This window comes from Corvus kubaryi, unplaced genomic scaffold (genome assembly GCF_017639235.1).
Source record: "Corvus kubaryi isolate FWS band 111438036 unplaced genomic scaffold, C.kubaryi_AGA036_p1.0 71, whole genome shotgun sequence".
Lineage (NCBI taxonomy): Eukaryota > Metazoa > Chordata > Aves > Passeriformes > Corvidae > Corvus > Corvus kubaryi.
The window spans coordinates 16,209,646-16,498,003 of NW_024582059.1; the positions used below are offsets into that span (position 1 = coordinate 16,209,646).

At 41.5% G+C, this 288,358-nt stretch overlaps 2 protein-coding genes across 17 annotated transcripts in view; both read left to right on the forward strand.

Moving 5' to 3' along the window:
* The first annotated feature begins 29,614 nt into the window (after nucleotides 1–29,614).
* Nucleotides 29,615–216,135, forward strand: ARHGAP24 (Rho GTPase activating protein 24). Of its 10 annotated transcripts, none has more exons than XM_042049758.1 (10): nucleotides 29,615–29,936; nucleotides 60,072–60,271; nucleotides 97,099–97,186; nucleotides 185,722–185,844; nucleotides 197,529–197,736; nucleotides 208,096–208,228; nucleotides 208,978–209,051; nucleotides 209,461–209,582; nucleotides 212,092–213,163; nucleotides 215,405–216,135. In XM_042049758.1, exons 2-10 carry the CDS (start codon nucleotides 60,092–60,094, stop codon nucleotides 215,646–215,648), a joined length of 2,244 nt encoding a protein of 747 aa, XP_041905692.1. In that variant the 5' UTR covers nucleotides 29,615–29,936; nucleotides 60,072–60,091; the 3' UTR covers nucleotides 215,649–216,135. The 10 variants fall into 10 exon arrangements, with proteins under 10 accessions (XP_041905692.1, XP_041905694.1, XP_041905693.1 ...); XM_042049760.1 differs by having other exon boundaries at nucleotides 29,615–29,922; XM_042049759.1 differs by having other exon boundaries at nucleotides 29,615–29,908.
* A 39,140-nt stretch (nucleotides 216,136–255,275) lies between these two features.
* MAPK10 (mitogen-activated protein kinase 10) overlaps nucleotides 255,276–288,358 on the forward strand; it is a 148,721-nt gene continuing 115,638 nt past the window's right edge. For 2 of the 7 annotated variants that reach the window (XM_042049473.1, XM_042049475.1), the window contains exons 1-2: nucleotides 255,368–255,748; nucleotides 260,147–260,266. Coding sequence is in view for 3 of the 7 variants with exons in the window: in XM_042049470.1 (XP_041905404.1) it covers nucleotides 255,291–255,353; nucleotides 255,656–255,748 (156 nt within the window). In the remaining 4 variants the exon portion in view is untranslated. The other 5 variants (XM_042049474.1, XM_042049476.1, XM_042049470.1 and 2 more) reach the window with 4 other exon arrangements.

Below are 288,358 nucleotides of genomic sequence, written 5' to 3' on the forward strand. Positions count from 1 at the left end.
GAGAACAAAGGAGACAAAAGGTCACGAAGTCCCCTCATATGAACTTGTCAGGCCCATGAATGAAACAGCTTAGTCTCCTGACACATCTCTGACCAAATGTTATGTTTTCAGTTGTTCCAGCTTTCTGGAATGGCTGCACGATACAGTCACCATAGAGATAACCTCTTCCTAGATACCCAGAGGGCCCATAAAATATTACCCACAAATCAGAGGGTACCTCTGTGGACCTCATGGGAGATGATTTATAGGACTTGTGGCTCGTGAGCTCATCAGGTGAAGAGCTGGAGGACTGGAGGTGGCTGCCACCCACTGTTTGCTGGTCATTTTCTGACCCTTCATCTTAGTCCTAAAGACTTCCACATCAAATATCACGGAAGCCCTCTAAAGCTCAGAGCTTTTTTTTGACTGTCCTAATGCAAAATTGCTTGACCACTGTATGTTGTGTCTTGAAAACTGCTGTATACCAGCTCAGGGACTTGTGTTTTGGCTTGAGTTCCAGATCTGGTTGCTTGCAAGTGATGCAAATTCTGAAACAAAGAATATGACATGATGCATAGTGTCCTTCAGGTACTGATACTTTTTTACTGTAGGTAAGAGCAGGTTATAGAAGGGAAGGAGATTTAAGGCTAGGGTATTTCAGGTTATACAACCAGCTCTAGGTTAAATGCCTTATGCATGTTTTGGCAAAATATTCAAGCATTGCTGCTCCTTTATTAATTAGTATCCGAGTTCTCTATACGAGTTGTGTATGTTATTTCAAATGTCAGTTCACAGATAGGGTTTGTTTGCATTCATTCTCATGCTTGCTCTGTGTCATAATTTTCATACAGTTATAGGAACAAACTTGTTTGAACATTACTAGTTAAGTGTAAAAAAATATTTTCCCATGAGCATCATCCTTTTGGCAAACATTTATGTGAAAAGGAACTGCCGTGGAAACTGTTCTGTGTGCTTGGGAAGAATTTACTTTGAAATCCCTTCATATTGCAGAAAAAAAATTTCAGTATCAGTCATTGCACAGAAGGTCTGTGGAAATACAAACTTCACCCACCTGTCTGTGGTATTGATAAATAGCACTATATTTTCTAGAAGATTCTTGACAGTGAAGCTAAAGTTAAGGGTCATCTTTTTCAACAATATCTGAGGAAACTTCATGACCTATTTGAACAACCAGGATGTACTTCTCGGTTTTGTATGGGCCAATCACATCTTGTTTCGTGATGATTTAGTAACTGGGAAAATTTGATGCTGGTTTCTTGGGATAGAAAGAGTTCTGCCAGGTTCAGTTGTTATATGCTAATTTTACTAATGTAAGCGCTGTCTTAATGACACTGTAAGCGTGTGATACTGTGACTGTAGCTGAAATCTGGTGTGCTTTTGGTTTTGGTTGGTCAGGTAACATTATACTGAGGGAAAGCTGCATTTTGTCTGGGATCCTGAATGCAGTTTTCCCCACTTTGTTTTTGATCTGAGGTCTGTAGGAGGTCAGTGGAGACGATGGCTGGGAACAAATGAAAGTGTGCCAGTACAGAAAGCTGCAATGCTGTAATCGAGCATCTGTTGCTGTAATGTGTGAATGCTTGGCATTCTGGGAGCTGGGACACAGATTGTTGCTAGCTCCTTCCCAAGGTTATTTCAGAAGCACCCAGAGCAGCTGGCAGGGTCTGGGACAGGTTTAACTCTCTAGCGGCTTCCAAGTGCACGCTGCATTAAAAGTTAAGTGCACATCAAGAAGCAGTTTTTCTCAGCATAAGATTTTTTTTCTTCTGTAACTTACATTTGACCTCAATACTAAATCCCTTGGTCACCATCTGAATGAATTACTTAGTGTGAGACATGCAAAAACAAAATAGAAATCTGCAATAGGTTTTGATGGGGTTTGGGGCATTGTTTTTGAAAGGGGTTGTTGAGCAGAACTGAGCAAAATAACAGGATGTTTATTGGGAGCTAACATTTCAGTATAGCCAGACATTAACTGCCCTGGAAATGACCTGTAGGATGTAAGGAGACAAGCTTCCATCAGTCATCACTGTGCTATCCAACCAGACAACTGAGGCTACAGCTTGCCATTCCTCCTACAAAAGGCTTACTCCACAACTGCACACTGTCTGCTAATAAACTGTAGACCGTAACATCTTTTTCTTTTGCATTTGATCTGAACTTTTTAGCTGTTTGATAAACTCTGTATCAGACTTGGTACAGTGAAATAATAGCAGGAGAAAGTATCATTCATATGGGAAATGAAGTTCTATTGCTACTTAATACTCTATTAGACCTATCTTGTTCCTCTGCAATTCAAATTTAGTTGTAGGATTAGTTGTTGAACAGCTACAATGTGAAGTCAGATGAGTAAGTCAAGTGAAATACAAACATGAATAGTGATAGCACTTTTCATGGCTTCTTAAGACCTTATACTTCTTAGCACCTTGGAAACTTGAAACTGATTGCTTTTATAAAACATGTTTTGAAAATTATTAAAGTATATACTCATTGGGTAATGGTGCTTCATTTCCCTGAATGTACATGGAGTTCATCATTGAATGCTTGTTATTCTTGAGCTATCACAAAAAATTTTTTTTAAAGATTTAAGCAATGAACCATTGCAGTTTTGAAGAATTTGGGGGCATGTATTTTTTTGTTTTGTTTTGGATTATATTCTAGGACTTAAGATTCAATATACTTCGGATATAATGTTCTTTAACCTCAAAGAAATCAAATTGTATGGTGAAAAATGCTATTTCCCATTTTAGTGGTATGTGTTTATTCAGGTAGAGGAAAAAGGATGAGTGTGGTGAGCCACTAAGGATTCTTGCTGTGCTTAACAAAGAAGTTGTTAATGGATGTCCCCAGGTTGTTGCACTTTCAGATGGCTTGAGATGATCATTATGTCATTAAAAATCTAAAGAGGTGAGCAAATCAAGGTGTCTAGGTGTTTACAGAAGCTAAGAATCACTGCATAAAAGAGGTGAGGCAATCTTTCAGCACTCTCATGTTATTAGTTGCTTATTACACAGCATCTTCTGCTGCCCAATTTGCTTTGAGGCACAGTTGTCATCTAATTCAAAAAAGGCTGTTCATGCTGTTCATCCTTTAATATTGAATATGATCTCATTTTTAATGTAATTTTTTTTTTTTTAAATCCTTAGATAAGTTTCCTGTCTTCTGATAGTATCTGTCTGAAATGTAGTTTGAGGGAAGGGAATGAATCTTGGCTGGTAATTACTCTACAGCAATCAAAACTGATTTTCTCTGTAGGTGTTACATAAACACAACACTGGCCACAGCAGAGCTCAGTTTCCCCATGACCTGGTCCTGTAGGCGTTCCTGTATCTGATGGAAGGCCTTACATCCCACAGTTCTTCATTTCCCTGGTGTCTCCATTGAAATCTGTGCTGACTGCTAAGCTTATGAGAGTACTGTGGTGCTGCAAATACTTTTGCAGTAGAATTATTTATTTTGAGCTTTTTCTGTCTCTGGAAGAGAAAGTTCCTTTCACTGCTGTATGTAGAAGCATCATATGTTCATTTCATGTCATGAGCTAATTCTCTCCTAGGTACCTGTGTTTGACTTGAGACATGAGAACTGGATCCTCACATGAGGAATAAGTTGGAGGTGCAAACTAAGTTGTTCAGTCAGTGCAGGCAATGGATTCTAAACCAAACTGAAAGATGATGGTGGTTCTCTGCTGGTTGATGGAGGTTTGTTCGCTGCATTTAAAACTTTTTTTTTACTTTTTTTTGCTGCTTTAGGCTCTATTTGTCCCTGCTCTCCCTGTTCTGAAACCCTACAGATTGCCCGCAAGAGTTTTTCTGTGAATAAATTGTAGGTTTTGGAAAAAGAAAAAAAAGATAAAACACAGTTTCTGTTTTTTTCCATTCTGCCTCTCCCATAAGGGAACTGTAAGCAAAATACAAATTTTCAGATCACACAGGAATTGCCAGAATGGGTTGCCCAGCACCTCCTGTAATGAGCAACTCTACTTTGTCCTTCCATTTTTTCTCAGGGAGTCTTAGGTTTACCTTGCCAGATTGCAACCCATTAGGTACATGTGTGATATGTAAACATTTTGTATTGATATTCTTCCATAAACTCAGAACTACAAGAAATGCTGAGTTATTGACAAGTCTCAGAAGAAACTCCTGTGTTGACTTAAGGCCATGCTCAGTGATACAGAAATTTTTCCAGTGTAATTTGTATGAAATTGTGTACTGGATTTCTTTCTGTGTGAATATGACAGAAAAGAAGAGGTTTTGTTTGCTAAAGGTCAGATTATATAAAAAAGATGCACTGTTTTTGGGGAGATTCTTCTTGCACATGTGCACTTTTACTGGGTCAGATGTGGGTGGCCTGCGCTGATAAAATCAAATATCTGAGTAGGCTACTTGTGGACTGCTCAGTAAACAGCTCAAGTACTGTGTCTAGAAGTGCCTTAAAACACAGTCATGTAATATTTTTGGCTCAGTATATTGCAAAATCTTTGGTACTTTCTTTACAATAATCTGTTTGCCCCAACCACACTGTTAGATCTCTGTAGCATTACTGGAAAAAAGTCTCTCTGGTAACACTGAAAGTAATTTATTCTCTCTTGATCAACTTTTCCTTTCATCTTGTGTATTGAAACCCCTTAAAGGGCTAGTATGGGCCAGATTACTGGGATATTAATGCAGTGCTGTCCTCCACAATAGCCTTCAAGGTATTTGCTTCACTTATATTTTTTTCCTCCCCCTGTTCCCTGCATGCACACAGGATGTTGCAAACAACAGGCAGCTCTATTTTCAGACACTGAAAAGTTCCACAGTTTGCACATCTATTTTTCATGATTGATGTGATGATAACTTGATAGTTTCAGGATAGATCAAAACACAGGTAACTTGGTAAGCACCTCGTTTAGTGAGGGAGGAGAGTACAAAGATGGTGTTTCAGGAAACTGTGAGAACACCTGGAATTACTTTTATATGTATTGGGCATGTCTCTTCTATTTTTTTGTTTTGACTTTGTGGGTTGTTCTTTGTTTGGAGGGTTTTTGTGGTTTTATTTGTTGTTGTTGGTTGTCTGATTTCAGGCACATGGATTTCATAAAACAGGCTGAAATTTGACTTTGAGCTCTGCATTTGACAAGTTGCTCCTCCACAGTGATATTAACACACTGGTGATGAAAGGAAGCATAAATTTTCCTTCCTGGTATATCATCCCAGTACACTGGGCTACCAAGTTAAATATTTTAAAAATTAACTTGAGAGATCACCTACTTTTACTGCTACCTACAGTTGAGATGTTTGATTATCAAGTGTTACCACAAAGCTGAACTGAAATATTAATATACAGTCAGTGAAGAATACTCTTGCTGGGTCTTTCACTGCATGCTTCCTTGCCACGACTTTTTTGGGGGGATGTTCTGTCTGTGACAGGCAGATGTGAGACTAGGTGTAAAGTTTGATGCAGACATTTGAAGCCACTGGTGGGAGGGAGCCCTGAGCCTTTGCTGACTGTCTTTCCCTTTGGGCCTGGTCTCTCTGCTGCCTTGCAGGCACTGCAGTTATTTACCCTTGTTCTGGCTGAAGATGAAGGGATCAATTTCATCTGTTTGCACAGCTCTAAATGGTGACACAGTGGTAGAAGCAGAAGGTGGAGACTGAAAACTAAGTTTGGTACTCCAGCAGTGTGAACCATGTGACAGAAGAAAACAGGCCCACTTTGTGTCCATTTAGTGGCACCAGCTGAAATTTGTTTTAAACTGATGCGGTTTAAACTGATCCTAAGTGGATTTAGGCATACTGATTTTAAGTGAAGATCAAAACTCCCTATGCCACACAATGGTAAAGCTGGAACAATTTATTTAGGTTCTTGTTTGTTTTGTCAGCATCGTGTTGGCAGCTGTTCTGGTTTCTCTTTATTTTATGAAAGAGCTCATATTCAAGCTGTAACAAACTTGATTCAGTGTGGTTGCTGTCTTTCAACTTTCTTGCTGCTCGCACCCGTTCTTAGGCTGCCTCAGAAGCCTGGGTTAACTGGGGCTGTCTGCAAGGAAGGTGCTGTGAGCTTTAACAGGTAGGGTGAACCTCCAAGAGGCAGATGAAAAACAAAAAATTGAGTTTAAAAAGCTCATGGGAAGCAAAAGTTTGAGCTGAGCCAGTATAAAGCTCTGTCTGGGCCAGGATCACATCACAAGGGTCCTGGACACATTTTAGCTTGTAATTTATTGAAAACTCAGAGCGGAAAAGGGAGTTTTCTTAAATCTTTGTATTTATAAAAGAAAGTGTTTTGGAAGATGTACCCTGGAGGTAGCAGCTACCAAGAATTAAAGATTTAAAAACAAAACAAACAAAACCCCCCCCAAACCAATTTACCAGTACTTTTAGAATAAAAGCAACGAAACGAACCCAAAACCCATTCTCTCTGATGCGAAGTTGTCTGAGCCTTAGGTATGACATGGCTTAGTGTCATCCATGGAAATAAATAGGAAGTACACCTGTTTTCATCATTTGTGAAATGGATGTTATCATCTCTGATTTTTCAGATTTCTTGCTCATCAAACACTGAGGCAGGAACCAGGATGAATATCTAACTTACTGGCTAAAGCAGCAATAACCCTCCCCATAGCTGTAACAATAAAGTTCTTTTCTGATTTAAAAGAACAGCATGTTGAAGCATTAAATTTTCCAGATGAAGAAAATATATTAAAATAAATTAACCTAGAATCTTCTGATTTATAGTACCAATGGATCCAAAGCTTTAGAAGAGTGTCTTGTTCAGAAGCTTAGAAGTAGAGTATCAGTTTTATTGTGGGAAACTGTTCCTTTGAAAAACTGAAAAGACACATTCCTTACTAGTTTTAGAATCTATTTATTTTTCCTGTTATGATTCAGACAAATCAAAGGTTAAAAAGTCAGCATTTCATATTTGACAATCTGTGACTCAGCTCAATTGAAAAAAATCATACATTTAATGAGAAATAGCACTCTAGACTCCCTTTATTACACAGAAATCTTAAGAACTGTTGGTTTTTTTCATGCACACACATGACAATTTATCAGCTGGTATTTACCATGCTTTCCTTCCAGGGCTTACTGCCCTTCCTGTGGGGTACCAAGCAAGAGGGCTCAGATTAACTTTTCCCACAAGAAAAAAGAGTTGTGGGGGCAGTAAGGTCAGCTGAACTGCTTGGAAGGAGGAGTGTTGTCAGTCTTTTACTAAGTAAATGTGTCTTTAAACTTTGCCACCTTCACAAAGAGCTCCATAGGAAATGTACAGCACCGACTAACGGTATTTAGCAACTATTGCTCTCTGAAGAAGTTTCCTGATTTATTTCCCTCTGCAATCAGTTTCTCCATTGTACTTTTTAGTAGCATATCTGATTACTTTGAATGAAACAGTAATAATGTTTTCTTCCATTTACTACTCAGAGTTGATAGTATTTTGTGAGCATGTAACTTACTATTTCCCTGTCCCTTTATTTATGTGTATGTGCTACAGTAAAAAAAAAACCAACAAAAATTATATATATTAAATGTAAATTTATTTCACATGCTGGATTCCCTGGCATGCAAACTTCTGTGTAATGGAAATAGGGTTAAATATTTGCTTTAGTAAAGGACATCTGTGTAGCTGCATGTGTTTTATGAGCAAACCTATTCAATTCCACTGACGTAGAGATTATACTGCTGCAGCAGAATTCTCCAGTGTTAAACATTGCTGGCATTTAGCCTGTAGAGGTTTTAGAGGTTTTAGTGGGATTTCAGATGTAATTTTTTTAGAATGTCAAAATAATGTGCAATTTTAAAATCTAAAAATGATAGGACTCAAAATACCAGTTTTCATTTCTAAAAGGGTTTACACCACTGAGCTGTTTTGGTCATTTCTTATATTCCATTTGTACAGGTAAAATGACTACATTAAAAGTCTAATTAAAAAACCCTGATACATTTCTGTTGTGTAAAGTGACTCCAGTAATTGGAAAACAAAATAAATCTTCTACCTAGTTTGTGATGAGTCCAAGTTTACATCTTAACTATTGAAAACTCACTTGATGACAGTGATGTACACTTGCAAAGTCTGCCCCCCTATTAGAAATAATGTAGTAGTGCTCTTCACATCCTTTCTAAGGTGTTTCAGAAACTGAGAAGACTCTGGGATCACAGTATAATTCAGGTTGCAGGGTAGTATCTAGTCTAACTATAGTTCAAATGTTTCCCTGGATTAAGTAGAGCATGAATATTGTCCCATATTGGCATACCCAGAGAACATTCCTGAGTTGTGTGCCTTGGTACCTGAGGGTGGCGTGGTTAGGAGGTGCAGGAGAAGTTTTTCTGGAGTAGAAATGAAACTTTTGGGCCTGTTGCCAGCTTTATTTGTGGCCTTTTGTCTTCTGCACTCTGCTCTTTCTGTTCTTATACCTGGAGAGTGCTTTGTTTGTCTGTGCTCAGCTGATGTCTGATGTGGTGCAGATGCTTCACACCTGAAAGTCAATTTTGTAGAAGAGTTTAACTGAGAAAGGGGTTAAGGAGAGGCCACTCGAGTTTATGCCCGAGTTAGGTCAGCTGTCCCACATTTGGGAGCACAAGCACCAGCCAGGGGGAGGTCTTGTGCAGTTAGAGTAAAGTCTTTTTCTGCTACCTTCCCACTCTGATAAACTGAAGTAGCTCTGACTGAACTTAACTCTTGGATCTTGCTCATACGCCTCTGTAGTTTGGCTCAGTCAAGACTGCCCTTTCTAAAACAGTTAATGATTTAAGCTCCAGATACTGCAGTAAAAAGCAAAACAACTGAACAAGCGAGTGATGGATCCTGAGATGAGATCATTGGGCAAGATAATGAACAACTCCTTTCAGAGATGAAATAGTACTGTAATTCCAGCAATGTTCTGGCTATCAGAGTTGAGTTACTATTGCCTTGGAGGTTCTGTAATCAGCCTGCTGGAGTGCAGCCTCAGTGCAGCCTCCTGTTTGCTAAAACACTCCAGTCAAGTGACTGTCTTGGTGCAGTTACGCTCCTTTATCAGATGTTTGCATTCACTGTAGGCAGAGATGTAAGAGGGCAGCCCTTCTGTGAGGGGATAATCACAACTGGACAGGCAAGTCAGTACCATAGAGAAGACCAGCAAATGTGGAAGGGTGAAAAATAGACTCTCATGAGTCTGAGTGGTGGTGCAGGACATCAGCTTCATTGCCTGTCTCTGGACCCGCTCCAGAGCCTCAGTTTTCCTTCCTGAACTGAGAGGCCCAGAACTGGACACAGCACTGGAGGTGTGGCCTCACCTATGCCCAGTACAGGGGGACAATCACTGCCCTGGTCCTGCTGGCCACACTGTTTCTGAAACAGGCCAGGGTGCTGTTGCCCATCTTGGCCACGTGGGCACACGCTGGATCATGGTCAGCTGCTGTCAACCAGCACCCCCAGCTCATTTTCCACTGGACCACTTTCCAGCCACTCATCCCACAGACTGTGGTGCTGCCTGGGGTCTTGTGGAACCTCATGCTGTTGGCTTCAGCCCACTGATACAGCCTGTCCAGACCCCTCTGCAACGCCTTCCTATCCTCCAGTAGATCAACGCTCCAACCCAGCTTGGTATCATCTGCAAATTTGCTAATGGTAGACTCAATCCCCTCACCCAGATCATCATTAAATATATTAAACAGGACAAGAAACACTGGATACCTCTCTGGTCTTGTGCAATCTGTCAAAGCTGTGAAATCAGTGAAATCCTGTGAGCCTATGCTTGAGCTGCTCATTTTTCCTCCCCTAAAGAACCAGTGCTTTCCATACCTTGTTCTGGCGCTGTGGGATGCTGTAACTGTAGCCCTCGCTAACTCTAAAGTAGCAACCATTTTCTGTGTATGTGGTGAACTAAGACTGAAAAAGTCAGACTACTAATCTAGAAAAGGCTAAGGAAAAAAAGGTTACTCTCAAATTATTCTAACTTGTGAAGCTGCTGCTTCTTTGTCTGTATGCTTCGAATGAAGGACAAACAGCAGTTGGTGGGGCCAGACCAGGCCCGTAACAGAGTCATGGAATATCGCAGGTTGAAAGGGTCCCATAAGGATCATCAAGTCCAATACCCTGCTCCTCGCAGGACTATTTAAAACTAAACCATATGACTAAGAGCATCATCCAGACATTCCTTAAACTCTGTCAGGCTTGGTGCCATGACCACTTCTCTGGGGACCCTGTTCCACTGACCACTCACTCTCTCACTGGGCCACTCTCTCAGAATCTTTTCCTGATGTCCAGTCTGAATTCCCAGGATGCAGGCTTGGTGAATGTTTGAGCAAAACAACCATTAAGATGTACATTTGACCTAATTAAAAACACTCCTGTGGGTAGCAAACACACCTGCTGGGTCTCAGAAATTTGTCTTGCTAAATTTGTTCATGTCTGTTTTGTCTTCACCAAATATTGCCAGTTGCTGTATTTTCTTTTAAAACATGCTTATTGGTAAATATTTCCTCTCTGATGAAATAGTTTAGTGATGACTGGATGTTGCTTAGTTATTCTGCTCAGTATGCCTTACCAAACATGTTTCAGCTCTACGTTGTTTCCACTGTATTCTACTGTTAATATCGTTCTTGTGCAAGATGGTACTTTTTTCACCAGCAATTTGCTGACCCTTTTTCCAGTATCTCCTAATTTTTCTCATGAGCCATACTTCAGAGACTGCAGGAAATTCCTAATTATGATTAGACATAGCATGGAGTAGTTCTTTAGAAGCTTCCAGAGTCAGCTCAGGTGATTTTCAGCCATGTTCTGAAACATTTTCTACATTTTCAGGCTTCAATTTTTCAGCCAGTTGCTTATGCTTGCTTTATTATGTAGATTTAATCTGAAGATTAGCATGAATGCAAGAGCACTGATGGATTTCTGTAACAGGGGTGGGACAAGTAATTTTGAAAACAGTATGAAGTGAGCAGTTCAGGTATCCATGATGCAGGCCTACCTAAAGCTATTTGCTTGTGTGAATACTAATCTTAGCGTGGCACTTTGTAAAGGATAAATCAGAAGAAAACAATTCAACATACTTCAGTGAATTCTAATATCTGCATTTTACTATATCCACAGGCCAGAACTGTGGATGATCTGGCCTCCAGATTGCTGGTGCACAAAGGTACTACTGTTACTGAGGACAACGAATGTCAGTGTTGTGAGCTAGTGACTTTCAGAAGTAATGTTTGAACTTCAGGTTCTTTAAAAAAGATTTGGTTTACCCTTCTCTTTCTTTAAAGCTGAGGTACACCTTTACCTCTTTGGAGACACTGATATGAAGCAGATTCAGGCTGTGGCTCTGATGTCGGTGTTTTGTTAATTTTCTTACAGTGAAAATTGCAGTAGAGATAATACTCAATATGGGTAAAAAGAGAATTTCCAAAATTTTACACAGAAGATCATTGAACGCTGCTTTTGCAGAGCACAGCTTAAGATGTGTTTTGTAGTCCTGCTCTCTTTGTGTGAGTTTCCTGGTCTGTCTGACCCTTCTGAAGTCACTCAGCTCAAAATGGCCCCCGGATGGATTCTGTTGGCTAAGTCAAGCAGATGAATGGCATTACTGCATTCATACATGTGCCAGCAGCTCAGCTGAACTACCAGGCATCAGTATCAGCTCTTAAAAGTAGAGCTCAGGAGGTGCTCTGTGTGATGGTGCTCATGGAGGGAGGCTTTTGTGCTGTAGAAGTGGATCATAAAAATTGTGACAGCCAGTAGGGAAACTTGGTTATTGCAGAGGCCCTGTGCAAGGCTGAGTAATGCTGAATAACACTGGTGAAATATTGCTGCTGATACAAACAAGAGGCCTGGAGGCTGATCTTGCAGATACTTGTCTATATATTCTTTTTAATACAAAGAAGTAATTTATCAACGGGAATAGCTTCAAATGTAGCTAGGAGAGCTCTGCAACAAATGGCCCAGAATCTGTGTACTGATGTGAATGTGTACATGGAGTTTAGCCTAATTAGCAAATACACAGTGTAGCATGTTAGTGCAATTATTGCCTGTAAAGGGAACCGTGGTCATTGAATGGTTTTTTTCACCATCTGGAAGGTGGGGACATAACTTGCGCTATTGTTTTGCTAATACCTGTGAAAGCTAAGACAGAGCATATAATAAATGAAAAAGATTTTGTGGGAGTCTTGCCAATGTTCTCTGTTCCTTGGAAAATGGTAAATAAGGAGTATGTTTACTTTTTTTGGTAAGGGACTTTGGGCTGGGGGAAAAATTAGCTGTAATTTTCCATTAAACATTGCTTGAAGTTGGAAGAAGAAAGATAATGAAGAGTCCTAACATCAAGGAATGCCCAGATCGTATCATGCAGACAGCAAATTTCTTAGGTTATTTTAGGTTATAAAGGGTTATTAAATCTACATAAAATTAAGTTCTAGGCAAACCCCTGAAAAACAGCTGCTGGAGCAGGCTACTGCTGTGTTCCCACTGATAAGGTAATTTCCATTGTAGGAGTCTATACTAATTAAAGGTGAAAGGTACTGTGCTTTTAAAGGGAGCTTAAATGTGGTAGATTAGAGATACCTTACAGAAGAACTCCAAATAAGATGGTAATGATGGATCTAGAAACATGAAGATGAAGAATAGGTGGAAACACTTTTGATGGATGTCTGAAATACTGGATCATTGTTGTAAGAAAAAGAAAAGTAGGGAGGAGTGTTGGTTTAAGAAACATTTTCTGCATTCAACAAATAACAATTTGTATGTCACTCTGAGTACTGGATTTTCATCGTAGCTAAGACAAACTTTTAAATTGCTGTCAATGCTACCACACATATGAATTTTTGGCTCCTCAGTGAAAAGCTGTGTCAAATGTTCTTCCCGACTACAACAGCCATACTTTGGTGCTTGGCAGAGCAGACCTTGCATACTGTTCCAGTTGCACAGCAGCCCTGGACTCCAAGATCTTGTTTTCATTTTCTTCAAGCAGCACTGGATGTTCGGAGTGAACAAGATGATGAACTTGTTGTCATTGGGTAAATGGACAACCAAGTTATGTCCAGAACACAATTACATTGCTATAAAACATGCTTTTACTTTATCTTAAGAATGGTTTTATATGTGTGCTGCTCTTGCCATGACACAGACAGAAGAGAACCTTATCTGAAAGTCTGCATGATGCAGTGAATTGCTTAATCCATTTTAGAGAAGGCCAGAACTGCAGAGCAGGGTTCTAGCATGTGGCACAGAATGTATGTATTGTCTTCACGGTTTCTGTTGTAAGCATTTTGCTTGTTTGTACGTTGTCCCAGGGTGGCATGTGGCTAAGAGAGCAATATACCTGTCTAGGAAATAACTGTTTCCTCTTTCCCAAAGCCCAAAAGCAGAAAAATGAAGTTTTCACCGAAAAATCATGTCTGCATTTGTATTTGATTTTTCAGTTGACTTTTCTATGTGTCTGTAGCAAAAGAATACACTGCCTGTGTTGACAGGATGTCTATAGCATTCAGGAGGAAAGCTGAGCTGTTAGGTTGTATAAATGAGTAATGTCTTGCAACAGTTGGCCTTGACAGCCTTACACTTTCTTAAGCGGATTTACAATCATCTAATATTTGCACACCTCCTTTCAACACTTAAAGCATCAGCCTCTCTTTAGTCATCATAAATCTAGGGCTATTCTTTCAGGAGGAAGTTCCCCCCAAGTGATTTCAATGACCTGAAATGCTAAGTGAGATGGCTGCACCTTTAACGAGAAGGATATTTCTTGGTTCAGCACCGGCTTTGTCATAGGAGAACATTTGCATTCTTATTTGGCCAACGAGAGTCTCATTATAGCAATTTCCAGATAGAAAAGAGCTGAATGCTGAAGCTCAGCTTTAATTAAGTGTGCTACATCTAGCTCAGCTTCTCTAACAGGCTTAGATAAAGAAATATCAAATAATTAAAGGGATAAGGTAAAGTAATGGCTAGGAGTTATAACAAAGAACCAAGTCTGTTTTTTTTTTAATCATGAAATGTTCTTCTTTTTTTGTGTGTGGACTTGAACGTTTCAGCCCTTGTGGCTCAGTCCCTCAGCTGAAGAAATAAATGGTTATAACACTCCTGAAAAGGTGAAAATAGTTGACAGCAACCAAACAAGAACTATTATTTTTCTGGATGTTGCTACAGAGGAAAACATGAAATTGTGATGGGTATGGATGAATTTTTGAAAGATTAGCAATTAGATGGTTGCTGCAAACACAATTACAGTTACTGTGGGTTTGATCACAAGGAAATCTGAAAATTTGTTGAGGTTCTGTGTAAATGCAAATTTTGGTAATTTGTTACCACAACTCTTTCTTACTGTAGTTTTCACATTCACACCTTCATAGCGCAGTTGAAAATTATAAAAAAAAGTCAAAAAGCTCCAAATGAATATCAGTTGGAGCTAAAAACATCATTGAAATGCTACAATTCCTGAGAATTTAGAAACCATGAGCAACACCATGATTTGATTCAGACATTTGCAGACTCTGGACAGTGAGCCATTTCCAATCTTTCCTCTTTGTTATCCAAATTTTAATTTCATGCTTTGTAAAGTTGCTGTGAGATGCTAATTATTACCTCGTGGTCAGCTTTGGACTAGCTCCCATAGTGCTGTGGTTCCAATGGTTTGCAGGAGCATAAAACATACTCTAGAGCTTTTTTTCCATCAAATTAAGTTCTTGCAAGGAACACATCTTCATGCTAGTGCTCCCACTGTATTACTGTATTCTTAGCAAAAAATCCCCAAAGGAAAGCTACACTTCAAAGAAGCTGGGCTGGGGCAGATGAAACACAGATGCTATTGTATGGCAAAATTCCATTAAAAAAAAAGGAGAACACCACCATCAAGAGAAGTTCAGCAGCATGGATTCAGCCTTTCTCTTATTTTTCCGTTCTCCTGGTAGTAAAATAATTGCAGTAGCTATTTAAATATGTATTATGTCTTTCTCTCATGTCCTGAGGAAATTGGAGAAGGGTAAGAAACAGAGAGGGATAGTCCAGGAGAAAATGAACAATGGAATAGCACAGAGGGAAGTCACTGTCTTCTTAATTTCACTCTGCTGCAAACTGTTGAGGGCTTTATAGTTTGACAACAGTGACAGAGCTGTCATCAGTCCCCACTGTGAAACCTTAGACTTGTGCTTTAACTAGTTCACCACTGGCAACATAAACAGGAGGTTGTGATCAAGTCGTGTTACGTCTTGTGACAAAGCTGAGGTACACAGAATACTTTGTAATTGTACAAAGAATCATGAAAATACAAAGAAAAGGATCCCAGATGAAAATGAGGACATATGTTTTTATTTGCTTAGAAGCTAATTGTAGTTTTTTACTTTTTCTGGCTTTTGCATGTGGGCTGAATTTAAATGTCCTTCCACACCAGAAATTTGCTCAATTTATGGATGTGAAAAACATAGATATGTGTGGAGCTTGGGGCAACCTATTTCTAGTGATAGAAAGGGCAACTCCAGTGTGAGGTTTTTCAGTACCTCAGGCTGTAATTGTCACCGGTGTGTGTTCTCAGTTAATGAGGCATTCAGTACTTCATCACAGAAATGGGAGACTTGTGCACAGTTTGTACCACTGAAATAATTGTCAAACGTGCTCGTGCTTGGCAGCTGAATGTTAACTAGTGGTGACCTGCCCTGATGAAGCAAGCAGCTGGCTTTGCTTGACACGCTGCAAAAGAATAGATTTCATTTTTGCTACAGGTTCAGAAATATCAATTAAGTGTTGGAAATGTGCTTGAGGCTATGAAATGGCCACTTTGATCCAGGATTCCTTGTTGTTAGGACTTGTTCAAGTGCTGAAGTTTGGTATGGCCCCTTGTGGGGATAGCCTGAATAGAAATAACTGTATTTTAGGTAACAACTACTGTTTTCATTAATACACCTGATCATTGGTTCTTTTGGTCAGGTCCATTTCAGTGCTCTCGTCGTTCTTGCTTGATCACTGGATTTATTTCACAAGGCAGAAATGGTAAAATACTTACAGAAGTGATGTTACAAACTGGAAGCATGAGTTGTGTGGAAAAAGGCAGGAACCAACTGCCCTGAATATCTCAGGTTGGCCTGGGAATGTTTGGTTTGGTGAAAGGAGGGTGAGAAGAGTTGGGCAATTTTGAGTCTTAGAAAAAAATGGTGTGTGATTAAGATTTTTGAGAGACTGTAGGTATGTAAGTTGTATTAATGGCTTATGTGGTTTCCTGGGATTGGTGCTTCAACGCAGCAAACTTGTAACTTTAGGAAAGAATAACGGGATCTAGAGAGAATCAGACTGAAGAGAGGTATGAAGGAAAAAAACACTGAAAGGGTCCAGGTGACATTGTAAACCACCAGACCATGTCTGAGTGCTTTATCATGGCACTAAAACTCCCCCTTTCTAGTTTGGTTTATATGCTTCATGGAAATTGAAAATGTGGCCTTGAAATATATTCAGAAATCTCTCAGGATTTATTGTCTGATATTACAGTAATGTTTTTCCCCTGGGCTTGACAAACACCTCCAAAAAAACCCAACCCCTCAACCCCCTCAAACCACTTGAGTCTGTCCATCCCATTCTTGTCAGTGAAATAAAAATCCATTTATTTGATGGGAAAGCTGCTAAGTAAAAGTGCCCAAAGCAAATCAATCCTTCCTAAAAATTCCAGAAACAAAATGGAATTGGATATTGAATTGTGGCTATCCTGCCCATATTAGGAAATCAATTACAGCTTTTCAGGAGCCACTCTGTTTAAAAGGGAATTAAATTGTTTATTTTTCTATCCAGATCATCTCTTTCCTGTCCATTGCATTCTGTCACAATTATTACTGGTTGCATCTCATTCACCCTATGCTCATAACAAAATGTATCAAACATCATCTCATACACAAAATGTTTGGATTTTCCATTAAAAGTGAACAGCCAGTACAAAATAGAGTAAATGCTTGCTTTCAGCCTGCAAAGGATATAAATATTTATTATTTGACAATAATATTCACAAAAGCAACTCACAGCCTGTGCCATCAAGGGGCACCCACAAAATCCTTGTAAAATGGGACAGTGGACTAAAATTCTGTAAGAGTGTAGTGGAAGGTAAAGACCTGGTGAGTTTGCCTCACGATCTGGTAAAGTTTTCCTGCGGACTGCTCCTGGTAATGTGAATGCTAATGGCTGTCTTTTCAGCTTTGACTGACAAAGGTAAAGCAAGGACAAAAAGCTCTTCCCTCATTCTGCTGACAGGATTTTCATACTCTGTCATGTCACTGTGGTTTGGTTTGCTTTTTCTTCCCCAGAAAATGTCCAACTGATTAATGTAATTACATTTTACTAAAATCAACTGTGATTCACTCATATTAGATTTTTGCTTTGCTACGTCATCATATCAAGCCAAAGCTTATCATCCACTCTCTCAGTTATTCTCTTTAATAGTCCTGTATTTCTTATCCTGGTGATGACACATGTTCAGTGTAATTAATAGAAATGTTTCCTGGTACGGAGAAAGGTCTGCAGGTGGTGTGCAAGAGCACTTAATCTTTGAGTTCATTGGAGACAGGGTGATGGATAAAGTGACTTAGAATATTTGTAAAAATAGTATTAAAGCAGCAACAGTGCAGCGCAGTTTGGCAGGAGATACCAGGCCTATCTAGCAGTAAATACCTGACTGAGCAGTGGTAAAATGATTCTACTTTCTCCTCTAAACCCTGATCTGTGTTGTGGATATCCATTTCCTCTTTGGGAGCCCCTTCCTATGTCCTTGTTGCCAGTATCATTTTAATAATCAGGGTGTTGCTGCAGGTAGATGCCCCCAGATAGATCGGTGAGGCGCTGGCGTATTTTAATAGGTTTTTTTATTGCCCTGCTGCAGTATATAGCTGGTCTGGTGTTCACAGGCTTTGAAGAAGTTTAGTTACTCAGACCACTTCTCATTTGCTCTTTTGAGACTGTTTACCCCACATAGTGGGACCAATAATGGGCTACTTTCTACTTCCCTTTTTCAGGCCATCTACATAGCACCAAATATGGAAAAAAAATGAGTTCTCTCTGATTTTTATGGTCTGGGTAAAAGTTGGCAAGGCATTATTTATTTGTGCTCCATACAGTTACTTGAAGATGCGTTTCCTGATCTGTCAAGATGGATTCACAGTCCAAATTCCTCCTTACTTTGCTTCCATTGCAATGAGTGGGTGACTTCATCCTGTTTCCCTGCAGCAGAAAATACAGAAAATAAAATCCTGTGCCAGAATCTTTGAGAACTAAGCCCGGGTATCCTGCAGTCACGTTAGGCATATGAGGTTTTTGTTGCTTCCTAATGGAAGCACAACATGATGGGCATTGTAGCAACAGAGAGTCATTGTCCTGGAGAGCTTAAGTTGAAACAGATGTGTTAGAAGTGGGGGAGGAAGAAGAAAGACACAGAATAGCAGCATGGGTTTCCCAGATTTGCTTGGCTGGCAGAAACTTGGACTAGAACTCAAATCTCAAGGCCCCCAGCTCATTGCTTTTTTTGGGCTGGATCCTGCTCTCTGTTTATACCACTCATGACATCTGTCTCATTTTTGAGACTTGCCAGGAAAGTTGAAGAAAAGAAGTTAACGGGACATTACCACTGCAGTATCCATAAGTTCCCAAAACCACAATTACAATTCTTTTTGAAGGGGGAGAAGTAACAGTGGTTTTTTGTTTGGGATTTTTTTTTTTTTAGCATCCAGTTTTACTGAAATATTCCAGTTACAGGATTGACTGTGCATGACTCGTATGTAAGCATCAAGTAGGAATGGTTTTACAGTCTGGGATGCATTTTCCTACTCTGAATTTTTCAGCTCTGTTATCATGTTAGCAGTGCAGCAACTTGCTGGGAGTGGTGGGGAAACCAGTCACAAGAGTATTGCATTTTCTGTTGCTTCTGGTCCCCAAGGTCTGGCAAGCAGGAAGGCTCGGGTTGCTACAAAGCCCTGGTCTGTGTTTGGCAGCTTGATTCTGGCTGAGAGCTGGCAAGGGTTTTGGCAGCCTCTGAAAGGGATTTGAATCCCACTGTGGGCTTAATGGTAGATGCAGTGTGATCCTGTTCCACAGAAAGTTTCTTTCCTTGTGTAACCAATTACATTTTCTTCCTGCTCCACAGTCTGTATTGTTTGATCACAATTAGATGGATGATGAGGGCTTGAGTGGGCAAGCGGAGCTTGGGTGAAATAGAGCTCTGTAAGTATTATCATCACAGATCCTCTGTCACTTACAGGGAGAAGGTTGTAATTTTTTTTTTTTTGTCTGATGGTGAAAGTTTTACTTCAGAGTCAGAGATTCGCAAAATACACTAAATGCCAGTGAGGTTGTGACATCCTAGCCTGGGGCAGGGAGAAAAGTGACTTACCAGGAAAAAGAATTAAAAAGAGGAGAAGCTTTTAACTTGTTAGTGCTTGGAACTTCCTGTGAAAGGCTTGGTGGAGATGAGGCAAATGATGCTATTCCTCTATCAGCCATTGTTTGCATGGCAAATGCTCCTTGCAAGTCTCCTCCTAAGTGGAGAATTTCTGTTTGTTTGCTGCTGCCTAAAAGTCTTTCAGAACTGCTTCTCCCTAAATGGAGATAAACAGATCTCTAGTAGCAAAGATAGAGGGTTGGAAGAGACATATGAGGTTGCAGAGCCAGTCAGGCACATAAGGAAAGGAAATCTGAAGGTACTTCCTAAAGTGTAATTTCTGTTTAGGGTTATTTATCTAGCTATTAGTCTCACTTGCTAGCTGTTGGAATTTAGTGTGCATTCTTATCCACTAGTTTCTGGTCCCCCATACCTGATACAGACAGCGATGCACAGTGTGAGGCAGGTGTGAATCACTGGGAGCCTCTGCCAGATCACTCCCTTGTTTTTCACCATTTGCTGTAGAGTCTAAATGCTGCAATTGTGTATTGGCTTAGAAATACTCCTGTCTTCAAAGAGTGAAAGGTGTCAGCTTCCCTCACAATGAGAAAAACTGCATGACCAAGGCCTTCTGGGAGCAGCTGTGAGCTTCCTAATTTTGGAGATACCAGGTGTGAGCTCAGTTTTGCCATTTTTGGATCTGGATGACTGGCCCAGGAGCCTTTTTCCACAGCACTGAAGAAGCTGGGGAGTAGGAAGTATTGATTGTTGTAGATTGCTTGTGAGGGGCAAACAATAACCTCTGTGTGTGCAGTATATACTGCCAAAATGAGATTAAATGAAAAAGAAAAAAAACCAACAATCCAATATAACCTGTATGCCAGCTCCTTTATATAAGTATTTAATCCAAGATTCACCAGCTCCGGTTAAATTGCATGATGAAATAGTGGGGTCAAAAAATGAGGGGTCTGTATGGCATCCATCCTGGATTATACTGCATATATAAATACTGCATGAAGCAGTAATCCCTGCCTTTTTTGTGACTTTAAAGCATCATTCTGAGTACTTAAGGAAGGGAAGCATTTTTTCTTCTAGAAGTAATAGCCTTAGTTACCTCATTGTTACAAGAAGTGACCCGTTTTGTTTCTGTGGCTGCTTGCCTAGAGGAGGAGGTCATTTGCCGTGACACATTGATAAGATCTCTGGAATTAAAAACTTTGGGTACACAGGTCATCAGGCATATATTAGGTTCTGGAAAATACTCATAAAACTAACTGAGGCATGTGGAGAGGAGTGCAGCAGCCCTTATTGCCACGATTAGGTACCCAATTATGTTGCTTCATTTGACTCTCTGATTTCATGTAGCCCCTGCTCACGGCACCACCTCCACTCACTGCATCTCTTTTGTGCCATGTTGAGGAAATTGCAACAGGGGCTTAAGATAGACCTCTGTGGCAAGCAGAATAAAGATGCTTTAAAACATTCAAATGTAAAAATCCTGTTCTTGTTGGCAGGGTTATTGTTGGGTAAAAGGTCTTGATGAAGAGGGAAGTATTCCTAGGGAGCACTAAAGGGAAAAAGAACAGATGACAATGGTATTGCAAGAGAAACCCAAGACCTAGTTGAGATCTTTTTCTGCTGAAAGGTTTTTATTAAGCACCTGGAAGGCATAAAATACATCTCAGAAGTACTCTGAGTCAATTGACTAGCCTTGAAAACAGCTTGTATGTGGGAGAAGAATGGACAGTTACTAGAACGGCTTTTATGTATGGGATAGCTGAAAGAGGTTCCTATTTATGCTTGATCCAAAGGGCGTACGCTGAGTGGCAAATGGGGCTTTTTGACTCCAAAGGTAAAAGCCTTACTTTTGCTATTACAATCAAATGGCTCAAGAACTCTCTCTAGTATTATGAAGTAAATGCCACTGTTTGAGATGGAAGTCTATCTGTCAGTCATGCCTCAGGATGCATCCAAAAGAATAGGAGAGAAATGACTTTGGACTGCTGTGTTTTCTATTAATACTTAATCTGTTGCTAGAACTATCTGCTACTTGAATCACCTGTTGGAATTCAAAGGCTTTAATTGGGAGACCCTCAGGCTTTCCTTACCTGCAGCTCCTGTGAAATGAATGATGAGGAATGGTAAATACTGCTGCAGCTTTGAGTGCTCAGCTTCCCAGTGCTCCAGGGGTAACCAAGCTTACCATGAAAATATGATGAAACTAATTGGGATCAGCAATCCACAAATATGAATGGGATTGCATCTTATCTTTCCTGATGAGACACATCTCATCTTTTGGCTTTACTCTGCTGGTTTAAATTTGCCCCATACAAGGGACACAGTAAGACCAGATTTACAGTACGGCCAAATAATGTACCATGCATTAAAGATGAAGTGCAGCAAGAACTGCTGGTGAGGCTTGGAAAGCAAAAAGCCCACTAGCAAAAGGCATCTGAGCTGCAACCATCTGAACTTTTATTTCAGTTTCTTCTAGTCAGGACCACAGTGGAAGGGAAGCAGTAGATAACCAAGTCCATGTGATCCATATTATGGTGAGGCACTGAACAGTTCTTAACCATTTTTTCCCCTGGATGCCTAACTAGTCTAACTGCAGAGATATGACTTAAGACACAGTTGAAAGAAGTCCAGACATTTACTGATATCACCAATAAAATAAAACTTTAAAAAGGAAAATGAAAGAAAGCAACAGCAGCTGTAATAAAAGCATTTTCAGTGCTAGGGTAATAAGAATGCATTCATAACATGAACAGAAAGATGGTGAGCCTCCTGGAAGGATTTTGAGGAAATAAATATTGTGCACTGCAGATGCCAATCAGAAATATTAATACATCATGACTAGTCAATGGCACACGGACAGGGTAAGCTATTCAGAGGGGTAGGAAATGATAACTTATCTGGACCTATTTATTGCAGTAGTAAGATGCTGGATGTTATCAGCCCCTGGTGCAGCCTACTTGCATCTATCCTTGAAGGAAGTGGTGATGGATATTCCAGGATCACACCTAAATTATTGCAGAACACAGATACTGCAAGCAATGTCCTGCAAGAAAATAATCTGTGGATTTACCAAAGGACAGAGGTTCCCCTGACATACAATGTGTTGGTGATAGGAGGTCCAAATTTTGTGCAAGTACCATATATTCAAGACACCCAGTCTGTGACAATTGCTATCATGATGATGCAGTAATGTTAGAAAGGATACTTGCACCTGGAAGAATGTCTGATAAAAGGTGAGATTTCCACAATCTGGGAAATTGTGTGCTCCATTTGTAAAGCACTCTGCAAGTCCTGACAGTAGCAGTCTTGACACAGTAAATTTATTGGATGAATTCAAGATATTTTAGTGCTCCTTTTTGATGCACTCTTTGAAATAATCCTTCGGTAATACAGAACAGAGTAATTTGTTTCCATCACCCTTGCTTACTTTTGCTCAGTAATGAAAGCTGACCCAAGAAATCTATTTGTGATTTTTTTACTGCCTTATCAAAGTCTTCAAGAGCAAAATTTCTAATTTGCCCCTGGTGACTAAGCCTGTTGTCTTGTGCAGGAGAGTGTTTTGTGAATGAATTGCATAATTGCCCTTAGTTTTTGCTCTCGTTTTCTTGTTGTGGTCATGTTCATATTACTTTTGTTGTCCTTTGCACCTTAAATGATGTAGTTCATGCAGTGGGGCTTGTCACTTCAGATCTTAAGCTCAAGAGGTTGGGACTGACCTCTGGGAATCTGCATTGGGGTTAAACATGGGTTTTGTTAGACCACTCCTCCTCACATGCCACAAGGGTAAAATAAAATGCAATGGTTGTGCTGGTTTCCTCAACTGAAAAAATACAGACATTTCTTAGTGCAAGTTGTTTGAGACACTAAATTCCTACCCCTCTGTGCTTGTTCTTTACTGATCTAATGCAGCAGTGACTGATTCGGGGGGTGATGTCTGGCTGTGGATGTCAGCAGAAGTCATTGCTGTGATAGATATGGACTTGTGCATTTTTAAACAGACACAAATTGTGCCTTGTGCAATAACTGCACCTGTACATTTACTATAAAGGCTTTTTGTTACAAGAAAGCATAGGAAGGAGAACATGGTCGCCTGAGGAGGATGTGCTCTGTTGTGTTTTCATATTTCTCCTTAGAGATCAGCCTTGACGGTGAATGAGTGTCCTCTGCACAGGGTGTGCAGAGAGCTTGTTAGAAATAATGGGAATTGCAAAGCACAGACACAGAGGCACTCAATTTCATTGTTTAAGGTTTTCTGAATTCTTTACCTGCTGGCTTAACTGTTACATTCATCACATTTGATGCAGTTATTCCTGTGTATTATTCCAGGTTCACCGTGGGCTGCTGCCTTTCCCTTGTAAATTTATTGCTGCTTTACGGGGTGGCTGTTTCTGGTTTTCCATCCAGACTACTGAGAGGCCATGTAAACCAGAGCTCCTGTTTACTGTTGATGAGGAACATTCACTTCTTAGTGACTTTGAGGAGATTGTTTGGCCAGTGGTGAACTCCTCTGAGCTCTTGGGGTTGTTTTTTTTCCCTATTGCTTACTTTCTACTGCTTTTTTCCCCACTGGTTTTCTATTGCAGCTGCTGCTATGTTGCTTATGAAAGTGAAGTGGCTCAGAGTCTACATCTTTGAGTAAAATGTGAGACTGTGCATTTAAACACCAGTTAGCAGGAGCATAGCTCTAATACTAAGTTCTGCTTGCATTCTTGTGTATATACATTTTAAGTGTATCACCAAAAATTAACACTGACATCCAGTATTTTTGGGTTTGCTAATTTCATCTTGGTTGCTCCAGCTGCTAAATAGACAACCGAGGAGTTTTATGTAATGTATTGCAGAATATAAGTGTAGATGTTAATTTTTAAGGGGAAGAAATCTTGTTTTACAATGTCAGTGTTCCCATGAGGTACAGGCTCAAACCCCTTTATTTCCATGTGAATTTCAGCTTCTAGGAAGATCCCATTATTTGGGTTTTTTTAACTTACTTAAAAAAACCCCAACATTATTTTTGCATGGCACCAAGTAGTCTGCAAAATGCCCATTGTCAAATTTGGAAGAAAACACATGTTATATTTATATATTTGAGGGTTCTACTCTCTGTGTAGAAAGGAACAGAAGTAAAACTTTCTGTTCTAAACTGTCCTATGCAAACAAGGATCCAGAATTCGCTGGTTTGAGCTGTGACCTATAATAGTAAATCAAGATTCACTGCTGGAATGACTGCATTAGAAAGGGGATTTTTATTTTTATTTCTTTCTAAATGGGATGGCAGCAGGTAAGGATACACATGCTTGTGTTCTGTGCTTCTGACCAAAGACACATGGTCAGTTACCTTCTGCCTGTCCTCTGAGTCCAAAAGAAATTTGCTTTATAGCTCGGAAAGAATAGTATGTTTATGCTAGTAAGAGCTAATTCCAAAGTAATCTTGGAGCAATACTGGAAGATGTTTAGGAAATCAAAGCCAAGTGGTGAAATCTAATCTGAGATCCTTGGCAACAGCCTTGTGAAAGAGTCAAGTCTTGAAGTTAGTGAGTGCTTTAACAAAAACATTAGTTTTAAAGCCTTATGTTGATGTTCCTGATGTTGGTTGTCTTGCTTCTACATTTCTGCATTGATCTGTCACACTTTATCTTCACTTTACCTATTGAAGCTCTATTCTGTGCCTTCTAATGTTTTCTCAGCTCTAACATATTAATTTGAATATCTAATTTGAAGTGTATATTACATGGGTGGCTGTCTTTTCCTCAGTCAGGACACAATGGAAGCAGCTTCCCTCTGTGTGTCCAGAATAACCTTGTTTTGTTTTTCATAATAGTTTTAGTACAACTCTAGACTCAACAATCTGAACTTGAAGGAAGTAGACCAGATAAAATTGTTTGGACTCTTATAAGAGGAGGAGAAATTCTCTGCTGAATACTGACATCCAACCTAAACACGAGGTTATTCTGAGCACTTGCACAGAAAGGAAGAGGGAAGTGATGAAAAACCTTTTTTTAAAAAATTATCACAACTTTGTGTGATTTGATGTATGGCACACACATCTTAAGAGTCCTACATTAGTCCCAGTTATCTAGACTGGAAAACAGAACATGTAGCTAGGAATTATGGTACTGAGCGCAACTATTGTATGTGAGGTTCAGTTGCCAAGCACAGGGATGGAGCAAGTTATAAGGCAGGGAAAGCAGAAAAATCAACAGTAAGCAATATTTTGCTGCAGTTGGTGGAAGTGGATATGTACATGGAAGAATGCCCATGGGTTGAGATAAAATAATTCCCAGCTGGACAGCTAGATTTTTGATAGACTTGAAGACCCAGAAATTATTCAAACACTCTTGATGATTTTGTGTAGAAGTTTCCTGTATGTGGAAGGAGGAATTTAACACTTTTCAAACCATTTTCAGACGTGTCAGTTTTTTGCCCTGTCTCTGAGCACTTGCATGTCTGTGCTTTATGGCTGTTAGTGTAAGCAGCTTTACTCATTTGTGAAACATCTTGCAGAATCTGTCCCAAGGGAAACAGTAAAGCCACTTTTCTGGGTGTTGTCTCTTAATTCTGAGTATGGCTTGTCCTTTTCTTGCTGAGGACTAAAGATACAGGAGTGTATTTATTCAATGAGCTGTATTTGTGTTTTCTAATTTGTGGCCTTAAATTGTGATGACACTTGCTATTTGAAGTTCCAGTTCTTTCCTTATTGTCAGCTGTACATTGGATAAACAAAGGAAATAGTGGTAAGCTGGTACTCAAAAATATCCAAAAGTTAAAACACTAGTGTTTAAAAAAATACTGCCTCTTCCAAAATAATCCAGGAGTTGGGGGGATATGACAGGTTTCATCTATGAGTGAGCTCACGATAAGGTGAATTGATTTCCATGAAACTGAGAATAGGAAATGACTGTCCAGCTTGTTCTATTGAAGAACATAACCAGTGATGAGAAGATATTTCCTGAAATGTAAAGTGAATTTAGTAGTCTTCTCTGTTGGTATTAGACAAGAGAATCTGCAGGGGCAGCAGATGCCTTCTGGGTTTAGTTACATTGAAAAAAAAGTGGTGTTTTTTCTTGCTTGCTTAGACTTTTGCCCACTTTGCTCACCAGACTGCACAGATGTTTGCAGAGAAGTTTTGTTCCAAAGACTGTGTATATGTATGTTTATTTGTATACTTGCCCTAGGAACATATTTTCCCAGAGCAGGGGGATTACCTTTGGAACTGCTTGCACTTGGCCAAGGATATTCCACGTCTGAGCAGGGCCAAAGTGTCTGTGGCAAACACAGATTTTCTCCTTCCTGTTTGATTGTTTGGTAAAGTGTTTCTAGTTTTTGTTATTAAATGTTCTGGAAAAAACAATGTGTTGTTCTTCCAGAGGCAAAGATTCAAGATCTTAGTTCCCTATCATGCAAAGGTCAAGTCTTTGAAGTGTCTCAGTCTTAGGTTTGGTATCTAAGGAGTTAGATAGGAGAAGTTCTGACATGAGCTGGTACCTACTGGTACCAAAACAGGCTTTTTTCTGCCTTAATTGTGGATTGCATGGAGTTGGATGGGCTGCTTCCAGTTATGGGCCTGCTCCTACTGGTTTTTTCCTAACGTAGCTAATGAATGACTGGATATTGATGATGCACGTGTAAAAAAGACAACGCAGGCTGAAGGATTTCAATGCTCATAAAACTGCACATATGAACTGGTTTATGGTCTAAACCTCAACTTTAGAAGGGTATCAGCTAGCAAACCATAAACTGAGAGAAAGAACAGGAGCAAGTGACCACCTATAAGCAAAGTAAGGAAGGAAATCTGAAAGGGTCTCCTCATTGTTATTGTTTGTAATTTTGTATTGATAGCCAGATTTCACACGTGCAGTTGTTCAAGGATGTGAGTGGTTTTGCAGCTTAGCTTTTGAGAGCACCTGCATTGTGGGCACAAGGCTGTGAGCTGCCTGTTGTGCACGAGAAGGTCTGGCACAGGACCAGGGGGTCTGTGTTTACCCAGTGCTGCAGCCAGCAGTTCCAGTTTGCCCTGCAGCTTGCTTCCTGTGTGTCCCCGTGCTTAGGAAGTACATTGTGCCACTCTCCTTTCTCTACGGTAGCTGGAAATTTCCCTGGGGTTACTTCTCTCTAAAGAGAACAGCACAGTAACAGAACAGTAATTTCCTATAATTTAAACAAGAGGTCTTGTGTCTTAATATGACTGTTGTTCAGATAAAGGCATAGAATCGCAGAGACAAAACTTACAGAAGTGCCTGGGTTAAATTTTTATATAATGTTCATAACTGTGATGCATAAAGTGAGGCTCCCATATGTACAGGCCCCTCATCAGAGCAGGCATGGTCCTTGATGGTGGAAGCCTTTCCAGCCCACTAAAAAATGTTTTTTCTAGTGTGTCATTCTGGATGTTCTCCCTCTGCGCCTGAATTTGGCAGCCAAGCAAACTGAAGGCCAGCATAGATATCTTGCTGTGCATGTGTTTAATTCTGTCCTCCTCACCGTCTAAAGTTTGTGCAGGTTTATTTTCTCTTCTTGAGCAGGCATGTATGATACATCCTGTTTACTCTTAAATTACATTGGCATAGAGTCAGCAAGACTCAGTGGTTTCTTCAAACTGGTATGGCTCCCGGGAGAAGCAGAATTTTGGTGGGGTGCAGCATGCTGTTCCAGATGCTGAGGACCTCTGTTGGCCAAATCTCTCCATTTGGCAGGGAGATCATAGGAATGAGTTTGCTCTGCCTTCTCTTTGCTTTATCTCTGTGGATTTCTTTTCCAGAGGCAGGAGCAGGGACCAGCCTTCATGCTTAATGGCTTGCTTAGTTCTCTTTTCTGGCTGGTTATCTCATAAAAAGCTGGGAAGCTGAGGAAAGTGCCTTGGGTATTCCCATTCATAAATGTACTGATACCTGGGCTGACTGCTGCAGGCCCCAACCCTTCCTGCAGCATTAGTGAGAGGCAGAGTTCAAGGGTTTGATTCAGTACGGATAACCATACTGAATTATTTTGTCTCTGTTAAAAGTAGCTTTTCCAGTGCAGTGGTATCCCATTTATCACTGGTGCAAGCTATGACATGTCACCTGCTACACTACATATTCTTCAGACCTTATCTATTGAAAAACCTCTTAAATCTGAGGAATAAATCAGAAAACTGATTGCTTTCAGAAGGTTGTACCTATTCTTGTGGTACTGGGGATTTTTTAGTGCTTTCGCACTGGGTGGAGCTGGAACTAGCAAACACAGAATTGTGAGAAATGGGTCACGGGAGGGAAGTCGGTGGGAGTGTGTCTAGATCTGTCCAAGCTGCACTCATCAAATGCTGAGATTCTCATGCAAAACGTTTTTCTAGCTTCTACAGATCTTCCAGCTCCAGTCATTAGAGGAACACCACGTGCCTGGTATGTGTAGCTGAAAATGTGCAGGATTTTGTTGTCAGTGTGTACAGTAGGCTGAACCCGCTTGGGCTTGAAAATGCGATGTTGTGTCATCTTTAACTATCATTATTAGTAATTTTTTTCTTATGATCTCATTGCGGTATCGTATTAGAAACTGCTTTTTGTCTCGTGATGGGGATCTGAAAGAAGAGACACAGCATCTAGGATTTTCCGAGAGAGGCTGTTTCCACCGAAAACCAATACCGTGGTCTGCTGGAAGGGAGGACGGAGAGCTACACGTCATTCACTGCCCTTTCTGAGTACGGGGAAAAGCAGAGTGCAGTCTCATGCTTCCTGAGTCACCCGGGAGCAGGCACCACTCCTGCCCTCCAGGGAGCGGACAGCAGCTCCCGAAATACAATCACGGCTGCCGTTTCCATCCTAATTCCCTGATTTCTGCTGTGCACTTGAATCACAACTGGGCCTTTGGACCCTCGTTGTGCGGGCCCACGGATGGGTAAAATCCCGAGTCCTTCTTAAAGAGAGCTAAGCCGCGCTAAGTTGCAGAGGTGCTGTTGGAAGTGGATGAGTCGGGGCTGCTTCGGAGCGTATTCGGTGGACTAAAGCTGCATCACAGGCACAAAGGAGAAAGGAGAGGGGGCGGCAAAACTCTGCGTAGCATCTCGGGCTGTCTGTGTGTCCCCTTGGAGCGTGGCAGGGTTAGGGACAGCAGGGAGCCCGGGACGGCTCCCGGCGGGTGTCCCGGCGCTGGCATTCCCAGAGCGTCTGGGAAGGCAGGCGCGTTCCTCCAGCAGCGGAGCCGGCGGCGCGCCCGGGGGCTGCCAGCTGCCCCTGAAACCCGAAACCCGGGGGCTGGCCCTGCGAGACCGCCCCAGCCCCTCGGCTGGCGCACACAACACATCGCACATTATCCATCACCCTCACACGCCGGCGCCCCGCCCGCCGCCGCGGGCTGCCCCCGCCGCGGCTCCCGGGGCACGGCGACAGCCCCCGTGGGATGGTGGCAGCCCCGTCTGCGCACAGGTCGCCTGAGCGGCTGAGGGAGGGGGCAGGAGAAGAAACTTCTGAGCGGAGCCGGGCTGCAATCAGCTGCCGGTGCCGCCGAGCGTGCCCCGAGCCGCCGCCGCGTGTATGGGGGAGCAGGGCGGCCCTGCGTGAGGGCGGCCGGGCCGGTGCGGGGCAGCGCCCGGTGAGCAGCCCCCGGTGAGCAGCGCCCGGTGAGCAGCCCCCGGTGAGCAGCCCCCGGTGAGCAGCCCCCGGTGAGCAATGCCCGGTGAGCAGTGCCCGGTGAGCAGCGCCCGGTGAGCAGTGCCCGGTGAGTAGCGCCGCTGCCCGGGGGCTGAACCCCGGGGGCCGTGCAGGGCGAGTGGCTGCTGCCGGCCGGGGAGCGGTGGCAGCAGCTGTGTGTGTGAGACAGCTGTTCTTGTCTGCTCTGTGTTGTGTGTGTGTAGGCATCTTTCAGTGTTCTTCTGCGCTGTTATTTCTTAGCAGTGCTAAATACTTCCTAACAGGATCTGTTTTGGTTGGTTTCAGGGCTACAGGCTGAGTGTGTGTCATCTGACTACTTGTTGACTTGAATATAAGTCAAAGCCCTTTGTGCTTTCTGCGGTCTTGGGTTTGTGATGGTTGTCTTAAAATCTCCCTCCTTCTATGTAAGTATCTGTAGCAGGCTTTGAGAAGTAAGGTCCTCACTGGGACAGATCTTGCAATGAGGACTTTGACTGTAATCACAAAAGGTTAGGGAGTCTTCCATGGATTTTTAGAGCCACTGAGTGGATTTCTTTTTGACATAAGGGAGTAATTGTCTTCTCTTTTTCCTTCACTGGGAAGGAAATTGGAGGTAGTATTTGTCTCTTTCTTTGCAGTAATATGCATGCATGTTGTCAGTTTGGGAGTTTTCTTCTTCCAACGGGGTGGAGAGTATTAAATAATTTATGTTTGATGATGTTAGAAAAATTTTTGCACTGGAAGTAAACAGCAGGGTTTTTTTTTAGGTAGGTACCTGTGTCCTGAATAGGTAGAAATAAAAAAAACGCATTTCCTGTGTAGCACAGTGACTTCATAACACAGAACTTACCTAATATTAATCTGAATTCCGTTTGTCTGCATCAAGTAGCATGGTTGCTGGGAGAGGATGATGATAACTCTTAGATCAGCAGGTATTAAGATGCTGTTAAGTTCTTGTGTTGCCCAGTAGTTTTGTACCTAGGAGGTAACAGACAGTAACTTCTGTACATTCAGGGGAAAGGATTCCCCATGAGGTAAGAATTAAGGCAGTGGGACTGAGCAGCTCAAGGAACAAAGCATCTTGTCCCAGCCAAAAATCGTTTAAGTGGCATCTCATAGGCACAGAAGGCATGTGTCCAGGCAGAGGTAGAGAGAAGGAAGGACTGAGAGTCAAGTCCTTGTTTGCAGTCCCATGAAATTTTCATGTTGTGGCAGGTTTTGTTATTGCAGAAGGCATCTTCTAGTACGTGACAGTGACTTAACGTTAAAAATAAGTGTGCTTAAGCTTGTTTCTTTGTGCATGGTCTCTAAAGTTATTAGACTGCCTCTTCTCTGATTGTTGTTCTCTCAGCTGCTTTTTTTTCCTCTTGTTCTTTACTTGACTCAGTCTTTAATGAAACTAGCTAGGTTTAGTTTGGAATAAATAGGGTGCCCATCCCGAAAACAGCAAATCAAACAAAAAAAAAAAAAACCCAGAAAACAACGTGGTAATTAAGTAAAAAATATAAAGCCATGCAGAAAATGCAACTGAAAGCATGATTCTGTGTGGAAGGCTTGCCTTCTTTGCACTGTAAGGTGATTTGCTGCTGGGCTCAAGTGAGAGGGAGGCTGTGGGTTGTTCCTTTGGCATGTGCCTCTCCTGTGTTTGCAGACTGGTGCATGAAGATCACTTCTATTAGTGGCTCTATCACTAGGTTCGTTTTTCTGAAGATGGAGTTTAGAAAGACAGAAATTAAGACCCCTTTAAGAAATGGCCCAGGTAATAGTTTGAAGTCCTGATAAGGTCATGTCTTCAGAAGCAGCCAGAATCAAAACCCGCTGTGAGCTCCTTGTGCAGCTGTAGCACACAAGTATCTCTTGCTGCTTGATTCAGTACCTTGGTGGTTTTTTTTAAACACACCAGGTGGAAGAAAAAAAAAAGTTGAAACTCATGGTTGGTAGTTTGAAGTGATTTGCATCTGCTAGCTTTAAGTGTCTTCTGTGTAGACTCCTTTGTGTTTATTGTGATCTGATGGCCTTTGGAAGTATGTTTCATTCCTGGAGCCGTTAACTGCCTTTCTCTATATTGGGCAGAGGGAACGCTTGATACAATTTTTAGTTTTAAATAATCTCCTGGAACAGAGTGTGACACTTCGTCGTCATTGGGGTAGCATTTGTGTTGTACACTGTTTTGAGGGTGAATGTATGTTTGATTTCAGCCAGGGAAAAAAAGAAAAGGTTGCCTTCTCTTGGTGTTCGAAAGTGAGAAAAACATGGCAGGAGAGTATCTGGTAGAGTTCCAAGTCTGGAACTTGGCTTTCTGTGATGTTGAAGACTCCAGGTAAGGTGAGTGGCTGATAGTGTTGGATGATAAGGAAACACACAGCTTTTAATGAAATTTGCTACTCCCCTGCCAGTCTTGGGAGAGATAGAAACTTAAAAAGCTGAGGCCAAATTTCCAGCTTAGATTCTCTTCCATCATGTAAGACTGCAGAAAGTGCTAGTGGTAGGATTTAGTGTGTTAGTTTCTATTACTATGCTAAAGCAAGGATTTCAAGTTAGAATTGTTTTTTATAGTTGTTGCCTGCATTTATTTAGAAAAATGTTGATTAGGTTGCACTTTTTTTAATTGAAAGCACTCAAAAATCTATGAAAATACCAGGCATCTCAAAGATGGATGTACTTCAGCTTCTTGTACATTTGTCACTCTTTCCTTCTGCCTCACCATTTTGCCAGTTACATTTGGGTGGTCAAAGTGGGCATGGTAAGGACTGGAGTGAAGCTGTAAATTGATTTTGTTTTTAATTGATTATGGATCCAAAATAAACCATAATGGTCCTTGATTAGCTTCCATTATAAGCTAGATCATTTAGTCATGAAGAATACCCTGTTTTGCCAACAAAGTCATTTGATAGGCTCTCCAGTATATTCATTTGGTATAATTATCATCAGTCAGCTTTACTGTGTGTTTTTGACTACCAGCTTTGTTAGCTCTAGTTCTTATTAGCTCTTTGTATGTTTAATAGCCTTCTCTATCCAAATTTCTGTTTTCTCTAGAGTTACTATTTTATTCTTTACCTTCTCTTTTTAAAAGTGGAAAACACAGTTTGTCAATTTCTTCATTTTCTTCTCCCTTTCTCTATTTCAACATTTTTTAAAATGGTTTCCAGAAAAGATGCTCTCAGGTACTGTCAGTTCTTCCCAACTTGAGCACCTGCTGAACAAGGAGACACAGACTGGTGCACAGACAGACAGACAGCTGGCTGTCAGTGGCCTTTCCTCTTCGTAATTAACAATTTCTTTGGTATTTGTCATCTGCACAACTTTTCAGTCATGATCTTTTTTTTTTTTTTCTTCTTCATTTTTCTTCCAAGTCGTTAGTTACACTGCAAAATAAGATAGTCGCTTGGAGACTGGAAGCCACCTGCAGTGTGGTGCTTTTTTTTTTTGTTCACGGTCATGGTCTTTGACTTTTCTGTTAAATGTTTGAATTAATTTTGTCTGCTTGGCTCAGCTCTAGTTTCATTGGGCTTTTCCAATGAAAATGTCATGCACCATCAAGCCAGAGGTCTTGAAGGAACACACGAGCTCTTGCTTTTAACTTTAGCAAACTTCTGTTGTTTACTGTTGTACTTGTTAGTTGGGAGGGGCTTTCATGCTCCACTGCTCGATGAGACAAACCTCAGCAACACATGCTGGATTCCTTGGCAATGTGTATAGTTTCTTGCCATGAAATACTTTTCTTTTTCTTATATTGAGTTTTGTGTAATGGCAATTATGATTAGTAGCTTTTTAGCAAAGACATTTTTCCCATGTGTTACTTCCAAGAAGTAGTTGGTGTGTTCCCATGGTTCTTTCTGCACATTTACCTTTGCTTTTAGAACAGCAATTTGTTAAAAAAGTAAAGAAAATAGCACTTAAATTTTAACTGAACTGGTATTCTTGGCCTATCAGATGGAACAATCATGAAGTGTTAGTAAAACTCAGCAATTTGCCTCCTCGTAAAACAGGGAAATAGGTCAAAATAAGAAAATAGCCAACACGTTTTGGCCCAGACCACACTAACCAAAGAAAAAGCGTGTTTGGTTCTCCCAGTTAGTGATATCCAGAGGGATCTCACTGCTTTCTGGGTACAGGCTGAGTGCTCCTGCAGTAGGCAGAGAAAGTAGCCTTGCAGTTAATCCTTGCTCGGTTGACTCGACCTCAGCTCTGGCGACAGCATCCTGGATTTTCCATAAGCTGCCTCTCTAGCTGTATCTTTGACCTCCCCAGCTACCGCATGCTGTGCTGTGAGAAGAAAAATGTGAAGGATAGAGGTGACATCAGGGGAGAAAGGTTCTAGTAGTTGGCAGCTGAAGCTGGAGAAGGTCTTACAAAGGGTGAAAAGAATTGCCAAGGACAGCACAGCTTCTGTGCGAGAAACAGTGCAGCAGGAAGGAACTTTTCAGCCTGTAGATGAGATGGCTGAGAAAGCTTCACTAACAAGTGGCAGGAAAAGGATAAGCAGACTACTACTTCTTCCCTTATTTTTCAGTACAAGAATCCCAGGGTGTGTCCAGGAGTGATGGTGGCAGGCTCAAAACAAATGGAAAGAGGTAATAGTGTGCACAAGATGTAAGTAAGGTGTAATTCAGATGCGTAAGTACTCGCAGTGTAGGGATTAGTAAAAGAAAAACCCAGTTTTAAGGGGTAGCTAGCCAAAAGTATTGCTGCTTGCTTGTCTCAGTTATCCTGCTTGTCTCTGGGATTCTGTTTCAGTCACAGTTGGAGATGGGATGCTGGGCTGGATGGACTCTTTCTGTCCCTTTGTAACCATCCATTTGTTCAGTTCTGACCCTCTTTCATTTTAGTATTACTTATAAAAGTGGAAAAAAGATCTGATACTCTGTTTGTGGCTTGATGGAAAGGAGCTGAATGACCACAGCAGATCATGAAGGCCTGCCTTCTTCGGGTAGGAATGTGCGGATGGATACAAGGAAGGATAAGAGCTGCTGTTGCAAAGCAAGTTGTGATCTTTAAAAACAAAAAGCAAAAAGATTCATCACCACTTTGTTTCCAGGCAGTGCTGCGGGAATGTGGCCGCATGGTCTTACAGGATGAGTCTTTAGAAAATGAGTAACAATGGATCACGTGAATTCAGGTGGAGCAGAGACCCCTTGAAGCCTGCTGGAACTTGGTCAAATAGGGCTTTCTCTGTGTACCCAGCTCGGCAGCTGACAGTGTGGAGGTGGAAGAAGAAGCTCAAGTGCTGCTGTGCTGCAGCAATCCCAGCGTGCTAAATGACTGTTTAGCAAATGGGAGAGTGCTACAGTCAAGGGTGACTTAAAGTATGCTTAAGGCCCTTCTCGAGTTTCTTGAGAAAGAAAAATGATGCAGAGGCTGCAGGCAGTTAACTTTGTTTCTCATTCTTCAAATCCTGCTCTGTGGATCAGCTGGATGAGGCAACTTCCCCCCCATGGCCATATTGGTTGATAATTCTTTCAGTATTTTGGAGGGGAAAAAAGTTTCAGTAAATCCTAAATGAACTGTGCCTTGTGCAGTATCTTCAAGATCTTTTTGCTGTGACTTTAGTGACTTTAGTTTAGTGACTTCAATTTAGTTGATTATTACTGTAATGGAGCTTTAATCGTATTCACCTTACCTACTTGGGCATGGACTGAGAAATAAGAACTGTGCAATTATCAATATATAGCACAGAACATGATAAAACTCATTTTTAATCCTTCCTGTTGGAGCATAACAGATTGCTGCAGTTCAAAGACAAGCATGTGAACACAGACATGTGTCTAGGAGATGAAGACAGGCTTCTGGAAATCTTATTTATTTAATGACATCATTGCCTTATTTCAAAGTGTTGTGTTGGAAAGTGTTCTGAGTAATTTGGGGTCTCAGCGTTGTCGTTAAAGGTGAGATAACGATGAAGGGAAGAGCTGTGCTGTACATTTGCTTACAATTATAAACTAGCTACCATGGAATTCTGATTGTCCAGAAGTTGGAGCAAGCAGCCTACTTGCTGAATAAGCTTTTTTATGGTGGAGCCTCTAGACAATTCCTTCAAGTGTTTGGGTTTCTGGTATTTTTCTCTGTGTGTCTGTATGTCTATGGTAGGCTCCTGTTGAGCTCTTGCCTCTTATCTGTGATTGAGATCAAAATTGTGTGTCAGATGCATGGATAGTCACTGTGGTTATCCACTACTAAGTATTCTTGCAAAACACAAAACCAGAAATCCTGGATGCTAGAAAGAAATCTTTTCTCTGGCAGTTGCAATATTTGTGCAGCTGTTCCCACAGATGTTTCTTCTTTCTTGGCTTTTTTTTTTATTTTAAATTTCTCCTAAGAAGTAAGCAAACCGAGGCAGAAATGTTAAAGGGCCTGCCTGGAGAAGGAGAGAGAAAATGCAATGCCTTTTAGCGTGGACACAGTGATTTACGTTCTTTCAAAATGACTGTGATTCTTACTTTGTTTGCCAAGTCCAAAGCCTGCTTATGCTCTGCAGAGCTGAATGGAAGTGTACTAAAATGGGAGCTTTGCAATTAGGCTTTGAGAGTAAGAATCTGATTGTGGTAATTTGGGATCTTAATAGCATTGCTGGAACCCAAGTGGACCCAACTTTACTGTCTAATTTGCTCATTTTAGAAGTGAATAGGAAATGTACTGGTCAGAAAGCTTGTTCTGACAAGCTCTGCCCGTTGGCTAAAAGGGAAATTTTGGAATTTCATTGTAGGAAACACCCCCACCCCGTCAATCAGTAACTGATACCAAGATTGAGGACTAACTGTTCATATGCCAGACACATTTATTCACTGTTTTAAAAAAAGCAACTACAATTCTGTTATATGGCAGTCGGAAATCTTGAAGGTGCTATTTTAAATACAGCTCAAGTAGAAATTATTTGAAAGTCAGTAAATTAATTGGAGTGTAAAACATTAACATTTGATGCATGATGGTGAAACCCCTTCTCCTAGGAGAATACAGGGTTCAAACTGGAGTCAGTTAACCTCATCCTCCAGAAATGTTTAATAAATAATATTTAGGAAAATGCACATTTGTATAAATAGAGATCTATGTCTTGATGCCAGCAGCTTCCACAGGTTGGGTTTTTCTCTCAGGGGTCACAACTAAGTAAGCAGGAAGAAGCTCTAAGAAGGCACATGTTGTAAGTAGTGGTTTTGAGTAATGAAAACTTAAGAAAAACAATAAATATCTGTCTGTAAGTGTGAGAGACCTGGTGCTTTTGAGTTGTTTAGTTTTCCACGTAACTTGGTATGTGTGTGATGCCTGCTGCCTAGACTTAACCAGCCATGCTCGAGTCCTCTTTCTTCAGAGAAAGTTGGACCTGGCTTTGTGTGTTCTGTGAAAATGAGAAAGCAGCCTTAGACTCTACACATAAATATGTCATGTGTGTCAACATCAGGGAGAGAGCAGAACTATTTTGGGGTGATAAGGAATAAATCGTTGTAGCCTGTCCATAAGTGTGCTGGGATGAAAGGAAAAATTCTAGCAGGGTAAGGAGTTCCTGGGAAGCCTTGGGACTACTGGGTTGGGGGTAAGGGGAAATAATAAAATATCTGTTTTGATAGTGGTTTTTTTGCTATCTGAAAGTAGTTGTGTTGCCTGCTCCCATGGGATTTTAGAAGTTGGGCTTAATGAGTAGGGAGGTCCTTTCCTGTCCTGCCTGTTTGTCATATGTGGACAGTTGTGAAAAAAAAAGGCTACTTCTGAATCATAGGAGTATTTTACATGTATCGTAGGATGTGCCAGGACAAAAATAAAATCCACATCAACATACTTCTAGTAGGACCCTTATGATTTTCACTGTGATGATTCTGTCCTGCAATGAGTCAACTATTAATTAGTTTAATAGAATCATAGAGCTATTTAGGTTGAAAAAGACCTCCAAGACCATTGAGTCAAATTTCAGACCAAACACCACCGTGCTGACTAAACAACAGCAATACTGCCACATCCAGTCACTACTTGAGCACTTTCAGGGGTGGTGACTTCACTTCTTTCTTTCTTAACAGCTTCACTGCTTTTGAAGAATTTCATAGGTTTTAGCACTGATGTTACAAACAATTATGGTCCCTTGCCATGGTGATTCAGCTCCTGATTTGGTCAGCTGTTACTGGTAGGATTTACCACACTGGGAAAGGGTTGTTGGCTCTGCCCTGGGCAGTGGTCAGTGGATCTTTGTATGGGGGTAGTTGGTCCCTTCAAATGCTGCCTTCTGACAGGCATCAGGGGAGAGGGACACTTCTGGGAAGGAGCAGGGACAGCTGTGATGGTGATGCTGTAAGCTGGGGAGCTTGGTGGTTCCTCATGCACATGCTTAAGTCTCTTGTGTTTGGCTGTTCTCCTGTTTAGTGTGTGCTGAATTCCTGCCTCTTGCTGTCAGCCTGGGCTCACAAAGCTCACAGTGCAGTTAGCTGACACCAGGAAAGGACTAAAGCAGCCAGTTGAGCGTGCAGCACGTGGCACATTCAGTGTCAAGACTATTTATCACGTAATGAGATTAAGCCTCTGTGCAGCACTGCTGTATGATGCAGTTTCATGTAGCTCTGACACCTTCCCTTGGCAAAGTGCAGAAGGCGAGTTGGGCAGAGGTGTGATCCTCTGCCAGCATTAGAAATAAAATCCTAAATGCTGAGACTCACTCCAGATGTTTGTATCATGTTTGATGGTGTCACTCCTGGGACACTGCTTCGGAGGTGTTCATCTCCCAGCACCAACAGGAAGGCTCTAAAACGTGAGTTTTACCATTTCTTACTTTCATAGGGACTACTAGAAAAAATGGCAGATTAGCCAAAACAACATACTAGGTATTGGTAGTCCACATACGACTATGCAGTAAGTATTTTGTACATTATTTAGGTGTCCAGTAAGTAAGGAAAAATTATTGTGCAATACCTGGTGGAAATACCCAGGAAAGGAAATAATTTCTAACCTGTGCTGTTAACCAAACACCGAATGGACCCAGGGAAATGAAACAATAAAAAGGTCACACTAATACAGTGGTGCTGAAATAAGGGGGTTTGAGCAGTGCTACTGAGAGATTTCAGAGGTACATGCCTTTGGGATTTCTTTTCTGAGGATGTGAAGAACAGGCAGTTAGCACTGAAAGTGTTGCTGTGGAGTTGCAGGGAATAGATCTGATCTCACTTGCAGTCTGATAGCACTGCTGGCCTTCTAAACTGTAGGCAGAGCAATTGGGATATGTTGGTAGATGTGGAAATGTGGCATGAGGAGGTAATGGTTTCTCAAGTGACTTATCAGAGCTGCTTGTGCCTCCTGTGGCAACGGCAGGTCTGTGCTGCTGGGCCGTGCACCAAGCCAACAGCCTTTTTGGAGGGGGAAGGAAGGGTTTATAGTTCAGAAGAGATGTTTTATAGGAGGTTATGCTGCTCAAAATGCACACCTGGGTTAAGCCTCTGGTGTCCCATGAGTTTAGACTTCTGAGGAAAAGTTAGCTCTGGTAGCTGAGCTCACCATTGTGGCACTATGATGTACCTCGTTAAGGAGCTGAATACCCTCCTATGCCTTGAAGCTGAGTATGTTAGGCTGGAGGGATTGTATAGAAATAAACCAAAACTGAGTGTCTTGGATCTGTGATACCACTCAGTTATGAACATAAGTTAGTTCATACTTATCTTCTAATACCATAAAGTGCCCAAAGGCTTTTCATACAACATGGCTCTTGGCAGGGGAAAAAAGAGTATGGTAGTTGAGATAACAGGATATTAAATGAGTGGTTTGGTTTGGAGCTGCAGGAGCATTGCTATTCTTTTTTCACTTTCTCCTTGGAGAAAAAGTTTAGAATTTTTCTTATGACTCATGGAGGTGCCGCACATTGGACTGCTGTGTGTGTGACAAGTTTCCTCTGTGTCCTGTATCTTGAAAAGAGAGTTCTAATGTGAATATAGTGTAATGTTTCCTACTGATTCATATCAGGTATTTTGATTCATAGGGTCCTTTCATCCCTAGCTGAGGATCAGAGGTCTGGGGTGAGATGTGGTTTTTTGCAAAGCAATCTTGTACTCAGAAAAAATCACACGATGCTTCTTGTTAAATCTATATCTTACTCTCATGGAAAACTTCTCTGCATGTTACTGAGCTTTATTGGGTGTTAGGGAATTTCCTAGAAACATGAAAATCAAATAACAGATTTGCATGGGGAGATTGGTGACAGTTGCAGACAGTATATGTTGAATATTGTCCATGGCATGACAGTACAGCAGTCTTGGATGCTAACTTGGAAAATATTTCATGTGGAGCTGGTGGTAGGAAGGTCCTCTGTAGATAAGTATGAAGTTAGTATCTGTGCTTAAAAAATAGGATGCAAACTTGAGCTCGGAAACAAGCTGTATGTGCTGTTGGAGGTCTACAAAAAGTAGATTTTTGTGTGTTTTCAGAAACACTAAAAACACAGGGGTTTTTCGTATCTGCTGTATAGATTGCAAGCAATAAAGGGTTGGAGTCTTAGCACGAAACCAGAAGGATGATTTATTGGAAATGTCAAGGAATCAATCACAGAGCCTAATAGGCAGTTAAACAAGCTTTTCAGTTTGGGTGTGTTTAAAAACAAGGAGGCTTGAATGGTTCTTGTTGATAAACTTGGATGCCTAGACAGATTGCTTGGAAACTGATATGAGCAAATACTTTGTTCTGAGACTCATTGAAAGTGGAACAAAAAGAAGCTGTTTTTTGGCTAGTCTGTCATTTGCAGATTTTTTGAGGCTAATAAGGTACAAAAAAGTAAAGTAGTGTGGAAATTGGGACACGACCCTTTAACCAGCCATTAAAATTTAACAGAGGTCTTTGGAGAATGATTTTAAACTCTGACTTGTCATATTTTTTGTGGTGGTAGTGCTGAAACACCTCTACAGAACAAATGGGTGTTTTAGCTGAAAGCTTGTGTGAAAATATGTTAGTATTGACCAAGTTGTCATGAAAAGGTTACTGAATTCCAAGATAGAAGATACTCATTTCCCATCCTGGGACAAAAGAGCACATGGTGAAATTGTTGATGGCTTGGAGTGGTCTGAGTATTATTTTTTGCTGGCACTGTTGAATATACTATATGACATAGCATATATATGTAAGTAAAATTGTCCATTTAATTGGTTTAAATTACCTTTGGAATTAAAAAAACAAATGCTTTACTAGTAAGTAGCATGTCTCATTAATGCCTTCCTGCTCCTTTGTAACATTAGAATGGCTGTTTATTTTTGTCATGAATTTTGTGAATCTGTAAACAAGGGTTGGAAAAACTTCTCATGGTAGGTTTTTTAGAGATTGGGGAATAGTACTGAAGTAATGTCCTCTGAGGTTGGGAAATGGGGAAGGTGGCCTTGTTTTAAACATTTACACAGGACAGGATTGAATAACCTTGGTAGAGTTGTCTTGTTCAGATCAGAAGTCCATGGACAAGGAGACAGGGATTTTTGTTGCATGTTTTGTGTATTTGTAGACACATCAGTGCTACTTTGGCTTAGAGATTATGAAAACACTCTCCTAGATCCATTGTTGCCAGTTCCTGCTAGTTGCAGCTAGGCTTAAATTTGGCTTTGTGAGTAAATTATAACTTTTTTGTTTGACTTGGCAGCATTTCATCAGCTAACAAATGACTTTCAGATGTGTGTGATTGATTCTTGTTGCCATATCATTACATTTTTTAGCATTATATACTTCCTTATGGGCAGTCTAAAAGTGCTTAATTTTCTAGTTGTAATGTTTTTCTACCAATTAATCTTCTGTCACCCATTGGTCTGCCATAGGCAATGCTAGTTTGCTCTGGGAAAATAATGTAAAATTACCTTGATTTGTAGAAAGATAAGTGAAGGTGGCTGCCTGCAAAATGGTGTGTAAGAGTGGGGTTCTACAAAATTCTGTGCTGAAAATGAATTGTGGAGACTTGAAGGCATATTACAGGGAAAATAAGACACTTTGAGCTGCCTCCTTGAGGAGTGTAATTGTTGAATTGTTCTAAAAATTGTTATTCTTGTTGTCCATACAGATGAAAAAATTAAATGGAATTATGTATTATGTCATTTGCAGAGGTGAAGGTGGGTGGGAATCTCCTTGGTGGTAGAAAGTCAGTAATTCCACATCTTTCCCAGCTTTTGCACCACTTCACTTTACCTTACTCAAGCTGGCACTTACTACATTTGCTTCTTGTTAATAGTCATGCTTAATGGCATTTTGTAGCTTCAATGTGCGACTCTACACTGCTGTTAAACTTTTTAAGGCATTCGTGAAAAGGAAATATCAAATGTGGCCAGTTTGCAAGTGTTCCCTTGCAAGAAAATAAATTCTCTTCAGTCAGCAGACACTAGTATAGTGTTACTGATCTCAAACACCAAGCAGAACCAAGCTAAATACTGTATTTTGTCTTGCTGTAGAACTTGGCAAAACACTGAATGGTTCAGGGTGATATTTTACAGAAATGCTGCATTGATTTGAGCATGTGGGATGGGGGAATGAAAAGTTAAATAAAGCAATTACAAATGATTTTAAGTGTTTTAGCACCTTGAGAATTGGCTCAAATGTTGTGGTGAACTTGAAACTGCGGCTTTTTCATAAGCAATGATGAAAATGGATCCCCCATTGTTTCAATTAACCATCCGTAGTTTCCTGTTATCAGTTAGGATATGGTGCAAAGTTTTAAAAGCCACATAAATTGGCTTAAGCATAAAAAAAAAAATTAGAAAGTATGTTATGAAGATCACTTCTCAATAATTAATTTATAAGTAAGATCATTAGGATAATTTAGGGCTTTTGCATAGTTGTGCTGATTTTGTGGTGGGTTTTGTGCTGCTAAAATGGACGAACTATGTAATGGACAGCAAGTTTTAGTTGCTGTCAAAGTACAAAAAACTCTTGTAAGCTGGTGTGATGGCTGAATACAATATACTACAACGAGAGCAGGTTTTTATAACTTTTGACTGGCCCATTTGTACGCATGAAGGGCTGGCAAATGAAAAAAGTCTTCTAGCGATGACAGAGGACAAGCTTCCAACTACCTGAGAGCTGGGTGTAATTGCAGACTCTGTGTATGATGGACCAGAAGAAATAATATTTCATTACTATGTGTGTTCAGTCAGGTGATGTACTGGGCACAAGTTTAACACAGGAGAGGGCTCTGAGGATTTCATTAGCAGGTTTAGGGTACGTTTGTCACGTGTGGTGAAATTACGGGTGTTTTCCACTGATCACTTCCTGTCCTCTCTCTGTAGCAGGATGTTTTGTGGTTTGCCACATCTGCTTTCAGACAGGTTCTTCAAAATTGCCAGAGACCTTAGAAAACCCAGTGGCTGTGGTGCAGAAAACTGGGAACAGTTAGGTGTGGATACTTACATGCCTCCAGCACTCTTTTTGGACTTACTGTTGTTCAGTGTGTTGACCTGCTGTAGAGGTTGGTGGCAGCAGCTCCGCAATTCATGCTATTTTACCAATATATTTTGACACATCTTTCTTTCAAAAAAAGTTATTACCATTGGACTTAGTATTGATGTTGTTATCTAAAGTGTTGCTGACACTGTCTTGGCATTCTGTTTGTGTGAGGGATCTGGTTCATGACCTGAAGATATATCTGCTCTGGATTTTTGATAGCTGAGGTAATTCTTCCCTAAAGAAAGCTTCCATTTATATTGTGTTCAATATCTACTGAAACCAAATAAAAAGGGCAGAAAAAGTATTGCTGAGAAAAAAGGCAACACACACCAATAAAAGGAGAATCGGGTGAACAGAGAATAATCTGAGTATGGAGTCAGTAGTGAGTTAAAAATGTGTAACACAGTTTTATGGTTATTCCACTTGTTTGTGACAATCTGCAGACTGAAAGAGGAAAACTTTGTGCAAATACAGTCATGCAGTTCATGGAATACAAATTACTTTAATTGTTCACAGGTACAAATGCTTATTATTACTGCTGTTTTGTCTATCCTACATCCACAGGTTTGTTCATACACTTAAATCTTTTGGTTTGACTTGTACAGGGTAGGTGATGTCACAATACAAAACAACAAAAAAATAAAAATGGGATGATTTCTTTCCATACAGTGGAATTAATTGGTGAGAAGGTTTGTAGAATTATTACTGTCAGCTTTGGGTTTATGGAACTGTCATCTGGATGATGAAAATGTTTGAGTACTATTCAGAGCACCTTTTTATAGTACAAATTTGGTAGAAGGTGTAGAGCATGGACAAGCTGAGTTTGTGCCAAATGGTGTACATTAATTTCTGGCGCTGAAGAAATGATTTGATGCAGGAGAAGTCCTCACTGAACTCTTGGAGGCTTTTGCTGGGCAGCAGAAGGGTGGTGCTTGTGTTTGTTCCCTGAACAAGGGGCTATTTGCCCACTCAAGCTTGTTCTGATAAGGTAACTTTGATGGCTTATGTTGCTGCCAGTAATACTCCTGATGTGTTTTTCGAGCCACTGATTTGCATGCCTTATTGAGCTGATTTGTGTCATCCCCCCTTTAAAGTTGTTTTTTCTCCTTGCTGTTTGCACCCTTCAAACATTTGTGGAATGTTTTGTGTTCTTGACTGTCAGGGTGTCAGTCCAACCAAATGCTCATCTCCATTCCTCTGCCCTGAATGTCTGCCAAGCTGTCTTTGTTGTTTCCAGTGGAGAAAAAGGGAACTTGGTAAACAAGATGTTGATGTATTGATACAGTGTATTATTTTCCATATTGAATTGGAAAGCAAGTTTGCAAATAGCTTGTTATATATTACCACTGTTAGGGAACTTAGTGGAGAAAAAAGATCTATATTTACTCTGTATTCCTTCCAGGCTATTTTTATCAGAGAAGGCAAATAGTATTTTTCAAATTTGAATCCTACAAGAACTAGTCCAGAGTTGCAGTGTCTTCTCTGTTTATTCTGTCCTTCAAATGTGATTTTTGCAATTCTCATGAGGATCAGATTGTCTTACAAATCTTAGAGGCAATCTGTCTATCCAAGAGCAATCACCTCACTGCCTCAGGATAGGAAGGGAAAATTCATGTTAGTTTTGACAATTGTTTTGCAAATTGTTCCATCCCTTCCAAATTACCGCCATCCAAGCCTTCTATTTTTTTCAGAGATGCTAGTACAGCTTTTTAAGGTTTTGCTTTGCAGATTTAAGCTTGAATGGGCTGCTTGAATGGTAGGTTCGTCTGGAAATCTGGACCATGAGGTGAATTATGCCAGGATGCTCCCCATGTCCCAGACATGAGATACATTTTGGGAAACCCCAGATTCCTTGGCAGTCTCTCAGGAAATGTCACAGTGCTGTGAGAGCTACTTATGCCCTTCCTTCCTTACAGGAAAAATAAAGTAAAATTCTCCAGTGAACCATAATAAAGATGATAAAACCAGCTTTGTTCTGGAAAGCTATGTTGAAATCTTAGAACTGTTGTTAAATTTTTTTTTTTTTCATTCCATTGTGTGCTGTGCTGCTTATAATGGGATTTTTTCCAGCAGAAATTTGTCGTCCCCCCCCCCTTTTTTTTTTCCTGGTGGTTGGTTTTTTTGGGTGTATATTTCTAAACTGCAGTTCAAATAACTTGGGATTAGAGTTTAGGACATCTAATGCGTATTTGTGAGAGAGAAGAGCTGTAAGTCATGTTAAAAATATTTAGCTTTCATGATACCCAGATGTGTCTAGACCTTCCTTTGTCTATCAGCTGTGGTGACAACATCTGTTTTCTTCTTTTCCTTTCACTTTGTGTTCTTGACAATTGAGTAATTCAAAGGATAAATTGTGGCTTAGTCCTCCCTATAAGCTGTGACACAGGGACGTGGTCAGGTACCTCTCGGCATCTGCTCTGAGTTCAAGTTGAGTCCTGCCTGCACAGAGGAGCTGTTGTTAAGTGTGTCACCTTTCCATGCTGTTGGATTCCTGTTTGTGCCATAGTACATTGCTTGGTTTTGAGAGCACATTGTAAACAAATGTAATAAATAATATAGTGTGTGCTCACTTTGAGGATACTGGAATGTATCTGAAATTACGAGTTCAAATGAAAAGTAGGACTCAGATTCAAGTTTGAGATGAGAAAACGCTGAGAAAGGTGAGTGGGGTTCTTGACAGTGTGCTAAGGCTCAGTATTGTCTAGTAATGCAGTCATAATTGCACTTCTAACAGTCTTAAAATGATGCTGCTCATCTTCTCAGGAGCTCTTATGTGTGCTTGAGCTTGTACCTGGATTTGGCAGTAATTCACATACAGAAATTTACTTCTAGGTGATTGCCATGGCAAATATATCTACTTCTTTTTTATATATTCTTGCTCAAGTGATGCCTCTCAAGGCATCAGGTGAACAACAGAGACTAGACAGGAGTAAGGGAATAAAAGTAGGTATTTATTTGAAAGGCCTTCAAAGGTCTGGGGAGCCAGAGGCTATTCTCAAGATGGACAACAGGTCACGAGTTCACCTAAGGCATCACAACCTCTGTTGTGCCATTTTCCGCAAAAAATTGCGTACCCCTGACTGTGGTAGATATTGTCACCCTTATTATGGGACCAGCAAATGAAAATGCCCTCTTGGGGACAGCAGGCAGGTTTTTTTGGTTACCAGAAATGTGCATTCTTAGCTCATTACCCTTCTTGGGAGAAATGAACCTCTTAGCATGGACGGGAGGATTTTCTTACACAGTTCTTTCTGGTGTACAGGTCTGTTAGGAAGGGGGGACAGAGGGGTGGGCTGGTTTTAGCTTCCCTGCCACCGTTTGAGAGGGGCAGGTGGAGTTTTGCATGACATCCCGGGCCCTACCTCCCTTACATTTCTCCACTGTTGAACCAGGTGTGGAGTGTGAAAGGCTGAGCACAGCTGCACAGCTGTGCCAGTGTTATGCTTGGATCCCCTGTGCGGGTGTTTGTGCAGGAAAAGCCGTGTGACTGGGCTGGATAAAAGAGTAGTAACCAAATCATTGCCTAGTAAATTCCTGGGAATGTATTTTGCTTGTACAAAAATATTTACAAAGGCAATGTTCATTTGCCAGTTTCGAGCAGAAGAAAATAAATTGAGGTGAAATTACAAAAGGAGGGGTTTAAAGAGGGGGCAGGGCAATAGGAGATGGTTTGAAATCAATCACACATGCTCCTCTTTCACCTGCAGTTTCTTGGATCCAGAAAATGAACCTAGGCCTCTTTTCCATTCATACTAATTTTTCAAAATTATTTTTGAGTAACTAAAAACAACCCCCCAAAACAAACCTACAAAAAAGCTCTATAAAACTATTAAAAATAGTAAAAAAAAGGAAGCTGTTCAAGCTTTATAGGTTGTTCAGCAAGCTTTAAAGAATAATGTGAATTACTGCAAGGGAAATTTTTCAATTATTTGCTTAGTGAGTAAAAGATGTAATTTCTTTTTTTTTAAAATTAAAACTTAAAACTGCTTACTGGATCTTTTCCCACTCTGCCAGAAGAAAACATTGATTAATGTCAAGCCTAGGGATAACTTTGGTGCAGTCTCTACAGAGGTCTGATGACAGTGATGAAAATGAAGTAGATCTCCTGGTGATTTAGCTCTCTATGTCTTGCACTTAGCTTTAAAACTGACTGTATTTTTCAGTGAGTTTTGGTGAAGGTTTGATATGAATTTAGTCATATCTGTTTTGTTGCTGGAGTTGAAAAGGAGGAAGAGTTAGCAGTGCACAGATAAATTTTCAAGGATTTTGGAAATAAACTTACACAACTTCTTCATTAGCTGTATGAAATCTGACTCAATGTGAACAGGATTACCTGTATGGCTTGGTCATTAATACTGGCCATATTATGTATTTTGGTCACGTGAATTGTCCCAGTGAAGTGTATATATGTCTGCTAAGAAATATTTGACTCTCTTTGAACACCAAAGTGAATGTGTTCTTGAAAATGCAGTGCTAATGGTTGAACTTCCAGGCTATTCACAAGATTTTTTGTGCCACTGAAGGCAGAAATAGCTGCTCCTTTGGAGAAGTTTCAAACATATTCTGTGTAAGGACTAAAGCATAAACTCATAGTGTGGGTAGACAAAAATCTGAATTATCAGCAACTACTACAGCAAGGTATCTCATGAAAAATTTACTTCTGCTTCCAAGTGTCAGAACTACTTCCTGCAGAGCTTACAGATCAAACTAGTTCCTATCAAGCTGTGTACCGAAGAATGGAGCTCCAGAAGAAGAATTTGTTCACCATTAAATAACTTCTAATGTGTAGAAATATTTTCAGAATAGGGGAAAAAAACCCTGGAAAGCTGGGACTTAACTCTGCTTTTAATGTTTTGGATTCGGTCACGGTTATGTTAATATTTGAAGACAGAGAAAACGAAACATACATCCTGCCTGGAACATCAATTAAAACAAGAAACCCACCTACAATTGGTGAAGGGAGTGGCTTCTTCTCACACTAATAACCAGAAGTTATATTAGCAGTGGATGTACAGAAATGTTTTTTGCTATGCTGTAACTATTCAAATAATAAAATGAGCAAGGTTTATGTACTGGTGGCTGAGATTAAGGACTGCAAGTGCTTGTGCTTTCAATTTCTCTCTTGGTTAAACATCTTGTAGGCTTGTCTGTCTTGGGGGTGTTGGGAAAGTGATGGATTTAGTCCTTTGGTCTTGGGTTTCCTGAGGCTTCCAGTACTGAGAGGTGTACATTCTTTCCCCTTTTGTCTAATTTCCTCCCTTTGAAGTGGAGATCAGGCTTCCATTGAAAGCAGAGGTTGTCCAGATACGTGGCATATGAACATCTGACTTTGAGAGTACATGAAAGGCTTTTATTACTTTCTTTTAACATTTCTGTCTCGTAATATCATCTTAAATCACACTATGAAATGAAATCATAATTGTTGCCACTTAGATTCCTTGTGTGTTGTAGAAAGCTTAATGCCTTATGGTACAGGATCTCTCAAGGCCTAGCTGATATTTCAGCTGCATTGACTTCCATATCTTTGGAAAAAACCCTTCATCATCTGCATCCAATTTAGCAGAGAGCTGGAATGCCGGAAACATGTTTTTGTTCCTGATGAGTATAAATGCAAGCGCTCTGTGAGCGAAAGCATCACATTGGAGTTGTTCAGCTCTGTTTGTGCAAAGCAAGTTCTAGCTGCTTTTATTTATTTCTAGGCTTTGGTCTGTAATCTCTTTGGTGTGGGCTGAGCCTGGAGGGCTGGAGTGAGCCCACGACGAAGCCATCAGGTCAGCTGTGGTTCCACTTAGCTCTTGGTGTAGGGCAGAGGAGCCCTGCTGCTCTGCTCCTGCTGCAGGTATTTGTGTGGGGATCTCAGTCCTGAATGAGCTGGCTGGTCCTGGAGCTTTCTCCCAGATCCTGGCAAAGGACACTTGGTGATGTTTGATATCTCAGTATCTTGTACTCTGATGCTTCAGCAGGCATTGGTGCACACAGTAGGTAGGTGATGCTGCTCTATTACAGTGCCTAGTCAAAACCAGCAACTGGATTAGCAGTTTTCCTGTTTGTTTTGCTGAAACACTTGGCAAATTTCATCATCCTAAGAGGCAAAGTGTGTTTGTGCTTGTAGGCATTGGTGTGTTTTATATCTGTTTTGTCCAGATCCCTTTACCAGCCTATTGCTGTGAAGCTGAAGGCCTTCCACAAACAATGTCTGACATCTGTTACCTGTGCTGGATTGTTTTTCTCTGTGTCAACTTGGAAATTGTATGTGTAAAGCTATTTTTTATTTATTTGAAACTTCCAGAGCATTTGACTGTTTTGTTAGGAAATGCAAGGTCAAATAAATATTTTTGATTAGTCTTGCTGTTTACACTTAACAGCTCTGAAATGGCACCAGCAGTATTATGTCTTCTAAAATACAAAGGCCTTTGGAATAATTGAAAACAAAAGAGTGAAGAGTTAGAAAAGCTTTGTCAGAGCTAATCTAAGAAGTCAGGTGACAAGACAATAGTCAGGGCATCTGTTCTTCCAGCTCCCAAAGTACAAAGTTCTTTGTGTTTTTTAGAAAACCCAACTGTTTCTACAGTGTTTTCTATTTGCACTGGCTAATCTGTTTTTTTTTTAAAGGTTAATTATCTTTTTCTATTCATAAAGGTTGAAATACTATCTTGAGAACCCCTGTGTCTGTTGGAAGAGAAGCTGAAAAATCTTACTCCATCTGCATCTGTTCTAATTGAGCTTGGTTCCTAAATTGGGGTGAATGATGGATCAAGCTGATAAAACAGACAACTCTATGTAAAAATTGCTTTCTAGGGGATTGATGCTTAGAGATTTTACCTTCAAACTTAGAAGAGCAGAGTTAACTTTCAAATCATCATCTTACCAAGAGCAGAAGAAAAAGTAAGGGTGTAATTAGGGTTGCAGACACAGAGAAAAAGGAGGTCAAGTATGAAGTTACCAGGAGGCTGGATTAATTTAATTGCCTTATACTGGCTTTTCTGCAGTGTCTGTTCTAGAGGTTGGTTGTAAGTATGATTCCTTGGGAAAATTGTCCATAACTGATAGTTGTAAAATAATAAAAGTCACAGTTGTACTTTTACCCAGCTCTACTGAATTGGCTTTGCAAATGGAATAAACTGTGGTGCTGATTCTTTTAGCAGTCAACTCATGTAATTCATGCGTTTCAGAATGCACCTTATTCTGTAAAAAGAAATCCTCAGACAGTCTGTGCTTTGGCAAATAAGGAACTGCTTGAGTTTGTGAGACACTGATTTGAACTTCATTTGGTTTCCTGCACTGATAAAACATGTTGCTTTTGAAATGCAGGATGGTGTTTGGTGCAGGTTATAGATAACCTGAAGGTTACAAGCAAGGCAAAAAAGGTATCCTTTTCTTCTTACTGAAAATAAAGAGAAAAATCAAGAAAACAACAGTGCAGAGCCATGATGGTCACATGGAGAGAGATGGGGTATTTTTGGGATGTGGATGGCAAGGCTTCTCTGCTGTTTTGACTACACTAATGTGAAATAGTAAGGCTGTCTGACTGGAGGTGATAACCTCCTTTCCCTTGGGCATGCTGATGTTCTCCTCTGCAGATAGTGACTCACATAAAACACAAACCATCCTTACTGTAAAGGGAGTTGATAAGAAAAGGTAGATTTTTCTGGTTTGTTCTTGACGCTGTGTTTTGCTGTTAATGACCTGTGTCATTCACAGCAGGAGAAATTTATATTCTCAGGATACCTCGCCTCTCTTAAGTTAGATAAATTGGATAAATTGAACTCTGTAAACATGGCCATGCTCAGCACAGTTTTGAAGTGTCTGCAGATACAGGACCTGCCATCTTTGGATTATTTTTCTTCTGCTTTTGCACCTGTTTCTCTGAAGTGTTAGTCCTAGTTAATGTCACTGTCTCTTTTTGTAGCCTACCTAAAATCTGGAGAGTGCCTAACATTGTTTGCCTACTAGTTGGTGCTTTTTTTAAAAAAAGAAACCAAACAAGAAATGTTTTCCTTAAGTTTTATGTAAGTAACATATACATGTCTTCTTTGAATCCTTTCAGGTGAATAACTCAACTTGTTTTTCCCTTATCTCATTTTGGGTGGAGCAATGTCAGAAAAAGATGCTTACATGTTTTTAGCTGGCTTTCAGGTCACTAAAGGTAACCAGTTACTTGTTCAAGTGTTCTTGACCTTGGTTCTGCTTCTCCTTCAGCTCACATAGCATAGTAGTGACCAGAAAGAGACACCTGAACATAAAATTCTTGTAGAGAAGGTGTGTTCACCTTTTAACTGTGGGTTGTGATGGTAGAGTCTGAAAACTGTGGATGCAACACAGCAGAGTTGGCTTTGCCTTTAATGGTTCCTTCAGTACAAGCTGGAAAGTAGGTGTTAGCATCCATGCACAGATTGACCTTCTAAAGGATAAGGACCACATGAATTTATTCCATTCCCCCATATGAATTCATTTTAGAGACAAAGCATAGTGTTGGTGTTGGTGCTGATTTAGGAATTCAGGGACAGTGTTCTCTTCGCTTAGAGCTTTACTGGAAAGGGCAATGCCACAATGGTATCATTTTTCATTTACTAATACATGATAATTTTTCATTTACTGAAACAATTTAGGTGGCGTGACATACTCACAGCTGCTTCCTGAAGTACATAGGAAGGATTGTGGACTCTCTTTTTCTGAGGCAGACTTGGTTTTAAAAAAGTGAAATGTTAGTTCCCTAAGTATGAATTAATGCTTTTCCTGAGCAGAAGATGGAAATGTCAACTACAAAGTAATGGTGCTTATGTAGAGTTGGCTTTTTCAGTGGAAAGATACACATCTGCTTTTAAAAATTTTGACTATATTGTCTCCAGTATTCTAGCATGGAAATTTATGTCAGTATGGTTAATGTGTTTAAGTGACAGAGGCAATTACCATTTACATAAAACATTTCTGAACAGCATTAAAACTAAACTGATTCCTGTTTAAAAGTAGGTCTATTTAAAGTTTAGGTCCTGCTGGGGTTGGCATGCAGAGAGGACACAAATCTTGGCTGTGGTACTAAGTTTAGTAGGAATGGAAGCAGATGCACCTCTGAGGTTGCCAACTTTGAGCCTTTGGTTCTGACTTGCCTGTGTTTGGGTTGGGACAGTGCCAAGATACTTTCTGAGGCTGGGTGGGTGCTCACTACCTGTGTACAGTGTGTGCTTACCTGCTTAATATCCGTGTGCTCCTCTGCATGCATACAGGACAGCTGGGAAATGGGCATGGTAGTTCTGGATTTCAGTGCCGGCATGGGCTGTAACTCTGTCAGTTCCTCTGATACGCTGGGACAGGATGCTCCCACAGGCACATCTGTGATGCCATGGTCCTTCTGGGGAACACATGGAGGTGGGAGAGATCTGCTTCAGAGGAATCTCTCAGCAGATCACCAAGTGCTGCTGTTACTTGAACTTCTTTGAACTGAAAGGGATAAACATTATATTGTGTGTAACAAAGCAGAGGGAGTAATTTTGCCTGAAATGTTCATAGCAAATACGTTCAAAATAAGTGCATGGATTTCTGTTTGTCACATGTGAACTAATGTAAGACTGAAAAGGTCATTGTGGGCTGAGTTGAGCTGGGTTGAACCTTCCTTTGTTTCCCCTGAGGCTTCTGTGGAGGCACCCAGAGATAAGGTTCCTCCTACTCTGAACATCTGAGTATCGGGAGAGATGTTGCCAGCCAGTACTTGCTGTGTTAATCTTTTTTTGCCAGAGTTGGGATTTTGCTGGGACTACATTTGCTCTGAGCAAGAGAGGAGTTTGAAGTGTGGTGCAGGCAGCAAATATTCATCTTTCTTCCTCCCACTCTCCAGCAACTACCAGCTCTTTCTGCAGAACCTGTGAGCTCCTTTGATTTGCAAGTACTGCAGCAGATTTGGGAGGAAGCTTTTGCTGCTGTAGACAAACCAGAATGTATTTTTGCTGCTTGGCAGCATACTTAGTGAATGTCACTTGTAGCATCTTAATTCTCTTGGTCAATTTTACAAGGAATTTGCAAGGCCTGAACAGCTGTGAATAGGACAACATGGAAAGTCCTGTTGTATTGGATTTCCTAAAAAAGTGTTCAGCCTTGTTTCAGTCTCAGTGATTCACTGTCAGAGGGCTGCTGACATCTGTACTCAGATGTCTTTTGCCACCAGTCTTTGAGAACAAAGAGTAGTGCTGGAGATTATTTTTATACTTTGAGAGATCATCTGTTGAGATCGTGCTTGGGCACAACTCATAATCAATTCTTTTGTAAGTGAAGCCAGTATATGCTGAAGTATTCACCACTCACATGTGGGAATTAAGTTACTTTTAAGCTGTCCTTACAACCACTTTCTCCATGTAAAGTATGAAGCTGTAAACAGGGCTTATGTATTTTCAGTGTCAGATATTCAGAGGCAGTGTTACGCTTTGGTTGGAAGAGACATCTGGGACTTGGAATATCTTTCAGCTGTTCCAGATGCCGCTTTTGACTTGCTCCCTGGCCTTTTCACTGCTCAGTATTTCAGCTCCTGAGACTTGTCAACTGTTCTGCATTTCTTTGTCCATCTTGCATCACTTGACCCTTTCAGCTATCAGAGGCTCTTTACTGCCTTGTCTGTAGTTTTTTAAGCTTCTCCAGATAGTTACAGCTGATTTTCCGCTGTATGCAGTTTACCTCTAGCATTGCCAGTTGTGCAGAATAAGACACTTGAAATGGGAGTCTGGGCAGAAACCTGGAAGATAAAGGACCACTTCATTCTAATCATAGAACAGTTTTGAGTTGGAAGGGACCTTTTAAAGGTCTCGTAGTTCAACCCCTGTGCAATGAACAGGGATACCTTCATTTTTCCAATCACTTTGGTAGCAGCAACCTTGTCTTGCCATGTGCTGCCATGTGACGAAAAAGCTGAGGGGATATATAATAGTAATGGGTAACATGCAAAAGCATAACAGAGACTGTTACCCTTGGAAGTTGTTTCTGAAGTTCTTCAAAACCCTTCCCTGTGCCATGACATTTTGCAGCCACTCCTAAATCAGACATGGTGTATATGTACTTGAGAAAAGATACCCAGACAGATTGCGTGCAAATGCTTGTGGGTTACACAAGTCTTCTGCAGGTGGAGTCCATCTCCACCCAAAACAGGTAGTGGGATTAGGAAGCGATGGAGAGAACTAGGTGTCAGAAGAGAATCCATCATAAAAAAAGTGTTCTTGGCAGTGCAGTTTTGTTATGGGTCCTGCTGCCACAGCAGTGGTGGGAGGACAAGAATGGATTTGCTCAAAAGCTGATGTGTGGATTTAAACAGAATAGGACCGAATGGCAAGGGCAGCAAAAGTTAAAGCTCTGAAAATTACTCCAAATGCTGATCTGACAGTGTGATGCTGCAGTAACAGAACTGCTGCAGTTGCTTTGCTTTTACAAAACTAGTGTACATGTTTTACTACCACTAGTCACAATCACAGGAAAGAAATATACACATGCAGAAGTGGATGTTTTCAAAAGTGCCTGACCGAACTTGTTAACTAATTCCTGTTGTAATTCACAAGAAATGGAATGTCTTCTAAATCCTCTAGTCCCGTTCTAGCTGGGCTGTTTATAGCTGTGCTTGAATTCCTATAAGAAAACAGAAGACTTGTAGAGGTTTGGCTGGTCTAAGAATATCTGTTAGATGGTTCTGACATGAAAATGCAAATCAGGTACTAAAGAGTTGTATTTGACTAAGGCCTCAATTTTCTGGCAAAATTATTGGGTCTTGGTTTTCGAACTGATCCCAAAATATATTGCAAAAGTAATGGAAGTCTTTCCAATGGCTTCACCAGGCAGTGAATCTCATCTGCTACAGTCTTACTGGTGAGAACACCTCTCACAAATTTTTTGTTTTACCTAAGGAGTAATTATTTAGGCCTTGGAATTAAAATTCTTTCAAGCAAAATATATCCAGGCTGTCCCTGTTAGGACAAAAGCGAGGGTGAGGAATGCAGAACAGCCAGATTATGATCTGTGCCTAGGAACATTACTGCCAGTAGTACAGGAGATTTCTCAGATGTCTTGGAAAACCTTTTGGATAAATGTATAATGTCTGTTCTAAAAGTTTGTGGAGGAAAGCTACTGGCAAGTGCACTGCTGCAGGTTTTGGAAAAGAGCAAGACTGGAATGCTGTAAAATCTCTTCTTGCAGTGACAGAAACCGAGACTTGCTACATGCAGTGTAAAAATGGTTGCTAAGCACAAACAGAAAGTTAGCTTTCTTATTAAGTGTGCTTTTACCTCTTTGACGTGTTTTTCCTTCTATGTGCAATATCCTTTTGACACAAGAGATGAGTACCAACTGATTTGAAGTACCCTGATGGTGGGAAATAGGCCAGTCTTCTGCTTCCTGCGGCAACTGCTTACAAACTCACTCCTGGGTTGCAGCAGAGATTCAGGTGTCTTGAGACATCTTACTAGAAAATGAATGCTGACAATGTTTTCACATACTAAATGGTTTTAAGAAGTTGCTACTCAGCAAGACTAAATCAAAATTAAATAAAAGGAAACTTGCTGGTCAGAGGCAGGAACTCTGTACCTGAGAGACACTGATAATCTTAAACTCAGGCACTTAAGCTCTGTATAGCTCATCATAAATAAGTAGAAGGGAACCCGGAATTAGATGTCACTTGGAAAGTGATATAAGTGTGGAAGTATTAATCTGATTTTATAGAGAACCATTGTGTCACAAAGACTGTTAGGAATTCTGCGTGTGCGTGTGTGCGCACACATATTTGGCAGATGCATTCATCAATAACCAAGCCAATTGTTGCTGCAGAATTGCTGCCTTTTACTAGCTATCTGTCCATGTGCCTGACATGGAAAAGACAACATGTCTGTGCAGTGTTGTGTGTGCCTGCCCTTTTGTGAGGGCAAGAGAATTCGGTGGTGGGGCAGGCTGAAGGGGTACGGTTCCGGGGCAGCAGGCACTCTGGCGGCCTCCCACATTTATCCATTTTGTGCTGGGTGACATTAGGCTGTAAAGAACAGCATTTGAGCAGTGGCAAAGATGAATAATTACTGCAAGTGACCTCTGCTGATGTTTTGGATGCTTGAAATGTGCTATCTTGGCCATGAGAAATTTCAGTGAGAAGAAAAACACTGACTGCAGACCACTGGGGTTTCTTGCCAAACAGATCATCTTCATGCAGTCCTATGACTATTCTTGTAACTGGCTTTGTGTGCTTTAATGAGTTTCTCTGACTCTTTCCTGGCAAAATGCTGGGATCTGGGGGAGCTGCCCAATTCCGTAATTCAAGTGTTGAGTGAGTGGTAGCTGAGGAGAAACACTTCCCTGCTTTCTGTGCCTGCCACCAGCACAGACCTTCCACATTGGCAAGGAGAGCCTAAGTGCAGTTAGCTGCCTTCTAGACAGAGCAGTGAGAGAGGCAAGTGGCTTTACGGGAGCAGAAACAGGTTGGATTCAGGCCAGCAGTGGTAAATGTTGATGGTCTCCATGGACCAGGAGATGTTGATGCAGGGCCAACGTGTCAGGGAATATTTCTCATTTTGTTTGCTTTGCACTCCTGATGTCCAGACAGGCCCAGGAGAATGAGCCCACAGGCAGCCCCAAATGAATCTATTGTATAGAATTTATTAAGTTCTGGTCATTACCTAAACTGGAGGCTGGCCAAGTCAGTAGAGTTGACTCTGGCAGCAAGTACAAGTTGTGTTTCCTGTTGAGAAGATGAGTTTGAGGAATATTCTCATTTAGTGCTTGAAAATGCATGGCTTTCTGCCTTGTCTTATGAGGCCGAGAGGACTTGGAGTATGTTGATATAATTCCACACTTTGTCATGTGTTGTTTACATACTGTTTGCACCTCACTGTTCTCTGCATCAGTGCCAGCACCCTGATATTTCTGCAATTTATTTTTATGATCTTAGTGTTGAAACAGCTGTAAAAACAAGCAGTGTGAAAGTGAGCCAGCTGCTGGAATTTCTGATTCCAAGTCTGGTTTGTAGTAGGCAGACACTGGAAGGGAAGGATATATGAAAACAACAAATATACTTTATCTCAGGGCCAAATGCAAACAAGTTAGGTGGCTGAATTTTTAACTGCTGAAGAGAATTAAATCACTAATGGATGAAATAATACAGCTTTTTTTGTACAGAGCATGTCCAAGGATATACTACTGCTTTAAAGGAGATCTTACCCTGTAGAGCAGTAGAACTATCATCTCTCCTACACCTCATTTGTTTTAGTGTTGCAGAAATAGTTTGATAGACGTCAGACAAAGAGATGGGGATGTACTAACACTTTCCTTGGCGAGATAAAATCCATATACTTCGTATACTGGTGTCAGCACCATTGGCGTGTGACTTTGTGAAACAAAATAAAAAATAGTCTTTCATCCAAGCAGCTAATTGTTTTTGACTTTGGTATTTAGATTCTTGTTTATGGTCCAAGTGTAATAGGGACCCAATGTCTTCAGCACTGCAGTGATACATACAGATACTGTACTTAAACTCCTCCTTGAGGCTCGCCCAGGCAGCAGAGATGAACTGATGAGCTCAGCAGTTGTGCAGCAGGGAGCACAGGGTAGCCTACGGGTAATGATTTTGTTCCTTTTTTCAGTTCCAGTAATTTACCTGCTGTTTACAATGCTTTCTGTAAAATACTTGCTAATTCACTTTCTGAGGGTGTGAGTTGGAGGGCAGCTTCTTGGTACCTACTTAGGTCCACCCAAAAACCAGCAGCATCCAGGAGATTCCCGCTCGTAATCAGAAAATGCCAATTATGAGTTGGGTGCGTTTCCTTTTGTGTGGTCTGAGGACTTGTCATCTGGTTCATTGTTGTTCTCGTAACTGTAACCACAGACAGACAGACACAAAAAATCTTTATCTGCTCAGAAAGCCAGACACATTTGTATGTTTTGTGGGGACACTTTGCTCAAGTAAATCTCACAGTACAAGTGTTCTGGGTGACTCTAGGTGAACCCTAAAGATGCAGGAGAAAGATTGCCTTTCTCTGAGAAGAATACCAAGTGATTGAAATTTTGATCCTGCAGCTCGTACTCTGCTGAAACCTCAGTGCTTGTGTTGAGACCTGTTAACCTCAGTGGCACAGGGCAGCGAGGAGTTGTAATCATGGCAATCAGATTCCAGGATCCAGCCCAAATCAGGGACATGACAACGAGACTGTGTGTGGGTATTAAAAGAAAAAACTGTAAACACACAGCAGAGATGGAAGCTGGAGAAGTTGTTCCAAAGGAGGATGTGTGAGCAGTAGGAAGAAGGGAGCCAAAGGAAAAAAGGGCTGAAAACCACTTCTGGCTGCAATCTATTGATTTCTTCTTGTATTGTGATTTATTTTATGGTGATGTAACACTATCCAGACAAAGTACTTGGATTAATTGTCAGAGGGATGCTTTCATCTGTCAAATGAGTGTTATCTGCATTTCTAGTCTGCCTTAGAAGCTGAGTACATCCCTTTGCAATCCCAATGCCCATTCACTATGTTCAGTAAAGGTATTGTTGCTGTGTAGGGGACCAGAGCAGGAGTGCAAGGCTTGGACTCACCAACCTACTTTGCCAAATCAGGACACGAAGTTTCAGTCTAGATATCCTTAGTCAGAGATGTCTGCTGCCTGCAGTGTCAAGAATATTCCATTCTTTTCCCAACCTGGTGTTTGGAAACAAAACACTACCTATGAAGCCAGCTTTTCTGGGCCCTAACAGCTGTGCAAGCTTCTGATGAGGCAAGAAAGATTGCCAGTGGTAGTCTGGAAAGAAGAGAAACATGTTGTTCTTCAAGCACTTACTGACAGTGAAATTTCACCATTGATTTGCACACTGCTGTGTTTGTGGTCAAAGTCACATTTTATTCTGTTTGGGTATAAACTCTTTGGCACATGTAGGTTTTGGTTTGATTTGGATTTTGACTGGAAATACCAAAACTTGCAACTCAAAAGCCTGTGTTTGTGCTCTAGACTTAATAAGGGATCAGGAAAAGCTTTTTGACCATGAAGGTTAAGCACATTACTACGTGATTATATGTACAAAATCCATCAGTAAGAGTCATGACTGTCCAGAAATGGTTAGAAGGTATAGTTTTAATAAGGCCAAAATGCCATATGAAATTTACAGTTCAGCTCTAGTTTTGACACAGTTCTTGTTGCCTTAAGATGGGCCAAAATTCTTCATGATTTGCCAGATGTATATAACAAATGTCTGGGCACAGACTCACTTCAGTCAGGGCTTGCTTGTGTGAGGTGATGTGCAGCTATTCTTGCATTTACTGTCACCATTCCTTTAAGTGGACTTCAGTAAAATGAACAACAACAATAACAAAAAAAGCCTGCTTGTCTGGTGGGGTAAAATTAAGCTTTGGTGAAGCAGAGGCTTTTTTAACGTTTCCCTGAAAGTCCCAAGCCTGCCAAGGAATTGTAAATGGGGACCTCCAGTAGTCAGCTGCTTTCCTTAGTATGAGGAAGTACTGTAAGTTCACTCCTTGTTACTGCCTGTAATCCAGCAGAACTCACCTCTAGAAACAGCTGATGTCTTCTTCAGTGCTGGTCAAAATGTCTTGCGCAGCAGTTGAACAGAGCTTTTGCCTCTTGCCTGCTTTTTAGCAGTTCATTATTATTTTAGTATTTTATAGGTGAGTAGTAATTCTCTCAGCTGATGGGGTGCTGGTATGAGAACAAGCAGGCTGATGGCAAATGCTTTTCTAACACACTTTTGTAGTCAAGGCATGTTTCTTTTACAGCTGTGTTGAAAGGAGCAAGTTACTACCTGGATAATAATCTAATTATTTTACCTTTTCCTCTTGTTTGCCCAACAGGAGAGTTGCCCATTCCCAGTATGGAAGAACACAATGGCTCTTCAGAGACTCCTGCCCTGAGCCAAGGGCGGCACATTGCTATCAAGTGTGGGTGGCTGCGGAAGCAGGGGGGCTTCGTCAAGACCTGGCACACGCGCTGGTTTGTCCTCAAGGGGGACCAGCTCTACTATTTCAAAGATGAAGATGAAACCAAGCCCTTGGTAAGTGTAAGGAGGAGACAGGATGGGAGGTCAGGGAGTAAAGTAAGTTAATGCAAGCAGAATTGTCTGGTGTGTGAAGCACTGAACTTCTCCACCTCTGTCACTGACTCAGTGTTGCATTTGGGATTTTGATTACACTGAGTCAGGCCCTGGCAGTTAGTGTGGTTTCCCCATCAGGCTCATTTCTAAAACTTCCTTTCTCAGGTCAGGTTTTCTCATTTCTGCATTTTAAAGGGAAAGAAGTATGCAGGAAGTAGCAAAAGTCATCAGTCAGATGCCCTTGACTGAGGCAGATGCATAAGCTGTATTTGAAAAGATACTGCTTGTGGGTTTTTTTGGTTTGTTGTTGTTTTTTTCTGCTTACTATGCAGAGTATCCCTGCTTTGTGTCTTCCCAAATAACACCCTAGCCTGAATACATTGCCATCTGTAATATGGAACAGACTGGTGTCTGTCTGCGTGGTTCTGTTGTGGCGATTTAGTGCTCCTTAATCCTCATTTCTCCTCCTATCTATTTAGCTTTTTCACTAGCATGCTTCAGGGCTGCCTATCCCCAGAGTGCCATAGGAGTAGAGTTAAGTAGTGCTGCCTCTTGGGTCAGGGCAGGCCTGAGCCTCTTAGGGTCTCCTGCTAGCATCTACAGGAGTATGATAGTCTCATGTATTAATGATTTTCCAGATGTTTGTGACGTTAGAAAAAGGCTTTGACATCTGGGAGTTACTTCTGTGCAGGTACTAAAATGTGATCATCACAGCTGTATTTCTTATGGCTATGAAATTTCTGGTGGTCTACCTTTTGTATGGAATTTCACAGGGAGTTCTCAGAGACGTAAAACCCATCTAATCCAGCTTCCTGTATGGAACAGGTCATGACACTTGGCCGAGCTTTACAGCTTCCATTATGGTGCACATGTTAAGAAAAGTATTCAGTCTTGAGGTAATGGTTTCCAAATTGTGAATTAATTTCTAAGTACCTATTTCACTGCCTTGGTAGCTGTTTCCCATAAAATTATCTCAGATAGTTATTATTTGATAGGTTAATCAAATAACACACTGCTTATTTACACAAATTATATGATAGGATGACTGCTTTGAGTATGAAATAGTTAATAATTTTTGGGAAATTCAGCATATCTTCCACTGTATATATTTTGTTAATCAAGAGTGTAAAAAGCAGCCATCAAACTAAAATGTTTGTGGGCCAGATCCTGGGTTTCCAGAATATAACTCTGCTTTCTAGCACTTGATCTCTGCCAGAATGTTTGCATGCAAAGACTTCATGGCTTTTTGAGAGGTGGCACAATGCCATGTTTCATGGAACTTTCTACAGCTCAGAGCCCAATTTATCTTCTTGTCCATCTGCTACTGACCTGTGGGTTGGCTTCAGAATATCCTACTGACTTTGCTACTTCCCTTTTGTGAAATGGAGGTGGTGATTCTGATCTGATACTTGTGATAGGTTAGGGTAGCAGTTTGTGAAATAACTAAGAGCTTATTTGAATTTTCCACTTCAGTCTCGAGCAAGTTCATAAGGACACTTAGAAATACAAAATGGGGTTGGAAAAGTGCTGAGAGAAGTATAACTTAAAATATGCCAGTGGGTTTGGAAAATTAATGGGCCTGTCCAAATTAAGATCAGTCAATATCTTACCTTGGTGTAGCTTTTGAAATGTTTCTGAAACAAACTGCATAAGTGTCAGTGCCTGAAATATGTCCCAGGTTCAATGCCATAACAGAACTATTTTTTTCCCATTACATTGAAGGGTTTGCTGCATTAACTTTGACAAGAAAATCACTATGACCTTCTGGAAACCCTGTTGTTCTTGCTGTGGAGAGCTAAAGCAAAGAACTCCTCTGATACTGCGAATTTTCAGTGCACAGGGATATTAGGAAATGGCAAGCATATATTGTTATATTGGATCTATATTTAGGATAAATACCTCTTTGTTTACTACTGGCTTGTACAGTCTGTACAATTCACAGATGTACAGTAATTCTTTTAGACAATAATATAATGGAAGAAACTTAATGAGGTTTTTTTTCCAAATCAGATTTTAGGTTTTATTTTGCTTTCTGGTTGGTTGTGTTTGGAGGGAGGCAGAGAGCAGTGATTGCTCATACTGAGGAACATTCTAATTGCACACCTTGTGTATATATATATTTATAGACGGTGGAAGAACTACAGTAGGAGAGGACAAGACAAGCAGTGAGCTTATGTTCATAGCTCATATTCATGTTAATATGAGTTAGAGAAAAGCAGAATCCAGTTTCTGGTGCAAATTCAGTGGGTGTCCTGAGCACCAGTCTGCTTAACATTTGGTCTTGGCTTCTGTTCAGTCAAGAACAGATATTATGCCATGGTGTTTGTATTTTTGAAAGTTAGGGAGATGTGAATGGAGCTGAATTTCAGAAAAATATTATGATCTGGCAGACTTTATTCTCCAAGTGACTGTGTATAATGGGAGTAAAGAGAAGGAGGAACATTTTGTGTTTCAACCATCAGTAAATGCTTTGGAATTCCTGAAGCAGGCTCATTTCCTGCTCATAATAGAGATAGCTACCACATAGGCTTTAGTCTGTGTACATCTCCTTGGCATCAAGGCTATTAAATTTAAAAGTCTTCAGCTGTCAGTGTGACTGTGGGGAATTGCCTCTGCCAGCCTGTGCCTATAGGCACACAGAGCTAGTGAAGAACAACAGAAGAAAAAGCAGTGCACAGCTGTTAGTCTTACAGTCAAGGTCAGTGAATTGTCATTGATTGATTGTTATCGTCAAACACATGAATCTTTCCCTTGTAATGTTTTATCAATAAATTAGCATCTACCTTTTGCTCTGATATCCCTGAAATATCTCTCAGGATCTGGCAAAGATGGCATTTCTGTTTACTGATGTGTGTATGGATAGCAATAATCTAGTTAATTCCACAGGGAAAAAAAAAAATCTAACAAGTAAGTGAGCAAGCCATGTGAAGGAATAAAATCTGATTTCTGATAAATCTGTGTTATCTCTGCTGCTTGGATGTGATACTGGATTTTGCTTTGTTAATTCTTTTTACTGTTTTGTGCTTTAGGATGCTGGTATTATGCTAGACCTGAAGGTCAGCTCTCCAAGCTTGAAATGGGGGCAGCTGAAAGAAATCAGAATTTAGCATTCCCTGTTCTACAGTACAGCTGTTGTTTAAATGCAGCCCATGAAAATTCATTTCTTCCTTTCTTCTCTCCTAGCTTAGCTTCTCCAGCTATGTCAGGGTTGACACGCTCTTGACTGAAGATGGGAGGGGGAAGTCAATGCCTGCTCATAAGACATCATGTTTTTTCTGTGGTTTTGTGAGCAGCAGAAGGGAGATTTGAAGCATTGTCTCCTTTCTGCAGTTTTGCTGTCTCACTCTCCTCGTGTTATTGAGGAGGTGGGAGGAAAGCTTGGTAACCTGTACTGATGGAGCATCATTTGTATTAGGTTGCAAATGAACAAGAATGGACAAGCTCATCCAGTCTGAGCAGCATTTTAGTTACCTCTTTAATGTTGTCGAGACTCAGCTTGGTTTATGGACTTGAGTTTGAGGTGTGTGTAGCAGAGAGATCTTGAAAAGCTATGAATTAGCCTTCAGGAAACACTTGGTGTATGCCTGAAAGCTGACAATGATCTGCTGTTTCCGTTTATATCCCATCCTGAACATTTTGCCATGCAATTTTTATCCTCAAGTTCTTTATAAGCTCTTAACTGTTCAGCTCAAGTAATGCTGGAAAGTATTCCACTGAATACACTGTGGCTCCCAGTATCTTAGACAGGCCCTGGGATGGGACAGGAGACTGAAGGGCAAAAATGTCAGTCTTAGATGAGGCATTTGAATTTGCCGTTGACTGAAAGCGAGTTAAGTGGCAGCTGCAATCTTAAGTACAGGTCCCTGTTTTGTCTGTAAGGGAAAGATGTTCTCTGATGTACAAACAGAATATATTTTAAAGTGTTACTTTCTGGAATAATTACAGAATGAATCATAGAGTGACCTGGGTTGGAAGGGACCTTAAAGATCATCCACTTTCAGCCTCTTGTCACTGATGTCCATTGGGACTCTGGGCCCTTGACCACTACTCTCTGGATGTGACAGTCCAGCCAATTCCTTATCTACCTAACAGTCTACCCATCAAATCCATCTCCAGTTTAGAGGGAAGGATGTGGGGAGCCATGTTAAAGGCTTTGCAGAAGCCCAAATCAATGACGTCTATAACCCTCCCTTGTTTACTGATGATGTCACTCCATCACAGAAGGCCATGGGTTTGCCCTTGGTGAAGCCATGCTGGCTGTCCTGAATCACCTCCCTGTCCTCCATGTGCCTTAGCACAGCTTCCAGGAGGATCTGTGCCATGATATTCCCAGGCACAGAGGTGGGGCTGACAGCTCAGTAGCTCCCAGGGTCCTCCTTCCTGCCCTGTTTAAAGATGGGTGCAAAGTTTCCCTTTTTCCAGTCACCTGGGACTTCACCTGACTGCCACGGCTTTTCAAGTGTCATGGAGAGTGGCTTGGCACCTACATCAGCCAATTCCCTCAGGGCTCTGGGAAGGCTCTCATCAGGTCCCACAGACACGTGCATTCAGGTTCCTCAGTGGTCGCAAACCCGATCTTTATTTACAGTGGGAGGGACTTTGCTCCCCCAGTCCCCATCCTGCTGTCCCTCCACTGGAGAGGTGTGGGAAGAGAGGTTGCCCCTGAAGACTGAGGCCAACAGGTTGAGTACCTCTGTCTTCTCCTGATCTGTTGTTAACAGTTTACCAGTGTTGTTTATTGGGGTGGGTACACCTTTTTTTGACCTTTCTTTTTTGGTTAACATACCTGTAGAAGCCCCTCTTGATTATTCTTTGTGTCTCTTGCCAGGTTCAGTGCTTCCCATATAATGCAATTTGTGTAAAAATTTCATCGACCAATAAATTCATTTAGTAGCATTAATAGGAAATCTTGACTAATTACAGTTGCATTTTTAAATTAAAATTAGCTTCTAACGAATGTAAATAGAAATTACTATGATAATTACATGATTTGTATCTTAGCCTGTCAGGGAAAAATCCTTCAGTATTAGTATTGAATACGATTAAAGATTGAGCATCATGGTTTTTTGTAAGTTAAAAGGGAGTGGATAACATTTCTGTGTGGAGGGTAAAAACCTAATTGTATGTGCACTTGAGAACTGCATCACAAGAACTGTGATCTCTCCTTGCTGCCTAGAGCATTTTCAGTCGGGGAGATCAGAGTATCCACTCTGGTCCTTGTCTCTGGAAAGAAACAAGAACCAGCTGTTGTGTAAATACTGAGGAGCTGCACAGCGAGTGAAACAGCTTCTCAGTAGATTTTGCTTTGATTTTTAAGAGCAGCCCTCTCAGTCTTGCTGAGGGAAGGATATGAAGCACCAAATCCTTTCATGCTTGGCTTTGTGGGCCTTGGCTTGAAAATCCACAAAGTCAGTTCAGGGACTTGATGTGAAAACAGCAAAGAATGTCCAAGCCACTGATAATGATTTTTTATTTTTCAATTTATAGGCAAAATACTTGGAAAGTAGATACAGTTTTTGGATGGACATGTGCTGCAGAGTGAACCCTTGCCTGTGCAAACCTTCTGTAAACTGTAAAGGGAGAATTTAATCAAGTGAAATTATGCAGGTGTCACAACAAATGTGGGGCGTTGATAGAGAAAGATGTTTCTCAGGAATTTCACTAGAAACTTAATATACTGGATGAAGTTAAATAGGATTTTCTTGACATCAGTAGTGATGATCAGTTTGCCAGATATCAAACTATTTACCAGAAAGACACTGTGCTGTTGGATAGTGGTGAATATGGAACTTAAAAAAACAAACAAAAAGTCTCCATGAAAAAATCCATCAGAAGGCACACCTTAAATGGCTCACATGAATGCAGTGGAATGGAAGGATGTCCAACACACCTCAGATGAATGTTTTTAAAAGGTCAGTCTGAGTGTTATCTCTATTTTCTTTGTCTTCATGGCTTTTGACTTTGTGTAAGCTGTCTGAAGTAAGGTACTGCTCACTGCAGTTTTGCATGCCGTGCCAAGTGGAAACAGATTGTTTGTTAGCCACGTGTTCCTGGTATAATGATACTTCCTGTTTTTTGAAATGCTTAGTTAAGGAAGAGAAGCCTCTGTGTAACATAGCTTTCCATTTGTGGCAAGGGCTTTTTTTTCCTTGCTGCTCATTCTTGAGCTCTGTCCACTGACGGTAACATCTCAAAAGTTTTAAAGAGAAAACTCAACTGCTTAAGCAATTCACACGAGGCAAGAGCAGTTGTGTCTTGTCTGATTGTGAGTAGCAGAGTTTTACGCTTTTTTTCTGTCTGAGACAGAAACAGGTATGACATGGTAGGGCAGCAGCCAAAACAATGTGAAGCCTGATCTTTCTGATGCAGTCAGCTGCTACAGCAGTGGCTTTTCCATGCAGAAAGTGAAGGGAAAGGCCCAAAACTGCTTTGGCCCCTTTTAATGGATGTTCTGGGAATGGCTTCTCAGTTAGTTGAATATAAACAGGCTTCTGCAACTAAAGCAGTGAAATTTCTGGAATACAGGGAGGGTGATCAAAGGATGGGTCTTCACTTTTACATACAGTAGAAAGTTCTGCTATTTCTAATACCTTTATTAGTTTTTAAGTAATTTAACGCTGCAGGTTTCAGCAACTTACTCGTAGAGACACATTTTTTTACTTCAATGACTTACAGAAGTGCTTTTAAAGGTGTAATACACTTTGGTCAGTAGATACCCATGGGAATTTTGTCCGTGAGAGATTAGTCTGATAAGGCCGAGTTTATTTGATACCAGGGTACTTCTAGTGCCATTATTCTGTTGCTGGGGAAGGGTTTCTCAAATTTACAGGACTGAATTTCTGTTCTCAGCCTGAAACAAATAGCAACAAGATCCATCACTGAGGTACTCAACTTGGAGGTGATCAAATTCCAACTTTAATCCCCTTTGCATTTTTGATCTGAAAGAAATAGAAAACTTTAATTTTCAGTAGATGTTCTTTGTTTTGTTCCTTTAAAAACTTCGAAGTCTTTGGGCTTGGCCCAGTAGGAGTCTTAAAGATTTTTCATGGGAATAAAAAAAGGTTTTACCTTCAGCATTAACTACCACATTAATTGCAGGAGTGTTACTAAACACTGTGCAAGGTTATGGAGTCTGTGCCAAAATGAGGCAGTTCTTGCTCCATGCTTTGCCCCAGCTTATGCAGTTAAAAATTCAGTTCCCCTGTGAAGATGGATTTTAGGTTTGAGTGCAATGCAAGGCGTATTCTGTGCCTCTTTTAGTCAGCTTTGCATGTAGCAATTGTGTCATTGCTGTGACTGCGCTGGCAACATCTGCAAGCTGCTGTATCCTGCTATTACACCAATTTGTTTAAATTTGTGCATGCTTCATTCCCAAGGGCTTGCAGCCTTTCATGCTCCCCGAACTTGACTGAGTTTTCAAAACAGCTCTCAGGTGCAGTCTTTATCTTTCTTGCATTGCTGCTGTTCTTTTTCTTCAGCTCCAGCTCTCTCCCACTTCCCCTGGGTCTTCCTTTGCTTCTGAATACACTGGCTGGTGAAGTGGATGTGCCCCCCTCCTCTCTGAGTGCCTGTAACATTCATAAAGGGCCAGCTTGTATGAATGTTGTTTCCTAATATCATTCAGTGTCTCCATCTCATTTGACAGCTTGGAAAATAACAGATTAAATGGTTGCCTTCCTATTGCCCATGGCACCAGCATGCTGGCTGCCTGAGTAGATCTTCAGTTCAAACTAAAACTAAAGGTTTGTTTTTTCCATAATCAGCCTTTTTAATGCATTTTGACACCCACCTGCCCCAAAACAAAAACAGCACTGGGCCTAGATGCCACGCCAAGCTGTGCCAAGCTGAGAACGTGTCTACCTCATTTCAGGCCTCAGAAAACAGGTTCAGTGGCTGAATTTCAAAATCCACTGAAATGAGACAGTTTTGTGGGTGGGAAATGTGAACCTTTCACGGTGTTTCAACTTGTGCATTGCTCAGGAACTTTTTGTTGTTATAACCAAATTCAGAATGCAGGATGGTAAAGAAAAGATGATCCCATGTGAGTCTGCCTGTTTGTGTGGCAATCAGTACAGCCCCAGGTCCTCTTTCAAAGCTGTTTGGGAACAATAAATACATGTTCCCAGACCTCTGTATCTTTAATCAATCCAAACTGGGAAATTAGTTCCAGTAAATATTTCTGTAATAGAACAAAGCAAGAATGCCTCGTGGCACTGATGGAAAGTGCCAGCACCATTGACCCATGTGTGTGCATTCAGAGCTGAAGCTCCCGAGTATGCTACCATGTGTTGTATAAACTGTGGGTGTAATTAGACTCAGCCAACACCTGCTGTTAGATTGGAAAAGAGAGGCGCTCTAATAAGATGTAAACTGGCCAACAGCTTAATTTCAAGTCTTGGCTGCCAATGCATCTGCCTAGTCCAAATGTTCAGAGAGCTGCCCCCACCTTTTCCTTCCTAGGACGAGGGAACTGGCTTGCTTGTAAAAGCTTGCTAATGGTGAAGTTCAGCCCTTAGTGTGCTTCATTGCATTTTGTGGATGGGCAGGACTTCCAAGTGAAAGAAGCTGCTGCAGGTATAGAGCTGCTTTTCTGTCGTGGTGGGGCTGCCCAGGCTGTAGCTCCGTTGAGCTCTGTATTTCCCTTTATGCTCACACCATCTCTCCCTCCCTCCTTTCCTCTCTGTTTCTGACTTGTGCCAGGGTTTGGGACAGGGAAGCAAGGGGAGATAGTGTCTTTTTCTTTTGTCTTCTCTGTTGGCTGCCAAATGAAAAATGCATTTCTGGTGGATGCTAATTAATCTACGTTTAACAGATCAATGAAGTTGTGTGGAGAGGAATAAGGATGGTGTTAGGATAGTTTAAAAATATACCTGATGTTATGTTGGATGGTTGTTGCTGATTGTGTTCTTACTACCACCTTCTTGTCTCAAAGACACTGATCTAAATTCTAAATTTCTAATCCTGTCAGTGGTTTTATGAACTCCAGTGCAGTGTAATGGCATATGTCATATTCAGTGAGACAGCAGTGGTCTGCTTTAGGTGTTTCTCTTTTATATTTCCTTGCTTAATAAAAGCAGTAAAGCAACTAATGTGAATACTGCTCCACAGCACATGTGAAGCTATAGGATGAAGTTCTGTGAAATCAGCCTCCAGATTCATCTCTAAGTAAACTTAATGCTTTCTCTTTCAAGCATTTGTGGAACCTTAACCATTGTAAAAGTTGGTCTTTTTTCACGCTCCATTAATTTGGGCAGCAGCGGCTATGTGGTAAGTCTGTCTTGTTTAAGGACAAACACGTGGGGTATGAACAGATGAGGTTGTTTTGTTTTTGGAGCCTGACAGTTGAATTTCAGTAACATTTGATCAACTCATAACCTGAAGCTGCTGCTGCTAGCTTTTAGTTTAGCATATTAGCCATTAAGGGAATATGTGAGATGTGGAAAAGTTCAGTTGGTTCTGTTATCTTGTGTAGGCCACAGTTCATGTCCCTAAATAAAGAAATCCAGGCATCTTTGCTTATTTCCTTGCATATTGCCAAGGGATTTACTTAATGTTGTTGCTGTAGTAACTGAGAACTGATTCTAGCAATAATTTTTAGCAGTATTCATACAAGTCCACTGATTCCAACTTGATTCAGCTGGACTGCATAAATGCTCTTATGTGTGAGCTTACGCTCATCACATGAAAAATGGCATGAATCCTATACAAATTTGAACACAGCAACATGGTGAAGATGTGCTATCTGATATGGACACTGTGGGCAAGAAAAACCTTCCTCTCTGTGTTGGTTATTGGAGCTTTTGGGCTGCCACGTGTTCCCTGATGAGCTGAGCCAGACATTTCAAATCCCTTTGCATGGAACAAGTTTATGAGAATGGCCTTCACAGGTGGTATTTGTGTTGGCAGCCTCAGAAGGGAGTCCAGGGGTTGAATAGTAACAGAAGCAGCTAAATTAACTTCTGGTGCTGGAGGGACATCCTTTCCAGCAGGCTTGCAGCACAGGAGTTGAGCTAACAAGAACTTTCTCTTTTCCTGCTTGGACTGCAGAGTAAAATCTATTAAAAGTCTATGGAGCTACCCACAAAGTGCTCCTGCTTTGAGTGAGTAATTGCAGTGTTTCCACTCTTTTACTCTTGAATAATAACCACAAGCAATTGAGGAGTGCTAAGGACTTTCATAGACACAGGCATGTGTTTTGGAAGCTGGTTGACATGAACTGAGCATTACTGTAATGATCTGGTCATGCAGGTGATAGAAAACAGACACAAGGCTGTGTTTTTAAGTATATGAGCTGATGCTTTAATGAGGCACTATATGTGTATTTGCCAGAGTACAGTGGGGATCTCAGAAGAAACTTCTTGAAAGAAATAGAGAATTATTTACCTGTTTTGGAGCCCAGTGAGAATGAGAGACCCAATTTTTTCCCACTTCCTTCCTTTCCTTTTCCTCCCTTAAAGAGCAATAAATAATGCTCCACATCTGAAGAAGAGGTTTAGTATTTGTGTGGAAAAAGGATATTGTTAAAAACTTCAGCCTGCCATTCTTCCTAAAGTTACTATTTGCCATAAACTGCCTAGTGTTAAGATGTCAGATTTCCTAGCCCTCCCTGGACTTGGAAAGGATACCTATCCTACTGTGTACCAGCCATTACAGAAACTGCTGAGCTTTTGCAAGCTAAAAATGTATTTAGAAAATAATGTATATATTGTGTTTCTCCTGATATTTTTTTCTGCAAATGAAGTTGTTCCTCAGTACACTTCATTATAAAACCTTTAATTTCTAATGCAGAATCACTGTCTTGGAGTGAGCTTCGCTGCTTTTCTTAATATCTTTTCTTGACTGCAGTATCACCTCTTCATCTGTATACTCTTAAATCCTGTGTAATGATCTGGTTTCATGTGGGTGAGACAGATGATGTGCTACAAAAACCAGCTTTTACATGTTACAGAAATAATCCCTTTCAACAGGGAAAACATTGCCTAGGGGGACTTTTTGAGAAAACACCTCATGAGAAATGCTAGCATGACTGGTGTCTGTTACAGGTCCTGTTAGCACGTCTCTGAAAAGGATAAAGAACAAAAGCAGACTGAGATCAATTTGTTTTCACAATTCCTTCCATAGATGTTTAAGAGCAGAGAGCTTGGCCATTGGAAGAGCTTGGGTGAGGCACACAGAGGTGTTGGGAAAGGAAAGGAGATTAACAGTGTGCAGTTTGCTGTGCTGTAACCTCCTTCGTGCCTCTCAAGAATGCCAGTTCAGTCTCGGGTGCACCAAACTGGCTTAATTTCCTTTAATGAAGTTGTATTAAATTCCGTGCAGTATCCAAACTCTCCTGTCACCAAGCATCTTTCCTGGAGTGAAAAGCTCTACATGGGGGTGAGGCTTTGCAAGACCTGTGTGATGGTGGGCTCCTGAAGGCATGTTGTTGGCATGAGAGTCTGTGAGTTAGTCTGAAGAAGCCTAGTGTTAGATTTCATTCACAGTCTAGGCTGTAAAACACACGGTGCATTTAACTACCTTCGGATCAACAGAAGATCTTTTTCCTTTTGCTAGTGCATGGGTTTGATTGTTTGTTATTCCAGGTGTGTTTCTTCATTTTCTTTCAGTATTTATATAATGTCATTTATATAACCAACAGTATCTGGGAAGAAGTACAAGTCATAGCTGAAAAATAAAAGCCACACAGATCCTATGTGTCAGGTTTTTTGATGTACTGAAGTTTTTGACTTACAATTTTCTGGCTAGTTTCGGTTTTTAATAGGTTAACGTAAGCTGAGGGTGGAGGGTACAGAGGAAAGTAAATCCTTGGTATTTATAATGTGACAATAAGAAGAAATACATAAGGTAATTTTCTACCTTCTGGTTCATACCAAGGTGAAGGTAAAGCATTTCATGAGTAATCAAACTGTTCTGAGCCAGTTGGAGACAAGGATTCATTTACTTTATGCTGAAGATATGCTAGAGAGGAAATGGGGAGGTTTTTTCCTTTAAAATAGTCTTCATTTTCTGTTAAAATTCTTGTTCCAATAAAAAGCCTAAGTCTAGCAAACATCAGTGTTCTACCACTGGTGGCTGTGGAGCAGTTTTCCCTGGGAAGATAAGGCCCAGTCCTTCTCACTTCTCCTCTGCAAGCTGGAGGTTTATATTTCCCAAGGCACTTGTGAGTTTGGACTGTGAAAACATGGATTTTATTCAAGTGTGAAATCATGATTTTAGGACCAGTGCATTATGACCCTCGGTTTTTCTCACAAGGCCTGTTTGTGATTGCATGAAACAGACTACAACCAATTCTAAAAACAAACAAGTGTGCCTGCTGGCATTTGTGTTAACCTCTTTAGTGTAACAGTTAGTTTAGTAAACACAGTCATTATTTTGGTGTCCTTTTGCTACACTGGAAAGAAGTATCTAATTAACTGAGTGAAAAAATTCATCTACTGCTCTGAATGTTACAAAAGGCTGAGTTAATTCTCAGTCTGAGAGTATTTAACATTGTGAGTAGAGCTAATTAAGCTGTTAAGCTGACATGAGGAAAACACAAAACCAAGATCCCCATTCTTGGCTCACATTCACAACACAGCTGTATTCTTGGACTTTTTTAATATGACTTATACATAAGTACATAGTTTTTCTAATAAAATGTTTAATTAAACAGAATGAAGGTCTGCTAGGTTTAAGTTGTTGGTGCTTTTCTTGGTCTCCCAAAAGATGACAGCATTGCATCTTATGGTTATGTCCTGCTGAAAATACCCAGAATAGCTGTATATGTGAGTGCTTGTTGTTTGACTTGAAGCAGTATTGTTCTGGCTAGAGCAGTGTTGTGTATGGAGTTTGTACTACAGATGTGTTTCAGGGTCTTCTCCCTTGCTGGGGGTCCTGCTCAGTTTGCTGCCTCCGGGTATAACTGAGTTAGTTATAAAACCAGCAGCACCAGTATGGCTGTTCAAAGACACCATGTTCCAGAAGTTAAAAGGGTTTCATTAGTTGAGTGATGCGTGTTTACTGTATTTACAAAAAAATAACAATTTCTCCCAAATATTCTAATATTTCTGAAATACCTTCCTTCATGGATATGCTTAAGTCTGAGACATTTAGAGTAGCTCTCAGAAGAAGTGCATGGTTGCAGCTGTGTGATGTTCTCTGTAATGGCAGCTATATGACTTGCATTCGGGGCAGTGATCAGCACTTGTGTGTCTCCAGTATGCTACAGGACTCCGAAATGCAAGATGCTTTCCAGACCCTCTTCTCGTACTTGGAAAGGCTTGAGTTCACCACAGGTGAACTCATGTTATTCCTTCTTAAGCTTTCAGGTTACCAAAAGAATGTACTACTGTTGAAGAGTGTACTTGACGGATATGTAGTCTGCTAGACAGTGTCCATTCTGTAGTTTTAACTTATATTGCTTTTGTTTCGCTTTAAACATCCACAGTGTGCTGCTGCTCTTCTCCGTCTCTGTCCCACTGCACTGTGCTTTGGGAGAGGAGCAGGGCTGAGGAAATAGGAGCCAGGCAAGGGTGAAGGGCCCTTATGTGTTCTTCACACTTGGCTTCCTCTGGCAGCATCCATGTATCAGGACTGAGACCATCCGCAGGGTGTGGATGATGGATTTCCATCACCCCTGTCCTGCCATCTCTTTGCTTCTGGGAATGGAGTCCTGGTGCAAAGATAGAGGAGATGCTTCCCAGTACTGTGATTGCAGCAATAAAAGTGCTTTGTGGATGTAGTAGTTGAGATGTGAGCTAGTCAAGTTGGTGTTTGTAGCTTACAGAGTCTGATCTGAGCTGGCAGAGTCGTGGGGATGCAAGCAGAGGTAATTTCAGAGAGAGGTTATTACATGCTTGTAGAGCTGTGCAGTCTCTTTCAGATCAGGGACTTGAATGTGGTGCTATGGGAGCTTGGACATGAGTGTAGCATTTGACCTTGGGAGGGAGGGTGAAGTGGTCAGAGGGGACTGTATGAGAAAATTCAGCTGTGATGTGTAGGCTCAAGGAATGTAACCAGAGATCAAGGGACCAGCGTGTTAAATGAGAGGCTGGAGAACTGGACCAGGGTTTCACAGCAGGTGTGGGGAGGAAGAGCTGAACTTCCAGACCTAAAATGTTGGCAGGACTTCCATTAATTTGTTAACCACTATTCTTCACATTCTCTGTTTTCTTCAGAGGATAATTATTTGCTTGCATTATTCTGCTTGGCTCACCTTGTGAGCACAGTATGCATCTGCAAATAGCATTTAGGTTCAGCATATTGCTTGTAGTGTTTTCCCACAAAAGACTTCAGCTCTGTTGTTTTTAAAACCTTCGTCAGCTCACAGCAGAGCTCATGAACGTGTGCTCTGTGGAAGATACAGGGCCAAAAAGGCTTCTTTGTAGAGTGGTCTCTGAATCTCTAGAAAGTCTGTAGACACTTCTAAATGAAGACTTGGCAGTAGAAAAATAATGTTAAAGCAGACAGTAAAACAAGTTTTTAGAACAATACCTGTGCTTCTCTCAGACTGGTGGTATTGCCAGCAATGGGACATATGGCTGCTGAAGAATGAAGCTGGCTAAAGGCATCCCTGCTGCCAGTTATCCAGTGGGCTGCATCCAGCAGGTCCCCAAAGCATTGCAAACATTCAGGAAGAGCATAAAGGCTTTTTATGTAGGGTGACTGTGAATAATGGATACTATCCAGAAAAGAACTGCTGCGCATTGTGGCGTTCACTAATGCTTGTGCAGTCAGCAGGAAGGTTCAATGATAGATTTCTCTATTAGCTGCTTACACAGTTAATAATCCAGCCACTGTGTGCACAGCAGGAGCGAGGTGGTAGAAGGTCCCTTCAGAGAGGAAAACTCGGATGATCTGCTTTGGGAGGTACGATGGTCAGGGTTGGGAGAGGAGAAGAGATGTCTGCAAAAGTAAGTACTGGGAGACAGCCTTTTCTCTTGACCCGAAAGGTGATGTTGCAGGAAGGTAGGGGTCACTTCACTGAATCACTTCAGGAAGAGATTACCTAAGGGGTACAGTTATCGGTGTGAAATTTTAAAAAGTCCACATAAATTGCTGCATCTCTCTCAAACAGTAGCAGTGTTGCAGGCAATGCTATTATTGCCTGCCTTCTTCAGGGCAGTATGTGGAGGAGGAGAGGGGGAAGGAAGGTTTTGGAAAGGGTTGCTGAGCTCAGAATGTGAGTCTGGCTGGATTTTGGACAGTGGTGAAGTTGAACTGGGGCGGAGGAAAGAAGCTGTCTTTCTCTGAGAGAATAGCTCACATGTTAAAGACTGTCTGAAAATGCTGAAGATAGTGACTTGATGGAAGGGTGTTGGAGATGTGTCTTTTGACTTCCAATCTGAAGTGAAAGTGATCCTGCATGATGCTTTGAAGATCCAAGTTCGTGTTACTTTCAAAATGAGTCCAGTGTTTGGGGGAGCCCTTTCTGAGAAATCCCAAATTTTTGGGACAAGCCATTTAACGTGTAGAGCCTGGTAAAAAGACTAGAAATAATTTTAGAACAGAGGCTCTAGGAGCCAGGTAGGTAAGAAGCAACCTTTGGGCTTTGGCCTTGTTTGTGTGCTTAAAAACAAAGGGAAGGACTAAGAGACACAAGTAGAAATGGGGGGTGAATGTCAAAACAGATCACTCCAGCTTCTCCTGCATACCAGCAAAGGGACTGAAGGAATAACCACTGGAAAAAGGTGTGCTTCAGGTGAGTGCGAGGAGAGTGGTTCTCTTTTTATGCCTGTATTTGTCTTCAGTAGCAGAAATTAGAATGCCTTTGTCATGTAGCTCTGGTGTTAAGTCCCATTTTGCATCTTGCACGCTGATCCAGAGCATGCTCAGGATACAATTGTGTTTTACCATATAATTACTCCAGGTAACACTGTCCTTTCATATTCTTCCTACCCTTGTGTTGTTTGAGTGGAGTAGAAGGACAAAGTGCCAAGAGCTTGGGGTTTGGAGGGTATTGGGAGTATTCATAAAGAACAAAGGTGTCATGGGGGAGAGAAGGGGAGGAACCCTAAGAGTGTAGAGCTGGACAAATGTTCATCCTTAAATGACTCTCTGCCCTACCTAACCTGGCACGTATCTGAATGAACAGGAGAGTTTCTGAACCGTAGTTTCAGAAAGTTTTACCTATTATGTGACTTGCAAAAGATATGAAGGCTTCTTCTCTGGGGAGAAATTTAGTATACCAAAAGGAAAAGCCTAGGCTCGTGGTTTTCAGGTATTTTCAGTTATCCACAGTTAGGTTTAGTGTATGGATAATTTAATAAACACTTTCTAGCTTAAAAACACTGCAAAATGACTAAAAGCAGGTAGAGATAATATTTTTAATACAATTTGAAAAGAAAATTCAGTTGTATTTCATATTCTGAAAATGCACAGACATCATTTGTGGCAGGCTTGTAGAATATTACAGGACTAATTAAATGGAATTGATGATCACTAATTTAGTTTCATTTGTAGAGTACATGCACAGTAGGATGCACACGTTTGTGCACTGTGTGTGTGGCACTGATTTTTGTTTAAGACAAAGCCATGGACTATGTCAGGGACAGTCTAAAACTTACCTTAAATGAGGTAAGACCTTTTCAAAACTGTCAGATGCATAAATAGAAAAAAATAGGTCACTTAAGTCACCAATGTTATAAAAGTTGAGACATTGATTTTTAGCCTAGGCTGGGATTGTCATTTCAGGAAAAATTGCAAATGCTAGGCTGTCTTCAGCAAAATAGACAAATAAATATCCCTGGGTTTTGTGGGGTTTTTTTGTAGCAGTATTTTTAGTGGGTTCTAGGAATTACATTTTTGTTGTTGTTGTCTGCTCAAGGCCTGCCTTTTAGTGGAAAATAGAGAAAACATTCCTTCAGAAGAAGGAATGAGAAGTTTCGTGCATTCAGCACTTGGATCCATAAGCAACCTAACCAGCCCTGTGAAAACAAGCAGAGCAGTGAGATCTTTTATTCACATGGAAGAACTTGGGGATACTACAGTTAGCTTCCTAGAAGAAAAGTGTTCTTTTAAACCCACAGAATGTATTTTGTAAGGGACAAAGAGGGTCGAGCTCCCTGTGGCTCAGAGAATGGAGGCAGCGTGTCGCATAAAGACTCCGTGAAAGTGGTAACTATTCATTGCAGCCTGGCTCTTACTAACACTGAGGTGGAAATGGCCTTTCTAAACTTGGTTAAGGACACACAGATCTGAATGTTGAGAGCTTGGATGTGCTTTGTTGACATCTTTATGTTGACTTCAGTGTGTTCTTACTGGGTTGGTGAAAGTGTGCCAGAGCTGGGGAAAGCAAATGGGGTGAGCTGGTGCTTTGGGATAATACCCTCTTCCACAGCATGATGGGGTGGCTGCTGGTGGTGACAAGCCCTGTCCCAGCCACCTGTGAGTAGAGCTGTAACCATTTTAAGGATAAGATGCTTTCTGTATTCTCTCTGAGTTAGCAGTAAATTGGATATAAGCACAGCTGGCAGGAATCGGCAAATCTGTGTGTGAAATGTTGTAGCTCTTCACTAGAGCACTTTCCTGTATGGTAATAGTTCCTTTGGTCTCCATTACTTAATTCACTTACCTGCTGGAGGGAACCATAGGCTTTGAAAAGAAAACTTCCTGTAAATTGTCATTTCTGATTTCATGCAAGAGATATTAGCTGCCCTGTCTTGAAATAAGTAAGAGCCATGTACCTTCAGCTGTGAGGCAGTAAAAATGAAGGACTTTTTATAACTTTCTATGAGATTAGAAATGATTTTTTACTACAGAGTGTAATGGTAAATGACATTGGACCTTATACACTGTCTCTTGGAGGGAGCTGGTGACACAGTGAAATAGTATGTGTATCGAGTGTTTGCATATGGGCAATTATGGTAAGTGTTTTTCTAGGAGATGGCATCTTTAGGAATTGCATAATAATACTGGGATGAATGCACGCACTCACCATCAGGTGAGGCCCATCTGCTCTGGTTTTGCCTCCTAAGTTTATTGGTGGCTGAGTGACTGACTCTGCCAGTATTATATGAGGTGAATGGGCTGGGAAAAATCACATGAATGTAATGGAGCAGTGCCAGATCCCTTTCTTTGCCAAACGTATCCAGTCATTTGTGGAAATATGTGCTCTTCTGGTCTAAGCCTGTGTCATAAATTAAAACGAGCCTCTTCTCATATGCATGCTTTTATAGATATTAGCACTGTGATATTAGGGGCTGGTGGGTGTTCAGTTCCTGTAGATTTTCCCATCTCAGCATGTACAGAGAATAATTACTATAGTGCAAAAATGCTTTTTATGTATTGCTGAAGGAAAAGGGGCATGGCTTTGGGATGTTAGCATGTATGGTGCAGGAGCCTGCCCACTTCTTGGTTTACTGGGACTTGTATTAGCACTTTTCATCACAGGATTTTTCACTGTATTTGTGTAGGCAAATACTGCTACTGGGCTGTTTTATCAGGTTGTGGAACTGAGGGCTGGTTTCTGCTTAAAGAGAGGAACAAAAGAGATTACCATTCAAATTTATTAGCCGTTTATTCCAACCTTAAAATTCTTCATAACCTTTATGGAATATTGTATATCCCTTAAAATTAAAAGGATGGAACAGAAATTTCACTGTTGTTTTGTACGGGAAGTTTCTCTGAAATACACTGAAATGTTTAATGACCTCCAAACATTTCTGTAAGGAATATATCATCCCCTGTTGAATTCAATGGAATCATTTCATCAAACCATAAACCACAGGATTTTTACTAGCACCTGCATGAGTTTTTCAGAAGTGTCTCCTTTGTCCCATACTATCAACACACAGAAAATGAGTGAGCAGGTGGCAACTCCAAACAGTTTTGGATTGAGGGAACAACAGTCTGGATACATTAGAGATGACTGTCACTATTCATCATCCCCAGTATGAAATGAAGCTCAGTGGAGTAGAAGGGATGTCCTTGATTGTGGTGATGAGGCTCATGGCAGGATTCCTAAGATAACAGAGAAGTGATGGGAAGAAAGTGTTAAAAACAAGGGGAGCATTCTTCCATGTGACCCCTGCTGTGTGTAGAGGCAGTGCAGGCACTTGTCCGGGTCAGATCACTTCTGATTGGGTAACCTGAGATAGCACTGTAGGTTTCAGGCAGTACTCACCGTTTTCAGACTGTGGAGTGACTGTTGGTTTTGCCACATAGATTTTAGTAGGTAACTGCTGTGTTTTACAAGGCTCTTTTTACTTTGCTTCCCTTCCTACTGTGCACCAGAGGCGGATGTTTTCTCACAGACTGATACTCATTTCTTATTATGTTTACACTGGTTTGTGAAAGACTACTTCAGTAGCCTTTGCATTTAGATTGGGATTTAGATTCCTTTTTGCTTACTTAAAATTACTTATCTGAATGTGAAAATGAAATTTGGGCTAAACTTGTGAAGGCATGGTTGATGAGTTTTCAGTGTTCAGATGAAAACGAGAGTGTATGAAAAATGAGGCTCCATTCTGAGACAAGTTGAAAGCCTAGAACTACAGTTCACTGCTTTATCATGTCAGCCCTGATGCTGCAGCAGATAATTGAAATACCTCAGGAAGTCATTAATGCTGAAAAAAAATTTCTTGGTTTGAAGAAAGCATGTGACTGTATGGAAATCATTCTGTATAAAACTGAACTAGAAAATGCTCAGTGTCTGCTTCAGCTGCCTGCCATGCTGGCTAGCAGGGAAGAGCTTGAGCTTCAGCAATGGCTTGGACTTGAAAGGGAGTCTTTCAGACATTTTCTTTTTACCATTTCTTGATAAGATGGACATTTTTGAAAATGATGACTGTGCAGTTGTAACTTAAGAGTCTGAGGCATTTGCAGAGAATTCTATTATAGTTTATTTTGCTGGGAAAATTGATGGGAGTGGGAATGAGATGAAGTGAAATTGGTAGAAAAAGGTTTCCAGGCCATGTGAAGCAGTTGAGGTGAGATGGAATGGTGGTGCATTTCTGCCACTGGCCATCACTCTGCTCTCCAGTCCGTGCAGGCATCCTTCACTGGCTGCCATCTGTGTGCTGTAAACAGCCATGAGGAAAAAAAAGGGTCTGAAGGGATTTTGGGTGTCATGACTGAGCTAGCAGGAAATCAAATTGGGCTCAGAGAGGCATTTTGTCATGGTAGCAGAGAGAGGAGGGATGTAGAAGCACACCGTGTATTGTGTGCTGGGCTAGCATTATATGGGGAACAGCCAGACGGAGCTAGAGCGGCACAAATCAAATAACAGTGACCTGGGAAATGGAAGTTTCATTTTGATGCCAGTAGCATGAGGTGCAGCACTGAATCATGGTGTCCTAGTTTTCTCTTTTTTTTCCCCCCCCAATGTTTGTTTCATGTTTTCAGTAAAGCAGTAAGAAGTTTTAGCAGCAGCACAGACCATGTCGTCTCTACCTGATTTAGTCAATAAATAAATTTGTTAGGTAGAAAAGAGTAATAGAATATAGAAAGTACACAGATATGAGAAAACAAGAGGGTTTTCTTCCCCACACAAGATAAAGGCTGTCTTCCACCTTGCTTTCAAACACCAGAATTAACTTTCTGTCTTCTAGGGGTTAGCAACCCCCTTGTGTGTTTTAAGTTTTTAAAGGTGTGATGGGAGGCTTGTGGCAGTGATTCTTGGGTGGCCACAGAGGAAGATACAGTGGGTGTGTCTTCACAAGGACTCATTCCCCAGAGTGAAGGTGACGTACGAGTAACAATGGTGCTGTTCCTTGTAATCTCACATAATCCCTTGATCTTGTCAGATAGGAGGACTTGTGCATTAGACTAATCATGATCAGGTCAGTATCGAATGGCCTGAGAAAACCAGAATTCAAGTGTGTTCCATCCCACACTCAGTCTAAATGCTGTAAAAATTTCTAAACAATTAGGGATGATAAGCAGTTGTGTGATAATCAGTCTTTCCTACAGCTTGGCCTTTGTGTGGCTGATGGGCTTTTGATGATCTTCCTGTTTTCCTGTTTAAAGGGAATTTCAGCACTGTAGGAGGTCTGTGTCCATTAAAAGGGCTGAGTCATGATGACTTTTTTCTTCCTTCCTTTTATTTACTTGGATGTGGTACAAGTGCGCATGGATCCTGAAGGAGCAAAATGAATAGCTCACAGGAGAGCCTCATTAGTCTTGAAATTAAAATAATTGAGTTCTTTTAGCTTATTAGTGCTTAAGAATAGTCTTCTCTAAGTCCATTACCTCTGGGATAAAAGCCGTATTTGCAGCTGAATAAGCAGCATGTACAACATGACGTGTTGCTAGGGAAAGAGGCTTTCTTAGTTCTTCCACAGGCTCGTGTAGTAGAGAAAAACTGAATGACCTCAAACTGCATTCCTGAAATCTTCTTTACTCTTCAGTTGGCAGTCTGAGAATATTTCCATAAGTGACTCTGGCTTTCTGGAGCTGCTCTCATTCCCTTTCCAGTACGGACAGTCAGTGATGTGGGAAAAGAAGCTCCTTCTGCCTGCTGAGTCCAGTTCTATGATGGCAACACTCACTTGTTTTTAATGGGTTGAACCCTGGTTTTGGTGGAGTCATTGATAAAGAGCCTCCATCAAGAACCATTCCAAGTGTTAAAATAGACCAAGCAATGTAAAAATGTGTTGCGAGGAATCTTGCCAGACTATCTTTAAGCAACACATTTAACTCTCTATCAGCAACAAGGCACATAAAAATAATTTTTCTCGTTTAGTAGCTGAAATTTGTGACAATTGTACAGAACACAGTGCAGTAGAGAAGAAACTGAGATGGTGCTGTACTGGTTAGTACAAGAAACTTGAATACAGCAGGTCAATGGCAGTGCCTTTATACAGCTTGCATTTATTGGATGGGTCCTTTTTCTGCAGTGGGAATGAGGGTAGTTCAGTAAGAAATTAAGATTAGTAAGTTCAGGAGTTTGTAGTGGATGGGGGAAACAGTTTTTAAAAGTTTAAGTGTCAAAAAGGACTTGGTGGTTATTGTTCCGACATCTGCTGTCTTACTTTCAAATGTCTGTTTGTAGCAAAGACATTGCACAGGACAGTGGGGACCAGGACAGACTGCAATTCCCTTGATACTTGTGTGGTATTAATAATGAAGGGGGACAGAAGCCCCAAAATCCTGACAGTGTCTATGATATGAAACTGTGTCCTTTCCCACCCTTTGGATAGATGCTGTAGCTGTCTCAGTTTAATAAGAGAGGATGAGAATCCTGCACGGCTGATGGTGACTGCCATTGGTTTGACTGGCACTCATATTTACAAGACATTTTGGTCAGAAATGTCTAAAGCCTTGAATATGTGGTACAAAAAGGTGCATATCAGTTAAAAGGCCCTGAAACTCAGTGACAAGGACTGTAGACTGAATATTGGACCAGGAGTGTTTTCAGGCTTTGGTACTTGCACTGGTTTTCTTAGATCATGAAGCCATTTGCTTTTGAAAGTAATTGTCTCTATTCTCAGTTCTTCTTAGCGCTCAAAACTTTTTAAATCTTTGTATAAATGGGAACGCAAGCTTTTACCTTATACTCAAGAGGGAGGTCATTAAATTGTGATACTAATTTGTGTTTCAGAATGAAAATCTACTCAATCCCCTAGAGTGGAATATCATCACGTCAGTTGATCTTTCCTGCTTTAAAGGGGAAAGAGAAAAGGAAAGAGACCTGGAGCGATCATTGATACAAACTCTTCTTATGAGAGAGAAAAGGAGATGGTTTAGAGATGGGGGGTTTCTAATTCAGAGTCATGGAAAAGACTTTTGTTCCTTAGCACAAACCCTGCTAAAAATAGACGGATACTGTGGCTTCAAATGAACTTGCTGCTGTTTGTGTTTGAGTGATTGTGTGTTTATCATCTTGCAATTCAGTGGAGCTCTCAGGCTGGAGAGCTTTTCTTGTTCTGTTTTGCTAAGTGTATTCCAGGGGGTCCCGCTTCTTGATTGGTGCTCTGACAGTGGATCATAGCAGTAGAAATTTTGATAATTTGCTTCATCCTGCATAGCTCTAAGTCTCACTTCAGACACCTCTGCTGATGTAGGCAGGAAATTAATCTGAAAGTCTCCTCTCTTTTAAGTTTGGGCTGTTGCTCAGTGGCTCTCTCGGTTGGACTGGGTTTTCATAATGTATATAAATGTTTGTTGGGCTAAATACCAAGTCTTTGTGAAAGGTTCCTAGCTGGGTAGATGAGGCCTGGGATGTGAGACCCTGGCTTTTATGCATCTGGGTGCATACACAAATAACAGTTTCTGAACAAAAATGGAAATCGCAGCAGTGTAACTCTTTTCCCTTCAGACAAACGTTTCCGAGGACAGCTGTTTAATGAAAGGCCTTGGAATGGCTGAAATCTTGCCATTCCATGACAGGAGCCCTTCATTTCAATCCCTCATGAACCTCCAAAATCTGCCTGTGAGTCTAGATACCTTTTTTTGGGTTGCTATGAGACAGCAGCAGTTTGCCTGCTGCTTGCTTTCCCCGGGGTATCCGTCCAGCCACTTTAAATGACTCAGCTGGTTTGTGTTCAGTTCTTCCTTGACTGTTGTAGATCTAAAATGTAAAAAACACCAAAATTGGAAGAGGAAACTAATGGAGAGAGCTCCAAAGCTATAAATATGAGTTGCTGTCTGTCAAAATCGATGCTAACATTTTTACAACATAATTTGATTGATGTAACACTTCAAACAGCAGCCTTGATCAGGATGCTTTTGTGAACAAGATAATTTATCTCAGCAAATGCGTTCACATAAATGTTTTAAAATGAAAGGTGTGATAAATCTGTCTAGAGCCTGCACACCATAGAGCTGCCAAACCTGCCACCTGTTAAAGATTTTAATGAACTGTTCTGTATTTAACGGAAAAAGTTTAATTAATGTTGTCACTTTCCTTTGCTGAGACTTCCCTTATCTCAGGCACTCGAGATATCATGTAGCAAATACTTCTGAGTGGAGCAGGTCTGGTGTTGCTCTGGTGTTTTAATTAGAAGTTCAGCAAACTAGTGAAGAAGTCAGTAAGTCCTAAATGTGGCTCTTGGGTGGCACAACCATAAGGATGGGCCTTTTGTCCAAAGCCACAGGGAGACTGTGTTTTGTTGGGAGCCAAAGGATGCACAACCTCATGTTATGTTGTTAGATTAGTGGGAAATTAGTTCCTCTGGATTTTCTAAATGGAAGATATGTTTTTCAGAGTAAAGCAAAAATGTATCAGGATGTTATGCTTCCGTGTGTGAGAGAGAGAGAAAGCCTTTGAGTGCATTAAAACCTCTAAGACATGGGTTGGTGGAGGTTTTTCTGCAGCAGTGGGAAAAGTATTCGACAGTCCTTCTCCATCTCTCTTGTAGACCATCTTTAGGTACTGGAAGGCTCCTGTAAGGTCTCCCCAGAACCTTCTCCTCTGAGAAACCCCAGCAGGATGCTTTTTCCTGTGCTCTTCAATGAACTCCCACTCTTTTTTTTTTCATCCAGAAGCGTACTGGATGCTCGCTGTGTAGGTCCTTGATTGACTTCAATCTACTGTGGATGTGGAAAACATTTCTGGCTTAGTAAACAATACTCAGCTTTTAGTTAAGCTATGCAATGACCAGACTGATGCTCACTGATGTAGAAGGGCAGAAAGGAGCTAGAAAAAGGAAAAGCAGTGGGTAAGGAGGTAGAATATCTGCAAGGGAGAAAGCTGTGTAGAGAGATTTGTGAGGTACATGGACAAAGTTAGGAGCACGATCAGTAGTAGCTACTGGTAGCAGCACCAGCGTTGCAAAATTACACCCTTTAAAAATAGTAATGAAACGTCATTGATTACCTTCATTGTGTATTCTGGCTTCAGAAGGCATTCTCAAGCCAGTGGCTCAAGTGGATATTGGAATTCAGGAGCTTTTCTATTTTTCTTTTGGCTGAGATACATTTTGTCCCACCAGACAAAATAGTGCGATAGTTTTCACAAACTGCTATAAACTTGAGACACACCCTTCTTTTTCTTGCTACATCCTAATCCAGTACCTGGGTTTCCCATGAAGATCCCAGCTCCACCTGTGGTCACTATGCTCTGTAGCTGTGAGCATGCCAGAAAATGGGGCCACTTCTGGTTCATCTCCAAAGTAAAGTTTTTACTTGCAGATTGGTGGGCTGACTAATTTGACGTGTTTGCCCTGTGTTTTCACTTTGGAGAAAACAAATGTGCAGCAGAAATAAATGTATGTCTAGAAATGCTTAAAGCTTCTGGAGCTGTCTCTCAAAAAAAGCAGATTCCAACGTGTTGACAGCAGATGACTGGTATAAACTACATTTTCTTAATAGTTGGAAGAAAGGCCCCTTTTCAACAATAACTCCATGCCGGAAGCAGTCCAGTGGCCAGAATATTCCTGTGTTTGCCAGAGAACCTGCAGCTTTGTTTCTGTTCACCTGCTGTGTAAACACTGCTTGGTTTCTTCTCTTCCATAAACGGTTTTTCGTCCTCTGCTTTTGTAAATGCTTCTGCAGTTTCTCCTGCAGACCGTGAAGGCCTTCATGGTCATTGATATTTTGATAACTTATTAAAATAGCAACATGGAATCTAAGGTATTTATATTAATACAGTTGGAACAGAGCAGCTGCTGGAGTGCAGTTAATAATGCTGGCCTCCAGTCACCCTGAATCCATTTTTACTCCAGACTGTCTGGCACTCAGCAAGATACACCCCCCTCAACAGGTCTGCAGAAAGCTTTGTCACACTGTCTTGTGGAAAAGCAGAAAAATGATGGCTTGATATTTAAATATGTAAAATTTAAAAAATTTGTAAGAAGTCCAAGTACACTCAGTTATTCTTGCTGTACAGAATGTTATAAAATACCTTTGGTGGTGGTATTCAGAGAACAGTGTAAAAATCTAGATTATGAGAGTCTTATTTACTCTTAGTGAAGTAAGTGCTATTTTGAGACAGCATAATCTTGAAAAATATTGGCTATTTTTAAAAGATATCTCTAATTTAAAAGGTCAGCCTCCCTGCAGACCCTGCAGATCCTGGTGCAGGAGCATGTCTTTCTGGAAACCTTTACATACAGAGGGAGAAGCTCTATAGCTCAGCTTTGGCTTTGGTGTGATCTCACATAGTGTCCTTATAGCCAAACTGCTGAGATAAAAGATGGAAAAGTGGACTTTTTTTTCCATGGCAATCTTTTGAATATAGCACCTTCCAGCCTGTTATCCTATGACTGTGTGATTTTAATCCTGCACGTGGTAAATTCCTCCTGCAGTAGCAAACTGTCGAAAGAGATATCCAAGGGGAAACAACAGGTTAATTAAACCAGCACTGAGAGGAATTGTTTGTGGTGGTCCTTGAGTGGTTGTTGCCTTACCCTACTAAGTTGCTTTGATGGTCCACATCAGTTCATGGAGTTGGACTGTTGTCAACAACTTGACACAGCTTGAAATAGTTCTGAATGCAGGTTGTGCCAGTTGAAGATTATGAAGAAACCACATGTATGCAAAAAACCCTCACCCAAACGTGTGCAAGCAAAATTGCAGAAATGTGCATGTATTCTGCAGAACTGAACTGATTCACTGGTACTCGGCCTAAACTAATTCCTGCTAAACCCTGCCTTAATTCTGTAGTTATTTAAATCGGGGGTTATCTGGCATCTTTTCTTACATAGGTAGTAATTTAAGCACTGTCCTCAAAAAACTAATGTTACTAATACAGTAATAAGACTAATAATAAACAGCTAAATCTCATGCAAAAGCTATAAAAATGTATGATTCAGCTCAGTTATAAAGATGAGAGAGTATCCAAGAACTCCAGTTCCAAATTGGAAACAGTATCACAGAATGAATGAAGCAAATGAAGGTGCTGAACTAAAAGTAAAATGTGGCAATATCTACTGCACACAAATAGTACTGCAGCAGAAGTAATTTGTAATCAGGGAATCCGAGTTTTCCAGTTGTGTTAATTGTTTAGATGGCACCTATTTTGTGTAGATAGCACAAAAGACATGACCCTAGTCTCCCCTGAGATAGGATCACTGCTGCTTAATGTAATCCCTTAAAAAAGGACCAAGAGTATCTTAACAGATGCCAGAAAGCTAAATGAGCTATTTATTCTGTGTGATTGTGGTATTTGTGGTGTAGTAGCACTTTTTAAGCCATGCTCATAAAACATTTACTATATAGATTAAATATAAACAATGTATAGTTGTTAAACCAACAAGCAGTATAGTCATTAAAAGACCTTGCAAAACAAATAGATAACCCTTGCCATTAACCTCTGAATTTTTTCCATGTGAAACTGAATTTTTTTCTTCCCATAAAAAACTGCAGGATGATAACTTATATAAGTTAGGCAGACTTCCCTGGAATGTTCTTGCTTGTCAAAAGCTGACAAGAATATTTGCACAGGAAAAAAACCAACTTTGGTGGAATTGTAATCCCATTTCCGTGTCTCTCTGCCACCTTTTTCATGCTGTAAAAGTTGCACTTTATGTGTAATTTTTAGGAAATCTGCATCAACTTCAACCTTTACTAACATTGACATGGAAGTGAATTGTCCTGGGTGGGATAGTTGGCCATATACAGGTTTCCTGGAAAAAACACAGAGTTGGCCTTGTTCCATGGATCCAGCCTGTTGGATCCCTTTGCAGTCTTCCTACTCTCCAGCAGATAAACTCCACTTGCAGCCAGCTGGATTTAACTCCATATACACCCTTTTCTGTGCCCAGCCATCCAGGCAGTTTTTTAACCCAGCGAAGAGTGCCTCCATCTAAGCCAGCAGCAGCCAGTTTCTCCAGGAGAATGCTGTGGAAAGCTCTGTTAGAGGTTTTATTAATGTCTTCGATAAACATCTGCAGCCCTTTCCTCACGCACGAAGGGCTTCTCCTTGTCATAGAGGGAAATCAAGTTAGCCAACCTGCCCTTCATAAATCCATGCTGGCTGATTCTGATCCCAAAGAAGGGATTGAGTGCATCAGCCTTTTCTTCATCTTTTGTCACTACGTTTTGCCCCCACATCCAGTAAAGGGTGGAGATTCTCCTTAGCTCTGCTTTTGTTGCTAATGTATTTATACAGTCATTTTTACTGTCTTTTACAGCAGTAGCCATATTAAGTTTTAGTTGGGCTTTGAGCCTTCTAATTTACTCTCTGCATTACCTCACCACATCCTTGTAGTCCTTCTGAGTTGCCTGTCCCCACTTCCAAAGGCCATAAACTCTCCTTCTTTTTCCCTCTCGGCCAAAGCTCTCTGTTCACCCAGGCTGGTGGTTTTCTCCACCAGCTTGCCTTTTGGCACGTGGGGACAGCCTGCTTCTGCATCTTTAAGATTTCCTCCTTGAAAAATGTCCAGCCTTGCTGGACTCCTTTGCCCTTCACGACTGTCTCACAGGGGACTCATGTCAACCAGACTTCTACACAGGCCAGAGTCTCTCTCACAGTGTTGCTGTATCTGTCCAGACTGTCACTGGAGAGCTCTGTATATAAATGAGAGGTCATAGTTGAAATTTTCCCCTTGTCAAGTATTATCCTTTTGGGGAATAATTGCATTGTTTTGACCTGGATGTTCTCAGGATTGGAAGCTGGTAAATTTCCTTTGCAGAAGCTATTTGTAAAGCAAGACTTGGTCCTTTGTGTTCTGGTGCTTTATTGGCTTTTTATTTTGGGAAAATAGTTTCATCTAATTAAAAGCTGAATTTCTTACTGACTGGAGCTATTGGAAGTATTTTTCCTGTAGTAAAAATCTGTAGCAATTCAGTAATGCCCAGTTCCATTTTTATGTGTTGATCAAATTTTAATGACCATTGCAAAGTCTAATTTTATCGAACTTCCATGCGTCCATGTAATAATGATCTCAGCTTATATTCATGAGTTCTTAAACTCAGTGTGCTCTCTGAATTTATTTATGCATCTTATTTTTTTTTTTCTTTGCCTTTGGAAAATACCAAGGATCATTTCTGTGAGGAATATGACAACTGCAGAGTGCATTCCCCAGGAAGGCACCTCCTGCCCCTGAACCCTGTGACCTCTCCTGTTCTCTTACCTGAGCTCAGTCCTGTCATACCTGTCTCTTCTCTCTTGCCCTTACCAGAGAAGTGAAAAACATAGGCATGCAATATGGATCTATCCTTTGGGTTTAGGCAAACGTAATTTTTTGTGCTGTTAATAGCTTAACTTGGTATGAACTTGCTTTCTCTTATGGGACAAATAAAGGAGTTTTTTGTCCAGTGCCTGCTCAAGCCAAGATTGCTTCATTCTTGAGGAAAGAAGTTTCTCTCAGGCAGAGAAGCACTCAGCCATTATGTGAAATGTCTGGCAGGAGAGAAGGAGAAAAATCTTTAAAGAAACTGTAATCACATAATCATAAAACTGTCATCTCTGTCTCTCATGGCAGAATAAATGTTTTGGTGCTCAATATCAGGCAAACAATATAGATGGTATTCACCAACACAGAAAAGAATTTACTTCTTTTTTGGAATATTAAGCTGTCAGGTAGCTTTGAACATTGCTTTAGGTAAAGGAAAAAAAGATCTCTTTTAGGCTTCTGTTTGCAGAGTTTCTGAGAACTAAACAATAGCTCTCATTCTTCAACAGAAACAAACTCTAGAAATGTGTTAACTTAGTGGGACAAGAAAAGTCAAATGCAGCAGTATTCATGCCAGAAAATGTATGCTGTGTAATGGCTTAATTTTATCCAAACAACCCTGAGGGTTTTTTGTCATTTCTCTTTCCTTCTCTGTCTTCATTCCTGGCATGCTACCCCCTAAAATATGAATAGTCACCCCTAGCCATTGTTTTCTCCTTGTATATATTGCAAAATTGTAAATGGCTGCAATAACTATGAGGCAAGGAGTGTATCACCTCCTGCAGTAAATGTACTTCTTCCAGTGCTTTGGTTCCTTAAGTGGTATAAAAATCCATTCTTATGGTAAAAATTAAAAATATCTGCACTGACCCGGGCTTTGGAGCCAGCTGGAGAGCTTGCTCAGGCCCAGTTTGAAATGCAGATATCTCTGCGTAGGCAGTCAGATGAAAGGGCTGGCTTTCAGAGCTGCTGTGCCCTTTTGCAGCGAGTGATTTCACTGGGATCTTGGAAATCAATTGTAATGGTGCAAGTAGAGTTGAACTTCCAGGAAGTTACTGCAGTCAAACTGCTTGGTAGTGAGCACAGTGCAGGTTTCATTCACGACTGACCTCAGTACGAGTGGATCTCTGTCTGTGCTGTCAGTCTTCCTCCTGACCTCATGTCTGAGGCTCCTGACAGTGCAAAGGGCTCACTTGGACTTGACACCTATTTTTGTGGTAGCTTGCAAGCAGAAACAGCCCCGTGAGGAACAAGAATTTATAGATAACTGATAACAGCTTCTATGTTCTTTCTCCTTCTGTGCTATGCAGCACTTATTTATGAATTCACAAGACAGGTGCACATCTGTATATACTTTATATAGAGGTATACTTGTGCATATGTATCAGATGTGGTTTTTGATTTACATTGATTAACAGGCATCTCTGTGAAATACAGTAGATGCCTTTCTAGCTGTGACCTTGTAAATACTAGTGGTGTTGAGAGTATTAGTCACTAAAAGTAGTATTTTTCAGTTTAAGATGCCATCTGAGCTGAAGTGCTCTGTTATTTCCAAAGTATGACAGCCCAGACTTTCCAGAAGCAGCAACAGTGACAAAAGAAACCACAGAACACTGCTGTGTTGGATGTGGCTGTGAATCATACAGAAAGACACAAGTACTCAAAGATCCCTTCTGCCTCTTCATCCCCTCCATCAGCTGCCTCTTTCCTGGCTGATGGCCTTCCTGCCTGAGAGCTGATGTGATGTGTTTTCCATGAAACCAGAAAAACAGATATCGTAAATGCAGCAGCTATCTTGAAAGTCAAAGTAGAATTCAGTGATCTTTGATAAATAATCAAAGCTGTAAGGGCAAGAAGTACGTGTGATATAACTGCTGGTGCTGTGTACTTCTCAACTTTTTTAAGGGGTAGCCGGACAAACTACCAGCAAGCAAATAGCCCTGGGGAAGTGTATTAGGATAAAACCTGAAAACATTATTTTGCCAAGAAAGCAGTTAATTGCCTTATGTCTCTATGTGTTTTTTGAGTAAAATCCTTCAGAGGTATTGAAAATCATGTGTTTGTCTTCACATTTGCCAGTCAGTATCTTCTGAGTACTGGAATTCCCTGTATCAAAAGCCTTCTTGGGCAAAACCTGGTATCTCTCAGAAAAGGTGGTAAGTCTGCTTCAGGAAACCAAGTATAAACAAGGCTGGGGAAAGTGTGGCTAGGGCAAAGCAATGGAGCAGAGGTGGCAGGAGGGACAGGGTTGCTTCCCTGTTGCAGTGTGTTACACAGAGCATGCAAACAGAAATACCAGCTGTCAGCTGGTCCTCATGAAGCACTTGTGCAGTGGCCATCCTGTCTCCTCTTCCGTGCTTCCTCCTGAAGTTCAGCTGCTGAATGGTGCTGAAAATGTTCCGAGGGACCGGCATGGGATAAAACATCTATTTGAGCAAGACTGTGTCGTGCTGTGAGACTAATCCAAAGTAGATGGATGTCATTCTTGCTGCACTACAGTATTTTATCAAGCACTTAGTTAACAGAGCAGTATCTTTTCTCAAGTTAAATGCATTGTATATGCAGATTTTTGATTTTAACAAACATGTTGCTCTGCTATTTAGGAGCTCTTTGGTTTGAAGCAGCAGTGTGCTGTAGAAAAATCCATGTGTGTGAGAATCTCTTTGAAAGTGGGCTTGATATTCAGTGAGGGAAAAGACCAATGCTTCTTGAGCAACCCAGATTTCTCCTGCATGCTGTGAATCATCCTGAATGCTCAACTAGAGAAGCAGCACTGCTTTGGTAAGGACAGAAGTGTTGGAAATGGAAAAACAACTCGGGCATACCACAGCAGGAGATCTGCAAAACACTGTTGACCTGATGGAGGCACAGCCTGCTAACAGAATGGCAGTGGGAGCCAGGAGGGACTTGGGTCAGGGCCACATTTTTGTCCCACTTCCCTTTTTCCGGTATTTTTATAGACTGTGTGTCTTGGTCCCTGCTGGCACCATGCTGTCCCCCCCCCGCGGGCCCCCCCCGCCTTTGTTTTTGAAAGCAAAATAATAATAATAATCTCATCCAATCTGGAATCTTGGGTTCGGATTTTTTGAAATGTTTTGAATGAGCTGTAGACTTTGATGTGAAGCAATGTGAAGCTGCCTTATTATGGAACATTTGCATTCACTCATGCACTGACACCCAAGTCAAAACATGTACTTCCTCTGGAAATCACCTTCCTCTTTTATATGCAAATTACTATCTTGTTAGGTGTCTAAGGCTATATAGTTGGTTTTCTCTTACTTCCCCGTGGAATTAGATACTCAAGGCAGAAAGCAGAGCTTGAACTTGTTGAAGCTTTGCAACTGACTGATAGCCCATACTCTTGGGACTACCCTGGCTGTAAGGATGGGCCTAATGTTGCACCTTAAGGGCCCAGAAAGGTGATTGAGGAAGGGGACCAGCAGTGATGTGGGGACTGAGGACCCCATTTATATCAGATACCCCACAGCCAGGGCTTTGTTAGAGTGCATATGTGTTCCCTGGGCGTCAGCTGCTGAGAAACTGAGCAAAGGGACACTCCAGACAGCCTCAGTACAGTCATGTAGACAGCTACAAAACTTAGCAAGGGGAAGTGTTGCTGTGTGGTGAAGACAGACAGATGGGTGTGAAAGCAGACAGAATGGGAAGTGAGAGAGCTGCAATTGTTCTCTTAACGCTTTCTCCACTAGAGTTGGGCACCCAGGTGCATGTTGCACAAACAAAGCTATTTTTTTAAATGTAAAAAACCCCTCACATATGTATATTGAAGTATTTCATATGCACTGATGTTTGCAGTAATAGTTCTGGAAATAGACAGTAAAATAAAATCACCACTTGAGGACATTTTCTTTTTAAACCACTGCAATATTCTGTATGGTGTTACTGTCTGGTTTCTCCTCATATTAACTTGGCTATTGTGTGTGGCTTTAGGCTTTGCATTTTAGTCGATGAAATAGGTTTCATCTGTGAAATTAAGGCGCTAGGGTTATAAATGTAGCAGTTTTGTTTCTGTGTTCTCAAAAATCTGTTACTAAGAGAGCTCACTGTAAATGGTAAACATCAGAAAAACATCAGAAGGCATCACACTGTATTGAGTCTGCAGCATGCCTGCTGCTAATGAGTTGACAGCAAAGTTGAATGCAGTTTTCATTTACTCATGAATTGATTTTAGTTTACAGTGGTGTAGGCTAGGTCTCGTTAATTTTGTGGTTTTGTTTAATTGAGTAGCAAGACCAGTGATTAGCTTGAATATGTTGTATGCCTTCAGTGATGCAAGCTCCCAAGACAGTGACATTTAGTCCAGCATGAAGAGTGACCTGTTCACCCAGTGTCCTGGTGTCGCGGGTTCGGTTTGTAACTGGGCAGAAACACCAATTTAGTGTAGTGGTTTGGTCCAAAATACTCATTACTGTTTATCTGCTGTGAGATAAGAGTTAGGAGAAATGCAAAACAGGCACCAAACTTGGAAGAATATAAAGAAGTTTATTAACAGACCTAAAAGAAGAAGGAAAAAAAATTATACCACCTTCAGAACTCTCCTCCTCCCCCCCACCTTCCTCCCTTCTCCCACTGACGATGTGAAAAGACAACCCTTAAGATGTTCAGTCTGTTTACCACTTCCATAATAACCTTGTTCAGTCCATTTAGAAAGAGAAGTCTCTTCTTGCTCATGCTATGAAAACATTATCACAACGAGACAGCCGCCCACTTCCAAATATCGTTCAGTCCATTTAGGAAGAGGAGTCTCTCTGCCTGCGTGTGAGTCCTTTCCCCCGACTTGCAGCTTTTCCCGCAACTGCCTTCGAGGGTCCACTCTTGAAGTTTTTTGGGGTACAATTTTAAGGTTGAGCCGTTCAGAAACAAAAACAGAGGCCCTTCTCCTTCCCTGGGAGCAAAGGGTCTTCATCATCTTCATCTTTAGGACTATCTCTGGGAGCATCTCTAGGAACTGAGGTTTTCTCCTTTCCCATTTGGAGCAAAAGTCCTCATCTGGTTCATCTCTACGGACTGAGGTTTTCTCCTTTCCCCTTTGGAGCAAAAGTCCTCATCTGGTCCATCTCTCCCTGTCCAAACTTCTCATGGAATTACAGCTGCGTCAGCATCTGCCTATCTCAGCGCAGGTGCTTTTGCTCACGAGTTGAACACTCCACCCCCCATATCTTCATGAAATTACAACAGGATACTCTGATATATCATAGCTTCACAACAGAATTTCAGCTTTAAGCATCTCCTCTCTCTCTTCCCTCAGGTTTTCAGCTCTTCACAGCAATAAAAGGGTTAATCTCACCTCGGCCTTGCAGCTTTGCAGCTGGAATGTTGAATTTTTCTTATCGCAGTGGAGAGGGGGAGAGCCGAGCCGCTCCGGCTGCCCACGGCAAGGCAGTGGGGGGGGGGTTCCATGGCTGGAACAGGTCCATGGCTCCAGGATGGCCGTGGCCCGGCCCGGCCTGGCCCAGGCAGGGCCTGGCCGGGCCCGCTGGCCCCCACACGGGGCCTGCAGCCACTTGTCCCAGCGCCGGAAACGAGAGAGAGATTGGAGGGGGAGTTTGCCTATTCTTAAATGTGGATCACAGAGGTGATCACAACTTTAAGTGGCTTAGAGAATTGTCCATATTCAAACTGGCCAGCTGATAGGTTCTGTCAGTTCCCAGAGGAAACTGTAAGCACCCCTTAGCAAGGACGTCCCTTCTGGGACTACGCTTGCTAACCTATGACACCTGGGTAGAGCTACTTCTGGGTAAAACCAGCTCAATCTGAAAGTGGGCAAGAAAATTATACCAGTCTTAATGGTCTGTTACATGGGACAAAAATACATGTAGTTAAAATGGCTTTTAGAGATTCTTATTCCTGGTCTCCCATAATTCTCAGAAAAAATGTAGTCCTTGTTGTTTTTCTCAAAAATCTGTTATTCCTAGTTTTTCTTCAGGAGTTAATATAAGCAGTTGAACTACATTGTGACTTATCTTTTCCTGTTCATATAACCATTTTTGTTTATGACATTTGTCTTCCCTAATAAGGTGTTTCACAGAAGGCTTTGGAGAGTGACATCTATTAACAGGTGCTGTGTGTGGCAGGAGTGAAGGAAGACAGCTCCGAGTGGAGCTATCGGACCAAGGCACTTAATGCTTCTGATACATTTGTATTTGCAGTGAGTGGGGACATCTGCCCACAGCTGCTGATACCTGCTGCTTGTGCCACCTCAGCAGAAAGCTGTGCTGTTTCATCTGCTTTCATGGTGCTTTGACAAGCATCATAGTGTTTAACTGAGGTGATTTTGTATGTTCTGGTGAAATCCCTGTGCACCCTCTCTTTGTCTTCATGTGAACAGTGTTTTTGCTGGCACACAGCACTGACAAGTTGGTATAGAGCCCAGACTCCACATCAGCTGGTACAAGTACTGATTTTGTGGAACATTTGTTACCTGTTCCTTCAGGTGACTTTTCCCTGTTGGTTTGTAAGGTCTCCTTTGGGAGAAGACTGTAGTGTTTCAGCTTGTCTTGACTTTCCAATAACTGTAAATGGTTCTGCTCGAAGATTGCAGGTCATAGCAATGAATTCTGGGATATCAAAATTGTTGTTTTTCATGTACAGGGATATCTTTAGTGCTGCTTAGATGAGGGGTCTGACATCTTTGGGCATTTGGTTGAAACTACTATGGAAAACAGTGCTCCATATTGGACTCAATGATCCTTAAGGGGATAAGGACCTTACTTGAGGTATTCTGTGTTTAAGATATGTAAGTTATTTAAGTTGTTTACTTTGGAGATGGAGGCCCCATTATGCCATAATAGGAGAATATTACTAAGTAGGTGTTATCTCCCGTTAACAGTGGTGGAGAGCTTGTACCTAATGCAATTCCTAGGATGCTGCTCTGAAAATTTATCCCTGGACAGCCATCCCAGCATAATTTCCCTAAGGACTGCCTGATGACTGAGGTTGAAATGGTACTAGGAGGAGCTGTAATTTCTAAAAATGAAAAAGAGCTCTCAGAGGAAAGGGGTGCTCTATCCATCCCATGTATCCAAAGGGGAGGGAATAAACTGTGTCTTCAACACACCCCTAGAAATGTTTTGAGGGTTGCAGGGGTTTTTTTTGGTGACCAGTGTTACTAAAAACATGCACAAAATTCCCCACCTGCCCTCTTAAGGTAGTGAAATCATAAAAAAGGCATCCAGTGCCCATCACAGATTTTCTGACATCTCTCTGCCTGTAGCAAACGCATCTTTGGACAGGACTCCCTCTGTGCCCGCTGTACCTTAGCACCAGCAGCCTGGCACGCTGCAGCCACGGGGTGGGAGTGGGATGTTTTCTCTGTATTTCTTCCCTGGGATGCTATGGGAAAAGGGCCCAGAGCAGAAGCTGGGTATGCGCTCCACAAAGTGAGGTTACTCTTCTGTCCACACCCCTTTTGGCTTTAGCTAAGAAGCCTGGCTGCTGAGTTCCCCTGCCTCACATATGCAACTTCCTAGCTCTTCACTAACCCTTTCTTTTAAGATTTTTCCTTGCAGAACAGTGGGATTAGTGTATGTGATAAATACAAAAGTCTGCATAGCATTAAATACCCAAGAGATTAAAAAAGCCTAGAGCTGTTACCGAATGCTTCAGTTAATTAAGGGGATCTATCATTTTGGCTTTTAGGATAATCCCTCCTCAATCTCACTTTGCAAATCAGGTGCTCAGATGTTTACAGTGAAAAAATTCATGTTTAACCCAGTCCAAAAAGAAGAAGCACTAGTCTGTCAGAAGCATGGTAGCGGTTTTAATCCCATGTTTGTTGTTACTTTTTTTCTTTAGGGTACCATCTTTCTGCCTGGCAACAGAGTAATTGAGCATCCCTGCAATGAAGAAAGTCCAGGAAAGTTCCTTTTTGAAGTTGTTCCAGGTAGGATATTCTACTCCATATGAAAAGCCTTTGCAGTTTGTCCTCAGTGATGAATGGCCACATCTGTTATGCCAGAACAGAAGCTGAAGGTGATTAATGATTCAATTTAAGGGGGAAATAAAGGTTTAATTTGTTAATATGTTGGTTCATAATTTTTTCATTCACCCCCGGGCAGCATAGGAAAAGGATGTGTATTTTATTTGTTAGTGTAAAGCAGAATTCTTCAGGGCAAGGAAGTGCCAGGTCCTGCTTTTGGATCACAACAGCCCCATGTGGCACTATGGGTTGGGTGCAGAGTGGCTGGAAAACTTCCTGGCAGAAAAGGACCTGGGGGTGCTCACCAGCAGCTGCACATGAGCCAGCTGTGCCCAGCTGGCCAAGAAGGCCAATGGCACCTGGCGTGCATCATGGTGTGGCAATAGTGTGGCCAGCAGGACCAGGGCAGTGACTGTGCCCCTGTTCTGGGCACTGGTGAGGCTGCACCTCGAGCGCTGTGTCCCGTTCTGGGCCCCTCAGTGCAAGAAAGACACTGAGGTGCTGGAGGGAGTCCAGAGAAGGGCAATGGAGCTGGGGAAGGGGCTGGAGCACAGGTCTGAGGAACAGCTGAGGGAGCTGGGGGTGGTTTAGCCTGGAGAAGAGAAAGCTGGGTGAGGACCTTACTGCAGGCAGCAAGTGACAGGATGAGATGAAATGGCCTCAAGTTGCACTAGTGGAGATTTAGATTAGATATTGGGAAAGATTGCTTCACTGAAAGGGTTGTCAAGCATTGGGCAGGCTTGTGGAAGGGAAGTATGGGAGTCAGCCATACCTGGAGTTATTTCAGAGATGTGTAGATGGAGTGCTTAGGGACATGGTTTGGTGGTGGATGTTGCAGTGTTGGGTTATGGACTGGGCTTCATTTTAAGTATCTTTTCCAAACTAAACAATTCTGTTTCCACATCCAGCCAGCCCAGTGTATTTATTCAATATGTTCTCTTAATCCCCATACTACTTTTGTGTGAATGCACCTCATATTACGGCTATTTGGAAGGGCAAATAGATGGTAATGTCTATTGTTCTTGGTCTTAAACCATCTTAGTATCAGGGCACAAATGTAGTTGTGTTCACTGATGTGCCAATTTCTAATATATTGTAAAAGTGTCAGAAATATGAAGTAGGCTTCAAAGCTTGATTATGAAAGATGTGCAGTAAGGGATTATTATGCAGAGAAAGCCAGTGTGGTATCTCTGAGGTTTAACACTCACCCCAATCTTGAATCAATCAGATTGGAAAAGTTTCTCACAGTGTCTTCTCAAAGTCTCTTTTTTATGTGTTCAAAATACAGAAAGAAACTAACTTACTAGCATTGCAAGCCTGGAGTTGACTAAAATCTTGTTTCCGTTGGAAATTAGGAGAATTCTCCATATGTCCTGATTCATATGACAGATTCGTTAATCAGTCTGATAATGCTGACCCTGGGGATGTGTATCCTTCATGCCCAAGTTAAGAGTGCGGTTGCTCTTGTGATTTCCCAAAATGTTTTTTTAGGCCACCTTTCTATGGAGTCAAGCTAAAAAGTAATTTGTAGTTACTTTTGGGCAGAATTCAGTGTTTATCTGGAGCATCCCTGAGAATCAGGTAGGCTTTTGTGTTTTGTCTTGTTTTGCTTGTTTTCAGTTCTGGGAATGGGGTTTTGAATGTGTTTTAGGATAGCACTAATGTATTTATTTCCCCCCTCCCCACCCCTTGCTAACAAGCATGTGGCTATAGAGATTTCCTACTGGACATCTTATGCCAGGGATTCATGATGAAAAGAAAAGAGTTTTTTGGGAAGTCAGGACATTTCATGCCACAGCACTGGTCTTTGAGGGATGAAATTAAAATGAAGACTCAGACTGACTGTGGAGGTGGCATCACAGTGCAGATGTGTAGTAGTGAAGTAGAAGTGCCCACTGGGTTTTATGCAAAGATGAACTGAGCATTGCCACTGTCATCATGTCACTTTTGCTTCTCAAGGCAAGAATTTGTCAGCCTTCTGTAATGGAGCTGTTTGTCATCCGTCTCCTCTTAGTGACTCAGTATAAAAGTCAATTTTATAGGCTGACAGCAACAAAACCAAGCTCTTTGAGTGTAACCAGAAAAATGTATTGTAGTTAAGGTTCTGTTTAGCCTTTGTTAGCTTTCATATGGGAAATCAGCTATGTAGCACCAGGATCTACTTGGAGATTTTTAAAAATTTTGTCATCTTAACTGAGCATTGTGTTAAATATATGGTGCTGAAGCTCATGCTGCTCTTGCATTCTGTTTTCCCTGTATTAAAAGTTGAAGCAATTTTGGTTACAATCCCAAAAGCAAAAGTGACAAGTCCTCTTTTTGTCTATCATGTCTGTGGGCGGCCTGAAAACTTGTGTGCGTGTGTTTGTTTATTGGTAATACATGCAAATTATTTTGGGAATGTATGTGGGAGTAGGTTTATACTGTGAAACTAATACTCTGTATGCAGCCATCTCTGAAGATGAATGAAAAAAATGTGTGTGGAGACAAGTATCTTGCAGTTTTGGTGCTGTAATTAAAATACAGATGCCTTCAATTTGCATTTTGAAAACATTCTGTTCATTCCCTAAGTCACTACATGATTTAATACTTAAAACTTTTCCTTTTTAAAAAAAATTTGGTGTGCTGACAGTTAATTTACAGGAGGGAGACTTTCTCCTGTACAGCACAAGGCCCATGCCACGCTTCTGTGTGGGAGTTTTCTGTGCGGGAGTCAGTGACCATGAAAGGATTAGTGATGCTTGTGCTTATTAACAGCTTCTCTTGCACTCAGAGGAATGTTTCATAGTCAACAAAAATCAGAAGAGGCTTTAAATTAATACTTTTAGTGGGAAATGTGCACATATAGCCAAATTGTGTGATTAGTTTTGCTAATTGTTATGAGCTTTATATAGTAGATAAAACCTCATTCTGTGCATTGGTTGCATTCTAAAGAAAACCTGAGGTTTTCCTCTTGGTGTGTAGGTGTAATGGGGGAAGGCATCTCTGTTCCCACAGAACTGCAGCAGGTGACCCTGCTGTGTTTCAGTGGATTACGTGTCACCTGTAGGTGCAGGACGGAGGTACCGCTGTGGTTTGCATGTGTGGTGGTTTGCAGACAGGATTCCTGCACCTCACTGGCACCAGGAGGAGCCAAGCACAGAGAGGTGGGAAGCTCAGGCTCGTCCACTCTTTCTCACACCGGGCTCCTCAAGCGTCTTTTTTAGTCTCCTGGACTCTCCAAGGGTTGCTGTGTGAAGGCATTTTGGGCAAGTGCAGCATGAAAAGCCTTGCAGTAGAGGCCTGTGGATGCTTACCAGGGATGTCTGGATGCTTGTAGGAGCTCCAAGGATTGAATCCTCATTTCCTGATGCTCTCAGAAAGCACCACCAGCTCAGAATAATCTGGGACTATGTAGGCAATTGGTCTAGAAGAGATGATGGTTATTGAATAGACAAAGGAATATGCTTCGTCATTGACTGGACTTTGATCCTGGAAACTAAGCTGCTTATACTGCTACCCCACCAGCCTGCTGTTACTTGAGAACCTTGTGTGCTGGCAGATGTCCTCCTCTGAGTCTGATAAATCATTTTGCAGCTTGGCCTCAGGTAAGAAGCCAGATCATCACTCCAGTGGTACCTCATCATTCGGATGTTACCGAATCATGTTTTTCTTTGTCCCGGTCCTGTATTAATGCAGATTTCATGAAAAATTAGCACAGAGGACAAGGTTACTTTCAGCACCATATTCACTAGCAGGTGACCTGGTTGTATGCTCTGATCTAAATCATGAATTTCCTTAGAGACATAAATATCCTAAAGATTTCTCTGATGAGTTTTGCAGTTGCATGAGTTTTAATATTTGTTTAGTACTGTTTAAACTAGAACATAAATTTCCAAATACTGGTCTTCAGTATTCCTTGTGGAATCTTTTGCTTGTAAACTTCGTGCATCTGTGTTGTATTTTTTACCATTGACAAAGTATCATAGTCCAGCATGTGCATCTGTGTGGATGAATTTGCACTTGGTCATACTGAGGTACCAAAGTTCGTTCATCCCACTAAAAGCATTCTCTTTGCAGTCCCAAGTTAGTGTCTGCAGCATAAGTCAAAGTTTCATGGTTAGGGATTATTAAGACTGTTAGGAAGGAACTGTAATATTTCAGCAAAGTCACTTGGAGTCTCTGCTGATGCTTTTTTCTGCATTTGTGTGCCTGCTGATTTCTTGTGCCTGTGGATTCTGGGCTATCTCCCTTCCTATCAGGGAACATGAGATCTTATCTTGAGTCATGGATGGTGGAGACTGCAGAAGGCAAGAATTACCTTTAGCACCATCCACTTTTGTTAAAGGTCAGTTTGTCAGGCTCTTAATTAAAACCTCTGTAAGGAAGTGAAAGACTAAATTCCAGAATTTTGTAATAGTTAAAATTTTTTTCATTAAAGTGGCATCCAAAGGCGTTTTTCTTTGTTTCTTCATGTATTTAATTGCATGCTATATGGCAAATTACATTTCTTGCAGGTTAGCTGTTCTGGTCGGGAGTGTGAGATGGGTTTGAGGTTTGGGGTTTTACAAGCTTCCTTTACATGAAAGGTTGGATAATAAACTACTTCTCCTTTTTTGCTTCTTCTACTGCAGGAGGTTTTCACTCCTTTTAGTCAGCTGAGATTTGCATGGGTAGGTCTGTGCCTCCATGGCTGAGAGTCAGGTGGGGTCTGTTTTGCTTGTGTGTGTCACGCTGATCTCCCTGTCAGTAAAACAGGCCCTTTAGCCTCCACAAAGGAGTTGTGGGGTTTGACAAGATAAATGGATGCCAGTCTGTTGTGAAGTAATCGAAACCTCTTGAGTTCCCTGTTGCTATACAGTGTTTAGCAGATTAAGCCCTTTGAGACTTTCGCCATGAGTTCTTAAACACCTGGAATGGGAAGGCCGCACTAGGTGCTAATTCTTGGCACCTACTGATTCATAGTGGTTTTAATTAAGGGTCCACGAAGGCCTGGAAAATGTGGATTTAATAAGTGCACTTGCATTTTTTCCCTAAGACACAAGTAAGACAAAACAGGAATTACAGATACATCTTTTTTGGCTAAAAAAGCAATTTTCTTTGTAGTCCTCCTGTGTACCTTAGCAGGTTGGATGCCAAGTGCTTACTGTAGCTTCTACAATATCCTTCTCCTCTGATATCATTGCTTTTTAGTCCTGTAAGTCATATTGACAGCCAGACTTCTGTGGGATGGGACGGGTTGGACTCTACAGTGAGGCACCAAGCAGGGCAGATGATTAGCTGACATGTTTGACTGTGGCTGATATGGTGCAGCATCATGTCTCGGGGATAGAAATGTTTGAGAAGGTTTTGAGCCTGCTGTTTTGAAATAGAACTGTGTGTTTTCTGTAAGGATGTAACCTTGTAAGAAATAAGGGGCAAGAGTTCCTTGCCTTGTCTTCTCAGGAGTAATTGCCATATCCTAAGTGAGGATACACCCACACATACAGCAAGTAGCTTTCCTTGAAGGCTTAGCAGAGTGTTGGCAACACAATGCAATAAGCAAATTCTCTTCTGTCGGCTTCAGGAGAAAATTGTTTGTGTATTGAGAGGTTTCCTGCCCTGATGCAAAAAAAAAGCCTTCCCAAAGCACACGTGTGCACACACCTGAGCACTGAGGGTGCTCTCTCTGCCTTTGCTGTCAGGCAGATTCTCCGTATTCCCTTTGCCATCAGCATAGCTAGCACAATTTATTCCCTTTTCTCCACAGTGTAAAACCCAAAAACGAGGTGTTAAACTATTCAGCTGCTCTGACTCGTTCCCGGTGCTGAATTCTTGACTCCCGGTATGATGCGGGTGGATTTAATTGGTGCTGCCAGGAAGATGAATGCCTCCCCCTGTACGTGCTGACAGCCAGCAGTGCCTCTTCATTAGCCGTCAGGAGCACAGGACCTCAAGAGCATTGCTGATACCGCCGACTGAGCTAATTGTACCTCTGATAGCTTGTGGAGGGGGCAGACAGGCTGTTTAATCAAATGGGCACCAGCCTTGCTGCACAGATATCTCCCTGTAGTCGTGTGTTGCGCTAGAGCAGCTTGGAGCGCTGCTCGTTCCCTGTCGAAGATCTCCTGAAAGCCTTGCTGTCCTTATTAACAGTGATGCATTTCTCAAAAATGTATCTGGTAGAGAGCCACCTCTCTGCACTTGAACACATTGGCATGCCCTGCCTCATTCTTATCCTTCGAAAGGTGATTCAAAACTGATTTTTTTTTTTTAACTGAGTCTTGGAGGTGCATGGAGTCAGTGTGCCAGGGAAATGAAGCTGCCTGAAGCCTTGCTGCATGTTTCTCCCAAGGTTAATGGTGAGGGCTCACTGGGAATGAATGCTTTTCCATCTTGAGCAGCAGCTCTCATGACGCAGAATTAGTTGATGTGCCTGTAACAGCTTTGTCTCCTGGGAAAAACAGAACCCAAACCATCCTCAATCCTACATGCCTGTGAAATGAGATGGTGGGTTACACCACTGAGCTGTTGTGCTGCCACCATAAAGTCTGCTAATTTCAAGCTCATTTCTGTACAAGGCAGTGCATGTAACATCCCTTTTTACCTGTGTTTTTGTGCCTTTCTTGATATGGCTACTGAACAACAACTGGGAGAGGGCACCAAGTTTAAGATACCTGCTTTTTGTTCCAGTGCCTCTTTCTGTGACATTGGACCAAGTCCTACCTTTCTGTGCCTATGTGTCCACACATATTTAATTGAGATGCTACTGCATATTAATGGTGTCAGTCTGAAGTAATGAGAGCCTATATATGAGGGGTTTGGGAGAGAGAAGCAAGACTAAGATTGTGACAGAGTGGCATGAGTAGTTTTGCCTCCTCTCCTTCATATGGAAGATCCCCTCATAATACTGCATCTGCTTAAAGATTGAGATTGGTGTGACTCTGATTTGGGCTACTAAAGAACTACCAGAAAATGTCCTGTTTATCATGTAAGGGGAGATGAGGCACCTTTTCCGATTCAGAAGATGAGGTTGCTTTTCTGGTAGAACTCAAGCACTGGTATGTAGCAAAGAAGAGCCTGAAAAAACTGTTTTACACATAATTTCTTTCAGTATAGAAACATTAATTCATTGATTTTTTTCAGCCTCAATTTATCTGATAGTAGACGTTTAGGCCATCTGCTTTCGAAGTGAAGGAATTAAATCTAGATGCAAGAACTATATAAAAGCCAAATAAAAGAAGAGCCCTTTCTGAGGTATGCAGCAGGTGCAGAATGAACACATTTCTCTTCGCTCATATGGCTTGGGTGTGTAACTTCGTATTTAGTGGAATATCACAAAATTTCATGAACAGACCCTGTTATCTTGAATCCCATCTATCTTGGTGAATGAATGCAGCCTATAGGTTAAAATTGTGTGTGTTTATATTAGAAGTAGTAGTAATATTGCCTGCTTTCTAAATGCTGTTTCCTAGTTACAGTCTATTTTGAAAATAGATGAGAGAGGTGAATTACTTCTGAAAACTACTGAACAATTATGTATTTCACTTTCTTTCATCTAAAGTAATTCTGCTTAATCATCTGTTCTCAGTGACATTAGTTTCATGTGGCAGAAGACTGCACTGACTCTATAAAAATTCACCCATACTCCATAAAAATATACCATTACTCAAGCATGGTGTATGAAGCTGAAGTTAAAAAGTTATTTTTCACTTTTGTCTTTTAATTTAGTAGTGGATTGCTTTTATTGATCCTGCTTACCAACTGTGGTGCGTGTGATCTGAGGTGTGTTAAATTAGCAATATCGATCATTTGTGACCCACTGCTGTCATTTTGGAGGTCATCTGCTACACAGAAGAATTTGGAACATAATGGCAGTGGCAGCTTTAAAAACTTAGGTGGCAAAAAAGCAAACTTAGTGATAAACTGGTCAAGTTTGTGATAAACTTCTTCCACCATTATTGTTGGTGTACACCAGATTGGCTCTTAGTGAGGGTGTAGCTCATCATGATAATTACATTGGGATATGGCTTTTTCCCACCCTATTTTAAATGCTACCAGTTGTAATCACAGCAACAATGAGATTTTTTTTCTCTGCCTCAGCACTCCAGCTGGCACTGGATTTTGATGATCATTAATAATGTTGGAAAACAGCTTATGCAGTGCCAGAAATGCAGAGAGAGTTCCCACAAAGCCAGGTGGTCTGTGGGTAGTGAGAAAGGTAACTGGAATGAGAGCTTGTTGCTTGGACCATTTCTGATGGTGATTTGGGGACCAAATTATATGTGCGGGGAAGCACAGTATTGGCTTTTTCCATTGTTCTGTTAAGAGGTGTGAAAAAATCCCTGAACTTTGACTGTGCAGACTCTGTGGGGCTGAAGATACACTGCACCCCAAAGGTACGGCTGGAATGAGTTGTGAAGCTACAGCAGGTCCTCAGTAAGGCCTGTATCCATTAGCTTTGTGTCCGTGTCTGTTTTGTTTGCCTGTACAAAATCCTTTGTGCTGATACTTTTGGCATTCTCTGGGGTGCAAGTACAAACTTTGCCTCGAAAGCAGCAAAATGCCTTTTCTCTTCCTAAATACAAGAGCTGCCTTAAGGGCATCTGTTACAGATAATTAGGGTTCCTCTACTTGGTTGTTCGGGTTTTTTTAGCTTCGTGTAAGTCCCTCTAGTGGCGACATCAAAAAGTCCGGCGAAGTAACCGCTGTTCTTGTGTCTGGGATGCCCTGTTCAGGGCTACAAGTTTTAGCTTCATTATTGCTTTTTGAAATATCCTTGACGTATCATGAAGCACAGTTTGAAACTTAGATTCCCCAGCAAATTCTGTGAAGTGGGAAGAAGGTACTGGGAAAAAGGGAAAAGTCAGAGGCAGTGATAATCCAGGCTTCTTTTGAGAAAAGATGTTCCTAAATGCCCATACTGCTATTATTTGGATGTAGTGTGGTGATGATTACTTCGCTCACAGAATTGAGGATCCATCAGTTTTAGTCAACATGCAAGGTTTTATAAGAAAATAATGCTTTTATTATAATTGTCTGTGTGCACTTTCTGTATTTCAGTTGTTAAAAGACACTCTGTATTCGATTAAGTAATGAAAACAGCATTGTAGGAAGAAATGAGACAGAGATGTTATGGAGGGAAGCTCCAAAGCTTAGACATTCAAGATGTCATTATTTGGTGAGGTATTTTCTTGTACAGTTCTTCTGTAATAGTAGTAGTAGTAGTAATAACAATAATAATAATAGTAATAAAAACCAACATAAAATTCCCATGCTCATTACCATTTTCAGCAAGAACATCTGCAGCTGCAAAATGTAACTCAGTTAAGGTGCATATATACCTCTGCTGTGCTATAGCTGGTGGGATTCCACTGTAAATGGCAGGAAAGATGGAGATGAGGTGACTTGCCTGAAGCTGTCTGGAAAGCTGGTGGCTGAGTCTGAAGGCAGATCTCGCCTCCTTGGTGCACCAAAGAGCTGTGCCCCTGATGTGAGAGGAAAAGGACACAAGCTTGTGAATTCCTCTAATCTCTGAAAGTAGTGGGATAATCCAAGTTCCACTTGGATTAAATGATGGTTTAACAAAGCATCCTCAAAATATGTTACTTCCTAGTGCCTAGGTAATCTGAATTGAAACTGGATTACTTTCCTAAAGTTTGCAGATCTTACGGCAGACAACTCACGTTTTGTCAAGTGCTTGGGTGTTGCTGCCTGACTTAACCCTCCACCCTGTGGCAGTAAGAGGCTCACAAGTCCTTTGCTTTTCATCCTGCCCTTCTGCAGTCTCTTTCATCTTCCCCCTTTTCCATTACTGGTGCCTGGGGAATGCTGATCCTGATTTAAAATAAAGCATCATCTTTCTTCTTTTCCAGCCTTGTATTAAAAGGGTGGGAAAAAATTTTCACACCTGTGGTGACTACAAGGACCTTGCTCTTGTCTTTGTTTCTTCAGCATGGTGTCAAATTTAAGGCTGAAAAGGCAGAATATCAGCCAGTTTCAGAGTTATATCATGTACTAGTACATGGTGCTGATATGTTATGCAGCATGTTAAAAGCAAGGTTAGGCTGATTCCTTCCCTTTGACGGGAAAGGAACACCTTTCTGTGGGGTGTGAATGTCTCTTCCTAGGCTGACATTGTCTCATCTCTCGTCATGGAGTCATAGCTTGTACTGCTACCTCTGGAGATGGAAATCTCTGCTAATTAAACTATGTCTCTTACAAATCTGATGGGCATAACTTGTGAAATCGTGATATTCTGTGCTGTATTTCAAATCCCTGCTATAACCATAAATTCAGTGAGCACTTAAGTTTTATTTTCTGGAAGCGATAGCAAGGAGGAACAGGTGATTGATGTGTGTTCTTGTAGAGATAGCATCAAACTGCAAGCCCATGGCTGACTGTCAGGTTTTAATGGAGCAGGCCTACAATTTAGGTGATGATTAGTGAGAGCATGAAGTCAAGGAGCATTGTTTCATGGTCTTACGTTGATTCCTGCTGCAGACCGAACATTCTCTGCTGTGGGAGGAGTAGGACTGCTTGCTCTGGGTTGATGTGAGCTATACACCAGCAGCCAGCATTCCCACTGCGTGGCGTGCCTTCCAGGCGGCGCGTGTCGGGAGCAGCCTGCCCTTTGTCCGTGTGCTGCCGGATCTGCTCCGCAAAGGGCTCCTTTCAGGGTGACAGCGGAAAATGTGACAGCCATGTCAGCCACTCCACTGCGTGCCAGCATGGAGAACACCCAGGGAGGGGTGATTTTTGTGCCTTGCCAAGTGCAGCGCTGCAGCTATGGGATCTGGGGGGAAGGTGCCATATGCTACCATTTGGCACGGTGGCTGCGGGGGCACAGAGCACATCATTGTCCTCGACCTTGGCGGAGGGAGCTGGCAGCGTGCCTGCTGGGATGCTGCCTTTGGCAAGAGATAGGAACGGGAGGGACGTGGTGGTAAAAGGGCAAACGTGTCTGTGCCTTGCATGCCAGAGTGGTGAAAGAGCTGGGGGAGAGCGACAGGGCACCGTGTGTCTCCTCCATTCTGCCATGGAAGGACAGGCTGCACCAGCAACGAGTGGGGCCAGCACGGGGCTCCCATACATGGTTATGGGGACATGTGCCTGTCAGGAACTGTAACACCTTTCAAGCCCTTAATGTTAGAGTGGTAATAATAGGAGGCTTACACCAGCTGATGAGAGAATGAGCTAGCTCTGTGGAGATCTTGCTGAACTTGGATAAACGTCCCCAGACTAGATTAGGTACACCAGGGGCTGGTTTCCTTTGGAAGGACGTGACACCTGCAACTTCATGCCTTTTTCTTTGTGTTGTGACTTACTAGGTATGCACCTCATTTTCTAGGGACAGAGGAGAAAGCACGGGCTTAAGGAGAAACTTTAAATAAACTGCCTAAACCACCCGATATATCTTTGCTCAGAGAACAAAATACTGATGGCTCAGTGATGAGAAGAGAATGGCACCGAGGTGGGAGAGTGTACTTTTAGCAGCAGGCAAGCCAAACAGTAAAATCAAGGTACAAGATACCATAATGGCTGGAGCTAAGGAGAAGAAATAATGGAATTAAGCAGTGGGCTACTACAAAGGTATATAAAGGGGGAGTGTTTATATAAGAGGAACATGAAATAATGTGTGCCATACCCTTGTTACTTCCTTATCAAGTGAGAGTCAAGTTGTGGTAAAGGCTCAAGAAGAGCCCCAGTATAAAATCTGTTCCTGCAAGGCACATGTACGTGTGCATGTTGTCTTTCCATTTGCAGTACAGCAGAGGAGCAGCTCTGGAGCGGCGAGAGAGAATTCCGGCAGGGAAGGCAGCCTGCAGTTCATTATGGGCCTGGCATGGATAAAAGCACGTTTAGCTTCCATCTGTTCCGGTTTGGATGATGCTGATAGAAGGGTCATAGTTTTGTCAGTGATGGATGTCTGAAGTCACTGTCATTTTTAGCTCATCTAAAATTTTGTCCCTTCTGTTTACTGGACATCTATTTTTCTTTTTGACGTGTATTGCCAGATACACTGCAGGTGGTGATGAGCTACAGGTGTTAGATGAAGTGAATCTCTCCTTGCTGTCTCTCCCTCTTTCACTGCTGCACGTGGTACAGAAGTGATGGGGAATGGGAATAGTTAGGGATATGTTTTGGCAGCATTCAGATAGCTATAATTTTGCTTTCCTGGAATCATATGCATAATTACCTTACAGTTTTTGCAATATTATTAAAGTGTGAATGTAGCTTGAAAGTAATAAAGAATGTAGATGTTCAATACAGTGCAATTCAAGAAATTCATTACCTGTCAAATACTTTTTTTGGATACTGAAATGTAAACATTTCTCATCTTTCTTTTACATCTGTGCTGCCTTGTGATTGGAAAAAAAGGCATCGAGGTATGTCTTAAATAATTCTCCTTTAATTAAAAATAAGAATCTGTTGTGAATATGGAAAAGGGTGCACCATACATTGAATACCCAAGTATATCAGGCAGTAGTTCTTCCTGGAAAGTGGCAAGAGCCCAGTATTCTACTTCGGAAAGTTGTCATTACAACGGGATTTGGGCCCATGGTCAAGCTGTGTTTCCTTCAGAGAGGTTTGTCCTTTCTGTGTGTCTCTAGAGGCAGTCTCTATGGACTGAAGAGTAGGGTTTTGCCACAAATAATTGCAAATCCATTTATTGTGGCTCTGTATTATTAATCCTTGTGAACTTCTGTGATACCCAACCTGCCTGTATTGAAAATGCTGTAATTGCTGCCTTAACTCGAAGTGCATATTTGTGATTCTCATTTAAAAGCCTTGTCAAAGGTGAAAGAGATTCCAGTGTGCTAAAACCTTTTTAAAGAATCCCCAAAGGCTTTTTATGTGGCAGGCTTTTTAAAGCCACACAGATTTGCAGAGAAGTGGACTCTCTTAGAGAAGGTGCTTCAATAGGTGTACATGTATATGTTGATTTATTTTGTTTGGAGTACAGCTTTGTCCACACGTGCAGATGATGGGAGAAGAAAAACGTGAAAGTCATATCCCACTTGAAAGAGCCTTTGATCTCATGGGACTCCTACACATTTCAGTGATAAAACCACAGTTCAGATAGGTTTGGCAGAGTGTTAGCACCGGAGCTGGGATAACTGAGGTTTACATTCTCAGAGTACCATTAAGTACTGTTGGATCTGCAGCTGTTTTTTAAGGCATCAGCTCTCTTTTAATCCCGTGACATGTGTGACACCCCCTCAAACCATGTTGGGCCACAGTTGAGTCCTCATGTCTGAAATACAGGCAGTAATGCACAGTGCTTTACCTAAGGTGTTCTGTGGATTTTTCTCTACAAGTGAATTAGAGGCAAGTATAATGCTACTGAGTTATGTGAACTTGACCTTAAAATTATAGTTGGTCACCATACCTATTCCTTGACTTTCTTTTTCGATCATTCTTTGTTTTAATATCAGTATTGTTATTATATTCTAAAGCGGATGATTAATACAAATCAGAGTTAGCTCTGCTGATCAGTAGAACTCATGATCTCTCTTAACAGCAAGGTGAAAATTTCTTTTTGTGAAGTGATGGGGAGATCAGTATAATATGAAGTGTGTGGCAGTTCTTTCAGTGATCACTTCAGTAATTTATGTACTTAAGTGATTAATCTTGGCCAGCTCTTACACGAAATGAGGTTTAAATCCAAGCTGGATTTTTTCTGCATCTGAGGTAGTGATGCATGACCTCTCTGCTCCACAGCAGTGTTTTGTCCTGTGGTGTGACAGGGAACCCTTCTCCTACTAAACAGACCTACTGAATAGTTTTTGTATGTTTAAAATTAATCGAAATACTAAAAGATCAGCTTCTCTAAATTCATTTAGTATTTCTGCTGAGGTGGGTGATGAAGTAGTACATGAAGACCTCTCAAAGTAAGGGTCTTGTAAACACACTGAACTGTGCCCTGATACAGTGCCAGCCGATTAGCTGAGAGCACCCTTGTTTGCTGCTGCTTCAGTGTCCTTCAGATTTTGTATCCTGTGGCAGCAAGCAGTGGTATTGTTGCCAGGCCTTTGGTTGTTCCTGTAATTTTTCCAGTTCTCTCTTTGTCTTGCTAAGGGAAAGAATTGCAATCCCCTTTTCATCCCCGATGAGTCTTTGCTTCCCTTCTCCTACATCTTCCTGCCTTAGAGCTAGCTGAATTTTTGCCCTCACTGTGTTCTCTGAGAGTTGTCAATGCCAGTCCTGTCCTGGTTACTCCACACCCCAGCTACCCTTTGCAAGCCACCCTGGTCTGAATGACCAAAGCCTTCACGTAACCTCACAAAAAATGTTGCTCCTGAAAGTCTCGTAATGGGGCTTATGGGGAGGACTGAAAGAAGTGTTGTCCCAGCTTTTATCAAGAAGGGCCAGTTATGGTTCAGTCAGCATGGACAAAGTCTGATACCATTAAGAGCCCACTGGTTTTCAGGGACACTTTAAAATCAAGGAAATTTTATGATCCATGCAGCCATGAAGTTAATAAAGTTAATGTTTCATTTTTATTGCTTGTGCTGCACCGGGATGGGTAATGCAGGCCAAGTACATGGCAGTGCTGCCCTCTGCAGCCTCCTGTTCTGTGGCCATAGCCGTCGTGGGGAGCTGTTTTCGGGCAGCTCTACCCAGGTAAGGATGGAAAGCTTCCCACCCTCAGCAAGGGCTTCTTAATGTTCGCTCCTGTCGTCACCTTGCTGATGTGCCTTCTCAGGGCAGGCTGTTGTACACCCCAGTCAGCCTTTCCTGCTGCTGCTAAGCAAGCTGGACTAGTCAGGTTTCTGTAGGATGCTCTGAGCCTTAGCCCATGTTAGTGAGGCTCCTCCCAATTATCAGTGCAGACATCTCGTGGGTGTGGTGAGGAGGTGCCCTCGCACATAGTCACAGCTGTGTCTTGCTCCCTGCTTTTCTTTGAAAGTTGGCGCTTTTAGTGCCTGTTACCAGTTCTGGCTACCCATGGCAAGAAGACTTGCTGCTTTATAGATGGCGTATTTTTGTAGAGTACAGTTCTTGACTTAAAAATAGAAAAACACTTTGGCAGAATTGATACGATGTCCTTAGCACAGCTTGTTCATTTGTTTGCACTGTGCACTAGGATGATATTTTGAAGAAGAGGTGGGATTTCTATGTATTTCTTATTTTCACAGCAGTAATCTCAGGCTGAAGATGAGTAGTTGAATCTGTTGAGATAGCTTTGAAAGAGCCAAACAATATTTTCCTCTCGATTTTTGTTTCTGTATTGGATGATCAAGTCTATTTCATTCATTGAGTGTCTCGTGTGAGCAAAGGACTGTCACCAGATACACTTGGTCACCTCGTCTGTATTTGCTGGTGTCCATAGTTACAGTGATCACTTAATGTGCCTCATTCAGCTACAGATGCTCTTCTTTAAAAGTGAAAGTTTTGTGTTTAGTCTTAGTTACAGTGTCTACATGAAGTGAAGTCATCCTTCATTTTCTTCATTGTGAGTGAGAAGAGAGTTTGGCCTTGGTATAATTAATTTAGACTTATCCCAGCAACATAGTCAACTTCTTAATAAATTATGTGAAGTCCCACAGTTGTCTGTATGATGACTTGGAAGAATTGAGCCAAGCCTTGACTTTCAGGCTGGGGAATTCAGTTTTAATCCATCCATCATGTCCTCACTGCATGTTTCTCAGCAGAAAAGCATGCAGTGTTTCTTGATTTTATTATTATTATTTTTTTCTTGTGTGACTATTTTATGTCCAGAAATGAAACGTGAGCAAGGATAATCTTTTTGGGAAGCCAGTAGGGAAACTCCAGAGATGTATTGAATTTAGTAAATTGAAATGGTAACTCACAAAGCTTGCAGAACCAAAGTAGGATGCTGACTACAATTTTGGTATTGACTTTATTGTTCTGTACTCTCAGTTCTGAGTACAGCTGCCAGAGAGAGAAAAACATGTATTTTGGTAGCTGAAATAAAACCATGATGTTGTGCACTGGTAAGACAGGAAGGGTTGATTCCATATATTATGAGCTGTGTCAGACTAGTGTGCCTCAGCTGTGCCAGCAGTTTACCAAGGGGAATCATCCCTTTCAAAAGTCCCCATTGAGTATGAAGCAGCCCAGAAAATGGGAGAGTTTTTCTTTAAATGTTGTATCAGATCCTGTAAGCAAAACTAGCAAGGAACCAAAGGCAGTGAATGCTTAATAGAATTTTTCACTAGCATGATGTCAAAGCTGGCAAGTTACAAAAAGGCAGCAGGTGATTGTATACTTGAGGAGGGACTGTTTTCCCTCTCTCGACAGGCATATATATCTGTCTTTAATTAATGTATGTATTACAGGAAGAGAAAATAAATATGTAAACAGTTTCTTCAGTTTGCATTGAAATTACAAATTATCTTGAAATTTGAAAACTCACTGATTTATGCAAGCAAAAAGCTTTCATATATAAATATAAGTTTGTTTCAGTGGCCTGCTCACTTTCTGCTCACTTGATTTGTATAAAATGCTTTCCAGTTGCATTTCTGCTAGGCACTTGTACTCCTAAGTGCTCGCTATGCTGTTTTATAGCTAAAAATAATAGCTTAGTGATACTGTGCTAATGACACTGTAGCTCTCTTGTTGTCCAGGGCTACTTGAAAATTGGAGAGTATTTGAGGAAGTACAGGAACTGCTGTAACCATTTGGTGAGATGAACAACTAGAGTTTAAAATAAGCTTAGTCTGGCTGCTAGGCTGAATTTCAAGAAGTGTTGGCCGACAAGAGCTATAAAGACCAATTCATCCCTATGTACAAGAAAAAAATAAGTCAAGGTAATCAGAAAAAGCTCACCTTTTGGAAGGTGCTGGTAGTTCAGCCACATAGCAGATAGAAGTAGTTAATGAAATATAAGAATTAAAAAAACATGCTAAGAACAAAATTATAAAATCAGATGGTATTAAAGTGGATTCTTTAAGATCATGCACGTAGATGCCAAAAGCTGCTAAATTAATTAAAATTATTTTTCTGTATTTGTCCACGTGTTTACATGCTGAAGATATTTTGCATTGTGAGCAGTAGTCAAATGAAGAATTGTGCTTGGTCTTTGCATTATGTTTTCATAAATTTTGATCATCCCTTGCATCCTGTTTGGATAAAATCTATATCTCCTCTCTAGGGAAGAGTTCTCTCCTTGTTCTTGATGGTGCTCAGCGATTTGAAAAAGAGCATTAGAGTTGCGGTGTTAGAAAAGCTCACCTGAGGTACAATACACGTCAGATTTTCTTTCCATCTGCAGCCTGAGAAGCAGTGTTTTCTTTGTGGGCTTGTCCTGCTTGTGTTGCTGCTCAACAGATTGGCTTTTGAAGTTGCTCTCAGGCTCAATGGGCAGTTCTCTCCCCTGTTCTCTGCTTTTGAGATGTCTGCAGGAGAGTGCAGAAGCTTCCAAATTGTAACTGCTTCATAATTGCCATAGGACTTTGGGCTAATGACCAGCCAGAGGAATGGAGCCTACGCTGGCTCATGCTGAAACAGAGTGCCAAAAACCACCTTACCTTTACTTTTTACATCTCTGTGTAGGATTTTCTACATCTAGGTCTCTCTAGGAGAATCCTGGAGGATATGCTTCCTCAGCTCCCAGCCATGTCAAAGCAGCCAACTCTGCTACGTATCTCCAAAAGCAAGGTCCCTGACAAATGCCAAGTTTTTCAGGCTTGTGGTCCTCTGCTCACCACTAACACCACATCGTAATTCTGGAGCTGGCAGTGGCCTGCTCACTTGGGTGAGTCCTGGCGTGGTGCAGGCTAGCAAGCCAAGATGCAGTGGTGTCACAGCAATCAATCACATCAGGCTAAAGGGTAAATCTGAACTGGTGTTTTTGATTGGATTAGGAATACCATTCTCAGTCCTGAAACATGATTTATACTGCTGCATTTTTTTCTGTTAGTGCTGAGAAGAAGTTAGTATCTTGCACAGAATTGTGCATGCACGAGAGTGATGCTGCACACTGGGGTCACAGGATTCCTTGTGACTGATTGTACCCATGTGGATGTAGATTCATTACCTAGGAGGCACCTAGGATGTGCAGCTATTTTAGAAAAGCCTTTCTTGAATATCTTCGAATTAAATTTTGAATAATAAATAAAAATTGTTCTACCTTGTATTAATATATTTCAAAATTGTATTTCAAAACTAGCCTGTGTTGAAGAGGATGATTCACTCTTCTTTTCAGAGGGAAGTTCACCCTCACAGTTACTGAAGGTTGCTGAATGTTAAGTGTTTGTTGTGACACTTGACCTTTATGTCTGTGTAGCTCTGTGAATACTTGGAAATCTGGTTCCAAATGGCCTCTGGGTACCTCGGAAGTTGTTTTCATTTTTGTTCTTTTCCCATTCTGCTATTAAACATTTAAATATTCAGTGGTTAGGGTAAATGTTTCAGATGCTGTACTATGCTAACAAGTATTTAACCTATGTGATGTAGGGAAAAGAAACATAATTCCTAAATTGAGGAATTAAATAACCTTTTGGAAATGTTTTACAGGAGACTTCTTGTAGATTTTGGTTTTGTTACAATGTTTTAACGTTCTGGCTAATGATGCTGCCTCAGGAGAACTGGAGAATGCTGTAGTCAGGCCTGTCTCTGACGGACCCTATGGCACACACACAGGTAACAGGAAATCCAAAGCGGAAAGGCTGACTTGGAGTAGGAGAGTTTCCCTCCAGATACCCAGCCTTGGGAGCGAGGGCAGCGTGCAGCTCCATGGATGCAGGCGTGGACTTGTCAGAGGAGCTGGGGCTGCTGCTCCCCTGAGCACTCTGAGGGACAGTGCTGGATCGGTCTTTGGCAGGGTGAATGGGATTGAAATCTACTTCAAACATCCTATGAAAGATTAATTAAAAATAAGCAGAGTGGATGGTACAGCTGGAGGGAAAATGACAGTTCTCTGGGGCGCTGAGATCAAGTTTCAGCCTCCTGTGCCCCAGCTCAGCTGAAGTTCTTCTCATTCTCTGATGTATTTGCAGTATAAATAAAGCTATGTGTTTAAAAAAAAGAGTGTACTATAGTGCCCAGGACTGTTTAAGTATTAAGAGCAGATTTACAGAGCAAACTAAAATAGTTCTTCTTGCCTCTTCTTCTGTGGTGTCTCTTAAATCTTCTTGAGAAATTTTTACATTGAAACACACCACATTAAAAAAAAAAGCAAAACCCAATGCAATTGGAGTCTGTCCCAGTTTTCAAGGTTGGAATATTCAGCAAACTGGTTAAGTTATGCCCATGGGATTTAGGCTTGAGTCTTCTAGCAAACTAGGGTAACTGTAAATACAGGCTCTATTTTTTTTTTTTTTTTTTTTTTTTTTTGTCTTCCCCTCTGTGGAGCTTTATTTTGAATCTTCACCCAGAGGGTGGCTGGGCACTGGAACAGGCTCCCCAGGGAAGTGGTCACAGCACCAACCCTAACAGAGCTCAAGAGCAATTGGGACAAGGCACTCAGGCATATGGTGTGAGTCCTTTGCAGGGCCAGGAGCTGGACTTGATGATTCTTGTGGGTCCCTTCCAACTCAGACTATTCTGTGATTTTTATGACCTGAAATTGGTTGCCTCCTGCTTCAGGTTGCAGAGGGATGGGAACAGAGCTTGTGAATGAACATGAAGGCCATGCTGTGACTATTTCTGGTCTTTGAACCACTTCCCTTTACATGTAGTTTTGTAGTAAGTGGACAGATTTATCAGGGCTTGTTTTGGAAAGTCAGTGTTGATGATCTGAGAAGCTGCAGCTGTGTTTGTCTGTGCTGCTACGCCTCATCTATCAAATACATCAAAATGTTTGGCAAAATTGACTTCTCAGTGGAGATGAATCTACATTTTTATCAGTACTGCAAAGTTCCTGCATATTATTATTATTGTAATAAATTTTCCCCAGAAAGGAACAAAAATTTGTGACAAATCAGAATCCTGTCACAAAGTTGTTTTGTGGCTTAGCACCTTGCAAGAGTGTATTTGGCCTGCTTGTTCTTATGTTTAGCTGGCAGTATCGCAGTGTTTTCATAGAGACAATGTTATAAATAAAACATGCAGTTCCATTAACGTAAAAGAACATAACTTAGCCAAATGTTTTTGTGTCTATCCTACTTGTGACTGGCTCACTGGTTCCAGTAATAATTTGCCCAAATATTCTAAATATCTTAAAGTCTCTTTTTTTTGGATTGATTGGAAATGACCTCTGTCTGGGAAACCACCACTTAGAATTTTGCAGCATTACATCTGACTCTTGATCCCAGTGGCAGAGTTCCCAGCAACTTAATATAAACAAGAAGCAGCCCAATTATGACAGGATATTATGGAAAATACTATAATACATCAAAATGGGAAAGAGGATTTTAGGTTGAAAACAACTAAGTATCAAATCTTAATTTAGCTGTAACAGCTATGTTTAAACATCCTCTCTCCCCCATTTCCCCATGTGAATGTTCTGGGGGTAAAATCATTGCAAGGAGTTGAATAACTGCATGTGGTCAGGAAGTCTGTGCCAGATTTCCAGATTGCATCCAAAAGCCATATATGTAATAAGATCTACTATAGCTCTGAGAGTATGTTCTTCAGTGGAAAAACAAACAATAACATTGAAGGCTAGTCTGTTGTTCTTTGTGTAGCTTAGTGCATTATAGAACTCCATGAAAGAAGAAACCCACACAGCCATGCCCTCTCTAAGATGGTCCTTAACTATAATTTATTATAATTAAAAAAAAAAAGAAAAGAAAACTCTGGTTGAGTTACCTGTGAAATGTGTTAACCTTTAAATAAGAACAGTATCTAGGATTTCACTTTTGCTGGCTAGAAACTTTCTCTTGAATTGACTTAGAAAAAGATGTGCAAAAATCAGGTCCTGTTTCAGTGATAAGTAACACAGTTTTAATGATGAAAGCATCCATGGGGTATGTTTATATTCAGCAGAAGGGATTGTGTGTGTATAAATAGAAGGATGTATACTTGGTATTGTTTATTTATAGACGCCAAGGTATGTTTAAAAACACTTTGTCCTTTTTGAGGTCAGAATTTATGCCTACAATTGATAAAATCCATCTACAGAGTGATTGTTTTCAGAAACTTCAAACAAACACTGTAACATTACAACTCTTCCACTCCTTCCCCTGTCTTCTACTCAGGCATCCTCCTGGGAAGCTCTTTGGCCTTTAATGAATACACGCCTAACAATTCAGTGTTGGACCTAGTGTAAGATTTTTATTCTATACAAAGGATATTTTTTTCGCTAAAAGATGAACTTTTGCATAGTTGTTATTATATAGAAAAACATGTTTTAAAATGAGCAAGTGTGTGGGGTATCATCTTTAAAAGCTTTTGTCAGTTACAGAAACGCCCCTTCAAACACAGCATATAGCTGTGCTTTACCTTTTTTGCTTGTACCTAGAATTCTGCAAGATTTTGTCATTGGGAGAATTTTATGGTTTGGGTGATTGGGTGGTGAGGAGGGTGATAGCATGTTTTGCCTTGATATTGCCAACTTTTTGGGGGGGGCTAATAAGGAAATACAGATATTTTTGTACTATCCTGTATCTAACCAGCCAGCACATTTGACAGTGTTCTGCATATTATGAAATCATATCAGTATGTCCCTTGAGGCTCAGCCAAAGATGAACTTTGTGTTCTTTGAATGGCAGGAAGCAGAAGAAAGAGGAAAAGGGCATTAATGTACTAATGCTTCCCACTCTGAGCTGACTCCACTTTTTTTTTTTTCCCCCTCCCAGATGATTTAGTGGTGTAGCTACTTAATGACCTCAAATAGCACTAAAATAAACAGCTGCTTTCAGTGCTTTCTAGCTAATACAGCCTATCAGCTCAACGAGTCATGGCAGAGCGATTAGATTCACTCCATTACTGATGGAGTAACCGGGAGACTGCAGGCAAAGGTGTTTCCAAGAATGGCAGGCAGTTTAACATCAGCCCGATGTCTCAAAAGTCCTGGATGCTTTTCAGTGGATTTGTTTTGGGAATCAGAGGGAAAAAAATCTGGGAGTATTCCTAGCTTTGGAGAAGCATAGGCAGTAAATGATGTGATGCCACTCTGAGTTCGAACGGTACTCTTTAGATCTTGGCTGTCTTTGGAAGCTGATTTCTAGAGGGGCCAAGTGGAGAAGACATTGTTTCAGCCAGGAAAGTGTCTGGGTGAATGAGGTCTAGCAGTTAAAGACTTCAAGATCTCCCTCCTTCTTAATCTGCGCTGCCCGGGAAACAAGACTGCACAAGGCTTGGGAAAAGAACTGGTAAAGAAATCTCCAGCAGATGTATATGCTTTTGGTCTCAGAACTTGTGAATGTTGGAGCCAACACTTAGCTGGTGAAATATGGATCCTGGAAGCATGCCTTTGGGACCTTTAAATGATTGCTATCAAGTACTAAATGAATAAAACATGCAGTTCAATACAATGGTTGCTCTCTGCAGTCCTACAAACAAGGAGGCTGAGCTCTTGCTGGCATCCAGCAGGAGCTGGGGACACTGCCACTCATGAGTGCTGCCTTTTGACTGCCACCTATCAGTGTCCTCTGCTCTCAGGGCCACCTCTTTGTCTTGCATCTTCTTCCTCTTGCTCTTAAGTTTTGCTGGCAACATCACTGTAGCCAGACCATCACCACTGGTGAGTGGGGTGCTCAGCTCTTCTCATGTAGTGGGTGGGATTGCTGTCAATCTCATTTAAATTTTTTTGTACTTTTGCTGAAACTTACTGTCAAGCAGCTACCCACTTGTGAAGCCCTTCTGGATCTTCTTGTTTTCTTAGTCTTTCCTGGCCTTCCTGCTTTGGAAACTGTCCAGCTCTCCTTAGCTCACTGCTGCCTTGTGATGCTGAGTGGCCCTTCTGCAGCTGTGTTGGGACCACATCTCCCAGTTCAGATTGCACAGGCTGATAGGAAGCAAAAGCCAAGCACATTTCTCCTTCAGTAATGGATGTTGCTGGAGTGAAATAGCGTTGGCCAGATAAATGTAAGAAAAATTGCTACTCCTTTTTTTTCTCCTCCTACTTCATGTGGTCATCCTATTCCAAATGCTGCTTGGACCTTGTCGTTCCTTGCTTGTTAGGGGTTGTGGATGTAGTGTGACACCTTCATATTGGGGGATAGAACATGCTTGGGGGCCATGAGAGTGTCATTCATTTATTTTAAATCTCTAAAATGAAAGAAGAAAGTGGTGGATTGAAAAGGAATTCTAAACCCTTGGTAGTAAAAATTGTGCTGGTTTTAGTTCCCATTGTTAGGAAGCCCCTAGAGTTTATAAACAGAGGGACAGTGCTGTTTCTGCTGATGTGTAAAAGAGGGGGTCTGGAGTCTGCATCTGACCTGGGTGGTTATTCACTTGCTGCACTGTAGGAAATGGCTTGACCTTCTAAATAATTATTAGCCCAGTTATTTAGACCTGCAAAAACATATGACAGCAGTTAAAAAACCCTCCACCTGCAGTATATTCTTTGTAGTGTAATAATTATTAGGCTATTATCTGATTTTTGGGTCCTTTCAACTGGGTCTGCCTGTTATTTCTCCCAAGGAGACAATTTTTTCTGTCAGTAGGAATGTAGCCTAAAGATCTAGCATGGGAGAATGTATTTTTCTTCAGTGCCAGGTAAATGTTAGCTTGATCTCTTCCAAGACAAATGTTTCTTGACAAATGAAGTTGTAATGCTCTAGTACAGGAGGTTTTCCTAAGGGAGTTTAAGTGAAAACATATTTTGATTTCTAGGAGAGAAGGTTCCTATCTGCGAACTGTGGTGCCAGATGGACACTTGTGTTCCCCAAAGCTGATATTTTTGAAGGCCATTTGAAGGTTTTACATTAACTCAGAAAGTAAATAAAAGAGAAATTCAACTAGCATCACTAGCTGGAAAGTTAATTCCTTATAAGTTTTATTGTCTCCTGACTGTGAGCCAAGTTGCATTTGTGGGACATTTGATATACCTGCAGATAATAGTTTCGTGCTACAGTCAGAAACTTGAATGTTTGCATGACTGTTATTGCACAAACACGAGGAAAACAAGGCTTAGCTCATCAATTTTTTATTGATAAGGTAAAAGCATAGGAGTAAAAAGCTTTTATACAGTATAGATAATCCCAGTTTATGCTGTGTTATTAAGACAATAAATGTGGATGGGATTTTATTGCTTGATTTATTAATACGTTTTTTTCTTTTGAGAACTAAAATTTCTGAGGGATTTTATCATACCATGTTTATTAATTCTATTCAGTGAAAGATTCAAACTCATTTTAGAGGGCAAATAAGGCACATGTCCTGAAGCTGCCTTTCTGTAAATGTCTGGAATTGATTGTTGGAAGCCATTAAGATTTGAATATAACATGCATCCAGTTTTCAAGATTATTTCATGGAGTATTGTGCATGCCATGAAGTGTGTTATCAAAACCACTGAAATACTTGTTGGAGCTATATGATATTTGTCACACATGCAGAAACAGGTGCTCCCAGTATGTGAAATTGTGAGTTCTCAGTGCAGCTTTGGCAGGGAGGCTGCTGTGTGCCCACACTTGGAGAAGGGAGCTGTGCCTTCTTTGTTAGAACTTAAAAACTTGCTTCTGTTGAACTAAAAGGTCACTGGGTGTCACCAGACTGAGGCAGGGATAAATAGGTAAATAAAAGCACTTTTTCTGTCTGTGGGTCAAACCTTTTTTGCTGCCTTATAGCAGTGCTTTGTGCAGTGGCCAGCTAAGCCTGTTGTAAGCCTGGAATTAAATGGTATGTTCCCCAAGTATTTTCCCTGCTAGCAGCACGCATGGAACAAGCCCTTCCTTTCTGGCACAATACTTTCCTTCAGCCTGGCTGCATGTGAGGCATGAACTGTTCCCCAAGATATTGGGATGTGAGCACTGTGTGGAAGTCCTTAACATTTGTGTACCATGCATAGGGAAGCCCTAGCACCAGTTAGGGCATTAGGTACCCTGAACAATAAAGGATTTGCCATAAGGTGTGGAAGAGAGGAAAACACGATGTAAGCTGGGATTTTCCAGTCTGCTGAGCCTTGTGCTTCCAGACTTCTCATTAAGGGATTTATAATAAAAGAGCTAGAAGTATCTATTGAGGGTTTATTAAAGATTTATTAAATAAGAGAGAAATAGCCTTCAGAGACACTTACTCACTGCGTTTTCCCCTTCCTGTGCTGACTTTAAGGCACTGTTGTAAATAGCTGAGTGCACGACCAAACAGCAGCTTGAAGAGACTCCATACTGGGCTCAGAACTGTAAGCATTGGCAATTTTAAGGCTGGGATTATGAAATGTGGCAGGTTTCTGCAGAGAGCAGGAAGCTTTGGGCTCTGGGTGCAACTATTTGGGCTCTGGATGCTATTTCTAACTACTAAGAAATCTTAGGTACTGATAGACTGCATACAGCACAGGAGGCTTAAATCATCCTTCTGGCAGCACGTCCCAGAGCAAGGTATGTTCTTAGGAATGCTTCAGGGTTGTGATCCTTATGCTTAGGTTTTTATGGATCTGTGTTAGGGATATGTGGATGTGGTCTCTGTGTGCTTAAGTCTTTCCTACATTGGAAGCACGCCTGCTGTTAGACCAGAAATCCCTGAGCAGACACACAACACTCCAGGCACCAGCTGGAGACTGAAAGACAATTAGAACAGAGTTAATAAATCTGGTAGTAAAATCTATTTGAGGAGGGTCGGCATGGAGTGGGCACTTCTTTCCAGAAGAAGCAAGGAAATTGCAAAAGCCAGAAAAAGCCACTCTTGTAATCGGAACCCCAGGACCTAAAACTTGGGAGGTAATTAATGTAGCTTGCTGGAGAACTCAAAGTCAACACAGAGCAAGCCAAGATGGGAGATTGAATTATCTATAAAACTGCCTGGGTGAAATTATTTGCTTTCCCCTTCCAAAAAATGTAATAAACATGTTTAAAATCCAATTTTTCTTCTGTTCTTGAAGCATCAGTCAGTGACTGAAACAGTATCAGTTAAAATTCTCAGTAATGGGAAGACAGTACTGTCGTGGGTCTGCTATTTCAATTAGTTCAACTTACTCTGTTCAAGAAAACAGTGAAGCCAGGAAGCTTGGGAAATAAATGGTAAGCCAGACTCCCCTTAGTTCCTGTTTAGAGAAATGGTTGCTCTTTCAGGCTATTAAAATGTCTCCAGAGCATCAGCTGTGCGTTTAGTGTCTGAAGAGCTTGGCAGTTAATAACTGGAACTTTAGAGAGGCAGAGAAAAAACTGTCCATCTGTGTTGATAGTGTTATGTCTTCTGATTTGTGTTCACAGCTCATATTTCCTGAGGTGTATGAGGACAGAAGTAGTTCTCATACATTTCTAAAGACATCAAAATATGCACACACTGGAGTGCAAAAGATTAAAATACCACGATTTGCTACTTACTATAACTAATCAGCCCAGTCCATTGCATTTCTGAATCCCTCATTTATGGAGTCCTTCTAATAAGGAGAGAGATTGTGAGTAAAAAAGTACTCACTGAGATTGTGAGTAAAAATTACGTATTTTACTAATGCACCTGTTTTAAAGTCAGGTAATGCCTCTTACCCTTGCTCTGCTGCTGCTCTCAGTGGAGAAGGAAAGGATTTGAAAATGTTCTTCCATTTATCTCTCCTCTCTTACTTTGCCTAGTGTAACCCAAGAGGTTCTGCTGGTCTGCATTTCCTGGATGAGCAATTAAGAAAAATAGTGCCTTGTCTGTTGTTTATGAAAAATTTGGATGAGAAAATACTGATCTACACATCTTGGTGCCTGTGCTTGAGATACTGTTGAAGGGGAAGGTAGCTTATGTTGTCAAGGTATAGACCACTTTTAACTGTCATTTGCCATTAATTTCTTTTTTTCTCCCCCCAGATTTTTTTACCACACTCTAATTTTCTATTCAGGATGGCCAAATATTAGCAACCTGGAGCTGCCTAACACTGGCAGATGCCAGTGGTCTGAGACTTGATCTTGTTCCCTCTATTGAAACTGTTTGTGAAGGCTGTGGAAGAGGCTTGGAAGCAGTGCTGACATTCATTGGCATTAATTTCGAAAACCTGAAATTATTCGGGGCATAAAATGTTCTTGTTATGCCACCTGGTGCAAGGCAGACATAAAGAGATGCAACTCAGTGAACTGGTTCTGTGAAAAGGTCACAAGATCAGTGTGTACTTTTGCTGCATCCTGGAGTAGCAGGAAAACCTGGAGCACTGCTAAATAGTAAAAAATTCTAAAAATCTGGGGTATTTTTAGGAATCAGGAATAGCATGGCATTATACAGAGAAAAGTAGCAGAAATGTGGGTAATTTTGTGTGTCACTACATGTTTTAAGGTCAGACAACCTCTCTGAATTCTTTTGCATTAATTCCTCAGTGGGCAGTGCACTCACTGAGTGCTTTCCCATTGCTTTTTGAAATCGAATTAATACCACTTAAGGCACTGCTGTTGTCTATCCAGGCTGCTCACATGAACTGTACACCAAAGTTTAGATGGAAATTCCTGCCTTTCCTCCGGTGCTACGGGATTTCAACCAGTCATCGTAGCTTTAAAAATATTTATTCAATATTACACAACACAAAGAATCTCCTAGAGACTTGTGCTTCCTAGTGGGAATGCACAACCAGCCTGGCTGGTGCTGGCTGGGTGAGCACAGTTTGGAGCCTGCATGGGCATCACTCGTTCTGCTGGAGTTTCTGTGGGGCTCTGCATTTGTCGCTTGACTTGGCAGCTGTTGTCTGCATGAACAAATCCATCTCCCCTTTCCCAGACCACATCCTACTGGCATCCTGACCACTGGAAGCTAACAAAACGAAGCATTATACAGAACACCTCTTCTTCAGTGTGCTGTGAGAGTTAGGGATTTTACACTAACTCCAGATTTATACCCAGAATTCTTCTTGTAGTAGAGAAGCTTATGCCTGGGTTTCTATTGAGGAATGCTGGCCTGGAGGATACCTGGTGGGCAGGCAGCCCAACAGGTATCAGCTGGACATTCTGGGGCCAGGGAGGCCAACTCTGTTATCAGCAGGTGAGAGAAGGGCACCTGGTCCAGTTTGGGCTCCCCAGCAAAAGAGGACCCTGATGAACTAAATTGTTAGGGAGATGGCTGGAGCAGTGACAGAAGAAGAGAAGCTGAGGGGAGCTGCCTCTTCTCAGCCTTGAGGAGATGAAGGAGACTTTATATTGCTGTCTGTGGATATGTGATAAAGGGAGGGTACAGAGAAAGGAAGAGATACAGAAACAAGCTTTCCCGCCCCGTTCCTAGGTGAGCATTTGTATATTGTTGGCTGCTTTTACAGCAGATTTTTGATACCATGGGTAGTAGAATAAAAGTTTTGCCTCACAGGGATAAGGCAAAGGAGATGCACGCGCTATTTTTTGCACCAGTGTATTTGCTTGATGTTTATTTTGCTCCCATCAAAGCAGCCTGAATCCCACAGCATCACAAGCAGCTCAGTGCCTTCCTCCTTTCTACTCTGACTTACCCTTTCTTCGAAAGAGAGCTAATTCCCATTTGCATTCAGGGGGACGGCCTGCTCACTCAGCTTCAGTGCTTCCAGGGATCCTTCCAGGTTTGTGCCATGCCCCAGCTGGGGCTAGCTAGCAACAGGCATCTATGGGAGGAATTTATATTGTCTGAGGGGCCTGAACACTGAAGTACTGCAAGTGGTGTTTTCACACACTGCAGCTAATTCCCACAGTTTCCATTGCTTTAGGCTGTTGCTTCTGATGAAAAACAAACAGCACAGTCTGGGAGCTGAGGAATGCAGTCTGCAGCGCAGTCAGCACGCGGCCTCCGCTGGAGTGGACAAACGGAACTGGAAAGGGATCTGTGTAATGCCTGGACAAAACAGGGGTGTCCAAGCACAGTGCTTGGCGCTCCTCAGTGTCAGGACCACAGTTCTTAGAGACTCTTGGAGCTTTGTGGACTCAGCAGGGTAATTCACTTCAGTGGCTGGATGCTTTACCCTGTCAGCAAATGGAAGGATTCCTTGAAGACACAGCAGCTTCCAACAGTACAGTCAGTAGAGCAGTTTTCCAGTCAGGAGCGAGTAAGTGGAAATCCTCACTAGTGCAGAGTGTCTCCTGAATTTCTTAATGATGATAGGATAGAGGCAGGTTTTGGGGTACACTGAGCAGGCACAGTACATGTACAATGTGGCTTTATTATGTTAGGGTGACTGTGGATGTCATAATGCTGCACCTTCTCCTTTGTCCTATTGCCTGCCTTTTGCTCAGGCCCTTATGTTCCTTTCTCAACCCTTGGTCTTTCCTGCCGTTGCTTGAGTCTCCTCAGCAATTTGCATGCTGCATTCTCTCATGAAGTGAAATGTGTGATAAAAAACCGGTCTGGTTTGGACACTGCTTAATAATTCTTCCAGTGTGCATGGCACATGGTTCCAAATGCTGATACTGCTGATCAGCACACGTTTATCATACCAGTAAATAATTCTCTAGTTCTTGCACAGGACAAACTCAGTCTTTTTTGAAGCTGCCCTGGCACAGCAAAATACCTTGCTGTGTGCAGTATCTAGGAATTTTTCCTTGGCTAATTCTGGAAGATCTAGGGAATTGCCCTCTATATTCGGCATTCTGTCTGACCACCGTGTTGTGGTTTAATGTGAAAACTAATTGAATAATTTTTTCCATGAGCTGCTGGTGGGCATCAACCAAGTCATTTTCACCATATCCAGCCACCCGTTGGGAGGAATTAACAGTGGGTTTGGGGGTTTTTTTGAGGAAACCCTTTCATATTTTACTTGGATGGAAAAATAACTTTGTGCACAAAGAGCTTTTCATTCTTCCCTGTGAAAAAGTAGAGATAATTAAATGAAACTTTAAAAGAGCAAATTGTATTGTCACTGTAACTTCAGACAGAGCACACCTGCCTTTGGTTATTTGAGTGCTGGGAAATGCAGGTAAATCTGTGATATGTAGAATATCACACAAGGACCAGACTTTGTTGGAAGTGAGTCAACAAGGTTCAGCTGCATGTTCATGACCAGGATTGGCTGATACCTGGTCATCAAATGTTCTTTTGAGACCCACGGATGCCCAAAGACCTGCAGCATCCTCCTGACAAACTTTAATGTGCTCACAGTCTTGCAGAAGGTTCCTTGTAGGCAGATGCCACCCACTTGTGTAGTTCATACAGCCTAAGCTGAAATGCATGAGTCAGCCCTGGGCCCGAAAAGGAAACCGGTTTCTGGGTAATAATGCTGTGAATGTCTCTGAGCTGTCTGGGAATGCCACAGCCAGCACTCTCCTTTCACTCCCTCCGGGAAATGCCATAGCTGTGTGCATGCATATCTGCCATAGAGGTCAGGGGAAAGGAGTGTGTGCAGTTTTGACTGGTTTTCCTCCTCTTTACTGCATTGGGAAGAGGGGATATTTTTGTCATATTGACCGGATCAAATGTTACAGCTTAGTATTACCAGCAGGGCCTAGGCTCTGACCTTGTGAATGCAACGTGACTTCCCAGCAGGACAGTGTGGGCTTTTAAGACAAGGAATCCCTGGGGACAGAGTATTCAGTGCTTAATATGTTTAAGAGTATTTCCCCTGTGACCTGTAGCACTTTTTATTTTGGCCATGGTACTTGGAAATTTCATTTGAGGCCACAGAAGTTCCCAAGTGTTGTCTGCTTGGGATGGTTGAATTGTTTCAGGGTGCAGATGCTACTGAACAATCTCTGTGTAGGGCTAGCCTCCTGTTCTTTTGCAGGTAAAACCAACAAAACCAAAAATACATTTTTCTGAGAGGGAAAGAATTTGTGCTTTATAATGCTGCCTTTGTATAAGCATCTATAAAACCTTATTTTAATTAAGACATGAGTGTAAAAGGGAGTTTTGAAGAGGGGTAATGCCTTGCATATGTCCAGAAGGTTGAGTTGGTAATACTTACAGTTATGGAGTTGCTATGCTAAGTTCCCTCTCAGGAAAAGATGATCCTGGTTTCCAAGTCAGTGCTTTTTTTTCTCCCTCAGAGCAGCTGGCTGCCCACCCTTGACACACCTGGCTGCAAACTTAGTCCATGTACTGGGAAATTGGGGTAGGGGAATATGTTATCTGGAAACCTCTGCTGAGAAATTAGCTGGTTGCACCAGTGTAGTTGTAAAGTGCATGAATCTCTATTTGTGATGGCATTACAGAGCATGAAATTGAAAAGTTAGTCACCAAAAACCTGAGTACCTCTTCTTGTATGTGCATGCAATAAATGTTGTAGTTTTCCCAAGTTACTGAAGATGCTGAGCAGAGCAGGGACAGTGGCTCTCCCCTCTGGCCTGTCAGTTCCTAGAACTGCTTCAGCTCTGCAGTTGTCGTAGATGCAGCTATGGCAGGCCATACTAAACTGGCCCCAAAAAAGGGGAAGCTATCCACTTGGAGGCACATTTTTCCCATAAGCCTTCAACCTTTAATCCTACTAACTGTAAACCAACCCTGACCTGGAAAAATCTTTTCATTTTCTTTTCTTCCCCTTCAAGTGTGGGAAGAGAAGTCCCACTCCTTAACCTTTGCACAACCACATATTAATCTAATTTCCTACTCATCATGACCTAGTCATTTGGAAATTGCAACTCCACTTAATTTGATTTTTCTTTCTATATTTTTATATTATGTTTTTGTTGTTTCCCTGACTCTTATTTTTTGGTTCAGCACTGGTTCGTTAAACTTCAGTCACAAATACCAGCTGGAGGGCTCACAGCTTGTTGTCATTTCAGCTAATCAGACATTTGTAGATCACAAGGGGTTATTACATATGCATGTGAAAACTAGGGCTCTCTCCTATTGTTCCTTCCTTTCCTGGGAGACTTTGGCTGATAACTGCTTTTCTCTATGTTGGCCCACCAGGATACACTTTTCTGAGAGCTTAGCATGATAATACTTTTTTTCTAGATGATTCAAGAAGCTGTGCCATCCTCTACTCCCTGCTGCTACTGTTGTCCTTGTGCAGTATTTTGGAAGTTAGCCCAGGCATTTTAGGATGTTAGAATGCACCTTATGTTTTGCTGTACTTTCAGTCAGCAGGTGAAGTCCAACTGCTGTATCTCATCACTTAATTGAATAATTAAAAAAAAGATAGAATTCAGTCTGCCTCAGAAGAAAAAGAATATTTTGTATTCCTGTAGGAAATACAGTAAGTTGCAGTTAAGCTGCAATGGCAGTAGTTTTGAGTGATGAGTAGCTGCCTCTAGCTTTGCTTTAAACCATTAATGCAAACGCTCAGATCTCAAGAGATGTAACCTTCCCTTAGCAGAAATGTCATGGGAAAATCAGAAACTCATGCTCCTTTGAATTAAAAAGAAATAATAAGCAAATTGAGTTATGGATTATGATGGGCAGTTGACACAAGTATTTTTTTAGGGACATACACCTCTCCAAAGAGGGAAGGAGGTGAGTTTTTTTTTCTCATGTATCTTCCATTTGCTGGAGGCTTCACAAAAGATTTTCATTTTAAGCGTAATATTAGCAATACTTTGATTAGCACTATACCTTTAACTCCCTGATACTGCATAGCATAACGTCTTTTCCCATGCCTGTGTTTAATTGCTGCAAATCCAGCAGTTCCCATGGCTTGTTATGAATTCTTTCCACTGAAATTGCTGAATCTTGGCATTCAAGCTATCAAAAATTGCATCTGTGAAAGTAATGAATCTTACATCAAATCCTGAGTGATTTGACGTCACTTCCTTAACTATTTTCCATGTACTCCCTCCCACTACAAGTTTTCTCTTTTCATTTTTTTAAACCTTTTTTTTTTTTTTTTTTTTTTGGAATTTTGCTTTCCCATCTGGGAGCAATATTCTTTTTTTTTTTTTTTCTGAAGGCTTTATTGCTTAGATTGGAAGGGCAGTGTCATCTCAAACACAGTTGCTGTTTTGTTACTTCGATTGCAGTAGAACAACACCTTGAAAACTTTGCATGAGTGAAGATATCTCTGTAGGCCTTTCAAAAGTCCCACAGTTAAGGGTTTCTTGTGACCAGCAGGTACAACCCAAATGTGCTGACAGCATGCTGTAAGGGAGCAGGCTGCCTCAGCTAAGCTTTGGTGGCTAAATTTGAAGAAAAGCAAGTTTAAGTGACAGTAGAAATTGTGAACAGCTAAGTTATATTGCAGTGGGTTTATTTAATCATACCAGACCTTATTTTGAATAGAAATAGTAGCTTTGATGGGGGCTCTTTTAATAACGTAGTAGATGGCAACTGAGATTGTCTCTGCACGTTCCCATTGCAGCACACACATACACACACACACATATATATGCTGAAAATTCAGTAGCCTGGTGGCTCTCAAAGGAGTTGACTGCATAATCAGATCACTGTACAGCTGAGCAGTCTCTAGACCCCAAAGTTCAGCAGATGTCTTGCTCCTCTGAAGCATATGTGCCAGAGAAAGGAAAAATGTAGGAAAAGTGGCCTGACTTCTTTCAGTGGTGAGGGGATGTGCCTGTTCATTCTGAGAGGTAAAACAAGATGTCCCTGGGAGGTTACTCTGTCCTGTATTGACTTTTCTTCTTTTTTTTTTTTTTTCTTCCTTAAAGTAAATGAGGTTAACTTGAGCTTTCTAAAACCCTTATTGGAAATATTTTTTCTGGAGTTAAAGAAAGTGTTTGAATGAGTTTGCATTAAAGAAAAAAAGCCCCTTAGTAATATAAATTAGTTAACACATACTGAAGTAGTAAAAAAACCCAAACAAACAAATAAATATCAAGACTTTGATTGAATTACATTTCCTTCTCTTGTCCAGCATAAAGCAGGTGATAGTTTGGATTCTTGGTAACTGCAGGCCTGGCCCAGGGGTGTTTTGAGGGAAGATACCAGTGGCTTTTACAGCAATAGGGCTATGTTAGAGCCCTTCCACAAGGCATTTGCATATTCCATAAAAGATCAAAACAACACAATAATAATTCCAGTTCGTTTTACTTAGAGCTACATTTGAGGAGAGCTGTATATGCTGGAACATGTGCTTCCCTACACTCACATTCTCCTTGATTATCCCCAGTTATTATACATTATCCAAAGAAATTGCTGCTCAGCCATTTTCCTGCAAGGGTAATTTCTCTGTTAACAGACTTTGATTGAGATGGTCATCCCTACATCAAAGCTGGGACAACCGGGTACAGATGTACTTGGAATTATCTTTATTATTAAATTAGCAAACAAATAATAGCTTTAGAATATTTTTGAAACAGCAGACTGTACAGGGAGCAAAGCTGGGTTCTTATTACCCAGTACCCATGGTACTCATCATGCCACCATACAAATGAATAGTTTCAGATGATCCATCTGCCCTTAGTGCAAATAGATGCCACATTAAAATGGAGGAAGATTACATTTGTAATTGCTCACCATTTATCTTTTTCTTGAAACATTTATGGTTCATGAAACATTTATACCCATTTAGGCTAAGAAGCAAGTAGAAAATAAGTGCTTGCGCAGGGTCTTGGTTTCTGAGGCAGAAGTACACAGATGCATGCAGTAAACTTGAAAATGAAGGAATAATTTACCCACTGTCTTAGAGGAATGTGAACATTTTAGCATTACCTCCTGTTCTTCCACAGTGAGGTACTTGATCTTCTCTAAGAGTTGAGCACAGTGGGATTTTGTCATAAAGTAGCCAAGAATAAGTGCTTAATAAAGAAGGAGTAAGTGCTGGTGAAATTATGCACAAACAGCCAGTCCCTAATTCACCAGGGAACTTACTCCATGTTCATTCCCTTTATGTTGGCCTTTAGGGCATTACCTTTGAGCAGAAAAAAAAAATACTGTGCATATGGGGCACTGTGCATATGAGGATCCATGATAGCAGAGTAACATGTGGATCCCCAGCACTGAATTGCTCCCTTATGGTGGCAGAGCAGGGCTGGACTAGCCTTTCAGTCCTGCTCTTTTAAATTTTAATCCAGCTGCCTGTGCACTGCTCATCTCCAGGCTCCCTCAAGATGAAACACTTCCTGGGTTGAAAAGAAATTCCTTTTAGCTCCTAAACACATCTATGGTGTGCTTCCTTGTATGAACTAATAGGTCATACCCTCTTTCCTTATGTTGTGGGGATTGCAAACTCCACCTGCTGAAGGGACGGGAGGCTAGGGCCAAGCCAAGGCAGCTCTGATGACAAGCAGTGTCTTGAAACCCTAGTCTGGGAGAACCTTCAAAAGAAAGCTGCTTATTTGGTTGTTCTGTGGAAGTCAGGCTTAAATAATGTCGAATGATTTGGCATTTGCTGGTTTGCAGCTAAGCATGGTCCAGGGAGGATGTAAAAGGAAAAAGAGAAGTTGTACAGTAATTTTATAAATGAGTTTTGCAGGACCAGTTATGTTGAAGGATGCTGAAGTTCCTTTTGAGGTTTTGATCCTCTTCTTTTTGCACCCTCCCTAGTGCTATAAAGCATAACTTTATATTTACAGCTTGTGAATCACCTTAGCATGGACCCAGGTTGTTTTTCAATCTCTCATTATCTTTTAATATGCACTTGATCAAGTGAGCCACTTACTGACTAATTGCTCTAATTTGCATATTGATAAACCGAAGTGATGGTAACTGAGCTTGAAAAGCTCTCTGAGCAATTCTCATGGAAGTCAGGGAATATGTCTATTAATATTGCTTTCATAAACTATAGTTGTTCTCATTATCTTGGAGCATCTCTGATTCAGAGGGTTTTTGCATTGAAGCACAAAAATGAGAAAACTTGCTTCCTCAGCCTGGAGTGGTTTTTGTTCAGAAGGCAGGTCTCTGGTAAGGGGATTGTACTTGTGCATGGTGCCTCCTTTGGCAGTGCTGGCTCTTTCTTTTGAAAGCCCTTTGCCCTTCTCCATTGTGTGGCTGACCCTGCAGCATTCCTGTGTGCCTCTGGCTCTTTGAGCAGTATTTTGCCATCAAACTGTTCCCTGTGATACATTGCATATTTTAGCCTTTGGAAGTGTAACTTCACTAACTGGAAAAGAAACTATTACCCCATCAAAATGGGCTATTTTCTTACATAATTCAGATGACCTGCTCCATAAACAGAGTGTAAGGTCACGTTTGCTTTAAACAGCTGTGTCATCCCTTTGACATTGCAGGCAATTACTTTGCCTTCACTGGTAACCGGATTGCTTTTTGTAATGCAAGCATTTCAAAGTGTTTCATTAATGTGGTTCAGTGCCTGGGGCAAAGGCTTGCTGGCTCCTCTGCCCTCTCTTGTCCAGATGTGCTCTGCACAGTACAGGTTGATCACACAAGGGTTGTGCCTCTGGTTGGATGCCAGGATGCACAGTGAGACTCTTCTGTGCACCTGCAGGTTTAACTTTGCCCTGGACATTCTTGATGCCACCAAAATGTGGATTATGGTGCAGGACTGCCCTTGAGTGGCCAAGTCATTTTCCAAGTACCTTTTTCCTGTCTTAACTCACAACTACAGTTTTTCAAGGGAATCCTGAATACGTAAGACAAAAGAAAATATGGAGAAAGGCCTATTTAAAATTAAGGCATGCTTTCCATCATTAAAGGTTTTTCCCCTGAAATCTTAAAAAAGGCTGCCTATAATCATATGGTGTTTTCTCAAAGCAAATGATTTTCACCAAGAAACTTGGCTTATGCCTTCCTGTAGAGCAGCCAAAGGAGAGGTAATATTTACCCGATTTGACATGAGAGATCTGTAGGAATGTAAATAGAGTAGTCCTTCAAAAGACACTAAAGCCAGAGCAATCATCCTGCAGCTTTGACAAATTTGCTAACATCTGTTCTGGTGCCATTTCTGCAGTACAGACCTGCCACTAACCATGGAGATGAAAGGGCTTTAATTAAATGAGCAGATTGACGTGTTAAACTTTGATAGCATCGTGCCATCTGGGTGGGTTATATTTGCAATTCTCTCCACAGCTTCTTAGATTAAGGTTATGTTTCGGTGCTGCCCCGGTTATTTTTGGGAAGATACACTGACCCTAGAGCTCTGGGGTTCCTAAGGCAAGGTGTCAGGCTCTAAGTATGTGTAACAAGATGTATATTGCAGCATCTCCCTTCTGAGCTGCATAATTTTTCTTTTACAATTTTGGTTTTGCAGTTAGGTCTGGTTTTACTAACACGTCGCTACCTAGTCCTGGCTACAGCTGCTACTGTAGATTTCAGGTAATACAAGGAGCATAAAAATTATTTATTTATCATAACTAAACTTCAGTCAATAGATAGGCTACAGATTAAAAAATCTTTTAAGATGTGCCTTAAAACCCCCACACTGTTCATATATTCATTCCCTGCTGGCAGTGTGTCGCTGGGTTTGTACAAAGTAGTCAGTTCAAGAGAAGATTGCTCTTAATTAAGGTGGAAATTGATAAGTAAAATTTTGCAGTGCTTTAGATGCCTAATGTGCCGAGTGTATTCAGCTTACACTGTAGTATTTGTCATCCCTTCAACTTGTAATAGATTGGAGCAGGGTGTTTAATATTATGAGATGCGGTTATAAATAAAAGGCTTTTATAGCTTCAGAGAAAATCTTTATACAGCTTAATTGTGTAGACAGGTTCAATTCCCAGGAAGGCCAAGAGGGAAATCAGTTGATCATTTTAATCCAGAATCAATTTTCTTTAAGCTTTTGAAATGTGCTCATCCAAGTTTTTCATGCAGCAGTCGGTTTCTGCTGAAGTAGCAGGTGGAGTGTGGCTGGTGTGTTACTTCAGTTGGGCTTTCCTTTATACAAAACTGAATATCTGGTGAACAGATGAACCTCTTTGAGTTCAAGTAAATGCTTACCTGTCTGCCAGTACTTTCATCTCTTAGTGAGATAATCTTTCTGCTGCAACGTACGAGCCAATGCTGAAGTACTGTTGCTAAATGCTGCCTGCTTTCTGTCTTTTCAGCTGCAGGGTGGTGTCTCCAGTGTTTCAGGAACCTAAAGGAAAGGATTTGTTAGGACGTGAAGAGGTTTAAATGTCTGAAAATGTCTGAACAACTGCATGGGAGGCTATGGATAAAATCTAGTAGTCTAGGCAGAGTGCAGAAAACCAGCTTCAGACTCTCTGTCTTCCCTGCTAATGACACTTGGTAAAATGAGTAACTTGTACTTTAGTTTTTATGTATCTGGTTTCTTTGGAAAACAAGAAGCAAGGTTGTCTTTGACCAGTTGGGCTACCTTTTATCCAAGAGGCAATAAGCTTCCTGACAAATGCCCATGACTTGTACTGTTCATCTACCTTCTTGTGTAATCACTATTTGAAGGAAGGATGTCAGCTACTGTTGCAGTGGGGATCCTGCAACATATATATACCAAACCAGGAGTCCCGTGGAAAGGAAATATATAGGACAGACAGATTCTTGATAGCTGTTTCAGAGAGATGTTTATTTCTCCAGCCGCATGGCCGGAGCTCTGCCCAGGAACTGTTCCAGTCACGGGACCAAGGGTCCTTCTGCCCGCGCAGGGAACACAAACCAACCCATGGGAACGAGGCTGAGCAGGGGCAGGGAAACCCCGTGTCTGTGCCCTCAGGGCCCCTCTCCCAGGGCTACACGGCGGGGGAGGGACCCCAACAAGCTACGACAGGTGAGCTTGTAAATCCTGGTGATGTCAAATTGTAGCTCATTTAGTATGGGGAAGGACACTGGGGCTTTGTAAGTGCTGTTAGTCTGGCTGTAATACCATGCCTGTGGACACATTTTGTCTGGATAGGCTTTAAAGAGAAATCAATATGAGCATCAAATGAAGGAGTCGTGCTACCAGATGTAGGTCTAAAGCCAAGGAACAGGGAGAAGAATACACAAAATACGGGATATTTATGTGTCTGATAGTGAATGCACATCTGCAGTTTGGAACATGCTGCATTTGTGGTATTAATGAGAAATTCCCATATGCTTTTGAAGTCCTCTTACTCCACTTGAAGTTATTTAAAGGAGTTTTGCAGGAAATCACATATCCTGTGCGTGACACTGTGTCTGAAGGTTGCCGCTGTACAACTGCACTGGTTGGAAACATTTTGATTATTTGTCCTTCAGTAAATAGTACTGGCTGCTTCCAAATGTTACTGAACAGGTGTGATTCCTGGTGTGGTAGTATGTAGTGTATAGATGCATATAGAATTCCCTAGCTAAGGCTCTGTGGGTGCTTGTACTGGTGGATTGTCTGTATGCATGTGTCTCACTTGGGGAGAATGGTCCTGGTTTACAAGCTGGGGTTGATTTGACTTAGTTCCTCGAAGTTCCCAACATGCTTGTAATCGACACAGATGCATTTAGGATGTAGCATGCTTCAGGGTGTTGAATTTCTTAGTGCTCCCTAAGGGTGATGTATTTGTAAAGGGAAGACTAACTGTGTTTTCTCTCCTTTGAAAACTGTGGGATTGAAGGAAGTCTAGGAAAAGGGCATCTAAAACAGTGTAAGACCATGGAACCCTATTGGATTGGTTTAAGGGTGGTGATTACAGTCTAAAAAGTCATGTTCTTGTTTCCCAGAGGAGGGGGCAAAACTGCATCTTGTGTTCCTGTCCACAGGCATCACAGGCATGGTTGCAGTGAACCTGCTGCACAGGTCAGGGGAGCATGGCAGGGGGAAGGCTCTAATGAGCCCTGTCAAAGTAAAAGGCTCATAAATATCGTTGGAGCAGTGAATCTATCCCCAAGCCTCTGTTTGGGTCTAAAACAGATCTGTCATGAAATGCTGGCAGTGAGCCTAGATATTTTCTGACAGGGCTCTGCTCTCAGCACATTTTGATACTGGCCTTTGGAAGATACTAATGGCTTGTTTCTTCCCTAGCTTGGACTGACCAAGAAATTAAGGGTTTTTTAGTAGGTGCCAAAAGTTGTGCTTGAGTGTGACAGCTCAGCTCCAACAGCCAGCAAAAATGGGCTGATCAGATAGGAGGCTCTTTGGAGTGGTAGATTCCAGGATTCCTCAGGGGTGCCCACTCCATACTGCAGCTGAGCAAGCCAAATTGGACATAAGCTCCTGGCTCTAGCCTGCTATCACTTCAGAATGGGGGGTGTCTACTGAAGACACCTTTACCCTTGGCAAAGCAAATATGTAATTTATTTTTAGCCTTTTTAGTGATGGAGTGAGTAGTGGCAACAGATAGGGAATAAATACATTACATTTCTGTTCCTGGAGCTGCCTCTCTCAGGTCTGTTTTAGATATTTCACTGTTGCCCCATTACATACTCAGCTCTTTAGTCCCCAGCACAGGAACAAGTCCAGAGGAGGGACACCACTCTGAGCTACCTGGTCCAGTGAAAGGTGTCTCTGCCCATGGCAGGGGAATTAGACCGAGGTGATCTTTAAGGTCCCTTCCAAACCATTCTGTGATTCTATGATACATTAATTTTGCTATTTGTGAAAAGGGATAAAGATACTTGGTTACTGCAGCCTAGAGGAATAGTCTGTTCATGTAACTGCTTTCTCATATAAATTGTATTAGCATTAGCCATAGGAAAAACTGTTCTCTTGCCTTGGTCCCAGAAGACAACAGTTATACCTAATAGACATTTATTATTTTAGGACTTACCTAAGTGGGATTTAGAAAATGAGTGTTCTCTACTCTTCTTTTGTCTCAGCTTATGAACTGCACAAAAGCTTCTGTGGACAGAAGCAAGATTTCTGCCTTCTTCCTGTGCTTTCCCTTGGCCCTTTCTCAAAGTTAGAGCAATGCAAAACACAGAAACTTATCCTTACCTTTCAGCTTGCTGTTGAGTCTGTGTTTTTGGAATAATATACTGATCCTAGCTGAAAAATTGTAGCTGATGTGCCTCTCTGTGTGTTTGTGAAATGGTGGTGCACAGCTAATTCTTGCCCTGTCCTTGCTATCCTCTCCCAGAATCTTTGGAATAAACATAAGCTTGTAATATGCTGTGCCCTAGTGGGAAAGGAACTGTGATCTCCTGAAGAGCCCAGGTTACACAGGATGAGACAGGTCTCTCATGGCATTGATGCTGTAATTTAGGAAAACTGCTGGAGTCCATATGTGTGATTTGTGTATTATTACTATTTTATAAATCAGCCGTAAGTCAGTTTTTTGTAGGATCTTTGAAGGTCCCACAGATGATCTCTAAAGACAAAACCTCTTTTATTGAGCTGGATATCAGAGGTGCTACTGATTACAGTAATTTTTATCATGATGCTTCTCCAGCAGCAATGGGAGTGAAGCCAGAGTCTCATTTCATTGGAGCTGATTTACAGGTGTCAGGCTATGGCAAGTTTCAATCATCTCAGACTAGGGTTGTGTTTGAACTGATGACCCAGGAGGGAACAATTTTGAAGAGCTGGATTCATAACTGTGGTATTGCAGATGAACTGTACCACCCTGGTGCATGTGTCACTGAGCTGGTGGAAAAATTGCTGGGAAACAAATCCAGAGGACATGCTGTCTGTTTCTCAAAGGCACAGAGTTTGAGATGTTTTGTTTGCCGTGTAAGAGCAAATAATGTGCTTTTCTGGCTCACCTAGAGAGTTGTTTTCCATGGTCAAATCTCAAAACCATGTTCATCTTCAGAACCTCTGCTTATATTCTGACTTCCTCTCTGGATTCGAAACCAAGGCATTGCTGTCACCAGCATTTCACTGTGATCAAGAGGGAGACACAGGTCCCATGTGCTCTCCTTGACTCAAAGTTGACATGATTGTGTAATAAGTTTTGAATCCACATCTGAGCTTTCTGAATTCCGTGTTTAATTAATAAATTTTTATTTACTCCTTCTTTTCGTAAACCAAGGAAATAACAGCTGGTGTTTGCTTATGTCAAGTAGACAGATGCATCACACAAACACCATACTTTCCCAGCATCAAAACTGAAAGGGAGTTAATATCTGAAGGGCAATTTGTGGATGCATCTGTGTTTATGAACCTGTTCATTTCGAATGTAACAACCAGATATAAGGGGAAGATAGAAAAGATGTTGTCTTTATGGATTACAATTTCACAATATTTTTTTTCCTAATGTTTTCTTCCAGACCTGCTGTAATGTTTCTCATATCTCCCATTCCCCTTAGGAGTAAGTTCTTTGAAAAATTGCATATTTTGGCAATTTCCTCCTGTGACCTAGCTCTTGGAGAGGGTTTCTCTAAGCTGCAAGACAGAACAGCAGCCAAAAATGTAATTGGGCAAGTTAAATAGTGTGCAGCTGAGAGCCCTTTGCATGGTACAGCTGACAGAAGCTTCCATGAGAAGATCTCAGCATGATATTCAGAGTTATCTGGGCATCCCTAAGGGCTGCACGAATATAACCAATTCAAAGCCCACACGCACAAACATATGGAGAAAGACTCATTTCTTACATATCAGCTGAACTGGATTTGGACTGCAGTGAAGTTGGAAGGAAAGCACTCTGGAAGATTTATTCTTGTGCTGGAATATGCAAAACCAGATGGTGCATCTGTATCACAGAGGAAATAATTTCTGTGATTGTAACGTCCTCTTTGCTGTTATGGTTGTGCATGTGACTGACTTTTCACCTGTCCATGAAATGTGTACAGCAATTTTATCCAGCAGAGTAACTGAAAGAACAGTTCAGCTTCTCCTAGGAATGTCTAGTAATGCCTATCACTGTAATGCTGCCTTTAGTAATGCTGAGGGACAAGCTGACAGCTTTGCTTTCAGCAGAGATTATTTTTTTGACAGTAAGAGACTTGCTGATAAAGTGGAGGGCAGATCCAAATCTAGCCATCCTCACATTTTCTAGGATCTTTTAACAAAGAACCCGAAGTGTTCTTGTCACACTGAATTCCCCAAGCAGTTGGGGATTTATGGGTACTTTAAAGATTCCCCTTGTACTGTTCTGCGAGTATCTACACTGCATAGCTGTCTTCCTCTGTACCTCCTTCTTTAGTACATTTGTGGTCATATTGTTAAACATATGTCATAAAACACAAGGAGTATGCTCTACAGCTAAATTTACGTTAGCATATGATCCTTAATTCCCATTTCTGGGTGTTATTCCCATTTTACATGGGTGTAGCCCAGCTGGCACCTCTGAAAACGTTCCTGTCATAAAGTACTAAAAGTGAAGAGGAGGCTGAAATCCCATTTAAGCACACACTGTGAAGAAAAGGATTTTGTTCTGATGTCACACGAAGTATTAAAAATTATCCCAGTCTGCAAAGTTACAGTCTCTCCAGCAATAAGGAAGAATCTTTTCAGTGGGATATGAAGCAAGTATTTTAAGTGGTGGATCCCAAACCTTAGAGGTAGAGCAGAAATCACTAAGCAGTTGGTTTCATCGGTTAAGACATTTAAGTTATTGCTGGTGATGGTACTAGAGAAGAAAGCAAAATGTCTGGCAAAACAGTTCCCTTTACCTCAGCCAGCTGGCACAAAAGGAAAACTTGATGAACAGTATGGATGCAGGGAGCTGCAGTCAGGACCATGATTTTTGCAGGCAGCAAAGTTGCTGTGTTTCCCATCTTGCTGTCCCTCCCATTGTTCCCTGCCCACCTACACACACAGCTGCTCCCTGCCCAGGCAGCCCTGGTGTCCACCAGTGTCCAAAAATTTGAGGAACGCAGCCCCACAGTGCTGTGGCCAGTGCTGCGCCAGCCACTGGAACACGTGCTGTTTACAAAATACTGCTCTAAATATTCTCTGGTGCCATGGAGAACAGAAGTGTAAGGCAACAAAGGCAACAGAAGGAGATTTCTTGCCTTTTTTATGAATCGCAGGAAAGGTAGGAGGCTATTTCTAGCACAGTTTTTACTGGGAGCAGTGGCTTACCTGAGCAGTGATCACTTGCATTGAGTCTGCTCCTTTGAGCCTTGGGCAGAGCAAGTGGACCCAGGCACTCAGCAGGCTTGTGGCACAGCTTGGGTTTCCTTGGCTTTCTTCAGTGCACTCCCAAGCGCAGCTGATTCACTTAGGTACAGTAACAGAGAGGATTAAGGCTAAACCTGATTTGTAATAAGGAATCCTATAGCACAAAGCTTCGGAATTTTGTCTCAAGCAGTTAAAAAACCATCAGTTTTCCAGGGTATCCTTGGGCCCAGGCTGTGGCTGTTGTTCTTCCTCATGTGCTTTTGACCAAAATACGCAGTAGTCTTACAGGCTGGCTTCCAACCAAATTCGTCTTGTAGTCTCTCCCACCACTATATGGGACCAGCATACTCTGATTTGGGTGGATGTTCAGAAGGAATTTTCCCAAGAGGACAGAGAGGTCTAACATCAGCAATTCAAATGAAAAATGGTGCATACTTGCTGTGATGTGGTTCAGCTGTCTGCAGGGCCTTGGCAGTAGCAATCTTGTTGTGAGTTCAGTGGTGAACTCTAAATTTTGGCAGCTGTGGTCCAGTATTTCCACTCGTCTTTCCATGCATGGTGTCAGCCAGCATCTGACTCTTTGGAGAGTGGCTGACTGTTGAATACTTACATCACTGGCTCGCTGTTAAACAGGAGAGGTGAATTACTCACCAACAGCACTGAAAGGTTCTCAACACTTTCTTCACCTCCATCTCACCAGCACTGCCGGGTCCCAGGCTTTGGGAACAACAATCCAGGTTGGTGCAAACACAAACCCACCTCTGTCAGGGGAGGAAGAGCTGGTCTGTGAACTGCTTCAGGAGCTTGACCCCACAGATCAATGGGTCTTGACAATGCCCATTTGAGGGTGTTGAGAGAGCTGGATGGTTTCACTGTGAGTCTGCTCTCCATAATCTTTGAGAAGTCATGGAGATCAGGGGACATCAGAGAAGGCTACAAGAAGGCTAAAGTCACCCGCATCTACAAGAAGGGCTCAAAGGAGGATCCAGGAGATTCCGGCCTATTGGTAATACTTCAGCTCCTGGGAAAGTTACCAAAGGAATCCACCTGGGAGCTATCACAAGATAAATGAAACAGGTGATTGGGAAAAGCCATCACGGATTCACTGAGGGCAAATCGTGCTTGACAGAGCTGATCACCTTCTGTGGCAAAGGAAGTGCTTGGTTCAAGTGGGGCAGGTGGTGCACAGTGTTTACCTGGATTCTCCAGGGATTTCCATATGGTTTCCCACAAGCCTCCTCCTCGGGAAAAGGACACATTATGGACAGACACATGGTCTGTGCAGTGGTGAGGAACTGGCTGGCAGGGAGCACCCAGGGGGTGCCGGCAAACAGCTCCTCTTCAGGCTGGTGACCTGTCACAAGCAGGGTCCCCCAGGGATCGATATTGGGCCCAACACTGTTTAATATCCTCACAGGTGATCTGGGTGATGGGACCAAGGGCACCCTGATGAGGTTTGCCAATGATTCCAAACTGAGTGGGGAAGGGGACACTTCAGAAGGGAGACCCACCCTGCAGGAAGACCTGGATAGGCTGGAAGAGTGGACTACTTGAACCTTATGAAGCTCAACAAGGACAAGTGTACAGTCCTGCACCTTGGACACCTCAGAAAAAAATAATCTGGGGGTGAAGCACGGGCTGTATGCGATCTGCCTGGCTGGAAGCAGCTCTGTGGAAAGGGCCCTAGGTATCCTGGTGGACAACAAGCTCAATATGAGCAAACAGTGCTGCTGTGGTAGAGATCCAACAGGATGGTGGGATACACCAACAAGGGCACCACCAGCAGAGATAAAGAATCATAATCCTGTTCTACTTACTGCTTGTCCAGGCCACTGCTCGTTGCAGGCCACACCTGGAATACTGTGTGCAGTTTTGGTCCCCGCAATACAAAAATATGTAGACAAGCTGGAGGGAGTCCAGAGAAGGGCCACAAAGATGATCAAAGGACTGGGAAGGCTGCCGTATGAGGAAAGGCTGAGAGAGCTGGGTTTGTTCAGCACTGAGAAAAGGAGGCTTAGGGGAGGCCTTGTATCACCGTGTTCCAGTATTTAAAGGGTAGCTACGAAGATGGAGACTCCCTTTTTACAAGGAATTGCATGGAAAAGGTGAGGCAGTAATGGTCACTCTTGGGAAGATTCCAATTTCTGTGATCATTCCATGAACTCACTGGAGGAGAAGCAGCTGCAGAAAGCAGGCTGCTCAGACCTGGGGGATGGATGATGTCTGTAGCTCTCTCATTGCCCTTCTAACTGGGTAGAATTGTGAATTATTCAGAAAAACAATATTGAGTGTGATACTTGCTCAACATGACTGCAAGAGGCTGTGACCTAGGGCTGTGTTCATATTACCAGCAGTGTTCCCATGGATTTTTGGTAGGGAAGGAGATGCTTTGTAGCATTGGAATATGATGTGTTAGGAGGGCCCTATTTCTCTCCTGTGGTGACTTCACTGGGTGCAGCTGGTCCTCAAATGTGTTTTGAAGTAGTTTCTCATTAGGATCAACTCATGGGAAGTAACAGATGGTGAAGTGAGACTAAATTAGTGAGAACGTTGTGCTCCGTTAATGCTCTTTCTCTCTATAAATAATAGCTGGGGAGTGGAGCAGGAATGAAGACGTTGTTATGCTTGTGGCTACCTCTGCTGCTACGTGGATGTTACATGATGCCTTCCAGCATGTTTGGTCAGCAATAGAAAGGAACAGAAGGAATTTGCCAGCCCTTTCACAAGGGCAAAAATATTGGAATTCGACTGCAGAACAAATAAAATCTTGAAGGAATGCTCGAAGACTTACAAGGGGAAACAAGTGTGGGAGACAATTTTGCATTAACAGTCTTTTCAACTTCTTCCTATGAAAGTCAGTGAAACAAAACCCAGCATCTCTCCTCTGATATTCTCAGTAAGTCTCCAATTTTTTAGTGTTTACTTCTACCCTAAAATCTTCCTTTGAAATACATTTATCTTAATGAGACTTAACTTTCTGTGGTTCAGACATCCTGGCTTGTTGTCAGGCACACTTCACAGCTGGGAGCAACTAGCAGGAGAATCACTGTGGCTTTACCAGCCTTTTGGAATGCCACAAGTGGCTGCTGCCAGCTATCACCTGTACCTTCCCATTTCTTTGTGTGCCACAGTGTGAATGTGTGTGAGTCTGGCATCCACTGCCTGGAAGTTTTACATTCAAATCTGCATCTGCCATCCCAGTGCAGATATTGGCAGCAGCTCTAGCATCTTTGTCTTGAATGACATCTCCTGCAACTTTGGTCTTTAGTGATTTCATGTTTTCAGGACACAGCAATGAAAAGCTTTGCAAAAAATAATTCCTCCGGACAATTTTTTTCTGGACTTGTCATCCTGTGCCATGAACTTCCCTTACAGGCCATTTTGTACACTTTTTTGCAGACCTTTTTCACTGCCCTGCAAGACATATGCTTCTGTTAGCAATCCTCTTGAGGTGTTAGCCAGGATAAAATCCTGCTCTGTTTCCCGTGCTAGTCCTAACTCCACAGTGGAAGCAGGTGCTCATACTATTAAAAACAAGCAACACAAAGCTGAAAAACCCGATAGTTTTTCTAAACTTTGATTTGCAGGGGGACATACGGATCTCTGAACAGCTCAGAGACTAAGGAGATAGAGTTCCTCCAGGGATCTTTTATCATAAAAGCAGCTTAAGTGACTCACTCTTTCCCGAGGATATTCTTAAAACAACCCCACTCAGTTCGTCTTTTAGTGGTCAGAAAGATTTATTTTCAAAAAAAAAGAAAAGAGAGGAAAAAAACATCTTTTGAAAAATGTCGATGGCCTTATTTCCAGGGATCTGGGCTGTATTAAAGGTCTGTACGGCTCACTAATGCATGGGCTGACTGGCACTATCTTCACTCAGGCAAGTGCTCCAGTGAAAAATTCAGTGCTATTTTTAGTTCCCTTACAACAAACTGCTTGATTGTAAGGCCTGGGGAACCGTGACACCGTGATCGTGAGGGGTCTGCTGGAAAAGGCAGAAGGACGAGGCACGGCAGCGTGCTGGCTACGCTGGGGACTCCGGCTGATGCACAGGGGAACACGCCAGGAGCAGGTATTTTAAATCATCTCCTAAGCCTTGGTCTGCCCACGAAATGAAGCTGCTGGCCAGAGTCAGGGCATGAAAGCGTTAGCTGGCTGGCTCTATCTGCTCCTGCCCTTAAAGATTTCATTCCATAAATTCCTGTCCTGACCGTCAGCTTTTAAGTCGTCTCTTCTGGTTTCCTAGCCTTTTCTGGGATTTTGCAGGATCTTTAGGCAAGTTAGCAAATGGTAGTAGCGGGAGAGAGATAAGTTTCCCGAGCGGAAGGCGTCGTGCTCTGGTGGAAGCCCGGCCGTGGCAGTGCCTGGGTGAGTAGCCGGGAACAAGTAGGAGCTGCAGTAGGCAGAGGACGCGGCCGGCCGGGGGTCGCTCCGAGCGGCCGGAGGGGCTGGAGCGGAGCGTGTCCGAGTGCGTGCGGCCCCCGGCGCCGCTGACGCCCGGCCCGCCGGACCCCGCCTCGGCCGCGGCGCTCCCCGCAGGTCGGTCCCCGGCGCGGGCAGCCGGTCCCGGGGGGCTCAGGGGCCGCTCCTGGGCGCGGTGGTCGCCATTCCTGGGCGGTGGAGTCGCGGGCGGGACGGGCGCCAGCGGGCGGGCAGGCGCGCCCGGCCGCGGCTCCCGGGGCTGCTCGGGCTCGGCCGCCGGCGAGCGCCGGTGCCAGGTGAGCGCGGGGAGGCTCCGCGGCGCCCCTGTCCCGGAGGGACGGCAGCTTTGCCGTGTCACCGCCGGCGGGATGAGCCGCCGGCTGCATCCCGCCCGCCTCCTGGCCGCTTTCAAGAGCTGGTGCTGTGTCACAGCCTCTGCCAGCGTGCCGTAAGAAGGAGGATCCCGGCCTGCTGGGACGCGGGAGCGCCCCGCTTTCGCGCGGTGCTGGAGCCGCAGCTGGGCTCGGCAGGGAAAGTTGTGCGTGTGTAAAGTGCCGTGGGGAGCGGGGCAGTGCTTTGCTGTCTCGCATTTGCACCCTTTTGTTTCAACTCGGCTGTGCAAGCGCGAATTCCTTGCTTCAGAGTAAGACCCAGGCTTCGGAGTGAGCCTTGATGCAGTTGAGCTGCATTGCTGTGTTTTAAAATAACTACATGTGTTTCACCCTTAATGATACCATTATCTTAAAATAGCACGATGTGCTGCCTCCCTTGAGTTACTTGGTAGAAAAAACAAGGAAGGGGAACCGCTGAATTCCCATGAACTCTGTGTTTTAGAGATCCTGCTAGGTTTTCAGCATGCTGAGCTGCTGTCGCAGCCTTCTCTGTGTAGTGGAAATGTGCATTACTAAAGTGATCTGTGCTGCTGTGGTCACGTTCTCTGCCCTAGCTGTGCTTAAGGTACATTTGAAAAGACAGGTGAAGTGGCATTTCTGTGATGGGGTTGTCAGTGTACTCCTGCTAGATCTGTGCATTTGTACGTTAACAGTGCAGATGGTGCAAGCAGAGTAGCTATAGCATGTGTTGGCTTACATTTGCATGAACTGAGATCAAATAATTAGCTAATAATCAATCATGCTCATGTGAGATGAAATAGTTAATGTTTTGGTTCTTGTCTAAAAGAAATAATTCCAAGATTAAGATTTAAATACCCTGTTTTGTTTTCATTGGTTCTGGCCAGCCCAGGTTTTTATCCTCCAGAAATAGTCATCAGCACTAGTTACTAAAACCAAGGCAAGTAGAATGAAAAGTCAGTTACTCCATGGCCTGAATTCAGTAAACTGAGCCTGTATGGTCTAGAACTTGTTATAGTTTCAGAGTAATTAAGATGAATTAATTGGGTTTTCTTCTGGCAGAAAGTAGAGGTGCATGAGATTTTACTAAAACTTCAGTGACAAATGTTTTAGTGTTAGGTCACTTCTCTGGGACGTGCTGTACGTGTCAGCATAGATGAAAGCTCCGTGTTTGCTTATGGTGATCAAGTGCACAAGTTTTACCAACTGCTGGGAAGGTTGACTGGGTATGTTTTCATCAGTGTTGTGTCTTCCTGACTACTCCTCCTGGTATCCTGAGTGTTTTGTGGGCAGGTACCACACAAACCATTTCTAGAAATACTCACTGTCATGTTGTAGTGTTTGTGTTTGCACCGAGGATACTTGTTCACAGTACAGTCCTGATACCTTCTAGGTAAGCAGTGCAGTTCCTGTCTGGCATGTGCTGGAATCAGCCTGGCACAGGGGACACTCTGTGTGAGTACCTTCATCATCTAATTTCAGTACTCTGGTACCTCTGTGTTGGAAAGACACGTGGCCCTCAAAGCAAAAGACAAATGCCATCACCTCAGAGGTACTGCAGTTTTTCTCAACTGCCTACAGATGCTGTCCACTACCCTGCTTGAGGACAGCTCAAAGTAGCAGCAGGAGAGTTGGTTTTTGGTTATGCAAATATGAGAGGTAAGGGGAAGGGAGTTGCAATGCTTCTGAGAACTCTTAAGAAGTGAGTATGTGTTTACACAATATTTGGATATAAAACCCCTCTTCTCTCTTCCCCCACACCATTAAGCCTTTTAATTAGGTCAGTGGGTGAGATGCTGTGCTGCTGGTCATGCATCATGCCCTGAGATCAGTCAGAGAAGGTGGCCCTGAAGGGTGTATTGTAGCACCCTGATTCTTGAGCTGCTCATGGATGTTGTAGAGCTCCCTTCCTCTGCTCTGCAGGATGACCTGCTGCAGCCTCTGGCCTTCTCTTTCCTAAATGGGGTCACACTTGTACTTTAGTGTCTGTGCAGGTTCTGAGACAGGGCAGAAATCTCATTTGAAGGAGGTGGAGTATCTTTCTGTCTTTATTGTCCCAGCTGGGAAGTGATGGATTGCACATAAGCTCTGCACCTGATAATCTCTTGCGGGCTATGAATCCAAGCAATGCAGCTGAAATGGAAACTGTAAAGTCCAGACTGACATTGTCATTTAAATGTCCATTCAGAGAAATACAGGTTTCTGAGCTATGACTAAACATGAACAGTTGTCAAATTCATTCTCATGTCCTCTAAATGCAGAGCAATAAATCACAGTTACCTCATTTGTTTAAAAACAACTTTCTGGGGCTTTTTGATGTTTTTTCCCCCCTGATCTTTGTTAGCTAATTCAAGTAGAAGTGGCTTATTAATTTAGCATCATTTTCTAATGAATCCAGCTCATCCTTAAGTCTGATACAAAACCAAACTCATTTTAATAATTAAATGAAGTTACTGACTTTTCTGTCTGTGAATGTCAGATGTAGCAGATTACTTAACCTGGACATTATCCATAGACTGCAGCTCTTCTTCCAAGCCATAGTTATGAAGTGTGCTAACACCATGCATGTAAAAAGTTGTAAGTTCTCAGCGTTCATTTCTGCTGGGAGGGGAGCAATTATAACCTTCTCTTGGCAACAGATTTTGTGAATAATGCAGTTTTTTATATTTAATGATGGAAGTGTCAGACTGTCAAAATGACCAGGAACATGTTGGGGTCATTCAGGTTGTCACAAGAGCTGCTCTGTGATGCCTCTGAAACCATCCCCTTTTCCAGGTATGCAGATAAATCCTGGACCTGTGCACTTTTCAACCCATCTGGCAGCAGGGTAAAGAGGGAGCTTTGTACACAAAACTAAAGAAATCCAGTTTCTCTGCATGGGAAAAGTGTCAGAGAATACCTGAGCCGACATTTTACACTTAGTCATAAATAAAAATGGGGCAGCTAGAAGCAGCAAAGAATGTGAAAAATAAGTGTCATATGTTTAGAGATGGGATGGGCTAGAACAGAGTAGAAATAGAACAGAATTTTTCATTTGGAAGGACCTACAAATGGTCATCCAGTCCAACTGCCTGACCACTTCACTTGACCAAAAGTTAAAGTATGTTATTAAGGGCATTGTCCAAATGCATCAGTCTTGAAGCGTCAACCACCTGTCTGGGAAGGCTCTTCTAGTGTTTAGTATAACCACCTTCTCAGTAAAGAAATGCTTCCTCATGTCCAGTCTGAATGTCCCCTAATGCAGCTTTGAACCATTCTCATGCAGGAAAATACAGGCAATACTCATCTGTCTGTGTGCTAGGAGTGCTTCCTGAAAATGTGTGGAAGAGCTAACAGCATCCAGCAGTTGTTTCAGCTTCCTTGTTTGCAGTCTGCTTCAGGCTTCATTTGGTTTCCTTTATTCTCCCCCTGGGATATCTCCATTGCAAATGAGTTGGATTTGTAATGAGGAAGCACTAGGTTTCCAATATTAAGTGAACAAAGCCCCCAAATGTTTCCTCTAACAGTAAAAATTCACCATTCTTGTCTGTGGATTTTAAACTTCAGCCAGTTAGGGAGCCAATTGATGGTGTTGTGTTACCAGAGGAAAGAGATAGTGTATTTTGGCACCATTTGTTCATGTCCTCCCATTGAGATCTTTGTTTCAGTATAAAAGAAAAGGAGAGTTAGTGGCTTTGGACGTCTCTATTGCTGTGTGCTACTAACATGAAAACTAATAAAATGATAGGTTGAAGGTGTAAAATACAAGCCCAGAGTGACTTAAAATACGGAAGAGATGGCTGTGCAATTGGAGCTTGCAATAAATGGTCAAAAATAAAGTGGAAAAATCTATCCTTATTAAATGTGGTATGTGCCATATATTTATTCAGGCACTCAGAATCAGGAGAGCTGTGGCTGCTTGAAATGAGAAATGTCTTCTCAGGAAATATTTTTTTCATTTAAACTTAATTTGAGTAGGTTTGAAAGTAGAATTCATTCTTGTGGAATTAGATTATGCCCTGGTTGTTTTATTTCCTTCTTCTATATCATCTTGTCTTTCTCAGTTCCACAAATAGCTTTTTCATCTTGGTTGCCACTGGCAAAAGCCTGTAAGTAGGATTTTTTGGACACATACGAGTGAATCAGAAATGCTGTGGTTGGAAGTTTTGCAGTCATTAGAAGGAGGCCTGGAGCAATAGAAGGTCAATTGGCCAGATTTAAGCCAACTCAGAAGTTGTGGTTTTTCTTTGTTTTGGTTTTTTTTCTGAAACAGCATGGTAATGGTGAGGAATCTCAGTGCTGAATCACAGTATCATCTGCCCTTCTTCAGCCTATGGAAGCTGTACCTCACGTGCTCTTCCTTCAGAAATCAGGGTGCACACCTTACCCAGATCACACTATGATCACCCAGTGACCATTACTGGCAGGAATGAATCTTGGGCCACAACCGGTGCATTTAAGTACTGACATCCTGAGGGGAACAAATGAGCATGGGCTCGTCTTTTGTCATTTTCCTGCCTCCAAAAGATGGGATGATAGACTGGGAAATACAGATCTCGTTTTGCCTTTCCCTTGGCGTACGCTGATATATGGTAGAGCCTGTGCCTTTGTGGCTGGGAGAGGTGAGGGGTAGGACACTGCCTAAGAGCAGAAGAAGCTAATGGAAGCAGTGGAGCAATAGAAAGAAGATGCTGAGATCCTTCACCAAAGAATTTCTTACCTTAAGCAGTTATTGTCTGGTCCTAAAAGGCTGTGAGGCAACTGGTGGGATCTCTCTGCTTTATAAATGGCTTTGAAAACCCTGAACAGTGTGATGTTCATCAGGCAAAACAGGAAGGTCAGCTGTGCAAGTGCATCAGTACCTCCTGTACTCCTTCCCAACCTTCCAAAGCCTGACCTAACACCCTGAGGTTCACATGTGGTATAGAGAGGACTCTTAAGGGAAAAGAAAAAAACGGTGTGGGGATTTGACGCAGAGAAGATGATGAATTGCATAAGCTTCTGGTAACCTTAAGGGCACCTAAGTGAACTGTCAAAAACTTTCTCTGGGCCAGCTTTCCAGCAGGAGTACAGCTGCACAGTGCCCAGGGTCTCCTGGGAGGGTCATCCTCACCTGACAGGCCTCCCTCTCTAAAGGTGCTTAAGTTGTGGTCCCGACTGCATCTGGATCCTTCTGCTTAGCAAAAGGATCCCGAGGCAGCAGTGGGTACTTGTGAAATGGTGCAATCACTGCTGTGTAATTATTCCATCAGTGCCTCTGAAGTATTTGCCCTGATCCGTGACTTGACTTGTGATGCTGGCTGGTCCGGCTGGCAGCTGGCAAGTTTTAAGTCGGGGCATGGGATCTTGCTCCAGTGTGAAATCCCCTGGGGGCAAAATCTACAGCTAACCCAGCAGATGGATGTGGTAGAAGCCTGTCCCCTGTCCTTGCATGCACCTCCTGCCCCTGTCTGCCTGTTGTTTGCTCCCCTGCAACTCAGGAGATCCTATCCTTCAACCCTGTAAGAACCCAGGCACTGGTAGCTTTCAGCTTCTGTACTGCAAGGAGCCGATTTCTGCTTTTAACACCAAATCTGAAAGGAGGCTTTTACTTAAAGATAGCATTAAGTAGTAGTGAAAGACATTTCTGCTTATGCTTGTGTGGGCCCTCATTCTGCCTTTTTAAAGCAGATAATACCCTAACTTTTATAGTTAGTGGTTTCTGACAGGTATCACTGATTGCAAATCACCTTATTTATCTATTTAGATTCCTTCCAGCTCACTGAGTAGCATGTGAAATTACTGCCTTTCTCATGAGTGTCCTGTAAAATTTCATTTAAGGTGTGGTGGGAGACCATGTTGTAGTTATTTAAATTACAACTTTTTTTCTTTAAATGGGATGCTTATTTGACACACCTCATTTCAGATATGACCTTTGTGTCTCTGCTGGTACATTTTCTGAGTTTATGACGCACTTCGCATTCCTATAAAGCCTTTCACTGGGTGTTCTTAAGACTCTTTACAACCTTTAATTAACTGAAATACTGTGTCTCCCCTGTGAGGTCAGTCAATATTCTTAATTGCTTTTTGCAGAAAGAGGAAAATACGGTAGAAAAATTTTAAAGGAATTCACCAATGCTGGGTGAAAAGCTAGTGAAGAGGCAGGAGCAGAGGCTGCGATTCCTGAGCCCTCTTTGGTGTGCACCATTTCTCTTTCTTACATAAGCATGCATAGGAACGATGTAACCCAGCAGAGTGAGGCAAGATGTAGGTCAGGTTTCTTTTGTCAGTACATCTTCTGCTTTTTGACCTGTAAGTTGCTGAAAGCAACAAAAGCCTATGGATGAGGGAGTCTTTTCAAAACTGGTTTAAAAAGCAACAAGCAACCCTTGAAAGCCTCAATCCCCTCTAAAGAGCTATTTTTAGGAAGCTAAATCAAAGAACAGTCCCCTGGGGGGGGTCTGTACACGAAGTTTCTGTCTGGCTTCCTTTGGATACCTTAAAGTTTTAATGCACTTGTCAGGCTGTCGCCTTTTGTGCCGGGTGAAAACATGGACTGGGCTGAGCGGCCTGTCGGGGACAGACCCTTCTTCAAGGCTGCTGGTGCCAGGCCCAGTAACTGGAGGTTTGGGAAGAGGCAATGTGCAGTGTTAAGATGACTTTCAGTCCCATTTTGATCAAAGGATGTTGTTCACTCTGTCCTGAGTTAAAGGGGAAAGAGATTTCCACTGTGTTGTTGTTGGCTACTTTATCCGAAAAATGGCAGCACATAGAACCTTGAGCAGAAATTACCATATGTACTGATAACAATATAAATGTGATGCCTAGTTTTAAGGACCACCAAGGAAGGAGGCTTAACAGGGCATTTTTGTCCTTTCACAGCTGTGTGAAAAAGTTGTGTCTGTCCCTTCAACCATGCTCCACACCATGTGGAAGTTCTTTTTTACCCTTGAGTACCTGGTGTTTTTTTTTTTTTCCTGAAAGCAGAATGGCTCTAATGACAATGTTGTAAGGACTTTGAGGCTTTATTCTGCATTTGAACATCCTCAGTGCTGGGGCAAGAGGGGACAGCACAAGCTGCTCTGTTGTTGAGAGAAAAGGGAATAAGCCTTATCTCCTGTTGTTATTGCTGTTGATGTCAGAGTGGCAGTGCAGAAGTGCCATGGGAAGACAGTCCTTGCTGCTGGTGCTCTGAAACACTTCACTGGGAGCTGAAGCGCCACTGGCTTTGTACAAAATGGGCTCTTGACTGTGAAAGTTGCAAAGAAGCCAGGAGCAGCTGGGACAAGGAAGCAAAACCTTCATTTCCTGAAGCCCTTGGCAGTGGTTGTACCGCTTTCTTTTACCCGGCACACATTAAATAGATGTAATAGTAACTGCAGTCACGCAACAACAAATTGGATGAGCTGATTTAGGTGAAAGGAGAATCGATGAGGAGTTAACTCTAGATTATTATTGCTTTTGATGTTTGCAGCTCACATATTTTTTCCTAGAAAATAAATCACCTTATTTCTACAGGGACACTAGAAAGAAGGCTTAGACACAATTGGTTTTTATTTCAGCTCAACAGATCAGGAATAAAGCATTTCCCTGTAATGAGAGCAGAGCTGCTTGCCCCCAAGAAAGCCTCCTTAAAGCAGGGAAGGCTGGAGACACTAGAGATTCCTGTGGCCTTGAACTGTGCTGCCACAGGATAGTTGTTAAAACAGCAGTTACCGTTTAGAATTGTTTGGAATTCTTGCCTACACACTATAATTGGGGGAGCTGATACAGAATTACCAACTGATACAGCAAAGAACTGTGATAGGTCAGGGGGTGACTTAGAACAATATAAACTAAAACAAGAGCAGGTGCTGGTAGCACTCATTTAAACCCAGACAAAATTAGTGACAAAATGAGGAGGGGCAGGCCCTCCGTCAGGTATGTAAATACTGGGAAGCACTTTATTAGCAAACGGACCATCCCAGTCAGCCAGCTGAACTGCAGGAGGCTGGAGTGGGGAGAGTATCACCTGTGGCATGGGAAGACACTGCAAGGTGAAGCTTTCAGCCTCTTGATTCACAGGACACAAGTTTGGTAGGTGTTGTTCCATATAAGAAATCGGTGTGATTTTGCACTAAGGATACTGCCTTATCTCCTGTTGTTATTGCTGTTAAATTTGGCATGTGAGAGTGATTTAGTTGGTTAAAGGAAACTTACAGAGCTGAAGTGACTTGTTGCTTGCTGTAAGACTGTGCATTCATGGTTATTTGATGATGCAGCACACCCAAAGAGGCCCTGCTGCAACCAGGCATTGCAAGCTGGAGCCTCCCACCTGGCTATTCCTCCACTGGGTGTCAAGCCCATAGGAAATAGTTCAGTGCTAGCAAGCTAAATGCTGGGTGCTTGTCAGGTACTGAATATTTTGAAAGTACCGGAAAGTTTGAAATTTCCTGAATTTTGACAGCGAGAAGTTGGTAATACAGGCAGGGGACCTCAGTCTGAGAACTCATCCAGCTTGGAAAAGCTTGCTTTCTTTGGGGTGAGGAAAGCCCCACAAATCCTCCTGCTGCTTATCCCTTTTTCCTGTTGTCTGCCTGGGTTGTGTCTGCGGTGTTGCAGATGGAACCAGCGTTTCTCTTGCACCTTATTATGAACTAGTGAAAGTGTGTTCTCTTAAACAGCCGGGAACCAGGGTCAGGACAGAGTGGACCTGGCCTTTATTTCTGATGGCCTGTCTTCAGAGTTCATGGTAGTATTCCCAGTGGTGGAGTACCTACGTAAGGATAAGGCTCATTCCTTTTTTCCTTTTTCTGTAACTAATGTAACTAAAACAATCATTTACACCAAAGTCTGGATCAGGAAGGGCTTCTTGGCCTTAAGCAGGCAAGATGCAGGACTGCATAGCTGATTAATTAGTGGATGTGGAAGAGGAAATGCTGAGATGTCACTGTTTAAAATTTTCTTTGGTGCTTTGTTAGCTTCCAGTTCGGGGGGAACTGACAGGCTTGCGGATAAAAATGTAGCTTTAGTCTAGAAAATGTAATTTACTGAATAACAAACACCCTGTTGGTGGTGGGTACCTGAGCATTTTCAGCACTGAGATCCAAGCATTGCAAGACCAGATGACAGGCATGTTCTTTTTCTGTCATCTGTAGGATCGACCCCAGTGTTACGATAACAAAATCACTGCCGTGCTGTCTATCCCTTTTGTTCCATGCCCCTTTGGGTTTTCTAGCTATTTCATATACTTCTGCACTTACCAGCTCATTGAAGTATTGGATCAGTATTTTGGCTACTTCTGAGTGTAGAATTATATTGTATACATTCAGAGCACTCAAAATAGTCTCCTAGTGCAGCTGAAACCACACTGTCATCTGAATTGCATGACTGAAGTGAAAGAATCCCTTAGATTCATTGCTTGACACTTAATATCTGGAGAAGATGGTGGTTGTGTAGTCATATACCATAAAAGAGATAAGTATATCTAAGCCTGTATAACCCTGTGGAATTCAGTAGTTTGCCATAGTGGCTCTTGCAGGCCACTTTTACATCTGACAAATCGAAGCTGCCTTTTCTAAAGTGGGATTTAAAAAAGCCTCAGACAGCAGCCCCAAAGGAAAGGCTGCTCTCCTGGGGCTGGCAGCCAGCTGCCTGGGAGGCAGCCCCATCCTGTTCCCCCTGCCCACTTCCATCCACACGGGGCATGGGGCTGTGTGGAGCAGCTTCACGCTGCTGCAGACATGAGAAGCATTAAAAAGAAATGGCTCTTCCGCGCAGAAACCGCTGTGGCAGCGTAATCTTTGTCCGAGGCTGTTTAGGCAGCAGTCTGAGCTGCCCTAATGGGAATAAAACATACATTGGACCAGTGCTGGAGAGCTGCACGGATATGGTCTGGTGGTAGCTGAAGGTGGGGCTGAGCCGGGCCAAACCAGCGTATCCACACTATCCTGGAAAACTGGAAAAGAGGTTGGGAGTGGAAAGGAGCAGCAGCAGTAAGGAGCAGAGGTACTCCGTGTGCTCTTTGGTTTTGTACTGGGCAAGTAAAAGCAGCAGCAGCAGTTAAAGGGACATTGTGTTCGTGGTGAGGTGGAAAAGTCCCCTTTTCAAGTGTTATACTGAAAGTTACAAGTTCTCCCAGCATAAATATCACTTGATGAAGTTTGTTGTATTTCTGGTTGAAGGGGTTTGCCAGCACTGTGATCTGTCTTACAGAGATGTTTACATCCCTGCAGCATATACTGGAATCTGTTTCCAAAAGCTTGGATCTGCTGAAACCTACCTGTAATTGGAAATTTCAACTTTGGTCAGTTCCTCAGAATGAGCATGTGGGACCTGTGGCTATAATGCACCTCCAGCTGAAGGGCAGAGCAGTGCTTCCTGATGAGAAATTTCCAATGTGTCCGTACTGGAAAAGCCTGTGTATATGTTGTTGTGTGCTATGAATTAATTCCCAGTGCTCCTGACAGAAGAGAAGCCTTGTTTTGGAGTTTCAATTTTTTAGATAGCAGAAATAGAAATTATTTTTCTTTCTTGGAAAGAATTGTTTCACTAAGTCCTACAACATGGCTGGATTATTTATGGGTGTGTTTTGGGGGTTTTTCCCATCAAAAATGAATCACAAGGTTAAGGAAAAAGCGACTCGACTTCCCAAAATAAGATCAGAATTAGAACAAATCAAGAACGTGTTAAATTTGTTCTGTAGGCTCTAGCTGTTACAGATCACAGTGGCATAGAATTGTGGTAGTTTGGAAAGTTGTCAGCAGAGGAAAATTAATGTAACTCTCATACTTCGTACAAAATACCAGCTTCTTTTGTCAGAGACTTCACAAAAATCATTGCTTTTTTGAACATAAGCCTGCTATGAGACAGATTGTAATGCAGCAGAAGTAGGTATGCTCAGATTTAGAAATGGATGAAGTGAAAAAGAATTAGCGTGTAAACTGTTGTTCTTGTAAATAGACAGGAAATAACATACTGAAATATGGTAGTGTTCCAGGATATTTTGATACACACCTCTGAGGAGAAAGCTGGTAATATAACTCAAGAAAGAAATTGGGATTTATTTTGATTGTCTCTCAGTGACAATTTTCAGATGACCCGAAGGTTTATTTGTGGCACCTTTTCTTTCTCATGCTATAGTTCAGCTATCAACCTTTTTATCTGAGTAGAGTAGTTGGTGAGATGGGAGCTGTTAAGAGAGGAAGCATGGAAGAATAACTTGGAGGGAATGGCTGCATCTGTATCAGCTCTGTACCTGGCTATACCAAAGGTCAGGACAGTTGCCCAAAAGCAGAGCTCCAGAGGCTTGGGAAGAGGTGAGTGTGGCAGAGTAATTTGCAGGGATGGTATTTTGTATCATTTCAGCAGAATTTACAAGTCTCTTGCCGGGTGGAATTGGAGCTGTAGTACTCATTCAGTGTTTGGTGGGAACTTGTTAGATCTGGATGGAAAATACTCCTTGCTCCGATAATTATATTCTCTATTTTTTTCCATCCCAATTTTCAGTCTTCCTTCTGCTGGCTTGGGTATTACACTGCATGTAAGCTTTTTTTCCATCCTCATTGCTACCGCCGAGTTGGAAGGAACTGACTCCTCCAGTTTGTTCAGCCAACTGTGCTCATAAAGGACTTTGCTTCTAGCCCAGATGCTGAGGAAGGCAGTTCTGTTCATGGGTCAGCTCCCCCAGCACAGCAGTCTGCGGGGGGACTTGTCCTTGGTAACTCCTTTGGCATCTCATTCTTGAGTTGTCTCATTTTCGGGGGCTTGGCTGTACAGTGCGTGCAGAGAGAGGGCAGTGGCATCTCACACCTCCTGCCCTGTCCTTAGCACTCCTGCCTCATCTGCATTGAGGTTACCCAGTGGGAACGCTAAAATGGGATTTGGATCAGCTGAGGCCAGTGCCTCTGGAGAAAGCAGGATCTCAAGGTGTGTAAAAGTTGTGCAAGCAATGATAACATGAATGCCTGTCTTGCTGTTCTGCTCTTTGTTGTATAGCGTGGTGTAGTTCAGTTGCAAGATTGAGCTCACCAGTCCTGCTGGGAGCTAGAGGAATTTCCCTAGGATAATCATACCTTAGGCTATCTAAAGAATGGAATCTAAAAAATACTCTAACTGTTCTGAGGCTCAACTTCAATGTTTGTGGTATTGGAGGCAACAAATGTCCTGCTTTGCTCTAGCATTCACAAAAATGTGTTTTTCTTTCTATTTGTCAGGCCTTTCAAGCCTTAGTGTTCTATAAACCACATGTCTACTGAATCCAGTTGTTAATGGCTCAGTTTTTTCATAGCTTGATAGCACAATACAGGGAACAGACGGGTTGCCTGGGACAAACGAGATCCCTTACAGCATCTGTACATTGTACTTTCCTAGCACCTGCAGCTTTATATTCCTTAGTGTGTGCTTGTTTCGCTGTGAACAGAGGCTCATATTCAGGAGCTTGCTGTTCAGCATGGCTTTCCAGGAGAAATGTGAACGTGACCTTTTTGTCCTTGGCCATAAAAATCTTTCCATTGTATGCAGCCGCATGTACAGCAGGTTGGTGTTTGCCCCCTTGAAACACGTTAGGGATTAACCTTTTGCAAAAGCAAATTGCAGACAGCGGAATCTGCCTGCCAGTGCAGGCTCTCGCCTCTCTCTTTCCTGGGGCAGATGTTTGCCCCTGGCTTGGGACTCCATTTGTTTTTTGGCAAATAAAAACATCTGTATTGCCCCAGTGAGAGGAGAACTTTAATGAGGTTCTTGGAGACCTTCTGCACTCTCCCTTGAGATGTAAATTTACCCGGGGATGGAGATTATTTTGGAAGAGCAGGAGCAAGAAGGTGATGCCTTTGTCACAAAGATGGAGAAAGCAGCCTGTTGGCTATGTTAAAATGCCTGTGCCTTTAATTAATATTGACTGAGTCTGCTCAGAACAGAATGCTTATATTATGTGTTGTGGCTGAGGGGATGTTGAAATACAGGCAGGAATTATCAGGCAGGTTTCTGTCAGAGCTGTCATCACTGTTGTGTTTCTCTTTGGCTTTTAAATCCTTTCCCTGTTTGTTAAAAGAGCAATTCACAGAACGCCTTTCCTGGTGGAAGCTTGTTTTAGAGTCTTGGGATCTAGCTTTCCATTCCCAGCCGAAGAACTTTGGAAAAATGCAAGAGATGGCTGACTGCAAGAATAACAAAGTATAAATTAGTTGAAAATAAACATTTTGCAATATGGTAAATACCGTCTGTGGGCTACGATACAGTCTCCCTGTAGTGGAGAGTGACAGAAACATTCCTGAGGAAAACAGGACTGCGTTCCTGTGGGGGAATGGGTGGGAGAGAGGGAGAGGAGAAATGAGACCAGTAGAAGCTGTTAACTGCCCAAAGGTGCCTTGGGCAGGCAAGTGCAGATAATGGGGCAGGGCAGAGGGAAAGGGGCCATGCTGTAGATAGCCTGCATGAGCTCTGGGGGTCAGCTCTGAATGCCAGAATTGAGGGCCCTGGTGCTGCAGTTTTGGCTCCTGTGGCTGCAGGTGACCTCCAAAGAAATGCCTCCCAAACAAACATCATGGTAGTGCTGGCCCTTGGAGCTCAGCTAGCAAAAGGCACCAGTTTGGGATATTAAACAGTATTTGCGATTATTTCCACCTCAGTGAGCATGGCTTTGTTTTTAGCTTGGCTATTGAGTATACATTGAATTCAAAGCTGGGACAGCAGAAACATTTGTTTGCATTATGAGCAGAAAGATCATTTGCAAACATTGAGGAGTCAGATCAGCTTTCATGCTGGCAGGTAGTTGCTTGACCCAGGTCAAGAGACTGGGCAGCGTTTCATGGGCTTCAGCCCAGACTGGCCCAGCTGGCCCAGGGAGTCAGGTTCCATTCCCTTTCCCGCTGCTGGGATCCTTCTGCTAAACCAAACAACATAAACACATCTGTCTGGTTCTGTACAGCGACAGACCAAAGAAATTGCTGCTGCTCTTTGTGCCTTAGATTTAATTCCCCATATCATGTATTTAATTGCCCATCTTAATGGTTTGTTTCTAGAATTACAAAATGTCATCTTGCTTATAAAATAAGCAAAATGCCAGAGTTGGCAGCTAGGTCCCGGATAATGTGTTGGCATCGTATCAAAACGACTTGGTAGTGATCAGTGTGCCCATGGACAAGGTATCAGTGTGGTAATGAAAGATTAAGTGTTTACACTCGTTTTACTCTAGTCAGTAAAACAGGTGAAGGTGGAGGAGAGCAAAGAGGAAGTGAGGAATGGAACAGGTGGTGAGGAGCTGCACTCAGGCTGTGGGTGCTGCCTGCAGCCATGGGGAGGTTTGGGCATTGGCCTGACCACACAAGACCAGATAAAATATTTTGTGTTACCCAGCACTTTGGTGCTCTAGTAAAAGAGGGCTGGAAGACTTGCTTGATATTCTTGGTTAACTAAAGCCATACATGAAGTGCTTTTGAATTCGCCAAATGGGTCAGGTAAAAAAAATATGAGTAGATTTTGTAAGATGTTTTCAACAAATAATGGGTTAGGTGTTTTTCCTTTTGAAAGAACCTCATATTGCTTCCAACATTATAAAGATTGCTATTAAAATATGGCATTAAATGAACAAAATACTTTAAATATTGCATTATGGTGTATTTTTACTGCTCTGAAATGAGCATTTGCAGTTTTGTTTTACCAAGGAAGCCAAAAAGCTTGTCATTTTCTGTCAGTGAAAGGACTGTTTGGCTTTCTTTGGCCAGCACTCCACAAACTCACTTATTCACATAGCTATAAATACCTTAATATTTTCCTATCTGCACATTTTGATTTACAACAGCAGCAGCTAAAGAAAATAACTGCTTTCCCAGTCTCCAGTAAACTGCTGAAAAATGTGTAACGTGTGTAACATGTGTCTTTTCCTTTCTTAAGTGAGTTATACACATGACAGAAATAACCTGATGATATGAAAATGTGTGTTGTCTTTGGGCCACAGCCTGTGATGGATATAAAAAAAAAAAAAAGATTTATGTGGGGATCGAAGGTATTTGTTGAGATTTTAATGAACAACAGTAGCAAAGGCCGAGGTCCCTCAGGGGGCCCAGTGACACAGAGCAGACTGAATCCCCTCCCTGGGTGTGGGGTGAGTTAAGGAAATACTGACTTCGCATTCTCAACCTCTTCCCCAATTAAGAGCAGGTTCAGTTAGAAGCAGATCTGATTTCTGTAGCTGCCTGAACCGTGTTTTCCTTCTCCCTTTGTCTGCTTACCATGCAAATGTGTTTGGGGAGGGGGACACAGAGCCTGAGGGCCTCTCCTCAAGTCTCCCCTTACATTGCTTTTCTAGGCAGGGTGTTAGAGGAGTCTCAGTGACTGTGTTTGCCTTCTACCTCACAGCCTCATTCAGGGAACCTGTTGCTTTTTGTTAGCTGGACTGCCAGTTCATTTCAGAAAATAAAAACATGATACTCTCATGCATCACAGGTCGCATCTTCCTATGTAGGGTTAATTCACGGATCCTGGGGCAAGCTGTTGATACCAGGCTGGAGAGAGGCTGAGGGAAAAGGCATGTTTGTGCTGCTAAATGTAATCAATAGAGCAGAGGGCTTTGCTTGGGATGGAGCCATTTGTTTTCTTTCGTATTTTTCTTGGGTAAGCAGAGGTTTGTTTCCTGACTCTTCTTCTGAAGCAGCAGTTGATAGTTTAATGAAAATGAAGCATCGCTGTTTCAAGGACAACAGAAATCTGATGTGTTCTTTTAATCTTTGCAGCCCCAGAGGGGATGAACAGCTACCTGGGTGGGTGTAAGGCTGGCTGGACAGTGTTGTTGCCATGCAAAGGCTTCTGCCGTTCTGGCAGAGCTGTGGCTGCTTCTGGTGCATCCCCTCCTGTTGCTCCAAGAGAGCCAGGCCCAATGGCATCTGCTGAGGCTATTAGCTGGTTAAGCCCTGGCTCTGATTTCATCTTTGTGGGGTCATTAGCAACTTGGCATCTGCTGGCAGCTAGAGTCTTCACCTTCTCATAATGGGCTTTTGTTGTCATTCCAGTTACAAAGGCCTCTTGTAAAGGGGAGCTCCACATGTACATTACAAAAATTAGCTGTGTGCCAGAGCTGTGCAGAGGTAGTTGTTGTCACCCTGAGAGCCGAGAGTTAAGTCTCATATTCTTCTCCCTGTGTGATCACAACACTTGGATTACAGCGGATGTTATGTGAAAAGTAGCACGGACTCAAGGAACAAAGTCCTGATTCACATCTCAGCTCTACCAAAGCATTTCCAGGGGAAGGGGCTCAGGTGCTACCTTCTGGTGCAGGGCAGTCACTAATGAAAACGCTTCACTCAGGTAGTTTTTGCATTTCTGTCTCTGTGATTTCATCTGCCTTGATGCTCTGTTGTTGTCTGGGTTGCTATGGCTGTGCCAGCATGAGGCTGGCTCCCCTGCGAGGAATCATGAAAAGAAGTGGCTGCCTTTCTGCTCTCTTATCAAAATATGCCAGGGGTGCTCAGCAACCTGGAAGGCCTGTGTTTGTTAATAATCCATGTCTGCAGCAACCAGTTGTTCAGCACCTCTCCATGCCTTTTCACTGTGCTAGTTGTGGTGGTTGCTAATGCCTTTTGCAGGTGCTGAGAACAGAGTAGAGCTGCTGTTGTTCAGCAGCTCTTTAGAAGTAATCCCTGTGTGAGGCAGCCTTGGCTATTTAATTTGTTTTCGGGGTCTCTGTTTAGGAAGGATGTCTCCAGTGGAACAGCAGTGCTGATGGCAGGCAGCAGGCTGCCTCGTTCACTTGTTGTCACTGCAGTATTTCCTTGGGGTATCACCAAGAACACAAGGTGCCATTAGAGCTGCTGGATTTATGGAGAGATGAGAACATCTACTTCCTACAAAAGCTGTTGCCGTAGCAGCTAGGTGCCTTAAGAATGGCTTCCTAATACAATCTAGGTATTGTGCACCATAAGGGTTAAATGCAGGACAAAACAATCAGTTTAAGAGCCAACATAGTTGGGCCTTGTGCTAAATAAACCATGAGCATAAGTGGAATCAAGCCTTTGGGGCCAATGGTCCTTAGCCAAGCATCTCCACACCCATCACATCAGCAGTACGTAGGCATGTCATGTTCAGAATTGCCTTCTGTAAGCTGAACTTAGATGGAAGCAGAAATGGGGGTGAGGAAGCCAAGACACAGACTGGCTTGCACGTTTTTCTGCTGCACATATAGGAGAAGATGGACTCTGAAAAAATGAAGTCGGAGCTGCAAATGCAAGCCACGGCATGGTTAAATTCCTGACTGACTTTTTCTGGTTTTTAGCTCTATGTCATGTATGATTGATCTCTAATTTCTGCCTACTGGGAGAAGGAATTTCAGTGTCAACTCTGTTTCCATTCTCCTTTTGCCACTTTAGCATGGAAAATGGTAAAATGTCATTTGTTTGTATAAATATTTTACATTCTCATTTTTCATTCGTGTTGTCTTAAACAAATCAAAATTGCTTGGGATTGTAATAGCCTCATTTTACTGAGGCACTTTTATGAATCTGTAATGAGAGGCTAAATGAACAGAGAAGAGGAGAAATAAGAGTTTTGTCAGATTCTTGCACGTAATACAAGTTCAGAACCGTAAATCCCAGTGGTGCTTCATTGTATTTGGAGTCCAAGGGCTGGGTGTTGTGCAGGGTTACATTCTGACTAAAATCCTCGTCAAATTAGAGACGTTGTCTGTAGCTGACTTAACGGGATGAAGTGCTCCTTCCTTTGTGTGCCAGCTTTGGGCTGAGCACCACGAGCACTGTCTCTGTCAGCCCTCGTTGTCATGAACAAGACCAAACATCACTCTGCACATGCACATATTTCTAGGCCAGTTGCTTTCTTCCCCTGGTTTCTGTATTGTAGTCAGTAGGTTTTGGAGACCCATCTGCAATCTTTATGGCTGCACATATTTATCCAAATGCTTTAAAGTACCTGGCAGAAATTGCAGCTGCCAGTTAATGTTTGTCTTCAATATCTTGAAAACAGAAACACCCTTCTCCTTCCTCCCTCTTACCATTAATTTTAGCTTTGCAGGTAAAATCCATGGCATACAGGCTCTGTGAATAGTGCCAGAAGAAGAGTTGGTGCACATGGCCTATGCACTGTCCTGCGCTGGTCAACAGCAGATAAACTGCTTTGCCACTGTGGCCATTGGGTGACCTGGAGCCAGAGGAGTCACTTCATGCCTCTGTAGTCTGTCCATTCCAGCTTTGTTTGCACAGACCACTTGGAAGTTTGGGCTGGGAGCTGTGAGATGAGGTACATCATTACATTTCCAGCCCCAGGCTCTCAATCTCCGCTCTCTTGATCTCACAATTTACCAACTGTGTATTTTTTTTCTAATATGTCAGAGTAAAGTAAATTCCATCTCATTTTTCTTTAGCAATTATACCACTGTATGCTCAAGGTTATATGTTACCAAGTTGAATTACAGACACAGTGTGTTGAGTTGTAAGTATCATTCTCAATAGACGCTGCAGTTACTGTGCAATAATAACATACCTGTCACATCAATATGTAGGGAACCATAACAGCATGGTTTAAAGCCTTTTTCACTGTGCTCTTTCTACCAGAACTTAGTGTGACAATTACATGAATCAAAACTGATGCAAGTGTCTAATGATGTAAAGCCTGGCAGACGACTGTACTCCAGCTTGAAATGCCATCCTGGTGTGTTTTAACATGTGCTTTACATGAACTGAAGGACTGGAACTATATCTGAAAGAATGAGTTCTGAATGAGCAGAAGAGGCAAGCTTCTTTTTAATTAATGATAGTAAAAAATCTGCTTTCTTCCCTTCAGAGCTTTGGATGTTAGTGCTGTCTTCTCCATAGCTGGATCCCTGCTGCCCTCTAGGAATTTTTGATGAAATACTGTCAGCAGTACCACCATACCTGTACTACAAGCTAGGGATTCCTTTATTAGTGTTCAGTAATAATGTTATTGAAAATACTTCCGATTTCTATGGGGACTGCTGAATTATCATATCTTATTTTTGTAAGACCTTCAGGAGTTCTGTAGAGCCTCTCCATTACTGCAGTACTCCTTAAGGCAAAGTAAGCAGAAAGCGACTTTTAAATTAATATTTAAATCAGATTTTTAATTTAGAATAGAGGTTATAGCATTGAGCAACACTCAGTTTCAGATTTTCAGTAGAGACATGGTGTGCAGCAAATCTAATAGAAATGTAATTTCTATCATTAGAGAGGTGTTTCGCCCTAAGTATCCCATAGCAGGATATTTAGCATGGCATAATTGGACCTAATGGCTCCATGAATTATAATGAGATCTAGATCCAAAGCAAAACCCAAACTGGGAAGGAAGTTTTATTGCAAACTGGCATTCTGTAGCTCTGACAATTAGGGTCAGTATTGATGCCTCATCATCATTCTTCCTCTCATAGGAGAGAATAAGTGGTATGACAACATTGTGTGGGATCTGGCCCCTGTTATGAAAATAGTGGATTAAGTAATTGTCTGTGGGTAATGAATGTAGCTTGGTTAGCTGGGATTAGTCCAGAGAGAAGTGTAATGAAAATGCCTAACCCTGGGCAACTGAGTATCCTGGAAGGTCCTTTTTAAAGGATTACAAATTTCAGTTTAAATTAAGAAATGTTGGAATACGTTTCAGGGATAGACACTCAACTGGTTATTTAAGAAAATATTGTAATTAATATTTAAGAAGTGGAAGAAACCCCACCATGGATGATGTGAGCTTTAGAGGCACAGGGCATCAAATACAAGACTGAGTATCCTGAATTCCCTGCACAGAAACGGCACATGGACAGCAGAGCACAGCCTGGCTGTTGGCAAGGCCCGTCCTGCCCGTACAACCAGGCTTGTCAGGGCAGCAGGAGACAGTGGGGGGATCACAAGGTAGAGTTTGTGTGGTGCAAAGCTGAGGGATGGATCAGTTGCCTGGTTTCCAGCCCTGGTTTTCCAGGATGCATGCACTGAAATAAGCTCGATGGTACACAGGTGCTTCTGAGGCAGGAGGGTTTTCTGGAGCAGGTCCTGACACGGTGTGCACATGGAGTGGAACTGCAAGAGCTGGCTGTGGTGTTGCCTCTGACTGCGGGATTCATTCTCACAGTTAGGTAGTTAAATTCGTTTGTACAGGTGATTAAAAACCAAAAATCTGTTCATCTTTTATGAAGACCAAATGAGGATGACTGCAGTGGTTTCCATAAAATTTAAAATGAAAGATTTTTCGAGTCATGTTTTTTGTTCTAGTATATTCAGTTGTGCATTCTTCCATGACATGATCACCACTGATATCAGTAGTAGTTTGAGAAATAAACAGGAGTGAGATTTACATTTTTGTCCTAAGTTAAAAATCAGCTTGCAAAAGCCTGCTGCGAATAAGTTTGGATGAGTTTAACCCTACTGTTCTCAGTGGAAATACTCCAAACTTGCACTTCCTGTTGGGGTTAGCTGGTTACTTCTTGTGTAGTACCGTAATATATCTGTCATCCTATGCAATACAGGAAAAGTCTTGATGCAGAAACACCTTTCTATTTATATGTTCTAATCAATTAAACAGTGAGGTCTGAGGTGAAATAAGCAGCTTAAAGGCAAGGCTGGTGGAAGCTAATACAAATCCCTGTAGTGAAATTAGGGATTTAATTTGCTATAGACTGATTTACAGGAGGGAAAATAGTGTCACCTACCCAAAGTTGGTAACACATATAATGAATTTATGCTCCTTGCTGTTAATGGATGTCCTGAAAACTGTGTGTCTTGCATCTGACTCCTGCAGTCTAGCACTTAGGGAATTTATTTGTTCAGGAGCAGATTAATTCCCAGCATCTCTTTGAGCAGCTGGGAGAAATTCTTGGCAAATCTCAAATCGAAGAGGAGCACCCTGGGCAGCCTCTGTGAGCAGGACATGGTGTGGGGACTGGGTCACAGGGTCACTGCAGCCACTGACCCTCTGGTCGTGGTGAGGTCTGCCCCTCTGGTTATTGCTGTCGTTCCCATGTAATACTTTGGGATTTCCATCCCCAATTCCCCACATTGCAGTGTAGCATCACTCCAGTCTCTGGTTACTGGGGGTGTGGATAGATTTGGATGTATGTTTGTCTCTTCATTTTTTTAAACTTGAAATGTCCCCAGCACATGTTACTTCACGCAGCTCAGTGGTTGTCAACCCAGACAGGTTCTCTGTGCACAGTTTTCTGTTCACAGACTTTGTAAGCATCACTTGGGACCTGCCCTTCCTCTGCCTTTGAGGCTGTGGATGGTGCTACCAGGTCTCACACACCTGGTTGGTGATTTTGGAAACCGCAAGTGCCTCCTGTGCTCTCCCAGTGCTGTGTTTTAGTCCTGGCTGTGCTTTCAAGGGGAGTGCAAGGACCTAGGTCTGATTAAGGGCACAGAAACAAGTCTCAGTCCACTGCTGCTGGGCAGGTACAGCCTGCTGGAGCCCTCAAGTCTGTCCTTCAGGAAGCACTGGGGTCTAAATGCCATTTATTCCCGGTGCATAGGGAGCCAGATGCTTATCTTCCCGTGGCACATACCTGAGGCTTTTGTTCTCAGGAAGAAGTTAATGCTGCTCCTGATAAGTGTGGCTCCCTCCTGTTGTGTGGCTGGTGCACCCCACCAGCCAGGGGAGAGTCAGGAGGTGTGTCGATTCCGTAGCTCAGCTTTCCTGTTGAAACTGGATCCTGAAGCTAGGAATGGAATGGAGGTTCCCACTAAGCAACTGAGCTTGAAATGCCTCCACTGCTGCCCACTCAGGGAGACATGGAGAACTGCTGAGTCGGTTCTTTGTTCGATCTGCCATTATTTTTATGAGTCTGTAATTGCATTAGTTTCTGTGATGGAAGAGTTATGTTTTGGGTTTACTTGGGATTTCTGTTGTTTCTGTTCTGTTTCCTGTTTTCTTTCTATTTTTATGAATCAAGTAATTGTTCACTTTGAATTTCGAGCACAGACTGCTTGTGTGTGGTGCGTTTACAGTATTTTCAGCAGAGGATTTAGGCTGAGAATAGCTCCGTGACCACATGCAATATGCAATTCATTCAGAAGGCAGCTTTTTTATATCAATAACCATCATATGTGTCTTGAAAACTAGTGTGTCAGTAAATTTCTGTTCTTGTGGTAGGCCAGTGAAAAGTCTGTGCTTACTTGATAGGGGTAAATTGTGCTTGTCTTGCTCTCTGTAACCTCACAGACCACTCATGGAGCTTAGTTTGACCAGCAGTTGAAGTAGCTCCGTATTTTCTAAGTCATCACAAACAATGAAATATTCACAGACCTTTTCATTAAATATCTCTGATTATCTTGGACCATTTGCAGATCACATGGTAGAAGAAGTATTGAAATTGTGTGCAGTAAAGACTGTACTGCATACCTGTATAGCAGCCTTTTTTTTTCCAGTGCATCAAACCTTCTGGTAGTGCCATGGGGAAAACTGTACTGCCTACAGCTGTGTGTACATGCAGGGTATGGAAAGGACAATGTATGTCTTGGGTAAATGTACCCAAATGTCATCACCAGGTGTACAGGATGGCAGTATACTTACTCATCACATAATCATCTGAAATTTTATTAAGGTTATTTTCTGTGTTTTGATGAGTCTTTCAAAAGTTTCTAATTCAATGAAGCTTCCAGGTCCTGGCCTCCACAAATGAAAACTAAATTACTGGTTCCCAAAACCTGTCTGTGACACCTGCCTATTTCTCCAGTATCTCTTCCAAAACCAGCTTTCTGAACATTTTTTGCTTTATGGAGTCCGTGGTCAGGATCAGGAGCTCCTTATGTTTAAATTAACATTTCAGGGACTAAAGATGGAGGAAGTGGGTTTGGGTATAGAAAACATGTTTGCTTGTTTTTTAAATAAAGTCTCTCCACCCTTGCCCAGGTGAGAAAATGCAAGGTTTTCTTTCAGAACTTGAGCATTCTTCTTCCCTGCTGTGCATGCAGCCTGGGAACAATTTCAGTGTGGTTTGTCCTCAGAGAGGATTTGCTTTTTTAAGTGGTTGGCTCCTGCAAACCCCACAGTCTCCCTCACCTTGCTCCTTGTTACAATATGGGTTTTGGCTTATACCGGATACTATATGCATTGGGATAACTTCTATGGATAGCATTTCATTCCTTTAAAAAAACCCAAATGCACACACACCAACAAAATACCCAGGAAAGATGTTTTTAGATGACATCTACATTTAAATTCCCAGATGTATACCTTAACCCCAAAATGAAGTTCATTTCACTCAGCTGAACTGCTTCACCTCACCTCTTACTGCAGAGAATGTTTGACCACTGTAGTTTGTGATGCAAATGACACCAACCTGCAAGTTTCTTTCTAGCCTTGTATACTGGGGTAGGATTAACAGTTTATCCCAAGTGTAGTCTGCAAGCATAACTCTTCTCTAATGGAATTACATATTGCTAGCCCAGTGCTGGAATCAGTTCCCACCCACTTTTCCTTCCACTGTGATTCCTGCCCTCCATGCACTCACCAGAAACCTCCTTTCACCCCTGAGAAATAGCTTCAGCCATTCCATCCTTCCTTATAATTGTCCAAAGAATAACTATGTTTTCAGGGCTAACAGTACCTATAAAAATAATAATGACACTGAATTCTAAGACTGGAATGCCAAGTGACCCTAGTGATAGGATAGCAAGCAGGCAGCTGATTTGAGGACGCAGCCACCACCTTTCATGAATTAACTCTTTCAAATTTACTCTTGTGAATTTACTATCGGATTGTTTTTCTGTGTGCAGGCAAGATTTTCCTGTGTGCACTGAAGGTACTTCAGTCTCGCCATGTTAAGTGTCCTTCCGACTAATCAGATACCCATGCTGGGAATGAGATAAGATGTGATTTTGTTTTGACTGCCTCCAAGGTCAGAGCTGTTGTTTGCACGGCTTCAAGCAGATTTGGTAGGCTGCTGATATCTGTGTCTGTCTTCTTTTGATGATAAGCCTCCTTTGTCCCTTGGAGGGAGGGGAGGAACGGAGAGGCCAGCTGCAAAGAAGCATGTGTTTTGCAAGGCACTACAGGTGAATTCTATGGACATCAGAGCAAAAAGCTGTGGAGCTGCCTGGAAGGTTGCTTATGACCTAAGCTGCAGGCAGCACATAGTAGGAGTGCATTCTGAGCAGTGTTTCTCCGTTCCCACATGTAAAACAGCCAGGGTCTCTCTGAGAACTACACATCTGCATTGGACAAGAGCAAGGGCCAAGGTGAGCTGGTTTGCAAGGTATGCAGAGCTTCCTGTGGTGTTCTGGTGTTGTGGTAAGCTGTGCTGTGATGGTGATGGGAAGTGGTGGGAGCAGCCTATCTTCTGGACAGAGCCAAGTTCAGCTGGAGACCCTGGCAAGTGACCAGAGAGTCTATTCCATGGCTGGGCTAGCACAGGTGACGTGTCTGTGGCCTCTACAGTAGTGTGGGTAGCAGTAAAAGGGCTCTCTTGGCACATAGCAGTACACATTAACTGAGCTGGCTGAGCACAGCCTGCTCTAGGATGGCTCTGAAGTGCTCTGCAGAAATGTCATGCCATGACTTCTTTTGCAGTGCCTTTGGAGAGGCCACATGCATGAAAGTCAGCTGAGAATTACCATCTCCTGAAGGTGCGAGGCTGGCTCTTCCTGCAGCAGTCTCTGAGGAAAGCCTAACAGCCTCTGGCACAGCAGGTTTGGTGCCTGGCTGTGGGTTTTTCCCAGTTGTATGCTTAAATACTAATGGGAACTCAAGTGGTTCTGTTGCCATCTCTGAGAACAGACATGCTGTCTGGAAGGTTCAGTTTTGTTTGGTAGTGTCCCAGAGAAATTCAGTTTGCTTTGTAAACAAACTCTTGTTCAGAGGTTTTACTGAGGCAATTTTTTTTTACTGCAGCTGCTTCCATAGTCTTGAAGCCTTATTTTAAAGCTTAGCAAAAGCAAATAAATGGACGTGTTGGTCAGACATGCCAGTGTCGCAGCTGTCCCACACCAGCAGACAGCAAGGTGGACTATTTCATGCAGGCTTGTATGTATACTGAATTTGCTGATGAAGTGGAGCTTCATGAGGCTACTGTGACCATAGCACAGTGGGACGTGCAGTGGCAGCATGCTGGTGTGTAAGTGATAGCATTGTATCACCTTTACAGTGAGGGTGGCACAGTCACCTGATGAGCAGATCTCTTCCTTAGCTGGTGTGCTTTATGGAGCTGTAAGGGAGGTTTTCTGTGCTGCTGTTCAGAGGGGATTGCTGGAAGGAGATCCTCCTCTCCAGTTTCAGTGTGGTACCTCTCTCTCCTGATGCAGCATGAATGGGCTGTGTGGATCTCTTGGTCCTTCTGTGAGACGTGGGTTTTTGTCATGTCATGGGAGGATGAGTGAATGAAGCTATTCTGCATGTGCTGCAGTTGGTTGTTAGATTTCAGCATGCTGCTTTCAGCCTGGGAAAAGTAATACAGTAGTAAAGTTAAAGGAGGGGAATATTGCAAATGGTTGGGTTTGTAGGGTACCTGAGGTAAATGGAACAAAGCCAGTTCATTGTTGGTTGGCTGTTCACATGTACATACCTGGAGGGTTGATCCAGAGTCATCCTGGAGTGGGTGGAGAATCCCAGGTGCTTGAGATATCTGTAGCCTAAACAGAAAATGTCTGAATCCTGCTGTCACCCACCCCTCCCTTGGCTTTTCCAGATGTATGTCCATGTCCAATAAAGCCTCCTTGGAGCTGAAACTTGCATCCCCATTATCCCATTTCCAGAGGTCACTCCTATCTTAGCACAAACACAGTATTTTGTGGCGTCTCTCCACAGGTAATAATAGCCTTGCATTTCATGAGTTGCTTCTTCAGATCTGTGAGATCAGGAGAATTAATCACGTTAAAAAAAAAAAAAAAAGTGGCTATACCTTGTATGGAAACAAGACCTCTCTTCTAAACATGGAAATATCATTCTCCATTTTAGCTAAGAGTTTAATTTTTTCATGAGGACTTAGGCTTCAAGAGCATCATCCGGTAGGAGTCTTTCCCTTATTTATGGAAATCTTTGCTTTAGAAGCCACCAGTTTTGATGTCTGGATGGGTGTGTCAGGATTTCACCCCACAAGCAAGGTTCCGTTCCTACCCACCCATTCATGTGTAGATAAACACCTTCATTTCATCACTGCATACTGGAGCAGAGCTGTTGGATGTGATACCAGAGTCCTGCTGAGAAGCAGTTACTGAAAGAATTAACCTTTCAGTGACCCAGCCTCTGTGGCAACAAATCTGTCTCCCAGACCTAGGAGTGTGGTGTGTATTTTAGTACAGTCATGGAAGTTGCCCTAGAAGGTCAAGAGCAGAGATCTGTGAGCTTAGTTACATAGCTAAGCAAAATCTATTTTAGGGAGAAAAGCTATTAAACTGCAGAAATCTTATTAGCAGTCCTAAATGGTAGACTTTGCTATTAGTTTTTGGAATTGCAATCTTGGTATGTTCGAGTTCTTCACATTTATTTGAGGCATTCTTCTGAGAATTGCGCCTGCATGGTAGGAATGCATAGTGACATTTAGTTTAATAAATTGATTCATTACCTCTAGATTTGTTTACCACTCTAATTGTATCATTATATTTCCACTATCGTTTTGAATTAACTTATACTGTCCCCTCAGATTGTGCTGCCATTTTAATTTTCTTTTCCATGGGATGTTGTCTCATTTATAATTATTTTATCAGCATTTAAACAGTGTTTCATGCCAGAATAATAAGCAGAGTGAGGCAGAAGCATTTGTCCCCCATTTAGAGTATCTGAAGGTCAGGAAAATGACACAACTTCTCCAAGATTCCTGAGTAAATCAGTAGGAAGGAGCTCTGTGACTGTGCAAAACAGGTTTGCTCTTCTATCCTGTGCCTGATTATTGGAAAATTCACATGGCGGTTCAGGCCTACACAGCATAATTACTACAGCAACTGAATAGTGGGGAAAAAGACAACCTGGTCACTGGGGCACAGGGCTGAATCTGTGAGCCTTTGGGACTGTGTTAATCCATTTGTTGATCTGTCAGTGTCCTGTCAGCTGGAACAGAAGTTATTTCTGTAAGTAGTCCAGGCCCCTAAGAAGGAAGGCTCATGGATTACTGCTGCCAGATGCCTTTCATGGCATTGATAGTTAATCCTTCATTAGAGGAGAAATCATCATGTTCTTTTATGTAAATTAAGTTTATTTACTCTGTGCATATCAGTTGGAGAACAGATGAATCTGAATGTCGAAAGGGCCGCTTCCCCACTCAGTCTCTATCCAAGGGCTAAAACCTAATTCACTGGGAGTGATTCTGTGTGAGAAGTGAGTCTAGCCAGAGACTGTAAAGAGAGAAATCATGGCAGAAAATGCACTCCCTTGCCACAGCAGACTCGGGCAAGAGCTCCATCCTACAGCAGGTGAGTGCAGCATTTCTCAGAGTAGCCTGAATGCAGGAATGACTTCCCCTGAAGCGTTGTCCCTGAAGTGCCACGTGGGTGTGTCCAGGTGAGGTTTTGCTTAGCTCACTCAGCTGTGGTGAGCAGCCTGGCCACAGCCAGCACAACTTGCGTTACAGCCTGGTTCTTGTAGTATGACCCTGCTTCCCAGGTGGGGATTTTTAACCTGGTTTGAGTTACTTCTTCCCTTAGTCACATCACTTCTTTCTCCATCTGTGGGTACTGTCGCAGCTCCAGGTGGAGAAATGTGGCTTTTTGTCTTTTTCAGCAGAGTGTCCTTTGGTCATTCAGTTCTCCTTTTATGCCATTCATTTCAAAAAAGTCTTTTCTGCTCAAAAAAATCCCCAGCTACTGGGCTGCCAAGCATAAGTTTCTCCCCTTCAGCACTGTGTAGTCACAGAATAATCTGCAATGCTGGGCATCGGCTGATATTGTATTTAATATGTAAGGAACATGATGAGATTAACTGGATGTGACCATCTGTTGAGCTGCAGAAATTAAGTTGTAGCAAATTTTAGTCTCTTTCCCTGTTTAATTAGCCATAATTAACTTGAGTTTTTCTTTTTTGTAAGATTTTATTATGGAGTAAAACGTTCCTCTGTGAATTTAATTTCGAAACATAGCATGTGAGATGGAAAGTGTATTCCTGTTCAGCTTGTGATCAATAAGTGTTTTTACAGTAGAATAATCACAAGAGGAAACACAGAGAACACAGTTCCAGGGAATTTGCTTAAATACTTGAACATTCAAAGTGACTTTGTATCCAGTTTACTTCCTTGACAGTTTGGAAGGTGACAGGGGCAAGTATGTTTGCAAAGGATCACAGAGATGTTTTGAAGAGGAATTCTTTGAAAGGAAGTGAAATTTGCAATGTAGACGCCAACACAAGGTTGGGTTTCATCTCAGCATCCTCTGTCAAGTATTTTCCTTTGCTCTTCTTCATTTTTCATTCTGAAAACCTAAGCAGATGCTGGTGCCTAGGAAAGCACTTCTGCATCCCCCAGCACTGGCCAAGCAGCCCTTCAGAGAAGGGTTTGATGAGACTGGGGCACTCGATGCCTGTGGAGAAAGAAGAGGACCCCCAGTCCACAGCCATTCCCACAGACAGTTCTAAAGCTGCTGTATGCCAGTTGTATTTGGCTTTGGGCAAGGTAGAATTTGAATTGGAATTTAGCTCTGTGTGAGTGCATAAAAAGCAGCAAACTAAATGTTTCATTTTCGGAGTCGAAACTCCAAGGGGAAAGTGGTTTTGAACTGGGGGCTAATTGCGATGTGTCTGATAGATGGATCACAGAATTTGAGGAGGTTCTGTGGCACATGGGAGAAGAGACTCCACTTTCAGTATGATGGGGAATTGCTCTTTGCCTGGCAGCTGCTGGCTGTACCATAAAATACTTGAAGAAATAACTTCAAGTGCTGTGTCAGGCTTACCTGGGATTTCTGCTCAGCTCTTGGGAGAGCAGCTGTGCCCCTAGTGGGGCTGTGCCACCTAAAAAAACTCTGCTCTTGAGGGCAGCTTCCCTCTCTCTCTCCATGAGTGTCTGGGTACACTCCAGAGGGACTCAGCAGTTCAGCCTGGATAAGCATCAAGAGTCTGTGTCCCTGTAAGAAGACTTAATGTGGGAAACCTTACAAGAGCTGGCTCTCTCCCAGACTGATACTCACCAGTTCTAGCTGTGCCACCGATACTGAGCATCTTTCTAAGATACCGGAGTCACCTTTCCAAAAAATCACTCAGGGTTTGGCAGCTTCCATGTACAACATGACATGGGATCCTGCAGTTCCTTCTGTATTTTGAATAGGTGATGAGTCTTGGTGGTGTACTTAGTAATCTCACTGGCAAATATTTCTCTCTGACTGACGTCTATCTTATCATTCTTTTTTTTTTTTTGTTCCTGTTCTTATAAAAGTATCTTCTGCCATATATGCTGTATGGTTTAGGGAGAGTTGCTTGCTATGTCCGTGTTCAGCACACTTAACAAAAAAGTTTTCCATACCCTCCATATGGAAATAACATCCTCGGCGAATGGTAACCTGTCAGTGAATGAATTACCTTTCTTTGGAATGTATAAACTTAGTCTAAGCATAAGACAATTTTAAAGACTCTGCCAAAAGAACATAAATTGGTATTCAGCAATTTTGTAGGTGCTAACATAGCTAGAGAATCTTGTTAAACTTCAGTGAAATCTTTGTCTAACTCCCAGCTTGCTCTTCTGTTGTTCTGTTGAGGACATCAGAAAGTTGCAGCAGCTTCTATAGAGTGGCCTCAGTTTACAGTGCACGTGGTGATTATGAACAGTAAATTTGTCAAAGGACCTGATGGCAGTTAAATTCCTGTCTCCTGTTTTGTCTACAGTAGGTATTTGTATGTCATCATTAGGTCCTTATCCTAAGCTTTTGTAACTTTCTCTGGGTTAAGGCTTTGTGTTTTGTGAGAGGGCAGTGATTACCTGGAGGATAGATGCTGTCTCTTCAGTATTAGCTGATGTCTGCTGAGTGTGAGACTCTGTTGGTTAACGCATTGTTGTTGTTGCCCAGGTTGTCAGTGATGGAGTTTTGTTGCCTTTCCCATGTCAGACTTTGAATCCCTTCACTGATGTACAGAAGTTTGCCAGTAATTGTGTGCCAAAATCAGAAATGCCTGCTGGTAACCTCTCAGGTTTGTCATGCACTGTCATGACTTTACTATAAGATGTCTTTGTTTCTTTTCTACTAGAAAAATCAAGTGTCTTGAGCAACTTTTTCTGCTTAATTGCAGATTATTTACTTCATAGAATTACTGGTATTTCTTAACCAGTAAATGGTTTGTAGATACTCAATCTATAATATCCTTTAAAAAGGAGTACTTCAAAATACACTGGGTTTCTCCTTGCAGCACTTTCTGCCAGAAATGAGACCCAAGTGATTTTTGTGTGAAAAAAACTTTCTGTGGTGTATGGGCTCCAGCTGTCAAGGCAAATATATAGACCTACTCAGATTAGAAGTAAATTCACTCTGGGATCATTCTGTGCTCATGAATGAGAGGGGAAATACAGACCATATTATCAACATGTCTGTGTCATAAATATAACAAGGCTGAAATGAGGTTTCTGTTCATCCTGCTCTGTTGCAAGGTATGGAGATGTACAAGAATGCTAAGCTCTGTGCTTTGCAGATAACTGGTGTTTGATGGCTCTTTCCACATGAAAGCTGTGCTGGAATTTGACATTTGAGAGACTGAAATGTCTAAAGGACTGGAGAGTTGAGGTGATGATTCATTAAGCAGTACACTTTTGTTGGAGTCAATATTGAATTGATATCCCAAAATAGTGCTAAGAGGCACAGTGTTCCTGGAGATAGTTCATTTTAGATGAGCTGTGGAACAAGTGTCCTGAACTGATGACTAAAATCTCCTGCTACTTTAGATAAGCAAGGTTGTCTTATGCCGAGACTTAACACTGGATTAGGTAATTGTTTTAGGCATATGTCAATGAGCCCACATGCTTTATTGAATAACTTGTTCTTGATTTATTTACTGAACTGCTAAAACATGAATTTGCATTATTAAATAAGTGCTGCTTCAATAAAATTACATGTATGCATAATACATACTTGCTCATTTAGGATATTTGCATCCTTTTGGTTTTGTATTTGTGCTGCTATTATTTTTATCTGTGATAGAATTTGAAGTCAGATATGAGCTAGAAGGACTGGCTGCTCTCTGGAGAAATGAAATATTTCTATGTTTGGGCCTTACTTAGTGCAGAATGGAAAGCACCATGTCCAGAAGTAGGGAGGAGACCATCAGTTCCTGATGGAGAAGGGAAACTGCTTTTCTTGGAAGCTGTTGGAAAGACACTGTCTTTTCTGTCTGTTTACAGAATAATCGTCTGTAAAATTAGAAGGCATACAATGTTTCCTGTGTTGGGGGCAGATCACTCTACTTGTGATCTCTACTTGCCCTAGGCCACTGTATGAGACAGAATTTTAAAGACTGTCTCAAGTTATGGCTTAGCCACAGCTCACTGTCCTGGGATACTTAATGGTTACCTCCTGATGAAAGTTATTTTTGGCGGCCTCTCTGAAGAAATAGCACATGAATTTAGCTGTTTTGTACTGAGTTACTTCCCCACCTTGTGTTGTGTACACAAGAGCATGTTTAGACTGATAAAAGAGCATCTCGATTTTTATCTGCTGAAGGCTCAGGACATTCCATATTCATGAGGAACAGAGGACTTAATGACTGGATGCTGAAACCTGGAGAGCTTAATGAGTAGATGCTGAGAGCTGAAGTGAGTATGTGCTTTGAATATTGTTCTTGTTAGTCTCTGAGGACAACCTTGCTCTGGCATCCTGGCATGCTGGCTTTGCAGCCTGAAGTTCACATGCCAGTATATATATAGGTAAGTCCTGCCAGTCCCTGGGTGAACTTACACTTGAGGACTTCCATTCAGGTATTGATCCATCCTTCCTTAAAATCATCAGAAGTTTTAATTTCCTGCTAGATCAAATGCCATACAAATATGTGCTGTGGACCTGACCTTTCAGAAAAATCCATTTCAGGTTGAGTGTTTGCACTTCAGTGCAATTCATGATGAGAGGCTGAAGAGCAAAGAAAGAATTTAGTAGCACAGGGCAGTCTTTTCTCCAGCAGCAATACCTCCAGGATCTCGTTTTTTCCCAAAACAAAGTCCTCTCAGTCAAATTCTTTCAAAGCATCTTTCTACTTGTTTGACTGTTACTACACCACCAAATGCATGTGGCTTTTCCCCCTCTCTCCTTAGAAGCAGAGATGAATATATGTTTGCAGAGACTTCCTCTAAGATCAGCATGGAGATCAGCCAAATTTCCAATAACACGATGGTTATTTTGGTGTCCAGCTGGAGATACTTCAAAGAAGGTCCTTATTCTCAAATGACAGTAATTTATCTTCAAGATGTGTCATGTAGGGCAGAGAATATAAGTTGCTGTAATTATTTGAATTTATGCTTTTCTCTTAGTTTAAATTAGTTACAGCAGGTAACAGTGAAGTTGTCCACAAATTCTTGCACTACCACTAATGTTTGACAATACGTGACCCTCAAACTCCTCCCTTCACAGGTCATTGAAAAACTCATGTTCTTCTTTCTCTGCTGTTTATTCTAGGAGGTCCCAAACAAGTTCTGCTATCTTGGTTGCTTGTTCTAGCTGACGGGGAACCAAGCTGTTCAGAAAGCAAATCTCTCTTGTCTCTGTCCCCAGGAAACAAGCACTGACGATTTGATATCTTTGGTGTGTACAAGTTTTAACTACCAAAGCCACAGTAGGTTTTTAATAGTTTATGGTATTAGGCAAAACTCTGTAAAAGTAAAAAAATAAGTAAAAAAACTTATTTTTACTTTCTTTAACTCAAATTTCAGAGGAAATCTCGTTATGGTTGAAGTTTTGGAAATAGAGCACTGTAACAGCACTTCACATTTATATAGACAAGTGTGGCATGCAATGTTTTTTTTCTCCAACTAAATCAATATTTTATACGTCTCAAGTCCTAGCAGCAGTGAAGGATATAGAGGAGTAGATTTCTTACGGCCAGTCTCTGGGCTTTTATTTATTTATACTTTTCCCATCTTTCTATCAAAAAAGAAAAAAAAAAAGCCCACATGAAATTCTGTTGCAAGAGGCAATGTGTGTGTAGGGGCTGATAAAGTGTAGAGCTGTGAGGGGGTCCACACAGCTTGATGGACTTCTATTAAAACCTGTGAACAGAATGTTCTGAGTGGTGTGCCCTGAGCAAGAAGAGAGAGATGAGATTTTTTTCAAGTGAGAATGGCACTGGGAAAGGGCAAGACACAAAAGTGAACTGTGCTGGCACCAATATCTTAGTCACAGGGAAGGGTAGGACAAATAGAGTCTATAAAAGAGGTACCACTTGGGATCTGTGGCTGAGGATGAGGTGGAGAACCTTAAAATCTGTTTGAAGCATAGCAGAAGTTAGAACTAGGAATAAAGGAAGGGCAGCAAAACTAGGGGGGAAGAATGAGACAAGCCTGAAAAGATTAAAGTGCTCTGAAAAAATCAGAGCTCTTACATTGGGTGAGGGATAATTTGAATTCACATCTCTTTTCCTCATTAATGATCTCTTTCTCACGCAATTATAACTGCTGATGAGCAAGCATCACAGTTCTTTGCTCAGGTATTTAAGCAATAATTACAGCTATGCAATACACAAAATGCTTAAATATGGCACTGCTTTTATGCTTTTATTGTGCAAAACACTAAACTTACTCTTACAGACTGATGGTGCCATGGCTGTAACCCTGCAGCACAGGAGAGACCTACCTGTACAGAGTGTTCATTGTGTTACACATGAGGAATCCATTTCCTGAGCCTGATTTCAGGTATCCAACAGCAGCTGGTTCTGTGCTTCATGAAAACAGCTTATTCTGTTGAAAAAGCCCTGCTGTCTTCCAGGCATTCTGCAAGTGGGGAAATTGTGCTAGAGCACAATGCCCACCAGGGAGTGTACTTGTGTTAGCAATCTTTTGCCATTTAGCACTTAAATTAGGCTGCAGCTTTTAAGTTGAAAAGCTAATATGCCCCCTTCAAAAAAATATACCCATAGTTTAGAAAACTGCTGTTGCAGATTATTAATGCAAAAGACTGGCTGGATATGAGCAAAAGAAAATAATATTTGTACTGAAGTATTGAAAAAGCGGTATCTTCATTACTCTCTTGTTCACAGTTACTTGATTCTCTTTCTAGGAAAACGTGTTAGTTCTTTGTGAAGAGAGAAATTAAATAGTGCACCTGATGTGGTTTGGTAGTAAAAAATGGTGATTTTGATAGCTCTGTGTTTCAAAGCTGAGATTTCTCAGGGGTGGTGGCATCAGTTAGTTAAAGCCCATAGGTGATACAAGTGTTCTCTAGCCACATCTTTGTCCTTTAGATGACTAAGCAACCTTGAGCCAAACAAGAACAGCAGATATAACAGGACAGTCCTGGGAAATTGTAACTGGAATTGTAGTTTGTATATCCCCCTCAACCCAATCTATTACCTTTCATCAAGGCTTTAGAGGTGATGCAACTGTGTAGCATCTTCTGATGGCGTGAGTTTTTGAATGATCATTAAGAACTTGGTTGTCCAGACTACTTTCTTTTTTGTAGTAAAGAGGGCAGTGATTTGAAGTTAGGCTCTGTATTCCTTTCTTCATTCTCAGATGACCTAAGAGAAGGCTGTAAATTCTTGGCCAAGTTTTACACAGTCTGGAAGAACAGGACCAATTACCAGGCATGTGCAGAATAAAGAAGCTTTTAAGAATTATAAAAGAACAAACAAAAACACAGAAAAAAAACCCCAAACACAGAACAAGTTTCAAGTAGCTTTGACTCTTTTCGATCTTCAAATCAGTCATGTGAGGTGCAGCAGTTGCTCAGCCTTCAACACAGATCGTCCCTTGCCATGAAAAAAAGTTCTCAATTAATGCTGGACCAATAAGACATGAAAATCTTATTAAAATACAATTGCATTCTGAAGCTTAGCTCCTTCATTTGGCTTTGCTCAGCCTGTGCTCCGACCAAGCTTTTTGCAGTTAGGTTTCTCCACTGTCCCAGCTGGAATGAACGTAAAACATTTTAGTGTTTAAACTCATTTACCAGTTTGATGGCAGTTTGCAGGATAAATTGTCCCACGTCATCTCAATGCAGGAACCATGATCTTCCAGACACCCATCCGTGATTTTTGTCAGACTCAAGGTGCACAGGGTTCATGAACGGAAGCAGTGGCCAACAGAAGAGTTCTTACATTTCATTAAAGTTGGGCATGATGATAAATTTAACAGTTATGATAGAGTTTCTGGTCTCATTTGAGGATAGATGGATCCCACAGTTTCCAGTGTTGGTATATGGAAGACAGACATGTGGATTTGAACTGTAGCTTGTCAGTGTGTCAAGTCAGCCCTGTGTTTTAAAGCAGCAGTGGTTAATACTGTTTTACTCTCAAGGTTGGGTACTCGTAATTTCTGTTTTGTTCTTAAACAAGAAGTTTCATTAGGAAAAAAAGAAGAAGAATAAGGTTGTTCGTCTTGTTCTCTGATACTCTGTTATCCTTCACAACTTGCAGAGATGATTTCTGCTTTGGATTAAAATGTCTGAACACAAATGCTTTAAAATGAAAGCTGACGAAGGAAATCCAGGTGGGTTTTCCTACAGACATAGATTAAATATGTCAATTAGTGTGCAGTTCATTTGCAGCAAAGAGGAAAATTTGAGAATGCAAAGTGTAGTGGGAGAGCCATGAATTTTATCGTCATTAGTGGTGTTTTGCTTGTGAAGAAATACTAACTGGAGTCCTGATCAGGAATGGTAAGTTACACACTTTTATCATGCACCTGAACAAAGACGAGCATGCTGTGAGGTGATGAGTAGCCAGGAGTTTCTGTCTGAATACCAAACGGAGGTGCATTTAGTGTATTCATCTGAAACATCAGAAAGCTAAAATTTTACTATTTAGCATTTTCCTGAGGAAACAATTATAAAGCATCCAAGCAGGAGGATGTTTCTAAGGAAAACCCAGTGGGTTCTGTTGTAAGGCCAGTCTGCCTTTCCTATTCTTTCAGTTCCCAAGCTGAGAGTAAGGGTTTCAGAAACTGTAGCTAAGAGAAATGCACAAGGGAGTAGGAAACTGTTTCACTTTGAAATTGGTCCCCTTTTTTTGTTTTTTTGGGTGGTTTTTTTTTTGTGTTTTTTTTTTTTTTGTTGTTTGTTTGTTTTGTTTAGAATATGAATGTTCGTGTGAGGTTGGCCATGACATTTTCAGCTCAGAAAAATCGGATTAATCCTAGTTTTTTGATGTTCCTCCTGGGAGAAAATTCTCTCTTAAACAGTTGGTATGAATTTAATCCTTTCGCATTCCATTCTCAAGAATGCTGGAACCACTGTTCACAAGAAATCCAAGATGCTTTTAAAAGGACAAAGGCAATTCTTTGTGTGGAGTTCAGCCTGGGTACATCCAGGTAAGGGAAGGGTGTTGGCTTAGACAGGAAGAGTCTACAAAGTAGTAAGAACTGAGGACTGAATGCCAGGCCGTCTGTGCCTTCTCCTTTAAACGATGGCTGATAAGAAGCTGCAGAGCTGTTGAGCCTGGTACTTCAGGAAACAATCCCCACTTAAAATGCAGTCCCGTTTTGCTGCTTCTGCAAGTGTGAGCTGTGGTGCTGCATCACCGGTGCGGCCTGGTCCCTCCCTTTTTCCCTGCGGAGCGGATTCCTGCAGGAACTGGCCTCTCTGTATTTTAATCATAGTTTTGGATTTTTTTTTTTTTTTTTCTGGATGCTGGCAAGAGTTCTTAAAATCCCTCACTGGTACTGGGGACACCAGCAGCATCAGCCTCTGGGTCATGAGCCCCTGAGCAGGCAGGATGGAGCACTGGGTACCTGTATGGGTGTCACAGATCAATTCCTTCAGTAAATAAGAGTTCATTTCTGCTGCTGCCAAGAAAATAAAGCAGATTAGGGTCTGGTTAGGGCTACAGGAGTAACATTATGTGGTGGTACATTGTAGTTCTGAGCCTCCAGTGTAGATCCAATTACTTTTGGTGGTTTCCAGAGGCTGGAATATACATCAGTTGTGCAAACAGCAGCTTTCATCTCAGACATGCCAGAGTCAGCTTCTTTGGTCAGGTAGACTGGGTTCTGCTCCTTCCTGCTCCTGTGACACCTGCAAAGTAACAAAGGGAAAAAGACAGGGAAAAAAGGGGAGTTCATATTCCAGCCCCCTGGAGTTGGCTGTTCACAACCAGGCCACATCACGCAGGCTTGGGCATTTCTTGGACTGCAAGTGCAGGCACAGAAATTTGGGAAGGCATAATCTGAAGCTATAAAACAAGAGTGGTAAAATAGATTATGGTTTGCACATGGGAAAGAGTATGGATTCACATCTGCAACGTGACCTCATGCTGAGCACCATTTTCAAGTTGATGTTCTTAGTGCTGGCACACGTGGTATGAATAGATGTGTGATATTTGGAGATTGTGATCTGCTCATGCTTCATTGTAATCATAACAAAAGTATTAAAAGGAAAAAAGAGTGGAAGTGGATATTCTAAACAATGTCTTTCACAAGTGTCTTGTAGACCTACTGAAAATTCAGAAATGTCCTTCTAATTCTATTTTTGTTTTCCTGGTATTTCGTATCTGAGACAACGTCTTTCCCAAGTTATGGTCATTTCTTCTTGTCTTATCTTACTAATTTTGTGTTTAAAATATAGGCTTGCTAAAAATTAATATTTGCAGTAAAACACCAATCCAAGTGCTATTGTGTCCCAGAAGAATCTTTTAATGAGGCTTTAGTTAATGAATAATATCTACATTTACACACAAGTAGGAGAACCCTGCAAGATCCCTGCAATGTTGTGTTGTGAAAGAAAGGGATTTGAATTAGAAAGTAGATCCAGAACTGCTGTAAAATGATGAAACTCCTTCTGTTAGGAAAGCTTCACTTTCTCATAACAAGGTAATGTAACCAAACATTATGCTTTCCTTCTCTGCAAAATCAGGCTGATTGTGTATTGGCTCACTGGGTGTTTACCTGAGCTGAAGTACTGCTCTGGAATTCACACTATAAATAAACTAGCTAGATTTCTGGGATTAATCCAGTCTATCTGGAGAACACCCTCTGATTTGTCATAACATGGTAACTCAGTAAATACTGCATAATCTGCTAAGCAAATATTACATAATCTGTTGAATTTAAATATGCAGGCTATTAAAAGAATATGGATCAATCTGGCAGCACCTAGGAGGAGGACCATCACGTGTCATCTTTTTTGTTGTCTCTTTAGTGAAAAAATCACGTCACCACTTTTTTTATTGCTGGATCTGATATGTATTATGTTTATGCATGTTTTTTGGGTTTTCTTGTGTGGCACCTTGCAGGATCCTAGTCCACTGAAATGAAAAGGAGATACAGTGCAATATGATTAGATAATTTTTTTCAGGTTTATTAAGCCACAGGACTCAACTGTGGTGCATTATTTTTCTCTATATTTATTACTTTTATATTTGATAGCTATGAAAATATATTAAGGTTTTATGCTTCTCTCCTTATTTTTTGGTCTTTTCAGGGGGAGAACTCTAAATGATGTGTAAAATAGGCCTGTTTAAGTAAACCGAAGATGGTATCTTGTCTCCTTTTTGTCCTTGAATGAGAGATCTGTCCTTGTTCTGGTTAAAATGGCTATGTAAATGGTAAAAATGGGGAGCAAAGTTCCGGGGCCTGACTGTGTGTTTTCTGTGGGGCAGGGTTGATGTGGAGTGCTATGGTTTGGGATGCTGATGCTTCCCTGTTCCCATATCTTTATTCTCCATGGTAAAAAGGATGGAACATAGCATAGAAGTAAGACCGATGCTTTGTACTGATCTCGGGCTAGTCACTGACAAGGTTTAAAAAAAAAAAGAAAAGGCAGTTTACTTAATCTTTGTATTTGTCTAGTATTGATGCTTAAAATAGGTTCATCCTTACTATATCTTAGGAAGAAAAAAAAGACCAAAAAAAAAGTGTTCTTTAGACTTTCAGACCGTCGTATAGTCTAAAATGTATCGTAGTTCAGGTTGTTGCATTACTTCTTTCGATGCCTTTTTGGGGAACACAGGGTGTATGAATGGCTGTGTTTTGACTGTAGAAAACCAGAGTCTCTAAGTGCAAATTTAAGTTTTGAGTAATGGTGCAAACCTTAAGTTTTCAGTAGAATCTGCCAGTGTCTGGCTTTTGCATTCACCAAGTCCCCTTTATAGTTGTGCGTCCTAGTTCTGTAAAGTGTGGTCTACAGGAGTAGATTAATTCAGAATACTTGTGCCAGGATTTTATAGCCCCTAAGAAATTTCTCTTTAAAAACCTGTTTGTTTCAATGCCCAGCACTAAGCATGGCTCTCTTCCAGGAGCAGTATTCCTGCTGTAATGAACAGAGATATTTACTTTAGATATGACTAGGATAAAAAATGGGAATGTAAGAAGCTGGAAAGATGTGAATACAGGACTGACAGGATTTCTAGGTGCATTGCATTTGTGCATGAAGTACTTGTGCCTGCCCTTGGCTCAGTGAAAGGGCTTCAAAATGCCACTCTTTTTCTGGAAAGGTTTGGCATTCTGCAGTGCTGGAAAGGTGGTTTGAATCTCCCACATGCCCTTGCACTAACATGGTACCTTTTAGAGTGGAAGTGAAACAGTACTAAACGTCTGGAAACCTGGAGCTGTGGCAAGCCAAGTTCTGATTTTGACCTCATTAGTGTGGGCCCGTCCTTCAAAGAAAGGATAAAAAGGCAGTGTGTTCCCTTTTAATCTAATCCTCACCAGACCCATCGAAGGCAGTGGGTTGTACGGTGTTGTCTGCCTTCTCCTCAGAGAGTCCCAGCAACACCTGGGTGTATCAAGTGTTGTGTGGCACAGCGTGTTCCTGAAAATAAGAATGGAGTCATCGCCACTTGTTCAAAGCACCCTTATCTGTCTCTGCATTTATTCTCTCCGTTGTGGTACAGTAACTGCTGCAAAATTTCCAGTGTGTGTATCAAGTTACAGCTTGGTGCAGGCCCCTGTGGTTCTTGGAACAGCATGGCACTGTTTTTGTTTACTGATGACATTTATCCTCTCATTTCCTTTTGGAAGCATGACAGCTTCTCACTGTCTCATGAGGAATGTACTTACAGGACCTTCTTTTCAAGCCATGTCTGACAGCAAGTGCTGCACTGCACAAGTATCCATGTCTGCTTGCTATGGAGCCACTGCTGGTGCTTCCAGCAGTCAGACTGGCAGGAGCTTGGCTGGGCATGGAAGCAAAAGGGTTTCTAAGTGCAATTATCTTGTCTTGCAGGAGGAGACCGGGAGCGGATGACAGCTAATCATGAGACCTACCTTCTCATGGCGAGCACGCAGAATGACATGGAGGATTGGGTGAAATCCATCCGCAGGGTTATATGGGCACCATTTGGAGGAGGTGAGTCACTGAGGGAACATGCAGTGCTCACAGATACACAAAGACTCATAGGGGTTCTTCTCTTATCTCTCAGTCACAGCCAGAGTTTTGAGGAGAATGGTCTGGATCTTTCCAGAAAAGTGGAGTAAACATGTTCCCAGGCAGAGGGCTCATTTAAAAGACTGAACTGTCTGGAACCACTTCCCTTGATGAGGGTAACACGTGATAGTGTGAGGGGAAGTTTTCACAGAAGATTGGTCTTGTATGAAATCAGCTTTCCAGCAGGGAGAGGCAAGGTAATTCCTTTGGTCACCAGCTGAAAAACCATCCATGATGTTTTTTAAATGCCTGTTCAAAAAGCTGTCAGCAATTCTCCTGCCAGTGACAGCTAAGACCAGTAATAGTATTATATAAAGCTGTGCCTCAGAATATTAGCACTAACAGTGTGGGAATTTGATTGGCATCTCAGTAGTACTGGACCAAAATTTATTGTTGGGAGTCTTAGTTATCTTTTTAAAAATCTCTCTTATGGTGAATGGGCTGCAAATTATTATAATAAGTTTCATCATTACTATTCTGGTGATAATGTCTCTATTATAATACGAGTATGATTGATACATTTGCACAAAATGGCTGTATGTTAATCAGTCTGTTCCTTCGAGCTCTCAAATCCCGAAGTCTGAGGACAGAAGTATTTTCCTACGGTGGAAGACCACCTATATTGCAACAAATGATGGTCTTTTCTGCAGGTTGCTGGAAAAAAGTCAGGAGGGCAGGATTGTCTGTGCTGTTTCACGACCAAGAAGTGCAGTTATCACTGAAAAGTGTGATTGCTGACTTCAGATTTCTTTCTCTTAATTGCTGGGTAGACCACAGGAGGGAGGAGGGAGAGACTCATGGAAGTTTTCTTTAAAACTTTCCTTCTAAGCCATCCATCTCCCTTTGTGCTTTATTCAGGTCACACTGTGTTTAGGAGAGGACTTTGGCGTCACTGGTGGGCTGCACTGAGGGATTTGGTCAGCTAGGGCCTGCCTGACATCTCTGAAACATGACTGCCTTCTCCTTGGCTTCTCCTGGGGAAATGTGCCTTTAAAAGATGGTGCAAAGCAGTCATCTCACTAGAATCTGGCTCTTTATGTTAAATAAGATTGTTCAGTCCTGAATCTGGGAATGTAGGTAGTAGAATGCTTAAAAAAACAACCAAAACCCATACCAAAAATCCCCAAAACTCACAAAGTAAAAGATCTGTCTTAAAAGGCATGAACTGCTACAGGTATATGGAGTTGGTTTGGGAAAGGGAAGGTACAAGGAGCAGTCTTCTGTAATCAGGCTAGGTAAGAAACCTGGGTTTTTATGTAGCACAAAGATTACCCCTCCCCAGCTTTCTCTTTGCAAAGCAGGCCTCATGTTGAGCTCCTCAGCGTTTTCCTACTCCAGTCCAGGAGCAGCATAACCTGCTGTGGCAGTGATAAATTTGGAGGCTTAGGAGAAGTGGATTTTTCAAAGAGTATCTTTGTGAATTTTTGCACTTGGCTTCCTGCACCACAGTATCTTTCTGTGGCAGATAATAAGGAAAGGCAGCCTTGCTGTTCTCCTGCAAGTGGAGGTGTCTCTACATGTCGCAGGCGGGGAGCTGCGATTAGGTGAAACTAAATTCTAGCCCAAGTCCATGAACAGGGCTACAAATAGAAACCAAATCTCTCAAGTCCTGACCCTGTGCTTTCTTCACCAGCTCCTCATTTGCTTTTATAGGGCAAGAGCTATTTCTGATTTGCAGCTGGGAATCCTTCCAGCCACCAAGAAAATTCTCAGGACACCATCATTGTTGTAGGAATGTTTAATGGCAGTTACTGAGGGAAGCACCTCGCTGAGGATTTTTCTTGCTGATTTGCATAAAACTAGAGGGGTGCAATCCTTGCATTACCTTTTCAATTCATTTGTAGTTGAAACACTTTGAAGTATGTTCTTGTTTTTCTTTTTGGGTTTCTTGAGCAAGTGTACTGATTCAGGGTTGTTTGTAATGGGAAGCAAAGAGTTAAATCCCTGGAGACTGCAAAAATAGATGGAACATAATTTAGGGTGTAGTGTTCGTGGAGAAGGTTTGACTGTGATAACAAGGCAAAGGCAGTATCATGGGATGTGTCACCATTGAGAACCGAGTTTCCAACATGTCCCCCGTTTTATTAACTACTTGATAGTCAGAGCTATCTTAACAATTTTAAATAAATCCTGTTAACTGTTTTGTAATTATGAATGTCCAGACACACTGGTATTTTTATTATTCTTTGGTACGTGGATGTTGCTACAGCTGCTGCAACAGTCTGACCCTTCTTAAGACAGGCATTTCTGGCTTAAGATGTCTTAAGAGCCTGCCTTTATGAGCTGTAGCTGCTGAAGTTAAAAATGGGTTTATATATCATAATAGCTGTAAAAAAGATACAGGAAAGTTGCAATCACATGATGATGACTAGCCAGTAACAAGTAATTACTTGCAGCACAAAATTGTTTCAGACAGCTAATTAATCAAAACGCTAGTTTTATATCAGCTTCCTAAATTTCAGTACTTAATGGTAAACCACAATAGCCTGGTATCACACAACTCAAGTGCCACTTTGTGTAACATGTGAATTTTCTGGTTCTTCTAAGCATTGTAAGTAAGCTCTGTGTGTGTGTGCAGCGGATGTGTACAAGCCTTGGTGAGCCAGTAATATTTAAAGTTTGTCTGGCAGTGGGAGAGGACTCCTGGTACCAGAGTGAGGAGCTCTGTAAATTATTAACCTTATCATTAAATTGTTATTTGTTAACCTGTGCTAGAAGGAGAAGCTGGGAGGGGGGCAGGTGGGAATCTGCTAAGCTCATCAGAAACAGGTTGTTTTTTGCACCAGAGGAATAAGGTGACTGTGGAAAAAAAAATCTGAAAGGGAAAAGAAATGTAAATGAGGCAGGGCATGTAATGCCTGTTTGCACATGAAATTCCCTTCCTGATTAGATTAAAAAGGCAATTTTTTACAGAGCCTGCAACTAAGGGGAGAGGGAGGAGGCGAGAAGAAGGAGCATGTGCATTTTAGCAGGGGTAGCAGTGTAAGGTCTGGCACCTCCTGCAGGAGCCAGGCACAGCCTGCTCGCTTTCCCAGCCACCGCACATGACAGGCGCCTGAAGTCAACTCAAAGTCACCCGAGGAGACACAAACCTGCGCTGCGCCTGCTGCGCCGCGTCCTCCTGCACCTGCTGCACGCAGGCGGGGAGCAGCACAGCCCCGCTGCCAGCAGCACAGCCCCGCTGCCAGCAGCACAGCCCCGCTGCCAGCCCCGCCGCGGGGCCGGTGGCGAGTGAGCCGCCAGAGCATCCCCCGCTGCAGGCACGGATTCCTCAGCAGCTCCCGGGATCCTGGCAGCAAGGATGCGCTGCTGCCGCATCTGACGCGCCTCTCCCGGGAGAGCTCCTGGTAGTTGGAAGGCAATAAAACAAGCGAGAAGCCCATGAGAGCGTCACACGAGGAGCTGGCTGTGTAAAAGGAGTTTTGAGAGAAATCTGGTATAGATAAAGAGCCTTTCAGGCGAAGGGACTGTTATTTTTGCTTCTCGGTTGCAGAAATAAAGGGTGCCAGCGAGGAGTGTTTTATCCTGGAGGATTCTTCTGTGGCCTTTTTGGTATTGTTCTTCTCTTTCCCCTTGCACACCACACAGTGCTGAGCTTTTGCTGTGGAATTAGAGTCTCTGCCACTCAGCCTCCTGTTCCAGCTGGGAGGAAGAGGTCTTTCTCCCCCTCCATCTGTGCAGGCACTTCTGTTTGAATGGAAGATACATCTTTTTGCTGAAACTCTTTTGTTGTGACATTGCATAATAGGCAGTTGTCTCACCGCAGGAAAGGAAATAAAAGAAACGAAAGGAAATAGATGGAAGAATATTGTTCCCCAAAGCAGAACTGAAGCAGGGAAGAGACCATCAGAATCATTTCAAGCCCTACCCAAGATCTAGAAGACCACAAATCTCCTAGCTCCAGAGGAAAAAACACTACTATAAAAACTCCTCAGCAGTCAGTAACGATGAGCAATTGTGGTGTTTCGTCTGGATGCTGCTGGTAAAGGAGAGCTTTGGAGGGACGTGGAGGCTCTGGCCTGTATGATGCCTGAAGACAGAAATGCTGGAGTCCGCAGCCCAGGTGCCTTAGCAGCAGCGCCCTTCATTCCTAAAACTACTTACAGGAGAATTAAGCGGTGTTTTAGTTTCCGCAAAGGTAGGTCTGTTCTGTCGCTGTGTTCTGCTTTGCTGATGAAGCCATGGCTTCTGAGAAGTCGAGGGGGCTCTGTGTGCAGGGGCAGATGAGAGCACCGAAACAAAAGGCATTAAACAATGCAGATGCCAACATTCCATGAATGATTTATTTACTCCTTTGTTCATTTGTTTGTAGCTGGCCAGCAGCTACTGTCTCCTCTACATAATAGCCCATGAATGCAGGAATGAGGTGGAATGAGACAAGATTATTGCAGTGCCTCTGAGCAGAATTGAGTGAGAACAATGAGGGCATCAGACCTGTGATGCTCTGAGTTCCCTGTTAGGCAGAACATCAGGAAAAAGAGTTTATATTTGCATTTTGTCTGTGTGGGAGGAGGGAGGGAGGGAGGGAGAAGAGAGGGAGCAAAGCAAGGTGATAAATGTTCATCTGTGCAGAAGCTGGAGTCCTTGGCTTCAGAGGTTTCTGATGGATTTGAAGTGTAGCTCTACAATGCACTGTCCTGGTGCAAGTGCTGCATTGCCACTTCATCATGCTGCCCTGCAGCCTGCATTTGCCTTTTCACCTGCTGCATAGAGAGGTTTATAGCCAGTTGTGTTCTGCATTGCACATACTCCTGTTGAAGCAGCGCATGGCAGTACTCGGGGAAAGAGGGCAAAGAGGAGGCTGAATGTCATAGTATGGCAGCTGAAAGCACTGGAAGGGAAGCACATGTCTGAGACAGGAGATACGACAAGTGATGCTAAGGTGCTATGGCACCTGGGATGGGTGGGGAGAAGCTGTTTCCATGACAAGGACAAAAACTTTGTGTGGGGGAAGAAGAGGATATTAGTGCTGTTTTAAAAACTCTGCTGGACTGAGAAATCCAAGTGAAAGGGCTAAATTGCCTTGTTTTTTCTGAAGCGTGAGAAATTATTTTACACAGGGCTTAAACAAATTCTATCACCTTCTTCTCCTGCTCCTTCCTCAGCTCTTCCTCTGTGCTGCCATTTGCCCTTTTGCCAGACCACGCAGCTCTTTGCTCCCAAGCCTCAGCAGTGATGTAGTGACATCATTGCTTTCGAGGGTTGGTGAGCAGGCAGTCAGGGGCGATGTCTTGGAACGAAGGATCACAGCCAGTGAGGGGCTCACTGCAGAACTACTGCAGAGATCAGCTATCACCTGCAGCTGAGAGAGAGCACTGGGAGCTGTTTGCCCCCTGTACCCCCCTCCCCAAGGCCCTTGGTTGCTGGAGTTCAGTCCTGCTGGAGGCTGGCCAGGAGGATGTGCATGTGTATTGCATTTCAAGGTGTCAGTGTGAATTAGAGCTGCCTGTGCCCCATTTATACCCTTAACTATTTGAGAAATGTTTGGAAGTTGAATAAAGGATTAACTGATAATTTTGCAGACAGCTGCCTTTGTGCCTGGGTACAGCCTTAGCTGCTCCAAGAAGAGCTTCAGCTGTTGATTCTTCCCCCATATGTTCCGATACAGAAACTCTCCGTGTCTAAAACTCCCAAGTGAAGCAGCAGCGCTTGGGGCAGAGGACAGAGTGATGGAGGTGTTGCTGCTAATTTGCTTTCCTCTATGCAAAATTCGTTTCAGTTGCTTTCTTATATACATTTTCCGTCAAGGCCCCTAGATCAGAGCTGCAGAATGCTGGAGCATGTATTTTAACTAGGTCCATGTCCCACTGAAGTCAGGGGAAAGATGAACATTAACTGGACTCAGTCAAGCCTTTGCTATGGTTGCACTGGCACATTAGGCTAACTACACTTGTCTTGTTAATTGGTTTACTGAATGATTATTACAACTTCATTTGCAGATTGTATACCTAACTATAAAGAAAGGCAAAACTAGCCTTCTGCAAACCTAATCCATACTTGCATAAAGCAGATCTGTTAGTTCTAAGCTGTGCAACATGATGCAAAAAATAAAATTAGCAGTGAAAACCGTCGGCTAGTCATGGGAAGAAGTACAAGAGAATGATGACATCATCTTCACCATTGATACCAGGTATAGAACCCTTCCTGGAAATTCAGGTCAAAGTTTTATTGTGATTGGCACCAAAAAATTAGATGCCAGGCTTGTTTGGGGGTCATGTCATGGGAGAAGTCAGTGCTCAGAGGGCAGAATCTGAGCAGAGACAGAGCCAATCATCTTTAAACTCCAGCTTGGAGAAGATCCTCTCTGTTTAAGTACCACCACAGGAACCTCCATAGAGACCATGCAGGGGCAGTGGAGAAAACAGCATCTGAGGGAGGCATGCACGTGAGAACATTAAATAATGCAGTGAATTTGGGTGGGCAGAGTTGTGGAGAAGGAGGTGGCATTGGTTGTGACCAGAGAAGTGTAGTGCAGGCTGTGATGTGATCAACTGTGACAAGTTCCTGGTGATGTTTTCAAAATTCCCTTCTTTCCTTTCTTGTATCTAGTTGTGCTCTTATTTCAGGGTTATTTTTCCTAAGCAGGTTATTTGGGTGTGCAAATGTTCAAAACTCCAGGGTGGGAGTTTATCTTGCCTTCTCTACTGCCAGCATAACACTAACTGTGGAGTTGGGAGAAGGCTTGAAGAGAAGAAAATTATTCAGGCAGGAACAAAATTCTGTTACCACTGGTTTTGGTGGGGTTTTTCCTCTCCTATACATCACAAAATTCTGTAGAGAAAATATTCCCTGTCTTTGATCCACTCAAAACAGCACTTACTGCTGGGGAACATCTGAGCAGAAAGCTGATGGGAAATAATAATTAAAAACTCCATATTAGGTGTTATGTGGCCATGCCAGCCACTTCTTTGTGTTATTCCAGGACCTTTGTTCCCAGCCCTGCTGTTGAAAGTCATTCATCTGATGTGTTATTTTCTGTCAGTGAATTACTGATGAAGAATTGAGAGCTGTTTAAAATTCACATCCAGATTCTAAGCTGAGATCAGTTCCTTTGACCTTAACTGACCCTTTCTGATCAGTAGAGCCCATGAAACCAGAACTTGTTTTGGAAGCACCAGGATGCTTTGCTGCACGTTAGAAGAACACATGTACGGGTGTGGGCCGTCTATGAGAACATCAGCCCTCAGTGTTTTTTGCTGTCTGAAACCTCCTGGCTCACTGAGTGTGTGTGCTGTGGTAGATCTAGAGTGGCAGGTGGGCTTTTTTGAGATATTGCTTATTTCAAGCCATTCCTTATGGAGCAAGGTGGCAGAATGGCTGCACAGATTTTTCTCCTTTTTTCCTCCTGAATCAGAAGTCCATACACTTTAGATGTGACCCCTGCCTGTGTTTAGTTAGCTGTGGAAATCATTGACTAATAGCATTCTTAAATTTTAAAGCCATCCTCTTAACTGTGAGTATGTATTATAAAAAGTAATCACAGTGCTTCCACAACTCTTGAGAAGACATATGCAGAACTTGCATATAGCACCGTAGTGTTTTTCATAAGGTTTCTGGGTATCTGTTGAGCATGGAAATACAGTTTCTCAAAGTGTTTACAAAACTTCTGCCACGGGAATGTTCTAGTTAATGAATAACTGCTCAGCATGCCCTTTACTAGCATGTGATTTTCCTCTTTGATGTTATGCGTGATCTTGGCTTAATTGGATATAGCTTTACAGACCTCCAAGAGCTCTCTGAAAAAGCAGTTCTGCTGATTAAATCTAATGACTGGTCAGAACTGGATCCTGTAAATTTCCCTGCCTTCCACCAGCTGTGGGGAAGCCAAGCCAATGCAATTCTGAATATCGTGGTTTCTTGTTGATTTATTTGTTTCTCCTCTGGCACCCTATCCTAAGGATAAACCAAACCACGGGTCAGCGCTTGTGTGTCTGTGCGTTTCTGGATTTTGGAGACACTGAGATGTAGGAGGAGCCACTTGAATTTGGATTACAACATGAGTTATGAGGGCTCTCTTTTATTTCCTTCTCCAGCAGAGATGTTCTTGTTTAGTTACTCTAGTGGAAATTTACTTAAGAAACAGCATTTGAGATTTTCTCCGTGATTTTCATTGTGTTCTAGTCTCCATAACTTGGACTGTATTTTCCTTTCTTTTTTGTAAAGGAGATGCAAGTAATTACCAATTATAGCTGATAGTGTTTATCATTTTTTCTGCCAAATATTTTGGAAGTACAGTTCTTCACAGGAATGCCTTTTGCTTCCGAATAGTCACCCTCTTAATGCTTGTAGACTCTTCATCTGCAGTATCTCTGTAGCAGTTAGTTGTGGCATGAGAGGGGATAAAAGCATTGGAGAGGGGCAGTGGAAGAAGGTGCACCTCAGCCAGCAGACAGCAGAAGGATGATGAGCCAGGTAAAAGCTATGACAACATGATGTGGAAGCAAAATCGTCACATTTCTGCCACTTCTGCCCCTGACAGCAGAGTACCTTTGTCATAAGGCATCAGCAAGTCTGTAACTTCAAGTCAATATTTGTGCAGGCTTATCATGACTGATTCATTTCATGGCCAAGTTCTGCCTGGTGCAGTGTTCTACATTTGTTAGGTGAAGGAAATGCTTCCTTTGCAGAAGTTCAGCCTACACCTTGACACCAACCCAAGCCTGCCTGAGATTAATTCCAATGCCAAACAAATTGAAAAACAGTGTTTAATTCTAGTTACAGACATCTTAGTGCTTTATGGTTCCCGCTTGTTTTCATTTTGTGTTGTCATGCATCAGCAATTCATAATAATATAGGAAGGTTCTTTGTTCCCACTGCACAAGCTGCCCATATTCTGATTTTATTCATTATCTATTAGATATGCTTTGAAAACCAATTTTAAAATGAACTAAAAAAAAGGCAGCATCCAAAAAATGTATTGATAGAAAGTGATGTGTTTTGACTGCAGTGTCATTACTAATAGGAGTTTCAAAGCACTCTGGTAGGTCTAAGAACTTACTCTCCTGCAGATGTAAGCTGCAATATGCACATTACTGATTAAAGGAAGTTAGCATGGTGAGAAGAAGGTACAGCCAGCAGGAGAAAGCTTATTCCTGCTAATTGTACTGTCAGTGGGCATGAGTTGTAATTATACATACATTGTAACTGTATAATTGGAATATCCTATTGTATTTTGTTTGAAAAGAGGCAAAAAGTCTTGTGTTTGAAACCAGGAAATCTCATGGCTTCTTGCAAGAAAGCTCAGGCTATATGTTCATAGGGCAGACTGGACTAGGATGGCCAACTCCTGCACCTAAGAAGGAATAACCCCAGGGAAACAGCTCTGGGGAAGGGACCTGAGTGCCCTGGGGGACAGGCTGGACAGGAGCCAGGAGTAGACCTGGCAGCAAGGAAAATTGGACAGCAGTCTGGGCATTATCAGCAGTAGCAGAGCTAGCAGAAGGAGGAAAGTGATTAACATCCTCTGCTTAACATTTTTTAGACCATATTCCAAATATTGCATCCTTTAACAAAAACAAAACAAAAAACCACTGAAACCAGGTGGAGGTGGAGATTCATTAAAGGGAGTTGAGCAAAGGCTCACTAAAGTGTTCAGGAGCTAGAACACATGCCCTTTGAGGAGAGGCAGAGAAAATGGGGCTTGTTCAACTGGGAGAAGGGACAAACTGGGGGGCACTGAACAGCAGCCTTCTCGTATATTAACAACTTTGAAATCCCCAGACTCCCATAATCACACACATTCCTTAACTGGCGTTCACTGGTCCTTCTTCCCTAATTCCCCTGCTTTGAGGAGAGCGTAGCAAGTGGAAGGACTTGAGGATTTTGTGTTGACCAACTGCAACTCTTAACGTGGACAAATACAGGAAACACAGATTCAATTAATACTCCTCCCACCCCCATAGTCAGTTTGTAGGAGGTTAGAAAAGTATGCAAGAATTAAGAAAACATACTTAGCATACTTGACTCCTCTGCCAGCCTGGAGGCCCTGAACTTTGTGGATGCTACATCAGCCAGTATTCTTCTAAGCTTGACTCACTCTGAAATTTCAAAAATTCCTTCTTTAACTGTTAATTGTTGGGCTTTGGGTTTTGTACAGCATGAAAGAAAGAGAGCTAATAAAGAGTGACTGTGTGATGTTCCTTCCCCTTACCTACTGCTGGCTTTGGCATCCCCAGGCATGGGTACCATGGAAATCACAAAATACACTGCTCTGCATCTCAGAGACTCTCTGGATGTTTTAGCAGGACATCAGTTACTCTCTCCAGTTATTTCCTCTGCTACAGTAAAAATAATTGCTTTTAAGGACAAACTCCAGACCTTCAGTATGGTTAACTTGAGACTTGCCCTACATCCTTGAGCATTTGCAAGGCAACTGTTCTGCCTGCAACTGAGGTGTAAGTTACCTTTCCTTTCTGTTAAAGGAAAAACGTGCACATTAAAGGTTACCCAGATGGATGCTGAATTGTAATCTATGGGTGAATTAAATTTTTAGTTCAAAATCAGAAGCCGTCTAGCTCAATTTTGGGCTTTTTTTTTTTAGAAAAAGCAAACCAAAACAATTCTGGTTTTCATGTTGAATATTTTTAAACCAGCAGGAACAGTGTGCTCAGTGAAGGGCACAATTTACTGCCTTTTTTTTTTCTTTTACTTTATAGTGTACATCATTGCAAAAGTGAAGTAGTCATTTGGTCTTTAATTTCTGATCGTGACTGCCTTAGAACTATTCATTGTCCTGCTACATATAGAAATTGAATTGCCTTGCTTCAGCCTCGGTGCTGTTCAGCAAGTGGTGGTCTCCAGAGAGAGCTTCCAGCACAGATGACATGCCTTGAATGTTATTGTGCTGCTCTGCACTTCGAAAGGAGAGGCAAAGTAAGCTCTAAAGAGTAGCTGTTGTTCCAGTGGTAGCAATGATACCCTCAGAGCAGGGTGAAAATTAATTCCGTCAAAAAACCTCCATTTTCTTCGGAGCTTAAGGACAAATTTTGGTTTCCTGCAGTTCATCTGACGTATTTTACCTTTCATGTCAGGAACTTCTGCTCATACACAAAATTTATTATTGAAGCAGATGGTGATAATGCAGTTGGTAATACATTGTGGATTTATCATTGTCTATTTGAAGAACAATAATTTCATTCAGTAGAGACAAAATGCTGAGTTATATTTATAAATATTTTTCCCTCCATGTGTACAGGTAATGTTCATATGTCTTTGGAACTGATACAGGAAGTACTTAATAATTAGACATCAACCAGAAAAGATGGAGATATGCATCACTTTTGAATCAGAAGTTTTGTGACAGAAAATCCTATTTGTGTTATTCCTGTGTTTTCTGTGCCTGTGGTCTTGCAAATAGTTTACAGTATTTTATTTTTGAGCTTTGTTGTTTGAGTTTTTGAGCATTGTTGTAAAATGTCAGCCAGCACTGTATTTCCAGATGAGTGTCAAGGGTGAAATTGAGCATTTTATTCTTAAGAAAGCAGTAGGTTAATTGTCCCGGCATTTAAATGACCTGCAGATTGCGTGCGTGGGTTGTAACAGAAGGTGTGGGCTCCTCAGATGTGTTTATGATGCTAAGCTGAGTCAGAGCTCTTTTTTTGGTGCAGGTATTTTTGGGCAGAAGCTGGAAGACACTGTCCGGTACGAGAAGCGCTATGGGAACCGCCTGGCTCCCATGCTGGTGGAGCAGTGCGTGGACTTCATCCGACAGCGGGGGCTGAAGGAAGAGGGCCTTTTCCGACTGCCCGGGCAGGCCAATCTCGTCAAGGAGCTACAGGATGCGTTTGACTGTGGAGAGAAGCCTTCTTTTGACAGGTAAAAGCCTCCAGCTGTTCCCCACTCCCTGGAGCCAAGGCAGGACACGGTGTGCTGGGCTGGCTGACCCACGGTGCTGTAAAACACATGGCAGCAACAGATAGAATGACATGTTTTTGTAGGTTTCTCTGTGTGTTTCCTATTACCGCTCTGAAATGTCTTCTTTTTTGTTCTGACTTTGATGTTTGATTTCAAAGCGTTTCTGGAGAATTTCCTTTTGTGCAAAGTTGGTTAGGAGAAGTATTGCTAATGTTTTGGTTTAATCAAAAATATCTGGATAGCCTTGATCTTAATATCATTTGAAATGCAGTGGTGATGCTGGCATTTAGTCAGTTCCACAAAGGAAGAATTTCTGTTATCACCAATCTCAGTGTGTTCTGTTATCTATAAAATTGACTGGAAGTGAAGTGTACTTTCATGTATTCCTTTATAATTTTGGGCCTTTGGTCTTACAGTAAAAGTCACTCTGGCCATAAAAACAAACCTATGTGGTCTTGAGGGTCCAGGTTTGATTTGTATTCCAATGTTTATGCAGTTCTACAAAGTTAATGAGAGTTTCTGGGCCAAGGAAAACCTAGTCCTGTTCACACAGCTGTGTATGACTTTACTCTCCTGTACGACTAATTTTTGTACTCTCTTCCTGTAAGCATTGACAGCAGCAGTCACATATTCAGAGTGTGCAATCAGACAGACCTGGTGGATTATGAGTGCTACATAGACTTTTAAACTCTGGTCAGAATTAGTATGATGGTAATGAAATTCCGATTCAAGAGACTGTTAAACAGTGGTTGTCCTCAGCATGTGCCCTAAGCGACATCCATAGCACACCCCCACAGTGACATCAGGGTGCTTCACTGCAGTTGTGGGCCCAATTGGAATTAGGAGGAAGAGGCAGATTGCATTTGTTACACGAGATCTTTGTCTGATAGCAATCCAAGTAACAGGAAGGAAAGTGTAGCTTGATCTTCTAGTGCAAAAACATGCCATAATTCAAACCTGATTGCTGGAAATCATTTAGGTGCCTCCATTCCCTGTTCCTGTGAAGTGAGCCGATTCATTAAGCTTGAAGTTTTGTGCATCAGATGCACAGAAGGCAGACACTTGTAATGCTCTTTCATCTCCAACAGTTTTCCTTGGTCCTGACCCTCACTTTACAAGAAAAGTTAAGAATTTATAATGCTCTGGAAAAGTGATTTGTCTTCCTATGAGGTTTATTAGTTTCTTGTTTGAAGGTGAGTTAGGATAACTGATGAGTAAATGGCGTTACGAAGCCAGAGGACTATGGGAAGTGACAGTGTTAGCTGATAAATGTTTATGGCATGCTCGCTTACTGTTCAGGTACCATGTAGCTTATTTAAAAATGGTAACGAAGCATCTATTGGGTGCATCCTCCTTACTTGGACATTATGATAAATACTGCTGATCACGTCTGTCTCTACCAAAGAGTAGGCAAATGGCAGAAACAAAAGGTTTTTCTATGCCTGTAAGCCAAATAATTGTGGAGGAAATGCTTAAGAAAACAAGCCACCCCGAACTGTGGGAAGATGATGTACTGAACACCCCACTGAGAGGTACAGCTTGAAGGAAGTGCACAAGTTCTAACTGCTCCAAACAAATGAGACCAGGGCTCAGCCACACTAATTTTTTTTCAAGGTTATCTAGCAACATCTTTAGCACAGACTAATGAGCCCCATGAACAGGTATGCTGGCTGAGCTTTAGCAGATGAAAAGGAGAAGAGATTTTACATGCTACTGCTGTGAAGAATGCACGTAATTTCTACTCTAGCAATTAGGAACATCAGCAGGAGCTGCCTATAAATCGCTGGTCCTGCAGTTCTGCTTCTGAAGCTGAGAATTTATAGAACACTGACCTTGTATGTCCCCGTGTCTTGCACAGGGTACTTTTCCTGTTTACTTTTTCACATTTGAGTTTGAGGAGGTGTGATTTAGGTGTAGCACTGGTCCAGAAGTCAAGCAGACATAAACTCTGCTCTGATCTCTGCTTTGTTTCCATTGGACATCTGCCTTTTTCCTCCAACCTGTTGTTCCATTTGTAAACTCTTGAGGTGAAGTTCATTTCATAGTGTTTACAGAGTACCTGTGTGATGACCTTGGTTTTGGGGTAACTTTTCATTGTGCTGAACAGCAGCATGGGCTCCAGGTTTAATGCAGCCAGTTTGGCAAGTTGAGCTCTTGGAAAACAGCCACAATATGAAAAGTGCTGTAGAGAAAGAAAAAACCACATACATTAGGCATCCATGCATACTTTTTCTTGTGAACCTCCAGATCCACTGTGTTTAATCTGTAGTTACATGTTATTATTAGCCAAGCGTCCCATGGTGCAAAATTTGCCCAGGTTCTCTCTATTAATTTATATTTTGCTGGTTCTCGTACATCAACAGTAAGAGACTTTTGCAGTTAGAGCAGAGCTGACATTTTTGTTCCTGGGGCATGGAGCACAATGGAATACAGGTCACACTTCCGTAGCAGTGCTGGTTCACTGGCTCTGGCTGGGAGAAAGACTGGCTGCTGTCATCAGTGTTGGAACTAACACAAAGAGCTGATGTTTGAGGAGTTTGCCATTTTTCATACTCACACTTTTTCCATGTGCAGGTGCAGATAAGTCAGACAAAGACTTCAGAACATGTGAAGATGCTTTGAAATACATGTGCAGGCTTGTGTATATTTTTGTGTGATAAATTACTGTTAAATAATTCTTCTCTTTATGCCTTCATAGCCGATTTAGTAAAATACGTAACATAGAATTAAAAGCAAAACCAAAGGTAAGATCATACACCCGTGGTTAGTACTCCTTTAAAGTGTCATCTCTGTTTTAAGATGGTTGTACACCTTAAATCACCTTACAGGTGTTGGGAGATGGAGGCACAGATCTGCTCTTTGGCCCAGAGTTCAGCTGCTGTCCACGGTTCTGTGGAGACCCTGGCCTTCTTTCTCCCCTCTTGCCTTCCTGTCTGCACGCCTTTGGCAGAGAAGAACACAGAGGAAGCACAAGTAGAACAAATACAGCAAATTAGAAACAAGAACTGGAGTAGCTTTGCTCAAAAGAAAATGCAGCCATGTTTTGAAACACAAAACATACCTGAGAAATGGTTGTACTCACGCGAGTTAGCAGCTGGATGTTCCAATACTGAAGTCAGTTATAAAAATGCAGTGGAAAAAACCTTCACTTATTAATTTTGATCTTGATCTTATGATTGGAATAAGATGTTGCTGAAGAATCATGTATGAGAATGGAACAAGTATTTAAAATTTTTCAAACTCACAGACTGAGAAAACCCTGTGTCTGATCTGAAACATCCAGTCCCCCAGACCCCCTCTTATAAAAACTGGAACATCATCATTTCTTGCAGTATTGGAAAGGTGAGGTGCAGCTGCTACAGCTGAAAACTGCTGAGGCCTTTCATGTGAAGAAAAACACAGCACCTCAAAATTGTGTGTCAGTTCAGAAACAAAAATCAATAAATACCTCACTCCCTCTGAATGTATCTGCACATATTGTGAAATTTGCTTTAAGGAACTAGCAGTGCAATTAGGCAATCACTCATACTTGCTACTATTTGAAATATCCTTGGTATTTCCAGTACAGCTCCACCTCTGTGTAAAATTGCCCCCTCCAGGGAATCTATTTTCTTTGCCCTTGGGGTATTTGCTTCTCTCGTCCTGTGTGGCTTATGTTTTACTTATAAAGTCCCTCATCTCCTTTACAAATCATACATTTGTAATGATACAAAGTGAATTATGACCATTTGTTCTGTAAAATTAGCACAGAGAATATGGCACTGCATAAGGAAAATAGCATAAGGACTTGTTCTCCAGTTTTTACCTAGGAGGGATACAAAGTTGGGTTTCTCTTTTTATATTGCCTCTTTCCATCTGCTGTTCGTCACAATTACTACCAGATGACACGTGAGATAAGATTGCTCAAGGAGGAAAAATATTTGAAGTGTCACTGAAACAAATATTAATTAAAAAATTAATGTGATGATACACGTGGCTTGGATTTTCATAACTATTACTGATGTGTATAGTTCAGTAGTTCAGAAGAGCTCAAAAGTTTCATAGCCAGCATTAGTGTGCATGGACAGGAAAGAAGGAAAGTACAGAAATGCATATTTAACAAAGCATTTTACTATGACTATGAATTCCTCTAAGGAAGAATACAGTGTATTACAGGACAAAATGTTACTGCTCTGGTCACCATTGCAGTCAGCTGAGAAAAAGGTACCTAAGTTGATAGTATGTGATAGCTGGGAAATGGTAGCTGTGACTCACTGGAGCCATGTAATCCAGAATGTAAACTGGTATGTTCCTGTGCATTTAATCACTGGGATTGTTGAAGCAAAATAAGACAGTGACGAGGATGAGGTGACAAGGAGCACATGCACAGTTCTTTTTTTCCTCCTGAGGCAAAGAACGCTTTAAAATTTTGGTGAATGCAGGAAATGGGACATGTCTCAGTGGGGCCGCAGTCTGCATTGGCACTGTGCAGATGGCAAGTAGAAAGCACTGGTTGTAAAAATTGTTCTTTGTTTTCCAGATCCAAGCCTGTACATAAGAACTTGTTTGGAAGCAGATAGTTTCCTGCAAAGAAGGGGCTTTATATGTCTTCCTACTGGCAAAGTGCACTAATCCCTAAAACTGCACAGCACATTTTTATGTGAAATGAAGTCTTTACTCGAAAGCTTGTTCCTGCCAAACACAAATGGCCTTAGGCCTGTGAAAATTCCTGTTTGTTTCTGCCTCTTCCAGACTTTCTTCCCTGATCCTCTCAATCTGCTCATCAGCTATACCTCTGGACCCACTTCCATGTCCTTTCCAATTCCAGGCCTTTTTCTAACCGGCTAACAGAAATAACTTCTGCATATGTCACAACTTAAAAGACCTAGTCTAGTAATTAAATACACATTAGGAGACATATCTATTGTGATGCAGGGGTCATTAAATCAGTTTAATTGGTATCCTGTTGTGTTTTTAGTTGGGTTTGTTGTCCTCAGAGTGTTTTTAGTTATTGGCAATGTGAATGAACATTTGTAGTTACTTTGCATGAATTTCTGTTTCAGAAGTGGTTGGTTTGTCAGTTCTAATTAAAAAAAAAAAAAGCTACATATTTTATTTACCAATGACAAATGATTTCTTAGCCATGGTCACCTTTAAGAAAGGATGACTTTTTTTACTATGTGTAAGGTCTGAGAGAGTGTTTTTTTCCAAGCATTCACACCTGGGTTGCAAAATCTGTGCCTTTTTCTTCCTGTAAACAAGGACAGGTAGTTTATTTGTTGTGGGTTTCCATGTTTTTGCATATGCTTGCAATCCCTGAAAAAAATCTTGGAAAAACTTAACAGTTTTTCTGAGCAATCTGTCCAGCATATTCATGGGAGCTGGTAGAGGAAGCCCATCTGTTTCTTAGACCTCTGCCCACCTTACCTGAAAGCACTTGTGTCTCTCTTTAGGGATCTGTATTTTTCTAAGCAGTTTTTAACATCCTTCCTCATAGAGTTTATCTTTTTCTTTGTGCTAAATTGCACAAAATCCCAGCTGTCTTCATTGCTGTTTTTAAAGCCTTTATAAACCTGGATAAATTGGCTGCTGTTAAAATTACTACAGTGGATATCTAACTTGGAAATAGAGTCTGCCAATCTTCAATATTCCTTGTGGACTGTGGAAGGCAGCATGCTTTGTAAAAATGGTGAGCACAGGGACAAAGGAGCAGGATAGGTTTGATTTATTTCTCTGTCTAAACCAAAAAATAAGAATTGAGCTCAGTTGATAACTTAAACTAGAACCAGACTTCGCAGCAGCAAGGGGAGGAGAAGACTGCTCAGGGCTTAAAATGGTAAACACTTTCATGTATGTTCCACAAGTTGTAGGCAAAATTTAATCTGGTACTTAGATGAGGCACAGGACTGCTTGCACTAGATCTGCATTATGTAGGAAAATTATATAGAGTAGTGCTTTGAAGATACCCACATAGGGGAAGAAAAATCACATAGACATTAAGTTAACCTGACCTTCGAATTTCTGAACCAAAGCCTGACTCCCAAAATCAATCAGACTGGTACACAAACTGTAATGTTCTCCTTTGTTTTATTACCAGGACTCCTAAATTGAATTATAGCCTCACAGCTTGTTGTTCCCTACTGTTTGTTCTTCATGCAGACTGTTTATGTACCATCATGATCTAGAGCTATTTTTGGCACAGCATTAATCTTTCTGTAATGTGACCTTGCCTTGTTAATACTTCCTCTCACAGAGTTTATGAGGGGCTTGTTGGCTTTGCGCTCTGAAGCGCTGACTCCAGCTCTCTGAACACGCTGTCTGCTTGTCTGAGTGCGAGGGTTATGCCTGGATTTCTGGTGACCTGCTGGGCTTCAGTGAGATGGTTTATGGTAGAGAGAGTGAAAAATTTCAGGCAGTGTAATCGGTCTGACAGCCACTTCCATGGTGTCTGTGGTATCACAAAGGAAAGTGCTGTCAAACAGCAACGCCATGAGAAATATTAATGACAAAGTTCAGATGAATAGGGCCTTGAATATGGGCAGTCTGATGACTAAGGAGAGGCTGGGACATATTTGCATTTGTCATGCCTGTGCATGAGCAGTGTTGGAGTGGGGGGATGCTCCTTTGGAAATGCCACCATGAATGCAGTATTAATATTTTGGCGAGATAAGTCATCTTTGTCAGACCTCCCATCACAACATACCAAAATAGCTGTTCCTCAGCTTGCTGATGCTTTTTATGTTGCATTCAATTCCCCACTCTGTGCTTTGTCATTCCCATTTCAAGCTCGTAATTGTGCACTTGGAGAAAGTCTGCCTCAGTTAATGAGAGTTGTTCCAATTTAGATAACAGAGGATTTTCTGCCGTAATTGACATACTATGTTTTAATAAAAATTAATGAATACTTCTAATCTTGTTAATTATGAATGTGTAATCATGAAACACTTTGATATTACACAGTCAGATAGCAAAAGAAATATGAAGATCGGTGTAATCATTAAATTTCTGTAGCTGTAATGATTCTGGAATGTAGGCAAGGACGGTGCTGAAGGGGGAAATTCTGCCCTGTCTTAAACTGATCAGCTGTAATTGGAAGAAGTCCACAAGGAAAAGGTCTTCCACAGACCTGCAAAGATTCACATTTTAAAAACTACACCAGTTATCCTCAAGGAAGAAATATAAGTGCTGTTGTTTGACTTAGACTGCGGATGGAACACCGTCGACTAAAAAGGGGAATAAATGCTCCCAGTCCTCCAGTTCAGCACTTCTTTGAAACCCATGGCTGTCCTCTGTGGCTGAAAAGTGCTTAGTGGTATTCATGGACTGAAATACCCAGAATACAAATGCATTAGGACTGGAGTCTGGCATTTTAAAGTTTTCCTCTGTAATTTAAAGCAAAAAGTGGATAAAAAAATACTACATTGCAAGGTCTAAACAAGTCTCACATTCTGAGAGACGGTCCTTTAGTAACATTATTTATAAAAATACCGTCATTTTTGTACCCCCAGTTGCACTCAAAAAAGAAGGTCACTGGCTTTTGTCTAAATGTTGATTTAAAAATCCGATTCTTAAAGAGCTTGGCAAGCAGTTTTTGTCTGTGTATACAGACTGTGTGCATTTTGTTTGTCCTGCCAAAATTTGTATGGTAATTTCTGTACAGATAGACTAAGAAGTGGTCCCGTACAGTTAAGGGAAAAAGTAACTGATGTTCCATAATCTTACTTTACTACCCCACCATCTCGTGGCAGTCTGTGGTATTGCCTTAGAAAATAATAATTTAAAAATGAGTTTAAAATATTGCATGGGTGTCTCTGTCTATTAATTGCGACCTGGGTTTTTAATCCCATCCTATAAAACACCTTTCTGTATGCTTGTAAGTACAGCATGTGCTTCAGGAAGTTAATTTGAGAGCAACACTCCCCAGTTTCCTTCCTCCTCAGCATGCTGCCTCCCCATTTCTCTCTCAGTTCTTCCATGGTAGACCCACAGTGTTTGGCACTCATTTTACCTCTAGCAGTGATAATCTAGCGGTATTTCACACTGAAAAAAGGAAGTTTATAAATTGCATTCATTTTCAGGGCTTCTGTCCCCTTCTTCAGCCTTTTTATCCTTCAGCTGCTGTGCCCTCCAGGAACAAGTATTCCACACAAAGGACTGGTGTGGAGTTGTTCTTACATACTACAGGAAGCATGATCCTGGCAGTACAAAGAAGGGAAGATGTTACTGTGTAATCCCCTTACTGAGAGACCTGTGTGCCAACTTCTAATTGTTCTTCAGTAATTTCCCTCACTTAACCTCCTTGATTCTTGTATTTTGGAAAGACCTCTCCAGTTTTATGCAAATAGACTCTGGAAAATGTTGTTAAGTTCTTCAGCTAGGTGTGAGGAGTTTCCTTGCTTAAATAACAAAACCAGTAATAATAAAATCTTCAGAAAGGCAATCAGTGCTGAATTGGAAATAGGTAGAACAGAAAGGTTAGAGGCCAAATCTGAGCTAGCATTTGAAATCTCATAAAAGAGTACAATCATACCTAGTTCCTTGCTAGTAGTTCCCCACATTTGTTATATATGCATCCAAAAAGTGCAGTAGGGTAAAACCACTGTTTTGAATTGAAGCCACTCTACATCAAAGGGTTGCAATCAAGAGATTAGAATTTGAACTCTCTTTAGAAATGTGGGTTTGCATTAGTACTTCGTAGAGTTTCTCTAGAAAACACTTTTTTGAATTTGGGCTGGGAATTAGTCATGTTTGAATTAGAAATATTTTCTGCAAATTCATTTTGAGGAGTTTGGTGGTGGTGAACATTTAAATATATATAGTGCTTTATTGTCTCTCTTCTTTTGTTTTGACATACCATACCACATTGCTCTGGGTTGTTCTCACCATTCTTGTTAAGATTTAACTTAGTAAAAGCCATTACTGTTTTAACAGATTATTCCAAAATAATGATTAACATACCTCTAGCAAAGCTTAAGTGCATCAAATACCAATGGTTCCCTTTGAGACACTGTGAGTTTAAAAAAATACTCCACGTGTGAAGTCTTCAAAGAAAAAGAAAATATGTAACAATGCATAACATAAAAATACATAACATTGTAGGCATGTGTGTGCATTTTCTGTTTCTTACTAATGAAACTGGCAAAATTTAGTGTCCCCTTCTTTGATTTTTCATAAATCAGAGTGGAAGATAGCAGCTTGCAGTACAAGTCTTTATCTGAACCAGGGAAGGCATGTAGAACATTCCAGTAAGGATTTGAATAAATGCCTGAGTAGCTAAACCCAGAGATGGAGCCAGACATAATGCCAAGAGAGCTTTCTTCATGCATTAGCATGTGCCTTATATGTAATTTCTACTTACTTATTTTCAGATAAGTACTCCTAAGTTGTAACTTTACCCACCACAGAAACATTGAAGCCAAGTGGGATTGCCTACTCTGAACTTGTGATTTCAATCCTTTTCCTCGTGTTCTTACTTTTAGTGTGCCTGATAAACAGCTGAGGCTCCTACTAGCTGTATCCAAAAAACCCTTACATTTCTGCAAGTGCACTTATGGGAAGTATGTCGTATCAGGTCTTTGACTGTTGGCCCTGTGATGTTACCTGTTGTGCAAGCATTCAGACACTTTTCTGTTTGGTGCCTCAGCTTACTTGGTACAGGATAGAGCTAAAACTCATCTCCCAGGGATTTGAGGTTCCGAGTGTAAAGTATATCCAGGTTTTCAGTGTAAGAGTACAGCTAAAAGGCACAGTAGTCATTTTGTGGGAGCCCACAGGAAAAAGATGCATGTCAGGGAAAGAGCTGTAATTCCAATAGGTAGACTTCAACTAAACACCTGTGGTATATATGATTTCCTTTAAAACCTGCTTCCTGAATACTGATAGCAGAGGAGGTGGTGATCCACTGGAATTGAGACATGCTGGGCATGTTTTGGGAACTGGGGCCATCTCTAGTCGGAGAATAATCCCCACTGTGTAAATGTAATGCCTGGTTTCTGGCTCAGGTGAAAACAAAAAGTGTGATTTAAGATGAATTTTGCATGTCTGAAGGGACGTGCTTGTCAGCAAGAGCCAGGATCTATCTCCTCCATGCCTGTCTCTGCACTGTAATTATTTATGGTAATAAATCATTGGAGTTGACAGACATTTGCCTGTGGGTATCCTGAGTTATTCATAGGACAAAAAAATCCAACAAAAACCAGATTACAGGTGGGGTTTGTAAATGTATTTATTGCTGATGAGTAAAATGTGGGGTGACAATGGAAAAGTGGCAGGTTTTAGCCTGTCAATGTCACAGTATCATCCTGATTCACATTAATGACTTCTTGTATTCCACCCCAACAGCAACACAGATGTGCACACGGTGGCTTCACTGCTCAAGCTGTACCTAAGGGAACTCCCAGAACCAGTCATACCATATGCAAAATATGAAGATTTTCTTTCCTGTGCCAAAATGCTCAGCAAGGAGGAAGAAACGGTGAGTTGGTAACTCAAGTAAGATGAAATAAAAGGCTGTTCCAGTTTTCAGGAGGAGAGAAGCTGGTGGTTGTCCTAATTTAAAGGAACATCTATTAAATGAGGCAGGTTTTGTAGGAAAATTGCTGCCACGTGGGTCCTTTGGAATTCTAAATAAAGGTGTGTAGCATAACCTTAGCTGTATTTATTGCATGTCACTGAATCGAGTTCAAGTAAACATCACTGTAGCCAATGGCTTCCATTTTGCATGGAATAGACTTACATTTCCATGGGTTAGATTCTGAACTATAAAAGGAAGGGTCTTGGTGGTTGCTGCTCAACCCTTGCTGTTAAGTCAGGAGTCATTTATTAGTCAGAATCTAGTATGGACCTGAACTGGGTAAAATAACCAAGTAGTTTCTTACAGGAAATGTCAGCTAGTTCAAACCAGAATTGTTTCTGGAAGCCTTGTTGTCAGCAGGAGGAATGGAGCTGCTGGTCAAAAAAAAAAAAAAAAAGAATAAAAGAAAAAGACATGATGAAACCAAGATATTTATTTTCTTGTTTATTTTTTCCAGAGCTAACTCTTGTTACCCAAATCCAGAATGGGTTCTACAAGCTGTTCTGATCATAACCTATATTTAATGCTGCAGTTTCAGTGGTGTGTTTGTTGTCTTGCAATTGGAATTGCTGACTTTTTTTTTTTTAATCTGATAAAGTGTTAAAAAACTATGCTTACTCACTTTTTATTTTTCCTTAAACCTCTTAAAGGGCCTGAAAGAACTGGTGAAGCAAGTGAAGAGCCTGCCAGCTGTCAATTACAATCTGCTGAAATATATCTGTAGGTAAGTGCTCTTGCAAGAATATCACAATGGTATTTATAGGTGTGAGCTGACAGATAGACCTGTCTGTGGATGTGCCCTGAAGGAACAACATTACTCACACTTGGAGGACTGGTGAACTCAAGTGAAGGTGCTAAAGCTGTAGATTTACTGCATGACTAATTAGTAATTTGCTCTATCAAGATTGTGACTTTCTTTCATAAGCAGGCAAGGAGTGCAAGAAAGTAGAAGTGAATATATTCTGTCCTCTTGATAGGACACAGTGTTTCCCATTTCTAACTGCAGTTACTGGCTTTGTTTACATTTGGAATGCAGTACTTAAACTATGTTAAGGAACAATTACATGCTTTGACTTTTTTTTTCTTTAATTTCCTCCTTACATGTTCCTTAAGGACTTCTTTCTTCCCCACAGATTCCTTGATGAAGTCCAGTCGTATTCAGGTGTAAACAAAATGAGTGTGCAAAACCTGGCTACAGTTTTTGGCCCCAACATCCTGCGCCCCAAAGTGGAGGATCCTCTGACGATCATGGAAGGTGAGCTTACTGTACATAACTTGTAAGGGAAAAGAAGAAAGGTCTTCAGGTTTATTACCAGCACATACCAGTCCATGCAGTAAGTTCCATATATCTGTTATATAGAGACAGAAGTTTTCAACCTGCATGAGCTTTTGGGTTAAATCTTGAAGGTTAGTATAAAAGCTACTGAAATGTGCAGCATTGCAAACAGACTTTGCATGAGATTGTTCTGCCCTGGCAACTTCACTAAACATGGACCTTCTCTCTCAAAATTTCCTGCTAACATGGCATGTTCTTGCTCAGCATGTGCAGTTGGAGTGCAGTTAATATTTTACCTGTGGTTCTTGAGGATGAAGAAAAGTTCAGGTTCACACTGCAGTGACCCGTGTAGAACCCTCACGAGGCAGTTGTATATTACATGCCTTCCTGAACAACAGGAATCAATTTACCAGCTGCATGCTCTCACTTACAGCCATGTTCAGCTGTAGCATTTTGCTGTGTTTAAGATAAAAATATGGACGTGACCAAGTCCTCCTATAACTTTCTTCTAGACTTAATCTTTGTGACTTTAACTCTCCATGAAGTACACGATGCCTTTTCTGCCATCAAACATGTTTTGTTTAATGTGTAGGATTTACTCAACTTTCTCAAAAATTTAGGGCTGTAGGCAGACTGTGCACTGAAAATGCTACCAAAACTCAAAAAAAGCAGTTTTCATAGTTTATTTGAGAGTGTGTGGAATTACTCTTTTCCTGTGAGTATGATGCTTTTTCTCTTCCCCAGATACAACAATGCCCCGTACACTTTGTTCGTTTACTTGTTTTTCTAAAGTTTTTCATTTCCTCCTTCTTCCCTTCAATTCTTACCACAACAGCTATGTTGTTGTGAACAGAAACAAGGCATTTCCAAATCATGTATGAAATCCGTGAATACTGTCTGAGCAGCTCTCCAGCCTGCTTATCAACAGCCCTAGAATTAAAATGATGGTGCCTGTTGCAGGAAATGGGATGGATGCTACATTCGCTGTATGAAAGCACATACACTTTTTTAACTAGTGAGAAACGGGTTTGATTAAACAGCTCTATGACGTTTTAAGCACACCTTTAAGATTTGACATAAGACAGTGCTGATTTGCAATTGGGCTACACATACTTAAATGTGTATGTAACAAAGCCCCTATACACATTGATTGGTGCTCATGGCCACCCTTCATAATTTCTCTTTGCTTTTTGGAAGATGCAGAGTGCTTTTCTTGCACAACTGTTCAAAATCAGCCATGCAGTTACAGGGAACCGTATTTTTATGATGGGGATGAGGAGTTGGTTTTGTTTGATTCAGCAGAGATGGGGAAATTTTTTCCTGTCAAATGCAGTCATAAAAGTTGCCTGAAGACAATGCAATGTTTGTAGTCAGGTTCTGCACATAACAGGTAATGTTCTCAGAAGGAATGCAGCTAAGTATGCCATGGGAGTAGCTAAGTGAATTTTCCTACTGCCTAGTTCTAATGTATCATTTTGCCTTAGCAAACAAACGAGTGAGAACACCTAAAAAAGATGTTGAGTATCCACATTGAATTGATTCTTGGTACTTGTATTTTAAAAGGGTGGGATATAAAATCCAGAGTATTACAAAGGAGTTGATGTTAAATGATTTTCACAGCGGGAATTTATTGATTAGAAGAGCACAGCATGCCTCCAAAACCTTTGTAGCAGTTTAAAAATGAGGTGGTTATTGTAACTACCTTGACCTTGTTCCTGAAATATTCTTAATAATCCTTAATAAGGGTCTGCTTAGCAAAAGAGTTGCACATCTTTATCTTGCCAAGTCCAATTCTAAATGCTGGTGTGTAAAGTGCAGTGCAGTCAAGTGGTGTGCTTTAAGAGGAAAGGCAGCCGTCTGTTAGAGGAAGCAGCAAGCTGTGGTCCTGCATTATTTCCATAGTGTGCTGTAATGTGGCATAGTTCTCTGGCTGCATATAGTCTCACCATGGAGTGGTTAAAGGCATTCACATTAAATTAATTCTCTCTCATTACTGCACTGTTTTGCTTCAGAAGACTAAAATGTCTGTTCCAGCAGTGTAAATCCCTTGCCTGCCCATTTGCTGTTTAACTGCCAAGCACAAGTGCTGTCCCAGAATGAGACCTTGGTCTTAAAACGTTCGCCACATTGAGTGGAAAGACATCATTTAGAATGATGTTACCATGTTCTGCTCATTATCTCCTCCTGTGGTCTTCAGGAAATGCAGTTACTGTCACGGTAACAGCTTCTTTGCAAATGTTCCTGTTGTTTTTAGGGGTCTGTGAGGCCTTGCTAGCTTGGTGTGATGGAAGGAAGAGGTAATGCTGACGTGGCCCTGTAGCCAAGAGGCACTTCAGCCTTGTTAAACATTCTGGGTGTTACACAGATGGATGCATTGTGTCAATGTTTGTGTAAGCTGAATGTTTGCTAAGTATTTGTGGAATCTGATAGATAAAATACGTTTATGCCTTAAATAAAACAGGCCATTCACAGCCGCATCTCCTTTCAGGTACAGTAGTAGTCCAGCAGCTCATGTCAGTGCTGATTAGCAAACATGAAGAGCTGTTTCCCAAGGATATAGACCCTCAGATGGGACCTGAGGTGTGCAACAACAACAACGAAATTCCAAAGAAAACTACTGCAGGGCAGCTACAGAACAAAGAGAACAACAATACCAAGGAGACGGCAGTGAGGCGCTGCTCTTGGGACACGCCTGAGTCTCCCCAAAGGGGAAGCATGGACTGTGAGTCTCCGACTGCTCTGCCAGGTAGCAAGACAAATAGCCCCAGGAACAGCATCCAGAAACCAGATGTCACCAGGAGCCCGCCACTCATGGTGAAAAAAAATCCTGCTTTTAATAAAGGTAGCGGCATAGTCACCAACGGGTCCTTCAGCAGCTCTGTGGAGGGCCCGGAGAAGAGCCAGACCTTACCAAACTGCTCCCTGCAAACCAGGAGAACATCATCCCTGAAAGGGCCGGTGACCAAGATGGGGACACACAGCGTGCAGAACGGAGGGGTGCGGATGGGCGTGTCCAGCACAGACGGGCACAGCAACACCCTCGGCAGCCGGAGCCCGGGCTGGGCGCCCAATGGCTACGTCACTCTGAGGGACAACAAGCAGAAGGAGCCATCGGTGGGTGAGTCAGGCCAGCACAACAGGCTTTCCACCTATGACAACGTCCACCAGCAGTTCTCTATGGTGAACTCTGATGACAAACAGAGTGTGGACAGTGCCACCTGGTCCACATCCTCATGTGAAATATCCCTCCCAGAGCACTCCAACTCCTGTCGCTCATCCACCACCACCTGCCCTGAGCAGGACTTTTATGCGGGTAACTTTGAAGACTCTGTGCTGGATGGGCCACCACACGAAGACCTCTCTAACCCAGGTGACTATGAGAACAAAAGTGACAGGAGGAGTGTGGGGGGCCATAGCAGCCGAGCCACCAGCAGCAGCGATAACAGTGAAACGTTTGTGCCCAACAGTACCAACAACCACAGTGCTTTGCACAGCCTGGTGTCCAGCTTGAAGCAAGAGATGGCCAAGCAAAAACTAGAATATGAGACAAGAATAAAAAGGTAAGGTAGTTTGGCTCTTTGCCATCTGACTGCCTTTTGCAGAGTAAATCCAACTTTTCCCTCTCGTGGCTTGCACTAGCTGCAGTCACTACTGTGTCACTCACTAGGTGCTTGCCAATGGGTTTGTCATCTTTCAGTGTTGACATTGCTTCAGTGATACTGTGACCCAGAAGAGTTTGTTTCAGAGCAATTGTTTGCCATGGTTGTGACAGGTTATCCTGTTGGTGTCAAAAGTAAAGCCAGAACCTTGTGAGTGTCTGTATAAAATCTAATTAATAAAATCAGTAGGCTCTCACAGTGTTTCCGTTAGTTCACGCCTGTTCTCCAGAGAAAGGCAACTGAGTGTCACATTTCAGTGAAAACAATTTTGTGGCATATTCAACCTGTACTTTTTGGGACTGGGGAGACTGCTGGACTCCTTTCCAGTCTTCATTCCTCTTGAGAAAGTGCAGCATCTGGGAGTTAACTCTACTCGTGGTGCTGTCTTTGCTCTGCTGCTGAGCCTTTCCTTCACAGCTCATACCTGTTAAAAGAGAGCAAGGGAGGGATGTGTCTTTGTCTACAGATAGTGCCAACTCTGCTCGTACAGAGCGAGATTGCTAGGGTGGGTGGTTGTAATGATCAGTGAATAACCTCAGAGTCTGTGCTTAGCATTAATTAGTGCACTCAGCAGTGCAGAGCTGCACTCTCTTTGTAATAAAGGTTCTTCAGTCAAGCTGTTCAGGACTTTCTGTTCTCACCTCTGTTCAAGTCTTTCTGTTCTCGCCTCTGTTACACGGCAGCTCTGTGCGCTGGTACCTCTGGCACTGCAAGTCACAGATCACAACGTGTGAGAGCTGCTGGCAACAGCAGCTGCCAGTCAAAGTGCAGCACATGGAGTGTTGCAGTCTTTCACCTGCATCACTATTTTCAGCACAGTGTGCAGTGTAGTAGAGCACTTCAGAGAGAGTTTAATATATGTGATGGCTGTGTGTTTGGTACCACTCACACCACAGAGTCTATAATGGTTTGATTTGGAATGGACCTTAAAGATCATCCAGTTCCAAGCCCCCTGCCATGGACAGGGACACCTCCCACTACACCAGGTTGCTCAGAGCCCTATCCAGCCTGGCTTTAAACACTGCCAGGGATGGGGCATCCACAACTTCTCTGGGCCACCTGTACCAGTGCCTCATCACCCTCAAAGTAAAGAAATTCTTCCAAACATCTGATCTAAACCTACTTTCAGTCTGAAGCCACTCCCCCTCGTCCTATCACTACAGCTCCTGACAAAGAGTCTCTCTCTGGCTTCCCTGTAGGCCCCCTTCAGATACTGGAAGGCTGCAAGGAGATCTCCACACAATGTTCTCTTCTCCAGGCTGAGCAGCCCAGTCTTTCTCAGCCTGTCTTTGTAGGGGCTGTGCTCTAGTCCTCTTAAAACTTCATGGTCCTCCTCTGGACTTGGTTCAACAGTTCCATGTCCTTCTTATGCTGGGGGCACCAGAGCTGGACACAGTATTCCGGGTGGGGTCTCACTAGAGCAGAGCAGAGGGGCAGAATCCTGTCCCTCACCCTGCTGGCCATGCTGCTTTGGATGCAGCCCAGGACACAGTTGACTTTCTGGGCTGTGAGCACACATTGCCAGCTCATGTTGGGTTGTTCATCAACCATCACTCTCAAGTCCTCCTCAGCAGGGCTGCTCTCAATCTCTTTCCTACCCAGCCTGTAGGTGTGCCTGGGATTGCCATGACACAGGTGTAGGACCTTGTACTTGCTTTATTGAACTTCGTGATACACATATTTACAGATACATGCGGGTCCATACTGGCAAATAGATGCAGCAGGCAGATCAGCTGAAGAAAGGAGACTAGCAGTGAAACAAAGGCATTCAGGGCACTGTTCTGACTTTGTGGGTGACACTACTGCAACTAGCAGCAGCCGAGTGTCAACACTTCCAGAAGTAAAAGGAATAGTTAGCCTACTCCTGGAGAATTAGATGGAGCTGTTTGCTTCTGTGCCTTTTGCTGTTCAGAGGCATTTTCTAAATCAGCTACCAAAGAGGCATTTTTAATAAGCTACCAAAGTGCTTGCCCTGTGAGAACATTTCTTTGATGAAGCCATTGTTTGTAGATATGCCCATCAGAATTTCAGTCTAAGCTTTATAAATGAAAAGACGTATGAATTTGTTGGTGGTGTGCATTTCTGCTTGAGTAAGTGAGGAGTTCTGCTCAGGAGCTGTCTGCTTTTATTTCCTTCATGCAGCTTGGAGCAGAGAAATCTCACCCTGGAGACTGAAATGATGGCCCTGCATGAAGAGCTGGATCAAGAGCGGAAGAAGTTCACAATGGTGGAAATCAAAATGCGTAACGCAGAGCGGGCGAAGGAGGATGCCGAGAAGAGGAATGATATGCTGCAGAAGGAAATGGAGCAGTTTTTCTCTACTTTCGGAGAATTGACAGTGGAGTCTCGCAGACCAGAAAGAGGCAACACCATCTGGATCCAGTGAGATTTGGAAGCATAGACTGTGGGACTTGAGGAAGGGCTTGGGGGTATTATACTGTATCAGGTGGCTGGTCACCTGTCTGAGGCTAGTACTCAACAAAATGTTACAAACCCTTGAAGGAAGAAATCATACATACATTAAGCACTCATATCTACAGTGTGTACTTACCAAGTTATACTCTTTGAATGCTTCATGAGACTACTGTCAAGTGTTACAACTGGATATGTGTATATGAATTTAAAAACCACCTTAGAGCAAGAGATGTATCTGAAGAAATATTTTAATGCAAGTCTTGTATTTAAACTGGTAAATTGAAATGTTGTTGCAATCAAGCTTTATATAAAGGCTTTTCTCCCTTGCACTTAACGTAATAAGCTATTTTTGGCATTGTGTTACCATCAGCTTATTTTGTATATCAAATGGGCTTTTTTTGTTTTTGTTTTGTTACCCCTTTTACTGGGGAGTGAAGATAAACAGATCTGTTAAGGTAGATGTGTGGATGGCTAGCCTTGATTTGCGTCGCTTCCAAACAGACAGCAGGATGAGAAACTCAAGTATGCCGTGGGCAAAATAAAGCAGTACTGGTTTCACAGAACTGATGGCCAAGGGAGAAAGTTCTGGGGCAGCCCTATTGTAAAATAACACCAATATGAAGGATATTAAGTCAGCCAGATTGGGGACAGTGGCAATGGGGTAAACAGCTGCTTGTTTGGGAACAAACCTGGGTGGCCAAGTAAGAAGTTGGGAGAGGAGAAAGGGGGACTTAAGGAGAAGTTAATCACATGACCAGAACTTTTTGGTGTACCCTGAAGAAGCCCTGTGCCTGATCACTGCAGTTCAGAGCAAGGATATAAACCAGTTGTTCAGACCGTATTTGCGTCTGACTTACCTCTGTACTCTGGGTGAAAGTGAGTCCTTCTTGTAGTGCTGGTGAAGGTGTACACAGAGAAGTTTAACTGGAGATTCTGGTAGCCCTATCAGTGTGATGGGTATGGAAAAAATAACAAAAAAATGTCCGCAGTAGAAGTTACTGGGGCAACTAGCAACAAACAGTAAATAAGGAAAAAAATACACCAACATATTCACCACTGGTATTTACTGTGTATATTAGCAAGGTATCACACTGTCTGAATGCTTCAAGAGATTACTGTCAAGTGTTACAAGTGTGACAGTGCCAGGCTCTCGGCATCACCAAGGGAGCACCTCAAGGGAACAGCCTGGAGCGTCACAGCATACAGAGTGCCAGTGGAAAAGAAACACCAGAGCCATCCTGAAAATTAATAATTTGTTTGGCATCTTTAAATACAGTAAGTATAACCAGTGTTTTCTACGCCGTGTTAAGGCTGTTTGGTTTTAACTTTGGGTTTAGGACTGTGAGCAGTATGATTGGAGGGGGTTGTTGAGACATCTTGGCTTCCCTCTAGTGTCTCTTAAATATATTGCAATTATTTTTTCATTCCAGTTGAGAGAGAATGATGAAGGCAGCTTCAAAGAATCTTCTTGGTTTTAGTATGGATATGAAACAAGTATTAATTGGATGTGAGAATTATACTGGGAAGCAAACATGAGGTTTTAAATTTCAGAGAAATACAGAGCACTACATGTGGTACTCATGGACATCAGTTGTGCCTGGTGATGTTTAAGAGTTCCCAGTCAGGGCAGCTGTTGTACTGATTGCTGCAAACAGGTCTGGTGCGCCTCCAATCTGTGTGTAAATCAGAAAAAGTCAGACAGGGAGAGATCAAGGTATGTGGTGCATGTTTTACATCAGTTAACAGTGATCACAGCACGTACCCACAATGGTGAGAGAAGGAAACAGATTACGATGTTAATTCTGATTTTTTAAATTGAATGAGAGACCCTGGTAACTGATGCAATAGGCTTCACAATTTAAGCAGTATCTGACATCTGCTGATGTGACGTCAGAGTCTCTGAGATAAGTATTTTCTTAACTGGAATTCCCTTTTTTTACAGTAGATGTACACAGTAGTGAGTGCTTCTGTCAAACCTTGCGTTAGGCAGGATTTGTCTGTTTGAAACTTGACTTTGCCTAGATTTAAAGCTTGCCTTCATGTTTCAAAAGGTATTTCAGTCAGGTCCTCAAAGAATGTTCAAATTCCAGTTGTATGGCTAAGCACTGACACCCAGAGTCCTTGCTTTGCAGTCTGGAACAAGACTTTACCTGACTGACTCTGCAGAAATGATTTAGACAGAGGGGGTACTTGAGCAGGCACAGCAAACTTAGAAAATATCACTGACATTCTTGCAACATCTGTAAGACAGTGTGCCCCATGGAAAAGAAATAGGGACTGATTTTTGGTAGATGTTTCAGAGGTGTTTATTTCTCCACCCGCATGGCCGGGGCGCTGCCGAGGAACTGTGGCAGTCACGGGACCCGAGGGTCCTTGCCCCTGCAGGGGAACACAAAACAACCAGTGGGGAACGAGGCTGACCAGGGGCAGGGAAACCCCCTAGGTCCTGCCTCTACCCCGGGGCCCCTGTCCCCCTGGACCCCACGCCAGGGGGGAGGAAGCCCAACACTTCACCCTTTTATTAAAAGAGATTTAAAACTTAACATTGAAAACAACTGGATAGACATAAGATAACAAGAACAGTTTCAAAAGTAAACAAGCCACCCTCCTGAGTCTCTAAACGTCCAAATGGATTTTTTTTTTTTCCTCTGGAACATCTTAAGGTTGGCAGAAGGGAGACAGGACACATGCTTTGTGGGGAAACTGAGGCAGGAGAGTGTTTCTTCCATTTGTACCTGTTGGAGCTCTAAACAAAAATAGTTAATTTCTTCCCTCTCCTTTTTCATCCCCCCCGCCTCGGCATCGGAGAGGAGTTGTAGGGAAAGGGAATTGTATAGGGAAGCCATGGGGTGAAAAACGGATTAGGAATAAACTGGGGATGGGGTCAACTTAGGAAAGGGTTCATATTGGGTATAGGGTAAAAGAGGAAAGTAGGCTGTGGGTAGGGAAATTGCTGGGATGGATATTGTTTATAATTTTGTGCATAACGGCTGCCTTTGACTGGAATACCCCCAGGCCCTGTCACGTGGGCTGCCTGTGGGCCTTTTCTTCCTTGGACAATATCAAATTGTACAACTTCTCCATCTCCTACACTTTGCAGGTAATTTTCAGGGTTATTCCTTTTAATGGCGGTTCTGTAAATGAATACCTCTTCCTCTGTATTGTCCCGTGTTATAAATCCATAGTTGTTTTTTACATTGTACCATTTCACAGTTCCTGTGATTTTCGTGGCTACAACTCCTCCTATCATGTGCTTGCGTGTTTGTTGTGGCTGCTGGTCCCACGTGGCTGCTGCCTCACCGACTCCGACGTCTCGGCCGGGCCCCCGCGTTGCGGCTGCTCCGCGCTCTCCGAGCGGCGCAGCTCCGGCGCACGTCTGGGCTCTGCGCGGCCCTGCATTGCCATCGCCGCTGGCTCCATGCCCTGTGAGCGGTTCCGCTCTGCAAACTCCACGCTGCTTTGAGAGCGGCCCCGTTCCGGCTCGGCGCTGCGCGGCTTCTCGTGTCGCTGTGGAAACCGCCGCTTCTCCCTCCGCAGGGCTCTCCGAGCCGTGTGCTCAGAGCGGCCTGCCACGCCGACCCCCGGTTCCTGGCTGCTCGTGGCCCACGGCGCCTGCGGCATCGCTCCCTCGCTCACGGTCGAGCAGCTGGGGACCCCGAGACAGGGATGGGGTCTGCGATAAGGTGCGTGCTCCCGAGGGGGCCGGGCGCATCCAGTGCAGGCACCTCCGCCGGCACGGGTAGAGGAGACCCTGTGGCTGCAGTCACGCGCCCCTGGGATGGCCACCACGCGGTCTCAGCCATGTGATGACGGTCATCTTCCGCCACAGAGGTAATGGGACCATGCAAATGCTCCTGAAGAGAGAGCTTCACTGATTACTGGAGATGCACGGAGGAGTTCTGTCACTAGTGCATGTTTTGATTGAGCTATTAGCTCAAGATCTTGGACCAAAAATTCCAGTTACCAATTCCAGGAGGTTCAATATCAAAAAGTAAGTCTCGAGAAATATAAAAGAAAGTTTTGAAAAGCCAGTCAAAAAAGTGTTCTGGATATCCCGGAGCAAGTTTCCTGTTTTGCTGTGCCAGGATTTCTTTAACTTCTAGATACGTTTCTTTCTGCGGCTTAGACAGCCACACTTCCCACGATTCCTCCATAGTCCAGAGAGAACAGCCAAACAAAAGCAAGAAGAGAAATCCAAAGAGTTTACTCACAAATCACAGTCGCTGTCTCCAGGGATCGATGTCCTTCCCCAGCATCTTGCACTATTTGTTGCAGTGGGGATTCTTGCAACATGTATAAGACAGTGAGGCCCGTGGAAAAGAAATATGGACCGATTCTTGGTAGATGTTTTCAGAGATGTTTATTTCTCCAGCTGCATGGCCGGGGACTGCCGCAGAACTGCAGCAATCACGGGACCAGCAGGGTCCTTGCCCGCGCAGGGGAGCACAAAACAACCAATGGGGAACGAGGCTGACCAGGGGCAGGGAAAGCCCGTGCCTCCCCCCTGGGGCCTCTCTCCCAGGACCCCACGCCAGGGGGGAGGAGCCCCAACAACAACAGATGTCCATTCCCATCATGATCCATCCAACGTACCCCACTCCTCTGGTGAGACTGCCGCAGCATTTAGGCTGTGGTGATAAAGTTTATTTGTGTTCTTTTAATGGTCATCTTCATGCTCCTGTTATGTCCTAGTTCTTCAAAAGCACAACGTCCATGTTGTTTCTTATGCTCAGAATCTAACACTTGATAGATACCATTCCTACGTGGCCCACAACTCGTGTGCTGCTCTGTTCCTTTTAGCATGTCCAGCCTGTGTGTGAAGTGACCTCCTGGGGAGGGCATGCTGATGGAGCCAAGTGGGCAAAGAATAAAATCATGCTCCCTCTCATTCAGTGCAGTGGAAAGGGGCAAGATTTATTCACAAGATTAAGCTTAATGAAGACTGAGCCCAAAGGCTCTGAAAAAAACTGTAAGGATTTCACACAGTGCATTTGTAGATCAGTGTATCTCATAAAGGTAGTTTTTAGGATTCTTAACTGCTAAGGTGTTGAATCTAATGGAGACAACTGGTTTTATCACCAGTTTGTGTAATGAAACAAGTGAGGTCATTACAGGCCAAGCTAACAGTGTTACCTACTGCAAAAGAACACTGAGTTTCAAGTATCAATTAAAATAAGGTTAATAAATTTGCTTTCAGCTCTTCCTCACAGGTCTGTGAGCTCCCCAAGTTAGTAATCTATTGTATGAGTTCACTGGACAGCTCCAAGCTGAGAATGGCAGAGCAGCTCAGCTGTTCTAGCACATTGTCCTTCTGCGTCACGGGCAGCTCACCAGAGACAAAGCTTTTACAATTAATCAGCACAGATGGTGGGAAAAAAATCTCTTGAGCTGATGGCCACCTGGTCCAATCTCAGGGTTCACATTACATCCTAAAGCATGATTTCAGGACATCAAACACGAGCAGGCTAGACTTGAGGGACAGAGAATAAGAGAGGGATGCACACTTGCCACTGTTAATCCCATCTCTGACCACATCATCGGAGCACTGGGACGGGTGCTCTTACTTTTACGTGTCTTTGCACCGCAGACTGGAAAAGTGGCAGACACACCCCATAACTCTTGAGTGTTGGATTCTGGTGTTCTGCTTTGAGAAGCTTTTGTCTCCCCTTCTGTTTATGAGAGTCCTGCTACACATTTTTGGAGTGTGCTCTGGTGGTGCAGAATAAATGAAGTTACTACACATCTGTTCCACATGTTGTTATTTGAGCATCTCAAACTCAGCAACTCAGCATCAGTTTCCCAAATGCAAAGATTAATAAATAAAATGCCATGTTAAATAATTCGCAACACTGGTGTGTTAGGTTTTCCTAAGAAAAAAGAGGAAAGGAGCTTGCTGATATTACTGCTCTTAAGATCTGTAAGCAGTACTTGATCTAGTAGTTAAAGTGCTGGTCCAGAAATTTTTGAGAAAGATACAATTTCCTAAAAAAAAATTTAACAAGTATTTCTTGTGTAGCATCCCTACAGGGATGGAACAGAGGCAGGGTAAGGAGAGAATGAATAAGCAGGTACAGTGATTTGCACATTTTGACAGCCCAGTCAAAACAGTGAGTTGCCTCCAGCTGCTCTACATTTGAACACTTCCTGGATGAAACTCCTAATTAATTTCTTTTCTTACTCTGGATTCCCGCTGGAGTCTGTCCATTGAAGAGGAGAGTGTCTGCAGAGTCTGTGCCCCTGGCAAATCTGCAAGGAAGTAGAGGAGATGGAAAGGGGAGATGGGCAAATAGATGTACTTGTGATGTGGGCATGCAAAAATAGAGGAAACAGATGGGAGAGATGAGGAAAACAAGGAAGTTAATATACCTGAAATTGCCATGTGTAGGTGGTAGTAATTTGCCCTCAGTTAAGAGCCTTCTTTCTGAAAGCTTGTCTCTACAAATGGGTTACTGTAGTTAATGTTGTGTTATTCTTTCAGAGCTTTTTTGACTGTAAATTGCTTTGTGGGCTGACACCCGGAGCTGGGTCAGCTGTTTCACAGCCACCTGCCTTGCTTTTGTCGGTCCCGTGTGCCAGCAGTGAGAGTTCCTGTGGGGAAACACCCAGCAAGGCCCTTGCTGCTGGAGCTGATGGGAAGGAGGGAGCCCAGAAGGGCAGCCAGTTCCCTTGGGTTGCTGGCCCTCGCTCTGGGAACAGCTAATGGCCCCGGACTGTCATCCAGCATCTCTGGAGCAGTGCTGCTCGGGAAGTGAAATTCCATGCGGCAGATGCCGTGCTGATGCAAATTGCCGTAGCTCTGCAGAGGTTTAGGAAGCAGTGGGAGATGCTGAGAGCTTTCCCTGCCAGGCTTTTAGAAGCTGTCATAATGTGTGTAATTACAATTAGCCTTGGTGATCTAGTTTTATTGGGAAAAGGTTTGTCAGCAGTAAAACAGGTTTCTTTAGTATGCCAGTAATAATGGAGAGTGCAAAAATTTTTTTGAGGCCAGAAACATGATCGTGATGCAAATGTATTCCTCGCTTTTTCCCAGAGGGATCCAGGATAATGAGCTTTATATGCAAGACAATTCCACTTCTGAATCTTCTAAATGCAAGAATGGAAAATCCCTTCTACCTCTGTGCATTACTCTCTTCATGTGAAAGAGGTTTAAAGTGATTAATGTTCAGCAGGACTTGAGTTTAAAATACTATTATGAGCATGGCTGTAATTTTTTTAAGCGTCTGGTATTTAGGAGGTGACTTGGCTTGGGACCAAAATAGGTAGTTTTGAGCGCCAGTATTTTCTCTGTTGTTCACATGACAAAGCTGAAATCTTGAGTTCTCGACCTTAACATTTGCTGAAATACAGTCTACAGTTCAGTCAAAATAGTAGTGACTGTTGCATGTAGCACTACTTGCAAATCAGTTTCCTAAACTGTAACAAAAAACGTTCTCCAGACCTTCAGCATTGCTGAGTTATTCCAGTAAGTGGTATTTTTAATTGCGCATTCTTTGTATCAGGATGAATGACGGAACCTGGAGTTTGGCAGAGCAGGATGACAAATGTAGTGCTGTTCCCACTTTTAACCTAGACTGAGCACTCTGGTGAGGTTTTGCTTAATTTCCTCTTGCAGATGTGTGCCTTGTGTAACAGTGAGACCTTACTCAGGGAAAAAGTTCTGTGTGGAAAAAGTTACAAATTCACACCTCCCTCATTCCACAGTAGTTCCCATGAGCAGACATGCCTTAATACTAACAGTGCGTGTGGCTAATGGATATATTTGTATAGTTTAATGGTATTAATAGTGAGTGTATCACAATTGACTTAATTTATATTCTTCTGTCTGACTGGAGGGACCTACATCAAAGGAGGCTGAAATGGAAAGTAAGCAGGGTATGAACCATGGCAGAAATGAAGCATCTCTGGAGGCAATTCCAGAGGCCATTAAGAGAACAGTTCATGAACTATTAATGTATTTCTGCGCTGCCGGCTAGGCCTGTTTTTCCCAGGGCCCAAAAGCACACTAAGCTATTAAAAACCTTGTCTAACAAGGAAAGAGGTGGAGACCTGCTAGTATCTATGCAGGAGGATATGCTGAAGCAAAGATGGGCAGCTTTGGATGCACTGGAGCCAGCAGGAGCTGGGTAAATTTGCAGTAGTTTGCAGGACCAGGCACACATCCCAGCTGAGGTTCTCAGTCCCCAGTCCAGCCAATATGCCCATGTGCCAAAGCAGGCTGCACTGGCTTGGGCACACAGCAGTGTACAAGTACTGCCCTGCTAATTTTGAGGCCCCAGTGCTTTTCCTTCTCTGTCTCTCTCCCAGCTCTGTGGCCACAGGAGAAAAGGTGAGGCAAGTGGTCTTGAGCCTCGTTTGAAGGAGGTGGTGAGTGGAGAAGGGAGTGATCTGCCTGCTCACCTCATACCCAACAGGTAAAGGAAGCTGGGAAGACACGAGTTTATGTAGCTGCATCAGTATCTTGCCATGGGCACTGAGAGATGAGCCCCTGGCAGCTGCTACCACACGTCAGAAATTATAGTTGTCATTACAACGAGGGAACTGAGGGGAAATCCGTCTCCATTTTTAAATATATATATTTTAGGAGCAGTTGCTCAGAACTTTGTTCTTCTGCGTGGATTCTGGGTTCTTCTGTATTGATTATACCCACATTAGAGGTACGTGGAGTGTGGTGCTGTGGATTAATGATGTGACAGGTTTTTGTTCCCTGACAGTTTCTGGACAATTTTTAAGAAAATGTAAACAAATTACTTGTATTCTACTTCGCTGCTGTTCAAGTTCTACTGTCAAGGCAAACAGGAAGAAAGAAGGAAAAAAACAAACAAACAAAACCCCCAGCTAGAGCTGTAAGTATCTGTTTCTTTGTTTAAACCTTATAATCTCAGTGGACCTGTATAAATCCTATTCTTTGCAAACTTAAAATTCCAATATACTGAAGCACGCCTCAGGCAAGTCCTCCTCTCTGCTGCTTTAGTTATGCTTTGCAGTACTTAACAATAAACCTCGTTGTTGCTGTGGGGAGCCAAATCCACTGCAACTCAGCAAAGGCAATTAAAAACGCAGGTTGGCAGGAGACTAATGTCCACATTGATGAACACAATCAATAGGCCTGTTACAAACATTGATTTCCTACCTAGGAATAAAAAAATTATGAAATAGTCAGTTGTGAATGTTAGGTATATATTTTGGATTGATTTTGATATTAAATACCTACAGAAGAGGGATAGATAGCTAATAGGTGTGTACTGAACACATTAAAACAGATCAGCAGAATGACTTCGATTTGGCCTGAGAAGCTGGAGTTGAATCAGTAACCCACCTGAGGACAGCAATAATGCACCACCTTCATGTGTGTGATGGCTGACACTGAGGGTGGTGGTGTTTAACTCAAAGTCTGTGATGCTGCAGAAATACAAATCTGCTGTTGTCCTCTATAGTCTCCCCTAAATCATTCAGGGCCTAATTAAAGGCCTTAGATACTTAATAAAGACTTGATTTTGGGATCAAATGTGGCCTGCAATCAACAGAAGGTGGCAAACAGAAACTATCTTCCTTCTTGGGCAAGGCCCAGAAAACTGGCCCTGATCTTGACAACTTACTGGTTGTTCAGTGATTAATCTCTGGGCATCTACTCTGTCTGGTTTATTTCCTTCTTCCTGATTCTTGGCACTGCTTGTCTGGGGGAAGGTTGGTTTGCCTTGGTGTTCCATGTGTTGGGGCAGCAGGCAAGGTACCAGCATAGGGGCTTGACATAAGTTGTACAGCATGTGTAGTCACTTCATGGAGTGTGGGTGCTCTGGGGCAGGGCAGGGGTTTCAAGAAAACCTTCACTACTGTACAGCCGTCCTAGGATGGAGGTATCTGTTATGGGGTTTTGTATTTAGCTGGTTTTTATCAAGACATCACTAAGACATTATCAAGAATTTTACTCTTCTGCTGATTAAAATATTAGCTATTGGGAAAACTGACAATATTTAGGATAAATCTCCTAAATCTCCTGGTCCACAGGTGGAAATACTGCAGTTGGGATTTTTTTTTGTATTTTGGTGTGCCTTTTTTTTTTTTTTTTTAAACTTTGCTGAATGCACTTTTGCTGAACTGTTAACACTGAAGCACCACTTAACAATGAATATTGCCTAAGTTCTGATTAATGCATGGGATGTGTGAGATGGGGACACAGAAGGCAAGAGAGATCTCCTCCTGCTAGAAGCGGTGTAGCCACAAAACCCTATTCTTAGCACTGCAAAAGTTTTCAGGTGGCTTATCCTGCACTGGGTGTGTACGGACATGCTGCCACAACTATGACAGTGCTGTGCAGACAGAATGTCTTAGCTTTTGCAGACTATTCAGTACTGAATTGGCTGGTGTGGTGAAGGAGGAGGTGCCAATGCATCACAGGATACAGGGCTTGTAGATCAAGTGGTAGAACTAAAGCTCACTAATTCAGAGGGAGACTGCCCAGGAATTTAGAGTTAAATGCTAAACTTTCCACCCTATCTTTTTTTTCTTCTTTGTGGATGTGGAGGGCAATTGAAAGGCAATAAAGTGAAAGAAAGATGCAAATTTGTATTAAGGCTGGAGTGTCTGAGATGATACAGTATTGGGAAATTTCTGTGTGCTGAGCAGTGTGGTCTGGTAAAACAAACCCTTTAAATGCTTCTTGGAAGATAGCTCCAGTCCTAGGTGCCTACAGGACTGACCCATGAAAAGAAAACCCAGGTGGTTGCTGAGAAATTGCCCAGAAATGCAGAGAGGAAAGGAATCAGTTGAACCATGAACTGTGTCTCAGTGTCCAGAGACTGTGCAGAGACACCAAGGAAGTGAATGTCAGGGAAGCTTTCTTCCTACCTTGGGAATGTATTTTGTGCTTGATCACACAGCAGAACTTTCTTCTTTGTGATGATAAGTGCCTGGCAAGGACAAATTCCATCTTCAAGGTGGGTTCCAGTCCTCCTGCTAGTTTTCTGGGCTCCAGAAGAGGAGCCAAAAGTCTTCTTGAAAGTCTTCTGTGAAACTTAACAGCACTCTTGGCAGTGACCCTTTTTACCCTTATAAAATGCTCTCTTGGGCAATTGTAAATATCTTTCCTCACAGGGTCCTAATAGCCATTGCTAAAATCTTCTGGTCTTCTTTTCACCTAGTTAACTCAGTTAATTTCTAAGGTTTTCTGCAGACCGCTAACAACTCAGACCAAGTATCTGCCCCACATTGCAGAAAATTCCTAGCCCTAGAGAACAGCAGTGACAGAGTAAACCTTGCAAATACAGATAGCTGGGATCCAAATCCTGGAAATGCATGTTTGGATAAAACCTGAAACTCTGAGCTTTTCATATGTATATAAATTTTAGGAAGGATTGACCTACTCTGTTGAAGTTACGTGAGTTTATTATCAGGGCAAGAATCACTTAAAAAACCCAACTAAACAAGCAAAACCAAATAAATCACGACACCAGAACCCACATCTATCTTAAAATGCTTTCTCATATGCAATTCAAGTGTTTGATCCTAACACCGAATGCCATTACTTGGCACATAAATCTTGTAAATGTGTGAATTACTAGTTTTTAAACTGATGTATGGAAGGAAAGGCTGGTCTCATCGTCTGCAATCTCCGTTGAGAATCGTGCTTTCAGAATAACCGTGAAGGATGGCAACAGTTTCCAGCTTTAAGGACTTTTTTAGGAGAGCAGTAGATAAATACACGGTGATATATAAACAGATAGTTCTCCATCTGTATCTGAAAAGATAAGTGAGATTTCCTGAGACATGTATTACAAGGCATTTTATTTTTTCCGGTTTGATTCCAGTAACCACAGCATTTCTTGCGTGTAACCATCTATTCTTAACTCAGAAGCTAAGGTTATCTGTAGCAGCCACAATAACATAAATTATATTATCAGTGAGGCAGTTCATCTGAAAACTGATACAACACAAACAAGAAAACCCTTGGAGTGTTTTGTTGGTCCTTTAGATCAGTGCTGTGTAAATACAGAATATTAAGTTTATCTGGAGCTACTGCAGTCTATAAATATTCAAGTGTCTGCTGCCAGTTTTGTGGATGTAAGACTCATGTTACACTAATGTAAATTATAAATTCAATCACAAATGAGGAGGACTTTCAAGAGACAATTAAGTGCACTGAAGTATTTCATATCTAACAAGCAAAAAATCTTAATGAGTAAAGAGGGGAAATAACTGTGACTTCTCAGTGGAATTTCACATATAGCTAGCTCTGCAAATATTCTTTCTCTGCACCAGAATCTCAGTAAGTCTGAGAGTTCTCAAAAATAAAAAAGCAAAAATACTCCGTTTTACACGTTTTGTGAAATGTGAAAAATGTGATTATTTAGTTCTGCTACCATGTACATGCCACTGTGTGTTCAGAGAAGGGGTGTTGCTTACATGATTCCTTCAATCGCTCTGGAAAGCAAGGTAGTTCTCCTCTGTGTCCTCCTACTTGGAAAAGTGAGGTGGACCTTGGTCTAAGAGAGTTTGCCATGTAAGGACTGATTCATGCCTCAGCATTCTCTGCTGAGAAATCCAATACCTTTTCAATCTCTCTTACCCAGTTTTTAATTGTCTGACCAACTTTCCTATGTCTCCTTGTGCTTTCCAGTGATTAGGAGAGATGGGATTCAGCCCTATTCCTGCCTTGTCATCTGTGCCAAGAGGCTTTCAGCATCAGTGCAAGACCTTTTGTAAAGGGATTTCACTCTGCTAGCTGTCAAGAGTGTTGCAGTAGATGCTCGTAATGCAGTGTATGATTTGTCAAGAAAGCACATTATAATGCAGGTTTTTAATCTGGGCACCAGTGTCAGTGAAGGATAACAACATTTTCCATAGTGTGTAGCTTCCTGAGGCTACAACACAGGTTCCATTTAGCACAGCACAGATCATGTGCCAATAAAGTTCGCAGTTGTTAACTACAAATTTAGTGAAGGTTTATATGAGTGTGAGCACATCTGATAAGGCCTGCATCTAATCCTGACTTGATGGGTGCTGATCACAGGCACTTCACGATTGCCATGCTGGCATAGGAGTTTAGGAAGGACATTGCTGGTCAGAAATAATTCCAGTATGTCCTGAGCAGCATTAGGGATCTGCTGGGCAGCCAGAGAAGGATTACTGGTTTTATGTGTTGAAGATTCTCTAGTTTAATCTGTTGGGATTTTTAAATGGGGGACAGGAACTGGGAAAATTCTGTTTTTCAAATACATGTAATTCCTTTGTTATTAAGAAAATGAACAATAACTTCTGATTATTCTCAAATCCATAAAGTGTTTCACTCACAGGACATGTATCAGAGTGTAGTGGGCAACAATCATCACATTTATCAAATTCATTCGAAATCACCAAGTGCCTGCTAGCTTTTGTCATTCAAAAAGCATGTCACATTGCAAAATTCCAGGTTTCCACCATCTCTGAAAAGTCAAGTAATGAGTTAAGTTTGAAATTACTAGAGGCAACACTCCAAGTGAGCTTTTTTATTGACCACCTCTTTTTATGTCCCTGTTAATTTTTGTAGCTTTCCTTTTTCCTGTTATTTCAACACTTGGCAGTCTGATATGCTTTACCTATGCAAAAACTTACTGGATTGTAACAATATTACTGTAGGACATCCCTTTTTGCAGGTTCTTCTACTTCATTTTGCAGGAAGTTTTCCATTATATCATGTTACAGCTCCTATCATCCAAAGCGTTTTGAGAGCTCTGCACTGATACCAGCAGTTTTCATAAGGTGTTAATACCGGAAAGAAGAGTCCACTACAAAATGCCATGCAGAACACCTTCCCTGAGTTGCTGAAAAAGCCTTTCTAGGGAAGGTGTTTACTGCTCAGCTCAGAGGTTCACCCACTGGACTATGAGAAGGAAATACTGCTTTTTGTTTGCTTGTTTGTCCAGAAGAAAGGAAATTGTGTTCGCTGTTACAAAATCTAGCAATGGCTGCTATGTGCACTAAAATTTGAAGCTTCTCAAATGGAAATTAGAATTGCAAACCCAAACTGAGCCCCCCAGCTAAATCTTTTTGATGTGTTCATGAATTAATTACCCATAGCTGAAGGAGATTAGAGCAGAGTTCAAAGCTGAGAAATATGCAAAGGAAAACACTGTATTAGACAGAAAATTAACTGTAAAAAGTCTAGTCGAGTTTCTTAGGGTCTCGCTCTTAGGAAAGTTTCACCAGCCATTCTAGTGAAGATTTAGTTTCACTAGAATTCCAGCTCTAGAAAGTGTTGGGGTCTCAGATGTGTGTGTATTGTGCCTTTCAAACTATGTGCTGCCACAGCTAATTTAGTACAACCTTCTGAAATTTATTTATAGTCAATCATACTTTTGCAGGATTGGGGTGGACTGAAGCTTTAGGGGGGCCGAAGAAGCCCTGGAGCTTGTCTTTCCCTACTGTTGTGGTGCATCTAAACTAGGTCTGAGAGACAATAAGAAAATGTTACTTAAATTTAATTTTCTTTATAACCCATAAAACCAGGCACAGACCCAAAGCTTCTAAAATCAGTTTACAGATTAATTAAGATACTAATCTTTTCATCTGTAGTTTCTTGTAACTGTAGGTGAAGGAGAACTATACAAAGGAAAGATGGATTATGGTTAAAACCCTACAACTCAGCCTTTTCTTATATCATTCTTCCAAGCAAAAGAAGATTAAGTAAAGAAAACTACCAGTGAAGCTGCAGACAATGTAATGGTTTGCAAATATGTGTAATGGTTTTACTGAATAATCACATTGGGCTGAAGCCAGCCAGCCAAACAACCAAAACTCCTTAAAATCAGATTTTTCCACTGTGGGATGGGCAGTGAGTTCATTAAGCTGTATGATTCATTAAAGACAGTTTTACAATGTGTAGGACACAAATCCCACGTGCTCCAGCCTCTCTTCTGAAGGAAGGGCTTTGGCCTATGCTGTTACTGAATTCACCTGAAATGCTTTAACTTCAGCTGTGGCATTTCCCAGTCTCCTCTTCCCCAAGTCAAGAAAGGGTTGGAGAAGTAGTACTACAGGTGAGTGTAATTGCTCTGATAAAGACTTTTCTCCCTTCCTTGTCTCCTGCAACACTTTGTTTCTTTAAGTCCTAAAATTCATTCAGTAGCGAAAGCAGGAGCATGTTGGCTTGAAATGTGGGGCAAAGACCATCTTACCTCCTTGCAAGTGTGTTTCCTGCAAGATTAAAAATGCTTTGACTTACAAAGCTTCCAGAGATGACTCCTGTAAGGTATGATTAAACAGGAAGGTGTTCTAGGGTGTTCCCTGCTATAACAAAAAATTGTAGTAAGTGTTTGACTAGAATTCTGAGACTACTGGAGTTAGAATTTAAGGTGTTTGGGTTTTTTTTAAGGGAGAGTTAATTTCTCGCTTAGTGAAGGCTTCATCAACTAGAAAAGACTAATGAACATTAAATGGCTTGAAACTACTTGCTAAAGAGGATTGTGTCAGCCAGGATTGAGAGGAGGAAATGCTGTATTCTGAGCAGAAAATCCTGCCCTCCTGCTTATGGAAAGGTAAATATAGACTGAAGGCAGGTGTGGAATGGAATATGTCCCTGGACCTTGGTGGGAAGGAGCAGATTTATGTTCCAACAGCACCACATACTTGAGCAGGTGCAGGTTGGTGCTGCTGCTGCAGGGCTCCTGCTCTGTGCCCTTTTAAAGGTGGTTGGTGCTTCAAGGGACACTGGAGGAGAGAATTATGGTTAGTTCTTAAAAGCTTTGTCTGTGCAGTTTGAAAAATAGCCTGGGAGTGGGGCATAAGGATAGAGAAATAGTAGCCAGGACCACATCTCCAGTGAGGCCAGGGTACTTACCTGGCAGCAGAGAGTAAATTGAGAAGCCAGCTCAGGTGGAAGAAATCGAGGCCATGGATGAGCTACTTTATCCTTGCAGATAACAGAGTGTGTATGTCAAAAAGCTGAACCAACTGCCTGGGACCTGAATAAAGTTTTAAAGGGTATTTTATAAATATATACACACACATGGCTTATATAACTTCTTAAGATACAAGTCTTGCTCAAGTAACTGAGATGTATTTCAAGGAACCAAGATTTAAACTCTGCATGTATTTCTAAGAGCTGTGTGTTACTTCTTTATCACTTCTGTACTAACAGCGCAAAGATTTGTCGATTACCCATTTATTCCTAGCCTTTTTAACTCTAACTTTAACTCTCTGAAGAGTGGAAGTGTAGCTTTTTTTTTCCTGTGATTATTTGCTTTGGAATTTTATTTTACAGCAGTTGCAAGCTCATCTTAGTTTAGGATTTATAGGGGAAAAAAATACAAAGGACTAATTTCTAACTCATAATGCACTGCTTACTGACAATGTCCCAATGATTCTGCAAGCAAATTAATTTTCCCTACCTGTTCTATAAAGAATTTTTGTGTGTGTGTTCATTCAGCAGCTGCAATTTATGGCTGAATATGGCAGCAGTACCACAGAATATTTTCAGGTTAAGAAAGTTAGATTTATTGGCTCTTTTGATGGAAACAAAATCTTTAGCTGAATCCCATCTTGTAAGTTGTGCTATGATGCAGTTAACTCCTAAGAGGTCAGAGCTTTCTCTTGAAACTACCTAAACATTAAAAAAAAAAAAAAAAAAAAAAAGTGCTTAGTCTGTCTGGGATGTGTTTTTCAGTCCAGAGTGTAGAAACCATTAACTCAGGGCTACTACAGCATCCCTAAAGTGCCACAGGATGGCAGCCTTTCAGAGTAGTGTGTTGTTATCCGGTGAAAAATCCTGCAATTCATTTTCTGCCTGAAAATTGAAGAGCATTCTGGTGTACTTCTTTGTTACAGAAACCACTATCCAGCTACATCATGTTGTGCTTTGTCTGAATGGTCACAGAGCTTAAAAGGTTGTTCTCTGTGGTGCAGTCTGCATTTTAAGCCTGAAGCTGAGATTAAAAAACCAGGGCAATCAAATATGGGTGTGGAGTTCTAGTTCTGGGTTTTTCTTCTTTAACCTACACTGTGCTTAATGGAGTCTGGAGGGTTAATCTCTCTTTCCTCGTGCATGTGATGGATTGGTTTGGTTCCTCACTCAGATCCTTCAAATACTTTCAATGACATTTTGTTTAAGGAGAGATTGCAACCTTAAATTGCAGTTTGAATAAGGCCAGCCATTATTGTGGGTGGTATATGCAAAGCAATTATTACTGTTGGTTGTTGCAAAAGAGATTCATGCACATGTGCAGGTCTCTAAGATTACCACAGACAGTGAAGGAGTTGTGTTCGGATGGAGCTGACTGCATCCATGAACTCTGCAGGACTGTGTGACCTCAAAGTTTATGCAACTTTAATACCCACATAAAGAATTAATCAGTTCCATACAGGCTTGCAACTGTGTTCATAGGATAAAAATTACAAACATTTTTCAATCTTGATCTAAGATTCCTTAGTACGTAATTGTGATGTAAAACAACAGCTTTGAGGTTACATTAGAGTTGGTGTCTGCATTAATTGTGAAAATTCAGTTCTTACAGAATGAAAACAATAAATACTTCCACATAAATCAACATAAGTACCAGGAACTGAATTTCTTCTGAAGCAGCTGTCTGGGTCACATCAAAAAATGCATGACCAGCAGGTTGAGGGAGGTAATTCTGGCCCTCTACCCTACTCTTGTGAGACCCCCTCTGGAGTGCTGTATTCAGCAGGTCTAGATTAGATATTAGGAAGATGTGTTACTGAGAGGGTGGTGAGGCATTGGCGCAAGTTGCCCAGAGAAGCTGTGGATTCCCCATCCCTGGAAATGCTTAAGAACAGGTTGGACGGAGCTCTGGGCAACCTGGTCCAGTGGAAGGTAGTTCTGCCTATGGAACTGGATGATCTTTAAGGTCCCTTCCAGCCCAAACCATTCTGTGATTATATATTGGACCCAAGCCTCATTTCAGGGCATCAAGGCACATTGATCTTGTCTTTCCCAAAGTTGTCTTATACACATTTTGTCTACTAAATACCTCCCAGAATTTTTTTACGTGTTAGAGGGCACGACAGAACGTTGCCAGCTGCTCAAATTTGTTCCAGCAGGACTTCATCCTGTTGAGTCGAGCTTCCTTCAGAGGCCCATCTCGAGCACCTCAACGTGAGTGTTCAGGACAACGCAATGAATCCATGTGTATTCAGGAGGAACTTGTTGCCCACGGCCAACCCCTCTGCGGTGGAACCTGCTTGCCATGGATTCTAAAATGAGGCAATTATTTATGTTAATGGAGATCAAAGGAGAAATGGGGCCAAATGCACAACTGTAATATAGAAAGTTTTGATTATTTTGATTGAGTTGGTCCAACCACAACTTAATGAGCCAAAGTCTCAGTTTGCTTTGGTGCACCAAAGGGTGCAAATCATGCTTATAGCAAACATGCTCTGCAAGCACAGACTTGCAGTCATAAAACCAGTGTCTAGGTTCACAGCAAACAACCAATGCTTTATTAAAATAAGGACATCAAAACTTAAACAATCTCAGAATTTTTCCCATTATTAACATTTTCTGTGGAGAAACTCTCAAAATGAGATGACTGCTTTTATTCTTTGCCAATTCAGTTATGCTAATTTTAGATGTAATTTCTTACTGTTATGACTACTATCTGTATTAGGATGTGGTTCTTTCTGTACTTTCATTTGGGATTTGTTTTCAAGAGGTCTGCAGTTTGAGGAGAAAATGTGGTGAAACATTCATGGGCTGCACTGGAAGTGGGGCAGCATGCAGTGGCACGCTATACCAGCATTTGGTGTTTTGTTTTGTAGTTCTTGCTTGAGTTTTGAGGAGGGATTGTAACCAAAGCTGGGCAGATGGTGCTCCCAGACTAAGAAAACTCTAAGAAGTCTCAGTATTTAACCCAAATAGGGTGAAGCCTGTGCTTCAGCACAGTTCTGTGACCCTACAGCTTCTACCGGCTACAGCTTCTTTTTTTCCAGAAAAGCAGGACCTTTTAAAAGTGTGAGGCAGCTGCTCTGCCTTCTCCATGCTGCTGATTTTCCAGATCCCCAGCTCACCTACCACTCATGTGGGAAGGTGGTTCACAATTTGTGTTGCACCTCAATTACCAACAAACCACAAGCCTTTCTCAGCTTCTAAGGCTTTCTGAATGCACCTGTAGGTCAGCTTGAGAGAGAAAGGTCAGACAGAGATATTTTCTACCTTTTAGCTTCCTGCCTTCCTAAGAAAAAAAGTTTTTCTGAGATGAGAAATATTCTGAGGGGTGGATGTTTCTGGCCCAAACATCCCCCAGGTACTGCCCCATAAATCCAGGTTCTGCATTCTGTAGAAGCACTGATTATATGATAGGAATAGCATCCTTTTTAACATAAGCGAATTGGTTCTTTCCAAGTAGCTCAGACACATTTTGAATGACTAGTTTGGCCCTTCGCTTGTATGATCAAGAGAAGGAAAAAATGAGTCATCTCATTCTGAGAGTTTCTTCACAGAAGGAAAAATTCTGCTGTCTTAATGGTAGTGTATATATTATGCTCTGTGGACAGGCAAAAGAAAAAGAGGAGTGATAGAAGGATTCAGTTTTCAGTCAGGATTGTTTCATAATGTCAGGGAGCTTGAAGAGAGCATATGAGAAAAGCCAGAAAGGTGCTGGCAGAATCACTGTTTTTCTTTTCCCGTTTCTAAAGAAGTTCATGTAATGATGGGCGACAGTCTATCCTAGAAGGTAATACCAAGTTACAGTCTATCCTATAAGTTAGTATCAAGTTGGTTTCCCCACCCCCCACGCTGGCTGATTATATAATGCCTTAGTACAGTAGTCCCCAGTCTCCTAAAAAATGCAGAGTAAGTGGATATTTGATTACTTTGAAGGATATCCTGGTATGTGTATTGTGATAAATCTAAATAAAGTAGAGATTAGTGCTCCAAGGGGTCAGAAACAGTATTGATATTCATCTAATTTAGGTTTAAATAAAAAGGTAATCACATATTTCTCATTTACTTTAAGAAAATAGCTTATTTAAGTAAATTGATAAATAGCTCTGTATTTCTTTATTAGTGCATTTTTTGTCTTTGTTTTTGGAGCATTCTCTTCAAATCTTAAACAAATTCCTGAGAGTGCAGTAGTTCCCTGTTTCCCTTCTGAGAGCTTGGAATTGCAAGGAGATGCCACTGTCTAATTTAGCATTGAGTTGTACATGTTAGCCTGCTATAATTAGTAAGTGACATAATGATACCTTGTAGGCAGAAACTGGAGAACCTAACTTACTTCTTGTCACTGTGTGGAGGGAAAAAAAAGGAACCCCAGACACAGCCCTTTAGTTCTGGAGGGATTATCCACAGCATTACAGGTGCATTGTGCCTGGAATATTATTAACCTATTGAAATTATTTTGAAGGGCAAACACAGACCAGTGCATTTAAGTGTAGTTTAGATTAATCTCTGCACCAAGAGAATCGCCTTCAAAAACTCTAAAGAGTCATGCGGATATTTTGTTTTTTCTGAGTTGGGTTTTAGCCAGAAGTGTAAACAAATGACTACCAACTCTGTTCTTGGGCAGGACTTCATGTGGTCAGTAGCTGAATTGCCATTCAGTTTCAAGCAATGGAACTGGCAGAGACTGTGTGAATTATTTTTTTCCCTGTTCAGGTTAAGGAAAAAACCTCACCACGCTTCCGTTCACAGCAGAGAATTTGTCTACATCTGTCACTGTCTACTAATATACTGCCAATTTTTTTAATATTAACTTCACTTGAGGTATTTCCAGCGTCAAATATACAACTTTAGGCAATTCAAGAAAAGCAATTGGTATAAACTATCATTCTCTCTGAGCTTAATTTGCACCTTATTTAACTGTCTGTCCATAGCTCAGTGTACTTCTGCTCTTTTACAGAGTGTGAAGTGCTATGCTGCTAGAAATAAATAATGCAGTCTTCTGCAGGTTAATACACAGTGTCAGCTAATGCTTATGAGACTCCAAAAATATTTTAAAATCACCAGTTGTATAGTAAGTATGTTTTCTTATGAAGCCAGGGTGAGAAAAGAACTTGGAGAGCATTATGATTTCTGCATCTTGAAGAAGGCAGCGAATCAAGGTGCATTTTCAGTCCTTACTTTCTTCACTGTCTCAGCTCTTGTAGGTCCTTCTTGTAGCTCTTGTAGGTCCTGCTTACTGTAGCAAGCTACAGCTTCTGTGTACATCCTGTATGATCGTGTATTGCCTCGTTATGCTGATTTTAGAATCAAAAAAGTCTTACTGTCTTCATGCTCCGTGAGTAAAAACCAGAGTGTTTAAGGCTACTTATTAGTTTGTTATCATTGTTTTTTAGATTTCAGTTCCACGTGAAAGCCAAAACACCAAGCAAGCTAAAAATTGCCACCTCAAGTGTTTCTGTGCAGACACAGCATGGTAAAGCATAAACAACACACCTAGTTTAGAATAATGAATTTAGAATGGTACTGACATTGTCACAGCTGCGCTGCCATTGATGCAAAGATACTTTCCTGTTACTACCTATGGTGAGCAAACATTGTGAACTTCCCAGGTGTCTTGTACTCAGCCATGCTCTCCATTTTTATTATTTTCTGGCTGAAGTTACCTTGGTTATTAGTGTCCCAGGGGTTTAATTTACTCTTTTTACCATTTATTTTCTTCTTTGCTTCTGTTTCATGAGTTCTTTTACTCAGAGTTTGAATTAAAATGCAGGAGACCGAGAGTTCTTCTTCAGGCTTAGTTGTTTATTATATCTTATCTATAATACAGCTGCACAGAGTGTGCCTCCAGCAGGGTGGAAAATGGCCGTGAGTTCTGACTTCCAAGGCTTTTTAAGGTCTAAATTATCCAACCAAGTAACTTGTTTTTATTTATAATCCAATAACTAGCTGTTCATGATCCGCAGTCCGGGATTTTTAATCCAGTACCAGAACCCCTAGATTTGTGAAGAAAAAGGAGAAAGGAAGAAGATCCACACCCAAAATCCTCCATATTGTTACCTATATCCCCTAAACCTAGTTTTACTACATCTCTACATATTCCACCCAGTGATACAACTTTTAATTACACAGCAACAACCTCAGTGTTATCACACAATTTAGGGAACCTTTCCCAGGGTTTCAGATCGAATACAGTGTGCTTCTGAGGATCACTGCTTGCCAGCACTGAAAGGCTGAAAACCTCAGAAGCCAGGGTTCCAACACTTGGGAATCCCGGGTGCACAAACACAAGGCTTTCCCGGTGTTTCCCCCAGAGAGGGAGGGATGCAGCTCCCGCAGGGAGCTCCAGTTCTGACCTTCCCCTCAAGCCACCACTGCCAAACGCTGGCGTCGCTATTTTAGGATTAAAAAACGGGCTGAAAAGGGCCTAATTCCCAACGTGTGTGCCAGGAACACAGGTGTGAGGAGTGTGGGGGGGAAGTTTTGAGTTTTAACCTTCGTGCCTTTTTTTTTTTTTTTTTTTTGGCGCTTGAAAAGCGCCCTTCATAGAGAGCCCCCTTCATAGAAGAGGCACTCATATTATTTGGGCTTTCAGCACGTTGCAGATGCTGCCTCAGTTATAATAAATACACGTTTTTTTAATTTCTTTTTTTTTTTTTTTTTTTTTTTACCTTTAGGTTCTGCACAGCAAGCACTTTGTGATGCTATTAAAACGTGTGTGTGTCTCAACACACAGGCGAGACCAGGGCATCCCACAGCTGAGTTAAATGGGAATCTGAGGAGAACATTATCCCCCTTGCCTGCTGTGAGGTCAGATACTCCTGAGAGTTTTCTCTAATTTTCCTTCCTCACAAGGGCTGTGGTTGACAAAACATTTGCATTCAAGAGAAGCTCTCAGCAAGTCCTGGACATACAAGAGATTTGCATTTTTTTTTTTGCTATAACTGTTAGGGAAAAACCCTCAACAAACCCCTGATTTTCTTGAGGCACTGACCACATAGTGAATAATGACTGTGGTTTTACTAAGTGTTATAACAGAATTGGCTGATAAATTTGTTAATAATTTTATCTGGTGGTATTCTCTGAGATACTCCTTGTTTTTGTAATCTTGGTCTGTATGTCTTCCACAACCAAGTCGCGTTCCTGATTATGTAGAAGATAAATTATTTAAATCTTGGTTTTGATGTTTTTTAGGTACGATTCTATCTTCCTTTAGAAAACTCTTGTGTTTTCTGGTTTGTGGAATTTTTTGTTTGTTTGTTGCTTCCATAGTCCTGATGCATTCCAATTCCACTACTGTCTATTTCATATCGAGAAGGCAGTTTAAACTTTTTTGAGTCCTATTTCAACTGTATGAGTTTTGGACTTTGGCAGGATTATCTTGTGAAAGCTTTTTATTTTGAATTACTAAGATTTATGGTTGCCTAATCTTCCCTCAAAAAAAAAAGGGTTTTCTTATATCTTGTGTATTCTTTCAAACAAGTTTAAAAAGAATTTGTTTTACTAAAGTAACACAATGTGTTTTCAGGAGCTTGACACCAAAACCCACCAAAAGCATGAATCTGATAGCCCACAGCATTTCTTTTTCTTATTGTACCCTATATATACATGCATATTAAAATTCTTTTCCCTTAAAGATTTCAAAATTATCAGAGGGATTTCTAATGGTAACATGACTATCACTTTAAAAATAATTCTTTCTGTTCTTATTTGCTGGAGGTAATATAAATGATTGTTTAAGTGGAAACCAAACGAAACCCCCAGATTCAGAGTTACAATTTTGCAGTATACTTATTTCAGGAGGTTTAGTTAAGCTGTGTCATTTAGGGGGGAATTCAGGTGCTAGAGATGGATGGGATTTCCTATTCAAACCTTTAAGGGACTGCCTGGTTTTACTGACAGGCAGATGTTCATGAAACAGTGTTTTCTGTGAAGCGTTTGTGTGCTTTTTTAATGTAATTGCTGTCTCATTTTAGAGGCAGTGCAGCAGTTATTTTAGTCAGGCCCCAACAACAGTGTTCTGTTATGCCATTGTAATTCTGCAATGTCAACATGCAATAGCATTAGTCTTATTCTGAGATGTGTTCATTTTTAATCCCTGCCATTATCCCTGGATTTTCAGGTTTCTAGCCTGCTTATCAGTTTTCTTAGAATGGTCTTGGGAGTCTCCAGGTTTTGAAAGAAGTCTATCACATAATCTGCCTCTTTATCCTGCTCAGTTAGCGATTTAAATGCAGGAAGAGGAACTGCTTACACTGAGCCACCACAAATACAACAAATTTAAAAAAAACCACAGATAATCATGTGCAGGTAAAATTCACCATGACTCTTGCCTCCTGCTATTTGGGTAGGTTTGTAACTACAACTCTTTTTGATTGTTATTATTCCCAGGATAAAGTTGGATCAAAGAGATTTTTCTTTCAACAATATGTACTTGCCTTTTATCTGCATTAGCAAATAAGTGTGAATAGTCACCACCATACCACTAGTTCCATGTATGCACACTTCTCAGACAAAAGTGCCTTCTAAGGTGTCTGAAACACCAAACACTTTGTCCTTGAAACTGACCTCTTGAAGTAGGGTGGTTATGAACGTGGAGCTGGATTCAGCAAGGGCAAATCAATCAGAGCTTCCCCTGTCCAATCCTATGGATAAGTAGTAGGGCTGAATGCAGTGAGTCCTGTGGCATCCATATGTGTTGAGATTTCTGAGTCCTATGCCTCCACCCACCACAGACTGTAGTGTGAGGGATTCTGCTGCTCCTGTGAGATTTTGTATATAGGCGGCTGTGAATCCCTCTGGCAAAATCAATTTGGGCAGAGTTAAAGATAAATGAGAGCCTCTTGGTGATAATGCATTTATTAAAAGCTTATTTTAACAGTTTGTTGAAATAGATACATACTGTTGAACATGAAGACTAACCAAAGCCCCAAACATTTGCTGTTCCCCGTGAAACAATGAATTTTAGTTCAAAGTTCTAGGTAGATCTGGTTCTGTTGGCTGTACTCCCTGTTCCCTGTACAAGGCTTTTGCACTCAAAAAATGGAAATGGCAATGTGCCATACACCACATATTAAAATTGCACTGTTATAAAAGCAAGGAAAAAGCACTTTGCAGCACTTTCACTTATCATTTACTGCCAGCTGGCAATGTGGGATTGGAAAGGCTATTGGTTAGTCTTTTATATTTGGTCTTGCTTGCTGTGTGATAAATAATAGGTCTATCTTCCCTGATGCCTTTTATCTAGGATCTTGGACTGTTTCAACTCTGCCTGTGTATGGGAAGGGTTTAATTAAATAGGCCCTTTGCAGGTGTTGTATTTTACAGTTTCTTTACATGACTGTGCTGATATGCACAGAGCTGTTGGTGCCAGTGAATCTGTGGAATGCTGCTTGCAGTGTGCATCCATTCCATCGTTCATAATCAAAACTAAATGAAAAGATGAAGCCCCATGTGCTCTAGAAGTGCAGCCCCCAGCCTATGCAAAGGGAAGATTTTTTTTTCAAAATAGCTAAAATCTTTAAAACAGATGCCTTGATGTTTTCATCATGCTCAAGAGCTGCCTGTATTGAGGAATACCCAGAGTGCCAGTAGCTCAGGGAGCAGGTGCAGTGGGAGCTGCAGCTGTGCCCTGGGTGGGGGCAGTGGCTGGAGCCCCAGGTAAGGGGCTGTGACCTGCCCAAGGGCTTGAAGTGCTGCTGCTGAATTCAATGGAAGGCGTTTCCTTCCTTTGTGTGTTCCAGAGCAGCCCCTCAGTGCGTGGTACAGAGAGCGGTGAAGGTGTGCATGGACTCAGAGGTCCCACATATAGCAAGAAGCAAGAGGTGGGAGGGAGTACAAAGGTGATGATAGCAGTGGTTCAAGGTTCTCTAATTTACATACACTTATTTGTGTAGTGTGTGTATGTATGGAAAGGTAGTGGAGAAGTGGGAGAGTCTGTGGTGAAACTGCACCATATTCTGTGTTGTGCTGGGAAAAAAGAAGGTCAGTGATGTAGGCCAGCTTAGACCCAAGGGAGAGCTCCTTTTAGTACCAGTGGTGGTGCTGTGTGTAATGTACTAAGCAGGAACATCAGGGAATATCTTGGAGATCTCTCAGTGCTACCAGGTGACTGTTGGCATCCAGCTCAAAGCTGATGTGCAGTCACAGCCATTCTGGAATACTTGGAGGAAAATAGAAACTTGAAGTCTCTCTTCCCACAAGTGGAAGTCAAATTATACCATACTCAGCTGTAAAGAAATGTCTTTTGATTTGTGTAGGAATCAGAAAAGTTCTAAAACATGTATATAATAAGATCAATGGAATATAAATATGGCTTTAAAATTATGGTTGATTGTTTGAAATCCTACTTGATGCCCCTGCCCGTGATGATTTTTAAGGTCCCTTCTAAGCCAGAACATTTTAAAATTCTATTATATAAGTAGTTTGGAACCTGAAATAAAAATTAATGTATCTTCAATCTACTTCACTGTAATCTTTACTCACTTGAGCACTTCTTTTCCCGTGTTGAGACTTGTGCAATGTGGGGAGAAAGACTTGCTCAGAATGGGCTAAAATAGATTTTGTAGTGGATGGTTACACTGCTTCTGTGCTTACCTGTCTGCAAAATGCATGCCTGCAAAGAATTTGAAAGTAGAGAAGTTACATTCTAAACATGGGTTTCTATAGTTTTGTGGAAACTGATAGTAAAACTTGCATGACATGATCAAATAAAAGTAGGGGATTTTTTTTTTTTTTTGCTAGCTTTTGTGTATTATTGGCATCTATGTAGAAAGGGCTGTTATGTATGGATCTGTATGTGAAAAAGTAGATTATATTGGAAAAATTAACCATGTTTCTCCATGCATTTTCTAGGAAAGAAAAAAAAAGATAATTCATGCTTATTTTTGTTTAGATCTGACTTTTCAAGAAGAGATGCAATTGCATAAAGAAGGTGTGGTGGCTGCACATAACTGTGGTCTTTTCAGTGTAGATGACAATGGACCAACTGCTCTTGTGGTAAGTTATTATGGGGAAAAAAGCAAACAGGAACAGTAAGCATTGCTGAATAAAAACAGCCTCTCTGGCTAGAGACATGTTAAGTGTCACAGAAAGTGGCTTCTGGAATCTGTATTTCCAGCATTTTCTTTTGGGCACCAAGGTTCCAGTCTTGCTGAGGTTTTGCATTTCTGTGATGTGGAAAGAATGGGAGAGTTACACAAGGTTTTTGTTGACAAGAAATCTCTCCAGTCCCTGGGATAACCACTGTAAAATGACATTCACTGAGCTGATCATGTCAGAACAGGTCTATGCTGATGAACTTTCGAACTGCTTTCAAGGATTGTAACCCAGGATATTAACAGTTTAAATAATATAGGTTCACAAGTGTTAGGATAGGTATAAAAATACCCAAACAAATGTAGTATTTCATTAATGCTAAATCAAGCCAATCATTGGAGTCAGTTTGCCTTTATTTATTTGCTGGTTCTGTTATCCAAGGGTCTGACTGACTCTCTCTCATCCAGAAACACCTGAATCATCCCCTTAGCTTGTCCAAGGCAAACTGCTTTAGTATTGGGGCCAGTGGGCTGGATGGAAGCAGTCTTGTAGCTGTTGTTGGTTTATTCTGTACTGACAATAAACATTTTACTTAAAGGTCTTTCTTTAATAATATTGAAAAAAACCCCCAAACCTCGATTTGAAGGAGTAATTAAATTTGAAGTGTTTGCTTCTTTCTGGAGTAATGAAGTTTTAAACGAAGGCTGCAAGCAAAAAGCAGAAGGGAAGAATTCAAAACACTAAAAAAGGGGATAATAGGATATTTTTGAATTTTTTTTTTAATTTCACTCAGGCATAGCACATAACAGTTATTACCAAATAATTTACTTCCTGCCCTAAAAAACATTTACCTGGTATCATTCATGAAAACATAATAAAACTAGGAAAATGATATCCAGTCTGCAGCAATTGGAAACCATCAGATGACTGGGACATGGCCTGCAGATAGGAGTAGGGTGGTGCCACTGTGGATGAGCCAATTTTCAGCACTTGGTAGTAGCAGTAAGCTTTGGAACTAGACTACTCTTGTCCTGTGGAAAGCTGTGTAGGAACACTAGCGATGATCTTGGGGAAGAGCTTCTTTTAGCCTGTTTTGATTACAACTTGCTCTTCTTGAAGAGCTCTTTAGCCTTAATCTGCCTCGAAGACTAAAAATCATGAAGTAAATGAGAGCCACCCTGACGGCACCAGATCCACAATATCATGTATGTAATATTTGACAAATATTTTTGATAAATGATTCATCTTCAACTGTTAGGAGTTGAGCATAAAAAAAAAAATAGCTTGTTGGAAATTTTGTGGCTGGTCTGTGGCTTACCCCTCATCTCCACTTCGGAACAGTGGCAAGAAGGACAAGTCTTCATGATATGTGGGTTTTTAAATACACAAAGCTGTAAAGTCTTATCACTTCCTTATCTTGGTACCTGGAATTCTATGCCCTTCTGTATGTATCTGATGAGATAATCACCTCCATCTCTGTTAAATGTAGGGATTGAGAAATAGGGTAGAGCTGAAAACATTCATATCAGTTAAACTGGGCTCTTTGTCACTGCAGCTGTGAATATTTTATTTAGGAAAAGCAGCCAGAGAGAGAGAGAGATATGAAAGAGAGTGCCTGCCATCTTAGTGGCTTTGCAGATAGAACACAGGTCTGAGTTATTTTTGATGCTCCAGAAACTGCTTCTGTCTGCTTAAACAGTTGTAGGAATAAACCCAAGGATCCTCTTTTACAGAACTGCACAAGTGAGTTATTTTCCCTGTGCTTTCTGTTTCTGACTTTGGGTTTTGCATTCACTTCTGTGCAGTAAATCCAAGCCTGTCACTGCCTGGGAAAGTGGTTATGCCACGGAGCTGTTAGCTAAAAGTGCTGCAACTTTTTCCAGCTGTACTTCCAAAACAAACAGGAGTCCTTCTCTGGCCATTCAAAGAACAGCTGTAGGCACTCAGGATTGTGAGAGGAGACCTGGACTGTCCGTGTTCTGGACAGAGAAAGGAATTTGGATCAAGTGCAGTGGAAAATGTTTCCTCTAAGATAACTAGCTGGCTGTCATCCTTCACTCCTGCAGCTGTAGATAAGCTTGGCTTGAACGCCTGTTCCTCCCCAGACATTGTACGGGAAGCGTTGGGATCACAACTCTGAGATTTGGGTTCCATCCAGGGAACCACAGGCCCGAGAGAGAGAGGTGTCAATGGGCCACTCCTAGGTGTCCAAGTTTCTCACTGAGGCCAATGATTTTAGAAGAGGATCTGTAGTAAATGTTGGGTTTGGTGAAGTGATCTGGAGCAGTTTTGATGTGGCTCTTCATGGCAGATATTGAGTACAGTCCCCAGCGTGAGGGTTTCATTATACAGCATTTTGTCCATCTGTTCTGTGATTCTGATTGTTTTGTTTTGGGTTGGGTTTTTTTGTTTGGTAGTTTGTTGTTTCTTTTTTTTTGTGATGGGAAAGAAGCTAAAATTACTTTGGAATTTGTTCTTCTTCCTTGCTGCTTGTCTACAGGGGGAAAGTGAAGTGAAATGTCATGACTTTAATAGGAATTTCATGGATTGGCAATGCTTTCTTTTCCAGTTAACACTTGAAGAATTGGGGTTTTTTTCTAAGTCTTCTTTCTCAATCCTTTCAATGCCAATTGAAAAAAAAAGGGGAGGGGTGGGTGGGGGTGGGGTGGGATTATTATAAGCTTTTGCTGGGTAACTAAAAATTAAGATTTACTTATTTTTGGCATCAATTTCCACGTTACCGTTACTGCTGGCAGTAATGGTAACTCTTGGTAACTTGTTTTTATTTTTCATGCTTTTTTAGCACAAAAACATTTTAACTCCTCATCTCATTTCCAAGAATTTTCTGTGTTAATGAGAGCACATCTTCAGAAAGCAATACAACAGTGCAGATTATGAGATTCTCTGAGAATAGTTGGTTTGAAGATACAGGCAAAAGATATTTCTATCCTAAGGGGAAAAAGAACGGCTGACCAAATGCAAAAGTGGAGCAGCTTTGAACTTTTTATAACAAATGTTAAGATTATACCTACAGAAGCACTCAAAAGACAGCACAGCTTTTTCTGTGGTGAGGTTAATAAATATGCTTGCAATTGGAAATTAAGTCTTTATTTAAGAAAAGTCAGTTGAAAAAGAGATATGCAAGCACTCTGTAATTTGTGTTTGTGTAAACCTGATTTATTGAATCTGTGCAGTGATCACTGAGGTCAAGGGTGAATTTCTTTTTGCTGCTGTCATCTTTGTTTTTGTTTCCTTCAAGAGGCTTTCTTACCAAGTTCTGATTAATTCTATTATTTCATAGGAATTTCAAGTACTTTGCTTGATTTCAGGAATTAATTTTTTTTAAATTTAGAATGTTCCTTTCCTGTGAATCTTGCCACTTGAGAAAAAGGCGAGTGTGACAGTCTTCATGTGAAGGTGCTACCAGTTCAGAAGTGATGTTATTAACAGTTGCTGAATTACAGTATTAAAATTAATGTTTTTTAACACCTGTAATGTCTATCATACCAAAGCCCCTTTACAGAAGGTGTGTCAGCTGTCACCTCCTGGATGGTTTAATGCCTTGGTGATAACTCTAAATGACGCTGCATGCAAATGAAAGAGCTTCATTGATTGACAAGGATTCATCAGGGCACCTGGTGCTTTGAGGAAAAGTGCCATGCTTGAAAGGAATCCATGTCAAGATTACGCCTGGAATCTGGGACCAAAAGAAGAGGAAACAAAAGATGTTTCATGGGCGTTTTCCAAGCCATAGTTTCATGTTGTAATCCTGCCTCATCTGTCTGTGATAACAGTGGAAGGTAAGTTGGAGTGTGTCATAAGTTGCAGCTTGACTTGGAGCTGACAACAGGCAGCTGGCTGGTGTGGAGTTGATATTCAAGGACATGAGGACCCCAAATCAGGTGCATTAACACAGATACCAGTGGGATGTGAAATGCCACAGGGAATTTTGTTTGTTGTCTGGTTGCTAATCCAGGAGGGATGTAGTTCTCCTTAATGTCCAGCCACATACTGTCCAAGCCTGTGTAGATTGTCTTGGACTTCAAATCAGATCTCTCAAATATCATCAAGTGCCCATGGTGAGATGACAGAATAGTGCTCTGTAGGATGCAAGAAGTCCAGCTCATCCAAGAGCGTTGTTTGGATTCAAAGTGTACGATTTCCATAATGTATTTGTTTTGCTTGAGTCCAGAGCAAATAAGACAAGTCACTGAGGGGAAAATGCAGGAGAGAGACCTGCCAGGTAGGTGTCACTCAGTGTATTCTGTTTTTTGTCCTGGATTTCAGCTCCAGTAAAGTAAACACAGGGTCTCACAAAGGTTTGCAGTGGCCCTCAATAAAAATCACTGCAGATAAATCCATCCCCACAGTAAGTTATTTCTTAGGACTCAAATACAGATACCCAGTGTTATTTCCTTCTCTAAAATGGCCATTTGCTAAACTATGATTGAGAGCCTCTCTTTCTTTCTTGAAGGCAGATCATAGAATTTTCTGCAGATGCTGACTTTGGTTTTGTTTTTTATTTCCAGCAGTCAGCTATCTATTTCAGTTGTTATCAGTCTTTAACTTTTGAACTTTCTTAGTTTTCTTTGACTAAGTAAACAGGAATAGTATTTTTTTTCCCTGAAATATTTCCCTTCTTCCCTGTCATAAACATACTAGGATGTTACAGTCCTTCTTCAGTGATGCAGTTCGATAAGTTATAAGAATAATCCTTGAAAACTGGCCTCTGCAAACTATTTTCAGTCAACAGAAGTGGTTGTCTAAGCCTTTAAACCTTGAGGCAGGTTATGGTCTTGACTTTCCTGTCAGCAGAAATAACGTAGTATTAGATTGAGGCCTGCCAGGTGCTTTTGGCATAACTTTCAGAACTTGATTTTTTTGTTTTTTTAAAAATTTTTCCGATTTGCCTAGATTGAGATTCCAATTGCGGGCTGTCCTAATTTACAGGATTACATGGCTGTCTAGATCAGATACTTTGTTCCAGTATAGGAAAACAGATATTGTTTGCACCATCTCTCTGGTTTTTCAGTGAGGTAAACAGCTTAGGATCCTCATGGTTCTCTGGCCTTGGCAGGACTTTCATGAGTGTGTAAATTTTGGGGGGTTTGGGAATTCGTTTTTGTTTTTTCTTGCACTTCTGAGACATTCTTTGCAGGATGAAGAATGCTGAGGCAGTGAAGAGGGGGAAGGGCTAGAAGCACAAACAATGCCTAAGTGGAATTAGAATGCCTGGAAAACATGAATAGCTCTGTTACATCTGAGCTGTTACTTCAATTCTAAAATTGAAATATGCTGCCTTGGAATTACACTCTTTTCACATCACTATTCTGCACCTTTGGGCAATTACAGAGCTGTTGAGCATAGCCAGTTTGTACATTGTCCTCACTTAGCTGCTGCTTTGTTCCAGAATCAACACTGAAATATGGGGTTTAAAAGTGTTGCTTTGACAGACCTGCACAATGCTCTATGATAGCAGCATCTGAGCATGCCATGGAAGCAAAAACCCCAAGGGTCTTATTCTGTGTATCTTCAAATATGTCTGCTGCTTTGTCTTGGCAAGCAGTGTCTGAGTGCGACATTAAATTGCGTTTGTACCCATCCTGCCTGGCAGTGCTCACTAATAGGGACCTTGGATTGCATTAGGAGCTGTGGGAGGAAGCGGAAATGTGGTTTTCAGGTGGTTTCTCAGGCCCCATGCCAGCCTGTGTGCCACAGAGGGATGCAGTGTGAGCTGCTCCTGCAGAGCTGCTCCCTTGGGCAGAGTTGCCTCTGGTGGGAAGGGTTCATGCAGGTGCTGGTGCAGCATCACGTGTGATACCCACTGTCCTGCCTTTGTCCAGGTTTGAGAGCATCACGAGCATTCCTGAGGCAGCAAGTGTGGAAAGCAGGTGTGGTGAAGGGAATTTTTACACACTTTGGGAACGTGCATCTTACGTGTATGGCACTGGGTGGTTGCCCTGCCTTGTTTTGCTGTGAATGAATTTTCTACAAATCAAATGAAAGTTTAGCTGTTCTACTTCTTTTTAACTCACAGGCAGTGCTGGAGTCCTCAGGGCTAGTTTCTGTCTCTATGAGCTGCAGCCTTTACAACTCCCTAGTTTAAGTGAAACCTTTTTGACCTATTTCTTAGGTCAGGGCTGAGATAAAATAAAAAATCTAAAAATGCTTTTTTCATTATGTGATCATTCTGCTGCCAAAGGGGAACAAGAACACCTTTGAAATCACCTATTTGGAAGAAATACTCGGGGGAACCAAATGCACAGAGGCAGTCAACCCAATTGCTTTAAAAAGATGATCATGCAGCACTGCTAATTCTGACATTCTGTAATCCTAATCTTAGAACTTTTTGGTTTGAGACTTGCTTATGTGGAAGAAATGTGGAATCAGGACTTGGTAAGTGAATGCATCACTGGTGAGCTTGAGGAAAAAAATTGATGAGTTGTCCAAGCTCTTACATGAGAATTAAACTTAAGAAATGAAACAATTCCCAAACAAGTAATGTACCAAGAAAGATTTGATAAGAAAAGGCAATATATTAAAAGCTTTTGAAGCAACCCAGGAACCAGAATTTTCAGTAGCAGAGGAGGTTGAGCTGTCTCTCAGCAGGGTGCTGAAATCCATGTAGTTCACTAAATCTACTAATGCATCCTTTTCCCATTTCAGTAAGTCCATGCAACTTTGAATACAACAGTGTTTAAACAAGAGAATCATTTGGCCCAGCTCTTCTAAATCCTACCTTGGGGAACATATTATTGTCATGGTAACATAGCCAAAGCTTTTACTGTTAGCTCAAGATAGGAATCTCTATTGTTTCAAAATGTATATTTGGAGCACAACTTACTAAAATCATCAATATTTACACAGCAGATAATATCTTCAGGCAGGCTGGCCACTATCTGTCACAGTCTGATTTAATTTTATGGTCGTAGCAAAGTGAGCTGACAGCGTGGAATTTTTCACAGAAGTCAGCTGGAAGTGTGTCATGGTTCTCAGGTAAACCTGAGAAATGTTGCAAATGGTGGCTATGCATTCATGTTATGTAAATGGGGGAAGTACTCATTTGGGGGAGGGATTGATTTCTGTTTGTTTGCATCCTGAAACAAGTTTAAATTCTGTTTAGTGCTCTATTGTACTGGAATAATTTATAATTGAATCCTTCATACGTGCCTTATGTATCTCTGGAGGGAAAATTGAGCATGAAATCATTTGCTCTGGAAGAATTACTGAATACAGGAAGTGGCAATTTTTAAAATTAAATAAGACTTGAGCAGTTCATGGCATTACCTTCAGATGGCAATTTAAATTAAGGTTGTTTTCTTTTTCGTAGTAAGCATTTGGTTTCTGGCACCTTTAGCATTTTATGTAATGCTTTATATCATTAGGACAATAAAATACCCATGATAAATTTATTCAAAATTATATTAGTGCATTTAAGGGTATATTTATTTGCTAGAGTTTTACAGGACATGCAGCCCTTGACAGCAAGACAAAGCAGTTTCAAAAATGGCAGTAGTATTATTGTCTGCTGAAGTTGTTCTCTTGATGTGTGTGTCATCAATAAGTAGCAACATTTTTTTTATTAATGATGCAGTAATTGAAGGTACAGATTAAATTGTTTCTTGTACAGTAGAACAGTTCTGTTTCTCCAACACATGGATGCTTGAAGCTATTCATTAAGTTTGTTCCCTCTATTGAAGTAAGTAGTTAGCAGTCCAGTTTTGTACATCTGATTTACTGCCTAGTGAGATATATGTGCATCTTGCTGTTTCATATGTATGGACTTTGTCTCAGGACATCCTTTTTCTAATGATGATGAGTGTAAAGGCTTGAACCCTTCAAATTTGTGTATTCATGTGCATGCATTTGTGTGCACATTTCTACTGTGTTAGTGCCTGTCTAGTTGCTGCTTAATGCATATCTGCTAAGATTTGTTTCATCCTATCTTGCATCTTGATTTAGAAATGTGCCGATAATGAAAAGCACTCTTGACTTGAAGAAGAATTTTTTTCTGAATCTGCTGTTGTCCTCTACTACATATAAAGCAGGATTTCAATATCTAAAATAATGCCTTTTGGTCTGATAGCTGCTGGATTTTGTTCCTGTTTGTGCAATGTACAAGCAAGTGATCAGTGCAACTCCTTACTGTTAACCAGTCTGTCTTTTAAGAATTCTTCTGGTGCATTGGTTGTGCTGATTCACTGTCTCTTTCACTTATAAACCTCCCTTGTGAAAAAATGAATCAAGTGGACTTGTCCATCAGCCATGCCCTACCCTGTGATATCACTGCCTGTTCTCAATTACTTGGCTTTGTCTCCAATTACACTTTGTAATTGCAGCATCTCTGTATTGGTGAGTCCTCATGAAGGTAAAAAGAAGGTTTAGATTGTGCTTTTCAACCTCAGAGTTATGTAGAAAGCTGACCCGATGCTGGGCATAGTTAATTCTCCATCTCAGTTTAGTTCTGTTACATTTGTCAACCTGTACAACAAAGTTAAAGAAATCCTGAGGTTAAAATGTACACTTTTTCATGGTATGGCAGTGAAAAGGTAGTGAAAAGAAAGGGGGTGAAAGAAGAGTTATAGGAGTATGTGTAGCTTCCTTAACTTTTTATAAAGCCTCTCTCAACCATTAGCATAATAACAATGTGGAAAATGTAATGGCTTTAAAGGCCTCTTGATGGAGATGAACACAAAATCCAAGATTATTGTTTCTTTTGTCTGGGATAAAGTCTAGGTCAAGCTTCATCAGTATTTTTTCCTTGAGAATGAGACTGAATAACAGCAATGAAGGCATTGAAAATTTTTGGATTTTGTTAAAAACCAGCTTAGAAGTTCAGTACAGTGGAGGGTTGTATGGCAGAGAAATGAGAGCTGCAAAAAAAAGAGTTTGTTATATTGCATTCTCAAGCTTGAAAAATAACTTTGGAACAAAGACACACTCTTGGATTTCGTGTACAGTGGGTTCATACCTGGGGAGAACAGCAGGGGCTGGTTCCATGGAGAGCCTGGCACACACCTTCACTGTTCTACTGGAGAGTGCAACATTACATCAGAGTGGAATTGTCCAAAACTGTGGCTGAAAGTGAGGTTGAGAAATCCCTTAGTTCTGGCTTTAGCACTGACTTGGATGGAAGAATTTGTTCAGAGATTGCTTTGTTGCTTTATGCCTTAAAACATGAAGATGCTTGCTCACTAGGATTTTATTTTAGTGGCCTTAATTTGATGTGATTCAGAAGAATATGACCCCTGTAAGGCAGGCTGAGCTGAAGGGGGTGTGTAGCAGCTCTTAAACCATCACAGTTTGCAACCCAGTGCATTAAGTCATCTCCAATTTCAGATTGCTTTAATGTGCTGGATTGCAAACTGTGGCAATTCAGGAGTTGCTACATTCAGCCATCCATACAGCAGGTTCTGAGAGAAATGTGCTCCCAGTGTCTCATGAAAATGAATGACAGAGGTACAGTCTACAGTTTTTTCATCTCCTGGGCTACAAATTGTATGCAGAATTTGCATTTAAAATGAAATTATTCTTGTACTAAGGAGGACCAACACTGAGTGCTTTAAAAGCACAAAGAGGAGATCCAGGAGCTTAGCTGAAATTAATTTAGTTGACTCATTGTGACCTTTGTAGCTGATTTTGTGCTGTAAACATCCGCTTCCATTTAGTCGACCTTAAATTTAGACCATACCCACTTCTGGCCTTACCTGTCACAGAGAGCATATCTACCAGTTAAGACTGGGGCAACTATTCTGGGAAACTGGTGCCAAAAATGATTTGTTTAAATAGTTTGATGCAGATCTGATATGCTGTGTCAGGCCATTACAGTGTTTAGCTGAGGCCTGATTCCAGTATGGAATGCCTTTTATGGAATCTTGGTGTATCTTGGCCCAGCCAGTCAAACATCTCTGTAATCACTCGAGATGAGTGTGGAGAGAAATGCTGCTGAGCTCGAGGAAGCAGCATCCCTTGACTGGGGAAAGAAGCATTTGGAAAGTCACCGTTTTCCATTAGATCCATTGTTTCAAGGGCAAGTATCCTAATTACACTCCAAAGTTTCTGTCACTTCTGTAGAAGCTTAGGCTCTTTGTTTCCTCTATGTTTCTCCAACCCCACTCTTGTAATGATGTCAAAAGCAGCCACTCTTTATCCCTTCTGCACCAGTGAGCGGTCAGTTAATGGTATTTTCAAAGGTATTTTCCTGACTCACACGATAGTATGGGATTGTTTTTTTCCTAGAAAACTTAAATTTATTGTACCCTTACTGTTTCTTGTAATTCAGAAAAATATGTGTATGGATATATTTTTAAGGAAAAAAAAAAACTTCTTCAAAGAGGTAATTTCATTCTGGTATTTTTGCCTAACAATAGTGAATTGTTGAAGAAAACTGTAAGCACAAGAGAAGTAATTTTTCAGAGTATTCTCTTGTAGGACCTGGAAGGGCTGAAACCTTTCTCAGAGTGGAGGAAGGTTCCTTTGCTTGGAGCCCTTCTGTGCTGGAAGCAGTAGTCACTTGCTGTGCAAACATGATAGTAATGTCCTAGACACTAAGAGAGTAGATGTGATATGGTGTGAAAGATTAAAAGGGAATGAAGGGATTTGTGTTTTTAATGACAACATAAATACAGCCTGTTTAAATTTTTGTTTGTTCTGTCAATGTTGTGATGAGAATCCTGTTTTTTTTTGTTTCAATATCTTGTAGTTACTGCTAATTGTGGCTCTTGCTAGCATCTTGCAGCATCTTTATTGTTCTCCTCCACTAATCACTCAAAAAAGGAAATTTAGCAAACTGTCGATGTCTGAAGCTTACCCAGTCAAATGTGCTATGATGTTGAGACGAGTAGCTTGGCACCTTAAAAGTATCTGGCTTATTGCTTATTTCTTCTGTGCAGGTGTTTGCAAACTGCAGTGGAAGTTGTGCCCGGCTGCCCTTTGTGCCTCCTCAGGGCACTGGTGACAATGGCAGGACATCTTCTCTTAGCATAATGTAGAGTGTGGGGAGGACTTTCTGTGGTGATTGTTAGCTTTTGATAGAGGTGTTAAGTAAATGGGCAGGGAAAAAAAAAGACAACAGCGTGAAAGTTGGAACAATAGAGTTTTTTCTCGCTGCAACTAAATGCATTCAGACTGTCATGCATGTGTTTGTGCATGCAGGAACGATACATGAATCAAGATAAAACCCTTCACTTCCAAAACATAAGAACATGAAGGAGAAATAGGCTGATGGAGAAGGGAGAATGGTGTATGTAGACATGAATGGGCGACCAATAGCTCAGGGGCCAGTCCCAGCCATTGACTTCACTTTGTCTGTAGTTAGGTTAAATGATTTACATATTTATGTGTCATGTCATATGTCAATGTATGGGCTGCTAAAGGCACTTGGGTGGCCCTCAGGAAAGCAAGAGTTACCCAGCCTGAGTTAGATAACCTTTGTGTTGGAGTTCCAGGTCACACGGGACTGTGTTTGGCTCTAGGTGTGGTAAAACCTGTGGAATATCTCACTGGCAGTGAGATCCTTGATGTTCTTGTAGACCAATGAAATTGATATAATGAAGGAAATGGTTTGGTTTTTTGAAAGGGTATTTTGGCAAGATAGAATGTCACCATAATAGGAGGAAAGGCAAAAAGGGTTGGAATTACTCAGCCTGGAGAAGAGAAGTCTTTGGGGTGACCTAACTGTGACCTTCCATTACCTGAAGGGAGCCTACAGGAAAGATGGGGAGGAACTTTTTTCAAGGGCCTGGAGTGACAGGACAAGGGGGAATGGCTTCAAACTGAAAGAGAGCATGTTTAGGTTAGATATTAAGAAATTCTTCACTGTGAGGGTGGTGAGGCACTGAAGAGGTTGCCCAGAGAAGCTGTGGCTGCCCCATCCTTGGCTATGTGCAAGGCCAGGTTGGATAGGGCTCTGAGCAACCTGGTCTAATGAATGACATGCCTGCCTGGGTATATTGGAACTAGATGATCTTCAAGGTTGCTCCCAACCCAAACCATTCTGTGATAATATTTCTGACTAGCTCTTATCCAAGCCTAAATCTCATGGAAGTGGAGTAGCCTTCCAGTGTGCTTTCTTTGCTGTTTAATGTCAGAAGAGAGGAGACATCCTGCAGTTTGATATGTGCAGAAGAAATGTTATCTGCTTAACTTGTCAGCTCGAGGACATCAGAAGTCATCACCAACTCTGCTTGGTTCTGTGAGCAAAAAATACAATAGTTCCTCTGTGCAGTGGTACTTTTTGGAAGTGGGGCACAACATACTGCTAGTGGGGAGATCTTTAGCAGGTCCTTGGGCTTCTGAGGACCTCCAAGAGTTGCATTGCTTGTTCATTCAAGCAGTAGCTGTGTTCAGTAGCCGTGGATGAGATGTGTTGTAATTTTATTATTTCTTTAAATCCCTCTCCCAAGCATGCAACTTGATTGAATTTTAAAGATGTGTATGTTTTCTTAGGGTGATGGGCATTTATGCCTTTGTATAGCAGCTAATGTAAACAAAAGAGCAGATCCACACTGCTGCTACCACCTTCTCTCTGTACTGCAGATGTCTGAGGAGCTGGAGCTGCTGCTGCTGCTGGTAAGTGCTACAGGAGGCTGCTCAGCTTCCCTTTGCAGGCTGCTCTATCCCCTGATTCTCCAGGAGATACCGTAGCTGTGGCTGCAGATTAGATTTTTCTCTCCCTCCCCCTGCGAGACCTCTGTGTGCTTTGACGTCATGTGTGCTCCTTTCAGTTGCCATAGCAGCCCCATTCGCCAAGCTCTCTGCCTGTCTCCTCTGGTAGGTTCCACAATGGTACAGCCAGCATCACGCTGCACAATGGTTTCCAGGCAGTGAAAGAGCGTGATTCAGCAAGCCACTCTCCCCCCCCTCCCCTTTTATTTCATTATTATCAGACATTTTGCCTCCTCTTTTTCTGTTCTCTTCTACCCTCTCCCCCAGGCTTTTATTCAGTTCTTGAAAGGAAAACGGTGATTTACCTTGAGAGCAACTGCCCATCATTTTTCTTTTTTTTTTTCTCTTATCTTTTTTTTTTTTTTCCTATTATTATAAATAGCCCTTTTTTTTTTTTTTTTCCTCAGCACTGTTTGGAATGTGATTTAAAAATACCACCTAAAGTCGCAGTTTGGGGAAAAGGTTTCTGGACGAGGAGAATAGCTCGCAAGCAAGGAATGGTAGGTGGTTGATGCTAATATTCTTTGACTAACTGCTTTCGCAGGGTGGGGTGACTAATATTGATTGCTCTTTGAGGAAAAAAAAAAATAAAGCAGGGGAGAGGGAGAGAGAGGGACAGATTAATGAAATAAATGCTAAGAGAAGCAAGAAGGCTGCACCTGTCCATTTTGTGGCGAGAGAAGCAACATTTTCCTGTGTTCGGGTGTGTATGAGCTTTAGTGTTTGGGTGCTGTAGGTGACCGGTGGCCGTGAGAGCAGGGCAGGGGCACACCGTGGACGGGAGTGTGGCAGTGCTTTACCAGCTGGCTCATGTAAACAGTGGGGTTTTACTCAGCCTCATCACCTCTAACGCTGCCTGGGGGCTTTGGGGGGAAGGAGGTGTCTTGGCTTGCAGCTCAGTAGAAAAATGAGGGTATTTTGGGGGTTATATGGTCCATACACAGCCATATACAATTTGAGTGTGGAAAAATAAAGAAAGGACAAGGAACTGGAACATTCAGGGGACAGAAGTCTTGGCCTTTTGCAGAGTGGTTGAATGCCAAAAAAAAAGTGTGTGTGTGTGGAAGTGTTTGACAAACCTTGTCGGATGTGGGGGTGGGGGTTGTTTTTAAGAAAGTGGCCTTTAATCATCACTCTTCCACATTACTTGGATGCAAGTGAACAACTCAGCCCACTGGGTTTTACAGAATCACAAGAGCTTTCAGAAGCGTTTACAGCAAGCTACAGGCCAGTTATTTTGCAAAAGAGAATTAACTATCTGTAGATGCTGCAGTGAAATCAATGTTGCTTTGCAGGGAAATCCTCTGGCCGAAAAAGCTACTGCCAGCTACTGCTAATAGGAAGAGATGTTGGGTTTGTTTTTTACAGCAGAGGGACATTATTAGAAATGATAGAAATTTGCCTTGGATAATTAAGTGTTACAGCATTGTTTAATAAGCAGGCAGTGCTCCCACTGAACCACGATGGGCATGTTTCACACCATCCGTGTGCTGGGGGATTGTAAGCTTGTTTACATGGGTTCTTTTTGCTGCATAGCTTCCTTATATCCTCAGTGCAATCTTCCCCTCCTCTGATATGTTCACTGTAAGTTTTGCCAGAGACTTCTATAGGGACAAACCAATACTATGTGAAAATACAAGTTTTGAGGGAAATTATGCCGTGGAGTAGAAATGCATTAGGAGGAAAACACAAATGAGTATATTGTAAGTGATCAGAGGAGTCTGAAATGAGCTTGGTGAAGGACACAGAGGTTGTCCTGCAAGCCCAGCTTCAGAAAAAGAGAAGGGGTAAGATAGAGCAGGCTGGTGTAGGTACTGCACGGGGCTGTTTGTCTTTGCTCACGTGTAACCTGTCTTCGGTCCCCATGCCTTGGGGAAAATGGGGTGCACCAACCCTCTGCTATTTTAACCTTCTTTTGGTACTTTGCTGTGTAATCACTGGTCAGGAGCACTGGAGCAGTATTTGCTTCTGTGGTCCTCTGGCTGTGTGCTCTCTTCCTGCTAGGAATGGTGGCATAGAAATACCTTTTCAGTTGGCTCAGCTAATGACTTTGTCTTACAGGGATGCAGATGTGAATGACAAAGGTGATTTGACCTCAGTCATTAAACAATATTCTTTTTTCCTGACTCTTGATAAACTGCACTCTTGCTCACAGCTCTCTCCTGCTGTTTCAGAATATGCATAATTTGTCAGGGTCCTGCTGTAATTATGGTTTTGTTGAGGAGTATTGGGATTACAAGGGTGTTCATAAATAGGATAAGGACAGAAATCACTTACCATGAAAAATAAGTTACCTTCAGCTGCCTGTCTCCCTGCTTGGAAAATGTCCTTCTCATTGTTAAAAAGCCCCTTCAGTGCACAGACACAGTTCTATAAGCAGACTACAGGGATGAGTGTTTTCTTGTAGGTTTGGATTTTTTTTCCCTACTGTCAGTGGCTGGCATGTTTGCAGCTGTTTTTTAGCGATTTAACAGTACTGGATCAATATACCTTCAAACAGTGTTACAGTACCAGATCTGGCTTGTGAAAGCAAAGAGAGAGTTATCAAAATTTCACTGCCATGGTATTAGAGAAGGTCATAAAGTTTGCTTCTAGTTTTTTCAGTTCATTGCAAAACTCATCCAATTTAAGGAAGGGCTAAAGCAGGCCCAAAGGAGGATGGTTTTACCACTGCTTTTGCAGGCAACATCATAATTTTCTTAAGCCTTGGAAGAGAGAAAAGCTGCATTTAGGGAAAGGTCTCCAGCTTTAAAATTGGCAATCTCTTGAACTGTTGTTCAGCAGATACTACTCAGTTCCTGGGACAATTCCAAACTGCAGAAAATATCACCACCTTGTTGATAAATTTTCAAATCAAAGTAAATTTTTGTTTGTTTTATGGCAAGAATTTTATACCCATAGCCCCTCCCTTTCCACTGACTACATTTTGACCTTATAATAACACTACTAGAAATGATGTCCGGAAAGCCTAGTGATTGCAGAATCACCACAGTTTCTGCTCTGTTATGTCATCAGGAGTAAAGGAGAGAGTCTTCACTGGACTACAATACTGAATAGATAGATACAAGTTCTGGCTTTCAGTGCTCTTATTCTGCTACCCTTTTCCATGATTCTTGCACACTTACTGTTTTGAAGGCTACTTGCAAGGAAAATGAACCTTCATAAAAGGGCCACCAGTGATTAAAGTAGAGATCAAAAGCCATACAGGGGATGGGATGGAATTTCCTGGTCCCCTGTCCACTGTTTATGAAAGCTACACAGCTGTCCTTGAGCTGCTCTACTGTGTTTTAGCCTGATAGCTGTAGCTTTGTTAGCCAGCTCTAGGATCAGTCTTGGCTAGTTGTTAGAAGAGAAGGACAGGAAGTTCAAGTTCCAATACTTTCCAGTCTTATTTGTTTTCTATACAGTGAGACTTTTGGTAGAAGTTTAGGTGTATGAACTCCCTAGTGGTGGTGGTATGTTCTCAGTTTCATTTCCACAGAAGATGTGAATTCATGAGCTTTTGTGTATGCTAGGATCTTCGTGACTATGCCTGGAGCATGGCACAGTGTCTTGTTACAGCAAGAAAAAGGAAATGCAACTGTTATATTTTTAGGCAGGTTCTGGGTTTTTCTCCTGTCTAAGAACAAAATGATGTTGATGACCCTGTGAGTGTAGCCCCTTGCTCACATCACAGCAGTAACATGGGAAATTTGGGGTGTGTTATGACCCGATCTAACACAAATCTTGGGGTGTGTTAGAATCTCTCAAGACTTCTGTGAGCTTTTTACATTGTAATAATCAGTAAAAGTTGGAAGTCCAGAAGAGCCTTCCAGTCAAGTCAATAGCTGCTTCACCAGGATTCTACACTAAGAGGTCAATAACGCCGCAAATAGGAACTGTAATTTGAGGGTGGGATTTCAGGAGCCTGAGCTGGGCCCTTATTTGTTAAGTAGTTGTTTTCTCGTGAGGATTTTTTCATTTTCTGTGCTTAGTACAAAATTTTAGTTCTGACATACTTGAAAGCATGTTAGGATACAGGGGTAAGAAAATGTTGTTCAAACTTTACACTTAATAGTAATTGCTTAATTTTGTTCAGTGCTTAGATACCAGAACACCATGTTTGACTGTTCCTTCTCTTATTCACTATCTTAATACCACAGCATTTGCTTTTTCCTCCAATTCTTGAGGTTGTCTGTAAGTTTCTTGACTGCATGGGCTTTGTTAGTTGAACTTCTTTTGTCACATGCTTTGCTGTTTGTTTTTGAGAGGGTGCCAATTTGATAAACAGCAGTAATTCACAGGCCTTTCCTGATGCCTATATGTATCCATATCACAGTTTTTAAAGATGTTAATCATGTCACAAGTCAAGTTTAATTTCCATCCCCAGGTATTGGTGACAGGTGGCTATGTACATATCTCAACTGGTTATAAGTAAAGTTTCTGTTCTTCCTTGTTTCAAAGAAAAATTTCAAGATCTGGCCTGAGAAAGATAAATAGTATAGAAACAAAAATAATTATTTTAGAACAGTTATGATTTTTTTTTTTTAGTGCCATCTGTTTCAATTTGAACAGTCTTGACCGTGTGCTCTTGAGCACTAAGGCCTTGATTTTTTTTTTTTCCTTTTTTTTGCTGGTGGGGGAATAACTGTGACACATTCCTCCCATTTAAACAGCACTTCATACTGCATTATTTTCTGTCTCTAGCCTTTCTTCTTTGCATGGAAGAAAGGAAATTTATGGTACAGATACTGCCTGAACTGGATGCATTATGGTATTATCAGAGGAAAATCTAAAGTCTTTGTTATATAACGTGCAGCTATTGATATTCCAGGTTAGTTTAGTTTTCTGAAATTTTCTGTGTCAATCAGACTTGAAAAATAAACCCCAAATATTTCTTTCTCTTTTTTTGTGCTTAGGGCTAGTATTAGGAACCTGTACCAACAGCAGGCCAGACTCAAATATCAGCTATGGCAACCCATGCATGAAGTTGATGCCTTTGAACTATTTCCTATAGATGAAACATAGCACATGCTGTGGTGAGTCAACAATATATTATTTTATTAAATCATACTTCTTGGCAAAAAAAAAGCCAAATGCCAAAAGATGCTAAATGCCCAAGTGCATGCTGATTTTTTTTTTACTTTTGTTTTGTTTTGTTTTTTGTTTTTCTTGTTTTGGAGGGGGGAGGCAGGGAACATTAATGTTACAACTTGTAGTAATTTTTAGTACACATTAACATAATGCTGTCATTTTATAATGAGTTTTCCAAGAGTATAATTCCTGCGTTGCACAGTTATCAGATGGAGCATATTTGGAATGTTGTTTCAGAGGAAGTGTTAATATAGCAAAACAATTTTAAAAAAGATCCTACACATGCAGGGTTCTGAGCACGATTTAAAATGGCAAAATCTGTTTCACTACTGGAAAATCCACAATTTTGGACCAATTTTTGTAACTAATGTTTTCCATCTCTTTGATTTGGTATGGGGGAAAGGTTGCTTTGTTTCTCTTTGAGATGACTGAAGATGACTGTGGGGAGTCCTCATAGATTTTCTTGATGTGTCTCTTTATCCTTGGACAGTAAAATAGTGAGAATAGTGATGAAAAGCAAATAGTCTTTTAAAAAATACTGTAGTTTTAACCATCTTAAGTCTGCTAATGATTTCAATGCATATTTCTTCCATCAGAAATCATTTTGATTCTGATAATTTCTTTAGGATGATTTTGGTGTACCTTTGGGAAATGGGGAATTGTTTTCAGATTTCTCATGTAATCTCAATAGAATTGGTATCAAAACTTATAACTGTTACACCAATAAAGTGTAGCTCCAAGTCACTGAAATGTTCCTGTAAGGAGATAGTACTCTTACTTGTAGATGGGGGATGGAAACATGTAGTAGGCACTCACCAGTGAGCAGAAGTGGTGTGTAGGTAATGTTAAGGATGATTAGATGAATGCTCTGGTGGCACTTTCATCCTTGGTGAAGCTGCTGAAAAAATTAAACAGGTGTCAGTTAAATCTTTGCAAAGCAGTTTGACTGCTTTGAAGTGAGATGAGTAGCAGAAAGCAGGGCCTACTTATCCACTGAGAGAATTTGTGTTGGAATCTAAAGGGTTTCCCGAGGGGAGAAGACATACACTGGACATGGACAGTGATTTGTGGCATGAGGAGTCACAGTCTGGATGCTTACATCCTTGACTTGTGGACATCCAGTGGAAGCAAAACATTTATGTAGAACTTAATAACCTCTCTTTATTACTACAATATTTTTAACTTCTTATGGCTTTTAAGGCCTATTGTCCTAATGTAATTCTAGTTAGCAAGACAGCCTTCATCTTGGCTTCATGTGTAGGCTTTAGAAACTGTGACACTGAGCCTTTTGTGTATGAACGGGTCTGGGTGACTTTTGAATTTATAATGAAGCCTGAAACCATATGAATTTTTTTTTTTTTAATTAGTATTATTTTACTTTAGTTTCTGTGCTGAGGAGCACACGGATAACCTGCTAGTTGTAGATAATGGAAGAGGCTGGCAACAGCAAAGTATATATGATTTATGGTAGTTGATGGAGTGGTGCGAATAAAGGATTTTGTTAACATGTCCATGATGAACAGTTGCTAAACAGACATTGCATGAGATTTTTATGGTGTTTAGTACATGTTAATGTAATTAGCTGATAGTCATGGCAGCCCAGTTCCTCTCACCATTAACATTATTAAAATTGCTGTATAAGTAGAAAAATCGTTCTTGAGAAGCCGGCTGATGATAATCCCCACTCTTGGTGATTTTGCATGTAGTAGTGTATGTAGTGCTAATTTTGGAACACAGTGGTACTGCTGAGTACAAGCACTGGAACTTGATCATTTGTCCCTCAGGTCACCAAGACGTCTTTATTATCGTGTTGCAGTTATTGATATTGCTGTGTGGTGTTCAAGCATGCACCAATGGCTCTGTTCAGGGTCCTTCCAGAGTTCAGGGCACATCTAAGTCATCTCCTCTAGCTTTGTTCTTCCCAATTTAGATTTTAGGGTAGGAAATCAGTGCAAACACCAGGGTTTCAGAAACACCATATGAAATGTGTCAAAAGAACTCAGATATGTCACAGGGAGAGAGTTACTTGAGAAGTTTGCTCCCAGCTGACATAACATTAATAAGAAAAATTAGCTAAATATGTTTAACAGAAATTAAGGACTTTAAGGTCTTGTTCTGAGGTAACAGCTCCACAAAAAACATCTTGTAGGTCTGTTCAGGCATATAATACAACCCTTTAGCATGTATTTAAAGCTTTGTATGTGTAGGAACTAGGCATGCAGTCCTGTAAACGTGTGTAGCAAATGCAGTTTGAAATTTGGGGCTTGAGCTCTCTCCAGTTAATAGTGCTTGTTAAGGCAGACACTTCGATCATATAGCTTTATTTTGCATTCAGCAATTTCTGAGGATGAAAACACAAGCTTTGTAACTGTAGAACTTGTATGTGAAGTCAGAAACCACATCTAAAAATTAGCATATAATTAGCAAAGTTGCTGGATTAGCTGTCCAAAAACATTAAAAAATGGTCAGGAAAAATAGCATTTGGAGAACGAAAGTACCTGTCAATATTCATCACAGAAAAGAACAAGTAAGGAAAAAACCTGGGATATTTTGCTTAACAAAAAAGTAAGGTTAGTGCTGTGGGCGATGGGTATTTTGAAAAGCTGAGCTAATAATTTTATTAGAAGTCATGTAAGAGGGAGGCTTTGATACATCTATGCAGAGAAGCAAAGTACCTGGGATAAAGGAATTTTGGGGGTTTTTTAAGTGCTTGAAAAAAACATTTGAGGATCTTTCTATTTTGTACTGTCTTGGCTTGGTATCTTGCTACTACAGTCACTTTTTTTTTGGAACATCGTGTTGGTTTCTCTTATGTTCATCATTGTGTAAGTGCTAAGTGCACAAAGAGAAATCAAAGGAACTCAGAGCACAATTTTCTCTGTGCAACTTGTGTTCTGCTCTTCTGCCTAATAGAAAAACCCTGTTCATATTAAATTTGCTGCATATGATAAATGTAAAAATTTATTACCTGTTACTGATGATGGTGATGTAATGTGCAACATATTTCCCCTTGGAGGACTGTTGCCTGAGTCTATTTCCAAAAGCTATTTGTCACGTGATCAGCTACATGCAAACAAAGGTTTTCCAGAAGTGACCTCTAATACTCAACACTTCAGCTGCTCACCTTCTCTATTTTTCAAGGGGGTTGGACTTTTTCCAGAAAGTGCCGAGATCTTCACTTTGATTTACAGACTTTGTAATGGAACCACTTCATGGCCTTTTATTTCAATAAACTTCACTGGAAATGCCCATAAAGGGAATTTTCTTGCCTTTGCTTCTTTTTTTTTGTTGATGATCTTTTTTTCCTTTATATGGATTTTCTTTTTTGTCTGCTCAGGATATTGTTTTGCAGAGTGTTTTCACACCCCTTTAAACTCAGATAACATTATGTGGATTAATGCTATTACTTCTATTCTGATTCATATCCCTTCTCCCTCCATCCTTGTTTTATCTTTAGCTATTCCTACAGCCCCTAAGATTGGTATTTTAATTAAATTGTATTGAAGTTTAGCATTGTCAACTCTTGCAGTATTTGGGCTTTTTTAATGCTCTGGGCTAAGTATCACATACATGTGAGAAACTACGAGCTTTCTTTTAATAAAATGCAGGCTTTTTGTTTATATTACTGAAAAAAATGAAGTTTGAGTATATGAAAGAGTGAGGGTTCAAAAATGCACAGCCCTCCCACCAAGATTATTCCTGAATGGTATACTGGATTTTTGACATCATGTAACACAGGTCTTAGGCTTTTGGGACAGATAGTCTTAGAAAAATATTTTTTATTTATTTGGAAAGTGAAGATTTGGTGTCTTTCTAAGACACAGACATACCTTGTGCTGTATCTATATCTGTATTCCCCCAGTAGCTTGAACAGGCCCAGCAAAAGTCAAGCTATTTGCATTTAAAAAATGAAAATAAAATTTATCTAAAAAATTCAAGTTCCTGGTGTCTGCAGTTGTTTAGTTTTGCTTTGGAATACTGCTGGACCAAATGCTTTTATTCTGCCGCATGCCAGTCTGCACTCACTGAAAAGGAGTGAGCTTAATTTATGAGCTTAATGCTTTCCTGTGTCAGGCATGACCTGTGAATATATCCCATGAAATATTTGTGTCTTCTGTATTTTTTGAGTTCCTGGTGGAAAAAATAGCTGTGAACCACCTGTCAGGCCAGTTCAGTATTTGGCAGTCTCCTCTTCCAACCTTACGGAGAATATCCAGGACTATTGCTGTGGAATATGGGAGTAGAATGTCAGACAAATATCTTCTGAGCCTTTGAGTAGTTTTCCAGTGTGATTCTTATGGGCTGTATTAAAATAATTTGAATAGCCTGCAGAAAAATAAATGGAAATGCCAAATCAATAACAAAAAGCACCCGGAATGGTGCCAGCGGAAAGGTGGAAAAGAGACCAAGACAGCAGTAAATTCAGCTCTGCTAATGGGCATGGCATGCAAACCCATATTATATAAAGTGGTGGGAAGTATTTTGTGACCACAGGGCAAAAGGTTTTGCCTGCTTCCTCTTCAAGGCTTGTCAGTGTGGTGTGTCTCTGTGCCTATTTCTTTGTGGCCTGTCCTTATCAAAAGTGCCTTTCTTTCTCACAATTTGTCAACAGGAGCAGAAACCTGGGTATACCATGTAGTACTGCCAGCTTTTCCTCTGCTGTGGTGTGTATTGGAAAGAACGGGGAGCACTGTGGGTGAGGAGTGTTGCTCTTGTAGAGAGGAGCACCCCCAGTGCTGGCAGCATCAGCTGCTGCATTCCTGCTCCCCGCATGAGGATTTAGGTGGAGTTGGCTCAAGGCTGCAGTGTGCCAACTGCTGTACAGGCATTAGGTTAGCAGCTTTAAGCTCTTGGGCAGTCATTTCCCAGCTATAAAAGGGAGTGAAAGAAGCTGAAAATGTGTACAGGGTTATCAGAGCAACGCAGCGAGTATGACATTAATGTCGTGTTCCTTCTCTCCCCACTATTGTGTGTTGGGATGGAGAGTGGCAGGCAAGTGAAAGCACAAAGGCAAAAATGCACAGTGGTGGACTGTCCAGAAGAGTGAGGTTATCCAGAGGTCATTCAAACTCATTGTACATCCACACCTTCAGGTAGAGCACTTGGTATCCTTCCTGCATTGGATGCAGACTGAAGGTTGGCAAGAAGAGAGGGAGCGCTGCAGGCCTGGTGCAGTATTTGTGCATTCTTAATATGTTCAAATTCCTGGCAGAATTAATAAGAGCAATTCACCAGTGAAGAGTTTGAGGAGATGTAATTATTAAGTAGGCATTCTTGAGCTGTTGGATGTTGAATAGCTCTGGATTAGTTTTATAAAAATCAGAGTTGCTGAGGCTTACAGTTTTTAATCACTTTAAAGAAGAGTAAGAATATAAGAGCAGCCATTAGTCTCACAGGAAAAATCCATCTAGAAAAGGCTTCTGTCCTCAGTGGCCATTAGCTAAATATTTGGAGAAGAAAAGTAAGAACAAGATAAGTAATCACCAATGTTTCTCTTGTTGTGTCCTCCCATACTCTGGAAGTCTGACTACTTTTGGGGGATAGAAATTGTTTCTTTGTCTTAAAAGTTATATTTCCTAATTCACCATTTTTTGCCCAGCATGTGTTTTATGAGCTCTTTTCTAGATGTTCAGTCTGATGATCAAGTTCTGGTTGCATTGAAAATGCTGGGATTTTATTTGTTTTAAAAAGTGTTGTTGGGTGTAGATATTACTCCCACTCTGGGAAACAAAAAACATTTCTTGTGTGAACCCACTCTAAAAATGCAGCGGTTTTGAAAATACTATAAATGTATAATAGTACTGTGATAAAATGTTCTGTTCCTAGCAGATACGGAGTCTTGGCTAAAGGTAATATTTATCCAGCTGGCTCTGGAGTAATTTATGGAGCGTGTAGCCTTGTGTTAGCATGGTTACTATCCTGAGCTGGTTTATCTAGACCAGTGCAGCAGGTAGAGTGATACAATGGTTTGGGTTGAACGGACCTTGGAAGGCAGGGCCTTCTTTCACTGGGATTACAGAGAGTTTCTGATGTGCTTCCTTACAGCCTTTGTTTAAAAGTCTAGTTCCAATTAGGTATCCAGCTAGTGCGGCTACTTTCCTTGGAGCAGGTGTCAGTGCTCTCCAGTTTGGCCTGCCAACACTGCATGAAAGCAGAGATGAATGGGAGGATTTTCTTGATTTATAGGCTGTTAGGATTGAAATAGAGCACACAAGAGAAGGCAGGGTGGAATTAATTACCCTGCTCTTCACGGAGTGGACAGGATGGTTTGTCTTGGTTGCACATCAGAACCAGGTGAAATAATGACCTAAAATGGTATCCAAATGTTCCTGTTCGGTATTCTCAAAGCAGTTTTTTCTCAGAACGTAAGTTTTTTGTCTGTTTTCATAGTTTTTAACTTCACTGCTTCATGCCTAGTTCAAGTACTTTATATGTGATTCCCCACCGAAAATGCAGAGATAGTGTTTAAAAATTGACTCCAACTCTTTAAACAGGAACTTGACGGGCAAGTCAAAATTAAATTTACAACAAAATTAAAATTACATTTTAATGCTGGTTTTCTTGAAACGAAAACTTCTCTTTGAGAGATGTTCCTGAAAAAGATCTGCATAGCTTAATTGTGAATCATAATACCACTTAAATTCCTGCACTAATTTTATGTTAGATTTTAGTCATCAGCATGTATATAAATGTTTTTGTGGCATTATGAATGCTTGATTTGCTGTTGTACTTAAAATTAATTTTTTTTATCTGCCAAGCTGTGTGAAAAGAGTATGATGGATGTCTTCCATGACACAACACTGTCAAAAAGTACCCACGTGGTTGTACAAACAGCAATGATCTATAAACCCTTTCATAAAGTGTTTTGAAGGTGATACATAGAGTCCTCAATCTACAAACCTATAGTGCAATTCTGTGCTTTTCTTTTGGGAATTTTGAAAAAATAAAGACAAGGATTTCTGCTTGGTTTTGGCTTTTTTGGGCAGATGTGGCAATTGTTAGTTGAGGTTATGTGTGTGGCTGTCAACAGAGCATGGAGCTCAAACTGTGACATGGGAAGTAGTATTGTCAGAACTGAAGTATTCAAAAGCCTTCAGTGAAATCTTCAGACTTTGAACTGGTTTATTTTGATTTTGCGGGCTTGCAGGCCACCTTTGCATCTCGTTGTTAAGGTTTTCTCTGAAAATCAAAAAGATGTAGAACCAAGCACGTCTTGGTGGGGTCAAGGGAACAGCGTGAAGGCAGATGCTTCTTTAACTAACAGGATGAAGGCAATTGGGGAAGTTTTTAAAACAACAAAAAATATTATGCATAAAATTACTCCCTGGAGACCCTAGAGCACACAAATCAAACAGTAGCCCATTATACCTTACAATGATTGTTATTGGGTTTTAAGTAAAAGAGAGAGCCACATTTACTATATTCTAAATCTTCTGTCAGGATTTGACTGCCAGCAACAAAATCCAATGTAATGGCGATTACTAAAATGAATTTCACCTCTGAACCTCACACCTGGAAATATTGCAAAGAAACTTTGTTCAGTGAGCTAATTTTAATCATCTGCAAGCAGACATCAGTTTGATTAGCAAGCCTACTCCTCCCTGATGAGACCACACCTGGAGTCCTCTGTACATGACAGACATGGACCTGTTGGAGTAGGCCCAGAGAAGGGCCAAAAAGATGGTCAGAGGGAGGCAGCCCTTCTCCTGTGAGGAAAGGCTGAGTTACTGGTGCTTCAGCCTGGACAAAGGAAGGCTCCAAGGGAAGAGCCCTTACTTAAAAGGAACTTCTAAGAAAGGTGGGGTTGCTTAATAGTAGGGGCTGTAGCAACAGGACAAGGGGTTTTAAGCTGAAGGAGGGTCAATTTAGAGCAGATATAAAGAAGAAGTTTGTTCTGGTTTTTTTATGAGAGTTGTGAGATACTGAAACAGGTGGCCTAGAGGTGATAGATGCCCTATCCTGGAAACATTTAGGATTGATGTGGATGAGGGTCTGAGCAACCTGGTTGAAGATGTCCTTGCTCATTGCAGGGGGTTGGACTAGATGACCTTTAAAAGGTCAGTTCCAATCAAAAAGAAAGAAAATAAAAGCTTGGGTCAGTAGATAAACCAATAGCCCTGCAGTGGCCTAATGCTATTTCACAGAAGCTGTGTTCATCCAGCAGCCTGACCTAGCATTGCTCGCCTCTTCCCTTCCCCAGTGATGCCTCATACAGACTTTGGGGTCATCAAGCCTCAGGTTTTTCCTACCCATCCTTCTGGCTTACAAAGCCCAATTGAAACTGATCCTGATCTTGTGATGTGAGCTACTTCTGTTCTACCACCTACTCCATTTCTTGCTGCTCTAGATAAACACTGCTTCTTTTTTAACTTTGCAGTTTAAGCACTGTGTTAAAATACATGTCATTTTCACAACTAACACAGTTCTCTGCATGCAGGATCTTTCTGCAGAGGTCAGCAGAACTCTGGTTTGGATTCCATTCAGAACTTTTGGAGGGATGTAGAGAAGGAAGCTTGCTCTTTTTATTTCAGCCATCAGGATTACCAGTATTTTCCCTTAGAACCTGCTTGTATTAAAAACATATTCCAGAATTGAGTTATTTCTGCACCTTACTGACAAAACTGTTGTACCTCCTCTGCCTCCACCACCTGTTTCTTCTCAGTGTCGGGTCTTCTTCAAATGAATTGCTTTGTAGTTTCATCTTTTGCTGTCTCTGTGTTAGAAACTATCTTGAAAAGGTTTGGTGGATGTTTCCAAAAACAGATACTCGAAGTAATACTGTGTGAAATGCTCAGAAGAGCAACAGCATGATTTTGGGTTATATCTGCAGACTTGTTTTGTGTCTAGTACAGCTCAAGGTGATTAGTAAATGTGATATTAAAAACTTGAAAGAAGGTTAAATGATCTTCAAAACAATACCATAAAAATTAAAATCTGAGAGGAAAACTCAGCCAAAAGATACAGAGCAAGTTCAGACAAGCAAGTCTCTACCTGGAAGAGCTTGGTTGTGATGAGGCTGTTTAATAGCCAGGCTGGAAATGAAATAGATTTCCTTGCCTGGGATGCTCCGTTATTCAATCAGTAAACCCAGACCAGTGGCTCTTTGAGCTATTTCACTGGGCACCTTGTCTCTGGATGGTAAGAAGGAGATCAGACAGCAAAAAAGCAGTGTACCTTTGTTCTGCAGGTTTTATCTTACTGATTTTTTTTTCATGTGTGAGGCACTTGCTTTTGACACTTCAAATTTATGTTATTTTCGATCCTTATGTTCTAGTGCAGAGCTTCCACTTGGAGCTGAGAGTTATCTAAGGGAGAGAGTGCTATGAATGCCTTCTGTTTGTCTGTGAGAAGAATGTTTCTGTCCTCCAGGAATTCTGCGTTGGAGCAATGAGCTGCAGTTTGGAAGGGCTGTGTATCACTGCTCTGAAGGACAAACATGTGAAGATAACTCGCTCAGCAGCCAGATAGAGGCAGAACTGGGATAGATGTAGCAAGATAGAGGTAGAATGAGTTTTAAACAAAGGAAGACTTATGTTTAACTGTGTCATTATGTTGGATTTATATCTGTTACATCATTGCACTTAATGAGCACATGAGGAGCTTTGTGATGAGTATACCTAAACCCATGGAGAGCTTTTTCATGTTTATTTCACCTCCATCTGATATTGTTTACAGTAACTTTAATGAATATATAACTAGCCATAAACCCTAAAATGTTAATCTATATTCATGGTGAATAGTATTAGAGTATCTCTTGGTACATTTCGTGGTTGTACATTAATAAAACTTTCTGCTTTTTATTACTATGCAGGAAAATAAATAATGGTGTCAAGAGAGATTTAAGCCAGTATTCCATCTCCAATACTATGTAATACTGCAGATGGATAGCATGAAATTCATGCAGAGAATCACTTTGTTCTTATAGTAAAAAGAAATATTTGGGCTCAAAGCTTCTGCTAGGCTAGTAAGTCATCAGAATGAATAAGATTTTCATTGTAGGTTTGGCATTATGAGTTTCTGTAAAATACTGCTCTTTAGTAAGTGATGTAATCATTTTCATTCACTTAGGGCGAGGCTCAAAATACATCTGCCTCTTTATCAAAAAGAGCAGATGCTGCCATTAAATTGCTCAAATTTACCATCAGAAAATGGTATTGCACTCCTGTTTTGGCGCTTAGTCTTTATACTCAGTTATTTTTTTCATGCTAAATATCAGCCTTTTAGTGATGGCTTCCATGTAACACACATAATGGTGGTTGGGGGTGGAAACCTGTAATGCTGTGGTTTGCTGTAATTTTTTTTGTAAGATATAAAATGCTGTAAATTTATGGAATACAAAGCTGTTTCCTCAGGATACAGAACTTGGCCTCTTTGTGCATGTGGTATTTTGTGCTATTTTCAGTGCTATAGAATTTTATGGCTTAATTGTCTAGCAAAGTGCATCATCAGCATTACATATTTGCATTGGCTTGTTAGTCTTGTTTTTTTAAATAAATAGAATATGTAGTAAATCATAACTGGCTTTTCAGGATTAAAATCAAGTCACTGAATGAATTGATTTGTCCTTGCATATGGTAAGTAAGTGTGTTTGTTTGCAGAGTACCATGCTTGCTATTGAGATGTATTGTAGTTGAAGGATTAAAAAACAAGGAGAAGAGAAAGGGAAGATGGTGTGGGGCAAAAACAAAGGACAGCAACTTTGACAGAGTTTTTCTTGGAGCCCAGGTTTGGATGCTGTACGTGACATCCTGCAATTTTTTTGCAGGAGACTTTCACACAGTCAGTGAGGGTTTGTTAAACATTCAATAAGTCTAGTTGACAAATGTGCTATGCTTGCAGAACCTGCAGTCCAGAGTCATGGAGGACAACGCAAAGGGTGTTTGCATAAGAGGGCAGAAAAAGCCTGCTGCTAATATGACATGAAGCCCTTGTCATTGAAGTTGGTTGGTAGGACGAGCAAATGCCGTGGGAAAAATCTGCCAAGAGAACAAGTGCAATTCGTTACCAGAATTTGAATTATTCATGCAAACTACGTCTTCAATCTGTTAATAAAGTTAGGAGTAGGAAAATATAAGTGTCTGTCACTGATGGTGGTTCCAAATTGGCAAAACCTTTGCCTTCAACTAAGTTCTCTGGAAGATGGGAAGTTGTCATAAGGACACCATGGCTACATGCAGGAGGGAGGAACCAGCAACCCAGTGGATAACCTTGTGGCTTTCTGAATAAATTGTGGCTGAAATATCATCAAGGGGAGGAGACAAGCCACAGGTACAGAGAGAAACAGGCAAATGCTGGTCCTTAACTGTGAGTTTTCCTGGTTGCTTCAGCAGCAGCAGTCTGCTGTAGCTCTGTGACATTGTTCGTGCTCACTGGTCTGTCAGAGGCCTGTCACTACTGAGGCTTTACTGTTGCAACTGTTCTTATTTTCCCTTTGTCTAGAAGGCATCGTATAGGCTGTTCTATCAAATAATTTTGATGTATTTACTCTCCTAGTTTTCCATTTCCCCCTCTCTCATCTTGTGCTTGGGGAGGGCTGTTGGGAGTGGCATGTGAGGTGATGCTCCAAGAGTACTGCAGTGGGGAGGGAATTGTGGTGGCACTCTACTGTGTGTTGCCTTCTTCCAGGGCAAGGTCCAACCGCACATGATGGCCACAGCTGACTGAAATCACTTGATTTTACTGATCGTTCTCTTACTCCTGATGAAAATCTGGAGAGCTGTGTTTCCTTTAAGCCTTGTTTTTTAACCTTTAAAAATTTAATTTAGATTAAATAGTCTCGTTGGTGAAGAATTAATGTCTCCTTCAGTTCTGCTCAAGTCCTGTTTGTTGATACAGACATTTGGTTCGGGTTAATATTGGACAGTATTGGATGCCTTTCCTCATCTCAAGTGTTGGATTTTGCTGGATATACATTTTGGGGTTGTTTTTGTTTTGTTAGGGATTTTTTTGGTTGTCTTGTTTTGTTTTTTGTCATTGTTGCTTCACACAGGACCTACCCCCCCACCCAGCATGAAGTGCCTATTTTTTTTGTAATCATGGGAACCACCATTGCCTTCCCAGACACGGCAATTCTGGGGAGGGAGCAGCACAAGCCCCAAGCTCTAGAGGAGCTTTTATAAAGGCACTTTGTTTTAGCCTTTTGGATAAAACATTTTGATGTTTTAGCATCAAATACTTATCCTCTTTTTGAAAACTTTATGAGCAGTGCCTTATATAAACAGATTTTATGTTTATTTACCTCTTCTGGTGAGCCTCTGAAGTACAAGTTGGTGACAGGGTTGGGTGAAATGGAATGAGATTATTATCTTTCTGTTTATTGTCTGGAAATGACCCTGGAGTTCTGCCTTTATTTGTATACATTGTGTAAGTGTCAGAGCTTAAACTCATAGAACATATTTGCAGATTTGGGTGTTATGATTTGAAGTGATATTTGTTTTGACAAATATATTATGGCAGGTAAAAGCAAATTATTTTTCTTAGTTCTTTCAGTTCAACAACTCTATAATCTTCAGTATTATGTACTTTTATAAGTCCTGACTTGTCTTCTAAGCAAGCCACTTAAAGGATTTCATATTGTTGTTTGATTAAAGGAAGAACTGTGCTGTCTAGGATTTGCAAATTTGTGAGAGAATCTTATTGCAAATTTTAAGTTATCTTGGTAACTTGGCAACTTGATCTTTGTAGAATCATAGAATGGTTTGGTTTGGAATGGACCTTAAAGATCATCCAGTTCCAAGCTCCCTGGAACTCCTACTACACCAGGCTGCTCAGGGGCCCCATTCAGCCTGGCACTTCTAGGGATGGGTCATCCACAAATTCTGTGGGCAACCTGGGCCAGTGACTTACCCTCACAGTAAAGAATTTGTTCCTGATATCTAATCTAAGTGTACCTTCTTCAGTTTAAGGGCATCCCCTCGTGTTCTATAACTCTACACCCCATAAAAAGTCTCCCTTCAACTTTCTTGTAGTCCCTTTAGGTACAGAAGGCTCCAGACTTCTGTTCTCCAGGCTGAACAGGCCCAGCTCTCAGGAGAAGTAAATTAGCCTGTTTTCCAGATTAGAGTTTGTACCAGAGATGATAATATGTGTAGCTTATTTTAGTATATAGCAAACACAATGGTTTCGTATGCAGACTATTTTTTTTGAGGCTTCCAGTGATGACAGGTCACCAAATATGTTACTAGGTGTTGTTTCTTGATTGATTCGGCACTAAATTTAATTTGCATGTTGCCTCTTCTTAGCTGTAATATGGAAAACAAATGCAGGATTTAGAGAAGAGGGGATTAGTGATAGCAAGATGCATATAAAATCATCTCATACTGTTTTAAGAGTGAGCAATTGCTGGCTTGCGATTCAGAATTAATTTTTTCTAATACGCTTATGTTAACAGTTTTATAATTAAGCTTCACTTAAAATTATAATAATAATTTCCTTTTCCATTCAAGCATAACAAAGCACTTAAACAAGCATTAATAAGCCTCATATCATCTTTGAAAAATAAGTATTATTGCCCCTATTTTGTAGTTGGGTAAACATAATCGAGGGTAAGTGATTTAGTCTGAAGTGACAAATCCTGCAAAGGGCACCTCCTGGATACTTTACCCGCTCTGTGAACCTCAGTGTTAAAGTGCAGGTATCAGGCTAGATCCTTGAGTATTGAGGCTTAGTAACAAAAAATGACCTCAACAATGCTTAATGTAGATGAAGAACTGTGTAAATAACATGCATTGAGGCAAAAAACGTGGGTCTGAGATTTTGGTGGAGAAGACAGGTCTGTGGTGCATCACCCTGGGCACAGTTAGAGATCTTGGTGCTCTCTGCTGCTGTGTAGATGAGGAGTCAAGGAACACATCCTGGTGTGGGTGACCTCAAAAGCAATCCATGAGCATCCTCTGAGCAAAGCATCGTGGTCAATCTGTTCTTTCACAGCTCACTCGTTCAAACAGGAAGACTCTGAATCGTGGCTTGGTTATAGGACTTTGGTCTATCCCTTGACAAAATGCCCAGTCCAAGCTGGATTTGAAGGACCCCATGTGTTCCCTCAGTTCTTTGAAGTTTTTCCAGTATCTTCCAAGCAAAGACATTGTATGTAACCTCTCAATAATGTGTGTAAACAGAAAAAGAAAGCAGTCTAAGGCCAGTTGCATGATCGCATAGGGAAAACTTCCTTTATTTTGGGAAATGGATGGATGGGACATCGTCAAGACGCATTTAATGAATAAAAAACCTAATAGAGTAAAATTGGACTGAATAAAAGCTGACTTTGCTGCCACTTCCAGAAATATACCCTCACCTGCACCACAGCAGGAAATGCAGACTGAATAATTACAGATCCCTCAATGCAAGGCATATCACAGCAGGCTAGGAATAGAAAACCCTCCTTCCTCCAGAAGCAACCAAAAAAAAAAAAAAAAAAAAAAAATGGAAGCAAACCATCATAAACAGTGATGAAGCCACCTGGGAATTAAAAGCCACCTCTTGGGGAGATGGGGAATTTCAGTGTGGCCAAAGACTGCTGTTGGCTTCTAACTTAAATTACACTCTGGTGCTGCTTACTGATATTTTTCAGAGATACCATCACTGTACCTATGTAGCACGTGTAAAGTTCACAAATAGAGAAGTTAATGCCATTTACACTGATCAACAGCTTACATCCCTGTGGTTGAAAAGGCCGTATAACATATGTTGTATATGTTATATATTCTATGTATGTATATTCTATACATTGTTGTATAGAATATAGAAACCTGTCTGTTGTGAATTCAATACTACAAATTTATAGGCAAAACATTTTGACGTGACTGAAAAATCTTTTTCTTTCTGTTTCCTGAGAGGTAATTGAGATGTGAGAACATGAGGTATTTCTGACAAGTATTTAACCTTGGTGCATATTAGAAGTTCAAGTACTTACCATATCTAAGCAGTATTTGTCCTTAAATTAATTATTAAATAGAAGTAGTGTTCATGAATATTGATACTTACCCACAGATTAAAGGGGCAATGAGTCTGTTGGTACCCGACTACAACAGAAGGAAGAAAAAATTGAAATAGTGCTGTCTCTCCATTCATTTTTAGGAGAGAACAACTATGATAAGAAAGATTTTTTTTTTTTCTAATAGGAAAGAATATAAGCCTTTTGCTGCATTTTTGGTGTTAGTAGTAGACTTGAAGTAACTCTAGTCTGTCTCTAGGAGGTCTTACATGGTAATCTCAAAGGGAAGGAACCAAGATAAGCAATGTAATCAGGGTACCAGACTCAAAATGGAAGAAAATAAAAATTTGGGATACTCCTCTGCATTATTATCCTGCAGTTAGTTTTGTTTAACCTTGATTTGAGATGTAACAGCATTCATTGACCATTGAACTTTTGTTACGAAAAAAGTATTCAGCTGCATTCTGTCATTTTTGGATGCTTTATTGTTACTATCAACAGCATTTCTGGATGCAGTACTACTCACAGGACTGAAAAAGAGAGAGCTCTTTACCAGGATAATTGTATGCATAATTTAATTTTAAGCAACTGAATCATCCTGACAAATCCAACTTTAAGCAATTGAACACTGCCTTAATCAGACTATCCAGGTACTTAAAATTAAGCACAGCACTAAGAACATTACTGCATTGTGTTTGAATGCAGGAAACAGAATTGCAACACAGCAGAAAAAAGGTTTCCGCAGGCAGAAGTCAGTTTTGTCTCCAGTGGACGTCTTTGACAACCTCCCACATGCACATTTGTATGTACATCATAGTTTTATTCAACCCCAGCAATATCAAAATGTTTGCTGGCTAAAGCTGGTGAACTTTCTCACTGCCACTGCAGTTAGACCAAGAGTGAAATAAAAGGCACAAGGCTGAAACAGAGCTCTCATTATTAGATACCAGAGAGCTATAATCCCATCTGTGGAGATGTACAGCCAGCATCTGGGTCATGTGAAATACTCCCTCCCTACAAGCAGGAGCCTTCTAATGATTATTCATGATTAATTTTAAAGCAAGCACTGCAATATATTAAGTGAATGTATTCTCATTTTTAGAATCCCTCCCACTGAACAGCATTTCAAGCAGCTATTATTATAACAGTCCTGACAACTCCCTGATTAATCCTCATCCATGTGTGTCAGATATTATTAACACTTAACTGGTCAAAGCTCAATCTTTATTACTCTCTGAGCCTGTTTCTTTATGCAGAGCCTGAGTGAAGCTGTCACATATGTCACTCTGTCAAGCAAGGATGCATAACCCATTCCCACTTGTTAATTTGTTTACTGACATGTCTTATACAAAGTGCCTCTCTAAAGATGGTGGTGGCAGTTCCAATCGCTGGTGCAAATGTCAGTGGTGGTGGCTGCTGTTCTTTAAGTATAAATAAGTGTACTGTAGATATGACACACAGTGCAGTGTTAGGTGCTTCCCATTCATGCTGCCCTGATGCTCTGCTGCTGGCTCAGTCTGCTGTGACTGCAGTGCTGAGCACCAGTGGTTGTCATGTGGGCCCAACCTTGACCGCAGGAGGTGACTTGGCTCAAATACTCCCAGGAGTACTTGTCCTGCTGCTCCTGGTTTCTGATCTGCTGTCATGTAGCAGTTGCTGCAGTGGGCCAAATAGGTTTCATCTGGCATATTCTGCAACTGTATCTTCTGAAGCAATCTTTACAATTTTGAGTTTAGAAGTGACTTTGAATTCACTGACTGGATTCTGTCAGTTAAGAGTAGGTGTCTTGTACATTTGTCTTCTTTCATTATGAAATGAATTTTACCTGGACTGACCTTAAAATTTTCTGCTTGGGCTTTTGCTGTCTCTGGCTTCAGTCTTGGCCTGAACTGATGCTCTTATGCTGTCATTAGCTATTACATGCTGGCAACACCTTCAGGTTCTTTTGTGTTCATTAGCAAAAATACTTTGTCAGCTTATTTAATTCCCAGAAATAAGTAGAATGCAGAAGCATTTTTTTTCTCCTTCTTCTCCCCCGCTCCTTCAAAGTATGTGCTTCAGACAGTTGCTTATCTGATCTGATTTGTCAGTATCTGTATGGATGACTAAGTATGTTTTTAGCAGTGTGGCTGTACTGAGTGTCTGCTATGGGAACTGAGGAATGCTGTCTCTCTATAGCCCTGCTAAGATGCCTCAGGTAGAGGTGGATCCTATTCTTGCTGTATCTCTCTTAAATTTGGCCAGGCTCATGCAGAGTGGGCCTTAGCTGTGAGTGCCTCCATTTACCAGCTCTGTCATTGCAAAGAACCTATTTCTGCACCCACATATGATGGTTGTCACTCAAAAAACTGAGGTATTATTTGGGCTTATTCAAGAACTCTTGTACTTCATCAAGTTTCTGAGTATTGTGTAATAAGCTCTTTTTTGGTGTTATGTCTCTGTTTATAATAAGATTATCATGCATGCTAGCTGTAACTTTATATATTTATCCAGTTGATATTAAAATAGAAATGGAGAATTGAAGAGTGGCCTTGTTCTTGAAATGGAGGCTTTCACCACCAACTGTTCTCTGATCTCCATATGTTACAGAACTAAAATTCAGGTGCTTTTTAAAGTACCTTTTTCAAATGCAGGGTAGTAGATGAACTTTAGCTGCAGTACTAAAGTTGAAATGTGTGGGTATATTGCTTTCACACTGAACAAAGTACAGTTGAATTTCAGTCTTCCACTGAACTAGCAGGATTCCTTCCCCAGTACAGCTCAGAATTGAGACCTGATACACACAAGGAGCCTGACTTGCATTGCCTTGATGCAACATGTCTGCATTTAGGTATTTTCGTACAAAGGTTTTTCACTCTTCATCTGTGAGGTCTTATACACAAAACCAGCTTGATCGCATCTGACTTCAGCAAACCATTTGCAGGTCTTGAATGACTAATTTTTGGCTATTTGCATGGGAGAAGAGGCACTTAATTTTCTGCCTTTTTGCTGGTACTTCAAGTACTGATCATGTTTTGTGTGGCTTTGTGCAATTGCAGAGTCCTTTCAATTTGTGTGACCTGCTGTTATACGTTCACTTTCACTGGTCCAGTTCTTCCTTTCCTTACCTTGAAAATACTTCTGTGCAGGCTGGTTAATACAAGAAGTCTGAGTTCACTGAGGCTCTGCAGTTACATGTTGCTTTTTGCACCTTAAAGCAGGGACTTTCAGTACCTCTAATTTTTGTCCAGTTAGCTGTTTCTGGGACTGCTGGAACTTCCTCACAGGACCTGGTGTTTTGTTCTGTCAGTCTGCAGCAAGAAACATTTCTTTCCTGCATTTGAAGCTGCTTTGGTCACCACCATCCATTTTGATCCTCCTTGCTAGTTTCATTCATTGTGTTTCGTTGCAAGTGGTAAAGAAACCCACACTGCTGGACAATTCAAGAGGTTGTCAGAAATAATGGAGATATTTTTTGGCATCTCTCAGCTTGCTTTACTCACACACACAAATAAGTGTATTACCCCCATGGAGTCTCTGTTTGAGGTATCTGAAACAGAAAAAAATGTGTGGAATGAGACATGATTGGCAGGCAAATATCAGGACAAAGCAGATTAAAAAATGTGTTTAAGCTTGCAGGGAAACATTGATTCTAAAAACTGGTTTTAGACACAAGGGCCAATATGAAGAAAACTGACAAAAATCCTGCAGCAGGAAGCTGAAGGTCTTCATGCAGCCTGTGCATTTGTAAATTCATAATAATAGCAGCTGCTGCACCAGATAGTCTCTCTGGCTCTCTCCCTGTCCTTTCCTGTAGAAGATAAGAGGAAGAAAATGGGAATTGCATTACGTTTCCTGCTCCTGTTAATTTCGGATATGGAAAGGGCTTCTGCTTTACTCTGGTAATTGGGTTATATACTGCAGAAGACCAATATATTTTCGTGATTAATAATCTCTTTTGGCAAATTATGTATTTCTGAAAAGTACATGGAGGACACCGCATGTTAGTGTTGGAATAACCATGGTTTGCTCATTTATAAATATGCTTTTCTGCTCTCGCATAGAATGTGCATAAATCACATTTCAAACATGAGATAATCATCAGCAGTCAGTAAAAAAGATATTTCCATGGCAACAGTTGCTAAATTGAACAGTGCTTTAGTACCTCCTCCCTGGTTTTGTCCAGAAGCCTCCCTGACTTTAGCTCAGATAGCATCTACCTTACCCATGAGTAACCAAATAATCATACCTGTTAAAAATAATAAACTCACCATTACCCATGTAAAGAAGTATTAGAGCACAAATGAGCAATAATTCATTACTGCTGACAGTACTGGGCATCACCCTTTTACATCTGCACTTCTGTAACTCTCCATGGGCCCTGTTGACTTATTATGGCCTTTCCCCATGCCTGGTGGAGTTGCTGTAATCGTATTTTGAGAGCTCTGGAAAAATCATCTGGCCTGGATGAAAATCTGACCAGTCTTCCTGGCTTCTGCTTGAAAGAAAAGAAAAAAATGTGTAAGTGATGGCACTTCCCATGGCTCTGTGGTCTTTCTTCCTTTTCTTTATATACATCCAGGAAAATTGCTGTTCTAAGGAATGAGCTGAAGTTATTCAGCAAATATTTGGAGGTTATTGCTCCTACATGTGCAGGTAACATCAGAGTGAGCCTGAGGATTACAGGATGGTGGACACTGGGCCGATGTGAGGGCTACTCTTTTGATACCCTACTTGATGGGAAATTTTAAGAGGGACTGAGACAGGTCAAGAGGGACCTTTATAGGAGCTCACCTGTGATGGAATGGAAAAAAAGAAAATTGGGGTTTGTTTCCATGAGCAGCCAACAGCATCTCTCTGCTGTACTGTTCTCTGTTCTCCAGGGTTATTTCCTGTTAGGCAGTTTCTAACCATAGGAAATATTTTGCTTTTAAATCTACCTTATCACTAGTGTGAACTGTTCTAAGTTTCAAATCTAAGATTTCAAAAGAAGAGGTGAAACAGCCAGAGAATAATTGATACTTTTTCTTTCCATTTTGTTCTTCAAGTATAAGCTGCAGGGACATATTTTGACTGTGTCTGTATTGAAAGAGGAAAATCTCTTTGCTAGTATCTAAAATGTTTCCTATTTACAATGCTTTTCCTGAGTCTCAATGCTCTCAGTATCATTTTTTTTTTTGGTTTATAAAGCATAAGTTCACATGGCCTTGTTCCATCAGCATTGTGTTCTGTTTCACCTCCTTTATATGACCTGGTTTATCTTGTGCCTTTCCTTGGCCTGTTCTTCCTTCATCCTAAACTGGAAACTTGTGGACTGAAGACAGAATGGCAGAGGCGGACCCTGTTTATTCCTGCAGCATTAGGAGTCTGGTGGAAAGCTGAAATTTGCACTGTTCTGTTCCCTGTCTCCTAGATCTATCTTAGGCAAAGGTGGAGAATATAGACACTAAGGCATTCAGAAACGTTTTGCTTTCCTTTTGGGGCAGTTGGAGATGTAGAAATGAACTCTCTAATGGGAGGCAACTGAGGAATAGATCAGTTGCTTTAGGACTTGAAAGGCTGACGGCTGTCACATGTTATGGGTTTTAAAATCCTGTGTGTTCCTGATCCAAATGGGACTGTTACCAGGTTGTTTGGTGTATGGTAATTTCTGAAATGAGTGTAGAATGTTAGCAGTTCTTAGTTGATTTTGCACCTGCACTTTTTTTCCTTTTATCTTAAAAATAAAGCTAAATTTAAATTTAGTCACCGTTGCTCTTTATTTAGACAATGGAATGGAAAATCTCAGCTGCCTTTAACTGTCCCTGCATCTCCAAACCACCTAATTTTGCGTCTCCATCTGACTCTGTATGTGATCAATTGTGGTTAATCTGCTGCATATGAAGAGAGTTCAATGAAGTTTATTCTGGCAGGATGAAAAGCTGTTCACACGGCTATTCTGAATTCAGGGGGTTGTGTGATTGTATTCTTATAAATTTCCTCAAAAATCTGAGAAAGAACAGCTGTGTAAGGCCACAGTTTCCCAAGGAGCATATTAATGCCGTAAAATATTACCGTGTCCCGCAGACGTAGGAAGGAGGAGAGAAGATCCAGCAGGCAGGAATTGTGCAGCAAGATTGATTTATTTAATTATTTTTACAAACTCTTTTATAGACTTTTTTCTTCATCGTCTAATTGGACAAAGGATCAGCCACCCCTTGGGGGTGATTGGCTAAAATCCTAAAACATCCATTGTCAAAATATTTTTCTACTGTACCATAAACAAGACTTATCAAGGTTGCAGGTGTTTGGTTGTTTACAGAACTCTGCTACCTCTTCTGTGAGAGAGAAAAGTCTCTCATGGGCTTAGAAAATAGCAAGAAAATCCTTGCTAGCAGCATTTTTGTATCCACAATAGCACCTCTACACTGAGAGAGCTTGTCCATGTTTTCTGGCAGCTGGCTGTTCCACTGGATTAAATTTTAAGAGGCTGTTTTTCATTATCAAACTTGGAAGATCAGGGACACTAATGATACCTTAATCAGTGTCATAATTAAACACAAACAGCCTGGTCTTGGGGTTTCTGAAAATAGTTGTGTAAAGCTATTTCAGGTTTAGGTGCACTAATTGACTTTGGGATGACTTGACCATTTGTTGGTTTTACCAATGTATGAAAAGTTGCCCTTTTTTGTGTGATTTTTGTTTTATTTGCCTGCTGAGGCTGTGCCTCAAATGATGTGTGGAGTCCACAGACATACACAGCATTATTAGGAATTGCAGGTAGAGTTAGCATGTAATTTAAAGTTCCAAATCCCTGTTTCCAGGGTAACTTAGCATGGGACACATCACCAGGAAATCAGACAGACTAGAAAAGGGGTAGGCAGTATGGGTAGAAAAAGCAAAAAAAGGAAATTGCACAAGGAGTAGTAAAAAAGAAACAAGCAAAAGAAAAAAAAAATCAGGAGTGGAGGAAAAAAATATACTTGAAGAATACACTAAATTGTGAGTCAGTAAGCAAGTTCAGGAATGGAATTAAGAAGGACTGAAATTGGTGAAGAAAGATACCACCCCCTGTCTGCATTTTGTGCTTCTCCACAAAGCCTTTTTCTCCAAGCATTTCAGATGGATGATCCCCTTCGTCTCCTCCATCTTCCTGTGGCATCTTCAGTCAGCTTCTGTTTGTCTTCCATGCACTAATTCCTCACTCTGGTGGTTTACAGTCCCTCCAGAGGAATGGCAGCTGTTGCCAGCAACTGAAGTGGGTCTGTGGTTGCTTTGTGTGAACAATAGGGCTGGTAATTTTATGGGTTTTCTCCTCACAAGAATTAAAGCCCAGTTGATTAGGGTAGAAGTGAGCTGCTGCTGGCTGCTGCTGTAACTCCCAAGGGAGTCACCACTTGCTGTTGGAGAAACGTATCTTTATGAGACCAGTCCACAGCAGTGATTTTATCTTTAGCTGTTGTAAAGGTAAACATGTTAAAACTGGGCAGTCTGAAATTCCTGCTTTGTGTCTCTTTTTTTTCTTTGCACTTTTCCACCCCCTTTTTGGTATCTGTCAAGAGACCTGCTGCTTTGAGGCAGTGACTGACAGCCCAGGTGACAGAAATGTGTTTTGCCTGTCCCTCTGAAAGTGTGTGTTTGTTGCACAGAACTCATTCATATTCTTGTCATGGGTGTGACGTTCAAATGTTGTGAAATGCTGCTGTGTGAGAGCTGACCTCATGGCCTGATGCTGATTGTTATGCTCAGTACAGTGCATCCACACACTGTTTGCCTCTGCAAGGTTTAATAACTAGCAGAAGATGAAGTAGTTCGACATACACCTGGGTTTTATGTATTTACACCTGCTGTCATGTGCGTTTGTTTATTTCTTGGCTCCAGAGACAGAAGTCAATGAAAGCAAATGTGGAGGTAATGGAAAAAATTGTTATTGTGTGTGGTGTATTTGTTTCTGAATTCAGTGTCTTGAAACCAAATAAAAATGAAATAAGAATGGCCGTAAATTATTATAAAAGTTTAAAAAGACCAAAAGATCTGAAGAACTTTTAATGTAGCATCTGGACATAAATTAGGTCTTTTTTTGCCATGAGAAAGTTAGACCTTCATTCTTCTAGTCTTCTGTAAAATTTTTGCAAGACTTTGTGCCCTTTTTTGTGACATGGCTGGCAGTGACTCTCAGTAAAAGCAGTTGATAGATGGAGTGCTAGGGTGATAAATAATGCAAGTTCTGTTGCTTTTTAGCAGAGACTGCTGTTTACTGCCTGTATTACTGCTGTTGTTAATGGCATTGGTAAGAAGGTGACTTCCAGACTGTGTCCTGTTATAAAGTCTGCAGAGAGGTGCTGGTTTGGGTCATTAAAGAGAGGAAACAGCAGGTTACACCACTTCGTGTCCATCTCTGCCAAGGGCATGGAGGCCTTCCACAGCTTCCCAAGCATGACCTGTACTTGGAGGTACAAAATACAACTTGCAAGCAATTCAAACTGTTATGTTTGTGTTGGGTCGGTAGCCATCTATTAATAGTTTGATCAATGAATTCTAATATTCCTAATTAGTGTAGGAAGGGTGCAAATGTAACTGCTCTGTTAGAGACTAATTCCTTTTGAGTCTGAATGGAGCTGAACCAGGTGACAGTAATGTAGTTACAAGTCGGATACTTGACCACTCGACTGATCATTTCACTCATCAGCAACATTCCTGCATTTCAGCAGCCTGCATACCTACTTTGGACTTCATGGCACAGTTCTGAGAACAAAATAGACACAACCCATACTAACAACTTTTTGCAAAGGGTAATGCATAAAAAGATTGGAATTCTCAGAGTTCAGAGCATGCTGGGCTTTGTATTCTGTTGTGGTTTGATGATAGATTTGCATCTCAGAAAGCCATATTAGCAAGCATAGGAAAACATTTATCTCAGCCAAAGGAACTTTTTGTTTGTTTGCTGAGCATTACAACCTGGATGCAATGAAAGGTTCTGAGGCTCTCCATGTGTCCTGAAGGAGTACTCCTGTTTTCTGGGTAGAAGCAACTTTGGTGGTGTTTCAACATGTGATGTCATTGTGTATGGAAAACATCTGGGATGTGAAGCAGAACTGACCTTCCACTTCTGCTTGAAATAATTTTGGCGTGTCAAATGGCCTGCTGAACTGAAACTCAAGCACAGACTGCCCAGTCTGTTGTCATAGACAACAACCATCATTAATCAGCAGTTTAGAGAGTTCAGGATCTGAGCTGAAGCAAATAACCCCACTTATGTTGAAGATAAGTGGTTATTGACAAGGGAAGATATGCCAATACTATTAAAATGTTCAGCAACTGTTGCACTGTCAGCAGTGGAAAATGTTAGGAGTTAATTTCAAATTGATATCTCAGAGCTTTCATCTGAACACCTGCTGTTCAGGATTGGAGTATGAAACATTAACTGTGATTATTTCCCCTTCCAACCCCCACTCCAAAAGGCACCTAAAAGTGAGCAGGTGTTACACCTTAAATTAAAATTATGTCTAACATCAGTTTAAAAGCTGTAATAGCAGGGACATGACTAGATTGCATAGAGAGTTCCTAGGGTTTGCTCTTTGTGACAAAGCAAAACTACATTCCGCTGAGGGATCAGTGAGTAAATTTCTTGTGGAACACAGGCTGTGAGAAATGAGACCACTGGCCATTTTTGGGTAAAGATGAGCAATGTTGCTGTTCACTGGGAGGGACAGGAGAAGAGGCAAGAAGTATTGCTTTGGCTGCCAAGTTAAAAGGCTTCCATGTTCATAGAACCACATATGTTCAATGAGTATGATTGAATAAATTTATGTAGTATATATATATAGCTGGTATATGTGCTAGATGTGCAGTAAAATGTGGGCTTTAGAAGTGCTCTTGATTTAGGAAATGTAAATAACATTAACATGAAGAGGACTCTGTTTTGCTGTCAAATTCGAGATCCTTTTTAACTAATTGATGGGATTTGGGCATGTGTAGAAGGCTTGGAATTGGAGAGTGATAAAATCTATTATTTATTTATTTAGTACAAGACACTGAGAGGGTGTTTGTTTAATTGCCCAAGGTATTTCATACTTTAGATGGTTTTTCTCTGTTTTCAGCTTGTAAGATTCAGGACAAGAGTAGGACAGCAGCTTTATGAACTACTTAGAAATAAGCAGGCATAAAATATGCTGTGGTCTTTTGTATTGTCGTTAGATACTTTTATGTCTGTTATCTGTAGCACTTTCTTAATAACATTGGTACTTCACTGCACAACTGTGATAGGGAAAGGGAAAAAAGACATATGGTCCATACTGTGGTTTTCTTTTACACCATTGTATATCTGGTCTTATTTAGTGTGATAAAAGCTAAGAGCTTATGGAGTTGTTCTTGGAGGAAAAGAAATAAGAATTAGCTCTCAATATTTCTGGAGATTTCATAGTCCAATATTGTTTTTTATCGGCTTCAGCTCACTTGGTAATTTGTTTGTGTTTTGGATGAGGAACAAAGGGAAAGAAGAAAGAGTATTTTTATTTTCTACTTTAATACACAATGGTTAAAGCACTTTTTTTTTTATCAAATAGTTTTTCTTTTTCCTATCTTCTTAAAAAAACACTATTTGCATGCTGGCACTTAGGAAGCCTCACAGCAACTTAATGAGAGACATATAAAGCTACCTTTATTTTTGAAACAGATGCAGAGATTAAAGCCAGATTCTGAAGGCTTCCACTGATTTGGAGTATTTCTCACTTTTGAGTTCCTGATGAAAGAATACTTGGAGCTGATCATGCTCAGACTCCTATGGAAAATTACTGGATTTGTGAGTTTTTTGCTAGTTCCAGATTTCTGCTCTTGCAGACAGTTCACATAGTCAGAGCTTAACACAGGATATTTCTGAAGAGAATTACTGAAATTAACTGCCCCCTGTGAGTTGTAAGTGCATTTTTATACAGACAGAATTGCTTTGATAGCAACACAAATGGTTTTGTTGCCTGGAATTTAAGGTGGTGTGAAACCTCTCAACCCTGGAAGAGTTGAGCAGGTAAGCAGAGGGTGGCACCAATGTCAGCCCACTCAGTGGGCAGAGAGCTCTCCTGTGCCATTTTCTCTGTATGTTTTCTGTAGAAGGATATGGCTTATTGGATTTTATTACAACTATTTTATCTGACTGTTCCCAATATCCATGTGGATGTTGTGCTTTATGTTTGATATTTCCAGCCTCATCTACTGTGGGTAGAATAGCCTTTTTGAAAAATGCATGTAAAATAATAAACCAGTTATCTGAGTAGTCCCAGATAATTAGAATTTTTACATTGCACATGCAGGTAAAAGCAGCCTCACCTGGATTGTTGGATCATTTAATCTCTGAACATGTTGAGTTATGTTAAGAAAGGTACTAAGGTTGGGTCAATTATATTTCAAGCTGTTTGTCCTACTGCACTTTATTTCCTCCAGTATGTCATCTTTTCAAAATGCATCTGTTTGTAGAAGGTCTTTGTCATAGACTGTATTTCACACATAAGAAGTGATTGAAGCTGTAATTGCTTTTTGAAGCCCCATTTGCATTTTCCTTAGCACATTACCTCACTCACATTGTACATGACAGATCTACCTTATCTGACATCTGCATTTTAATATGTTCCTCTGCTGAGAAATAATTTCTAACTCTCCTAATTCTTCCAATTTTTAACTCTCAGTTTTAGATGCAGATGTTAGCTAATGTTTTGGAAATAATATTTTGCAGGATAATGCCCATAGGAAGATGGAATGGAAAATGTCATACGGTTGGTATCTTAATAATTTTGATGTATTTCACTATCAGTGCTTTTTTGGTTTTTTTAATACAGTGCAATTTGTGGCAAAGCTTACGAAGATAAATTTTGATAAATTTACTGTAGACTTTAATGTACTCATTCATCTGTAAGCTGTGCTTTTGTTCAGAGATTTTCCTGTATTTGCAATGGTTTCATATTTCTTTATCTGGATTAAGGCTGTGCTCTGCTCACATTGTTCTGTCCTGCCAATACAAAGGTATCATATACCAGCCAAATACACAAATTTGCATCTACTTTTATCATCAATGGCTTTGATTCAAAATTGGCTTTCTGTAGTCTGTAAAAACTTTAAAGTGACTTGTTTAGAATTCCAAAATATCAGGAGTGATGGCTTTATATTAAGAACTGAGAATAGGCGTTTTTCTGTTGTCAACAGCAGCAAAGAGGAAGACTGCAGGTGTTGTAATAAAAACTTTTTGGCAGTTGGCTGGTTAAATGTTTTCATATAGATAGGTCAGTTTTATCCTGGATAACAGTCAGGTATGCAGCATGCTGTTGGATATGAATATTATTCATATGCTGCTTTTTTTCCCCTCTTGGAACAGCTGATGATATTTTAAAGACAGTCAGAACTGTGGTTGCTTATGGCCCTTCCAAATGAGGCTTTCTGTGTTGTACCAACAAAGTACTGCTATCTATTGTACAGAAAACAAACTGAAAAATAATGAAACAAGACCAGCCTGGGATTTTTGTTCCCTGTTTGCTTTTGCAAATGCTTGTGTTGATTCTAGGGCAAGATGTATGGCCTGAAGCTAAAGGAGGAAGAAAGTTTTCACTGGATGTTAAGAAATCACTCCCAAAAGGGAGAGCAATTAGTAAAATAAACCAAGTGATCGCAGAGACAGCATTACTGCAAGTAAACCATAGCTTTCCAAATAATGATGGGCAAGGTGCCACACAAAGAACAAAACATTCTCCTAGCTAGGGTATGCTGGGCCTGTAATTCTACCACACATGACAGCTGCAGAACAGCAGGACTTCATTCTGAAATCACACTGCGTTCTGTCACATTCAGGTGGTACTTCAGGTTATCCACTGAGTCTCCTCTCCTAAAATGTGCTTTTTGCCATGGCATTTTAACTAACTAACTAACTATAAATTTAAATCTCCATACAAAGCAAGTAATTTCAGGTCAGGAATGCACTGTTGCTCTATTTTTAGTGTGCTGCTCTCCTTGATCAATGCACACTAGCAAGTTCCTAAGCGTGTAAGGAATCCATGGAAATGAATGTAATGACTGTTATCTTTGAAGCTAGACATATACTAATTTTATGCATCAAGACAATGCAGACAAAGAACAGCATCTTTGAAATAGGGAATAAGTTTTCTAT

Bases quoted from the DNA above. Each gene is read 5' to 3' on its own strand.
- ARHGAP24 (XM_042049758.1), top strand. From the start codon at position 60,092: ATGGAAGAACACAATGGCTCTTCAGAGACTCCTGCCCTGAGCCAAGGG. The intron at 97,187-185,721 runs GTAGGATATTCT...CTTGTCTTGCAG, and splicing joins CCTTTTTGAAGTTGTTCCAG to GAGGAGACCGGGAGCGGATG. The intron at 197,737-208,095 runs GTAAAAGCCTCC...CCACCCCAACAG, and splicing joins GAGAAGCCTTCTTTTGACAG to CAACACAGATGTGCACACGG.